The sequence below is a fragment of the Canis lupus genome, chromosome 18, assembly GCF_003254725.2.
Source record: "Canis lupus dingo isolate Sandy chromosome 18, ASM325472v2, whole genome shotgun sequence".
NCBI classification, from domain to species: Eukaryota; Metazoa; Chordata; class Mammalia; order Carnivora; family Canidae; genus Canis; species Canis lupus.
The window spans coordinates 52,569,094-52,812,886 of NC_064260.1; the positions used below are offsets into that span (position 1 = coordinate 52,569,094).

The 243,793-nt window shown below is 53.3% G+C and overlaps 19 protein-coding genes and 1 long non-coding RNA gene across 68 annotated transcripts; 4 read left to right on the forward strand and 16 right to left on the reverse strand.

Moving 5' to 3' along the window:
* Window positions 1–47,363: 47,363 nt before the first annotated feature.
* Window positions 47,364–51,344, reverse strand: LOC125752930 (uncharacterized). 2 transcript variants are annotated; one of them, XR_007403560.1, is made up of 4 exons: window positions 51,110–51,344; window positions 49,693–49,788; window positions 49,210–49,339; window positions 47,364–48,997 (listed from the first exon to the last, which is right to left on the reverse strand). It is a non-coding gene; the product is annotated as an uncharacterized LOC125752930 (long non-coding RNA). The 2 variants fall into 2 exon arrangements; XR_007403559.1 differs by having other exon boundaries at window positions 49,693–49,794.
* A 33,204-nt stretch (window positions 51,345–84,548) lies between these two features.
* On the reverse strand, window positions 84,549–96,246 carry RPS6KA4 (ribosomal protein S6 kinase A4). 5 transcript variants are annotated; one of them, XM_025446094.3, is made up of 17 exons: window positions 96,087–96,246; window positions 95,914–95,985; window positions 94,987–95,205; window positions 94,779–94,894; window positions 94,108–94,215; window positions 93,802–93,882; window positions 93,610–93,713; window positions 93,359–93,509; window positions 90,328–90,492; window positions 88,069–88,200; window positions 87,756–87,889; window positions 87,580–87,673; window positions 86,852–87,025; window positions 86,572–86,766; window positions 86,064–86,223; window positions 85,695–85,858; window positions 84,549–85,432 (listed from the first exon to the last, which is right to left on the reverse strand). In XM_025446094.3, exons 1-17 carry the CDS (start codon window positions 96,139–96,141, stop codon window positions 85,238–85,240), a joined length of 2,319 nt encoding a protein of 772 aa, XP_025301879.1. In that variant the 5' UTR covers window positions 96,142–96,246; the 3' UTR covers window positions 84,549–85,237. The 5 variants fall into 5 exon arrangements, with proteins under 5 accessions (XP_025301879.1, XP_025301878.1, XP_025301877.1 ...); XM_025446093.3 differs by having other exon boundaries at window positions 93,359–93,454; window positions 93,802–93,949; XM_025446092.3 differs by having other exon boundaries at window positions 93,802–93,978.
* A 1,631-nt stretch (window positions 96,247–97,877) lies between these two features.
* Window positions 97,878–112,502, reverse strand: CCDC88B (coiled-coil domain containing 88B). Of its 7 annotated transcripts, XM_025446166.3 has the most exons (28): window positions 112,347–112,502; window positions 111,886–112,028; window positions 111,621–111,732; window positions 111,467–111,536; window positions 111,332–111,390; window positions 111,161–111,244; window positions 110,930–111,073; window positions 110,594–110,739; window positions 110,429–110,510; window positions 110,111–110,269; window positions 109,426–109,572; window positions 109,135–109,243; window positions 108,802–108,938; window positions 107,601–108,719; window positions 103,951–104,078; window positions 103,757–103,874; window positions 102,889–102,984; window positions 102,667–102,807; window positions 102,133–102,389; window positions 101,643–101,786; window positions 101,256–101,442; window positions 100,990–101,135; window positions 100,614–100,712; window positions 100,268–100,434; window positions 99,898–100,011; window positions 99,512–99,718; window positions 99,290–99,358; window positions 98,180–98,376 (listed from the first exon to the last, which is right to left on the reverse strand). In XM_025446166.3, the coding sequence occupies exons 1-28, from the start codon at window positions 112,404–112,406 to the stop codon at window positions 98,321–98,323; spliced, it is 4,500 nt and encodes a 1,499-aa protein (XP_025301951.3). In that variant the 5' UTR covers window positions 112,407–112,502; the 3' UTR covers window positions 98,180–98,320. The 7 variants fall into 7 exon arrangements, with proteins under 7 accessions (XP_025301949.3, XP_048952695.1, XP_025301951.3 ...); XM_025446164.3 differs by lacking the exon at window positions 99,898–100,011 and having other exon boundaries at window positions 97,878–98,376; window positions 100,410–100,434; XM_035701714.2 differs by lacking the exon at window positions 100,268–100,434 and having other exon boundaries at window positions 99,898–100,001.
* A 14,148-nt stretch (window positions 112,503–126,650) lies between these two features.
* Window positions 126,651–130,188, reverse strand: PRDX5 (peroxiredoxin 5). Of its 3 annotated transcripts, none has more exons than XM_025445748.3 (6): window positions 130,050–130,188; window positions 128,170–128,304; window positions 127,569–127,700; window positions 127,457–127,495; window positions 127,232–127,293; window positions 126,651–126,908 (listed from the first exon to the last, which is right to left on the reverse strand). In XM_025445748.3, the coding sequence occupies exons 1-6, from the start codon at window positions 130,104–130,106 to the stop codon at window positions 126,803–126,805; spliced, it is 531 nt and encodes a 176-aa protein (XP_025301533.1). In that variant the 5' UTR covers window positions 130,107–130,188; the 3' UTR covers window positions 126,651–126,802. The 3 variants fall into 3 exon arrangements, with proteins under 3 accessions (XP_025301533.1, XP_025301534.1, XP_035557609.1); XM_025445749.3 differs by lacking the exon at window positions 130,050–130,188 and adding an exon at window positions 129,534–129,821; XM_035701716.1 differs by lacking the exon at window positions 130,050–130,188 and adding an exon at window positions 128,444–128,503.
* Window positions 130,189–130,349: 161 nt separating this feature from the next.
* On the forward strand, window positions 130,350–131,267 carry TRMT112 (tRNA methyltransferase activator subunit 11-2). 2 transcript variants are annotated; one of them, XM_025445750.3, is made up of 4 exons: window positions 130,350–130,499; window positions 130,587–130,688; window positions 130,812–130,901; window positions 130,991–131,267. In XM_025445750.3, the coding sequence occupies exons 1-4, from the start codon at window positions 130,422–130,424 to the stop codon at window positions 131,096–131,098; spliced, it is 378 nt and encodes a 125-aa protein (XP_025301535.1). In that variant the 5' UTR covers window positions 130,350–130,421; the 3' UTR covers window positions 131,099–131,267. The 2 variants fall into 2 exon arrangements, with proteins under 2 accessions (XP_025301535.1, XP_025301536.1); XM_025445751.3 differs by having other exon boundaries at window positions 130,587–130,652.
* On the reverse strand, window positions 131,218–138,681 carry ESRRA (estrogen related receptor alpha). Of its 3 annotated transcripts, none has more exons than XM_049096739.1 (7): window positions 138,467–138,681; window positions 136,674–137,010; window positions 133,916–134,032; window positions 133,646–133,774; window positions 133,064–133,231; window positions 132,695–132,964; window positions 131,218–132,357 (listed from the first exon to the last, which is right to left on the reverse strand). In XM_049096739.1, the coding sequence occupies exons 2-7, from the start codon at window positions 136,996–136,998 to the stop codon at window positions 132,077–132,079; spliced, it is 1,290 nt and encodes a 429-aa protein (XP_048952696.1). In that variant the 5' UTR covers window positions 136,999–137,010; window positions 138,467–138,681; the 3' UTR covers window positions 131,218–132,076. The 3 variants fall into 3 exon arrangements, with proteins under 3 accessions (XP_048952696.1, XP_025301530.1, XP_048952697.1); XM_025445745.3 differs by having other exon boundaries at window positions 131,218–132,271; window positions 138,467–138,675; XM_049096740.1 differs by lacking the exon at window positions 138,467–138,681 and adding an exon at window positions 137,970–138,369.
* Window positions 138,682–139,389: 708 nt separating this feature from the next.
* On the reverse strand, window positions 139,390–142,545 carry CATSPERZ (catsper channel auxiliary subunit zeta). Its single transcript, XM_025445747.3, has 5 exons — window positions 142,393–142,545; window positions 141,820–142,168; window positions 140,653–140,732; window positions 140,377–140,443; window positions 139,390–139,630 (listed from the first exon to the last, which is right to left on the reverse strand). Exons 1-5 carry the CDS (start codon window positions 142,411–142,413, stop codon window positions 139,521–139,523), a joined length of 627 nt encoding a protein of 208 aa, XP_025301532.1. The 5' UTR covers window positions 142,414–142,545; the 3' UTR covers window positions 139,390–139,520.
* A 260-nt stretch (window positions 142,546–142,805) lies between these two features.
* KCNK4 (potassium two pore domain channel subfamily K member 4) lies at window positions 142,806–151,069 on the reverse strand. 12 transcript variants are annotated; one of them, XM_049096749.1, is made up of 7 exons: window positions 150,924–151,069; window positions 148,843–148,956; window positions 145,505–145,628; window positions 145,218–145,378; window positions 144,830–145,016; window positions 144,161–144,300; window positions 142,806–143,461 (listed from the first exon to the last, which is right to left on the reverse strand). In XM_049096749.1, exons 1-7 carry the CDS (start codon window positions 150,933–150,935, stop codon window positions 143,078–143,080), a joined length of 1,122 nt encoding a protein of 373 aa, XP_048952706.1. In that variant the 5' UTR covers window positions 150,936–151,069; the 3' UTR covers window positions 142,806–143,077. The 12 variants fall into 12 exon arrangements, with proteins under 12 accessions (XP_048952706.1, XP_048952702.1, XP_048952701.1 ...); XM_049096745.1 differs by lacking the exon at window positions 145,505–145,628 and adding an exon at window positions 150,497–150,719 and having other exon boundaries at window positions 148,843–149,108; window positions 150,924–151,064; XM_049096744.1 differs by lacking the exon at window positions 145,505–145,628 and adding an exon at window positions 150,497–150,827 and having other exon boundaries at window positions 148,843–149,108; window positions 150,924–151,061.
* Window positions 151,070–152,512: 1,443 nt separating this feature from the next.
* Window positions 152,513–156,708, reverse strand: GPR137 (G protein-coupled receptor 137). 4 transcript variants are annotated; one of them, XM_025446042.3, is made up of 8 exons: window positions 156,568–156,708; window positions 155,082–155,755; window positions 154,949–154,998; window positions 154,033–154,258; window positions 153,765–153,914; window positions 153,502–153,630; window positions 153,282–153,400; window positions 152,513–152,966 (listed from the first exon to the last, which is right to left on the reverse strand). In XM_025446042.3, the coding sequence occupies exons 2-8, from the start codon at window positions 155,436–155,438 to the stop codon at window positions 152,807–152,809; spliced, it is 1,191 nt and encodes a 396-aa protein (XP_025301827.1). In that variant the 5' UTR covers window positions 155,439–155,755; window positions 156,568–156,708; the 3' UTR covers window positions 152,513–152,806. The 4 variants fall into 4 exon arrangements, with proteins under 4 accessions (XP_025301827.1, XP_025301828.1, XP_025301829.1 ...); XM_025446043.3 differs by having other exon boundaries at window positions 155,082–155,453; window positions 156,568–156,705; XM_025446044.3 differs by lacking the exon at window positions 156,568–156,708 and adding an exon at window positions 155,826–156,129 and having other exon boundaries at window positions 155,082–155,453.
* A 280-nt stretch (window positions 156,709–156,988) lies between these two features.
* BAD (BCL2 associated agonist of cell death) lies at window positions 156,989–167,208 on the forward strand. Of its 5 annotated transcripts, none has more exons than XM_025446048.3 (4): window positions 156,989–157,123; window positions 157,574–157,768; window positions 165,949–166,139; window positions 166,688–167,208. In XM_025446048.3, exons 2-4 carry the CDS (start codon window positions 157,582–157,584, stop codon window positions 166,811–166,813), a joined length of 504 nt encoding a protein of 167 aa, XP_025301833.3. In that variant the 5' UTR covers window positions 156,989–157,123; window positions 157,574–157,581; the 3' UTR covers window positions 166,814–167,208. The 5 variants fall into 5 exon arrangements, with proteins under 5 accessions (XP_025301833.3, XP_025301831.3, XP_025301832.3 ...); XM_025446046.3 differs by lacking the exon at window positions 156,989–157,123 and adding an exon at window positions 157,167–157,309; XM_025446047.3 differs by lacking the exon at window positions 156,989–157,123 and adding an exon at window positions 157,292–157,491.
* Window positions 167,209–169,262: 2,054 nt separating this feature from the next.
* PLCB3 (phospholipase C beta 3) lies at window positions 169,263–184,488 on the reverse strand. Of its 2 annotated transcripts, XM_025446081.3 has the most exons (31): window positions 184,249–184,486; window positions 181,717–181,794; window positions 181,390–181,458; window positions 181,162–181,302; window positions 180,830–180,909; window positions 180,695–180,748; window positions 180,533–180,608; window positions 180,348–180,448; window positions 179,658–179,824; window positions 179,424–179,570; window positions 178,304–178,544; window positions 178,073–178,157; window positions 177,805–177,991; window positions 176,780–176,985; window positions 175,834–175,930; window positions 175,668–175,752; window positions 175,250–175,374; window positions 174,768–174,922; window positions 174,512–174,673; window positions 173,743–173,842; window positions 173,550–173,654; window positions 173,245–173,336; window positions 171,815–171,968; window positions 171,668–171,703; window positions 171,381–171,573; window positions 170,774–170,915; window positions 170,606–170,682; window positions 170,436–170,525; window positions 170,283–170,340; window positions 169,954–170,040; window positions 169,263–169,862 (listed from the first exon to the last, which is right to left on the reverse strand). In XM_025446081.3, the coding sequence occupies exons 1-31, from the start codon at window positions 184,345–184,347 to the stop codon at window positions 169,659–169,661; spliced, it is 3,693 nt and encodes a 1,230-aa protein (XP_025301866.1). In that variant the 5' UTR covers window positions 184,348–184,486; the 3' UTR covers window positions 169,263–169,658. The 2 variants fall into 2 exon arrangements, with proteins under 2 accessions (XP_025301866.1, XP_048952524.1); XM_049096567.1 differs by lacking the exons at window positions 169,263–169,862; window positions 169,954–170,040; window positions 170,283–170,340; ... (1 more) ...; window positions 170,606–170,682; window positions 170,774–170,915 and adding an exon at window positions 170,937–170,961 and having other exon boundaries at window positions 184,249–184,488.
* A 4,741-nt stretch (window positions 184,489–189,229) lies between these two features.
* On the forward strand, window positions 189,230–191,756 carry PPP1R14B (protein phosphatase 1 regulatory inhibitor subunit 14B). The gene is given in 6 exon segments (XM_025446018.3): window positions 189,230–189,437; window positions 189,440–189,543; window positions 189,545–189,829; window positions 190,891–190,974; window positions 191,292–191,324; window positions 191,421–191,756. Coding segments are annotated over 6 exon segments (609 nt in total). The 5' UTR covers window positions 189,230–189,403; the 3' UTR covers window positions 191,490–191,756.
* Window positions 191,757–192,145: 389 nt separating this feature from the next.
* Window positions 192,146–195,012, reverse strand: FKBP2 (FKBP prolyl isomerase 2). Of its 8 annotated transcripts, none has more exons than XM_025446011.3 (6): window positions 194,846–195,012; window positions 193,425–193,593; window positions 192,979–193,091; window positions 192,811–192,857; window positions 192,416–192,451; window positions 192,146–192,330 (listed from the first exon to the last, which is right to left on the reverse strand). In XM_025446011.3, exons 1-6 carry the CDS (start codon window positions 194,902–194,904, stop codon window positions 192,269–192,271), a joined length of 486 nt encoding a protein of 161 aa, XP_025301796.1. In that variant the 5' UTR covers window positions 194,905–195,012; the 3' UTR covers window positions 192,146–192,268. The 8 variants fall into 8 exon arrangements, with proteins under 8 accessions (XP_025301796.1, XP_025301798.1, XP_025301797.1 ...); XM_025446013.3 differs by lacking the exon at window positions 194,846–195,012 and adding an exon at window positions 194,460–194,594; XM_025446012.3 differs by lacking the exon at window positions 194,846–195,012 and adding an exon at window positions 194,333–194,473.
* On the reverse strand, window positions 193,900–194,839 carry LOC118351373 (translation initiation factor IF-2). Its single transcript, XM_035701719.2, has one exon. The coding sequence runs from the start codon at window positions 194,697–194,699 to the stop codon at window positions 193,917–193,919; it is 783 nt and encodes a 260-aa protein (XP_035557612.2). The 5' UTR covers window positions 194,700–194,839; the 3' UTR covers window positions 193,900–193,916.
* Window positions 195,013–196,768: 1,756 nt separating the features above from the next.
* VEGFB (vascular endothelial growth factor B) lies at window positions 196,769–199,995 on the reverse strand. Of its 2 annotated transcripts, none has more exons than XM_025446010.3 (7): window positions 199,844–199,992; window positions 199,258–199,300; window positions 198,760–198,956; window positions 198,494–198,567; window positions 198,265–198,300; window positions 197,808–197,942; window positions 196,769–197,201 (listed from the first exon to the last, which is right to left on the reverse strand). In XM_025446010.3, exons 1-7 carry the CDS (start codon window positions 199,901–199,903, stop codon window positions 197,180–197,182), a joined length of 567 nt encoding a protein of 188 aa, XP_025301795.1. In that variant the 5' UTR covers window positions 199,904–199,992; the 3' UTR covers window positions 196,769–197,179. The 2 variants fall into 2 exon arrangements, with proteins under 2 accessions (XP_025301795.1, XP_025301794.1); XM_025446009.3 differs by having other exon boundaries at window positions 197,187–197,201; window positions 197,808–198,043; window positions 199,844–199,995.
* A 462-nt stretch (window positions 199,996–200,457) lies between these two features.
* Window positions 200,458–204,428, reverse strand: DNAJC4 (DnaJ heat shock protein family (Hsp40) member C4). 4 transcript variants are annotated; one of them, XM_025445879.3, is made up of 7 exons: window positions 204,286–204,428; window positions 203,463–203,555; window positions 202,449–202,542; window positions 201,783–201,967; window positions 201,532–201,696; window positions 200,723–200,809; window positions 200,458–200,639 (listed from the first exon to the last, which is right to left on the reverse strand). In XM_025445879.3, the coding sequence occupies exons 1-7, from the start codon at window positions 204,291–204,293 to the stop codon at window positions 200,537–200,539; spliced, it is 735 nt and encodes a 244-aa protein (XP_025301664.1). In that variant the 5' UTR covers window positions 204,294–204,428; the 3' UTR covers window positions 200,458–200,536. The 4 variants fall into 4 exon arrangements, with proteins under 4 accessions (XP_025301664.1, XP_025301665.1, XP_025301666.1 ...); XM_025445880.3 differs by having other exon boundaries at window positions 201,532–201,693; window positions 204,286–204,426; XM_049096773.1 differs by having other exon boundaries at window positions 200,584–200,639; window positions 200,723–200,805.
* Window positions 204,328–206,901, reverse strand: NUDT22 (nudix hydrolase 22). The gene is made up of 6 exons (XM_025445877.3): window positions 206,822–206,901; window positions 206,055–206,552; window positions 205,592–205,690; window positions 205,012–205,109; window positions 204,779–204,872; window positions 204,328–204,491 (listed from the first exon to the last, which is right to left on the reverse strand). Exons 2-6 carry the CDS (start codon window positions 206,532–206,534, stop codon window positions 204,390–204,392), a joined length of 873 nt encoding a protein of 290 aa, XP_025301662.1. The 5' UTR covers window positions 206,535–206,552; window positions 206,822–206,901; the 3' UTR covers window positions 204,328–204,389.
* On the forward strand, window positions 206,893–209,358 carry TRPT1 (tRNA phosphotransferase 1). Its single transcript, XM_049096777.1, is given in 9 exon segments — window positions 206,893–207,033; window positions 207,297–207,389; window positions 207,631–207,712; window positions 208,227–208,396; window positions 208,485–208,659; window positions 208,860–208,916; window positions 208,991–209,101; window positions 209,224–209,270; window positions 209,272–209,358. Coding segments are annotated over 8 exon segments (771 nt in total). The 5' UTR covers window positions 206,893–207,033; window positions 207,297–207,305; the 3' UTR covers window positions 209,317–209,358.
* Window positions 209,301–226,911, reverse strand: FERMT3 (FERM domain containing kindlin 3). The gene is made up of 15 exons (XM_025445876.3): window positions 226,734–226,911; window positions 225,967–226,224; window positions 223,784–224,017; window positions 223,457–223,576; window positions 223,172–223,340; window positions 222,838–222,940; window positions 212,362–212,469; window positions 212,073–212,207; window positions 211,943–211,992; window positions 211,712–211,836; window positions 211,400–211,506; window positions 211,084–211,317; window positions 210,618–210,742; window positions 209,959–210,100; window positions 209,301–209,831 (listed from the first exon to the last, which is right to left on the reverse strand). Exons 2-15 carry the CDS (start codon window positions 226,124–226,126, stop codon window positions 209,652–209,654), a joined length of 1,992 nt encoding a protein of 663 aa, XP_025301661.1. The 5' UTR covers window positions 226,127–226,224; window positions 226,734–226,911; the 3' UTR covers window positions 209,301–209,651.
* Window positions 226,912–229,426: 2,515 nt separating this feature from the next.
* STIP1 (stress induced phosphoprotein 1) lies at window positions 229,427–243,467 on the reverse strand. 3 transcript variants are annotated; one of them, XM_049096770.1, is made up of 15 exons: window positions 243,310–243,426; window positions 241,365–241,487; window positions 239,953–240,162; window positions 239,338–239,479; window positions 239,029–239,170; window positions 238,176–238,344; window positions 237,074–237,200; window positions 236,882–236,984; window positions 236,478–236,598; window positions 235,101–235,197; window positions 234,837–234,961; window positions 231,064–231,100; window positions 230,747–230,850; window positions 230,373–230,545; window positions 229,427–229,924 (listed from the first exon to the last, which is right to left on the reverse strand). In XM_049096770.1, exons 2-15 carry the CDS (start codon window positions 241,422–241,424, stop codon window positions 229,852–229,854), a joined length of 1,683 nt encoding a protein of 560 aa, XP_048952727.1. In that variant the 5' UTR covers window positions 241,425–241,487; window positions 243,310–243,426; the 3' UTR covers window positions 229,427–229,851. The 3 variants fall into 3 exon arrangements, with proteins under 3 accessions (XP_048952727.1, XP_025301844.1, XP_048952729.1); XM_025446059.3 differs by lacking the exon at window positions 241,365–241,487 and having other exon boundaries at window positions 243,310–243,467; XM_049096772.1 differs by lacking the exons at window positions 241,365–241,487; window positions 243,310–243,426 and adding an exon at window positions 242,693–242,731.
* Between the last annotated feature and the right edge of the window lie 326 nt (window positions 243,468–243,793).

The window sequence follows — 243,793 nt, forward strand, 5'->3', positions numbered from 1 at the left end:
CTTTGCAGAGGAGGAGCCTGGCAGATACTACCTCAATCAAGTAGTCAAAGTCACAATGTCACATCCCCATGTGGACAGCGTGGGACCAATCTAAATTCTGTTCTCTCTGATCAGGTACAATGAGAAAAACATGACACGCATTCTGTGAGATTCCTGCCAAAAATGCATAACCTGGAGTGAATCAAAAGGAAACCTCAGACAAGCCCTACCAAGGGACATTCTACAAAACAGCTGACCTGTACTCTTCCAAAGTATCAAGGTCATGAACGTCAGAGAGAGACTGAGAAAACGTCACAGCCGGAAGGAGACTAGAGACACGACAGCCACCTACCTACAGCATCTAACCCTGGATTGGATTCCATGGCTATTGATTAGGTGGCAATAACGCATGAGTGTTAGTGCCCCAATTCTGATGTCATTTTGTGGTTATGCAGAAGAACATCCTTTGGTGCAAGAAACACACACTTACATATTTGGGATGATGGGGCATCAGATTGGTAATGTATTCTCCATTAATGTTCAGAGTGGGGAAAAACACAAAGTTTGTACCATTCTTACAATTTTCTAGAAGTATGAAGTCATTTCAAAATTAAAATTATTGGGGCTCCTGGCTGCCTCCATTGGTAGAGCCTGCAACTCTTGATCTTAGGGTCATGAGTTCAAGCCCCATGTTGGGCACAGAAGTTTACTTTAAAAAATTAAAATTATCTTCAGCATTATAAAATACGAGGAAATAAGAGGTGGCTGGATGGTTTAGTCGGTAGAGTATGTGACTCTTAATCTTGGGGTGTAAATTCAAGCCCCAGGTTATGTGTAAAGATTACTTAAAAATAAAATCTTTGGGGTGCCTGGATGGCTCAGATGGTTGAGCATCTGACTCTTGCTCTCAGCTCAGTTCTTGATCTCAAGGTTGAGAGTTCAAGCCCCACGTTAGGCTCCATGCTGAGTGTGGAGTCTAAAAATATAAAATAATAAAATAAAATAAGTAAAATAGGGGGACCCGGGTGGCTCAGTCAATTAGGCATCTGCTTTTGGCTCAGGTCATGATCTTGGGTCTTGGGATCAAACCCTGAGTCAGCATCCCTGATCAGCAAGGAATCTTCTTCTCCCTCTGCCTCTCCACCCACCCCACTTGTGTGCTCTCTTTCTCTCTCTCTCAAATAAATAAATAATATCTTTTAAAAAAAGAAAGAATTATGAGCAAAAAAATTGGGAATTATGTGGGCAGATCCAAATACTATGAAACAATAATAATGTCTAATTTTAGCAATTAAAAAAATAAGTTACAAGATCTGACAACAATATATAAGTTGGAGGAGTTATGATAGGAATGAAAGCATTCCAAAGCCCTTGATTTTTTTAAAAATATTTTTATTTACTTATTTATTCAGAGAAAGAGAGAGAGAGAGAGAGGCAGAGACACAGGCAGAGGGAGAAGCAGGCTCCATGCAAGAAGCCTGATGTGGGACTTGATCCCGGATCTCCAGGATCACACCCCGGGCTGCAGGCGGCGCTAAACCCCTGTGCCATCGGGGCTGCTCCAAAGCCCTTGATTATTAAGAAGAGTGGGGATATTTATTAAATTTAGACTTTGTTAATTTCAGAATACACATGAGAAAATCTAGGGTTACTACAAAAAGAATAAACAAGCAATTAGAAAAAGAAAAAAGCAATCCAAAGGAAAGCAAGTAGAAGGAAGGATGGGAAGAGTAAAATCATAGAAAACCCAAAATAAGAGGTACACAATCAATCCAGACAGAAACAGAAAGAAGACAAAACGTATGGTCAATGTGAATAAGAGAGACGATGAATGTCAAGCCTGATGCAGCACTCGATCCCAGGATCCCAGGATCATGCCCTGAGCCAAAGGCAGATGCTCAACCACTGAGTCACCCAAGTGTCCCAAGATAGTATTTTTATAGCAAAAAAGAAGAAAAAAAAAAGAAAGAAAGAAGAAAGAAAGAAAGAAAGAAAGAAAGAAAGAAAGAAAATAATAATAAAAGAAAATGTCTTCCTTCAACAAACATGTGTGACACTCAAGCGAATATGTCTATTTCGCTGAGATGAACCATTCGATGCACGATTTAAGATAGTGTTTTCTTTTCTTCTTTTTTTAAAGATTTATTTATTCATGAGACACACACAAAGAGACACAATGGGGAGCCTAATGTGGGACTCGATCTGGGACTCCAGGATCATGCCCTGAACTGAAGGCAGACGCTCAACTGCTGAGCTACCCAGGCGTCCCTGAGGTAATATGTTCCATAAAGTCACCTTGAACACTAAACCACGGCTCTTAGGGCAAATACAGGGTCAGGGTCCTACCAGCCTCTGGTCACAACATTTTGTCAATACATCAATGCATAACCTTGTTTTTTGTTCGAAAACATCTGATTTCACATCTATTGTTGCTTCGTTAATATTGCTTTCACAGCCAACAGCTCATGCAAGCATCTTCACAGCTATAGGACAAGGGTGGGAGCTGCCCGGGGCTGGGAGCTGCTCACGGGGCTCACTCTGGAGTAGGCCTGCCCCAGGCTCATCCCAACCTCGCCAAAGCCACACACCCGAGAACTTGATTTTCCTTTTCTCTGAAAGGCTGTTTCTACATTTGGATGATCTTCAGTCCCAGGTCTTCACTCTTCAATTTTGTCTCTAATGAGAAAAGCAATAAAAGAAAACAAAGTTCACCTCCGGGGCCTGTGTCATCCACATTTAAGAGAGGGACTGGGGACACTGGGTCCCCGATCTCTCCTATTCCAGGCCCACGTGTCCTTTCTCACCTGCTCAAGGACACTCTCCAGCAACCCTTCCCCTCTTCTCTTAAATGACCGACATTTCCCCCTCCCGTCAAGACCAGCAGTGACATCCTTGTGACTACTTCAGGAGGTCAGCTCTGGGATCCCAATCACCTGACTTTCTGCAGCACATGGCAGAGCCGAGCATGCCTTATTGCACTGCCTTCCTGTTCTCTCTGCTGGCCCTCCCTGGCTGCTGGGGGCCCAGCACGGAGGCTCTGTTCTTTTCACATCCCTCTCAGCCCGTCTGGTGGGTGTTGTTCACAATCCAGCCCTGATTCATGCCTTTCACTCCCTTACAACCAGCTTCCTACTGAGCATCTCCCCTTGAATATCTGGGAGGCAACTCAACTCAATACACCCAAAAAGAATCCTATCTATTCCCCAGATCCTCTCCTAAAGTAACTGCATCTGGCCAATGGTTCAGACCAAAATCCCTTGGACTCATCCTTGGTTCTTCCCTTTCTCTCACATTCCATGTCCAACCCACTAGCAGATCCTGTCAGTTCCACCTTCAGATAAATCCAGATTCCAGCCTCATGTCCCTGCTCTCCCTCTCCAGTTCTGGACTAGGCACCCAGTGCCTGGTGCACTCTCACCATCCACTTGTCTCTACCCAACCATTCAATGGCCCCTTTAAAATAGCATTTTTAAAAAAAGATTTAATTTATTTATTTGACAGAGAGAAAGAGAGCACAAGAAGGGGGAGTGGCAAGGAGAAGAAGAGGGAGAAGCAGACACCCTGCTGACAGATTTCAGGTTGTACTACAAAGCTGTGGTCATCAAGACAGTGTGGCACTGGCACAAAAACAGACACATAATCAATGGAACAGAACAGAGAATCCAGAAGTGGACCCTCCACTTTATGGTCAACTAATATTCAACAAAGGAGGAAAGACTATCCACTGGAAAAAAGACAGTCTCTTCAATAAATGGTGCTGGGAAAATTGGACATTCACATGCAGAAGAATGAAACTAGACCACTCTCTTGCACCATACACAAAGATAAACTCAAAATGGTTGAAAGATCTAAATGTGAGACAAGATTCCATCCAAATCCTAGAGGAGAACACAGGCAACACCCTGTTTGAACTCGGCCACAGTAACTTCTTGCAAGATACATCCATGAAGGCAAGAGAAACAAAAGCAAAAATGAATTATTGGGACTTCATCAAGATAAAAAGCTTCTGCACAGCCAAAGAAACAGTCAACAAACTAAAAGACAACCTACAGGATGGGAGAAGCTATTTGCAAATGACCTATCAGATAAAGGGCTAGTATCCAAGATCTGTAAAGAACTTATTAAACTCAACAGCAAAGGAACAAACAATCCAATCATGAAATGGGCAAAAGACATGAACAGAAATCTCACAGAGGAAGACATAGACATGGCCAACAAGCACATGAGCAAATGCTCCGCATCACTGGCCTTCAGGGAAATACAAATCAAAACCACAATGAGATCCCACCTCACCCCAGTGAGAATGGGGAAAACTAACAAGACAGGAAACAACAGATGCTGGAGAGGATATGGAGAAAGGGGAACCCTCTTGCACTGTTGGTGGGAATGTGAACTGGTGCAGCCACTCTGGAAAACTGTGTGGAAGCTCCTCAAAGAGTTAAAAATAGAACTGCCTGACAGATTTACCCCAAAGATACAAATGCAGTGAAATGGTAGGACTCCTGCACCCCGATGTTTCTAGCAGCAATGTCCACAATAGCCAAACTGTGGAAGGAGCCTCGGTGTCCATCGAAAGATGAATGGATAAAGACGATGTGGTCTATGTATACAATGGAATATTCCTCAGCCATTAGAAATGACAAATACCCACCATTTGCTTCAACGTGGATGGAACTGGAGGGTATTATGCTGAGTGAAATAAGTCAATCAGAAAAGGACAAACATTCTATGGTCTCATTCATTTGGGGAATATAAAAAATAGTGAAAGGGAATAAAGGGAATGGAGAGAAAATGAGTGAAAATATCAGTGAGGGTGACAAAACATGAGAGACTCCTAACTCTGGGAAACGAACAAGGGGTAGTGGAAGGGGGGGTGGGTAGGGAGTTAAGGTGACTGGGTGATGGGCACTGAGGGAGGCACTTGGCAGGATGAGCACTGAGTGTTATGCTATTATGTTGGCAAATTGAACTCCAATTAAATTAAAAAAAAAAAAGACACCCTGCTGAGCAGGGAACCCAATGCAGGGGCTTGATCCCAGGACCTCGGAATGATGACCCGAGCCGAAGGCAGACACCTAACTGACTGAGTCACCCAGACACCCCCAAAATAGTATTTCTCCACAAATGCATGAGGATGCATTTGGACACTAGTAGGAGCCACTTTGGTTGCTGCAGGGATCGTGTTGGGCACATAGCAGCAGGTCCGGAAGAGCCCCCAGTACCTGGGAAGCCACGCAGAGATCTCTCCTGCTTCCTGCAGCACTTCCAGGGTTCTGCAGGGCATTCATGATGGTGCAAAACCTATTGGCCAATTACTTGTGCCTAGAACCGGACTGTATTTTACACTTAAAACCAAAGTTTCTTTTGTTTATGCTTAATATGCACTGGCTCTCCCAGGAATGCAGCTACCACACACAGCGAGTGGAGACGTGCTCTGCTGGCTGGGGACTTCTCTGAAAACCCCTCCCCGTGGCACAGCCCCAGAGATGGGGGGAAACATCACTGGTGACAGTCCCATCAAACATGTACTACAGGTCTGGCAACAGATTTGGGAACAAGCGTTATCAGATTCCCAGATGAGTGAAACACAAGGATTGCACTGAATTTTATTACATAAATTTGTTCTATATATTTTTTACTGTCTCATAGCACAATGAAAACAAATCTATGCTGTGGGAAGTAACAGAATGAGGCCATTTATCTGCTTTGGTTTGCCTGGTGGTTCCCCATCGTCTGGTGGCTGTCTTCTACAGCCCTCCCCAAGCCCTCAAGAGCTCTGATGTCACCCCTTCTCTTTCCAGGCACCCACCTTCTGGGGTAACCAGCTAAGGCAAGCTCCGCGGCTTCCATGGCTTTTTTTTTTTAAGATTTATTTATTTATTTATTTATTTATTATAGACATGGAGAGAGAGAGAGAGAGGCAGAGACACAGGCAGAGGGAGAAGCAGGCTCCATGCCAGGAGCCCGACGTGGGACTCGATCCCGGGACTCCAGGATCACACCCCGGGCCAAAGGCAGGCGCCAAACCGCTGAGCCACCCAGGGATCCACTCCATGGCTTTTTTAAGTACGGAAGTGGAAGTCTGCCTCACCAGGAGTAGTGTTCCAGGGACTGAAGGGTGCAGGTTATGCTTCTGGAATGTTCCTCTACAATCTCGTCCCTGTGGTGGGTAGAAGGCCCACTCATTTGCAAGAATGACATGCTTCTTCATTTTCTCCCCTCTAAGAATCTGTCATTGTCACGGCATTTTATTCCCACGGCCATCAGGTGATTTCCTTCCCTCTCCCATCCATTCCTTCCCAAACTACTTTCCTTCTGCTGTCCACTGCACCCCGGCTCTCACTCCCTCTTCTCCTCACTGTGTGCATGTGGGTGGCTTCCAACCTCTTGTCTGAAATTTAAATTTATTCACTGTAAGTTGAGGCAAGCCCTTCCACCTACATGAAACCACTCAAAATGGGCCTGAGCACCCCACTTCTAGGGTCGTTGCAAGGACCAGTTACATTTTGAATGATGATAATTATGGTTTTATTGTAATTTGCATTTCTCTTTCTTCTTAATATTAGGTGCTGTTTAAAAAACTGTCTGCACAGGGGGAACATATTATCTCCAAATTTCATCTTCAGAGAGCATAGCGGGTGTCACAGAACATATGCTGGGAAAGGGGCCTCCGAGTCTAAGACTGCTGAGGACCTCTCTGGGGGGAAGTGGCGGGTCACCCCTCCAGTGCTCTCGGAGGCCATCCGGTCACCTCCCCACACTGCTTCTCAGCTCCAGTAGCTTATTCTGCTCTGTCACATGGGCCGGTTGCTGCTCCTCCAATGTGCCAGGAACAGTCTTGCCTCTGGGGCTTTGCACCACTGTCCCAGCTTCCTGGAGATTCCCCCCCCTCCCCGCCCCCATATCCTCACACTTCACACTCTCACTTCCTCGGATCTTTGCTCAGTACCTTCGTAGCTTTCCCCGATGCCGGGGGTCCCCCAGCACTGCCTGCCCCTCAGCTCCCCCTGCTTTTCCTGGCAGCACATACCCCCAGTGGAGGGTGGATTCATGTGACTGCTCTGCCTGGCTCATCCTCTGTCCTGCCACCCCCACACCCCCTAGAATATAAGCTCCAGGGGGGCAGGGACTTCTCTCCCATCTCTTCATTGCTGAATCCCCGGGGCTCAGATCCACAAATACCGAAGGAAGGAATGAGTATCTGCTTCACAGAATTGGCTTTAGAGTTGAATGAAAGGGTGCAGCCTGGTGCCAGACACAGGGCAACTATGAGATCCCAGCCCCATGCCTCTCCTCTGGAGTTCCTGACAGTAAAAAGCCTTCAGTCGTTCAGAAGAAGCTGGGGGACTATTTCCTTGGCCAAAAAACAGTGGATATGGATCTAAGACGGGGAGTTTCGTGAACCAGACACCGCAGCCTCCAGGAAAAAGGGGAACGGGGTGGGTGGGGGTAAGGAGCGAGTCAGAGAAGCCCACCTCCCTCAGCTAAGCACAGTGGTGGGGCTGCCTCCCAGGTCACTGGGAGTCTGGGCGGCAAGCACCACATTCACACTGCCACCATCCAGAGTTGCCACAAGTGCTACACTGACGTGCCACTTACACCTGTGGCCTCGCAAGAGACTGAAAAATAAAAGAACTACTTTTCCTTGAATAGTTCTGTTTGTTTGCTTTCTGCAAATTAATTTCAGTCTTCTAAATAAGCATATGGAAGAAGGAAGAAGAAGAAGAATTTTTAGAAGTTGAATTCCACTTGGATTTCATAATGATGACCTAGGAGCAGGGACCTTCTGGCACAGTACTTAAGGGGGTGCCTATTCTTTTTCAAGGCCCACCCTGCATTTGCACCACCCCGAGAGTAGGGACTCCGCTAAGTTTCAGAGGCCTTAGGGGCCTCTCTGGCCTCCCCCTGATCCTGGCCCCGCTTGGAAATTTATCTTTGTCTTTGTTGAGTGAAATGAGATGGAATGACTCTCTGGATGAATTTGGGACTATCCTTAATATCTGTAACCTGCTGGGGGGCTATGTATGTCCAGTGCACCCAAGGGTGAGCATAGGGCTCGGCCTGTTTCATTAAGAAGCTAATTTAACAAAGTTGAAGATATGAGGTCAATGTACAAAAATCTATTGCATATCTCTATTCTAGCAATAATCAATTAGAAAATGAAAGTTTTAAAAATGCAGTTGACAATGCAGAAAACTTACTCACCAACACCAGGGCCTCCCTTCAACATGTCTTGGGACAATTTATTTATCAAAAATATGATGTACTTAGGGATAAAGTTAACAAAATATGTGTAAGATCTGCACCCTAAAGACTGCACAGCATTGCAGAGGACCAAAATACATGGAGAGGTCACCTCTGCTCATGGATTGCAAGACTCAATATTGTTAAGATGCCAGTTCAACTTAGATTGAGCCTAGGGTTAATGTAATCCCAGTCAAAAGCTCAATAGGAATTCTATAAAAATTTGTAAGGTGATCCTAAAATTTACATGGAAATGCCAAAGTCCTAGAATAGCAAAAACAATTTTGAAAAAGGAGAATAAATTGAGAGAATGTACACTCTCGGATAAAAGAACTTACTATAAAGTTACAGTAATCAAGACAGGGTGATCTTGGTGTAAAGGTAGACAAATCTCAGTGGGACAGAATAGGGAATCCAGAAAACAATTCGATAGGAAAAGGACAATCTACTGAGTAAAGCACTAGAACAACTGCATATCTATATGAAAATGACTCTTCCTCACATTGCACAAAACACTCAACTTGAAATGAGTCATAGATCTAAACATAAAAGCTAACACGATAAAGCTTCTAGAGGGAAACAGGAAAAAAATCTTCACAACCTTTACATAGCAAAGATTTCTTAGGGAGCCCAAAGCATGAGCTAATAAAAAATTGATAAATAGAACTTCAAGGAAATTTTCAATTTCTGCTTCTCAGAGAACTTCGTTAAGAAAATAAAAAGGTGAGCCACAGGCTGGAAAAAAATATTTGTAATATATATATCTGTTAAAAGACCTGTATCCACAATATGTAAGGAACTCTTACAACTCAACATGAAGATGACATAATTTTTCAGAATGGGCAAAATATTCAAACACACGCTTCTCAAAAAAGAGATACAAAGGGTCAGTAAGTACACGAACAGATAGATCCTTGGGTCATTAGCTTTGGGGCAGATTTAAATTAAAACCCTGGTGAGACACCACACCACACCATTAAGATGGTTGAAATGGAAAAAACTGACAACCTCAGGTGTCTGCAGGGATGAGGTCCAGGTGGAACAGCCACTGTCGAAGACAGCCTGGAATTTTCTTACACAGTCAAACACACACTAACCAGTAATCTCACCTCTGTGTATTTTTTATCCAAGAGAAATGGAAACATACGTCTACCGAAAAAAGTGTACTTAAATGTGCATAGCAGTTGTATTCCTAATAGCCGAAACATGGATCCATCTCACAGATAGGATGCCGAGCAAGAGAAACTAGACACAATTGACTGCACAAAGTATGATTACATTTATATGAAATTTCAGAACCAAACTATAGTGACAGAAAGCGCGAATGGTCCCCTAAGTCTAGAAGTAGGTGTGGGGGGTATTAGCGATAAAGATTGGAGAGTGAGAAGAGTGTTCTCTACCTCAATTGCAGTGGTGGTTACAAGGGCATATATACTTAAGTAGGTGCTTAAGATACGTGCGTGTCATTGGTGCCTGGGTGGCTCAGTCGGTGAAGTGTCTGCCTTCGGCCCAGGTCATGATCCTGGGGTCCTGGGATTGAGTCCCTCATCAGGCTCCCCATGGGGAGCCTGCTTCTCCCTCTGCCTATGTCTCTGCCTCTCTCTGTGAATAAATGAATAAATAAATAAAGTATTAAAAAAAAGAAAAAGAAGAAGAAGAAGAAGCCCTGAATCCACTATGTTCCTCCTTGGCTCTCAGACCTTCTGTTCCCTTTTGTTCCTACAGGATAAAGCCTGATGTCCTTGGCTTGACCTTCAGGGCTTCTTGTCATTCCTTCCCCACATAGGCCATCTGATCCTCATTTGCCTGAATATCACGGTCACCTCCCCTGCTCAAACCCATGGGACCCTTGAGGATGAGTCAGCCTCTGAGTGCTCCCTGGGCCCTCCCTTATGACCCCATGAGGTCTCACAATGCCTACTTCCCCTGCATCACAGCCAGGCCATGAGGCCCATGAGGGCAGGGTCACCAAGAAGGGATTTCACCACTGATCAATCTCAGAATCAAGAAAGGTCAGAGTAGAGAGGTTTTTATAAAAGGATTTCTTTGGAGAAAGCTGGAAGTCCCACCTGCCTCCAAGTGCAATGAGAGAGGGTAAGGGTAAGGAGTGTCTCCCTCCCACCTCAAGCCAGGGGAGTCTGGGCCTCCCACAGAGCTTGATGGGTGACCTGGCTGTTGAGTACACAATGAAGATGAGACTGTGGAGCTCCCCTGGCCCACTGACGAGCTGGGACCAGCCTGCTTCCCAGAGTTGGTCCAGGCAGAGGAGGATGAAGGCCACACAGGTGGGGGCAGATTGGAGTCCCACAGGTCAGCTGGAATAGCACACAGGCCTCACAGGGGTGGGATTCAGGTGGGCTGCTTAAGTCTTAGGACGTGAGAAGAAAGTGAGCAAGCAGGCCACTAGAGGACATCTCCCTGGAGAACCCCGGCCCTGCAGTCTCTCAGTCACTCAAGTTAAATCCCAGCAGATCTCAGAGCTCTTAGGATGGGACAGCTATGCTGGGCCTTTCCTCCCCCACAGCTGTTCCCTGGCCTACTGCCAGCTGCAGAGGGGAGAGGACAAGGCTGCTGTTCAGACCTCCTTGCTGCTGCCCATCATCAGCCAGCCTGCAGTCATGATGTATCTTGGGTGGGAAAAAAAAACAGGACCAATACACGGGACTGGGAACCTTGAATTTCTGACTTGAGATCTTGCTTTAGACTTAGAGTGACCATAGGACATTCGTCCCCCAAGAGTGATTGGAAAAGTCATGGGGAAAAAAAAAATAAAAAAAAAAAAAAAGGAAAAGTCATGGGATCACCCACATTTTCATCTCCCACTGCACTGGCTGAACAGTGTTCTCCCAGAATCCATGTCCACCCAGAACCTCAGAACATGACTTTATTTGGAAATAGGGTCTTTAGAGCTGAAATCAAGTTAAGATGAGTTTAAAAGGCTGGACCCTAAATCCACTGGCTGGTGCCCTTATAAGGAGGTGGGGGTGGGTGGAATTGGGCCACAGACATGCACAGAGGGAAGGCGGGTGAAGACACAGAGACATGGGTTAGGAGGCCACATGCTGACAGAGGCAGAGACAGGAGAGATGCATCTAGGAGCCAAGTGATGCCAAGATCACCTGCAGCCTTTAGAAGCTGGAAGAGGCTGGAAGAGGCTGGAAGAGGCAGGGGAGATGAGAGAGTATAAATTGCTGTCATTGTGAGCCTCTGGTTTGTGACACCATCACAGCAGCCTTGGGAAACTAGGGCTCACTCTCACCCTCAAATGTTAGCGTCCCGCTGGCTTGTCCAGCAGCCCAGCCGACTGCAGGCCATGCTGTCAAAGAGCACTGCCGAGCCTCACTGGGCCACTGGACAGAGGAGAGCCCAAGTGTGGGGCTGCCTGCCCACAGTTATAGAGCAGCTAGAGGAATAGTTAATGAACCAGGCATGTCAAGTGCAAAGCCAGTGCCTGCTGTGTCAGTCTTCTGCACAACAGTGTCCCTCTTGGGCTGTCCTCCCCACGCTGGAGCTGAGGATTCAGAGACAATATTGCCAGCCCCTGTTCTGCTCCTAGGGGCTGGCCCCAGATGTCCCATGACACTCTCTACATCCAGATTGGGCTCATTGACGGGAATACATCTAAAATACCGGGGCTTAAAAAGTGCCCTTTAATCTAATTAAAATCCCACCAGCCACAAAGCTGATGCTGCTCCAGGCAATGTCCTCTGTGGCGTTGCTAAAACCACATTCCCCCTCTCATCCCGGTGGTAAGTATGTCTCTGGTTTCTTTTTACCTATTCATTTGTACTGGGCTCCCATGTGCTTTAAACTCCAGACCTGGAGGTAATCAGCCTACTGGGAGACTCTTCCAAATGCCCGTGTGGACCTGGGTTTCCCCAAGCAACTCTTCATCGACTCACTGACACCAGTGATTGCCAGATAATGCCCAGAGCAGGGAAGTATCACCAGCTCATTAGGGGCCTGGGTGTGGCCTCTTGTCAGGCTTGGGTACCAATTCTCTCCAAGTCAGAAGTGTGTCTTGCAATCAAATTACTGCCCAGAGCAGATGAAAATGGATTTGAACTTCACAGCTAAGCTAAAAGGTCATCCTTTTTCTATCTCAGAATATATGCACTTGGGAGGCCTGGGTGTTTCAGTGGTTGAGCAACTGCCTTTGGCTCAGGGCGTGGTCCTGGGGTCCTGGGATGGAGTCCTGCATCAGGCTCTCGGCGGGGAGCCTGCTTCTCCCTCTGCCTATGTCTCTGCCTCTCTCATTCTGTGTCTTTCATGAATAAATAAATAAAACCTTACAAAAAAAAAAAGAATGCACAGTTCTATTTCCCTTACGGATATCAATGACTTAAGATTCTGTGTCTTTTTCTTTCTCATTTATTTTTATTATTAATGTTAATAATACCTTTCATGCAGCCTACAAAGAGCTTTCTAAGAGAGCAGGGCTGTCCTCGTTTTATAGACGAGATCCATGCAGCTGCCTGCTGGGAAATGTCCAAATACCCTGGGGCTCTCATCTCCAATTCAGCGCCCCCTCCCCCCACCCATACAGCCTCCTCCTGAAGAAGCTAATGAATGAAAATTTGTACTGAAAGAAAGTCAAGGCTCCACTTAATGAAATCACTTTGGGAAATCGGTCAGAATCTATGAACCAGAAGATTCCTCCAAGGAGGATTCCTCTGCCTCCCAAAGGCTTGGGATTCTGGGAGAGACTCCGTCAGTGACATCTGTCCCTCCTCCCAAACCAATTAACAGAAGCCCAGCCTGTGTTCGTGCCTTGCCCACTCCTGAAAGATTCCTGGTGTGGACCGCAGTGGAACGCCATGTCTACATCCCATCCCCCAGCCTCGGCCAGAGTCCTGGCTCTTGGGAGAAGTAGAGACTGGAGAAATCTGGAGAGCCCCAGTTCCACTGTCCACTCACTGTCACAGGCTGGGTTGTACACCCAAAGTCACATGTTGAATCCCTAATCCCCCTACCTCAGGATGTGCCTGACTGTATTTGGACACCTTAGAGGAGGTGAGAAAGTTAGAATGAGACCATCAGAGTGGGCCCCAGTCTAGTCTGACTGGTGTCCTTATATGAAGAGGAAAGTTGGATCCCCAGAGAGACACCAGGGATGGACGGGGACACAGAAAGTCCATGTGAAGTCATGGCGGGAGGGTGGCCATCTTCAAGTCAGAGAGAGCGGCCTCAGAACAAATCAGACCTGCCAACCCCATGATCTTGCACCTCTAGCCTCCGGAACTGTGAGAACATAAATGTCTGTTGTTTGAGCCTCTGGCTTATGGTATTTGGTTACGAAGGCCCTTGCAAACCAACATTTGAACATCCACTGCCTCAGGCTTCTGATCTGCCAAAGGGATGACTTCCTGTCCTCTTGACCTCACAGGGTCAATGTTGAGGACACAACGACTGGGGTCATGGACAACAAAGCCTTTTGTAAGACACATGGCACCAAACACCCGGGAGACTGGAGAGTAGGTTGCCTGTGGGCACCAGGTCCAAGGCTAGGATCACGCACAGAACATCTGCCTCCAGCTTGAAATGAGCCTCTAAAACCAATATGGTCTTTCAGGGACTAATTTTTACAAAAACCCTAAAAACATCCATTGTCTTGGGTTCAACAATGCCACCTCTAGAAGACAAGCATACGAGTGAACTAATATGGGAAAAAAATGTTCATCCCAGGGTTGCTTATGATGGCAAAAAAAAAAAAATTCTAACAGGTAATTGGTCAAGGCACAATCATATACTAGAATAATTTGCATCTATTAAAAACTATGTGGTAGAAAAAAATTTATCAGCATGCAAAATGTTCATAATATATTGCTAAACAGAAAAAAACCCACCTGGCAATAGAACCATGTACAAAAAACAAATACCTTTGTAAGATTCTACCTGTATCTATCTGAATATATATATACATAAGGAAGAATAGAAAATACATCAAAATACTAACATTGGACAGGTGATTATGGATTTGGGGGTGTACTTTCCAGGGGCATTTCTACATTCTTCCATTTTTTTGCACTGGACTAGCATTACTTTGTTTTTAAAAAGTAGTAACCACTATTTTATTTTATTAAAATTTTATTTATTTGTTCATGAGAGACACACAGAGAGAGGCAGAGACACAAGCAGAGGGAGAAGCAGACTCCCTGCGGGAAGCCCGATGCTAAACTAGATCCCAGGACCCCGGGATCACTCCTTGAGCTGAAGGCAGGCACTCAACCACGAGCCACTCAGGTGTCCCTTTATTTATTTTTTTAAAGATTTTTTTAAAATGTTATTTATTTGACAGAGAGCACAGGTAGGCAGAACAGCAAGCAGAGGGAGAGGGAGAAGCAGGCTCCCTGCTGAGCAGAGAGCCTGACATGGGGCTCGATCCCCAGACCCCAAGATCATGACCAGAGCTGAAGGCAGACGCCCAACTGACTGAGCCATCCAGGTGCCCCAACCACTATTTTAATAATAAATAAATAAAGGGCACCTGGAGTCCAAACAGTAAAAGTCTTATGGGTAAATGAATGACATTTATATGTAATAACAGGAGACAGAAATCAAGTCCTAAAGATGGAGAATTTGCCCCCCTCTGTACATGCTTGTTCCCTACAGACGCAAAGGGAGCTTTGTGCTGATCTTGGTATCAATCAATTACATGAGCACCTACTATGTGATCAGCACCATATTGACAAGTAAATTGCATGGTCCTGCTAAGGAAAAGCCTTAGTAGTGATTCTCATCGAGGGGTGGGACAGGACACCCTCCACTCCTACTGGAGGTGTTCGAAAACATGTGGTGGCATCTTGCCCACCAGTGCCTGAGAAAGAACAGCCCTGAGCCTGGTGCATGGGCTGAGACAGCAGTGGGACCCGTTCAGAGAGGCTCTGAGGACAGTGGAGAAGGGAAATCCTTCCCTGGGGCAGAAGGATATTTTGGAGGAGTGTCTGATTGGCCACCGTGAGTGGAAGGATGGATCTGCTCTCTGTCTGACTCCTGGGCAGAGGCTCATGATTTGGCTCAGTGTCAGTTTGAGAGCAAATGTCTGAGTTTTTTTTTAAAGATTGTATTTATTTACTTAGAGCGAGTGTGAGCAGGGGGAGCGAGAACCTTAAGCAGACTCCCCACTGAGTGCAGAGCCTGACGCAGGGCTACATTCCACAACCCTGAGATCATGACCTGAGCCAAAATCAAGCGTCAGATGTTTAAATGACTGAGCCACCTGGACACCCTGAGACCTTTTTTCTTCCATCGAGTGCAATGGAATGACTGTTCTATGTCTCCCTCAAGTTCACATGTTGAAACCCTAATCCCAGTTTGATGGTTTTTGGAGGCTGGTCCTTTGGGAGGTAATTGGGTCATGAGGGGGAACCTTCAAGTGACCTTATAAGAAGAGGCCAGAGAGCCAGCTCTCTCTTCCATGTGGGAATTCAATGAGAAGTCAGCAGTCTGCAACCAGGAGAGGGCCATAACCAGAACCCGACCATGCTGGCACCCTGACCTCAGATTTTCAGCCTCCAGAACAGAGAGAAATAGATTTCTATGATCTAAAAGCCACTCAGTCCATGGTACTTTGTCATAGGAACCTGAACGAAGACATGAACCATCCGGCGCCAACAGGTGTCCTGAGATTCCATTCAATTCTGACTCTGTCTACCTGAAGTTAGCATCACATTCCAAAGTTAAAGGGCTCAGTCCCACAGGACTGCCACCACCTCAGACCCCAGTCACAAGTCTGAGCCTCTCCTACTTCTGACTGGCTATAAATCGAAGTTTCCCACAACTCCTTCTGCAGGTTTGATATTTGCTAGAACAGCTCACAGAACTCGGGAAGGCACTTTGTTTACTATCATTGGTTTATTACAAAAGATACAATTCTGAGAGAGACAACTACAAGACATGCAGAGGGTAAGGTGTGGGGTGGAGGGGTGCAGAGCTTCCACGTCCTCTCCAGCTGAGCCACCCTCTTAGCACCTCCAGGTGTTCACCAACCCAGAGGCTTCCCAAACCCCACCACTAGGGGTTTTTATGGAGGCTTCATCATCTAGGTGTGATCAATTGTTTTTTTTGTTTTGTTTTGTTTTGTTTTTAATTTTTATTTATTTATGATAGTCACCAAGAGAGAGGGAGAGAGGCAGAGACACAGGCAGAGGGAGAAGCAGGCTCCATGCACCAGGAGCCCGACGTGGGATTCGATCCCGCCCTGGGCCAAAGGCAGGCGCCAAACCGCTGTGCCACCCAGGGATCCCGATCAATTGTTAATTCAATTTCCCACCCACCTCTCCTTCCCAAAGGTTGGGGGAGGGGTAGAAGTTCCAACCTTCTTTCTTTTTTAAGATTTTACTTATTGATTTATTTATTTGAGAGAGAGATAACGAGAGAGAGCACGAGCAGGGAGGAGAGGGAGAAGCAGGCTCCCCACTCAGCGGGAAGCCCCACACAGGTCTTGATCCTAGGACCCCAGGACCATGACCCCAGCTGAAGGCAGACATCTAACTGACTGAGCTACCCAGGTGCTCCAAGTTCCAACCCTGTAATCAAGGTTTGGTCATGTTGGTGACCAACCCCCATTGTGAAGCCATCTAGAGATCCGGCAAGAGTCAGTCCCTTAAAACAAAAGATGTTCTGGGGCACCTGGGTGGCTTAGTGGTTGGGCATCTGCCTTTGGCTCAGGTCATGATCCTGGGGTGCTGGGATCGAGTCCCGAGTCAGGTTCCCCACAGGGAGCCTGCTTCTCCCTCTGCCTATGTCTTTGCCTCTCTCTCAGTGTCTCTCATGAATAAATAAATAGAATCTTAAAAAAAAATAAAATAAAACCAAAGACATTCCTAGCACTCTGGTAATCCCAAGGAATTTAGGAGCTCTGCGTCAGGAATGGAACTGGGGATAAAGATCGAACATATATTTTTTATTATGCCACAGTCGGGGATAAGAAAAAGTGTGGAACATGGGTCTCAAGGACGTCTAGGAAAGGGGTACACAGATACTCTGAGCCTTGCAAATGTTCACCAAAGGCAGTCATGACAGTGTAGGCTCTCAGGAAGCAGGTGGGAAGGGCTCCAAACTGAAAATCTAAATTTGCTGCCAAGCAAGTTGTTTCTCACATGGATAAATTTTATAGTACACTCTGGTGGTGCAGAGCAGAGAATTTGTCTGGGTAAATATGGTTATCGATCCTCCCAAGCAACACCAAAGAAGCCAGATGGTTTAATTTACAATAAAATTTAAATTCACTGGTAACAGGATATATTGTTCAGTGAAAATGTTCGTATAATTAGCTATCCACTTAGAACGGAACAACGCTGAATGTCTACCTCACACCATAGACACACAAAAATCCTCATCAAGTCAATATTCATGCATACATATTCGCAGATATAATGGTGATATGAAATTTGGAGAGTGTGTTTATAAGTTTGGGGTGAGTAGAGCCTTTCTAAGCACAATAGGCAAACTCAGAAACCAAAATAGGAAAGGCTCAAGTATTTGATTACATAAAAACTTTAATTTCAGTACAGCAAAAAACATTATAATTACAGTTAAAAGATAAATGACAGATGGGAGAAAATATTTGTAGCATATTTATTTATTCATCATTCAACAAACATTTTGCAAGTACCTACTACGTCCAAGGCACAATGCTAAATGCTCATAAAATTATTTTTAAAATATACACAAATTTGGGGCACCTGGGTGGCTCAGCAATTGAGCATCTGCCTTTGGCTCAGGTAGTGATCCCAGTGTTCTGGGATCGAGTCCTGCATCAGGCTCCCCACAGGGAGCCTGCTTCTCCCTCTGCCTATGTCTCTGCCTCTCTCTGTGTGTCTCTCATAAATAAATAAATAAAATCTTAAAAATATATATACACAAATTTGCATTGTTATTAAAAAGTTTAATATATGTGACTAAACAAAGGGTTTATATCCAAAATATGTGAAGTGATATACTTAAAAGAAAACATTGAAAATAAACTACAAACATAAATAACAAAATAAAAATAAATAAATAAACCACAAGGGGCACCTGGGTGGCTAAGTCGGTAGGGCATCCAACTCTTGATTTTGGCTCAGGTCAAGGTCTCAGGGTCGTAGGATCAACCCCTACATCCAAGCCCAGCATGGAGCCTGCTTAGGATTCTCTCTCTCCCCCTCCCCCTGCTCCTCCCCATCCCGCTCATACACACACTCTCTCTAAAAAATAAAATAAAAATAAAAACAACAAAAACTGAAAGTAAAGGGACACATACAAAAAATATTTAATATAATATGTTAGGATTAGTTTTGACTGCATATAAAAAGTCAAAAAAGCAGTAGCTTAAACACAATAAAAGTGTATTTCTCTCTCACATAGAAAGGCATAGATGAAGGCCAGCCAGAAATGGAACAACAGTTTCATTGTCAACAGGGACCCCGTACCTTCCTTCTGTTCCACTACTCCAGTATATGGTGCCATCTTCAAGGCAACCTCACATTCCTAGATGGCTGCCAGGGTTCCAGCCATCCAATCAGCATTCCAGGCAGCAGAAAGGGGAAAGAAGGACAGAACAAAAGCGCACCCTCCTTACTGGATTGACTCCTGCAAGCAGCCTTTCCGTCCTGCCAACATCTCATGGGCCACACCCCGCTGCAAGAGAGGCCACTTAATATAATTTTAGCCAGGTGCATTTTCACCACAAGTACAGTTTAGCTGTGCTACTAAGAAAGAATGGGAAAATTTGTACCAGATGACAACTAGAAACTTTTGCCACAGTAGACAAAGACTAACAACAAAAGCTGGCCCGACAATGTTAAAATAAGAATTTATGGCAGAAAGCATTATTAAGCATCATAAATAAATATACAACATAAAGTTATTCGATCATCCAAATCATGAATTTGCATGCACCTAACAATATAACTTCAATATGCACAAAGCAAAAACTCACTTATTTACAATGAGAAATGGAGAAGCCACAGGCATGGAAGACTCTGATACTCGTCTATCAGAAACCACTAGAACAGGCAGATAAAAAAAGTAACAATTTATAATGTCTGAATGACATAATTCACAAGCTTAATCTATTTTATATATTCGGACGCAACAAATAGACAATATTCATTATTTTCAAGCACACACTGAACATATGTAAAAATTGACCATTCATGAGGTCCCAGAGGAAGTCTTAAGAAATACTGAAAAATCTATAACTCATAGGCCACAATCTCTGAGCACAGTGCAGTTAAACTGGAAAACCACTACTTAAAAAAAAAAAAATTTAGCCCCACTCATTTATAAATAAGAAATAAACCTTGGCAACTCTAATTATAAAGGAACCTACAAATACATGACAAAATACTGAGAATTGGGTGTTGATAAAGGTACTGTTTTTCAAAATTTGTGGGATGCAGCTAAAGTGCACAGCTACTTAGTTCTAAATTTATACCCTTAACTGTGATACATTTTTTTTAAAAACAACAAAGATTGAAGACAATGACTGAAACAGTTAACTCAGAGGCTAGAAAAATATTAAACAGAAAACCAAAGAAAGTAGAAGGAATGAAATAAAAATGGTAAAAGCAAACCTAATGAAATAAGAACTTTTAAATACTGGACATAATTAGTGTCAGGGGAGACCGTATTCCCTGCTTATGAGGCTTCCTTCCAAGGGGAAGGAGAAACTAGTCAGGCCTCTGTGCTCTCCCTCCCCCACCTTACACCTGCTGGGGGACAGGAGCCCCTCCCCTGGTTGGACACAGAAGCTAAGCATGTATGAAACCACCTCTTCTCTGCCCTTCTCTTTCAATCTATCTTTCCCCTCTGTCCCCACTCCAGCCAAGAATATGTTCACTATTGTCCTTTACCACAGACTAAGTTGAGTATAAAAGCCTGTCTCCAAGGGACAAAGTGTGGGTTGCCATCTCTCAACCGTGTAAGTGAGCACATGAGTCTGTCTCACTCTGGCCTTTGCCCTCATATATACGTTTCATTCTCCTGTATCAATCTCATCAATAATAAAGATGATAATTGTTGCTTCCCTTTCTATCTTAGTCACAAATAATCTGTAAATTCCATAAGAAAGACAGATGATATTTGTTGGATTTCCTAAAGCCTCTCACAACCAATGGCACCAAAAGCTGATTCTTTTAAAAGACCAATAAAATAACAAACTTTGTGCAAGTCCAGTCAACTCAAAGGGTCAAGTCATAAGCATTAGGGACAAAACAGAGATCATAACAATTGTTATAGTAGGGATTTTTTTTTAAGTTTGATTTGCCAACATATAGTATAATGCCCAGTGTTCATCCCATCAAGTGCCCTCTAAAATAATATAGAAGACAGACTGGATTTATTTTAGGAAGGTAACATAGCTGATATACCAGTTGGACAAAAGATTGCACAAGAAATTTATAAACCGATTTCATTTTTTGACATGCGTGTAAAAATCCTAAGTAAAATACAAGCAAAACAAATTCATAATGTGTTTTTTAAATGTGTACATCATGACCAAGTTGGGAATATCCTAGGTATATAATAGTCAAATTTTGAAAAATATTTAGATAGAATTTGCCACATTAACGGAGTCAAAAAGAAATGACACCACCATCTCAGTAGATGCAGAAAAACATATTATAAAATTCAATACTTACTCATGAAGCAAACTAAAAATAAAAATAGTTTGATCAAAGGAATCTAATAAGAACTCATAGCAGATAGCTGATTATTACACTTTAACATGAAAACATGAAAAGTATGGCTATTGAAATTCAGGAATAAAATAAGGACCCAGCTAGCACTCCTCTATTTGACATTGTGCTGGAGATCCTAGCCAATTCAGTAGGTTAAGAAAAGGAAATAAACAGTATAATAATGGGGGAAAGAGCCAAAACTTTATGGTTCTTTGTTGATAATATGATTGTCTACATAGAAAACCCAAGAGCTTCTACAAACTTTGAAAGATAATAGAGGGATCCCTGGGTGGCGCAGCGGTTTACCGCCTGCCTTTGGCCTGGGGCGCGATCTTGGAGACCCGGGATCGAATCCCACGTCAGGCTCCCGGTGCATGGAGCCTGCTTCTCCCTCTGCCTATGTCTCTGCCTCTCTCTCTCTCTCTCTCTCTCTCTGTGTGTGACTATCATAAATAAATAAAAAAAAATTAAAAAAAAGAAAGATAATAGAAGAGTTGCTAGATACAAGAGCAATATAAAAGATCAATAATATCCCATGTCTGGAAATAACCAGTCAGAAAATACAATATCAGAAGGCATTGCTTACAAGAGCCACTAGGAATTGAGATTAAAAGAAAGTGATGTGTAAAACCTTCCTGGAGGAGACTGCAAAATATTACTGCAGAACAAAAGAGCCATGAACAGATAAAGATATAGAGCATGTTCATGAATAGAAGGACCCAGAATCATAAACATAACAAGTCTCCCCAAATTAATCTATAAGTTAATACAATTCCAATCAAACTCTGAATGGGCCTTTTCAGGGAACCCGACAATATAATCCTAAAATGCAATTGGGATAGTAAAGGATAACCAAATCTATTTTGAGGAGAGCAATAAATGGAGGTGAGAGGAGGGATTTGTCCCTACCAGGGATCAAGACTTATAAAACTATACTTAAAGGGGTGCCTGGGTGGCTCAGTAAGTTGGGCATCTGACTCTTGGTTTCTGCTCAGGCGGTGAGATCAGGCCCCATATCGGGCTCTGCGCTTGGCAGGGAGTTTCCTTGAGATTCTCTCTCTCTCCTTCTCCCTCTGCCTTTCCACGCACCCACCCCCCATGCTTGCTGGCGCTCTCTCTCTCTCTCAAATAATAATAAATAAATAAATCTTAAAAAAAAAAACAGTGTGATAGTAAACAGTGATAGACAAATATACCCACAATGTGAACACAGGGCTTTGACATAATAAAATCAGCAAGAAAATGGATGGGATATTTAATCAATTGTACTAGGCCAACTGGTTGGCCATGAAACAAACATAGGTCCTAGCCTCACACTGCAGTGGACACAGGTGCCCTGCCCCATCCCCTGCACACTCCTGATACAGACATTCAAAGGGTCCACCTGCAAACCCCTCTGAGACCTATGGGCTTCTACTCTCTCTGCAAGAACAGCAGGCTGGACTGGCAGGCTGAGTAAATGCCCCAGGAACGGCACTCAGGCGGTGCTCGAGGTAGAGTTGAAGGATGAACACCACCACTTCCTTGCCCCTGAAGCAAGATAACTGTCAAGTTATCTTGTCAAGTTCTACACTGTCTCCCCAGTGGCACCTAGTCATCAGCACGCACTTCCTTCACTTTGGCTGGCACCCAAATCTTGGTTGGTCTCAAGTCAGCTCCTCGAGGAACCAAACCTAAGGTAACACCGTGCCAAAAAACGAAAAACAAAAAGCAACAAAAAACCAGACAAGGCCTGCAGGAGTCTCAAATATGAAAAGATGAAAAGCAAAGTTTTAAAACCTTTATAAGAAGAAAATATAGGAGGGGATCCCTGGGTGGCTCAGTGGTTTAGTGCTGCCTTCAACCCAGGGTGTGATCCTGGAGACCTGGGATCGAGTCCCACGTCGGGCTCCCCGCATGGAGCCTGCTTCTCCCTCTGCCTATGTCTCTGCCTCTCTCTGTGTCTCTGTCCATCATGAATAAATAAATAAAATCTTAAAAAAAAAGAAGAAGAAGAAAATACAGGAAAATCTGTTTAAGATCTCTGCATAAGGGAAGCATTTCTTAAATAAGATGCGAAAAGCATGTCCTAAAAGGAAGAATTGATAAAGGGGATGATGGTAGAACGCGGTGTTTCTGTTCAACAAAACACTCCACAAAGTGAAAAATTGACTACAGATTAGGAAAAGATATTTGAATGACACTAAAGGATCATGATTGGAATATAATGCACATCCTAGAAGGAATAAAAATAAGACAAAATGGGGAAATGAAATCCACAAAATACAAAATGCAAATGACAAAGATACATAAAACATGTCTTACCTCAATAATGCTTAAGGAAATACAAGTTAAAGCAACGAGATAACCATATTTAATCTATCAGATCGGCAACACTTCAGAAGATAGGACCAATGTGGGCAAAGGGCATGCTCAGATGCCTGCAGCAAACAGGAGTCCGGAGAACCTTCTGGGAGGACAATTTGGTGACATCCAAAAACGTGTAAAATGCTGATACCCTATGACCCAGCCATCCCACTTTTAGAAATGTATCCTACAGAAATGATAGCACGAGGGCATCAAAAATATGTTAAAGGTATGTTTTTCTGCATTGTTAGTAGAAAATTAACAAAGGAAACTTAAATGCTTCTCAATAAGGAATTGTAAAATAAATGAAACTATACAACTCAGTCATTAAAAGTAAGGGGTAGGGGCGCCTGGGCAGCCGAGCTTGTTAAGCACCTGCCTTCGACTCAGGTCATGATACCGGGGTCCAGGGATCAAGCCCTGTGTCAGGCTCCCTGCTTGAAATCTGTTTCTCCCTCTCCTTCTGCCTCTGCCCCTGGTCTCTCTCTCTCTCTCTCTCTAATAAATAAACAAAATCTTTTTTAAAAAAGGCATGAAGTATGCTCAACCCATACAATCTAATATCATTCAGCCTTAAAAAATGAAAAGGACATTCTGTCAAATTGTGGAACCTGAAAGATATGATGCCGAGTGAAATAAGCCCATCGCGATAGAACAAACATTGAGCCCTCTTACAGGAGGTCCCTAGAGTCACCTTAGAATCAGGTGCATAGAGTCCTAGGCTCCTAGAGTCAGGCACATAGAGACACAAAGTAAGATAATGGCTGCCAGGGTCTGAGGGGAAGGAGGAATGGGAGTTTGGGTTTCGTGGGGACAGAGCTTCAGTATGAGACAATAAGAACGTTCTGGAGATGGATGGTGGTGATGGTTGCATAAAATGTGAACATATGTGATGCTACTCAACTGTACACTTAACATAGTCAAGATGGTGCATGTATGCCACATATATTTTACCACCTTTTTTTAAGGCAAGGAAGCTAACATATGCTGACCGGAAAAGAGCTGTTCTTTACTCAGGGCCAACTTCCAGTGGAAGAAACAGACAAGGAATTAGTGAACAAGTAGAGACACAAGGTCATGTCAAGTTGTAGGGTCACAGAGCAGAAGGAGCAGAAGGGTGACATGCAAAGGGAGCCCCATAGGCTGGGGGGCGCTGATGGGGCTTGGAGGCCCATTTGAGAAAGTAGCATCTGATTGAGCCCTGGGCCGGGGTGACGTTTCCTAAAATCTCCTTCTTGCTCCTCCCTTTCCAACACTTCCAACTTCCATGGCCCCTTCTCCCTGGGCTGAGGGCAAGCCCTGGATCGTGGGGAGGGGAATCCTTCTGGAAGTCACCCCTGGCTGTTAGTGAAGTCAAGCTTTGTAAGGAAGCTTGGGGTTGAAAAAGAGGTGAATCACTGGGGGGGATGGCGCTAGAGGGAGGCCCTCCCAGGAACCTCAGGAGGATGTCAGAAGGGAAGCCAGCACCGCGTGGCCCAGACAGGCACTAACAGTGAGCACAGGCCACAGGAGTGTGTTCTCCGAACCCCTTGTCCCTGCTCCAAGACAAACATCCCCCAGGCTCTGGGGCTCGCGACAGTGTCAGCTCCCCACTTCCAGATCCTAACGCCCCCTTGCTTCGGTTACCCCCCTGCCCAGGACCAGGTAGCAGTCCAACTCTCCATTCCATCTAAGGCTGAGGCTCGGCCCTGCTGCAGTCAGGAAGCTTGTGGTGGCAGGAGTGTGCTTGTGTGTGTCTGTGGGTCTGTCTGTGTGTCTCTGTGTGTGTCTGCATGTGGTGGGGGAGGGGAGCTTCTTAGTCTTCACATACCGGTTTTCAAATCAAGGCGAAACTCACATGCCAGAAAATGAGCTGTTCTAACGCGTATGTTTTGGTGGCATTTAGTGCAGTCACAATGCTGTGCAACCACCACCTCCAGTTCTAAACGTTTCATCACCCCAAAGGAAACCCTGTGCCCATTAAGAGTGAGGCAGGGGTTAGAAGATGCACCATTTCTCAGGAAAATAGGCCACGGTGGAAGCTCAAAGCTGGACGGGAGGGAGGGAGGGGGAGGGCAGAGCAGGGGTGCGGGCTGAGGGGCAGCCTTGCTCTGTCCCAGGAGAACTCGCTGCTGCACTGCAGAGTTGGCCCCAACCCGAAGCCAGCGCCTGTAGCCCTTCCTCAACCAGCGTGGGCTGTGGGCTGCCACCAGGAAGGCAAGGGGGTATAAGCTCCCTGGAAAGGCAGCTCTAACAGCGGGGGTCAATTGTGCAGAGAAGGGGCCATCTGAGCCTCTCTGGCCACTGCAGCACTGGCTGGGAGGCAGCCTGGATGGGCATCCCCGGCCTCCACCACAGGCCACCCCTCACGTCACTCAGAGGCTCTTGCTTCTTACGTCAGGTCGCCTCCCGGGGGCTCTCCCTCTCCTGCGCAGTTGTCACAACCCCTAGGGAAACTCCAAGGGGTGGGTGAGTGGGGAAAACCATAGGCCCACCCCTACACTTGACCCTGAGGCCCCCCGGACACCCACCTCGGCCTCCCCATCTCCCCATCTGCTGGGCTAGGTGTCTCACCCGGTGGTCAACCCAGACTCCCATCCCGAGGAATCTGAGGCCCTGGTTCCCAGGCCCTTATCCAGCCATGGTTGCCATTTGTGCCAAACAGATCCCTTTCCCCATCTCCATGTCCTGCCCCACCTCCCATCTCCAACACACAGGAGCACCCCTGCTCCTCTTAATGATTGAGCTCTCTCCCCACTGCTGGCATGGTCACTCCTTTCTGTGCCTGTTGTGCTACTGGCACAGGGCCCAGAGGGACAGGCTACTGCAGGATTAAGTTCAATGGGATCCTTACCATGGCTCCCATGGAAACACACACACATGCATGTGTGCACACATACGCTCACATCTGGAACCAGGACCTCTAGGCACACAAAGTCTAAAGCAGGGGAACCCAAGGCACAAATTCCCTACATGGGTCACAGGGGTTGGCGTCTGTGGAGCCACTCCCATGTCCTCCCTGTATGCTCTAATGTGGACACAGCCTCATAGGGCTGCATAGACCATGGAGCCATCTCACCGTGGAAGATCCTCAGGACCAATCCCCTGCTCTACCCAGCTGCTGGCTCCGAACAAGGTGGTGTGAATGGAAGCAGTGGATCCATGGTCCTGTGCCTGCTGCCACCCCTCCCTTCCCATAAAGTAAACCCCTAGGTCATGGGTGGTGTTCAGGCTCCAGGCCAGCGAGTCAGCTGCCCCATGAGCCCATGGACAGTGGTGCTGGCTCCAACCCTGAAAGGAATGCAAGGCCACCCCCAGAACCAAGCCCATGGACCCAGGTAAATCACTGCCCTTTGGGATCCCTGGGTGGCGCAGCGGTTTGGCGCCTGCCTTTGGCCCAGGGCACGATCCTGGAGATCCGGGATCGAATCCCACGTCAGGCTCCCGGTGCATGGAGCCTGCTTCTCCCTCTGCCTGTGTCTCTGCCTCTCTCTCTCTCACTGTGTGCCTATCATGAATAAATAAAAATTAAAAAAAAAATCACTGCCCTTTGCAGGATAGAAGGGGGTCCAGGAAAATCAACCTGCCACCAAGCAGCCTCCTCATCACCTCCAGGGGATGGTTCTATACCTGAAGCCCAGAGTCGACCTCACTTGCTGACAGGTCAGACACTCGGAGGTGGCAGTAACTGTGGCAGCCTCGGTGAGTGGGGCACATTGTCCCGAGCCTGGCCTTCTGCTGTGCCACCATAACTGCTCCTCTTCCCGAGCCCGTGGCCCAAGCACTGTGCCAGCTACAGACAGCAGCTGGCTGGACCACCTCATCCACTCATTGTTGGGTATCTCTGAGGCACCTGATGTTCTCTGGCACTAACGTGAGAGACCTCCAGACCAGGCCCCCTAATTCCCCATCTTCCCAACTTGCTCTCTGCAGACTTGACCAAGCAGTCCAGCCAATGCCCACGAGCCCACACATCCTGACCCCAGGCTGCTTCTCTCCCCAGACAGCATTGATGGCTAGTACGCCACCTGAAGCTCTGCCCGCCGTCCCGTAGGCCCACCTTGACAGCTCACACCAATGTACAGAGCTGACCCCTGCACAAACTGACCCAGCCAATTTGTCTCCTCACAGCTGGTCACAAGGAGTGCCTACCCAATGTGTGAGCTGTGAGGAACATCCATGCAACAGCAGTCGGTGACATGGGAATCTGGGCCACCTGTTCGTACAGCTTGGGGACCTGTGTCAGCCCAGTGTCCAATGGGCCACTTCCATTTTATGACAGAGGCCTGGCCTTCTGATTGGTGGGTGATTTATCAGCTCATGATAAAGCATTATGGCCACTTGGTCACTTGGTGTTCCCTGGTCAGGTGCTTAGCTTCTACCAAGGTCCAATGGCATGTCGGGAGCCCTTCTCTGCTGCAGATGGCATAGCCTAGTTCCAGCACCTCCTGATTGGCACTGTGGCTTTCCTGTGGGAGCTTCCCACCTTATGACATCTGCTACAGATACCTTTAGTGCCATTGGGTCTGATGGGTCACATGTCACAGACATCACTGCAGCTCCAAATCTGTAGCCTTCCATCACACCCCATCAATGGACCAAAGCAGTATTCTCCAGGGCTGACTATGCTTCCCCCCAACCCAGAGGCCCACCGGGAGTTGTGCTTCTTTTTCTAATGGCGAATGGTACATGGTGCAATGAGCCACCCTTTGCTTTGGAGCAGATGACCCGACGTGCCCACACCTCCCCCCGACCTCTAGAGCACACACATTCTACCAAGGCTTCCAGTACACCTACTACATCTTGCTCATCGGGTCTGATTAACATGCTGCTGACAACAAAGTGGCCAATGTGGCAGACCATAGGCTGTCCAGAAGGGCCGGGTCCCTTTGAATTATACTGTCATGGACAGCAGGAAAATTCACAGAGCCCTGGGGTAAGACCATGAATGCATATGGCAGCCAGATCAATAGCCACATCCCACATAGAACAAGATGATGTTAACCAGCTCTGGCAAAGATGCCACATCCTTCATAGAAGCAAACTGGGAGCCACTCCTTGGTTGAGTCTCTGGTTAGCCACTGTCCTCTGCCATAACCTGTTTGGCTTTTGCAGGGGCCAGATTGACACACTCAACAGGGATGTGATAAAGACCCTTACTCCTGCATCCTATAAGTCTTTAAAGATGGCACCAACCTCTACTATTCCTCCAGAAATGCAATATTGATTTTGATGTGCTCTCTTAGCTGGGGTAGGGTGTGGGGGGAGGAGGATCTAGGAGGGCTATATAAGGGATTCTACTGGCCTTTCCTAATACAATAGTTCAAGTTCTGTAGCTAAAGGAACAGACATGAAGTTTCTGCTAAGTACTTCATTTCATTTAAACGTTTAGGAACTGGAGACATGACCACCAGGGGGGGCCTCTAGATACAACAGGCCCATCGTGAGGTGGACTTCAGCCAGGACTCCATGTATCACCTGGTCCCCTTGCACTCTTCTCTACTGCTACATCATGGCCCTCAGGTCCCTGGGCATCCATGTCAATTCGGACCCTACATCCAAAAGCCCTTGAACCATATGAGCAGCAGCCCTGGAGATGTGCCCCTCAGCTCTCCCTTCAAAAGAGAACCTGCCTGGGATCCCTGGGTGGCACAGCGGTTTGGCGCCTGCCTTTGGCCCAGGCCGCGATCCTGGAGACCCGGGATCGAATCCCACGTCGGGCTCCCGGTGCATGGAGCCTGCTTCTCCCTCTGCCTGTGTCTCTGCCTCTCTCTCTCTCTCTCTCTCTCTCTCTGTGACTATCATAAAATTAAAAAATAATAATAAAAAAAAAAGCGAACCTGCCAAGGGGCACCTGGCTGACTCAATCAGAAGAGTGTGAGACTCTTGATCTTATGGTTATGAGTTCAATCCCCACATTGGTGAAGAAATTACAAATACATACATATATACATACATACATTTTTTAAAAGGAGAGAACCTGCCACAAGGCTGTAAGCTTGTGAGAGTAGGGCCACTATGTTGGAGCCAAGGCCATGCACTCCCCACCCACCCCCATTCCCCAATACTCCCGGTCCACGACTATACACAGCAGAAAATTTGGACCTGGCATTCTCTTCCCAGTGTGAGACTTTTCTAAAGGGCAACCTTTGGGGTCTGACTCCCTCAGAGCCACACCGTTGTGGGCTTTTCCCCTGCAATCCTCCTTCCTTCCTCATCTCCTTTCACTGGTACCAGTTGGCTTTTCCAAGCCATGCTTGCTACCCCCCTCCCCGGGCCTTTCACAGGGGATGCCCCTACAAATTTCTTATACCTCTAACTTTATCTGTCCACCCCCAGGGAACCAGAAATGACACACACCCTTTCCCCAAGTACGGTTACTACAATGAATGGCTGAAGCTTTCTGTTATGGGTTGACTTGTCCCCCCCTTAAAATATGTTGAAGCTCTAACCCCACACCAGCATCTGTGAATGTGATCGTATTTGCAAATAAGATCTCTGCAGATGATCAAGCTAAGTCAAGGCCATTAGAGTGGATCCTAATCCCATATGACCATGTCCCTCTAAAAAGGAGAAGCTTGGACCCAGAGACACACATGGGGAGAAGGCAATGTGAAGCAGCAGGCAGATATCAGAGTGATGCTTCCACAAGCTTCGGATTGCCATAAATTCCCAGTAAACCACCAGCAGCTGGGGGAGAGGTCTGGACCAGATTGTTCCCCCCATCTTTTGAAAGAAACTATCACTACCAATCCTGCCAACCCCTTGATTTCTGACTCCTGGCCTCCAGAACTACAAGATAATACCTTTCTGTTGTTTAAGCCGCATCGTTTGTGATATTTTGTTACAGCAGCTCTAGCAAACTCATAGAGTACCCCCTTTCGGAAAAGACTGGAAAAAAATCACTATCTATGTGCTTGCCATGATATTTATGGGACCTACCCTTCCTTCAGTTGATGGATTCTGAGCCCAAGAGCTTATTCAAGTTTGGATAAAGGACCATTACCTTCCATTGAGGCATCTGACCTCATTCTTGATCACTTTTTCTTTTTTTAAGCGAGAGAGAAAGAGTGCACAAGAGGGTTGATGGAGGGCATAGGGAGAAGGAGAGAGAGAGAATCCCAAGCAGACTCCCTGCCCAGTGTAGAGCCTGACAGGGGGCTTGATCTTATGACCCTGAGATCATCACCTGAGCTGAAATCAAGAGTCAGACACTTAACCTACTGAGCCATTCAGGCACCCCAACTTTTTCAAAGATTCTATTTTTTAAGTACACCCAACATGGGACTCAAACTTACAACCCCAAAATCAAGAATCACATGCTCTACCCACTGAGCCAGCCAGGTGCCCCATTTTCAATCACTTTTGATCGTATACATTAAACAATAGCCTCGGTGGCTGCCAATATACTTTGCTCCTGGAAAAGTCATGTACTAGTAGCCATCTCCATAGGTCTTTGCAGGTCAGAGCTCCTGGCTGCCATCTTGATCTTGCTGTCCTTTCTGGTAATTGTATCCACCTTGCTTGTGACAGTTAAGTGCAGAGTTGCAGGATCCTATCATCCCCACTGCTACTGGAGAGCTCAGCTCCATAGAAGCATCTTCACTGTCAGACCTAAGCTACAGAAGACAGTGCCTCCTGGGCTTCCCAATATGCTAGTGTCGCTTCCCCAATTCATAAGGTTATCCATAAGGTTATAAGGTTATAACCTTCATGAAGAAGTGTGTTTGCCCAAGGAACTTAGTCACCCAGTGGGTTTTCCGGTCTACAGTAGAAGGCCCAATCTAGCTTGCCTACTTCTCTGAGTCTTTGTATACCTTCCTCCATGGTCTGCCACAGATGTCCCAGCACCTGCTTCCTTGAATGTGCTTCCTATCACTACTTCCAAAGTTCTGAGAACTCACTCTTAAGAGCCTTTCTAAGTGTCAAATCTGAGAGAGTCTTTCCATATTGCTAAATTCTTCAATATTCTGCTATATTCATCTTCCCTTAACTTGGTACCTTCAGGGTCCACCCCTGGGAATATTCTCCCAGTCTCTGCCCGTCCCCGTAGACTTATTCCTGGAGCTCCTTTGGTGATTAATTCCTCTTGTCCCTTAACAGGCAAAACACTCCCCTTGTGAGATCACATTGAGATGTTATTGCACTTGAGGTCTGGTGGCCAAGAGAAGAGGGGAGAGCAGATCCCAAAGAGGGAAAGCCTTGTTTTGAAGGAGTGCTTATGTGAGGTTTCTGTATGATCTTTAAGCAAGAGGCTTGCCCAGTGGGGATGACCTGTATCTTCCAACAGGATGAGTGGGCCACTTCTGCAGGCCGGAGAGTACAGGACGTCTGGGGTTCAAGGTTGTCAAGTACACCTCCTGACAGTTCCATCTCAGGACTTGTGGTCCCCACCCCACCCCCCTGGGGCCCTGGCTTTGGAGGGGAGACATCCCCAGGCTGGAAATTCAGCTTTTTCTGAAATTCTATTACGGTTAAGTTCTGAGCCTGTCTCCAGCTGTCTGCCCTCTGGCTGCAGTAAAGTTTCTTTAAATACTGCCAAGGAATCCCGAGGAATCCTCCTGACTTTGCTTTAAATTAGTGATCAATGTCCTAAGCTTGTCATTTTCTTTCTTTAAATCATCAGTGGTACCCAGCAACAACTTCCCTGTTCCGCAGTCTTTATGATTATTATTTTCCCCAGTGCCTCCCAAGCACCAGAATATCGCACAAGTCGTGACACTACCCTCCACCTGAGTCCTGTCCCAGGTGATGAAGGTAGAAGTCTGGGACCACCAGGGCTCTACTCCCCAGAGGGGTGGGGGTGAGGGAGCTCATCACAACTGAAAAGTAAGGCATCCAACTGAAAAACCCCATCCTTGGGTTTTGGCTTCCTGGGACCACTTTTGGTACTACCTGTCTTCAGCTGTCCAGAAGCAGAGCTCTGGGAGCAGGGATTTGCCAGGGGGAGCTCCCCAGGAAAGGCCCCTCAGGGAGTGAGGGAAGCAGGATAGGATAGGGAAGAGGGGAGGGTAAGTAACGAAACCATCTCAGACTAAGCCCAGCCTTGACCTGATGCACAAATTGTACCAGGAACTTAGCCCTGTCTGAGGCGAGGGGACAGCCTCTTATACCCTGAATCAGTTCGACATGGGCTATGAGCTGTCCCCTAAACCCTCCAGGCACTGTGGCTCCATCAGTCCAGAGCACTTCTCCAGAGAAGGCACACCAGCGGGGAGAGGGGATGTGGTGGGGACACCACCAGGGGCTACAGGAACTCCAGCCCTCTCTTCTGCTACCTCAGGCCAAACCCCTGGTCAGACAATCACCATTTCATTGTCTCTGGTGAGAATCCATCACTTGTCCAGTGCTTCCCCCAAGCCGCAGGGAACACAGACCAAGCTCCAAACTCCCACTCCACTCATGCCTCTGTGACCTCTTTGATAAGCCAGAAAGGGTCACCTAGGAGTTCCAAAGTCGCTTCTCCGTGGCCAGCTTTGCAAGGATGGGGGACTTGCATGTCCCTGTTTTCCTAAAGCTTCCAACAAAGACAGCCAGAAAGTCTGAAGTTAATACCCTGCCTCTGATGCAGTGTGTGAGCTGCATCTGATTCCAGCTTCCCACTTCCCACCCCTGATCCTCTGCCCCAGGGTTTACCCACCCTCACCCTCCTAAAATCAGAGAAACAGAGGCCAGAATTCCATCCCTTCCCCCAACACCACCCTAAAGCAAGCCAGGGGGAACACAGCAGGAGAGAGCGCCACCTAGTGGGCGCCAAGGGCAGCGGAATCTGCAAGCGGTTCAAAGGGTCTTAGACTTTGAGACTGCGTCCCGGGGCGGGTGGGCCCAAGGGGCTGGGTGGCAAGGGACATAAAGGAAGGAGGCTAAGGGAAATGGGGGGACCAAGGTGCTTCCATGGGGTTGCCGTGAGCCGCGCCCCAGCCTCCTGCCTCTGCCTATCTTAAGGGATAATGTTGGCCCAACCAGGAGACAATGTGGTCTCTCCCCAACCCCCCACTCTTGGGGGAAATTCAGAGCATTCCAAAAAGAGTCGCTTAAAATCCATATGGGTCTGATATTCCCTTTATCCCAAGAAAAGGAGTAAGAAAAAAATTCAGAAAGGGGAGAGGGCGTGCCCTCTCCATTGTGGCCTGGGGAGCATAGATCCCGTCCTCAAGATGGTCTCTCAGGCAGCAAAAAGTGTAAGTGAGCTGACAGGCAACCAGAGGTAGAGGTGGAAGGTCAATACTCCAACCTTCTCCTCTGCAGCCTCCCCTTGCAGGGCAGAAAGGAGGCAGCCTCCACATGGGTTACATGCTTCTGCTATGTGTAGATAGATGTCCTTCTAAGTGCATTAAAGGGTCTGGAAAAGAGGCACCTGGGTGGCTCGGTGACTGAGCATCTGCCTTTGGCTCAGGTTGTGATCCTGGGGTCCTGGGATCAAGTCTCACATTGGGTTCCCTGCAGGGAGTCTGCTTCTCTGCCTCTCTCTGTGTCTCTCATAAATAAATAAATAAATAAATAAATAAATAAATAAATAAATAAATAAATAAATTCTTATAAAAATTTTTAAAAATAAAGGGTCTGGAAAAAACTGTACCCAGCTGTGAGTAGAGGCTCTCAGCGTGAGGAGTAGTGTTGAGGGAGCAGAAGACAGAGCTTTCACTTCTTAATTTACATGCTTCCCCAAAAATGTGGTGGCATCATGGGTGGATTTTACTTCCAGTTTTGACCTCTTTCTGTATTTTTCAAGTTAAATAGCATGTGTATCGTAAAGATGGAAAGGGTGGTGGTTGCCAGGGGTTGGGGAGAAGCGAGGATGGGGAGAGGTTTGTTTAATGGGGGCAGTTTCCATTTCATAAACAAAAGAGTCATGGCAACAGATGGTGGGGATAGCCACACAACAGTGTGAATGGATTTAATGCCCCTGGACACATAGAAATGGTTAAAAAGGTAAATTTTGTTATGTGCATTTTACCACTATCAAAAAACAAGGAAGGAAAGAAGGAAGAAAGAAGGAAGGAAGGAAGGAAGGAAGGAAGGAAGGAAGGAAGGAAGGAAGGGAGGGAGGGAGGGAGGGAGGGAGGGAGGGAGGGAGGGAAGGAGGGAGGGAGGAAGGAAAAGAAGAAAAGGAATTGGCAACAATGGGACATGGGGTGCCTCTGCACACTTGCAGCGCCACCAATGAGGTGCCAAATCAAAGCCAAACCCGACCAAGCCTTCAGTCAGGGGTCTGCAAACCACAGCGCTGAATCAAATTTGACTGGTCTTTGTTCATGTATTGTCTACGACTGCCTGCACCCTACTTTTTACAACAGCAGATCTGAGGAATTATGACAGAAACCATATGGCCCAAAAAGCTTAAAATATTTACTATCTGGCTTCGAAACTTTGCCAACGCCTGTTCTAGATCCAACTACCAAATTACAAGAAATATAGGGAATAGAGGAAGTTGCCCAACAACACTAAGGTCATGTAAACAGCAAAGTCTAGACTGCAGGAAACTATAGGACAAAGCGTCCCTGTCTTCAATAGGCAGTTTACAACAACATAAATGGAGAGCCCCTAAAGATTTTAAAAGGGCCGGGCATATAATACAAGTGTGGATGATAAGAGGGAAAAAAAAAAAAAAGCTCCAAAAAAAACTTGGAAGAAAGGGGAATCCCTGGATGGCTCGGCGGTTTGGCGCCTGCCTTTGGCCCAAGGCACCGTCCTGGAGTCCCAGGATCGAGTCCTGTGTCGGGCTCCTGGCATGGAGACTGCTTCTCCCTCTGCCTGTGTCTCTGCCTCTTTCTCTCTCTCTCTCTATGTCTATCATAAATAAATAAATAAAATCTTAAAAAAAAAAAAAACTTGAAAGAAAAAAAAATTTTTTAAGCTCATTTTCCATGGTAGCAAGTGAGGAGATATATTTAAAACTGAAAACCAAGGGATCCCTGGGTGGCGCAGCGGTTTGGCGCCTGCCTTTGGCCCAGGGCGTGATCCTGGAGACCCGGGATCGAATCCCACATCAGGCTCCCAGTGCATGGAGCCTGCTTCTCCCTCTGCCTGTGTCTCTGCCTCTCTCTCTCTCTCTGTGACTATCATAAATAAATAAAAAAAAATTAAAAAAAAAAAAAACTGAAAACCAAAAAAATAAAATAAAATAAAATAAAAATAAAAATAATAAAACTGAAAACCAAGAATTAAGATATAAACAGTTTCATTTAGACTGAAATGAAATTTTTAAAAAGAGGAAACATCTATTAAAAGCTGAATGTGGTTGCCTCTGCATAGGGGGTTTCAAGAATCAGAGAAATGGAGTAAAGTACTAATTTCTTTAAGCCTAGTGGTAGTATTGGGCTTTTTAAACTCGATATATGTTTAAGCATAAAATATTTAAATATAAATATTTGAGTGAAATAATAACTTCAAACTTTAAAAATACGTAGGTGAATGTTCTTATCTTGGATTGTGGAAGGCCTTTATACCATCACCTGAAAATTAGAAACAACTAAGGAAATGGTCGATCTATCTGGTGGCCTAAGAATCCAACGCTTCTGGAGCACCTTGGCTGGCTCAGTCAGTAGAGCATGTGACTCTGGATGTCAGGGTCATGAGTTCGAGCCCCATGCTGGATGTGAAGCCCACTTTAAAAATAATAATAATAAAAGAATCCAAAACTTCTCTACAGGAAAAGCTATTGTACATATAAAGTTGCAAGACAAATAGCAATTGGACAAAGGATTTGTAACAGACAATACAGACGAAAGGTTGCTTGCACAGTTCTGTTGTTACAAGCAATAGAAACTGACCTTAGCTGATTTAAGCAGCAAAGGGATGGATACTGAAGGCCTCCCAGATGGGAATGGCCACTGTGGTACAGCGGGTCAGGTGGAGACCCCGGTGCTGCCCCATGCTAAGCACCAGGCAATGCCCCTGCTTTCCCCCTCTCCAGAATAAAGTCTGTGCAGTTCTTGCTACCTCTAATCATTAGCTTCCAGGTGCATTTCTGAGACAAGAGCATCTGAATGGCAGAGCCTGTGTCACAGGCCTGCATCCTAGCTGCAAGGGAGGCTGGAAAGCAAGGCCAGGATCTGTAGCAGAAATCAGGGGATACCTCAAAGGGAGGAAAGGAATTCAGATGCTGAGTGGACAAAAATAACTACAGATGTGCATTACAATCCCTAATGTCTCAAGAGACCTTACAATTCATTAACAAAAGATGAAAAACTTGATAGAAGAATAGACAAAGGACATGAAGGGACAATTGATAAAACAAGTGAATTTAGCCAACAAGGACATAAAAAGCTGTGTAGCCTCACCAATATGGCAGCCACTGGTGGTTGCCTACTCCAAACCAATTCCCAACTTCTTCCTTGCTGGCCAAACCCTGATGTTGTTTGGCTATCAACTCTACCTGCAAACAAGTCAGGGGACAGCATGCAGTCCAGCTCCAGTCAATGAGCTGTGCAAACAGGTCCCCTGGGGGCTTCCAGGAAAGATTTCAGTATTAGTCATCAGCTGCTAGCTGCATAACAAACATCCTCCAAATCTTGATAGCTAACACAACAAAAGTTTCACTCTTGCTCATGCTAGAAGTCTTACGTGGCTATTCCTGGTTGGGGGCTCCTCCTGAGCAGTTCTCCTCCAGGCAATGACTCAGAAACCAAAGACCCTTCTACCATGTTTTCTGCCTCAGGATATACCCCCCCACCCACGCACCCCCCTCAGATCACTGCATTTGGTGCCTTCTGCTCACATTCCCCTGGGCAGAACAGATTACGTGGTCACAGGGACAAACCCGGCTGCAGAGGAAGCTGGGAACTGTAGTTTAGCTATGTGCCCAGAAGAAAAGGAGCCAAATTTAGAGAACACCAACCACTGTCCTTGCCACAATTCCCTCTCTGGTCACCACACATTCATTCAGCTCTTCCTCCCACAGAGAGGGCTCCCTTAATCAGGCTCTGATCCTCCTCTCTTAGCAAAACCCCCTTCTCGTTGCCCTCTATGGCCTGAGGATGCTTTTGCATTAACCTCCTTGCCCACATCTGAAGTGGATATTGTAGGGCAAGAGCTCCGTGGGGTCTGTATGGCTTTTGTCCCTGGCTCTCTGCTCCCCGTATGAGACCTACAGAGTACATGGCGCCCTCCTGCAGCACATCATAATGACTGGGTCCCAGTTTGGCCCGGTTGGTTGCCACCAGCCCTTGTTCTACCCACAAGACTCACTGCTGAGGCTGTACAGATTGAAGGAGCTTTGGGCAAGCAGAGAAGAGCACCCACCCCAGAGGGACCAGGGCTTCATCCACTTCTCGGCACGAAGGGATGAAGGGGCGAGGCCTCATTGGTTTGATGAGCACTGTCTGCGGAGTGGGGATGCACACAGCACACACAAGGAAGTCTCTCAAGAACTCAAAACACAGACATACACAGGACTTCCAGAATTAAAATTTAATAGGGGAAGCGAAAAAAGGAAAGGTCCCTTGAGAACAAATGCTGCATTCTGGAAGACTGGTGGAGGGGCCCTGTTCCCCACTTAGAGCCAAAATGTGAAGCAATGAAAGCACGGAGAAAAAGATAAGAGGCTGCGAAATCAGATTCAGGACCCCAAATTGTGGGTACTAGGGTTTCTAGAAGGAGGAAAATGAACAAAAGAAGATGTGGTGATAACATTTCTTTCTGGCTCTTCCAGAAAGAGAGAGGAGAACTGTGAGATTTGAAGGGGCTGAAGGCAGAAGTGATAAATAAAGAATACCCACCTCCACGCAGCTCAGCGAGAAGCCTGAGCTCCACAGATGAGAAACAAGGTCTTTGGAGCTTCCAGAAAGAATGGTCCCTAACAGGCAGAGAAGCCAGCTTCTCATTTGCATCCCTGGAGGTGAGAGGGGAGGGAACCCATTTACAAACTGATGAGGGAAGGCAGCCCAGGATGAGAAAGGCTCCTCCAGAGCAACAAGGAGAACAGACCAGCCCTCTGACAAGTTGAAAACCAAATCCAACAAAAGTCTTACAAGAGTGGAAGACAGTGTGGGAGACACAGCGGTGAGCCATAAAGCCTGGTTAGTTACATTTCAGGAGATGCTAGGGTGCCTGAGAAATAGGATGTAATTATTTCAAAGGGATCACTGCAAGCCAGGAAACACACTCTAAGGGAAAAGTTAATAATAAATAGCCTAAAATGGAACAAAAATGTCTAGATGACATCAGCAAAACTCAGGACATGAGTTGGGGGCTGTGGCCAGGGAGCAAGAGAGGGGAAGTATCCTAGAGTTCATTTTTTGCTGAGTAAAAACGTCAGCGGGGGTATTTGTAACACTTCACTTGAATATGGTAAGAGGGTATTAGAGGTTTAAATGAGATTATTTAAGGCTAGAAATTAGCCACTGGTAGAACCCATGACTCCTATGGAACTTCTAAATCAGGAGCACACCGGATGGGGGAGGCTAGAAATAAAAATGAAGTTGTTCAAGCCAGTGAGAGTGAAGAAAGGCAAAAAAACAACAACAAAGTGAAATAATTGGAAAAGCCATAGCATTCCACCCCCTTGCAGAGTGCCTTGCTGTTGGCTAGAAGGTGGGAAAGAGAATCCATTTCCCAGACGCAGCCCCATTCTGCCTGTGACCTTGCTTCCACCAAGCAGCCACACCAGAGGGACATCCCAGGGCCAGAGTGAGGCCAGCCCGCTTCTGCTTTCAGGCCTGAGTGGTGGTGAAGGGTGGGGCTGGGTTCCCCACGGCAGAGCTACCTCTGCTGGGGTGAACCACGGCCTGCTCACGCCATCCTGGAGCCCACAGTCATGACAGCCACGTCTTAAGCCCTGTGTCCAGCAGAGACAGTGTGGCCCTGGGCCAGCATCCAGTGGGTGGCAAGCTGAGTCCCTGGTTTCCCAGTCTCGCTGGGATTAGAGGCTCCCTTTCAGGCCACTTGTGTGGTGCCTCTCAGGCGCTCATTCCCGGAAGCTCCTCCAGCTATTCCAATGATTTTGTAAGCACCTGATTCCTTGTATAAATCCCTCTGTGCTTAAGCTAGATGATGGCTGTTACCTGCGACTGAACTGTGACTAACACAGACAGTAAACATGAAATAAGATGGAAGGGCCAGAAAGAAATGTTATCAATTGTCACAATAAATATGAATGGCTAAATCCCTCTAACTAACTTTGAGGTTCAAACTGGGGAAGAATGAAGGAGAGAGAGAAGGAGGAGGAAGAGAGAGAATGAGGGAGGGGGAAGAGGGGACGGGGTGGGGGAGGAGGAGATGGGGAGAGAGGAAGAAGGAGGGGGAGGAAGAGATGGGAGAGGAGGAGATGGGAGAAGGGGAGGGAAGGAGAGGAGATGGGGGAGGGGGAGAACCAAGAGGGAGGAGGAGGAACGAAAGAAGGGGAGAAAGAAATTGCCATTAAACACAAGCACTTTGGAAAACCATTTGGCCCTCTCTATCTACTAAAGCTAAACATATGGCTGCCTACCCAGTGGTCCAGCAAGTCCTCTCCTAGGTCAAAACCCAAGACAAATGAATGCATATTTCCACCAAAAAGCATGTATAAACATGGTTATCACAGGATCACTCAATATGGTCCCCAAACTAGCAACAACCCAAATGTCCGTTAACAGCAGAACAGATGTATAATGGTATATACGCAGGAGTGGACAACTCCAGAACAAGGAAACAAGGAATACGCCACTGCTACACCCAATAGTACAGATGAATCTTGCAAACGTAATATTTGGAGGGAAAAAAGCCACACAAACAAGAGCACATGCTGAGGGATTTGGTTTTATGTGAAGTTCCAGAACACGCCATAGAACACACACAAGCAATAGAAGTGAGAATAATGGTTACTGAACTCTGGGAGGGGAACAAGAGAGCCCAGGGGGTGGGGAGGAATGTCCTGTCTCCATCCGGGGGCTGGTCGCAGGGGTAGAGACCTACCTAAAATATGAGCGAATCATCTACTTAAGGCTAGTACATTTTGCTCACTATATCAGATGTTTAGTAGAGCTCAATAAATGTTTTAATCCTGTCATACTATTAAAAAGAAGATAAATCTTTAAAAAGTGAAAAGAAATGCTGAAAAGAAACTAACTTGTTTGAGAAAAAAAAAAGAAAATTCTAAAGAAATACATTTTCAAGACCAACTATAGACCCGCTTGGTAGCCTGCTGTTTTGAACAGCGCCTCGGCACTCTGCGGGGAGGAGGGCACCTGCTCTCCTTCAGTTCTGGTCTCCTTCCTGCCTCCACCCAAGGAAAACCCACTTCCCTCACTCCTAGGCACTAAAGTTCAAGCAGCCACCTACTGTATGCACCATGCTGCCCAGGTGGGTCCTTCCTTTCCCTGCCCACAGCTTGGCATAGAAAAGCTGGATCTAACCATTTGTTAATACATTTTACTTGGGCTGCTTGAACCGCTCCCTCAGTGTTGGCTCCCAATGAGGTTCCTGAGAGCACCGAGGGAAGGTCCTGCCCCAAGGAGTCACCCACGCAAAGAGCACTGACTCAAAACATACCATGCCCATTCTACACAGTAGACCGAAGTGACAGCCCTAATTCCACCTCCTGTGTGGCCACATCCTTACTGTGGCCTGACCATGAGTGGGGGACACTTTCCTGCTCCTTGACTCTGAGATTGTCCTTAGGATTTGCTTTGGCCAGTGCCAGTTGGCCAAGTCCCAAGAGGCCTAATAATATGTTCTGCTCACCCTCTTGTGCTCCTCTGTCATGAGACACAAGCCTAGCTAGTCCACCAGCCCAAGAAGAAGAGACATGTGGGACCGAGCTAGCTGTCTGCACAGCCACCGCCTGGCTACATCAGCCAAGCCCCAACCAATCCACAAACTCGTGCAAATGAATCATTGTCATCCTAAGCCACTGGCTTTGGAGATGATTTGTTACGTGGCACTACGGTGGCAGTAGCTAACATCCTGCTACTCAAGAACCGTGTGACCAGGACCACATGAGGGACATAACAAGGAGGGCGAGATCAGTGTGCAAGAAGGATCAAGAAGCTTCACAGAGAATGCAGCTCCATATATTGGCAGCCTCCTTGTATGTCAGGTACCGTGTATACAGTCTAATTTATCCTCATCAATATCAATATCTCTGCAAGGGAAATGCTGTTATTCCAGCAATGCTGACCCTCTTCATTCCCCAAGGACATGAGTCAGCGGGCCTGAGCTGTCCCTTGCCCTCTCCAGAGGGCACCCTCCGCCCCGTCCACCACATACCCCCTCCCACTCCCTGTTTCCTCATGCTTGGCCCCAGCTACTCGTCTTCATTACCTGCCTGGCCCCTTTGGGCAATGGAGCTGGAGATGCCCAGGAGAGAGACAGAAATGTCCTCGAGGCCAAGACAAGCCTTGTCTCCTGTGGGAGGGTTGCCCGCAGATGCTGCCAGAAGACTAAGGAAGAGAGCCAGCAAAGGCTGGCCCGCCCCGCGTAGGACAGCAGAGGGACCGTGCCTTCTGCAGCACCATAGGGCAGAAGCCAAGCTGCAAAAGGTGTTTTTTTGTTTTTTGTTTTAAAACCAGAAAGAGCTCCTAGGGCTCAGAAGCAGGGAAATGGAGGCTGTGTAGATGAGCTTCTGGTCTGTCCATGGTGTGATTCGTGTAAAGCCCAGAGATACGGGACAAAACATGGGTTCCTCATTCCTCCCAGAACTGTTCCTAAACTGGGTTATTGCCTCCGTTTTTCTCCAGGCCACTACATTCTGCTTTGCTCCACATTTTTTGGTACAAAAGATACCAAAGTACATGAATAGGGTTGGGCGATTTCCCAGAAAGAAAGAAAAAAAAAAAAAAACCCTGCTTTGGTTTCCATAGCTGTAGAATCATTGTTCCCTAAATACCTGGTCCATCATTTCTTTTCTGGGCACATCCCAGGAGAATAAGCCAAAATGCTGCTCAGACGCATCCAATCCCACCTCTGCCCCAGATATCTGAGCGCCTTGGGAGGCAGGGACTTGAGCGGAGGTAAGACCAGACAATGTCCAGTCCAGCCTCTGTGTGGGATCAGACTCGTGTTCCAGACATCATTAAAATAGCCTCGACTAATAGTTCTCAGAAACTACAAAGGAACCTAATGGCACTGTGTGAAATCTCTCCTCCTATACTCCTGTGAGAATGGGGTCCCAGGGACCATCGGGTCCCAGGCACCCCCCTACCCCTGCTCTGTCTCCCTCCCTTGACTCTCCGCTCCAGCCCACCCCAAATCTCCCAACCCCACCAAGGCAGCTCCCACTGTGTCCTCAGCTCTTATTCCCATCCTCCCAATTTTGCATCGAGGAGCCCAGGATCGGACCTGGCAAGAACAGGGAAGTTGGCCCAGCCAGGATAGTAGAGGAAGGGTCCCGTCAGGAGGCAAGAGAAGGGGTAACAAGTAGCCCTCAGCATGCACGCACTGAAGAATATTGCCCCGTGACAGAAATGAGTCCTAGTTGTTCCACAAAGGTCTGGGGGCTGAGGGTCCTGACCTGGGGGTATCCTACAGCAGCTACCAAGCTGTATCATTAAGGATGCTCTCAAGAAACTGGGAAAATGGAATCCAAAAGTCCAAGGGGTGAGGCATGATCAGACAATGTCATCAAAAACTGTGTTCTTACAGTGTACCTGGGTGGCGCAGCGGTTGTGCATCTGCCTTTGGCTCAGGTTGTGATCCCGGGGTCCTGGGATTGAGTCCCGCATCAGGCTTCCTGCATGGAGCCTGCTTCTCCCTCTGCCTGTGTCTCTACCTCTCTCTGTGTGTCTTTCATGAATAAATAAATAAAAATTTTTAAATTGTGCTCTTTCTAGGTCTCTGCTCCTGCCATCAGCCCCTCCTATGGTCACAGGGCGGCCACCAGCCCATCAACAGCTGGGCTGCCTGGTTCCTTGATCACAATTAGTGGGAGAGGGTCACCGGTATGCTGGTAAGCTAGCTCGGGGTTGGAGGGACCCTTATTTGTAGCATTTGCCAATTTCTGCGGTGTAAATCCTCTCATGTGGCTGACCTCAAGCTACCAACCTGATAACACAGTTGGAAAGAAATGCAGATGGTTGATTCTCACAAGCCAGTTCTCACCAGTTCCAGCATACTCCTGGGGGTAAAGCAACATCCTTCTCCAGAGCAAGTGAAATCCCCATGGAACAGAGGATGAGATTACACGGATGGGTTTAGACCTATCAGGCTCACCCCGGGAGCTGGGAGCAAGGTCAAACCTACCCAGACCATTTGTCAGCTGCATGGCAGGTGTGGGAAGTAGGGAGGCGCCCGGGCTGGCAGAGGCGGCTGTGATGGACATGTCTCATCCTGCCAGTGTCCTCTCCCCAACATTTCCACCCAGCCAGCCAGCATCTCACAGCTTCCAGCAGTGGCCCCACAGGCAGGCTCCCACCCAGGGTAGTGATGGGCAGTGGCTGATTCCTGGTCTGGGGGACAGTGAAGTCATGAGACTGGCAGATAGAAGGGCTTCCAGGAGAACTAGAGGCAGCAAAAGCCAACATTCCTTACCACGTCCCAGAAACCACTTCGGGGGGCCCTCATAGTGCCTTTGCACCAAGCAGCCTGATTGCTGGCAGGATGATAGCAGCTGCCGCAGCCTGACACAAACAGAGCAGGACACTTCCAGGCAAAAAGGCAGGATCCCTCACTCCCAGCCTGCAAGCTCTGGGTCTCGTGGTCCATCTCTGAAACCCATTGAGGGGGGAAGAAGGTGCAAGGCCAGTATCCCTGACCCCCAAGGCCATGGTTCATGACCACGTTGTCAGATGGCTTGTTTTTCTTACAAGCTACACCCAGGGCATGGGAAACCAGAGCGCTTTGTAAGACCTTGACACGGTCCCCAAAGTCAGAGGCTTCAGCCCTCATCCAGGCTGAGACTGAGGTCCTGAAAGCTCCCCCTCTGCCGCTGGTTTCCTGGCCCAGAACCACACGGTGGGCTTGGAGCGATGCCTCCTACATCATCTGTGCAGAAACCTGCTTCTCTTTGCTGCCAGTGAGCTAATTGCTGAGTTAATTGGCAATGTGTTGTGGGGTGAGAAAAAGCAGGTTATAAAACTGTATTTATAGTTTGACATCATTCTGGAGGAAAAGGAAAGACCTGTGTGTTTGTGTGTACATGTTAGAGGGTACCTCTCTGTGCTAATGTAAATGGAGCAAGAAGAGAGTGGGAGGTCCTCACTGGGGAGTCGGGGGGGGGGGGCAATTCTACACCCCCCCCCCCAGGGGACACTCAACAGTGTCTGGAGACATTGTTAGTTGTCATACTCAGGGGAAGGTTCTATGGGCCTCTAGTGCGAAGAGCTCAGAAATCCTGCTGCTAGCTATCCTACAGGGCACCAGGCAGGCCCCACAGCAGAGAATGACCACCCTAAATGCCAACCATATGGAGGGCAAAAGGCCGTGATCCAGAGCAGCATCCCCGAGTGGGGGTCCTCTGATGAGCAGGACCAGCATCACCAAGGAAATGATTAGAAATTATAATTCCTGCTCCCACTCCATCTACTGTATCAAACACTTGGGGTGGGGGGCGGGCAGGAGATCTCTGCCTTTAACAAGCCTCCTAGGTGATGCTGATGCGTGGTCCAGTTTGAGACTCACCAGTCTAAGGATATAGAGGTGACCTTGAACAACACAGGTCAGAACAGCACAGGTCCACTTATACTGAATTTTTTTGGTACAGTGCAGTATTGAAGATGTATTCTCTCTTCCTTATTCTTCCTTATGATTTTCTTTCTTTTTAAGATTTTATTTATTTATTTGACAGAGAGAGAGCACACACTAGGGGGGATCAGCAGGCAGAGGGAGAGGGAGGAGTAGACTCCCCACTGAGCAAGGAGCCTGATGCAGGGCTTGATCCTAAGACCCCAGGATCATGACTTGAGCTGAAGGCAGACACTTAACTGACTGAGCCACCAAGAGCCCCTTCCTTATGATTTTCTTAATAACACTTTTTTTTCTCTAACTCACTTTACTGTCAAACTACAATATGTAATACTTATATAAAATATATGCTAATTGACTTGTCTATGTCAATAGTAGACTATTAGTAGTTCAGTTTGGGGGCAATCAGAAGTTAGATGTGGATTTTCGACTGCATGGGGAGGTGTCCCAACCCCTGGATTGTTCAAGGGTCAACTGTACATGTTTTATTACTGGATTTGGGGGACAATGACTTTTATGTTTTTCTTTTTCTCTGCATTTTCTAACATCTCTATATTTAAGCAAGTACGATCTTTATGATAAAACTATAATTTAAGATCTTAATCAGCAATGCTGAAGTTTCCTTGTTGGAGCGGTAGAGGAGAGAAGAGGAGATTCCAAGACCAGAATGTAGACCCTGGCTCAATTTAACAAACAAGCTGTGTGACCTTGAACGAGCAAGGTTCCTGAGCCTCATCTTCCACACCTGGGAAATGGGTACGAGAATGGTCCCTCTCTCTCAAGTTTACTGGGGGCATGAGATAAAATATCCCAGCCAAAAACACCCAGAGCTGTTCTTGTTCGTGGGAGGCAATCGGCAAGCTCTCTGCTTTGGGGGTGGTGTGAGTAGTGGGTGGCTGGGGACAGGAAGAGGCCAGGAAGAAGAGGGCAGCTCCCTCACCAGCCCACGTGGGCAGGGCTGCTAGATGGAGGTCTGCTGGGGTTCGTTCTCCTGTATTTCTGCTCCAAGTCCTGGAGGGAAGCCAGGCATTACCTCTTCTTGCCTCTGGGAAACCATTATGATGGAGCCAAAGCTCAAGTCCCGCCAGAATGGTCTCTTTCTGTCAAAACTCAAACATGGAGGGAAATTATGCTGGAAGTCCTGGAGGGGTAGGGAGAGGAAAGTACACATCCCTGACCCAAGGGAAGGCAATGCCTTCCTTACTCTCCTTCTGGGGAGTAAGCTCCCAGAGCCCCTGACTCACAGAACACAAGGAAGGGGATGGCCATGGTGTCCTCGAGAGGGTGGACCTGGTCCTAAGGGGCCCCAGAAACCACAGGGATCCAGGAGACCACGCGGGGCATGTCAAAGGGCATCTCCATGGTAATCATGGAGACTAGAGACTAGTCTAGAGCTATAAACTGTATAAAGTCTTTGTGGCAGGTTTATTATTGTTTTTTAAAGATTTTATTTATTTATTTATTCATGAGAGACACAGAGAGCCAGAGACTTAAGCAGAGGGAGAAGCAGGCTCCATGCAGGGAGCCCGACATGGGACTGAATCCCAGGTCTCCAGGATCAGGCCCTGGGCTGAAGGTGGCGCTAAACTGCTGAGCCACCTGGGATGCCCTTTGTAGTAGATTTAAGGAGGAACCACTGATAGCTGGGCTTGCCTCCACGCTCATCCGGGAGTCAAAATTAACTCAGTGTAAATACACCCTGTCAGGATTGACACCAACTGAAGTTTGTGACATATGGTTCTTCCCCATGATCACAGGCACCCCATCCTCTGAGGGAGGAATCACTGTGCCCATTTTACAGGTGACAAAGTGAGACTCACAGAGGCCGCTCATGCAAGGTCACACACAGAGCAGGCCCTGCCCGAGCACATAACCCTCAGGCTGTGCCGCCTCCAGCCTCAAGAAGACAAAACCTGGGGTACTGCTTCACCTCTCAGGTCCCCCCACACCACTTCAGAAGCCCTTGCTCCCCTAGGGCCACCCTCACCAGTGCCATCCAAGAAGGGCTCGTTTGCAGAGGCATGAAGACAAGTGAAGATTTGTCCTGAGTACCCCCTGCCCATGATGCCAGGCAACTCTTGGGGACCCTGCTTCCCCAGAAGAGGAAAATCAAAGAAGGAGCAGATTTTGGGACCTGAGATGATGTTTGTCTCCTAGTCAGAGAGCTGGGACACACCCTCGGTATGGATGGTGACGTTCCCTCCCACACGGAGCCCAGGTGGCTCAAGCAACACCACATGAATGTTTGTGGGTTCAGCCATTTTTTTTCTTGTGAGGAGGACATTGTGTTTAGGGGCGTTTCCTCTGTGGATCCATTGCACCTAATGTTGTTGAATACTATTCCAGAACAAATTAAGTCTGTCCTGCACTGAGGAAAATGTCAAAGCTTCAGGCCTGACTCTGCTGCCAGACATTCCTTATGTGAGTCAAAACTCAGAGCCCTCAGCCCAGGTGGCTCAGCGGTTTAGCGCCTCCTTCGGCTCAGGGCGTGATCCTGGAGACCTGGGATAGAGGTCCCAGACCTGGGATAGAGGACATCGGGGTCCCTGCATGGAGCCTGCTTCTCTCTCTGCCTGTGTCTCTGCGCCTCTCTCTCTCTCTCTCTCTCATGAATAAATAAATAAAATTTAAAAAGAAAAAAACTCAGCGCCCTCACCCTACTGGCCCCATGCCCGGGGTGATCGTCAGAGCCACAGGAAGAGCTTGGGCACCATGCTGGGGTACAAGAGGGGATCCTTACTACATGTCATGGGTCAACTGAGAACATCAGAGATACACACAGTTGGAGGTGAGCAATGAACACGTTTACACCCATCACCAGCAGGCTGCCACCAGAGGGGACCTTGGCAGGAATAGACCACCTGAGGCCAATTATACAGGTAGACAGCAGAGGGTGCTTTGGGCGACCTTGGGCCAGTGATCCAACCAGTGGGTGAAGACAGCACCCATTCTGTGAGTTCTTGTCAAGATTTGGGAGATTTTGTGCCTGCAGTTCCAAGCCCACCTTGTGTCACATCTGGCACAAAGTAAGCACTTATTAGAAGGTGGCACTTGACAGCCCAGGGCAGACCCTGAGCAAAGACATCCTGTCCCTTGGGGCTCCAGGATGGGCAGCTTTCTATGTATCCCTCACCCCAAAACTAGGCTCTTCTTGTGGCCTAAGAGATCTGAGGATAAAGGTATTGTTTGGTGGAGGGGGGAGGCCTCCAGAGAGGAAGCTGAGACCCAGGGGCAGAAGCAGCCACCCCCGTAAGCTCACTAAACCACTTGTCTCCGCCCCTGAGGACCCATTTTGGTGCCTGCTCAAACGTCTGAGCTGGCTTGGAAGGTGACAGCATCTGGTTTTTAGCAGGACAAAGAAATAATGATCCTCAGAGGATCTGATGATTACCTTGTGGTTTCCTTGGGAACCAAGTCCCCAGCTCACCTTGCTCAAGCTGTTCTCTCCTGCCTTGATCTGGGTCTCAAATCCAAGAAGGGCCAGGTCACTGCTGCAGAAGGTAGCCAGGAAGAGCCCCACCATTTCCCTTTTTTTAAAGATTTTATTTATTTACTCATGAGGGACACAGAAAGAGAGGCAGAGACACAGGCAGAGGGAGAAGCAGGCTCCATGCAGGGAGTCTGATGTGGGACTCAATCCCAGGACCCTGGGATCACGACCTGAGCTGAAGCCAGATGCTCAACCACTGAGCCACCCTGGCGTCCCCATTTCCCTGTCTTTCATGTAGGGTCCATATTTCAGGATCACCAGGGATGCCTACCTGCTGAGGGGAAAAATTCTTGCAAATAACTGTGACAAGAGTGATAGAATTAGATCAGCAGCATTCTGTAACTTCTAATCAAATCAGTGGTTCCGGCAATGACCCCCATCAGTTAGAACATTTAGAAGGAAAGCCACTGGCTGTTCAGTCAACAGCAGGCCACACCAAAGCGTAGTGGCCAACCACAACTTCACAGGACATCCTATAGTCAGTGGGCCCGTCTCTCGGGGGCCTCTCAGACGGCTGGAGTTGGGCAGAAGCTGGGGCCAGAGCCATCTGAGCTTTATCTTCTCTGTCATTCATGTGCCCATGCCTCGGTGGAGATGACCAGAAGAGTGGGGACAGCTGGGGCCTCTCTCTGGCCAGGTGGCCTCTCCTCAGGCTGACTTCCTCACAGCATGGCAGCTGGCTTCCCCCAGAGTGACTCTTCTGAAAGACAGAGAGGGAAGCTATAGGCTTCCTGTGGCTCAGCCTTAGCCTTGAAAACCCAGAGTCCCTGTGGCCACATTCTAGGGCAGAAAACAAGTCCTAGAGCCGACCAAATTCAAGGCGCTGTGACAGCATGAGGACTCAAATACAGGGAAGCATGGTTCATTGGAAGAACATCTGGGGAAGACTAGCTACCAAATGAGGAAGCTTACCAGGGAGGGGGCAGTCTGTCACCATCGGAAACCACATATCATTTTTAGTGCCACTAAAAGATCAGCAAGCTGCCCGTGTGTGCCTCCTAACACCGTGCAGTGGGAAGCCCAGCGCCATTCATGGAGTGTCCTTGTTTAAAAAAAAAAAAAAAATGGAACCTCACTCTATTTGAGACTCCAATGCTTACATTAATTCCCGGGAAGTATAGGGGAAAGCGGTCAGCAATATTATAAGAAAGCAGACAGAGGAGTCCAGAATGTGGAGCAATCCTCAGGAGAAATGACTTGGCGTATGCAGTAAGTCAAGAGCATTACATTAAAAAAGAGAAGAAAGAAGATCAGCCCTGGATTGGGGGCACTTTAGGAGACCAACCAAAACCCTGAGCTTAGACCTTTTCTGGATCCAGATTCCAGCAAACCAAGTGTAGTATAAAAAAGACACGTTTGAGGGATACCTGGGTAGCTCAGCGATTGAGCATCTACCTTTGGCTCAGGGTGTGATCCGGGGGTCCTGGGATCCAGTCCGGCATCGGGCTCCTCACAGGGAGGCTGCTTCTGCCTATGTCTGTGCCTCTCTCTCTGTGCCTCATGAGTAAATAAATAAATAAATAAATAAATAAATAAATAAATAGACACGGTTGAGACAAACAGAGACGCTTGATTACAGACTGGATATTAAGTGATCCCAACGGGTGATTATTTATATTGTTAGGTGTGATCATGGCTTTGGGCTTATATAAGAAAATGTGGAGGGTGGAGTGTGTGTGTGTGTGTGTGTGTGTGTGTGCAGAGAAATACACAGAAGTGAAGCATGTTATGATCGAGATTTTATTTTAAATACTCCAACAGAAAGAAAGAAAGAAAAAAAAGAGAGAGGAATAGATGAAGCAAATGTGTCCAAGTCTCACTACTTATCAAAACTAGGTGGGTGATGGGCACCAGGGGCTTTAGCAATACTATTCTTTCCACTTGTGTTGATGTTGGAAACAGTTCATAAGAAAAAGAAACAATTTTTGAGGGGCGCCATTGAGAAGGAGACTTTATCCCCCACGGCTGCTGGCAGCGCAACCTCACACCAGAACCATCCTTCACAGCAGAGCTCTGCTGCCCAGACCTCGACAAGAACAAGTGCAGCCTTTCAAAGTCACCTTTCACAGAGCCTCCCACCCCTCCTATTGTTAAGTGGGGGCTCTCCTCAGCCAGACAGAGGGTTTTAGCTCCTGTAGAACAGAAGGCCCCCACCTCAGGATTGCCCTTCTCCAGCATTCCAGCCCCTTTGGTGGGGATTGACATGGACACCAGACAGACCCTGCAGACCACTCACCGTATCAGGGAAGGTTTGAAGCAGACAGAGAAAACAAGGTCAAATACACATATAAGCCTACATGTGCACGTCCTCCTCCACAACATGAAAGGGAGAGAGGGGGAGAGAGAGAGAGAGAGAGAGAGAGACTCCATGAGGACTCATTGGCCATCGCCAGTCCTTCTCCAGGTTGGATGATGTGATGCTTCCTCTCTATAAAAAGAGAGGCTAAATCAGCAGGGCCCCCTCCAGACACCACCCTCCAGAGGTATCTCTTCCCTAGGTTTGGAACCTGCCTGTTTTTTAAATTCTTTCCTAATTTCAAGGTCATGGTCCTCAGATCAACATTTGGGAGCCCCAGGGCCTGAATGTATGGCCCCATGGTGCTTAGGTGGACTGACTCAACCCTCCTGGGCAGGAAAGGAGTGTGGAGAGATTACTGGCCTCAGGCTCAGCCTCAGACAGGTGCCACTGGGAGAGTCCCTGCTTCTCTGGGCCTCATCTGTAAGCCAGAGTGGGGCCTGATGCTGGACACCGACCTCTGAGGTTCTGCAAAGGGCAAAAGGGTGAGGAGTAAAATACTGAGCACCTACTCACCTGCTCACCGGGCCAAGGCTGATGGCTTGTTTGACACGCAGCAACACACAGCAACTACCAGTGAGTCTGATTTTTCACGGGTGGGCCTGAATCCAATATCCCACCTTTCCAAGGACAACCCAGGCCAGCCCAAGTTCTCCCCAGGAAATGTCATCTGCACCCCAGGTCTCACTGAGCACACAAGACATGGAGCTTTGCAAAGAAGGCAGATGGTTCAGGATGTGACGGCACAGGAGGATATCTGATGTGGTTTGCCCAAGGAAAGTCACATGCCCAGTCGGGAAGCCCTCGGCCCCAGAAGAACTCTTTGGAACCGTTATGTAATCAAAGAATTCAACCCAAATGAATATACCAAAGTTCACTCAAGTTCTGTTCTTTCCCATAATTAACGAGGTTGTGGAGTCTCTAGTATACCTGTCTACCAGTATGCCTGTCTACCTTCTAGCTGGATGATGACATGAGAACACACTGTGGGAACACACTGGCACACACACACTCAGCCACACACAGAGTTCACCTGCAAGACATCAAGCCACCCAGAGAATGAGTTTTTATAGGTCCTACCTGCAGATGAACCAGGTGCTCTGCCCCACCCTCACCTTCCAAGGACCATCCCATAGATATTGGGCATTTCCTTGTCCCTGCCAAGCACCAAAATGGCACTGAACACATTATGTCACATAATCAGGTAGGCAGTACAACTGGGAAAAATTCAAAAGAGTCAGAATATTTTTACCCTATAAACATTCCTATTCTTGGGCAGCCCGGGTGGCTCAGCGGTTTAGCGCCACCTTCAGCCCAGGGTGTGATCCTGGAGACCCGGGATCGAGTCCCACATCAGGCTCCCTGCATGTAGCCTGCTTCTCGCTCTGCCTGTGTCTCTGTCTCCCTCTCTCTCTCTCTCATGAATAAATAAATAAAATCTTTAAAAAAAAATAAAAAATAAAAAAATAAATATTCCTATTCTTTAAAATATATTCTTTCCTAGGACACCTGGGAGGTTCAATGGTTAAGCGTCTTGACTTTGGCTCAGGAGTGATCCTGGAGTCCTGGGATCAAGTCCCGCAGCGGGCTCCCTGCATGGAGCCTGCTTCTCCCTCTGTCTATGTCTCTGCCTCTCTCTTGATGTGTCTCTAATGAATAAATAAAATAAAATCTTTAAAAAATATATTCTTTCTTAACTGAAGTACTTTCAATGTGGCAGAATTATGGGGAATTATTCTTTTTGGGTTTTGGCGGGGTTTTGGGGGGGCTTACCTGTATTTTCAATTCTTTTTACAATAATCGTGTAGAGCTGTTTCCATAGAAACCTCAGCACTATCAGCATTATTTGGGACCAGATAATTCTTCACTGCTGGGTGCTGTCCTGTGCATTACAAGACACTTAACAGCATCTCTGCTTTCTACCCACTAGCTGCCAGTGACATCCCCCCAGTTGTAACAATCAAAAATATCTCTAAACTTTGCCAAATGTCCCCTGGTGGGCAAAATCACCCCCAGTTGAGAACTACTGCTCTAAAGTATACCTGCTAAGACTGAGAATTTGTGGTCAGAGAACTGAAGGAAGACGAGGAAAGAGTAAGGAGAAAAATTATCAGGTATTCATGCTTCCCAGGTGCCAGGACCATGCTTTGTACCTCCCAGGTGCCATCTTATCTAATCCTCACAGGAACTCAGTGGGGAGGCCCTATGATCATCATAGCCTCATTCTAGTGAGGCTATGTGGCTTGTCTCAACTCACGTAGCTATTAAGGAAGTGGGTCATGAAAACCAAAAGGAAAGAGTTTCAAGAAGAAGTCATTAGCAGTCAAAGACTGTAAAACACTCTTAAAAATGAATATAATATGTTGGCAAGTTGAATTTAAATTTTTAAAATGTAAAAAAAAAAAAAAAAGGATATTAGTGGGTGTGCCTGGCTGGCTCAGTCAGTGGAACTTGAGACTCTTGATCTCAGGGTCATGAGTTCAAGCCCACGTTGGGTGTAGAGCTTACTTAATAAAAAATAAAATAAATAAAATAAGGAGATTATTATTTATTTTTATTTTTTTTTATTTTATGATAGTCACAGAGAGAGAGAGAGGCAGAGACACAGGCAGAGGGAGAAGCAGGCTCCATGCACCGGGAGCCCGATGCGGGACTCGATCCCGGGTCTCCGGGATCGTGCCCTGGGCCAAAGGCAGGCGCCCAACCGCTGCGCCACCCAGGGATCCCAGGAGATTATTTTTTAAATGAATATAAGTGGTATACCAACAACTTAGATAACTCAGATGAAAAGGAAAATTTTCTAGAAAGACACAAATTATCAAAAATGGCTTTAGAAGTAGAAAATCTAAATATATCTATAACAAGTAGAGATTGAATTAGCATCAAAAAACTACCCTCAAAGAAAAGTACAGGCCCAAATAGTTTCACTGGTAAATTCCACCAAACATTTAAAAAATTAACACCAATTCTTCACATATTCTTCCAAAACATAGAATAGGGGAAAATGCTTACAAATTCATTCTATGGGGGATCCCTGGATGGCTTAGCGGTTTGGCACTGCCTTTGGCCCAGGTCATGATCCTGGAGTCCGAGGATCAAGTCCCACATCGGGCTCCCTGCGTGAAGCCTGCTTCTCCCTTTGTCTGTGTCTCTGTTTCTCTCTCTCTCTCTCTCTCTGTCTCTCTGTCTGTCATGAATAAATAAATAAAATATTTAAAAACAAAACAAAACAAAATTCATTCTATGAGGCCTGTATTACCCTAATACAAAGACCATATAGAAACATCACAAGAAAATTACAGGCTAATGTCTCCTATAAGTACAAATGCAAAAATCCTTGACAAAATATTAGCAAACCAAATCCAACAACATATAACATTACACACCACAACCATGTGAAATTCAGCCCAGGAATGCAAAGTTGTTTTAACATCTGAAAATCCATTAATGCAATGCACCTTATCAGTAGAATGAAGAGTAAAAACCACATGGTCATTTACATGATGCAGAAAGAGCCATTGACAAAATGTAATAACACCCCCTCATGATGAAAACATTAAACAAATGAGGAATAAAAAGTTCTCACAACTTAGTAAAGAGCATCTGTGAAAATCCCACAGTTAACATCATATTCAAGGGAGAAAGAAGAGTTGCTTCCCCCTCCAAGATCAGAAACCAGACAAGAATGTTTGCTCTTGCCACTTCCGTTGAACGTTGCAGCTGGGGTGATTAAGCAAGAAAATGAAACAAAAGCCACAAATACTAAAAAGAAAGAAAGAAGACTATTTTTATTTGAGGATAACATGATCTTGTATATGAAGAATCCTATGAAATCCACCAAAAAAAAACTATTAGAAATAATAAATGAGCTCAGCAAGGTGGTAGGGATACATGATCATATATAAAAATCAATAATATTTCTATATATTTGCAATGAATAATCCAAAAAAGGAATTTAAAAACAATTCCACTTACAATAGCATCAAAAAGAATACAATAATTCATCATAAATTTAGCAATGAAAGTGTGAAACTTATCCTTGGAAAACAGCAATTTATTTTTGAAAAAAATTAAAGAAGACCTAAGTAAATGGAAAGACATCCATGTTTGTGGATCAGGAGATTTAATGTTGCTAAGACAGCTGTACTCCACAAATTGATCTATAGATTCAATGCAACCTCTATCAAAACTCCAGCTGTCATATTTGCAGAAATTGGTAGGATGATTCTAAAATTCCTATAGAAAATCAAGAGACGGGAACCCTGGGTTGCTGAGTGGTTTGGTGCCTGCCTTTGGCCCAGGGCATGACCCTGGAGCCCTGGGATTGAGTCCCACTTTGGGCTTCCTGCATGGGGCCTGCTTCTCCCTCTTGTGTGTCTGCCTCTTGTGTCTCTGCCTCTCTCTCCCTCTCTCTGTGTCTCTCATGAATAAATAAATAAAATCTTAAAAAAAAAAAAAAAAGAAAAGAAAAGAAAGAAAGAAAATCAAGAGACCCAGAATAGCCAAAATAATCTTCAAAGAGAAGAAAAAAGCTGGAGGGAGAACTTGCACTTCCCAATTTCAAAACTTACTACAAAGCAACAGTAATCCAAACAGTGTGATGGTGGCATAAGGATAGTCCTATAGAAGGGCACCTGGGTGGCTCAGTCAGTTAAGCATCTGCCTTTGGCTCAGGTCATGATCTCTAGGTCCTGGGATCAAGCCCTGAGTCGGGCTCCCTGCTTATCAGGAAGTCTGCTTCTCCCTCTGCTCCTTTGATCTCTCTCTTTCCCCCTCTCTGTCTCTCTCAAGTAAATAAAATCTTTAAAAGAAAAAAAAAAGCATAGACATATAGAGCAATAAAATAGAATTGACAATCCAGAAATAAATTCCCACACTTATGATTAATTGATTTTCAACAAGGATGCCAATATCATTCAACAGGGGAAAAATAGCCTTTTCAACAAAGGATGTTGGGACAACTGGATATCCACATGCAAAAGAATTAAGTTGGGCCCTTACCTCACATCATATACAAAATTTTACTCAAAATGGATCAAAGAGGGGATCCCCAGGTGGCTCAGCAGTTTAGCCGCCTTCAGCCTGGAGTGTGATCCTGGAGTCCTGGGATCAAGTCCCATGTCAGGCTCCCTGCATGGAGCCTGCTTCTCCCTCTGCCTGTGTCTCTGCCTCTCTCTCTCTCTCTCTCTCTCTCTCTCTTTGTGTCTCTCATGAATAAATAAATAAAATCTTTTTAAAAAATGGATCAAAGACCTAGGGGTGCTTGGGTGGTTAAACATCTGCCTTTGGCTTAGGTCATGATCCGAGGAGTCCTGGATTGAGCCCTGCATGGGGCTCACTGCTCAGTGGGGAGCCTGCTTCTCCCTCTCCTGCCTGTCACTCTGCCTGCTTGTGCTATCTCTCTCTCTCAAATAAATAAATAGACTCTTTTTTTAAAAATGGATCAAAGATCTAAATATGAGTTATTAAACTCTTAGAAAACACAAGCATAAATCTTCATGATCTTGGATTAGGCAATGATTTCTTAAATATGACACAAGTACAAGCAATAAAAGAAAAAATAGATACTTTAGACATCATTAAATTAAAAAATTCTATGCTTCAAAGGACACCATCAAGAGAGTAAAAAGACAATCCACATAATAGGAGAAAATGTTTGCAGATCACATATCTGAGAAAGGGCTGGTATCTAGAATCTATAAGATGTCAATAATAAAAAGACAAATAACCCAACTGAAAAATGGGCAAAGGGTCTTAACATACATTTCTCCAAAGAAGATACATAAATGGCCAGCAAGCATATGAAAAGATACTCAGTATCATTAGCTGTTAGGGAAATGCTAAGAAAATCACAGTGAGATACCACTTCACACACACTAGGTTGGAGATCCTCAAAAAGACAGACAATAACAAGTGTTGGCAGGGACGCCTGGGTGGCTGGCTCAGTGGCTGAGTGTTTGCCTTTGGCTTAGGTCATGATCTTGGAGTCCTGGGACTGAATCCCAACATCGGGCTCCCAGCAGGGAGCCCGCTTCTCTCTCTGCCTATGTCTCTGCCTCTCTCTCTGTGTCTCTCACAAATAAATAAACTAGATTTTTTATTTTATTTTTTTTAATTTATTTTTTATTGGTGTTCAATTTACCAACTTACAGAATAACCCCCAGTGCCCGTCACCCATTCACCACCACCCCACACCCTCCTCCCCTTCCACTACCCCTAGTTCGTTTCCCAGAGTTAGGAGTCTTCATGTTCTGTCTCCCTTTCTGATATTTCCCACACATTTCTTCTCCCTTCCCTTATATTCCCTTTCACTATTATTTATATTCCCCAAATGAATGAGAACATATAATGTTTGTCCTTCTCCAATTGACTTATTTCACTCAGCTAAACTAAATTTTTTTTAAAAATTAAGTACTGGCAAAGATGTGAAGAAATTACAACCTTTGTACCCTACTGGTGGAAATGTAAAATGGTAAGCTACTTCAAGAAATAGTCTGGCAGTTCCTCAAAAGATTAAACATAAAATAGGTAAAACATAAAATACATAAGGTTTCCATAAAATCCAGCAATTCTACTACTAGACGTAGAGAAATGAAAACATATAACTACGTTAATGAGCTTTCTTTCAGACAGCAACACCCTGCGGCCAGGTACTCAGATTCTGAGACACAGCCTCGCGTTTCCCAAATCCTTCAAAGGCAGAGATCTAGAAGGACTGATTTAGGGCCACCACTGGGGAGGGGACTGCCAATTCCAAGAACACAGCAAGTCCTTTCTCCTTGGTTTCCAGAGGAGAACATCCATTCATGGAGATATAACTCCTTGCAATTGGAGCCAGTAACCTCACAGACTCTCCCCAAGACTGATCAGTTTTCCTCGGTCACTGCCCAGCCTGGCCAGCTCCCTGTTCAGTGCTCCCCTGTGCCTGCACTTGGCACTGTTTTTTCCTGCGCTCCTACAGTAAACTCTGGGAGGCTGGTGATTTTATAGATCCACTGATATTTCTCCAAAAGCGCTGAGGCCAGACATATTGCATCAATCAGATTTCTTCAAACTTTAGAAAGGTAATGTGATGCATACAACTGTGTATTATGTAATACCCCCAGTAGGCCTGGGGCAGCACCCCGTAATCAAACATTAATATTTCCACACTGAGGTATATGAATATTCACACTGAGTGAAATAAATATAAACTATAAATAGCTTTTCATCAGCTCAGGACACGTTTTACAGAGTTGAGTCTCCAACTAGCTGCCTGCTTTGAGGTCTCCTGCCCTTACCCTTCCACTACCATGCTCTTGAGACTTTGGACACATTAATTTTCCTCTTCCATTTTTCCATACAAAAGCCTGTTCTTACCATATTCTGTGGTCCCCAATCCAATGTGCCCAGTCCGTTTTGGTGCCTGGAGTCTATCCTAACCTCCTGGCAAACCCCTGCCTCAGAGCTTTAGGCTGAGCGGTGGACCCCATGGGCTCCAGTGTGACATACTGAAAAAAGAAATACCCTATTGTCCTCAACCTCAGGAAAAAGCCTCAGATCCCCTGACCCATACAAAGTTTCACCTCTTCTGGGGAAATGCAAAGCCAGATTTGGCAGAGCAGGCCCTGCTTTGAGGCTGAGACCTGTTATCAACATCCCTGCTCCAGAACCTGCTATGTCTCCCTGTAGCCTGTGATTTCCAACGGCCCTCTTCCTCAGATTGGCCTTAAGAGAACTGCCTTCTAGTCCTAGCATGAGCCTCATCTACCTGTATGCTAGGTGCCTCTGCAGAGGCCACTACATTTATTCATTTAACGATTATTGCCAGGTGCTGTTCCAGACACTAGGATTTTAACAGTGAATAAAACAGACAAGGTCCCTTTCCACTTGAGCTGGTGCTCTAATGGGGGTGACAGATAATAAACAATTAGACATATAATATAACATCAGGCGGCAAAAAGGTGCTATGAAGAAAAACAAAGCAGGATAAGGATATGAAGAAAGAATGGGGATGCTGTTTTAGTTAGAGTAGCACACACAGCCTCTCTAAAGAGGGAACATTTCAGTGGCAATCTGATTTAAGCAAGAGAGTAGCTATGAGGATATCTGGAAGAAAAACAGCATAGACAGAGAGAAAAGCAAATTCAAATGCCCTGAGTAGGAAATGGGCTTGCATTGAGGAAGGTGAGAAAATTGGGGCACATAGGAGTCATGCCCCATAGGACTCTGATACCTAGTCAGGAGCTTCAGCAGTTGATTGGAGCCTAATGGCCTTGGAGGATGCTGTGGGTCAGGACTTAAAGGAAAATGAGAAGAATGTGATTGGAAGCTGGACAAAAGAAGACTCTCGTTATGTAATGTCCAAAAGTTTGGCAGCGCTGTCACCTGTAGGAATGTGGAAGGTAGAAAATGTACTTAATGCACTAGATGATCCAGCCAAGGAGATTTCCAAGCAGAGTTTTGAAGATTCCACCTAATTTCTTCTTGCCTGTTCTAGTAACAGGAGATGGGAAAGAAATAAGCCTGAAAGAGCAACTGTGAAATGTAAAGGAACAAGGACTGTGTGGTTTTGAAAATCCCTGGCTTCTCTCTAGATGGCAAATGATAAAACAGTTTCTGGTAGATGGTCCCATATGATCACCTCTTGATGTTCACGTTTCTTCCCATGTTGCATAGGAAGCCCTGTGTAACCATGGATATTGTAGAAATGATGGTATGTGGCTGAGTGAAGTAAGTCAATAGGAGAAGGACAAACATTGTATGGTCTCATTCATTTGGGGAATATAAATAATAATGAAAGGGAATAGAAGGGAAGGGAGAAGAAATGTGTGGGAAATATCAGAAAGGGAGACAGAACATAAAGACTCCTGACTCTGGGAAATGAACTAGGGGTGATGGAAGGGGAGGAGGGCGGGGGGGTGGGGGTGAATGGGTGACGGGCACTGAGGGGAGGCACTTGACGGAATGAGCACTGGGTGTTATTCTGTATGTTGGCAAATTGAACACCAATAAAAAATAAATTTATTTAAAAAAAAAACAAAAAGAAATGATGGTATGTGACTTCTGAGACTAGGTCATTAAAGGCATTGTGGCTTCTGTCTTGCTCTCTCTTGGATCCCTCACTCTGGAGAAATCTAGCCATCATGTAAGGGCACACAAGCAACCCTATAGGTATGTCTCCTGAGGCCTCCTACCAACATGCAGCCCCATCTCCATTAGTGACATCTTGGGAGCAAAGCCTCTAGCCCAGTCAAGTCTGTAGAAGGCTGCAGCCCTCACCAACATCTTGGCTACAACATAATGAGAAACCTCGTATCTAAACCACTCAGTGAAGTCACTCCTCAATTCTTGATGCACAGAAGCTATGTAAGATAATAAATATTTATTGGTGCATGGAGCCACTAAGTTTGTGAGTAATTTGTTATGCAGTGGTAGGTAGATAACTAATACAAATCAGCATCCATCCTTTGCTTAAATCCCTCCAGGATCAGAGAATTCATTTATTCATTCACTCAGCAGTTATTGAATATCTACTCTGTGCCAGCCAAATAGGTGGTGACCTCTCTGGGTGGGAGCATCACATCTCCCGACCCACTGGTGACAGGCCTGGTCATGTGACTTGCTTTGACCAATGACATTTGAACAGGAGTGATCACATGCTACTCCAAGCAGAGATTTAAGAGCCATTTCATGGTTCTACCACCACACTTCCCCATCTGCCTTCCCTCACTCCTTGCCTCAAATACAGCCCTTTCCTAGCTGATCCTTCAGCCTGAATCCCGGAATGAAGAGGATGTGGAACAGAGCACCACAGGCAACACATCCATTATTGAGAATAAAGCTTTGTTATTACAACCACTAAGTCTCGGTGGTTGTTATTCAGCATAACCCAGCAAAAGCTGACTGATACAGCCATACTACGTTGACGCCTCATGGTATGCTCTATTCTGGGACCTCTTAATCCTGGCTTTCCTCCTGAGAATGCTTCCTGGCTTATCACTACTCTTCCCACTGCTCCATATGATGCAGTCTGAGCAGCCCAGAGCACAGTGGCCTCATCCCTCCCAGAACCAGTGTCACACAATCACTCCACAGCTGCCCAAAACATGGGAAACTGCCGTCTGGCAACCTCACGGTCTGGAGCACAGAGGCCTCCCACACAACTACAGAAGAATGTCTCCAGGGACCAAAAAGATGTCATGAGTCCACAGTCTGGGGCTTGAGAACCTGACCCTTAGGACAGCCTTCTAACCTCCTCAGAGCCTAATTAAATTTCTTAACCTACAACCTAACGAGCTTGGTGATATGGTTACCAAGCTCACAGCAGATTCAAAGGTGCAAATTTGAGGTAAATTGACATGCTAGGCAATGAGGCAGAATCCAGGAAAGAAACAAGAGGAGGATGGATGCCCAACCTAACTCACAACCACTTGGCAGGATCAGTATTAAGGTGCCTATTTTACAGGAAAGCGAACTGAGGCTCAAATAGGTTAGTAAACAGGCATATGGTGGCTACTCTATGAACAGTAGCTCTGTGTATTTATTTATGTATGAAACACAGAAACAGAGAGATGCAGAGACACAGGCAGAGAGAGAAGCAGGCTCCCTAAGAGGAGCCTGATGCAGGACTCGATCCCAGGACCCTAGGATCATGCCCTGAGCCAAAGGCTCAACCACTGAGCCACCCAGGCACCTCCATGAACAGTAGCTCCTGGTGCTGATTTTAGTGTGTATCATGAATAAATTAAAATCTTAAAAAAAATAAGAATAAATAATGAACACTAACCCCCTACTCTCCCTCACCCCAGCCCACATTTTACTTCGTCTTCTTTGACTTCTCTAGGGACCTCCTATAAGTGCAATTATATAGTTTTGTCTTGTGATGGGCTTATTCCACTTAGTATAGTATCTCCAAGGTTCACCCACATTGTAACAGGTGTCAGAATCTCCTTCTTTTGTTTTTTTTTTTAAGATTTTATTTATTTATTCATGAGAGACACAGAGAGAGAAGCAGAGACACAGGCAGAGGGAGAAGCAGGCTCCATGCAGGGAACCCGACGTGAGACTCGATCCCTAGACTCCAAGATCACGCCCTGGGCTGAAGGCGATGCTAAACTGCTGAGCCACCCGGGCTGCCCAGAATCTCCTTCTTTTGAAGGCTGAAAATAATATTCCATTGGCTATAGATTCCACATTTCATTTATCTGCTGATGGACACTTGGATTGTCCTTACATTTTGGTCATTGCAAATAGCCAAACATGGGTGTACACATATCTCTCCGAGATATCTGCTTTCAATTCTTTGAGGTACGTAAACAGAAGTGGGATTCTAAGCCATATGGTAATTCTATGTTTAATTTTTTGAGGAGCTGTAAAACCATTTTTCACAGCGACTACACCATTTTACATACACACCAGCAGTGCGCAAGGGATCCAATTTCTCTACATCCTTGCCAACAGGTATTGTTTTTTTTTTTTAATAATAGACATCCTAATGTGTATGAAGTCATATCTAATTGTGCTTTTGATTTGTATTTTCCTAACTATCAGTGATGTTGAACATCTTTTCATGTGCTGATTAACTGTGTGTATATCTTCTTCAGAGAAAGGTCTAGTCAAGTCCTTTGCTCATTTTTTTAATTGGATCATTTGTTTTTTTGTTGTTGATGCATTGTAGGAATTCTTTATATATTGTGGATATTAACCCCTTATCAGATCTATAGTTTGCAAATATTTTTCTCCCATCCAATGAGTCCCTTTTTCACTCTGTGGAAAATGTCCTTTGATCACAGAAGTTTTTCATTTTTTTAGCCTTTTTTTTTTAAGATTTTGTTATTTATTTATTCATGAGAGACACAGAGAGAGGCGGAGACATAGGTAGACGGAGAAGCAGGCTCCCTTCAGGGACTTGATCTCAGGACCCCAGGATCACTACCTGAGCCGAAGGCAGATGCTCAAACACTGAGCAACCAGGTGCCCATAAGTTTTTCATTTTGATGAAGATCTAATTTATCTATTTTTCCTTTTGTTGTCTGTGCTTTTGATGCCATAACTAAAAAATCACGACCAGGACACCAGCTCAGTTGGATGGGTGCCTGCCTTCAGCTCAGGTCATGATCCCAGGGTCCTGTGATGGAGCCCCAGGTCGGACTCCCTGCTCAGTGGGGAGTCTGCTTCTCCCTCTCCTTCTGCTGCTCCCCCTGCTTGTGCACTCTCTCTATATATCAAATAAATAAATAAGATCTTAAAAAGAAAAAAGAAAGAAACAGCCCTTAACTACAGAGAATGAACCAAGGGTCACCAGAAGGAAGGTGGGGGGGGTGGAGGGGGGAACAGGAGATGAGAACTAAGGAGTGCCCTTGTGGTGCTGAGCACCCAATGATGGATGAACTAGGTGAATCACCTTCACCTTATCATACACCTGGAACTAGTATAACACTGTATATTAACTGTACTGGAATTAAAATAACAATTTAGGGACGCCTGGGTGACTCCGCGGTAGAGCGGCTGCCTTTGGCTCAGGGTGTGATCCTGGAGTCCCGGGATTGGGATCCACGTCCAGTTCCCTGCATAGAGCCTACTTCTCCCTCTGCCTGTGTCTTTGCCTCTCTCTGTGTGTCTCTTCTGAATAAATAAATAAAATCTTAAAAAAAAGAAATTTAAAAAATAAAATAACAATTTAAAAAAAAGAAAGAGGGATCCCTGGGTGGCGCAGGGGTTTAGCGCCTGCCTTTGGCCCAGGGCGCGATCCTGGAGACCCGGGATGGAATCCCACGTCGGGCTCCCTGCATGGAGCCTGCTTCTCCCTCTGCCTGTGTCTCTGCCTCTCTCTCTCTCTGTGTGACTATCATAAATAAATAAAAATTAAAAAAATTTAAAATAAAAAAATAAAAAATATATAAAAGAAAGAAATGCTGAGTTTGACAGATGTAGCACAAAAGCCTAGACTAGGGGGTTAACAAGGTCTTTCACAAGGAGTTAAAGGGTTCAGTTTGCAAATGTAAACAATTGACCTAGGGGAGGAGGGGGGCAGGACTGCCTGTCTGGTTTTCTAGCTCTGGATTCCTAGGCTAAGTTCAAGAGGGGCTCACCGCCCCCACACTCCCTCCACCTCCCCCAGGGACACCCACCCCTCTGCCCAGCCCCTCTCCTCTTATCACATCTCTACATATAGGTTCATAGCAGCCCTATTTACAATAATGGAAGCAGCCCAAATGCCCATCAACAGGTGATGGATTAGCAACACGTGGTCCTTCTAGACAATGGAACAGTATTCAGCCTTAAAAAGGAAGGAAATTGTCACACATGCTACAGCATGGATGAACCTCAAAGATGTTACGTTAAGTGAAAATAAGCCAGATACAAAAAAAAACCCAACATATTGGTTCCATTTATATGAAACATCCAGAACAGGTGAATCCACAGAAGCAGAAAGTAGATTAGTGATTGTCGGGGGTCTGAGGGGATGGGGGATGGCAAGTGAGCACCCTGGACTGCACAGGGCCCCTGCTGTGTAGGTGGTTCTATGCAGTTACATACATTCCCAACATGAGGCTAAATCACGTGTAACTGGTTACCCTTGGAAATCCTTCTGGAAGATGCTATTTCAGAGCAGAGCCCTCATCTCAGGGAGTCCAGTCCAGCCAGCTTCCCTCTAGGGCTGCAGTCAGCTTACACTGAGACTACACTGCATGGAAATGCGGGTCTGCAACCCCAGACTGGAGCTCGGTCCTGAGCAGCTGTGTCCCCAGGGGGGTGGAGTGGGGGTCTCCTTCTCACCCAGAGCTCATGCCCATGGAGGGGATCTGCCTCTGACGGGATCTCAGCAATACGTAAATTCTCCTTTCTCTCTTTTGCCAAGTACATTTAATACAATTTGCATAAATAAAGGCGTATTTGATTCAGCTCCCTTCCGAGGGATGAAGTGTAGAACAGTAATAACATTTAACACCTGACAGGCGCTTGCTTGGTGCCAAGCACCCTTCTTTGCTTTACATGTATTAGCCTGTTTGGTTCTTACACTCCGCCTCCGAGACTGGGAGCTACATTTATAGATACTACATTTATAGATGGGGAAACTGAGTCACAGAGAACTTAAATCATGCCCGAGTTCACATGGCTAGCTGTGGAAGGGGCTGTGGCTTTAACCTGGGCTGTCCGGCCCCGATGTCTGCCTCCTACCACTACCCTCTACTGCCTCTCATGAGGCAAATTGATGCAATCGTTATAAACCCAAAAGCCAAGGCCACATAGAAGCCACCCTCACAATATCCTGTCACTAGCTACCAGCTGTGTGTACTCATTCAAGGAGAAAGGGAATGGGCTCAGAAACAGCTCTCATGGCCAGAACAGGGCTGGGTCAGAGACAGGAAGATAAAGAAATGCAGCCCAGCTAACCAGAGGAAGAGGGGTGTTCACGGGAGAAAAGTGGAGGCCCATATGGAGGGGATGGGATGGAGAGGACGGTGCTCTCCACCATCCTGAGAGCTCTGATGGGTGAGATGAGAACAAACTGGGCTTGTATTGTCACTGGATATGGGAGGGGACTTACAGATTAGAAGCCCAACCAGGGCAAACTCCAGAGATAAATGGAGTGGCCTGCCCCGGAGAGTCAGGGCAGGGCACCACGCAGAGCTTCCCTCTTCCTGGGGCTGCACTTAGGGAACCACCTGTAAGGAGCTGGAGGATGCATGGATGGTTGATGGATGTCAGGGGAAGCCAGGAAAATGGGCACAGAAGAAAGGGGCTGAACTCTGTAAGATTGCTCCGGAGTTTCACGGTAACCGTCTAATGGAAGGTGAGGAGACAGGCATGGCCTGAGCCCCAGGGCAATGTCCCTGGAAGTGGGGTCCAGAGGCAAGCCAGACCACAGTGGATGGATTCACCACTGTCTTCAACAGTGGACAAAGAGGAGGTGCTGGGCTGAGGTGGGCGGGGCCTTGTTGGAACAACAGACCCTGGTGATGTCAGTTCGCTGTGGGGAATCCACAAAGCACAACGTACAGTGTCTCAGGTCTGTGACAGTCAGGGTCCCACCAGGAGACAGAAAACACATGTTGCTTTAACAGAGGAGATTCCATCTAAAGAATTATGAACTAGGCATCAAAGGCCCGAAAAAGCAGGAAAGAGAACTCTAAGGTGTCAGGGAGTCCAAGGTTCAGGGAGCAGACCCAGCCCTGGGCTGAGCAGCAGTGAGGGACTAGAACAAGCCCAGAAGCTGGGCAGAGGGTCCCCAGGAAGGGGGGACACCTGGAAAGCAGACCTCAGAGGAGCAGCCAGCAGCCTCTGCAGCTGGTGCTGATGACTCCAAGAGGGCAGGGCGTCACAGTGTAGAAGAGTGTGCAAACATGGCTTGGAAGCTAAAAGACCATAATTGGATAACGGGCCACCCTTTCCCTACTCAACATCCAACTACACCCTCCACACACATTTGAACTTCTGCACAACAACAAATAGAATTCTGCTAACATACAAGATGAAACCATCGTGCTCGCTTCGACAGCACATATACTAAAATTGAAACCATCCTTCACACAAAGACTTTCACCTTCTCCCCAAAATGAGAAGATGAGAAGTCCCAACAGTCATGGCACCCATCCTGGGAAGCAAACAGCCCACCCACCTCCAGAACGTGAGAATGACTTCTTAAATTCAGTTACCATCCCATCTGAAAGTTCTGCTACCTAAGTTGTAAGGTTAACCTCCAGCTTGCACGAAATAATAAAACAGTAAGATCAGGGAAAGAGGGAGAGAAAAGAAGGAAGAAAATGTGAATTACAGGGCAGGGACTCCATTTCCCTTTGTAACTGGGATCAGTAACTCCAGCAGTGAGTAACCCCCTTCTCTGCCTGTGGACTCTGTGGCGAGGAACCCAGGATGGCCAGGTGGCAAGCTCAAGTCAGTAAAATAATCGTGTCTCCTGGGATAATGTTCCCACCTCGGGAACTCAAACCTCCAGACCAGTGGCATTCAAAGCTGCTGGGAGGAGAAGCAGAAAACCTGCAAGTAGGATATTAGGTGGATGGAGAGAAGCTGCTATTGCTTCACTCCTTGGCTCCCAGGCCTGTATGCTCTGGCCATGGAGAAGCAACACCATCAATGCTCATGGGCTCAAAGCATATACTCTTATCCTGTACAACAGAACTCCATCCCAACTGGCATCCTAAGTTAGCCTTCAGCATTCTTTTAGGCCGGCTGCTCATGGATAGTGAGATATTTAGTAAGACCATGAGCAAAAGCCATTGCCATACTTCTTTTGCCATGAAATGAATTCCTTGATCAGAAGCAATGTGGATCATAGGTGGAATTTAAGAAACAAAAAATAGGCTCATAGGAGAAGGGAGAGAAAAATAAAACAAGGTGAAATCAAAGAGGAAGACAAACCATGAGAGACTCTTAACCCTAGGAAACAAACTGAGAGTTGCTGGAGGGGAGGAGGATGGGGACACAGGGTAGCTGGGTGACAGGCATTAAGGAGGACACATGATGTCATGAGCACTGGGTGTTACATACAACTGAGGAATCGCTGAATTCTTCCTCTGAAACTAATAATACGTCGTATGTTAATAAATTGAGTTTAAATAAAATAAATTTAAGAAAAGAAGCAGAGATGCCCGGGTGGCTCAGTGGTTGAGCGCCTGCCTTCAGCTCAGGCCGTGATCCTGGAGTCCAGGGATCAAGTCCCACATCAGGCTCCCTGCGTGGAGCCTGCTTCTCCCTCTGCCTGTGTCTCTGTCTCTCTCATTCTGTGTCTCTCATAAATAAATAAATAAAATCTTTAAATAAATAAATTAAATAAATAAATAAGCTATGTGGAACCTGCCAGTGAACAAGGCACCCAAAGCCCACAGATAATAATGCTGCCCAAGGACGGCAAACCCATCTCCAGAATATATGTGTCTTCCAGTGAAAACAAATCTGACCCCGCAAAGCAGAAGTGGACCAGGTGGCCTTGTCCCTGGCAGTACTCTGCTCTTGGCAGGCCAGGCACCGGGCGTAGCATCACCCATCCAGGTCAGCCTTGGTAAAGGGAAGAACACCTTGCTTGCTGAGCCTCTATATAACCTCCATCTCTGCCCCTGTGGACTTTAAACACAGATTCATTGACCAAGTGCTGGGCTGGCTGGAGAAAGAAGCCAACTGACATCCACAAAGAGATTCGTTTCCTTCACACCCTTGTCATTTTGTCCACCTGATTATGGAAAGCCTCCTCGGCAGTGGGGATCCCCTTGGGGAGCTGTTACATCAGAAACAAGTATCTTCACAGCGCACATCGTCCATTCTGAGAATGCTCACCACTTATTTCTTTAGCCACATCTCTTCGTCACCTCTTTGTCTCCCACTTATCACTCCTGTTCTTTCCAAATCTTTGACCATTGGGCTAAATCAGGGGCCAACAGACTTTTTCTACCAAGTTTATAAATATGTTCACCTTTGTGTGCTGCGTGTCCTCCATCACACCTACCTGTTACATGTGTCATTGTAACCTGAAAGCAGCATAAACAACAAGCACACAGATGGGTGTGGCTGTGTTCCAAGATGACTGTGGACAGATTTGACCTGGGGGCTTTCATTTGCCAACCCCTGAGCAAAACCATTAGCAACTGCCCATGAATCACTGTCGATCCAGAGTTCTGCTCTTCATTAGTCCAAACAAAGCAGAAAATCCAATGGTTTGTTTGCACATTTGCCCACTGAAGGGTTTCCCTGCACCAGTGATCTTTTGGGCAACCCTGGGTAGGACTGTAATGCTGCAGGCATCGATTCCAGTCCAGGCCAGGATACTGTGCAGAATCACCTGTGAACCAGACCCACGATGTTTTCTCCTCCATCAAGTGTTCATAGGGCCAAGTGTGCATCAGGGGAGAATGTCCTGGGGTCAGTGTCAAAGCGACCTGAGCCATCTACTCATGCAACTCTTTATGCCCAAACACTTCCCCATTCGATGACAGATGCTCCCTCACCTAGGGGGTCCAATGACACCCAATTTCCAATTGGACACTCTCGAGGACCCTGAGGTGTTCAGTGAGGCACTCACCTCCAGGGCTGATACCCTCTATCCTGGGACGGTGCCTGTGATGGCTCAGGGCAGGGTCACCCAGGTACTGGCCCTCAGCAGGGAGCTGCTCCACCCCCAGGATGTAACCTGCACAAGGATAGGCTACTGCAGGTCTACCCCAACCCAGCTCCCCTGCCTCAATTCCAGAGCTTTCCAGAGCTGCCTTGGGATTGGCAGAGCACTTCAACGTCTCCCTCTGCCCAGGCCACCCTCTTCCCAAGAACACCCCGCCAAGAAACCTCCTGCGCACAAATCCCCACCCCCAAGTCTGAGATAGAAGGTCAGTCTGCATAGTCACTTGGTTCCCAGGCTTTGGTCTCTACCAGGCCCACAACCAGCCAGGTGTTCCTTCTCTTTTTTTTTTTTTTTTTTTAAGATTTTATTTATTTACTCATTAGAGACACAGAGAGAGAGACAGAGAGAGAGGCAGAGACAGGCAGAGGGAGAAGCAGACCCCATGCAGGGAGCCTGATGTGGGACTTGATCCCGGACTCCAGGATCATGCCCTGGGCCAAAGGCAGGCACTAAACTGCTGAGCCACCCAGGGATCCCCCAGGGGTTCCTTCTCAAAGATTCACTCCACGCAGCATTTGATTGCACATGCTTGAGATTATCATGGGTTGGCTGAGTCTTGCAGTGCAGCCCAGGCTTGCTGGACCTGACCTGGCCCCCACTCAAATTGGCACCTTCCTGGGGCATCTGGGTGGCTCAGTTGGTTGAGCATCCAACTCTTGGTTTTGGTTTAGGTTGTGATCTCTTAGGACATGGGATCAGGCCCCACATTGTGCTCCACGCTTAGTGGGGAGTCTGCTCAAGGATTTTCTCCCTCTCCCTCTCCCCCCACTCTCCCTCTCTCTCCCTCTCTCTCTCATAAACAAATAAATCTTAAAAAAAAAAAAAACTGGCCCTTTCCTACTACCTAATAAGTGGACTGGCGTAACCCACTAAAATGTAGAGCATGTGGTTCCAGATTTAAGAAAAAAAAAACCACCATCCTTGTTGCAGTAGCTGGTACGAGGTACAGCATCCTGCCTTTTGCCTGGGGGGATATCCTAACACGCTCCAGATCATTGGACCCCCAGAAATTTCACTGAGGCCACAAGACTCTGAATTTGTATGGAGTCAAATCTCTCCATCTCATCTGCATATGCCTTACTAATGCACCTAAGAAGTACTTACTTCTCAGGCCCCGTGGCACCAGACTGTGCAGGTTGTAGGCCCACATGCTGTTCTGAGGTCATCAGAGACCGAGATTTCTGCTCGCCACACTGTGGCAGGAAGCAGGAGGGCTGATATGGTCCTGAGGCAAGACTGGGAAGGTCACAAGTAAGAGCAAACTGCTCCTAGAGTCCTGGGAACTCGGGAATGGGAAAGAAGTATCACGCAGTCTCTCTCTGGAGAAGAAATCCTAAGAAGCAGAGTAGGGGCAGCAGCTTTAAAAGGAAAGGTGGGTCTCCCCCAGGGGATTAGCCAGGGCCTGAGTGCCACACTCCAGAGGTACACACGAGCCCTGGGATCCAACAGACCTGGCTTTGAGCCCCAGCCCCACCCCAGACAGCAAGAGAAGAAATCTCCCTGTTCCCAGTTTTCCAATCTGTGAATTTGGTCTCGGGAGGCCCACCACAGGCCGTAAGATGACACCTGTGAGGTGCTCAACACGTAGTAGGTGCTCCTATGGATTTCTTTCTGCCTGCAGGTTCCCGGGAGATGCCACCTGAAGAAAGAGTTCCAGGAAAATCTTGCCATGAAGAGTCTGTTTTAGCTACTGCCTGCCTGGGGGAAAAAAAAAATACTTTCTAGAGAATATCCACCCCTTTCTCCCCCTTGGGCTTCCCCAGTCAACTTCCAAGCCACTGCTGGCCCCACATTTAATTCCCTGCTGGGAGGGACCACCTCGAGCAAATTGCCACCATAGATCGATTAGGCAGGCAGATATGGCTTTCCTACAAATTAATGAATTGGCTCTCCAGCTCATAAATCACCTCCTGTAACAAGCCTGGCTTGTCTCCAAGAGAATGTCCAGCCTCAGAGTGGGCAGCATCCATACAGTTTCCCAAACCACATTCCAGGGAGTCCTGGTGGTCCACAGGCGTTCAAGGGCATGCAATGGGAAACCCTGAGTCAAACAGGCATTGTGCTGCAGGACTTGTCAGAGCCTTTAATATACAAATGGGCTTTATGACCTTCCCAGAGGCAGCAAAGAAGACAGTCGATTACAAAATCTTTTTACAAAGCATCTATTATGTCTTAGAAATACCTTAAGCTCCAAGGAACACAGTTCACAAAATGCTCATTGAGGGGGCAGTTCCCTACGACTCTCCAGTTGAGGACTCTGAGTTCCCACCTTCTACTGGGAGCCGCAGGGAGCTAACCTGTTCCCTGCAACCTGGGTTCTCAGCAGGGACATTTCTGAGGCCTCCGATCAAAACTCAGAGCTGCAGGGGATCCCTGGGTGGCTCAGTGGTTTAGCGCCTGCCTTCGGCCCAGGGCGTGATCCTGGAGTCCTGGGATCGAGTCCCACATCAGGCTCCCTGCATGGAGCCTGCTTCTCCCTCTACCTGTGTCTCTGCCTCTCTCTGTGTCTCTCATGAATAAATAATAAAATAAAATCTTTAGGAAAAAAAAAAAAAACTCAGAGCTGCATTGTGAAGTGACTGGGCCTCTGCCTCTTCCCCACGGGTCCATCTCCCTTACTCCCTTACTCCCTTGCTGCAAGGCTCGGAACCTAAGGTCCACGGTCACCCACCAAGCTCCCTTCTCCTCCTGAGGAAGGCCACCCTTCCTCCCTTGCCCTGCCCCCTGCAGGCCACAGGAAGGCCATCCGGCAGCACCTGCTGAAGGCTGGAAAATGAAGAACCTCAGCCCCCTCCAACATCCCAGCACCTTTCCCCAGACCTGCTCCTCCCGCCTGAGGCACAATGGCTCAGGCCACCAGCTGCCTGCGGGAGCTCTCTATCTCTGTCTCGGCCTCTGGCCTCTGACCAGCTGGTCCCCGAATCCCGACCCACAGCTGGGCCTGGCCTCCTTGGAAACTCTGCCCTCATTGAGCCGGCTCCCCCTGCCAGCTGCACGCCCCCGCCCACACAGGGCTTTTTTGTTAATTGATGCAACACCGCTGGCTATAGACAACAGGGGGGCCAAGTAGAAACAAAGGAGTGTGTATCCCACACATTGCAGTGACTTTGGCCTAGGTGTGCTAGAATGTGCTTGGGCTGGAGAGGAACACAGTGGATACCTACAGGAAAATCTGGTGTTTGGGGGCTCAAACTGTCGCTTAACTGTCAGCCTTTGGCTTGGGTCATGATCTCGAGGTCCTGGGATCGAGCCCCGGTTCAGGCTCCCTGCTCAGCACAGAGTCTGCTTCTCCCTCTCCCTCTGCCCCTGCCCCCACTTGAGCTCTCTCTCTCTCTCTCTCAAATAAATAAATATGTCTAAGAAAGAAAAAAAGAAAGAGAAAGAAAGAGAAAGAAAGAAAGAAAGAAAGAAAGAAAGAAAGAAAGAAAGAAAGAAAGAAAGAAAAGAAAATCCAACATTTGTGGGATGCCTGGATGGCTCAACGGTTCTGCCTGTGTCTCTGCTTCTCTGCCTGTGTCTCTGCTTCTCTCTGTGTGTCTCTCATGAATAAATAAATAAGGGATCCCTGGGTGGTGCAGCGGTTTAGTGCCTGCCTTTGGCCCAGGGTGTAATCCTGGAGACCCGGGATCAAATCCCACATTGGCTCCCAGTGCATGGAGCCTGCTTCTCCCTCTGCCTGTGTCTCTGCCTCTCTCTCTTTCTTTCTCTATCATAAGTAAATTTAAAAAAAAAAATTAAAAAAAAGAAATGAATAAATAAATAAAATTTTGAAAGAAAAAAAGAAAGAAGAAAGAAAGAAAGAAAGAAAGAAAGAAAGAAAGAAAGAAAGAAAGAAAGAAAGAAAGAAAATTCAGCACTTGTAAGAAGGTGTAAGTGGAAGGAAAGAATGCTAAATTATGCTTATTAAGTGAAATCATACAGGAAAGGCACTTGGTTCCGGGCCAGGCTCGGTGTTGATAGTCGCATATCAGCTAGCACTTTTATTCTATTTAAACAAATATTTTAGCGGGACGCCTGGGTGGCTCAACGGTTAAGTGTCTGACTTCAGCCCAGGGCGTGATCCTGGAGTCCCGAGATCAAGTCCCACGTCAGGCTCCCTGCATGGAGCCTGCCTCTCCCTCTGCCTGTGTCTCTGCCTCTCTGTGTGTATGTGTGTCTCTCATGAGCAAATAAATAAAATCTTTCAAAAATAATAATAAAATAAACAAATATTTTGGTTAATAAGTGAGTCCATCTTTCTTCTATACTAGTAGTTGGGAAGGTGGTTTTTACAACATAAAAAGACCCTAAATCCTCCAATTACTGTCCACATCATCACAAATAAGACCTTACATCTGATTCCCCATTTGGAAAATGAAAGTTAAAAATCTCTCTCCACCCAATTCTGTGAAGCTCTGCTTTACAAACTGCAGAGGTGTTGGCCGTTATGCTTCTGATCCTTGCTACGGTTCAGATCTTTATTATGGGTATCAACTGGCAAAGTGATGTCTCTTTTTCTTCTCTCTCTCTCTCTCTCTCTCTCTCTCTCTCTCCTTGGCAAAGGGATGTTGTTGAGAACAAAATCTTTGGGCAGATGGTTGCACACAGAGCTGTTTCGACAGAGGTAGAAGTCTTTGTTTAAAAAAAAAAGTCGTAAAAAAAAAAAAAAAGTCGTATATGCCTTTAAATCCATCTGGCTGAATTGCTAATTCAATAAGCAAATACTGAACAGACAGAAAATTTGGGGTGAACCCCAGGATAACAAAGAAGACGGTGAACTTCAAGACTGTTTATGGAGCAGTTGCTGAAAGCAGGTTTGTGAAGGGGTGAGTCTCCACCAAATCAGGAGAAGGCTACAGTGCTGGAAGCTGGCAAGATTGATGATGTTAATTAAGTTCATCAGATTCCAATTCCCTGGATAACCTTCTCAGTTTCCTGGGGCCACATTTGAGGTCTCCCCACATCCATGGCTAAATTACCAAGCTTCTCAGTGCCCAGCGGCCCACCCCCAGGGCCTCAGCCCACCTCAGCACACCTCAGCACACTCTGGGGTATTTCACGCATGCTCCGGACAAGCCCAAACCTGTCTTCCAACCCCAGCCTTGTCTTATTTCCAACCCCTGCTTCTGCTGGCCCGCCCTCCAGGTAAGCAGCCCCCCATCCCCACCCCCATCCCCAGCTCCCCCCCCACACACACCCATCCAACCCCAGTCCCTAGTGTTCCCAGGATGCCAATCCTACAGTCAGGATCAGGCTGGGTTTGGAGCAGAAGTGCAAGGCTCTGTGCCTACACGATAGTTGTGCTGTCCTGTGTCACCCAGGCCCCAAAGGGACACAGCCTGGGGCTCACCACTCCTCACAGAAACAACTCAGAAGTCTTAGCCCGAAGGCTCTCTCCTCTCCACATTCCTGCCTTCCCTTCCTCTCCCTGGGCACCTCTGCACCAACACTTCCATTCTCGTCCTCCAGTCCTAAGAGATGAAACCATCATGCATGTCAGTTCCTGCAAAGAGGACCAGGCCAACACCAGGCCTGCAAACAGCAGGCTCTGCCTCCCAGTATGGATCCCCAGACACATCCTGGGGATCCATACCAGGATCCAACTCCTCTTTACTCATGAACAGAGGTGGGAAGGAGGCATGAGTTGTGTTCAAAGCCTTTGCCGTCAGTTAAGAATTGCACCTGACTACAAGTAACACAGAACCCAAATCACAATGGTTAGAATAAGATGGAGGTTAAATTTTCCTCTTGTGTAAAGAGAAGTCAAGTCTGGGATTTTTTTTCAAAGATTTTATTGATTTATTCATGAGAGACACAGAGAGAGAAAGGCAGAGACACAGGCAGAGGGAGAAGCAGCCCCCACCCTGAGCCCAATGCAAGACTCGATCCCAGGACCCAGAGATCACTCCCTGAGCTGAAGACAGATGCTCAACCATTGAGCCACCCAGGTGTCTCCAAGTCCAGGATTAATAGAGCAGCTCTAGGGCAGCCCCGGTGGCACAGTGGTTGAGCACTGCCTGCAGCCAGGGGTGTGATCCTGGAGACCCCGGATTGAGTCCCATGTTGGGTTCCCTGCATGGAGCCTGCTTCTCCCTCTGCCTCTTCTCTCTCTCTCTCTCTCTCTCTCTCTGTCTCTAGGAATAAATAAGTAAAAAATCTTTTAAAAAGAAAAAAAAAAAAATAGAGCTGCTCCACAGCCATCAATGACCCAGGCTCCTCTATCTTGCTCTCTGCCATCATTAACATGAGATTTCCATCGTTGAAGTCACCTCATGATCCCAAGATAGTTACTTCAGCTCCAGACATCACAACCACATTCCAGGCAGCAGAGTAGAAAGGGGCAAGGGTAAAAGGACATGCCTCCTTGCTGAGTCGGCCTCCTTTGAAGAGCTTTCCTAAAACCCCACCCAATAACTTCCACTTACATATTATCAACCTCTCTCTGAAAGCTAATGAATGTGGTATCATAAAATGCCCGTTGACACTGCCAGCACCACGGGCCTTCTGTTGCTGTTGTCCAAGTTAGGCAGGAGTGTGGCTACGGGGTAAGCAAATACAGGCTTGGGCACCCTTTCTTGAGAGCTGAAGAAAGTAAGGGAACAGCCTTAAACAGACTCCTCACCTGGTTTCTTCAGGGTGGGCTTGGGGGATTCAGATGAGAATGATACAAGTGCCTTAACGATGATTATGGCAGGAAAAAAAAAGAGGCAGAGTGTCAGGTATTCTCAGCCCGTTCTATACCTGCGATACAATACTGTTTGGGGGTATTTCCCTTAACAAGTCCCCTATCCTATTCCACTGCTACGTGGTATTTAAAATAGCAGCTGGGGATGCCAGGGTGGCTCAGCGGTTTAGTGCCTGCCTTGGGCCCAGGGCGTGATCCTGGAGTCCCTGGATCGGGATCGGGTCCCCTGTCGGGCTCCCTGCATGGAGCCTGCTTCTCCCTCTGCCTGTGTCTCTGCCTCTGCCTCCCTCTCTCTATCTGTGTCTCTTGTGAATAAATGAATAAAATCTTTTTTTTAATTTTTTTTTATAAATTTATTTATTTATTTATGATAGTCACACACAGAGAGAGAGAGAGAGAGAGAGAGGGAGAGACATAGGCAGAGGGAGAAGCAGGCTCCATGAACCGGGAGCCCGACGTGGGATTCGATCCCGGGTCTCCAGGATCACGCCCTGTGCCAAAGGCAGGCGCCAAACCGCTGCGCCACCCAGGGATCCCTAAATGAATAAAATCTTAAAAAAAAAAAAAAAAAAAAAACAGAATGGAGAGCGGAGCTAAGAGGAGGGATACCACAACACCACGTGATGATGGACAGGACTTTTTTTTTCTTCTGGAGAGGATTTATGTCAAAAAAAGGCTGCTGGCCTGTCTGCCTCCCATTAAGAAAGCCCAGAGCCAGCATTTATGGTGCTTTAGGCTCTGCAAGTTGCGGCAAGCCCCAGACCCTCCGTGTAAAGAAAGCTTACAGCAGAAGAAAGCAAAGAACACACATCAACTAGGGAGAAGTGTCCTAAAGGTGGGAGATAACATTGTGATGAAGAGCCCAGGGTCTAGGGACACCTGGGTGGCTCAGTGGTTGAGCGTCTGCCTTTGTCTCCAGTCATGATCCTGGGGTCCTGGGATTGAGTCCCACCTCGGGCTCCCCACAGGGAGCCTGCTTCTCCCTCTGCTGGTGTCTCTGCCTCTCTCTGTGTCTCTTATGAAGAAATATATTAAAATCTTAAAAAAAAAAAAAAGAGCCCAGAGTCTAGAGTGATGAGATGTGGGTTCCAGGGCTGCCATTCCCCAATGCCATTGTGTAACCTTGGGCAATTGGTATTTCTGAGCCTCATTTTCCTCATCCATAAAATGGAACCATAATGGATAATAATGTAGAACCTTGTCGTGAAATGAAATCACCCATAGACCGTGCGTGGCCCAGTGCCTGGCTCCTGGCATGGGGCAAAGTCCCAGTAACACTAGCAATTACTAGGTTGGTCTGGTGACAACAGTGCTTCACATAGGGCCCCACGCGTGAGACTGGAGAAATTGGTTCAACATCATTATTGTTCTTGTTGCTGTTGAAGGAAATCTCCAGAAAGTCTTTCCTCTCTTCATAGGCAACTAAAGACACCTGCTCTGGATCTGGATCTGGCTCCCTCACACGAGAGCTCTCCGCTGTGAGCCTGCAAGCCTCAGCCAGGGGAGAAGCAGACAAGGGAGGCCCCACAAAGAGCTCGGAGCTGCAGTCGGCCTGGTGCTGTGACCACCTCAGGGGAGGGATGTGCCCGCCCAGCCTGACCTCAGTGCCCACCTGGGTGCCCCAGGCTCAGAGGCAGCTTCTCTCACTCCTGTGTCCAGCATCTTCCCAGCAGTCGACCTTGTGACAGATCTGAAGAGACATCTGTTGGCAAGCGGGCCCTGACAGGCACCTGTGGGCCCCCACCGGGCAGGAAAGGAATGGACACAGCATCTGGGTGTGGGGGAGGGAGCACAGCAAACACCCCCTACTCCAAAGACTACCCTTCTTCCAGTAAAGTGGCAATGGCCTGAATTTCTGGCAGAAAATGCTGGTTTCTGAAATCTCCTGCTGTAAAATTGGACCTGTGTCCCTGTGGAAAATCCCATGTTACAGAAAGCGTGGCCCAGTGAGGAGGAAGACTCCGCTGGGAACACCAGGAGACCTGGCCCTGCCTTTCTGTCTGCAGCCCTGTGACTGGGTAAGTCCCTTCCCTGCTGTGTGCATCAGCCTCCCCATCAGGAAAGTTCAGGAAGTTGATGAGATCCGTGGCCCTCAACGCTGAACATGCATCAGGGAAGTTTGCCACAAAGGCAGATTCTGAATTCTACCCAGAAATTCGGATTCAGCTGGATACAGAGGGCTCAGGAAGCCACCCATGCCTCATCCCTGAGGACACAGGATCCTTAGCCACCACATGGCCAGGAGTTTCAGGTGTCCCACGGTCTTACTCAAGCATCACTGACTTCCTGGACCCCAGGAAGGGTCAAAGGGAAGGGTCCAAGAGGGGAGCAGGCAAGAGGCAGAGGGCCCCAGAGGCCCCGGCCTGGTGGCTGCTGGGTTCACACCTCCCGCAGCAAACCCACACCGACCAGCAGGCCACCCACCCATCTTCCCCCTCACTGGCAGGGCAGCTGCCAAATGCAGGGCTGCTGGGAGGTGTGCCTAATGGAAGTCAGTCTCCTTGCTTTTCTTGCTGGGAAGTTCTTTTGCCTCTGAGGTTTTCAGAAATCTGAAAGGAGTGGCTGTCTGGACTCCACACACCCTGCAAGCAGGGAAGCGTGAAGATGTGGTGCAAGACCAGTGCTCCGGGGCAAGCACACGTTGTCATGTGTGAGCCAGCGGGGTCACCCGTTTAGATGGCTTGGACCTCCTGCCTCACTCCCAGGGACCCTTCCACCCTCTGTCACCTCTTCTTCAACTGCCACTCTGCTGTGTCACCAGCATTTAGTGACACCTGGCACATGTTCCAAGGGCTCTGCATGTTTTACTCTGTCTGTCCCTCCCAACAACCCCGTGAGGTAGGGAGTATAGTTCTCCCCATTTTGCGGATGAGGCTACTGAGGCACAGAGAAGCTCAGTAATTTGCTGTCAGTGACCCAGCTAAGACTTGGTGGAGAGGGCTTTGTTCTCCAGCAGGGAGGCTCCCAGGGGCTGAGCTCAGAGCCCCGCTCCACCTTCCAGCTCACTGCAGCCTGCCTGGTCCCACCCAGTCCCAGAGTCCATCCTGCCTGGTCCCATGTGAATCCCACAAATCCCCACGGGGAGGAAGGCGCAGCCAGGAGGAACAAGCAAAGAATAAAGTACTTGCTGCAGAGCTTTTACCCGGGGCTCTGTGCCTCCCTCAGAGTGTCCAGTGAGAGCGCCCACATGAGCACACGCACACACACATCCATAGATGCATGCTCTCACTCACATGTACTCACACTCACAACACGCATACTTTGCTCGCACACACAAACTCACACACCTGCACACTCACACATTCATGACACACAATACATACACACTCAAATGTCTCTGCTGACACACTTACACACATCCACAAGCTTGGGGCATACACATCCTCACACTCACACTTACACACTCATACACTCTCACACATCCTCACACTTGTACCCTCACACTCTCGTGTGCTCTCACACACTCACACTCTCCTGTACTCACACACATGCCCACATGCTCACACATTCGTGTACTCACACGCATGAGGGTGTATTCCCACCTCCACCCACTCCCAGCTGGTCGGTTTGTTCTCAAGCTGCTGACACCACATCGAGTGAGGAAATTGGATAGATGACTCCCACCTCAGTGGGGGAAGCAGCAGGGGAGGGGTGGCCATCTGGGCCTCACACCACCTGGAGGTGACAATATCGTCAGCTTAGGCACAGCCAGAGGGGGTCCCTGCAGGCTGCCAGGCAGGGAGTTATGAATCGCTCAAGGATGAGCAGAACATTCCTGATGTCTTGCCTGGACATGAGTCCCTGTCGATAGCATGCCTGAACCGATTCTGATTTTCCCTGGGTTCTCTCTCTCTCTCTCTCTCTCTCTCTCTCTCTTTTTCAATTTAAGTTTCATCTGTGAAAAGCTCAGGGTGTGCCGAGCACCTTGTCACTGCCCTACTGGACACCCTCCAGTTGTCCCAAGTGGGTACTGCTCTATCCCCACTTCACTCGAGAAGCAAAGCAGACCTGGGCCCCAGTGGATTGTCACAACCACAAGGCCACTTGGTTCTCAGGTGTTCCCACCAGCACTTCACCTGCCCTCACTGCATGCCACCTCCCTGGGACTCCATGGGGCCCACCCTCCACATTCTCCACACAGACTGGCATGGAAGAGAGAGAGGAAGGGGCTTCCCATCACCCTGCTCATGGGCCACATGCCCCTCACCATCACAGCCCAGCCAGACTCCAGGCAGGGGAAGGAGGAGCCCCCTTGGCAACCTCCAGGACCTCTGCCAGCATAAATGTGGACAGCCGGGCGAGGCACACAGGGCTACTGAGATGCATCGTTTCATTTTCAAGGAGACAGCGTATCTTTGGATCTTGCCCATGCTGCAAGTCATATAAAATAAGAGGATCTTTCTGAAGGGCAATATGATCATATATACTGAAAGCCTTCAAAATATGCATGCATGAGCACATCCTCTAACACATTAATTCACCTCTAGGAAACGTATCCTAAGGAAATATTTGGACAGGTGAGCTAGAATGTAGGCACAAGGATGTTCATTGCAGCACTGTTTAAAATAGTAAGAAATTGAAAACGGCCCAAGTAGCCAACAATAGAGAACAATCTAAATAAATCATAATATACCCCCAAATTGTTTTTAAGATTTCATTTTTAAGTAATCTCCAGACCCAAGGTGGAGCTTGAACTCACAACCCATAGATCAAGAGTCACATGCTTCACCAACTGAACTAGCCAGACACCTCCCCCTCCAATTTTTTAATGTAATTATTGGCATAGGTAGTAAAATCTATTTAAAACAGGTTATAATAACTTATTTACATTTTGATGCTATATCCATTGAAAATCTCTATCAATAAAGAAAAATGTAGGGGCGGCTGGCCAGCTCAGTCTGTGGAGCCTGCAACCCTTGATCTCGATGTCATGGGTTTGAGCCCCATGTTGGGTGTGGAGATTACTTAAAAATAAAATCTTTAAAAAATAAAAATAGGGGATCCCTGGGTGGCTCAGCGATTTAGCGCCTGCCTTTGGCCCAGGGCGCGATCCTGGAGTCCCGGGATCGAGTCCCACGTCGGGCTCCCAGCATGGAGCCTGCTTCTCCCTCTGCCTGTGTCTCTGCCTCTCTCTCTCTCTCTATCATAAATAAATAAATCTTTTAAAAAATAAAAATAAAAAAAAATAAAAAATATAAAGAAAAATCTGTGTGTGAATGAATCAAAATGTTAACTAACAAGATTATCTATGAGTACTGCCACCAATAGTCTTTCATTTTTGCCTTCTTGTATTTCCTAATTTTTTTCTAAAATTAACATTCAATGAAGGTGAACTTTCCTTGATCATGTGTATATATATATATATATATATATATATATATATATATATTAGTTTGACTAATTAATTAGTTTGACTAATTTAGTTTGACTAAATATGAAATATGCCCACAGAACCACAGAAGACTACATAAGAACTGGAAGGGGGGCAGCCCAGGTGGCTCAGCGGTTTGGCGCCGCCTTCGGCCTGGGGCCTGATCCTGGAAACCTGGGATCGGTCCCGCATCGGGCTCCCTGCGTGGAGCCTGCTTCTCCCTCTGCCTGTATCTCTGCCTCTCTCTCTGTATCTCTCATGAATAAATGAATAAGATCTTTAAATAAATACATACAATCTTTAAATAAAAAAAAAAAAGAGTGGGATAGATCCAATGTAGAAGGATGAGCCCCCTCTGTTCTCCTGATTCCATATCCTCATAAGGCTGACCTGGTCAGAGGCCAAAGCAGACTCCCAGACAGCAGATTCTGATCACTTGCCTCTGGCCTGTGGCCACCCGCTCCCTTCCCATTCTGCTGGTTCACACCTGCCCAACCTACCACCCAAGTCACAGCTGTCTCCCTCGATGAGTGGTCAGGCATCCCAACCACACAAGGTAGAGACAGGATTCAGATCAAGACTGGCTCACTCGTCTGAGCCCCAACCCTCTCCACCCCCAACCGGCCTCCCCTCTAAGCCCATCCTCTGAGCTTCAATTCCTTCACCCACAAAATGAGGCCAAGAAGGTCTCTTTCTTAGGGTGAGTCACCATAGGATAAAAGGGTAAGGAGACTGGAGAGACTTTTAGCCAGCAAATTAGCAAAGGTTTTTAAATGATAATGTTCAGGGAGTGTAATGAAAGGGGACATTTTCATGTCCTAATTCCAAGACTATATGCCAGTACAATACTTATGAAGGGTTATTTGAAAGTATATTTCAAAATGTATATCAAAGTCTGCCCGCAAACCTATTGAGACAGGACTCAGATGAGTGGTCGCCCAGGGCTGGAGACTTGAGGGGCAATGGGGCATGACTGCCAATGGGTAGAGTTTCCTAGGGAGGTGAGAAGTGTTCTAAAATTAGCGGTCATGGCTGCGCGACTCTGAATATACTAAAAAAATCACTGAATTGTGTACTCTGAAATGGGGGAATAATACATTATATGAATTATATCTCAAGAAAACTATTTTTAAATGCCCAGATTTGTGTACAAATGTGTTTGTTTGTTTCAGCATCATTTATAAGAAAAACAAAGTTTTCAACAAATTGCAACATCCAGCATTGAGGTAAAATTAAAGCCCTTCTTTACAGTGGAACTCCTGGGCTTGAAGGAATTCTGGAATCGGACCATCGGGATCAAATGCACTTCTAGCTGAGTGACCTTGAGCAGGTGCTGACCATCACTGAGGTTCATCTTTCTCATCCCTGAAACTAAATTGATGCTTTTCTCATAAACTAGTTGTGAGGAGTCAGGGAGATAACCCACGTACAGTGCTCAGGACCTGTCCCAGTGCATCGGAAGGCCTCAGTCAATCTCAGTAAATACTTCACGACTGAATGACCACAATGTCACATCTGTTCATTTGCAAGTTCATCTTTTTATTTTTTTTAAGATTTTATTTATTTATTCATGAGAAACACACAGAGAGAGAGAGGCAGAGACACAGGCAGAGGGAGAAGCAGGCTCCCTGCCAGGAGCCCAATGCAGGACTCAATCCCAGGATCCTGGGATCATAACCCAAGCCAAAGGCAGACACCCAACCACTGAGCTAACCAGGTGCCCTTGCAAGTTCATCTTAACAGTTGTGTGACCCCCTTTTTTAAAAAATAGGGGGATCCCTGGGTGGCTCGGCGGTTTAGTGCCTGCCTTCCACCCAGGGTGTGATCCTGGAGACCCAGGATCGAAGCCCACGTCGGGCTCCCTGCATGGAGCCTGCTTCTCCCTCTCCCTCTCCCTCTCTCTCTCTCTCCGTGTCTCTCATGAATAAATTAAATCTTAAAAAAAAAAAAATAGGGAAGCCTGGGGCTGTTGTGTGAGCTGTTCATGCCGCAGTCAGTAACAGAGGACTCATAATTCCAGATGCTTTCCCCATCTCCTCTTCTCCTGGGGACCTTCTCCTAGGCATTTCTCTCCTCAGACCCTCAGGATGGGACACAGTTGGATGTCCCACCCAACGGCCAACACCACCCAACAGCCCTTAATCCACACCCATGGCACCCCACCTGCCCCTGGGGGCCTGCCCGCCTTTGCCCTGACCTCAGTATCTCTAGGGTCATGTTTGCCAAGGGGCAAACCTTCCCCTCAGAATGGGATGGGAAGGCCCACCAGGAGATGACCCTACAGGATAATATGGGAAGAGAAGGCCCAGAGACACCTAGAGTGGTAATGTCTAGGCAACCCTGGGGTAGACTTCTCTGCACTATTCAAATAGCTCAATGCCAGGGTGGCTGAGCAGTTGAGTGTCTGCCTTTGGCTCAGGGCATGATCCCGGAGTCCCAGGATTGAGTCCTGCATCGGGCTCCCTGCATGGAGCCTGCTTTTCCCTCTGCCTATGTCTCTGTCTCTCTCTCTCTCTCTGTGTCTCTCATGAATAAATAAAATCTTAAAAAAAAAAAAAAAAAAAAAAAAAAAAAAAAGCTCTGACCTGGGGTGCCCACAAAGATGCTGGGCCACAGCCACCTAGCAGGGATGACACAGCAGGGTGTCTCCCACTCCCCTGGAAAGGGTGAGATGGCTGTGAGGGCCATGAATATGGGCTGCTCCCCTCACTCATTTGTTCACAGACAGGCACCAAGCTCTATCCAACTGACCTCTCTCTAAGGGCCTACCCCTCCTCCTGCTCCTCCTCACCCAGCGAGTTGAGTTGCCGGAGGGGAATCCATGAACTGGATCTAAAGGGAGCAGCACCCTGCATCCCTGGCCACAGTGACTGGTGCATTGAGGACACACGACCTAAGTGGATCCAACATCTTGGGATTCCCCTAGGGAATGCTAAAAACAAAGACTCTTTATCACCCTATTTCAGTCTGTAGCCGCTGGAGCACCCAGCAGCCATCCTGGAACCAAAAGGAAAATCCTCCAGACTGCAACACCAAAACAGAATAAAAAGCTCAAATCGAGGGGCACCTGGGTGGCTCAGTGGTTAAGCATCTACCTTCAGCTCAGGTCGTGACCCCAGGATCCTGGGATCAAGTCCCACACCGGGCTCCCCACAGGGAGCCTGCCTTTCCCTCTGCCTGTGTCTCTGCCTCTCTTTCTCTCTGTGTCTCTCATGAATAAATAAAACCTTAAGGGTGGCGGCCCTGGTGGCTCGGCGGTTTAGCGCCGCCTTCAGCCCAGGGTGTGATCCTGGAGACCTGGGATCGAGTCCCGCGTCGGGCTCCCTGCATGGAGCCTGCTTCTTCCTCTGCCCGTGTCTCTGCCTCTATCTCTCTCTCTGTGTCTCTCGTGAACAAATAAATAAAATCTTTAAAAAAAAAAAAAAAACCTTAAAAAAAAGAGGGTCAGACTGAGAAGCTGTGTCCTGATCATAGGTTTGTGTCCAGATCAGGCCTTGCCTGAGTCTACCCCGCACCATGTAAGAGCCTAAAAATCCCACTCAGGTAAGTCCAGGTTAGGTCTTCTATTGCTTATAACCAAGAGAATCCCAAAGGATACCTGGCAGAGTTGTCCAAGTACACAACCAAGATGGTTGGTGGGCCCTCCTGCTGCTGGGTGCTGGGGCCAAAAGTCAAGGACAAAGGGTATGGTCCTACCCAGAAGGGTCTGTCCTGTCCCTCTTCTCAGAGGCCCTAAACCCTCTTGGCTGGAAATTTGTTTTGCCCCAAGACCTCTGCACCCCCACACACACAGATGCCACACACAGCACTGGATGGACTTTTATTTTAAAGTCAAAGGCACAGCCTTTGGGCTGAGGCAGTGACCGTGGATGCCCAGCCCAGACCCTTGAGGCCCTGCCCCCAGCCAGGGGTAGCTATGCCAAGGGAGGCTGGGGGGAGGAAGGGAAGGGGCCTCCCCTTTAAAGGGTCGCCTACATCCTTCCTTAGCCCTAACAGGGAAGAAGCAGGTGACATAAAGTGAGGCAGAGATGCTTCAGGGGTCCCCCAGGGCCTCTCCTTGAACCCCCCAACACAGGTCTTTGGTGGACATAATTGCACAGACAGTCCATAAAGTGACAGCGGGAGGGGTGCCCCCTCCCAAGGGCAGGGCCTCAGGGGAGAGTAGGGGAGAGGTCCCAGTTTCTCCCAGTGGCAACTCAGTGCGAAGAAGAAATGGGAGAAGGAGCCCTTCCCCTCCCGGCTGGAGCAGCCCCTGGGGGAGTGCCTTGGGCCAGATGGAGCAGTGTCTTGGCAGAGGCCCCTCCCTCCCTGCATCTCTAACTCTATCTGGTAAGACATAAAAAATTCTCTGCTTATAAAAATACTTCTGCTCTGTCTGGGAGTGGGGTGGGGGAGGGGGAGGGAAGGGCGATCCCTGGGGATGGGGCGGAGCCGATACCGGAGGCTCCCAGGTCACAGCCCCTATGGGGGAAGGAGGGGTCACTGTGGCGGGGGCTAGGAGGGCGGCAGGGGGCCGTTCGCTCGTCTAGGGGCTCCCTTGGCGGCGGGGGCCCTGCCCTGGGCGGAGGGCGCGGGGGAGACGCGGCGGGAGGTGGCGGCGCTCCGCAGCTTCTGTTTCCGGCGCTTGGCCAGTGGCGCGTTCTCCACGCTCTTCAGGAAGAAGCCCTCGCGCTTGCCCCGGTTGAAGGCCTGGCAGAGAGGAGGAGGTGAGGGTCCCCCCACCACCGGCCGGGCCTCGACTTCCAGAAGAGGAAGAGGCTAGGCTTGGCCCCATCCCACTAGGTCAAGGCCGACGGCACGTTGGCTCCCGACCTCCCCAAGGCTCAGGGTGCCTATCCCCCCGGGGCCAGGACTCGCTTCACCTCCCCCTTCTGGGCTGGGGGCGTGGCCCCGAGGCCCCACCCCTCCAGCCCCCGCCCCACCCCTGCCTCCCGCAGGCCCCGCCCCTCACCATGAAGGTGGCGTTGAGCCCGGAGCGCACCGCCGGCCCGGAGGACTCCAGCACGTCGGGGGTCCGGAGCGGGGGCGAGGAACGCGCGCTGCCGTCCTGCAGCCACGAGCTGCCTCGCAGCCCCTCAAGTTTCAGCCTCTTGGCCGGGTCCACCGTCAGGAGCCCTGGAGGCAGGACAGGGAAGGGTTGAGAAGGGGCAGCGTGCGGAGGCTGCGCCCCGGAGAGATCGCGACCCCCACTCTCCTCCCCTATCAGTCCCGAGACCAAACATCTCACCCACTGGCGATCCGTGCCTCATCATGACCCCATGGCCGCCCCCCCCCAACCATGACCTGTGACACCCCTCACCCCCCCACCCCTGCTTCGCACCTCGGACCAGCTCCTTAGCCTCCTCAGACACGCCTTGCCAGGCTTCCCCATCAAGGGAGAAGCGGCCCTCACGGATCTTGCACATTATCTCTGCCGCCTGGCTCTGCCCGCCCTGGCCTGAGGCCCCCTGGAAGGGGACCTGCCCCGACAGCATCATGTACTGCAGAGGTAAGGAAAAGAGAGACGGGTCCAGGCTGTAGGGCCAAGCAAGAGAGTCCAAGAGCCTGACTGAGCCCACCCACAAAACCATTCACCCTCTCCACCAGGCCCATGCGTGATGTTGAACCCTGACTTCCAAGCCCTAATACTCGGGTGCCCTGACCCGGGCATCTGAGCAACTGTGCCTCTCTATTAGGACGACTTGTAAACCCAGTCTCAGAATCCTGCCACCCCCAGGAAGATGATCTCTGTCCTCTACCTCGGGGGCGTCCCTGCTGGCCAGCACCAGGAAGCCCTCTAACCCCACGCTGGAGGCACCCCGAATCCTCCAGAGGACCCCGTCTCATACCAGAATGACGCCGAGGCTCCAGAGGTCGCAGGATTCGTCGTAGCCCTGCTGCGCCAACAGCTCGGGAGCTGCGTACTGCAGCGTGAAGCAGGGCGTCTGCATGGGCCCCGCGGGGCTCTGCGGGCGCAGCCGCGCAAACCCAAAGTCGATGATCTTCACGGGGGCTCCGGGCGTGTCATCGGCGTACAGAATGTTCTGTGAGGGCAGCGGGGCGGCAGTCAGAGACCCGCCCTCTGCGCCTCAGCCCTCCCCCGCTGCCCTGCCCAAGCCCCGCGCCCACCTCGGGCTTGAGGTCGCGATGCACCACGCCCGCCTCCTCGTGCATGAAGCTCACGGCCGACACGAGGCTGCGCAGAATCTGGCTCGCTTCGGACTCGCTGAAGTGCCGCTTCTTGCGGATGTGCTCCAGCAGCTCCCCGCCCCGCAGCAGCTCCAGCACCAGATACGTGTGCAGCTGCGGGCGGAGCGGTGGGCCTAGGTCACCACCTGGATCACGGTCCCCCGGACCTGGTGGTGACCTATGGACCCGGCCGGGCTCCACCCACTGGCCAGGTCACGCCCCGAGTCCAGTCCCTACCGCTATTCGAGCCCAGAACTCAAGACCACCCCCAAAAACCACCCGTAGGCCCGACGGCAGGTTCTACCTGCACAGCCTTCTGGGCCTCCGCCCCTCTGCTACCTTAAATCCTGGCCCCCTCCACGCCTTCCTCAAATTCTGTTACCTTGGCCATCCTCAGCTCCGCCTTCCGACTCTCCCGCTCAAATCCCACCTCCCCGCCTGCCACACCCCTAGCGCCCCTACCTACCCAGTCCTCAGGCCCCGCCCACGCTACCCTAGCCCTCTCCTCCTGCCCGCCTCCCGCCCACCACACCCCCTAGGGCTCCCGCCCCCCTCAGGCCCCGCCCACGGAGCCCTAGACCCCCCTCCGGCCCGTCTCCCCACCCGCCACACCCCCCACCCTGGCCCTCTGAGTCCCCGCGTTGTGCCCCAGCCCTAGAAAGCGTCACCTGGTCGTGATGCACGTCATGCAACTTCACCACGTTGGGGTGCGACTGGCAAAGACGTAGGGCGGCCACTTCTCGCTGCGTGTTCGCCTCCAGCCTGGGGGCGAGACAGGGGGGGTCAGCCGGGCCGCCCTCGGGCCCCTCCCCCCTTCCTCCCGGCTTTGAAAGGCCCCGCCCACCTGCGGCTGAGGATCTTGACCGCGAACTCCTGGCCGCTCTGGCGCTGGCGGCAGCGGCGACACACGGAGAAGCTGCCCTGGCCCAGCGCGGGCTCCCGCAGGTCCAGTTCGTACTGCTGGAAGAAGGGCGAGTCCTGGAGGCGAAGGGGACACATCAGGGATCCTACCTGGGAACCTTGCGGCCACGCCGCGCGCCGCCTCAGAGAGGCTCCAAACCTCACGGAGGTCACACTATGGGCGCCTGGTGAAGCCAGGTCTGTAATACCCGAGCCCAGGACCGCGACAATCAACTTCCCACCCTGGCCCAACCCACCTGCATCATGGCACTCCTGGCCACCGCTGCCCGGCCTGGCCGGTCTCCAGTGCCAGACGCTTCCAGCACATCCGTCATCATCACCGCGTTGTTATGATCAAACAGGATAGAGGGCGCCACGAAGGAGTACCCCTATGGAGTGGAGGCGCAGCGTCAGGAGCTTATGGGCATAGGGACTGGAGTTGCATATGGAGCCCCTGAAGGCCCCGACCAGTCAGGAGCAGGGACCAGAGGGAAGACCCTGGACTTAGTGGGTGGCGGAGGATGTAGCTTTGGTATCCTGGTGCACACAAGTATGTGGACATTTCATTCTACCTTGTTCTGTGATCACTTGGGTTCATGCTTCCCCACCAGTCTGTGCCTCCACAGTTCTCATCACAGTAAACTGCCCCCCACCCCGAGTGCCAAGGGCATCATCTAGCACAACGTAGTGACCCAGAAAATGATGGATTCAATGCATGAAAGGGCCACAGCCTGGCATCACACACACTTAGTTTATGAGAATTCAAATCCACCCACTGAATACAAAAGGTCTTTATGCCTTCATCTCAAACCAAACATTGGTCTCCTCTGCAAGGGGGAGGGGGGGCACTGAGGAAATACAATGGGGCGATTCAAGGGATTCTAAGGGCAAGTTTAACAAGTTGTTTTCTCCTAAAAACACAGCACCCACTGCATAAGAATGAAGACTCCACGCTTGGATTCGGGTTCATTGATCCGGCCCCAGGATCCAGGGCCAGATCAATGGCACACCGCAGGCACTCAGTACATATTGTTGAATCATTAAATGAATGAATGAGGGGTGCCTGGGTGACTCAGTCAGTTGGGAGTCCAACTCTTGGTTTCAGTTCAGGTCATGATCTTGGGGTGGTGGGATTAAGGCCCGCAGCAGGCTCCACACTCAGTGGGGAGTCTGCTGGAGATTCTCTCTCCCTCTCCCTCTCCCCATGCACCCCTAGGCTCCTGCACTCTCTGTCTCTCTAAAAATAAATCTTTTTTAAAAAATAATTAAATAATTAAATAAAAAGTAAATGAATGAATGACAGTAACCACTGATTCACAAGAAAGAACTTTTTCAGAACTGCAAGACAATGGGGGTACCTGGGTGGCATAGTCAGTAAAGCATCAGACTTTTTGGTTTTGGCTCAGGCCACAATCTCAGGGTCATAGGATCAAGCACCCCATCAGTCTCTGCACTCAGCGTGGAGTCTGCTTGAGACTCTCTCCTTCTGCCTCTGCTCCTACCCCCCCCCCCCGCCCACCCCGGCAAATAAACAAATCTTTAAAAAAAAAAAAAAAAAAAGAACTGCGAGATAATGGGTAGAGGGTTGTTCCAGCACAGCCATCACTGGGAGAGCCTCAGAGAGAATGGACCCATCTACATTTGATATTGGCCTGTTCTTATTTCATATTTATGGGCCAGATCCTACAGGCCAGATCCTATGGGCCATACTGGGCAAAGGGACAGAGAAATTAAACACAGTTCCTACTTTCTGGGAGTTTCCAGACCAGTCTCAGTAACGCAGTTAGGATACAACCAGACACAGTGCTTAGAAGGAAGTGCTATCTACAGGGGACTGGTGCACAAGGAAAGGGCAACCCAGAACCAGAGCAGTGGGAAAGAATTCACAGAGGAGCAGCGTTGCACAAAGAGGCTTGAAAGGTGAGGGGGAGCGTGCCAGGTGGGTAACTGTGGGGAAGGTACTCCAGGTGGAGGGAATTGCACGTGCAAAGGCACGGACGTGCGTTTGGGAACCTCTGAGCAGTTTGTAGGTGCTAGAGCACCAAGTGGGATAATGGTGAGCGCTGAAGCTGGGGCACTGAGCAAGGACCACATTGTGCAGAGCCTTGAATGCCAAGGAAAGGAGTCTGGCCTTGTGCAACAGGCCTAAGCTTCTAAAACTGAGTGCAGGGGGCCTGTGCTTCCACAAATGTGAAATGGTTTGTCAAGGGACATACAAAGCCACAGTATAAACATGGCATCTCTTTCTAGTTGTCCACTGAAGCAACTGAATAGTTACAACAATATCTTTATATAACAATAAAGATATATGGAGTGGAAGAGAAATTAACATGAAATTTAAAGATAAACTATGAAATTCAAAGACATAGCCTGCCATGGTAGTCTGTACACCAGACAACTCCAGGTACCCACCAGTGGACAGGGGAGATGCTGAGTCCTGCTGAGTCAGCCTGGGCCAAGGCTGGCAGCAGTATCCTGTCTCCATGGCACCTGTGGTTCTGTGAGCTCTCACTCACCTGGAAGATGCGGGGGTCCCCAGGTGGGGGGCTGCCAGGGGGTGAGTATACAGGCTCCAGCCGAGTAAATTCCTCTGCAAAGTTGCCTACATCCAGCTCCGAGCGGATCTGTGGTCGGAATGGGGCTGGAACTTTCCTGGCAGCCAGAGCGGCCCAATCCAGACCCTGGAGAGATGGAATAAGAGACTGGGAGTGAAATGTAGGAAATGAAAACCCCCATCTGCCACAGGGGGCCACATTCACTGGGCAGCTCCTCAGTGAGGCAAGGGTCTATATGGCATTTGAGTGGAAAGTTGTTTTCCGGCCTTCCTAGCTTGTTTTTCTCCCTCTGATAAGAGAATCCTTATTTCTACCACACTTTTGATAGCACTGGCATGCAAAACAAATCTCTTCCTCCAACTGGACTTAAATCTGAGAGGGCATGGGCCTGGAACCACTAGGGACCTCCTGCAAAAAAACCAAGAGACAAAGAAAGAAATTCTTAACATAAATCCAGCACCTGGATGCAGTCTTGCCTGAGGTCAGACCACTTTTCCTTGGACTTTTCACTTACGGGAGCTAAAACATGCTTTTTTATGTTTCATCTATGGTGGCAGAACCTGTTTGTGGCCTCCCCAACTTCCATACTCCCCATCTTCCTTAGTACCATAGCCCCGATATTATTACAGAAAGCAATGTATGCAACTAAAAACCATTATTTTATGAACTTCCTTGCACTTCAGTGTGACCCATGATGACCTGCAAGCAAAAATTATGAGAATCCAGAGAAAGAACCTCAAGAGGAGGGTGAACAGGGCAGCCCAGGTAGCTCAGCGGTTTAGCGCCACCTTCAGCCCAGGGCATGATCCTGGAGACCTGTTTCTCCCTCTGCCTGGGTCTCTGCCTCTCTCTGTGTCTCTCATGAATAAATAAATAAAATCTTAAAAAAAAAAGAAAGAGGGTATCCCTGGGTGGCTCAGTGGTTTAGCACCTGCCTTCGGCCCAGGGCTTGATCCTGGAGACCTGGGATCAAATCCCACGTTGGGCTCCCTGAATGGAGCCTGCTTCTCCCTCTGCCTGTGTCTCTGCCTCTCTTTCTGTCTCTGTCTCTCATGAATGAATGAATGAATGAATGAATGAATAAATAAATAAATAAATCTTTAAAAAAAAAAAGAAAGAACTGCCAGAGACAGCAATTTTCTTCTCCCTCTGCCTGTGTCTCTGCCTCTCTCTCCCTCTCTCTCTCTCTCATGAATAAATAAAAATATTTAAAAAAAAAAAAGAGGAGGGTGAACAGCTGGCACGTGCCCAGTTTGCCCTTCCCCTCCTTTTTGCTCCTGATTTCTGCCCAGATGACAGCCTAAATGGCAAGCACTTCAGCAGCCATTTTGGATCACAAGGCAACCCTGGGACCAGAGACTCCTGGGTGGCTCAGTGGTTGAGCATCTGCCTTCAGCTCAGGGTATGATCCCAGATCTTGGGATCAAGTCCTGCACTGGGATCCCTGCATGGAGCCTGCTTCTCGCTCTGCCTATGTCTCTGTCTCTCTCTGTGTGTCCCTCATGAATAAATTAAAAAATCTTTAAAAAAAAGAAGAAGAAGAAAGGGGCTTGTATTCATGAAAACACCACAGCAGCCCTGGCCTGCCAAGCCTACTATGTCAGAAAATACATACATACATACATACATAAAGCTCTATCTTTAAGCCACTGTTCACTCCGACCTCTATTCTTAGCAGCCAAACTTATTCCAGGGATATCACCATTCTGAGTTGGACTTCTTGTCACTTGCAGCCAAGAGGCCTGATCTGGGCTTGAAGGCCCAGGATCTGGCACCAGGACCTCTGCACTACTATCACCAAAGAGGCTGTCTTGAGAGAAGGGGGACTGCAGGGAACACTTCTTGTGAGTATCAGGCCCTGAAGACCTTAGGGCCTCTTCCGGTATTACTGTTGGTCAAGCCATTCCCAGTACCCCGGGCCTGGCATGTGCTCAGGGTGGCTCAGGGAATTCACTTCAAGAAACTGACACTGCTCGGCCACTTCCCCCACAGAAGGACAACTTCACTATGAAGACTGAGATTCCTGTCCCAGAAAGCATCTCCGAAGGACCTTCCAGGCAGGCACTCAGTGAGAAGATAGAAGGAGATGGCACTCACAGCAAGGGTAACCAGGTGCCCAGCCCACGGTAAGTGCCCATAAATGAGCACTTTTGTTACGATGCCAGACAACTGGCAAATCGAATGCCCACAGGTAAATGCAACACACGAGTTAAGGACATGGGCTTCAAATCAGCCAGACCTGGGTGTGGATCTGAGCTCCATCACTTCCTGGCTGGGTGACCTTGGGCAAATTCCTTAACCTCCCTGAACTTCAGTTTCCTCATGTGGAAAGACAGCAATCATCAAAATGGTTCTAAAGGTTACATGAAATGATGCAAGCAAAGAGCCAACACACAGCAGGTGTTCACCATTACAGGATCCTGCTGGCAACAATGCTGGCCATGCACAGCACCCAAGCCAGTGAGGTCTCACTAAGAAGCAGAATTCACGCTGCACTGCACTCTAACCTGTGCGTGCTCTTCACAGGTGAAGAAAACCCCAGTGACTGACCAACTGTCCATCTGAATCACAGGCACAAAGACTGTACTGAGGACAAAGAACAAAATGCCTGGGTGGGTGCTGAGAGTGGCAAGTGTGACTTTTAGTACTGGTGTGAGCCAAGAGGGGACTGACCTGCAATGTGTCTCCAGCTCTACACTATTTCCTGTACAGTCTGGAGAGGTCACGCCCCTTCTCTGAACCTGCCCAGTGAGGGGACTGAGGAAGCCATCCTCAAGCCCCTGCCAGCCAATGAACCTGGGAAAATTCTTTCCCCCAGGATCACATCTACCAAGTTTCATGAGAGATGGAGAAAAACTGGCTATCTGGTGGTTTTCCTAAAGCAGTTGAAATCAGTGGGTCTCAGACCATCCCTCCAGTGTCCCTCAACCCAGGGCAACAGCCCACTCTGGGGGTGTGCAGAGACACGTGGGGGAAGAGTCAGGAGTCTTACCTGGAAGAAGGGGTGGTTCTTGACTTCCTGTGCCCCCTGGGGCCCTGCACCCAGTCGCTTCTTGGGGTCCTTGCAAAGTAGCCGCTGCAGCAGGTCCTGTGCCACGGGCCCGATCCGGGGGGGGAAGGGAGGGGAGCACTTCAGGATCCGTCTGGGAGGATTGGGGGGGCGTCAGGGGCAGCGAGCCCCCTCCCCAACCCTGCCCAGGCCCCTCACTCTCCCTGCCCCCATCCTTGTCCAGCCCCGCTCACCGGGAGACCTCTGCCTGCGTGTTCCTCTCGCCCTCCAGGGTGAAGGGCGAGGCCCCCGTCAGCAGCTCGAAGAGGAGGATGCCCAGACTCCACCAGTCCACAGCCTGATGGGGTAGAGCCAGGGAGTGAGGGCCCGTGGCCACACCCGCCTCACCCCACCCTCAATCCCCACCCACTCCCCTGCTAACCCACCTTGCCATGACCCGACTTGCTGCGGATAATTTCGGGGGCCATGTACTCGATAGTGCCACAGAAGGAGAAGGTTCGTTCTTTCTGGGAGGGCAAGAGGATCCATTTGGACACCCAGCAGTCCCCAAGGCTCGGAGTAGGACTCGCTGGACTCGTGAGGGTTGGAACACAGGGAATCTCCTGAAGGCAGGACCTAGACCTGTTTACCTCTGCCCCGCAAGAAATGCAGAGCCTGGCATGGAGCAGGAGGACAGGAAGGCGAAGGCTTGAATGGGGGTGCAGTAGGCAGAGAGACTGCCCTTCGCTCACCTCTTCCGTCAGGAACTCCTTGCTAAGCCCAAAGTCTGTGAGTACGATGTGGCCCTCGGAGTCAAGCAGCACATTCTCCAGCTTCAGATCTCGATAGATGATACCCAGCTGGCAAGAGCAAAAGGAGCACTGAGCCTTCCTCCCCAACGCCCCTACCTGCTATGGTGGCCAGGCACCAAGACCCCACTCAGGATAAGGGGAGCCCCCTACAGGTGGGGTCTCCAGTACAGGAGTGGGCACAGGGACCAGGATGGGAAAAAGCCATTGAAGATGTAAAAGCAAGGAAGGAGGACACCATGGGAACAGGCCCCAAGGCCCCAGAGGGAGGAAAACCTATGTGAAGAGCCCCATTTTAAGAAGGCCTTGGAGCCAAGGCATGAGGTCTCCATTTGAGGAAGTTCTGTGAGCATGGCCCCAGGAGGTAGCCCCGAGTTCCCTGTCAGAGGAAAGTCCCTTTGAGGAGGTAGCAGGGGAAGAGATCCCTCCCCAGGCAGCACTAAGGCCTTCCTTCCCGGAGGCCCCCCGGGGAAGTGGCTCCAGTCCCCACCAGGACCACCAGTCCCCCAGGAAGCCTGAGAGAGCGCAGCTCAAGGCTGCTGTGTTTGGAAGCCCCTTACAAGGCCCGGACCCAGTTCCCCTGGCAACAGCCGGGTGGCCAGGTCCTCACCCACCTTGTGCAGGTGTTCTAGGGCCAGCACAATCTCACCCCCATACACGCGCACTTCGGCCTCTTTGAAGTGCTGGCGCTGGTAGAGGTGGGTGAACATCTCGCCTCCGTTCACATAGTCTAGGGGGTGGAACAGAGGTTGGGCAGCAACCCTGATGGAGCAGCCCCACCCGCCTCCGTGGCCCCCAAGGTCGGCAGGGGCCCGCCCTTACCCAGGATGAGGTGCAGCTTGGCATCGGTCTGGAAGGCGTAATGCAGCGTAACCAGGAAGGGGGCCTGGCGCACCAGTTCTAGCACGGAGCGCTCGGTGCGCGTGTGCTCCTGCGTCTTGGCACGCTGTACCAGCGCTGCCTTGCGCAGCACCTTCATGGCATATAGCTTCCCTGCATCATGCCCGACTGCTTTTCGCACCAGGAACACCTTCCCGTAGGCTGTGGGAGCAGTGAGTGAGCGGAGGGGAGACTGTGAGCAGAAGGATGGTGCAGACTGGTGGGGGTGATGCCAACCCAGAGGGTGTGCAAATTGGGGTAAAGAGCTGGAGTGAGAGGCAAGTGTGCAAAAAGCTGACAGAACATTCTAAGGAAAAGCTGCACACAGCCCAGGAGGGCCAACAAAACCAAGGAGGAGATATGCAAACCAGGCTGGAAGGTATGCAACTCCAGGAGGCCTGCAGTGCAAGGCAGGGGCAGATCACCGGCAAACCTGGGGCAATCAGACACATGCGGGGGGGGGGGGGGGGGGGGGGGGGGTGCAAAGTGGACAGGGGAAGGATGTGCAAACCCAGGCCGGGGAGTGTGCAAAGCTGCGAGTGAGCAAAGCAGGAGACCAGACTCCCATATGCACGGGGGAGGAGGTGTGCAAATCACTTGGGAGGGCTGCAAGCCCTGGAGGGTGCTGGCAAATCCCGGAGGACCTTGCAGGGAGGAGCAAAGTCAATGTGGAGCAGCGCGAGTGGGCATGTCCCCGGGAGTGGGCATGCAAACCCTGGCACGGCAGGGCGGGGCAGCCAAGGCGGGCTGAGCCGGGAAAGGGTGGGGGGCATTGCCGGAGGCCTGGCCCAGGCCCAGGCGGGTGCGCCTCCGCCAGGCCCAGGGCGCCAGGCCCCGGACACCTGCCCTGTGGGGGTGCGGAGTCCTCACCTCCCGTGCCCAGCACCTTGAGCAGCTCGAAGTTCTCGACGCTCACCTTCTCCTCGTTCCCGGTCAGGTTGGCTGTGGGCACCGGGGGCGAGTGAGCCCGGCCGGCGCATGCCCCTCCCCGCCCCGCCGCGCCCGGCCCCGCGCCCGGGGCCACCCCCCGCCCGCCCCCCGACCTTCGGTGATCCGCAGCTCCACAGCGCAGCCCTCGTCCTCGTCCTCGTCCCCCATGGCGTGCGGGTCGCCGGGCCCCGCGCCGCTCTGCTCCGGGCGGCGCCGGTTACATGGCGGCTCCGGCCGGGGCGGGCGCTTCCTGGTGCCGCCTCCGGGGCCGAGGCGGGCGCGGGCGCCGGCGCCGCCCCCCGCCCCCCGCCCCCCGCTCCCCGCCCCGCGCGGCCTGAGTCAGGCGCCTGGAACGTGACGCGCGGGGCCGCGGGTGGGCGGCGAGGGCAGCGGCTCCCGGGCGCGCGGGGCTGTGCGCTCGGGGACCCCGTGCGGGGGCCGGGCCTGGGGCCCGGAGGACCTGGAGCCCCGCTGGAGGGACCGTCCCGAGCCGCGCGCCTGCCGAGCCACCAGAGCCCGGGCCCCCGAGGGGTGCTGAGGGGCACACGGGCGCTCCCAGGAGCTCCCCCTGATTCTTAGCCGGCGGCGGAAGTGAGGTATTTGGTAAAGAGCTCAACTCGCTGGTGCCTGATGACTCCAGGGGAGAGGACGTGGGGGTCCCTTGACGCCCCTGTCCAGGTGCTGCCCTAACAGCCTCGGCCCAGCACCCCTCACTCGGTGGGCCTTGCCTTGGCAGGTGAGGGCCTGGGGCTCAGGCACCCTGAGGACCTTGGCTCTGGGCGGCGCCCACCCAGGGGGGCCTGCAGGGGGCGCTGACAGGGCACTGGATCCAGCCGCACCCCCACACACACCCCCCACACCCCCACCCACACCCCCACCCCCGTGGCAGGGATGGTGGCGCCTTCCTGACCGAACCTCCTTGGGGTGGATCTGTGAGAGCGCCTCAGCCCCCAGCCACCTGTCACAGCCCAACCAGAGCCAAGCACCCCTCACATGGTTTTGTCCCCTGTCGTCCCCAAGCCCAGCCCGATGCCAGCACAGAGCCCAAAGTAATCCCAAAAAAGGTGTCAGAGCCACACAGGGCATGTCCACCCAGGGTCAGGTCCAGGGGCCCCGGCTGGCCTGGCCTTTCTGACAATCGACCAGAGCCACCAAGAGAGTAGGGTGGCTATCTGGGCCCCCACACTGAAGCCTAAGAGAAGGGGCTCTCAGCTCCTCAGCCTAGCTGGAGGCCAGGGGTCTGTCTCACCTCACCAGACTATGAAGCTTGGGCTGAGAGGAGGGCAGAGCCATTAGTTATCCCAAGAGGGGCTGTGGAAACCCTATGAGTCAGGCTTCTGCAGAGCACCCTGGGGAGGCTGGACTGGCCACCCCCAAATTCAGGCTGCCTCACCTCAGCCCTGGCAGCCCCACCCTACCCCGGGTGGCCCCAGGTGCCCTGACTCACGTTCTGCCACCTAGCCTAATTGCCGCTTTCCTGGGCGTCATTCTGGAAGCGCTGGTCAGAGACCAGGTGCCCTTCCCACCTTTTGTGTCCCTGCATGAAGGCTTGAGACACTAAGTGATGTCCCACCAGCCGAGAACTCACTGGGGAGGGGCTCAACCCTAGGTGGGGTGGGAAGAGAGTGGGGATACACGGGCAAAGTAGAGAAGAGGGGAGGAGGGGGTGGGGAGGAGTATCTGGGGTTTTACTGGAACCCAGACTTGGGAGGCTCAGAACCCACCTCCCCACCCCACTGGGCCATCCAAGTGAGCCCCAGTGGCCGGTCCCTTGAGGAAAGCCCTTCGCTGCCCTGGGCAGGGCAAGGGAGTCAAGGGGACAGACCTCGGCCCACGCGGTTGGGCTGTGCACATGGCTGGTGCCTGGGGACTCTGGGACACAGCCGGTAAACACAGAGCACAGCTTCAGGTGGTGGCATCCCAGCTTTATTCTCATGGCCCTTGCATCCCAGCTACGGCTCAGAGATGGGCCCAGGTCACCTTCCCCGGTGAATGGTCCTTGGCTCCCCGCCCAGACCAGACAGGGGACTCTCTTGGCCACTTCTGCCCGTCGCCTTCCGCTGGGGGGTCACCCAGAGATGGCCTCCTCAGTGAGGGCCGCATGGGAGAGCCAGAGCCCTGGCGAGGAGCTGCTTGTGGGGGCCAGCCGTCCCCTCTGTCCACAGGCTTATCCCAGCTCCATCTCAGGGCCCCAGGGCAGGCCTTGGAGGAGCTGGGGGCCCAGGCCTCCTTGCCCACAGAGGGGCTCCAGGTGGCCCGGATCCCCGCATTCCTAGGCTGCCGGGGGCCCCGATTGGGACTCCAGTGGTGAGAAGATCCCAAGCCCAAGCCCCCAGTCCACATGGTATCACTGACTGAGGGAAGGGGCGAGAGGGTGTTTCTCCGGCTCCTGTACCTCGAGGCCTGAAGGGAAAGGCACAGCTCAGGCCTGCTCCCTTGGAGCTCCCAGCATTCCAGGCAGCCTCCAGGGCCCCCCACCTTCTACACCACCACCGCCCCCGACTGCCACTTGCAGCTCCTCTCCGGTGTCTCCCTCCTCACTCCAGCTGCCAGTCCTTGAACTGGCCAGGCCTTTGCTTCGGCTGTTCCCTCTGCCTGGAATGTTCTTCCCCAGGTTATGTCCACAGTCCAAACCTTTGCTGCAACTTTACCTCCTCTCTGAAGACTACCCTGAGCACGGTAGTTAAAATCGCAACCTGCCCCACCCAGCACTCCTGACTTCCTTCCCCACTGCACGCTGTCTCTCCCAGAGCACTGCCATCTCCTAACATCCTGGGGCTGGCAAGGGCCATCTTGCTGCACAGGGCAGGACTGAGCACTTGGGGTGCAGCTGATCTGAACTTCTCTGTGCTTGAGTGTAAAATAGCCGTTGGACTCAAGGACGTAGCAGGAAAAAAATAATATAAACTACTTCATTAATAAAGATGACTGACTTAATTAATTAATTAAAATATCTCATTGGTGGCTTTCCACACTGACTACACGTGGAAATAGTAATAGTTCAGGTATAATGGGATAAATAAAATATGTTATTAGAATTAATTTTACCTCTTTACCTTTCTGATGAGGCACCTAGAAATTCTAAACTACACATGTAGCTCACATATTTCTACTGGGCAGGGCCGTTGTAGATAATTATTATTTTTGTGCATATTGTTTACTGTCTGCCTTCCAAACCAGAATGTCCCCTGCTGCTTCTTCAGCTGCATCCCCTGCTATATCCCTAACATATCCCTGGACACTGAGTAAAGCCTCATTGTCAAGTATATGAGTGGATGAACCAGGGGCCCTGGGCACGGCAAATACCCTCACTCACCCTCTCCATTGGCATCTGCTTGGTTTTCAGATAGGGTCTCAATGGAGCCATCCCATCCCACGCCTGGTCCTAAGGGATGCACAAGGCAGCCAATGGGCCATGGGGACCAGGGGCAGGGCTTGTGGGAGACCCAAGGGACAGGAGGGAAGCTCCATTGGCCAAGGAGCTGGTGGGTCCCAGGGAGCTGGGGAGCAAACAGGAGCAGGGATCCTTGTCTCTCACCTTTGTCATGGGATGTGGGTGCACCCAGGGGGCCTGGCCTACGCTGTCGGAATCGCTGCCGGGGGGTATCCCCGGGGCTGAATGACTCAGAGCTTCGCCCCACAGGGAATCGTGAGCTGAGTTTCCGCCGCTGCCCCCCTGCCAGGGTCTCATCCCGCAGGCAGAGGGAGCTCTGGGCCCGGCGCATGGGTGCTGGTGAGGGGGACCCTGAAAGAGGCATAGGCAGGGTGTGGAGCAGTACAGAAAGGGCCTGGGCAGAGTGGAGGGGCCGGCGGGGTGAAGCTGCCAAGGAGCACGGAGAGGAAGCTGCAGAGCCAGAGGTAAAGTCTGGGTGAAGGAGGGCAGGGACAGGAGGAGGGCCTATGCTGGCTCTGACACTAACTCACTGTGTGACCTTGAGCAAGGAATGTCCCCTCCCTGGGACTCGGCTTCTTCATCTGCTGACTGGGATAAATGACCTCTCACTAAAATCTTCTGCTGCTCTGAGGTCCTAGACGCCGCTGTGGATGGGTAGGACTGGGTGGGTGGCAGCGCAGGCAGGAAGGAGGTCCCAGCTGAGAGGGTTGTGGCAGGGATGCAGGGCAAGGAACCACAAGAAGCATCTGGGCGGGGTGGGGTTGCAGCGGGAAGGCCAATGGGGGTACATGTGCAAGCCACACAAGATGAAGATAGAGACCAGAGGCGTTGACAAGTACCAGCATGGGGATAGGAGATGTGGGGTAGGGACCATCCTGGTCACCCGGCCCCCAGACCCACCTGTCCTATCTGCCTCCCTGCCCTCGGAGAGCTCCGCCTCAGGGGGGCCCCCCAGGCTCTCAGGGCTGCCAGCCCCATCGGCCCCCAGGCGTGGGCCCCCATGGGGGCCCCCCTCCCGCCGGGGCCGCATCAGCCTCTTCACCTTGTCTGCCAACCAGCTGCCCTTCCTGGGGGCAAGAGGGCATAAGAGGGAGTAAGGCCAGGGAGGAAGGAGGGACAAGAGGGCCATGCTGGGGATGGCAAAGGCCATGCAAACCCTCACTGGGGCCTGGAGAGGGCAGGGGCAGGGGCAGGGGCAGAGGTTGAAAGGATTCCCTGGCTCTGGGGGTGGAGGAGGGCCCCTCACTTGGTCCGGGGCAGGGGCCCAGGCTCCAGTACTCGGTACTGGTCCATGATCTTCTCCACCAGCTTCTGCTTCTCACGGCGCAATGCGTTGAGCTGGTCCCTGAGAGCAGGAGGAGGGGGCAGGCGGGCATGAGGCCAGGCAGGAGCAAGGCTCAGGTGCTAGGAGGCACCCACCACTCCAACCCTGCTGGTTGTTAACACCCCCGTGTGCTCCAGTGAGGGTTGCCAAAGTGCGGCTATCCTGAGCCCTAGGTGGTCAGCTCCAGCCCTTTCCCCCAGGATCTCCCGGGGCCTCTCCCCAGGAGCAGCCAGAGGGGTCTCCAGGCCCCACTCCAGCTCCCAGCAGCCAAGCAGGGCCCACCCACCACCCTGCTCACAGGTACTCGCGCTGCTCCCGGTGTAGGTGGTCTCGGCTCTCCAGGCTGCGCTCCAGGAGCTCCCGGTTCTCCCGGCTCAGCGCCTGCACCTCAGCCAACAGCTGCCGGTTCTCCTCTTCCTGAGCGCTCCGGAGCTCTGTCAACAGCTGGAGGGGGGCAGCAGGCAGGAGGGCAGGTGGGGGATTTAATGGGGCACAGAGTGGCATCCTCCCACTCCCCCACCCTCTCCCCACCCCCAGCCAGCCACCAGCCATCCCTCAGCACACCTCGCACTGCGTGGTCAGCCGGCAGGCGCTCAGGTCCAGCTGCTGGTTGGATTCACGCAGTCTCTGGCTCTGCACCTCCAGCTGTGCCCGCTCCAGCTCCAGCCGCGCCAGCCGGCCCCGCAGCTCCCCACGTTCTCCCTGCAGCTCCCCCCGCTCCCGCGACACCTCTGCCAGCAGCATCTGAGCCCTGCAGAGTCCAGAAGAGATGCTCTCCAAAGGCACTCCACCCCCCGCCCCCCAACCATAAGGGCCAGAAGAGCCACGCTGGGGGAGAAGTGGCAAAACAGGACCCCACAGGGATGGGGAATAACTCAACACCAACCCACTTCACAGATGGGAACCCTGAGACCTGGCCTTAGAGGGGTGGGGCCGTGCCAGAGCTTGTACCTCTCATGCTCGCTCTGCAGCCTCCGCAGCTCCTCCTCCAGTCCACGCTGCCGATGCCCATCCTGCATCAGGCGTTCCCGCTCTGCCAGCAGGGCCACCTCCTGGGCCTCCACATTGGCCCTCTGGGCCTGCAGCTGCTCATGCCTGGGATACACAGGGACTGAGAGGGCTGCAGACACCTGCAGCCGGGGCAAGGGGGCGGCTGGACTATGTGGACCTAGGGATCTGCCCTCTCCTAAGCACCAGCCTCCAAACAAAGCCATTGGGCAGAATGCCAGGCAAAGTGCCAACTCTCCCAGTGATGAACCAGCCTCGGGGTGAGCTCACCCCAGAGGCCAACCCCACGTGGGGCCCTGGCACCAGAGGTGGCTGTGTCCAGGGGTGGTGCTTCCCTGCCAGGAGGCGGAGGGTGTCAGACCCACCAAGGGAGTCTGCTGCGCGCAGGCAGGGGCTGCTTGGGAAAGAAGCCAGGGAGTCGGGGGAGGCTCACCGGCCCTGCAGCTCCCGATGGGCCAGCTCCAGCGCCCGCATGTTAGCCTTGAGATCGCGGTGCCGGACCAGGAGTCCCTCCAGCTCGGCCTCCTGCCGCCGCTGCAGCTGTGCCAGTGCCTCGTGATCCCGCAGCAGAGCCTGCTGCTGCCCCCGGGTCTCCTCCTGGGACTGCCGTGCCACCCGCACCTCCTCCTCCAGCACCCCCAGCTTCCTGTGCAGCTCCTGGCCCTGCATCTCCAGCACAGACTTCTCAGCCTAGGACACAGAAGGGGGTGCACTCTCAGGCCAGAAAGGGGGTAAGGGACACAGGGCAAAAGGCCAGGGGCAAGGCAGAGGAGTCAGACAGAGGATTCAGTGGAGGAGGCTGAAGGCTGGAGCAGTGGTGACAGAGGGCAAAAAGCAGGGGCAGAGGGTGGGGACTAGAGCACAAATAGGGCGGCCAGCTGGGAGCTTGGGCAGAGCAAAGAGCAAGCAAAGGTGGAAAGGGGGCATGAGATAGGGCAGGGGACAGGGCACCTAGGCTGCCACCCACCTGCAGGCGGCTGCTGTACTCCTGCGCACGCTGGCTCTGCAGCAGGAGCTCCTGGGCACGCCCCTGCAGGCTTCCCAGCTGCCCCTCCAGGTGCTGCAGCTGCCCCTGCAGAGCCACCTTCTCGGCCACCAGTGTTGCATTCTGGCCCGAAGAGAGAAGGGTTAGCAGGGGCCAGGCCACTGGGGCCACCTCCTCCCCAGGCCCACCAAGGTCGACACTCACACTGCGCTCCACCTCGATGAGCCGCCCACTCTGGGCCTGTAGGGTCCTGGGCTCAGCGTGCCCCTCTGGCCCCAGCCCCTCCGGGCCCTGGCGCAGCTGCAAGGAGAGGCCTCGGGAGGTCAAGCGGGGGTGCAGGGGCCACCTCAGGATGGTGCAGGGACCTAACCCAAGGGACCCTCACCCCTTTGGCAGCACTTAATGCCCCCATCCCTCTGTCACTGGGTCCCACACTCCTGTGCTTCTGGCTCCCAAAGATCCACCTTCACTCTCCATCCACCCTGCTCCGCATCATTCAGTTCTGCCCCAGCCGCTTTCTTCTGCACAGAACACTCTTTGCACCCTGCTCTTCTTCCTCTGGGCCCCAATTTCAATGCCACTTCCCCCAAAAAAACCTGGGGCACTGCTGGGTGCCCACCATCCCCTGATCCCCTGTGTTACAGTGGCCCATTTTCTTTCCTGTCTTGGGCCCCACCAACCACAGAGCTGAGCACTGAGCTGTGAGCTCATGCACAGCAGCGGCCTCAGAAACGATTGTCAGCTTAGGACGAGGCAGTAACTGAGCTCACTAGGAAGTGGTGAGGCCCAAGAGAGACACAGCCATCACCTCAGAGCAGAGCCACTGAGTTCCATCCGTTTGAGGAATGAGGAAAACCAGCCCCCTCGGAGACTGCGGCCTGGGCAGAGTCAACCTGACTCCCAGCACAGGGGTGCTCTCCAAGAGGCCCCAAGATGGGGCACAAGGCAAGCGACTGGCCAAAACCAGATGGGGGCTGGCGGGATGGGGATGCGAGCGCACACAGCCCTGGACATCTGTAGGCAGGATGCAGGAAGAGGTGGCATGAGGCACCCAGGGGCCTGCAAGCCTCACCTGGACCAGCTCCTCCTCCAGCTGCAGGGCCCTGGTCTTGAGCTCCCTCAGGGCTTCCTCCTTGCTGATGGCCGCTGCCTGCAGCTCTGTTTCCAGTCGCTGCTCCAGGCCCTGGTACCTGCCGGGAGAAGTGTTAGCACCAGCCCCTCCCCAAGCCCTGCTGGGCCTGGCTCTGCCCCTTGGGGAACACCCACCTCTGGTGCTGGAACTCTTGTTCCCGCAGAAATTCCTGGCGTTCCAGAGCCGCCTGCTCCAGCTCACTCTGCAGGTGTTCCAGCCGGGCTCCCAGCTCCCGGCCCCGCACCATCGCCTTCTCTAGCTCCTAAGGGCAGACACAGGGGGCTCAGAGCCAGAAGGGAAGACCACCATCCTCACCAGGGAGGGGGTTGGGGAGTGGGGGGCAGGGGAGGCCCAGATACCAAGGCCTGAGAGTCTGTCCTTCCTCTGTCACTCTAGGCATATATCTTTTTCTTTTTCTTTTTTTTTTTTAAAGTAGGCTCTCAGGACCCTGAGATCAAGTCACATGCCTACTGATTGAGGGAGCCAGGGGCCACCACCACCACTACCCCGCCCCCAGGCAAATATCTTTAACCCTTTGGGCCTCTACTCCCCTATGTGTACAATGGGAGCAAAGCCTGGCCGCCACCTTGCAGAGTGACCACGAAAGCTAGGATCAGAAGCCTGGCATTGGGTGAGGGAGGCCCCTGGCCCAGGAGGGCAAAAGACGCCAGGCAAGCGTCTTTACCTCTCTGAGCCCATGGTTCCTAGTGCGCCCAGTGGCAGCTAGACGCGCCCTACGTCCTGAGGCCACACTGGCCATGTGAGGGAAAGAGGGGCTTGGAAGCAGCAGATCTGAAAAGTGCCCTGGCCACAGGAGGATGGCCGCAGTAGGCAGGAACCTGGTGAAAGTCAGGCCCAACCACAGCGCGGACTGGGGGGCAGGGAGAGATGCTATGGGCTAGGCCAGGCATCCTGTGGCGGTTGGGCCGCACCATTGCGGAAGGGGGCAAGAGGCCCAGTCCACATGTGGGGCTCAGAAGAAGACAGGTCAAACCATTCTGAGGCGCAGGGGTCCTGGCAGAATGAAACCACAAGGAAGGGCCAGCTCTGACTAGCTGTCAACCAAATCCTTTCTCTGGACACCAGGTGGACAACCTTTGCTCTGATCTCCCCAGTTTTGCAACCGCATCAAGTCTGCCCGGGGCCACTATGCTTCTGGAGACCCTTGTCCGCTCTCACTTAAAACTACAAGTCCCATGAGGCCCTGCGGCCTCTCACCCGCCTCCATCAGAGCCCAAGGACTAAGGGTAGGAAGATCAGTGGTAGAGATGCAGAGATTTGAACCTCTGGCCAGAAGCCCTGAGCTGGTCCTAGCCCTCAGAGCCCTGTCCTCACTGCACCTCCTGCCCTCCCCCCAGCCCACGTGGACAAGTCCTGGCTCCTGGTTCCCTGAGCTCCCGGGCTAGCCACCTCCTCCAGCACCACACCCAGGTATCACCAGGAACTGCTCTGTCCAGGAAATCTCACAAAATTCCCCTTTGTCCTCAGGCGCTTCCACCCACTCGGTTCCTCGGAACACACCCTATCCTCATCTGCTCCTCACCCTACCCTCACCTGCGCGGTCCACCTGCCCGCATTTCCACTCCACAGCTCTACATTCATTATCCCACGGGATCCTATAAGGCAGGTCATTTGTATTCCAGTTTTCCAGGAGATGCAGACAGGTTAAGTAACTCAGCCCTAACCACACAGTGGGTCAGTCGTTCAGGGATCTGGGCTAGAAGACACCATCTCTTGTCACATCCTACACAGTGGACCCCAAAGATGGCCTCTCCACGTTACCTTCCCGCCCACACGCCCACACCCCTGTTCTCCCATGCCCCAGGCCTGCCCGGCCCAAGGAAGGCCTAACCCCAGGTCACCCCATCAGTGTGTTCCCCGCTCCTCTCCGCCTGAGGGGGCTCTCAGGAAATTACTCCTTCTCTCTGAATTTCAGTGTCCTCATCTGGACAGTAGGGATGAGACTGGAAACTGTACTCAGTTGGAAGATTCAATTCCTCATCTGCAGCACACCCTCCCCCAAAGCACAGGCCTGCTGGCCGGAACATCCTTCCCATTGCCTCCTAGTCTCCTTTGCTTCTCCTGGGGGGCCTCTCAACATGAGTACCTACTACTCCGCTTCCCTTCAACGTTCCACTGGGTTTAAAGTCATTGCCCTCATGTAAAGGTCACTGAGGTCATTTTCTGCCCAAGAACAGCTGCAACTCCTTCTTTAGCTTGAAAGGAAGATGGGGTCCTGCCCAGTAGGAACCCTAGTGAATCCTCTGCCTAGCCTCCCTCTGCTTCCCACATCATACCACACACACACACACACACACACACACACACACAGTCACGCCTATGCCTCCTCCTGGCTCACTGCCACTCTCTCTCTCCTCCAGAAAGCCTTCCCTGACATGACCCAGCCTGAGTCTACTGTGCTTCCTGGACTTCCCACAGCTCCCTGCATAGTCCTGTCTCCACCCCAGACTGTGAGAGCCTCCCCTAGGACAGGCATACTGAGTGCCTGGTACAGTCCCTGGCACCAAGGAGATCCCTGTCAACATGCCTCAGTGCATGGATGATGGCGTGTCCAGGTCTCTTTCCTCCATCCCCCATCCCAGCCCCAGGCAGCTGCACCTGCCACCTGGACCACTGACACTGCCTCCTGATGGCCCCAGGCTCCCCTGCACACCAAGGGGACCCTCCTCAAACCCAGCCTCATGCAGGTTTGCCCACATACTTGGGTGGCTTTGGAGATAGAGTACGGACACTTGCAAAGCTGGCCCAGAACATCTGTCTGGCCCTGTTCCCCCACCACCCAGGCCCCTAAGCATTGTTAATGCCTTCAAGTCTCTGCACATGCTGTTCCCTCTGAATGAAATGGTTTTCCCACCTAATGGAATCTTGCCCATTCCTCAGAACCTTCTCCAAAGCCTCCTTGCCCCCACCCTGGCACCAGCTCCCTCTGCCATGGACTCCTGCACACTTTGTTCTTTTTTATTTTTTTAGTAATATATTTTTTTAAGATTTTATTTATTCATTCATGAGAGACAGAGAGAGAGAGAAGCAGAGACACAGGCAGAGGGAGAAGCAGGCTCCATGCAGGGAGCCCGATGTGGGACTCAATCCCGGGTCTCCAGGATCACACCCTGGGCCAAAGGCAGGCACTAAACCGCTGAGCCACCCAAGGATCCCCTGTTCTTAATAATCAACATGTCTCAGGGCACCTGGGTGGCTCAGTTAACCATCTGACTCTTGATTTCAGCTCAGATTGTGAGATCGAGCTCCATGTCTGGCTCCGAGCTAGGTGTGGAATCTGTCTGGGATTCACTCTCTCCCTCTCTCTCTGCCCCTCCCCGGCAAATAAAAATAAATAAATAAGTCTTTTTAAAAAATAAATAATTGACATGCCTTGAGCCTTTGCCCAGCATGAACTAGGCTCATCGCACAGTTACCTCCCTTGATCTTCCAAAAGACCCACTGAGACAGCGATGAATAGTGTCCCCGTTTTATGGAAGGAGGAACAGGGTAGAGGTGAGTCAGCGACCAGTCAGAGCCAGGAGCAGCACCCAAGCAGTCTGGCTCCACATCCATACTCTTATCCCCATCCTGCCAGAGGGAGGGGACACCTGCGCTGTGTCCCAGGCCAAGCACCTTTGCTTGTAGGGGTGCATTTCCCCTTTCTATCCCCAGCCACAGCTAGGTGTTGAGCATCCCGAGGCTACTGATGGGATTAATACCCCAAACCCCAGCAGCTGACCAGAGCCCCATTGCCCATCCTGGGCTGTGAGCCACAACATACCTCCCTGAGGGCCTGCCTCTCCCTCTCAGCCTCCTGCTGGTGCCGGCGATCCTGGCTCTCCAGCTCTTGCAGCTGCTCCTCAGCTGTCTCAGCCCGGGCCCGGAGTCTGGGTGCCTCGCGCTCCCACTGTCTCCGCTCTCGGCCTGCGGCTGCCAGGGCCTCTGCCAGTGCCTCTCGTTCCTGAGACGCAGCCTCCAGCTCCCGGCCTGCTGCCTCTACTGCCTCCCGCAGCCGAGCCTGTTCCCGGGCCTGGGCCTCCACCTCCCTGTGGGCCTCGGCTTCTGTCTTCCGTGCCTGAGCCAGCTCCTCAGAGAGGCGGGCAGCCTCCATGCCTCGGGCCTCCAGCCTCCGGGCCTGGGCCTCTAGCTCCGCCCGAAGTGCCTCAGCCTCTCTCCTGAGCTGTGCCACCTCCTCCCTCAGGGCCTCTTGCTCTGGGACTCCACCAGACGAGATCTCCCCTGAGATTGGCCCCTGCCAGGTCTGTGCCTCCAGAGCCCCCTCAGACTCCTGCTGTGGATTTTGCTGGGCTGGGTCACCAATCATCCCCTCCAGCTTCTGTTCATCCCCTCTGGCATCTCTCTGCCCTTTGGGTAGTTCCAGCCCTTGGCCTGGGGTCTCCTGCTCCTCCAGTTGCACACGTAGGCTGACCTCTGGGGGTCCAGGCTTGCTTGCAGGGCCCTCCCGGGCTTTGGGCCCTGACTCTCCACCCTCTCCTCCCAACAGCTCGGCCTGAATTTCCAGCCCTGGACCTTGAAGCGAGACCACAGAGGTGGGAATCTGGAGAAGGGCTCCATGGCCAGCATTCTCTGGGCACTTCTGTGTTGCTACAGTGGGGCCTGATTCCTGGAGCGTCAAGTCTGAGGTCTGGGGGGCCATGGCAGCCAGCTGGAGGGGCCTCTCTATCACCCGCAGGTCTAAATCAGAAGCCTGGGGATGCACAGCTAATCTCTCAAGGGCGGAGTCTGATACCGGGGGAGCCGGGTCCGAGGCCTGGGTGCCTTCATCCTCCACCTGGCCAGCCAAACCCTGGGGGCCCAGGTCTGAGGCCAGGCAAGTCTGAGGAGCCCCATCCAGCTCTGCAACCAAGGAGTCCTCGCTCTGCTCCTCCAGCAGGGGGCGCTGAGGGTACATGAGAGGAATGTCAAGCCCAGAGGGGGAGGCAAGGAAGGACCAGCTAGGATGGTTAGGGGAGGGGACTCACCTGGCCCCCAGGCTGCCTTTGTAGCAACTGTAGCAGACCCCGAAGCTCCCGATTCTCCCGCTCCAGGATCTGCAGCCGCCCAGCCTCTGCCTCTCTCACTTCATCATGAAGTGAGGGAGCTGCTCCTGGCACAGATGCTGGGACATGTGAGATGAGGTTAGGACCCCTCCTTACCCTTTGCAATGATCCCTGGCTCCTCCCATACACCCCTAGACACCCCCTCTCCAACACCTTGGGAAGAAGATGAAGTCAGAAGCCATTCTCAGCAGAGTTGTAGGAAAGCACAGGCAGCCAGCCCCACATCCCCAGCCCCTCTACTGGTGCCCTACTCACCCTCCCAAGGAAAGCCCAGAGGTGGCTCCAGGCTCCGCTGAAGCTCCAGCTCCAGCTCCACATTCTCCTCTGCCAGCTGGTCCACCTGATGCCGCAGAGTGTCCAGCTCCTGGGGGAAGGGCAGGGTCAGACAAGCCTTCCCCACCATGGCCAGGCTAATGTGTGGCCTAGATCACCAGGAGAAGCAAGGAGCCAGGGATCACAGGGAGCGTTAGAGAACCCTAGGGGACCATTGAGGTCACCAGGGTCACAGATGACAGAGTGACAGGTGGGTGGTCCACTCAATCTCACCGCATGGGCCTCGCCCAAACGGGTCCGCAGCAGCAGATTCTCACGCTGAGTCTCATGCAGCCTAGCACAGCGCTCTTGAGCAGCCTCCAGCTGCTCCTCCAGAAGCGCCTTGGAGGCTTCCAGAGCCCCGGAGAGCGCCCGTTCCTCCTGGTGGGGGAGCAGAGACAACGGGTGATGCGGGTGATGCGATTGAAGCTGCCCTCAAGCACTCCAGGGCCACAGACCCTGCCTTTTCTCCCACATCTGACCCTGCACCCCAGTGCTCTCTGGGCCCCACCTCTCCCTCCCTCCTGCCCCTCCCACTACAGGGTGTATCCAGGTACCACTTCCCTAGCACCTGGCCCTGCCCCCTCCTGTGTCGGCCCTGCCCCTTCTCCCCAAGAACTCCCACCCCAGGTGGCATCCGTCTAGGCCCCGTCGCAAAGAGCTCTCCAGACAGTTCCTCCCCAGCACTCGGCCCCACCCTCCTCTCCAGGACCTGCCCTGATCTACCGCCCCCACATCCCCCTCCATCTGCCCCATTCTGCAGGGGGCCCCTCCCCAGACACCACGTCACCCACTTCTCCCAGCCGATGCTGTTCTGTCCACCAGACCTTGCCCTCTCGCCTCTAGGTCCAAATTCGCTCCCCGCCTGGCCCCCCCAATCCCCAGCAGGCCCCGCCCCCTCCGGCCCCGCCCCCCTCACCTCCAGCTGGCTTTTGCAGGCCTCCGCCACCTGTAGCCGCTCGCGACAGCGTCGCAGCTCCTCCTGCAGGCGGAGCAAGCGACCGGCCCGCTCCCGCAAGGCCTCCACCTCCTCGCGGTACAGTTCGGCCCGCTTGGCCTGTCCCGACAGCACCTGGGCCTGAGCCAGACGGTGCGGAGCTGGGAACGGCCAGCCGCGGCCCCCGGGATTGGGGGGGGAAGGTGCCCAGGGAGGGGGGGACGGCAGGCGACGGGACAGAGGAGGCGGGGAGAGAGCTAGGGAATGGGCAGCGGCAGCGCGAGGGACACCTGAGCGCACCTCCTGGCGGAGCCTTCGGATCTCGGCCTCCAAGTCCTGCACCTCCGCCTGGGAGTCGAGCAGCAGCTCGGCCTTCTCCTCCCTGGAGAGAAGGGCCGCTAGAGGGGTGTGGGGACCCAGAACCCCAGGCCCGATCCCACCCACTTCCCAGCCTGGGGTACTCACAGCTCTTGCCTCAGGCGCCGCAGCTGGGCCTTGGTGTTGGCCAGCTGCAGGGCCAGGTGGTGTGCTGGGCCCTCGGGGGGACTCCTGGCAGGAGCCTCTGGCAACAAGGGGGCTGGCTCTCTCTCCAGCAGCAGTTCAGCCAGACGCTGTGAGAATCCAAGGGTCAGAAGCCAGAAAATAACCCATCCCATGTCCCCCAGTCACCACAAGCCAAATCTGGTTCTTGCAGTTCTGCTGGTCCAAGACCCTCAATTCCCAACCCCAACTCTCTCCCCCCCACATATCTGGGTCCCCACAGTCCTCCTGTTCCTCCACCTGGGTCACAATACCTCCTACCTGGGCCCCCATATCACGCTCCCGTGCCAGCCTTAACAAAGCCCCCATCAGGTTCCGGAACAGCATCTCCAGCTCTGGTGGCTCCAGATCCCCAGGCTCAGGCCCAGCCAGCGCCAGCACCCCACCTGCCCCAGGCTGGGTCACCTGGGCGGGTAGGGAGAGCCGTTTCAGCCCAAGAAGGTGAGGGGCAAGGTGCTCCCAGGTGGCAGGCCCAGGCTATCAACCAAATACCTCCTGGATGGCAGCAGCCAGCTCACTCTGGACCTCAAGACCGAGGCCCTGGATGTGTCGGATGAAGAGTTCCCGGTGCTCACACTGCAGGGAGACAGGGCGGACATGCTGGCACAGGAGTCTCCCACCTCTTGGGCCAAAGCTGGGCCCTACCCTCCCTCCCCTGCTCACCTGCACTGACGCCCCCAGCAACAGCCGGAGGATGCCTTCCAACTCCTCCACCGCCTCCTCTGCGGAGCACAGGCCACAAAAAGTTAGGGGTGGGGTGAGGGGATAGAAGCAGGAAGGGGTGGTAGGAGAGAGCACCTGAGAAGGGGTCAGACTCCAATGCCTGGAGGTCTGGGGACGGCGACAGGATCAGCAGCTGCAGCTCCTCCTAGGGACAGAGGAGACAGGAGGTAGAGGGGGGACCTCCTGGCAGGGACCTCCAAACCCAGCCTCCCCTTCCGAAACCCCTCACCTGGTAGAAGTCCCTCAGCCTGACCCACAGGTGGTTCAAGTTTCGCACCCGCCTGGCTGCAGGACCATCACAGCCCCTGGCCATCCGAGGTCCACCTCGAGAACTAGGAGCTCTATGGGCACAGAGGGCTAGGTGTGGGGGAGGGGGCAGCAATCGAGATCCGCCTCCCCCTACCAGGCTCCACCCAGCAGCCTTCAATCTCCTCCCAGCAACCTGTGCGGGGAGGGTCCACCTCAGACCCCTAGGCTGGCCCCTGGCTTCTTACATGATGCCCAGCACCCGGAGGAGTAAGGCCCCATCGCTGAGATGCAAGAGCTTCTTCTCCGGGCAAAAGGGCCCCTCTCCTTCCTCATCCTCTTCCCCCTCGGGCTCCGCGGCCTCTCCCACCAGGCTGGCCAGTCCTAGTGCCTGTGGGGAGCCAAGACAGGTCTGCCAGTCAGATTCAGAACCCCCCTACCAGCAGAGTGACTCTGGAGCCCCTCCGACCTGCCCCCTGAGCGCACTTGCAGCTTCCTCCTTACCCTTTCCCTTCCTTCCCCTTGGCCCCTGGGTCTAGACTCCTGCTCCTGCCCCACAGCTACCTAGACCTCTCTGGCCCCACATCGGAGCCCACCACCCCTGCCCTCAGCACCTCCACCCCCAACTGCGGACCTGCTCCAAACCCAGCACCAGCCCCTCTCTGCTGCTCACTTCCCTCCCCCAGGCCCCTCCCACCTGCCCCCTCACCCAGGTGGCCAGGCTCCCACTCAGGAAGTCTTTGAGTCTGGGCCCCTTGCCCCCATCCATGACAGGGTCAGGGTGTTGGTCGTGCTGTGGCAGCTACACCTGCCCTGAGAGGAAGAGGAAGTCCCCTGGCCGGGGATCCCAGGCCCAGCCACAGACACATTATGCAGCTTCCTCCTTCCGGGAGCAGGCGGCCCCTACGCCCCCAGAGTTCTGCCTCAGCTCTCACCTCACCACCCCACATCCTCCCAGCATCTCCAAAGGGCTGGCACAGAGGTGAGCAGGGGAAGGTGAGGTCTGGACCACCCAGGAGTGCCACCCACAGCTCTCCTGGCACAGGGATCAGGGATCAATGGCAGGTAAGACCGCCTCTCTGGAAACTTGAAACTTGAGATGGCCTCGGGTGGTGAGTCTGGGTGTCCACACCTGCATCTTCTGATTTGCCTGGCTTTGCTTGCCCCCAACCACCCCTGCCCCATATTTCTCAAACTCACCTAAGCTACACTTCCAACTTGGTAAACCTGTGGCAGATGCTGCCACAAGCTGCCAGCAAGTCTCTGACCCCGAGCCAGGCGCGAGCCCCTCTCCTGTACCCCACCCTCCCTCATTCTCTCTGCACACTGGACTGAGACAGGACGTCTGGGCCCCAGTCATGTGACCTCACGGGCCTCAGTTTCCCATCTGTATAAAAAAGTGGCTTGGACTCTGGCCTCGGAGGGAAGCAGCATAGGGCAGAGGCCAGCAGCACATCTCATAGACAAACAGGCCAGGAGTACATCCCAATTCCCCAACTGCTCGCTACAGGGCCTCCATTCATTCTTTTATCCACTGGCATCCTGCCAGACACGACTTGGTACTGAAATGTAGTAAAAGCCACATAATCCCCGCACCCATAGGCCTCAGGACACTGGGGAGATGACTACCCTCCTAAAATCACACATGTGCTCAGAATGTATCATTGCAGCTATACTACGTGCATGGACTGTGAACGGATGACTACCTGGGATGGTGAGGGAAGGCATCCCAGAGGGGGCTACATGTGGAAGCTGAGATGGGGAATGATTGGGTGAAGAAGGCAAAGAGGGGGCAGCCCCAGTGGCGCAGCAGTTTAGCGCTGCCTGCAGCCCAGGGTGTGATCCTGGAGACCCGGGATCAAGTCCCACGTCGGGATCCCTGTGTGGAGCCTGCTTCTCCCTCTGCCTGTGTCTCTGCCTATCTCTCTCTCTCTCTCTCTCTCTCTCTCTCTCTGAATGAAAAAATAAATAAATCTTTAAAAAAAAAAAAAAAAAGAAGGCAAAGAGGGGAGGATGGAAGACCGTGGGAACAGAATGTGCAAGGGTTCTATGGCCGCTGGAAGACCAGCCAGTGCAAAGTTCAGAAATCATTCATGTTTCATTGCTTCCAAGACACTTTATTTCTTACATTTAAATCTCCAAGTCAGGGGATCCCTGGGTGGCTCAGCAGTTTAGCACCTGCCTTTGGCCCAGGGCGTGATCCTGGAGTCCCGGGATCGAGTCCCACATCAGGCTCCCAGTATGGAGCCTGCTTCTCCCTCCTCCTGTGTTGTGTCTCTGCCTCTCTCTCTCTCTGTCTATCATAAATAAATAAATAAATAAATAAATAAATAAATAAATAAATAAATAAATCTCCAAGTCAGGGATCCCTGGGTGGCTCAGTGGTTTAGCACCGGCCTTCGGCCCAGGATGTGATCCTAGAGACCTAGGATCGAGTCCCGCGTCGGGCTCCCTGCATGGAGCCTGCTTCTCCCTCTGCCCGTGTCTCTGCCTCTCTCTCTCTCTGTGTCTCTCATGAATAAATAAAATCTTTTGATTAATTAATTAAATCTCCAAGTCACGTTACTTGGGAGAGTTGCTTTCCGGGCTGGCTGTGGTCCTGACATAGTTGTCATTGCTTTGCCTGAGCACACACTTCAGAAGCACCAAACCTTGCAGAAAGGGCAGAGTGTCAGCGCATGGAAGGAGGCCCCAGAGGCAAGGAGCTTAAGCCCAGGATGCAAAGGGTGCAAGCCCCCTGGGAGGAGAACTAGACTTGTCCGTAGCACTCTTGAGGCAAAAGTCCATCACGAAGCTGGCTTACGAGTTGCCTCCAGCGGCTGGTGGCTTTAGGGTTACCTTATGGATAGTTGAGAGGGTGCTGCTCTGCGGCTCTCAGTGGCTCACGGGAGGAGGTGGCTCTGAAACACACACATCGCGCTTCTCTTGGACTCTAAATGGGAGTTTTTCAAACACCGTAAACAATTCATTTTGCTTCTATTTTCCTTTCTATGTGTACCTTAGAATTATATATGATGAGAATCTACATCTAGGTCAAAAAGAGCACCTTTGGGAAGTATAAAATGAAGGTTCTAGTGATGAAAGATGAAAGAGACTTGGGACATAGTAAACTGGCAGCATTCTTTTTTCCGAGTGGCATCTTTTACGATGGGTGACATCTTAGATTTGATAAAATATAAGGTAACAACAACCATGGCAAACAGGCTTACCAGGAGCCAGCCATGGTTACAAGAACGTTACACTTGGGGCGTCTGGGTAGCTCAGTCGGGTTGAGCGTCAGACTCTTGGTTTTGGCTCAGGTCACGATCTCAGGATCGTGGGATCGGGCCCTGTATCAGGCTCCACATTCAGTGGGGAGCCTGCTTGAGAGTCTCTCTCTCCCATCCCCCTGCTCGTGTACTTTACACTTCTGGACTTATTTGTGTTGGATTAATATGTGACTAAAGGTCTCCAATTCACAGAGGGGGAAACAGACTCAGAGAGGCTACTAACTCGCCCAAAGTCACACAGCTATGAAGTGGTAGAACCAACTAAAGGAAGGCAGTGGGGCCAGTGTGTAAAAAGCAAGGAGCTCATGGCCAGGGCGAGCCAGGTCTCCCTAGGCAATGGGAAGCCCTGCAGGGTTGTTAGCAGAAGAGCACATCCCCTTGTGCAACCCTCTCAAGAAGCATCTGGAAATGCAGATAATCCTATCAGAGAGTCCTTAGGTGGATTCCAGGAGCCAGTACCCTGCTGAAGTGTTCATTAAATGGTCCCCAGTGTGGTTGTTATCTTTAGTATTAATAATATCAAGGGTCTGTCCAGATTTGCCCCCCAGTGGATCTGAACTTCTATTTGTACCCCCCAAGGATGCCAGCCCAGGAAGTCCTCCCGGAGCATTTGCTCTGGGTTAGCCAAGCACAGTAACTGGGCCTCATCCTTGGCAGCCAGGAGGGTGCCCTGCCTTGCTCAACATCACCCAGGCACACACCCTTCCTCAAGCCTCAGAGGCACGGACTGTGTCACCAATTGCTTTCACATCCGTCACTCCACACACGCCCAGCTGCACCTCCAGCTGGTTCTATGACTTGGTTTGGCTGAATCAGGCAGAGGGAGGCTTCGGGGAGAGTGGATGCGAGGGATGAGCCTGGGATTTCAAGGCTGAGTTAGCTGTTGAGAGATGTTTGTCAGTTCAGCAGTGGTTCCTTGCCTTTGGCTAGATTTTCCCTTGAAACTTTTTTTCAGAAACATGGCCAAAAATGTCAAGAGTGCATAAGGAGGGGCAGCACCGGATGGCTCAGTGGGTTGAGCAACTGATTCTTTCGCTCGAGTCTTGATCTCAGGATTGTGGGATTGAGCCCCACATCAGGCTCCCTGCTCAGTGGGGAGTCACTTGAAGATTCTTTCTCTCCCTCCCTTCCTGCCCCACCCCACTACGCTCTCTAAATAGATAAATAAAATCTTTTTTTAAAAAAAGAGTACATCACGGTATAGAGAAGACACAAGTTTCCCCCCTCATCCCAACCCCTACTTTCAGATCCCCTGCTAGCATGTTCTGTATCCCTTCTGAGATGTCGTGCCCATGTCCATCTATAACAGGTGGATGCAACCACACACCCAGGGCTGTGTACCTTCATCCTTCTTGAAATATTTTATAGTCTGCTTCTTTTCTGTTCATTGGTTTTAGCCTTTGTAATGGCTGTGTGGTATTCTACTATGTTGCTAGTCCATCATCATTTATGTTTTTCAAAATCTATGTCATAGAGACATTTTTTGGCTTATTTTTAAAGATTTTACTTATTTATTTGAGAGAGAGGCAGAGCACAGAGGGAGAGGGAAAGAGAAGCAGACTCCTCCCTGAGCAGGGAGCCCGACGCAGGGCTTGATCCCAGGACCCCGGGATTATGACCTGAGCCACCCAGGTGCCCCTAGTCCATCATCATTTAACTCTGTCTTGTTGAAAAATATCTTAAATATTTGCAGTGCTATAGAGACTGCCCTTCTCAGTTATCTTTTTCTGGCCTTTTCTTTTTTTTTTTTTTTTAAGATTTTATCTACTTATCTGTTTTGAGAGAAAGAGAGAGAGAGTGCATGCATAAGGTGGGGGTAGAGGGGTAAGAGAGAGAGGGACAAACATATGGGTGCTGAGTGCGGAGCCCGACACAGACCTCAATCCCACAACCCTGAGATCATGACCTGAACCAAAATCAAAAGTCTGACGCTTAGCCAACTGAGCCACCCAGGCACCCCTCTGGCAGTTTTTAAGGAAATTCAGTTCCCCACTATTGCCAGCATGGGGATCCAGGAAGCAGGCAAGAAACAGAGGAAGACAAACAGACAGACAAATGGACAACATAGTCAACTACAATCTCCTCCCTCAGGGTTCAGTTTCCCATCTGCACAGGGCTCATCTGGTTTTGAATTGTCTGGTTAAGCCCTGGTCCAACCCCAAAGGCCAGAGGCAGGAGGGCTCTCAGGTTTGAGGAAGCAGAGCTGGGGAGGCCAGGGCAAGTTGGGACCGACCAGGGCTGGGTCAGAGAACCACTTTTGCCCTTTGCCTACAGCAGGCCCAGAGCCCCATCTGGCACCCCTGTGGCCTGGCCAGGGCCCAGTTCCCTAACCAGAAGTTTCAGGGCCCCAATCTCAAGAATTAAAAACAAAACATAGCTTCCAGGACCTTCAGGGCACCTGAGCCTCTGGTGTTGGGTCTCCACCCAAGTGCTAAAAAGGGGTGGTTTTCCTATCCACCATCTAGGGGTAGAAATAGTGGAGCCAGAGCCAGACAGGAGCAGAAATGCTCAGCAGAATGGCCTGAATGAGCTGCCCAGGTGGAAGGAAGTCATGGGAAGCCAGAGTCAGGGGGGTCTGGTGCCAGGCCGGGTCCCCAGAGACTCAGGGTACACCTGCAAGACATGGGCCCTAGCAGCTGAAGAGAGCATGACACAGCACCTGACACTCAGCTTGCTCTCCCCAGCGCACCCCTACACGCCTAGGGGGCACCTGCCCTGCCTCACCCTGAGACTTTTACAGAGGCGGATGTCAGCACCAATCCTCCAGGCAGCCTCCACCCAGCACCCAAAGAGTCTTGGAAATACTGGCTCATGACCCTTTCCTGCTTAAAACCCTCCCATGGCTTCTCCCTGTGCTTTGAATCAAGTCCCAACCTCTCACCATGTCCTTTGAGGTAGAGGCTCTGCCGAGTGGCCCCAGCTGTCCACACAGCCTCATCCCTTGCTCCCCCCAACCTCATCTGTCGCAGGGCCCTCTCTGCTGCTAGACTCTCACCCTGGACCCCTGGGGACTTGCTGTTCCTCCAGCCTGAAGCACACACACACACACACACACACACACACACACACACATTCCCCCCCAACACCCCACGTCTGGCTCCTTCCCATCATGCTGGTCTTGCTTAATAGCCTATTTCTCAGAAAAGATTTCCCCTTTCTGAAGCAGACCCCAGTCCTTTTCCCTACCAGACTCATTCTTCTCTGCATCTTCCCTCGTTCACAAGGTGCCGAGCCACAGAAACCATGAGCGTGCCAACACGTGCCGATCACTTACCTGGGCCAGCTCTGTTCTCCACATGTATTAAGCACTTAATCCTCTCCACAGATGTAAAATGCAGCTGCTATGATTATCATCCCCCTTTTATGATGAAGAAAATGACATATAGAGAGGTTAAGTCACTTGCTTCAGGCCACACAGCCAGAAAGAGTAGAGCCAAAAAAACAGAAGGCAGCCCAAGTCATGTTTTTGAGCAAATGAATTCCTATGTCAGAGGCAAGGGAAGTGAGGTGCAGAGGGGCGCAGCGTCAGTAAAATCAAGGGTAAACCCAAGGTTGCTTGGGGGACTCCAAAAGCCACAGCAGCTCCCTGGCTCTTTGTTGTGTTGTTGCTGTCTGGCAGGAGAGCAGCACCCAGTCAGCAAGCATGGGGAGAACAGTGCCAAGCCTCAAGGTTGTCAGCCTCCCTCATAATTAACAACATATGCATTAAAGGCAGCTCCAAGGTACCATTAAATACCCATTAAGCTAGCAAAAATAAATCCAGAAGGTAAAACTCGGATTGGCACATGGTGAGGAGAGAAGCACATGCACACATCACTGGTGGCTATCAAAACAGCCTCGGAGTTTCCAGAGACCAATAAAACCACCAGACCCAACACTCCAGCATCTGGGAACACGCCCTGAGGAAGGAGCCCGAGAGGAAACAAAAATAGAAAAGTCTCTGAAGCTGCCTCTAGCCAAATGCTGGAGGCACCCAGATGTCCACCAAGAGAAGCCAACCAGGCTGTGGCTTGTGGACAAAACCCCCTAATCCCTGCCTTTACATGGTCCACTCAGGCCAGACCTGGCTCCCCTCCCTCACCTCTGGGCTGTAGCAAGGCTGTTCCCACCACCTAGAACACCCTTCCTGCCTCTGTTCACTGGACTGTCTCTTCATTTCCTAGCCACAGCTAGAAGTCATTACCCCCTGGAGGGGTGGGCTGGTGGGCAGCATCCTGTCATACCCTGAACACCTAAGTCTGGGCTTCCCCTTCACAGCTCCCCTCCCACACACTGTAAGCGCTCACCCAGGGTTTTGTACCCCCCATGGGACTGTAGGCATGTCGAGACAAGCACCAGCTCCATTAGGACAGGAGCTCTGTGCCTGGAGTCGCCCGGCATCTCTGTGTCCCCAGAGCCCAGCAGGGGACCCGGCACCCAGAGGACGCTCGGCAAATAGTCACAAGGCGCAAGACACCTAATGTGACCCGAAGGGCTCATGTGGGCGAGCAGAGCCCTGGAAGTTGAAACACGCCTTTCATAACTAGGGTGTGCACACGCCTGTGGCTCAGAATAGATGAGCAACTTCATCTTGGGAGAAGTCACTGAGATTCAAAGTCTATCTTCGTAGTGGGGAAAGTAGTGCAATTTGGTGAGACTAAACACCACTCAATTGTGTACTTTAAAAAAAAAAGATTTTATTTATTCATTCATGAGAAACACAGAGAGGCAGAGGCACAGGTAGAGGGAGAGGCAAGCTCCCTACAGGGAGCCCGAGGCAGGACTCCATCCCAGGACCCTAACATCATAACCTGAGCTTAAAGCAGACGCTCAACCATTGAGCCACCCAGGCGTGCCCAGAACTGTGCACTTTTAGAGAGTGAATTTTATGATATGTGAATTATATGTCAAAAAACTCCTCCATCCTTGATGAAGCTGAGGGGGTGGCCCACGAAGACTAGTTTAGGCAGGGGCCGGAACAGGCATGGTCCTCAGCTAACAGGATCCACCGGGACCTCGAAAGGTAGAGCATTTAGGCCAGCTGTAGCAAAGGGAGGGGCATCCCAGGCGGTGAACATTGTCAGGAGATGCTAAAGAGGCTGGAGGCCCCCAAGACTGGGGAATTGGGGTGAATGTGGCAACTAAAATTACAGGGAACAGGAGAGAGGCTGGAGAGGGATCACTGGGGATATGAGGTGACCACAAAGGGACATGGGACAGCTTAGTATGTGTCCCTGCCATGCTGATGGGAGTGGCAGCAGGTGCTCCCATCCTTTGGTAGGCAATGGAGCCCCCAAAGGTCCCTGTGCTCAGACACGATCCCTGTGTTGCCCACAATGCTCGTTTCTTCCCAGTCTCCTTTTTCCCTTTCTCCTTTAGCAATGGAACCCCTGGCTTTTTAGCTAGAAACATGGCAGCCTCTCTCTCTCTGTGTGTCTCTTGCTCGCTCTGTGTCTCTCATGAATGAATAAATAAAATCTTGAAAGAAAGAAAGAAAGAAAGAAAGAAAGAAAGAAAGAAAGAAAGAAAGAAAGGAAGGAAGGAAGGAAGGAAGGAAGGAAGGAAGGAAGGAAGGAAGGAAGGAAGGAAGGAAGAAAGAAAGAAAGAAAGAAAGAAAGAAAGAAAGAAAGAAAGAAAGAAAGAAAGAAAGAAAGAAAGAAAGAAAGAAAGAAAAAGAAGAAAGAAAGAAAGAAAGAAAGAAAGAAAGAAAGAAAGAAAGAAAGAAAGAAAGAAACATGGCAGCCAGTAATAGAGTTGACATTTCCCAGCCTCTTCTTGCAGCTAGTGTGACCAAGCAACTAAGTTTTGGCCAGTGAGATTTAAGTGGAAATGATACATTGAGAGTTTCCAGAACACCTTCTTAAAAGACAGCTGGTGTGGACCTTCTTTTTTTTTTTTTTTTTTTTTTAAAGATTTTATTTATTTATTCATAGACACAGAGCGAAAGAGGCAGAGACACAGGTAGAGGGAGAAGCAGGCTCCATGCAGGGAGCCTGATGTGGGACTCGATCCTGGGACCCCAGGATCACACCCCAGGCTGCAGGCGGCGCTAAACCACTGCGCCACTGGGGCTGCCCTGGTGTGGACCTTCGATCTCCTGTTCCCCATTTCCTCCTTTTTTTGCTGGCTGGAATCTAGATGTGGTGGCTGGAACTCAAACAGCCACTTTGGATTGTGAGATAGAAGGCAGATGTTTAAAATGGCAGAGCCGGGGGGATCCCTGGGTGGCTCAGTGGTTTAACGCCTGCCTCTGGCCCAGGGCATGATCCTGGAGACCCAGGATCGAGTCCCACATCAGGCTGCCTGCATGGAGCCTGCTTCTCCCTCTGCCTGTGTCTCTGACTCTCTCTCTCTCTCTCTCTCTCTCTCTCTCTCTCTGTGTGTCTCTCATGAATAAATAAATAAAATCTTTAATAAATAAAATAAAATAAAATAAAATAAAATAAAATAAAATAAAATAAAATAAAATAAAATAAAATAAAATAAAATAAAATAAAATAAAATGGCAGAGCTGGTCACCTGGGTGGCTCAGCTGGCTGGACATCTGCCTTTGGCCCAGATTGTGATCCTGAGGTCCTGGATCAAGTCCCGCATTGGCTCCCTGCTCTGTGGGGAGCCTGCTTCTCCTTCTGTCTCTCATTAATGAAAAAATAAAATATTTTTTAAATGAATGAATAAAAACAAAATGCCAGAGCAGCAAAATAGGAGAAACATGGGTCCCTTGTAACCATGGAGCTGCTGTACTAACTAGCCCTTGACTGTCAATCTTCCTACTGCATATCTGTGAGCTAAGCCTCTATCTTAAGTCACTGGGATTGTTCACTCGAGCAAATCTAGTTCTAATTCAGACCCATTATGGTCAAATTTAGGCTGAAACAATGGGAACCAATATCCAGGATGCTGGAGAAAGGATAGCCCCCTCTCTTTCCCTTCCTTCACTTCTTTACTGTTTCCCAAAACATGTCTTGAGCAGGGCACCTTACCTGTGTTTGGGGCGGGGGGGGAGACTTCAGCTCAAGTAGGGAATTTTTTTTTTAAGATTTTATTTCTTTATTCATGAGAGACACAGAGAGAGAGGCTGAAACATAGAGGGAGAAGTAGGCTTCCTGCAAGGAGACCAATGTGGAACTCGATCCCAGAACTCTGGGATCACGCCCTGAGCTGAAGGCAGCTCAACGGCTGAGCCACCCAGGTGTCCCTCAAGTAGGGAGATTTGATGCAATAATAACATGCAGATTAATAACATGGTAGATTGATATGCATATTTATTAGCACCAAAAATCTGTGCATTCACACAGATGCTATCCAAACTACTCCAGAAGTTGTGCAAACACCCGTGCACATACACACACACATGCACGCATACACACACAATCTTCTGACTCCATTGTTACTCCTCAACATCTGCATGGCCAAACCCCAACAATGACCAGCAGGGTGGGTTCCCTCGGGATCAATATCCCCCCAATCATGGTACCTATATAACTACAGCCCAAGCCCAGATCTGGGTCAAGAATGTCAGCACTCTTCCACCCCCCCACCCCTCCCAACTCCCACCCCTGTCTCTCTCTGACTCTCTAGGGCCTCGCCAAGACTCCCCACAGGGACGCTTTCCCAGCTCCTTAACCTCTGAGACTTCAGGTGCCAGACAATGTATGGAGAATCCTGGGGACCTAAATACAACAGATAACAAGAGAATCACTAGCCCATTATACTGAGGAGGAAACTGAGGCCCAGAGAGACACAATCACAGGAATCACTAATGACAGGACTGCGGTTTGACTTCTGTTCTAACTCTTAGCTCTCTCTCTTCCCTCTTTTCAAGAATTTATTTATTTATGGAGCACCTGGGTGGCTCAGTGGTTGAGCATCTGCCTTTGGCTCAGGTCGTGGTCCTGGGATCAAGTCCCACCATTGGGACTCCTCTTCGGGGAGCCTGCTTCTCCCTCTGCCTCTCTCTCTGTGTCTCTCATGAATCAATAAATAAAAATCTTTTTTTTTTAAAGATTTATTCATAGAGACACACAGAGAGAGAGAGAGAGAGAGAGACAGGCAGAGACACAGGCAGAGGGAGAAGCAGGCTCCATGCAGGGAGCCCGACGTGGGACTTGATCCTGGGTCTCCAGGATCACACCTCAGGCTGCAGGCGGCACTAAACCGCTGCACCACGGGGGCTACCCAATAAATAAAAATATTCAAACAGGGATCCCTGGGTGGTGCAGCGGTTTAGCGCCTGCTTTTGGCCCAGGGCACGATCCTGGAGACCCGGGATCGAATCCCACGTCGGGCTCCCGGTGCATGGAGCCTGCTTCTCCCTCTGCCTGTGTCTCTGCCTCTCCCCCTCTCTCTGTGTGACTATCATAAATAAATAAAAAATTTAAAAAAATATATTAAAACAAAGAATTCATGAGATTCAAGGTCTGTCTTCGTGGTGGGGAGCCATACGGGCTGCCCCTCAACAAATAAAAATCTTTTTTTTTTAAGATTTATTTATTTATTTTTATTTATGATAGACACACACAGAGAGATAAAGAGGCAGAGACACAGGAGGAGGAGAAGCAGGCTCCATGCCGGGAGCCCAACGTGGGACTTGATCCCGGGACTCCAGGATCGCGCCCTGGGCCAAAGGCAGGCGCCAAACCACTGAGCCACCCAGTGATCCCCTAAAAATCTTTAAAAAGGGCAGCCTGGGTGGCTCAGCGGTTTAGCACTGCCTTCAGCCCAGGGTGTGATCCTAGAGACCCAGGATCGAGTCTCGCGTCAGGTTCCCTGCATGGAGCCTGCTCCTCCCTCTGCCTGTGTCTCTGCTTCTCCCTCCCCCCCGCCCCCGTCTCTGTGTCTCTCATGAATAAATAAATAAAATCTTTTAAAGAAAATCTTTAAAGTATGTATGTATTTATTTATTTAAGAGAGAGAGCATGCACAGAGGGGCAGAGAGGGAGAAAGGGAGAGAATCCCAAGCAGATTCTGAGCTCAGTGGAGCCAGATGAGGTCTCAGGACTCTGAGATCACCTGAGCTGAAACTAAGAGTCAGATACTCAACCAACTGAGCCACCCAGGTGTCCTTCTAGTTCTTTCTCTACTGACATGCAGGATGCATGGTGGAGAGCAAGGATTCTTTTGTTGTTTTTCTCTTTTTAACCGTGTTTTGGTTTTTTACTGCATGCTAGGCACTGTGCCCAATGCTTTACTTAAACTCTCTCATTTGTTCCCAACAGCCATATGATGTAGGTTGGATTATTCCTACTTTAAAGATGAGGGAAGCAGAGAACTAAATAGCCTACCCAAGGTTGGCAGCTTTTTTTTTTTTTTTTTTTTTTTTTTTTAGGATTTTTGTTTATTATCTATTTGGGGGAGAGAGAGAAAGAGAGCACACACGCACAAGCAGGGGAGCCTCAGAAGAAGATGGAGAAGCAGACTTCTGGCTGAGCAGTGAGCCCAACACAGGACACGGCCCGACCCCAGGATCATGGTATGAGCAGAAGGCAGATGCTTAACCTACTGAGCCCCCCAGGCACCTGAAGACGTGCACGTTCTAAGGAAAAGGGCATGACTCTCAGCAGCTCCTCAAAGGGACTCCTGACCCAGAAAAGGCCAGAACTAATACCGAGTAAAATCCTTGGCCTTCCAGGTCAGAGTTCCTGTGCCCTTGGGAAGGTCAGGACAGGTGGGTGAGTTTTATCTGGAGATGTGTTGGGTGAATATCTCATGGTTTAAGATTAGCCTTTTGGGACACCTGGGTGGCTCAGCCATTGAGCGTCTGCCTTTGGCTCAGGGTGTGATACTGGAGTCCTGAGATTGAGTCCCACATTAGGCTCCCCAGAGGGAGCCTGCTTCTCTCACTGTCTGTGTCTCCGCCTCTGTGTGTCTCTCGTGAATAGGTAAATAAAATCTTAAAACAAACAAAAACATTAGCCCTTTGGCCACCAACAGCCCAGGAAGCTCACGCCTACACTGCCCTGCCAGTTACAGCTCCAGGCCTCCAGAACCCACTGGTCTAGGCCACTATGCCCTGGCCTGCCCTTTATCTACAAGCCTGAAATACAACAGGTCCACCCAGGAGCTGAAGCTCTGCCCCATTCTCTTATAATGTGATCATTGATCCCAGGGCCTCCAATATCCACAGCAGCTAACAGGACACCACCCACCCCAGCAAGCTAAGATAGGTGGCCACCCTCACTCACACCTGACTCCCATCATGCTCACCAAAGGGGCTACACAGGCCCTAGAAGCCTCCTCAGGCTGGCCAAGAGGCCCAGGAAATAGCAACAGGACCCTGGAGGTGACACACTCTCTCAGAGGCCTTCCTGGGCCTCAGACGAAGAGTCCAGGAGTGAAAGAAACAAGCTGCTGAGTGGCAGCAACAGAGACTGGCTTGTGCTTACAGTGGAGAGGTGCCAGGGCAGCATAAGCTCTGCAGGGAAGAGCAGTAGGGCACACAGCCAATGTGACAGGAGGCTCAGAGAGCCTAGCCGCTGATTCCAGCACTCTCTCCACCTGAGACCCTCAGGATCACACCCCCCAGGATCATGAGGATTTTTACTACACCTCAAGAGGCAGCTCTAAGTGTCTACCCTTCTTAAGACTATGAGCTCCTAAACACAGCAGAGGCCTAGTGATTGCTGCCTGATGCCAAGTGCAAGACTTCCCACAGGCAAAAAGCAGAGGCCCAAGAGCAGGGCCTGCACACAGCAATGGCCTGCAGCCCTAATCCCTGCTGGCCTTCCTGACCCACAGCCCCTCACAGTACAGCCAGCACCAATCAGGCCTCACTGGCATCTCCTCCTCTACCCAACAACTCACCTAGACTCCTCTCCCAGGAAGCTCTCCTGGATTAAGCCAGTACTGCCTCCACAGATGGAGCCCTTTCTATCAGTCGGGCCCAAAGTGCCAGAAGCCCTTCCTGGGGTGCAGGTGCTCCTGGGAGGGGTTTGACACGGTCTAAAAGAATAGTGGGGCAAAAGCCTGGCACAGGTTGGGCGGTAGCTAGAGCCAAAGCCCCTACCCTGAGGTTTAAAGTCTACATGAAGTCAGCCAACACCCAGAGATCAAATGCAAAAGGTCATGGGGGCACCTGGATGGCTCAGTTGGTTAGGTGTCTGCCTTCGAGGAAAGTCGTGATCCCAGGGTCCTGGGATCAAGTCCCAAGCCAGGATTTCTGCTCAATGGGGAGTCTGTTTCTCCCTCTCCCTCTGTCTGCCACTCCACCTATCTGTGCAAGCAAGCTCTCTAATGAAGAAAAATCTAAAAAAAAAAATAAAAAGAAAAACATCATGGCTGCAAGCCAAGTTTGTGTATGCCTAGGGCCTATTCCCTCTACACAGACTGCTCTGTCCCTTGCTCTTTGGACCACTGGCCCTTTCCCAACCTGTATATTGATGCTTCATAACACTTTATTCAAATGTTCTCCCTATGTCCTTAATAAAATCAGGCCCCCCACCTCATTAGTACCCCTTAGGCCCCTGCCCACTACCTTCACAGTTGTGACTGTCTTAAGGCCTGGCCCTCAGCAAATCAGCAATTCAAAATCGAGGAGTAAGGGCACCTCAGTGGTGCAGTTGGTTAAGCATCTGACTCTTTTGATTTCAACTCAGGTCATGATCTCAGGTTCATGAGATTGAGCCCTATGTCCAGGCTCCAAGCTCAGCAGGGAGTCTGCTTCTCTCCCTCTGCCTCTCCCCACCCCCTACTACCCCCCAATACACCTGCGCTCTCTCGCAGATAAATAGATCTTTAAAAACAAAAACAAAAACAAAAACAAGGACTCATTGAAAAGCTGAAATGTTTATTGCAGAAATTTGGTCACAATTCCCACTGGGTGGACCTCGTCGAAGTTGGAGCAGAGTGGGCCCTTTGTCCAGGGCTGGGCAGGTGCAACACACGAAAGAGTAGAAGGAGTATATCTGGGCCCAGGCACTCAGAGCTGCGAGAGGATGTTGGGGGCCAGGCTGCAGGTGAGGCCTGTACCATCTGGCTCCACATTCAAGGACTTCACTATGCCATTCTCTATCACCATAGAGAACCTGCCAGAAAGAGAGACGGCCAGGGGCGCTTGGGTAGTGCAGTGAAGCATCTGACTTTTGGTTTCCCCTCAGGTCATGATCTCAGGTTCATGAGATCAAGCCCCTCATCAGGCTCTGCACTCAGCATGGAGTCTGTTTAAGACTCTCTCTCCCTCTCCCTTTGCTCACTTCTGCACACTTGTGTGCATGCTCTCGCTCTCTCTAAAATAAGTAAATCTTTAAGAGAGAGACACCAAGCCAATTACAACAGCCTAGGCCTGAAGGCTGGGAATGGAGGTCGAAGGGGTGCAGGGGAACCCCACAGAAGACCCTCCTACTTTTACCTCTTGAGCCGATGATTTCCAAAGAGAGATACCAATGAATCATCTAGTAACAAATCTGTCTCCTAAAAGAAAAAGCAGAGACAAGGCTTAGAAACTTCCAGAACAGACCAAGCCCTGTCCCCACCAGCTGTCCCTCACATTATAGCCATGTCCCTCCCAGTTCCTGTATCCAAGGCCCGGCACAGGGACCACCCTCTAGTGTGGGGGTTGCTGGTGTGCACTCACCTTCCCAAAGGCCCCAGTGGGGTCAGCCAACAGCCTAACCTAAGGAGAAAGTAAAGGTCAAAAGAACAATCCCCTGCCTGGCCCCTGACCCCCTGCAGGGCCCACATCTCACCTTGCCTCCTGAGTTATGAGCTCGTCCCCATGCCTCAGTCACGAAGACATCATTAACGCTCAGACAGGCTATCACCTGGACCCCCTTGGCCTTCAGAGCCTCAGCCTGCTCCATGAATCCTGGCAAGTGGGTCTAGGAGGGGAAATGAAGGGTCAGCAGAGGGATAATTGCCTCTGCTCATTGGCCTACCCATTATCTCCAGGAAATCCTCATTTCCTTTTGAATATCTTTGATCAGACCGTTAGAAACGCATAAGCCACAAGGAAGCTCAGGTCCAAACTCGAGTGTTCGGTAGTCACCATGAACTTCATCCCAGGGACATGACTATACTTTATTTACCCAAGCACCTTCCATGGTGCCCATCCATGGTGCCCATCACCAGCAACATCAATAAGACAGGTGGGACTTAATCACAAGACCCTTTTCTCCTGCATTCCTGATGTCACTACCTTTTCACCACCTCCACTTATTTTCTGAGTGCTCTGATAGGCCTTCTGTCACCTTATCTATGTGTCCTCGTCGCAAGCTGCCCTAGGACTTAGGAACAATACAGATGTATACACAAGATTCCAACCAGGGAGTCCCAGAAGGGTGGTCTCACCTTGGAACAGCCAGGGGTAAAGGCCCCAGGGACTCCAAACAGCACCCCCTTCTTGCCCTTGAACAGCTCTGCCAGGTTCACCTCGTTCCCAGGCTCCCCTTCAAAAACCGTCACCGAAGGGATGGCATCTCCCACCTAGAGGGAATGGCTTCATGATTACTTTGGTTACTTTAAAAGTGAGCAAAGATGACTAGAGATAGGCTAGACAAGGAAATAAGGAGTTGGGGAGTGAGGGGGTGGGTAAAGAGGCCAAAGGAAAGGTGTTAAACCAGACCAGGCAGTTCCTTCTAGTGGAGCAGAGTTGACAGACTTGTAACATCCTAACCAGCCAGTTTCCAGCGATCCCTCCCTGCCACCCTACCTACCCTCTTCCCCCCACCGCCTGATTACTCCACATCCTCCAGGTTTCAAGATGGCCCTATTCCTTTCACCGGTTTGTTGATGACAACAGAAAATGGAGGAGGAGGCCTCCCTGGGTGTTGCAAGGGATTGAGTAATCAGGGAGTCTCTTTCTTACCAGAAAGAAGTGGGATCTGCAGGCAGGGGAGGAGATGCATGGGGCCTATCTAAGGGGTGAGGAGGAGACGCTGACAACAGGGAGGGAGAGGCCCCTGGCCAGGTCTGAGTGTCCAGCGCTCAGGAAGAGAAAAGGGGAGACCAGCAGAAGGTGAAAAGTTGGGGAGGGGGAATAAAATAAAAGGAATTTCTCAAAGGGGATGGATTAGTCTACTTAGGAAGAGTGTGTGAATGTTTCATGGAGCCAGAGGAAATACGGGAAGGGAGGACAAATCAGGGAGTGGGAGGAAGATAAAGGAGGAGGAGGTTTCAGAAGAACGTGGAAGGGTTCCCAGGATCATTCCAGGTGAGGGTTTGAAAGACTCGGCAGAAGGGTGGGCATGAGCTGCGGGAGAAGCGGAAAGGAGGAGACAAAACAGGGGCTCTAACGGAAAACACTTGTTCCAGACGATGGGGTGAAGAGTGATGCCCCAAAAATATAACAAGAACGTGCAGGAAGGTTTGCAGGGGAGGGGCACGTAGGAGGGTTGAAGAGCAGCCCTGCGGCAGAGGAGAGGGCCGGTTCCGGAAGGCGGAGGAGACGCCTACAGATGGTGGAGACCCATCTTGGTGCCGCATGGTGGAAATGGGAAGGGGGCGAGGGGAAGGCTCGAGAGCTCTGGGGCTGTCCAGTGGATGGGGTACAAGTCCCCTAAAACTGGCGAGACTGCAAAAGGGTGTGGCTGAGGGAGAACCGCAGGAGGAGCGTCCGGCGCGGCGGGCAGGGGTCCTGAGGGCAGGAAGGAGGGGGATTCTCTCCCGGGAGGACGGGCGGGAGGGGAGCTCAAGCTGGCCCGGCCAGCGGTCACCTTGATTGGGGCCATGGCGGAGGCGGCGCTTCTGAAACCGTGGGCCCCGCCAAGCGTCCAGTCCCTGCCTCGCTGCCGCACCCTCCGGCTGTCGACACTGCCTGTGCTGCAGACCCGAAGGCAGCCGCGGGGACGAACCCGGAGCCCACCGGGCCGGTCAGGGCGTCCAACGCAAGCGGCCGCACGCCGACCCCGCCGCGCACCACGGCCCGGCCCCCGCGGCCCAGGCGCGGCGAGGGGCGGGGCCCAGCAGGATAAGCCCCCGCGGGATCCCGCGAGAGGCGGAGCATCAGCGAGGCCCGCCCACGGCTGGGCTCCTCCACTGCGCAGGCGTCGGGGCGCGAGCAAGGGGCGGGGCTTCTGGGGCGCTCGGCTCTTGGGCGTCTGGGGCTGGACAACCAGGGCAGTTACAAGCGGGCGGGGCTTTCGACAGCCGCGCGGCTTATTTGCGTGCAGGGATGGGTTGTCGCTCTCGTGGTGGGCGTAATTTACGGATTGACCGCAGCGTTTCCTTACCCGGAAGCGAGGGGCGGCAGACGATGGTGCCAGGCCGCCCGTGTAGGAGAAAAGCATGTTTATTTTGCATTCAGCAAAGGCCCCTGCGCTGCGGCGGCTTTACACGTGATCTACACTGAGCGTGATCTGTAGTGAATGGAAGCCACTGGGGCTACGCCGCAGTCCTCTGCCAGGCCGCTTCCGGCAGCAGCGCGTGACCCGACCAAGCTCTTCAAGCCCCTCCGCCCCGGCTGCTCGGGAACTTGCAGCATGCCGGCCACTTCCGCTGGCCCGAGCCGTCCAATAGGACAGAGACGGGAGCGGTTCCGGAAGTGACGCGAGGAGTGTCCGCTTTCCTCCGGTTCCGGCCTGGGGAAAGCGCGTTGCCGCGACATGAAGCTGCTCACCCACAACCTGCTGAGCTCGCATGTGCGGGGGGTGGGGCCCCGTGGCTTCCCTCTGCGCCTCCAGGTAACGGCGGGGGGGCGGGCTCGCGGCCGTGCCCTGGGCGGAATGAAGCCGGGCTCTGGTCCCTAACAGAAGCCCTCCACCCTGCAGGCCACCGAGGTCCGCATCAACCCCGTGGAGTTCAATCCCGACTTCGTGGCGCGTATGATACCCAAGGTGGAGTGGGCGGCGCTTCTGGAGGCGGCGGAGACCGTGAGGACCCTCCCCCACGCCCGTGTTCACCTTCCGGGGGAGTGGGGCGGGGGGGAGTGGTCTCACCGCCAGCCCAGAGCGAGGGGCGGGACGCCCGGAGATGACTTAGGCCTTTGCCCACAGTTGCATCTGGTCGAGGTACCCAAAGGGCCGATTGAAGGGTATGAGCATGATGAGAAATTCCTGAGGCAGATGCACCACGTGCTGCTGGAGGTGAGAGCTAGCCCATCGCTTGCTTCCCCGGCCACCCAGCCACAGCCCGAGGCTGCGGGTACTCAGCTCTGTTTCCCGCTTCCCCGCAGGTGGATGTGTTGGAGGGCACCCTGCAGTGCCCAGAGTCTGGACGTCTGTTCCCCATCAGTCGCGGGATCCCCAACATGCTGCTGAGTGATGAGGAAACCGAGACTTAATCGTGCCAGATACTAATTTTGAAGTCTGTAACTGTGTATGTTTCTGTTTATATCTAGCCTATTTGCTAGTCCATCGTGTATCCCCACCCGTGACCCAGTGACACACGAGAAACACGATGTTCTTGAGCTCGATATATTTCTTTTTCTCATTAAAGGTTCAAAACCAAAAGCGGTTTCTCTTTGCAGCAAATATACATTAAAATAGAGTCTCTGTACAGCCAAGGGCTCTGGGCCCTGGCTTGCCCTATGTCCCTGCACCTCCCTGGCCAAACCCAAAAATAAATATAGTGTTATTGCTCTGCAGGGCATAGAGGCAGTGCTCTCACTACCCCCTGAGGAGGCTGGGTGGGAGCTGATGGGGGGCCATGGCCACCCCAGGGGTCCAGGGGCTGGAGCCTGCTTGGAGTTATTGCTTCAAGGGGGGGGGGCAGTAATGCCCAATGCAAATGATGAGGAGAGGAGCGAAGGGGGCAGGGGCCTTTGCTCTCCAAATCCCCCTCTGCTCTGGAGAGGGGGTAGGATTAAGCAGCAGCAAAAGCATCACCCACTGGGAGACTGTTGCCTCCACTCCCTTCCCTCCCTGAGATCAGGCTTCTGCCCCCACCCCCAACACACACACACATGTCCCCTGCAGCCCCCTATGGCTTCCGCAAGGCCCCCGACACTCTGGGGGCACGTTATGGCTTGCAAGGGGCAGCACTGTGCCCAGAGCCTGGGCGCACACATTCCCAGCTTCTAAGACCCCCTGGGAGAGAGGAGGGGAGGGCGTAGGGCCTGTTCCCAGGGGCTGATGATATTGCCCTGGCCCTGCCAGCAGGCTGTGGCACTGCCCAGACCCCAGCTCTGCCCCCTTGGGGCTGAACCCATTCCGGGCGGGTCCTGCCAGCACCCCCACCCATGCCCACCCCTTGCCTCAGTCCATCATGGCCTCGAGCATCTCCAAGAACAGCTTGTGCATGGGCACCTTGCCCTCCAGCTTCACCCCGTAGAAATGGGCCAGCACTTTGCCCGCTGTCTGGCGTAGGAGCGGTAGTGTGAGCAGCAGCCTGCCTGCCCGCCGCCGCTCAGCACCCCCTCCGGGGCCTGCCCGGCCGGCTTCATATTCCAGCAGGGCCTCATGTAGAGCTTCTCGCAGCTGCTCCACAGCCTCGGCATCCTCAATGTGCACGGAGTCTGCAAGGAGGGGTCAGATGCTGTTGACATGGACCATCTCCAGAAATGGCTAAGCCCACATCTGCTTGAGCACTGTGGGATGGGGCCTGAGGAGGAGCCAGATGCAGATCCGATAGGCTTATTGGAGCACCACTCACTGCTCCTGCCCATGAGCCATGGCCCACCCTTTCTTCCTCACCTATGGCCACCTTTTGTCTTCCCCCCACTTCCCTCCCACTGAATCGTTCACCTGTCCACATAAGGATGGCCCTAGAGCTCCAAATCCTACATGTAGTTCCTGGGTCTGCCCTCACCTTTGGGACTTGAAACAAAACACTATTCATCCCTAATCCCCAATTTTTATCATCTGTGAGATGAGATGGTGCCACAATCAGGGTTACAGACTAGAGGGCCTCCTGGAGACACCTGTCACCATGGACTCACCTGAATTGGCAAGGGCCAGAGCCTTCAGCAGGACATATTCCTCACGCTCCAGCCTCAGGGCCTGCAGTCGCCTCACCAGCTGCAGCAGGGCGGCCCCAAGTTCCCCCAAGCCAGCTGCTCGTGCCCCCTCTTCATCCAGGACCAGGTCCTCAGCAAAGGCCAGCTCATCCTGCAGTGGCAGTGAGCGCTGGGCCACACCCAACACCAAGACCTCCATCCATACACTCTGCAGTACTGACATCTGGTCAGACAGTGACAGTGACGAGAAGCCTGGAGGATAGTGGGAAGCAGACCTGGCTGAACAAGCTCACCAGAGCCAGGCATGGCCTGGCCTACAGAGGGAAGCCCCACATCACCCCGGCCCTTTACCTGGGATACTCTTGGCCCAGCTGATGGTGACCACAATCTCTCGGTCAAAGAGGTCACAGAGGGTAGCCACAGCTGGGAGGTGTCCGTCAGGGCCCGCTGGGTCAGGCATGGCATAGAGCTTCTCGGGCTCTACCACCAGCAGGTGAGACACCAGTGCATTTACAGGAGCTGCAGTGACAGATGGAAGAGGCACTCGAATTCATCCCCCTGCAGGCCCCTTCAGGGTCAAGTGTCTTGCCCAAATTAGTTCCCCTGCAGCCTTCCTCATAGCCACTGGCCAGCCAGGCCTGGACACTGCTCTCGGGAAGGGCTCTCACCATCTCCCAGGGAAATCAAGTTCATGGACAAGTTCTGAGTATGAGAAAAATCTTTCCCGGTTCCCAGGTGTACTACTCAGGGACTGATTTAAAAAAAAAAAAAGGTATTTTTAAAAATACTTCAGGGAGATGTATTGCCAACAAATGAAAGGAAAACCGAGAGCCCAATGCCCACGATACCCATCCTGGGGGACAGACACCTAACAGGCCTCTCATGTCCCGGCCCCATCTGAACCTGAACTTCGAGGACCCATAGCACTCTCACCAGTTTTCCGAGGGCCTCCAGCTACTGCCAGGGGTCCAGCAGGGAAGGAGCCTGGGAAGGGTAACGGGTCCACCTCGGGCCGCCGCTTGTACTTCTGGCGCCCACCTCGGACACGGTCCAGACGTACTCCTTGAATTTAGGATAGGGCTGTGTCCATGGGGCTGGGGGTGGCTTACTGTGCAGAGCCCTCCTGCCCAGTAGATTCCACCAGAACTTCCCAGGCCTTGCCCACCCCAGCTCCATGCACCCAGGCCCGTGCCCCGTGCTCACCCTCCTTGAGCATGCCCACCCGCAGGCACTTGGTGAAGCGACAGGCCTGGCAGGCCTTGCGTCTCCGCTTGGTGATCTCGCACTCGTTGGAAGCCGGACAGCTGTACTCAATGCTCCCTGCCAGAAAGAGGCAGGGCTCCAGTGGCGGCCTCCCAGGGCCCAGAGGGGGCTCAGAAGATGGGAGAGCCCGGACTCACCCAGGGCAAGCACAGGTCTGGGAAGAGCAGGAGTGCCCAGAGTGTGGCAGGGAAGCCCAGAGCCCTAGGGGGACTGGCCTCTGGGCTGGGGGCTCCTGACTAGGCAAGGGAAGCTTGAGACCAGAGGTGTCAGACTGACCTCTGCCCCCAGCCTCTAGTCAAGCCACGTCCCTGGACTCTACTAACCTCATCTGTTCCCATCCAGGGCCACAGCAGCCTCCACACTGCTACATCCCATAGTCCATTCTTGTCCTCATCTTACTTGGCCTAAAGGGGCATCTAATGCCATGGATCATGTCCTGCTCCCACAAACATGGGGACACTTTTCACCTTTTGCCTCTAGGACACCACACCCATCTTCCTTCCACCTCACTGACCACTTTGTAGTTTCTGTGTACCCCACACACTCCTTCCATTGAAGGACCCAGGGCTGCCCTGGGACCTCGTCTCCATCAACTCACTCCCATGGTGAACTCACCGGTCTTGGGCCTTCACATTTCTATCAATAGAGCTGCGTGAACTCTAGACTCACATCCCACCGCCTCAACCTCTTGTACATCTAGAAGGCGTGACAAACTTCACTTGTCCTAAATGGAGCCCTCGACCTACCCCTCCAAAACCTACAACTCCCATGTGTCCAGCTGTTCAAGCAGAAACCCAGGAAACATCTTTGATTCTTCTCTTACACCAAAATCCAACCCATTGACAGGACCTGGTGAGCTTCACCTCCTAATATGTCCAGAAGCTGACTCATCCTAACCCCGTGCCTGCTCCCACCCCTAACCAGAGTCACCATCACCTCACCTTCCTTCTGGCCTCCTCTTCTGCCTTGTTAATGTCAATACAGGGGCCAGGACAACTCCTTCAACCTAAGTCAGATCCTGTCCCTCCCCTGCTCCAAACCCTGTGATTTCCCCCCTCAGAGTAAAAGCCCAAGTGTCCCTGAGGCCTGTGAGGTCTCCAGGGCCCACCTTTCTAATGTCATCTGCCTCGCACTCTGCTCTGGCCCAGCCAACTCAGAATTCCTCACACAGACCCCAGCCTCAGGGCACACCGCTCCCTCACCTCCTTCAGATCTCTACTCCCTGTCACCTCAGGGAGGCAGGCCCTCCCTGGCCCTGCTCTGAGAATGCCGGGTGCCCCTCTACAGACTTCTGCCACCTGCCCAGACTGATAGTTTCTCGTCACCTCTTGGCACCCTCTGAGCCACTACACACATACTTATTTTATTATCTGTCTTCCTCCTTTAGCATCTGCTCCATGAAGGCCAGGACTGCCTAGTGCTGGGAACATGGCCTGGCACGTAGTGGCAGCTCCTCCTAACATCTGACTGAGTAAAGGCATGTTGGCCCTCCTGGCTTCATAGGCACATTCCTCCTATACCCTTTATTCAGGCCTGTGCAGGCAGCTCAAGACACCTCCTCCGAGGAGACCTCCAGAGCCCCCAGCCCAACCAGATTCCTTGGCACACATCCTGCTCCTCCCCCTCCAGACAACAGCTATATTACAACAGTTTTGTGCAATTCATTGTTTTCTCTCTCACTTCTGCTGGAATATACATGGCTTAGTCCCAGCTAGGTCCCCATGCCTGGAACAATGGTCAGGACAGCAAAGCACAGGTCTGTGAAGAACAAGGGCTCTGGAGGCGGCCAGGGGCCCATCCTGACACTACCACTTACCAACTACATGACCTTGAGTGAGTCCAGTACCTAAGCCCCCAGGCCCTCAATTCTCCCATCTGTAAAATGAGATCAAAACAGTACTTCCTACAAAGACAGCTAGTAAGAATGGAAGGAAATGTCAAGGTAATGTGTTCAGCATGGTTCACAGTGCCCAAATGCTCAATAAATGATTGTGATCTATGGCTAAGGCTCAATAAAGTTTGGCAACGGAGTCAACAGAGAATGAAGGAGTGCTAGGTGGGTAGGAGACACCTGGATCTGGACCACTTACTTCGCCGGCCTTCCAACCAGAAGAGAGCACAGATGGTTTTAGAGCAGTGGGTGTTGGCCAAATCAAAACCCACTGGAATGTCACAATCAGTTGCGAGCCATCTGTCCGAAGTTCAGTTATAAGTAATAAGCAGAGGCAGCCGTCAGCTCTGGACCTGAATCAACCCAAGTTCAAATCCTGGTTCTGCTATTTTCTACCCATGGGACCTGAACAAAACTTTAAAAAATCTTCCTGGGCCGCAACTAGGGTCACAATGCTGGCACCTTATGGGTTGCTGAGAGGTCAGCAGCAGCCAGAAGCGAGAACACAGTTTAGAAGCAGACAGGGGCTGCTTCTAAATTTTTCAGAGCCACCAAGGAAGGTGCTAGGGTCCCAGCACCCAGAAACCTAGAGTCCTCTCTCACATCCCACATCCAATCAATCCATCAACACATCCTGGTGGCTTTATTTAACTTTGCAGGGAAACAGCACTCCCAGGAGGTAGGAGGAACTTGGGAACCCCAAATGGTACTGCAGCAGTCTGAGGACCTACTGCCACCCAGCAGTGCACCCTGGGGAGTGCTAGGCCCAGAAGGGCAAAAACGCACAGGAGTGCAGTGGGGGCTCACCCTGGATGGTCCTCTTGAAGAAGGCTTTGCAGGCCTCACAGGACGCCACACCATAGTGGTAGCCAGAAGCCACATCCCCACAGACGAGACAGAGGCGTTTGGGCAGGGAGCTGAGCACCAGCTTTCCACCACCCTGCTCGCCAGGCCCAGCCCCCTCCCCATCCTCCTCTTCCTTGTGGCCTGGGAGGCAGCGGGTGGGAGCTGGGCCAGGAGCCAGGGCCACAGGGGGCTCAGTCTCGGTCTCCGAGGAACCCTTTGGGCTGTCGGGGCTTGCTGGCTCTGCCTTGATGTAGAGAGGCTCAATGCCCACCACCTGGCTGGACATGGCGCTGGTCACCTGCAGGGAGAGACCTGTTGGGTCACACAGGGAGACACTGGGATGGGGGATGGATACACAATGCCACCCTGGTTGCCCAACCCCAGGCCTAGGGCCAGGCTTCCAGGATCATTGAGGGGGAGGGAAGGAGGGGCAGAGTCCATGGAAGGGCTGCCCATGAAGAGGGCCCCCCCCAGCTGTTACCATGGGAACAGAGCCTCCAAAGCCTCCAGGGCCAGTAACTGACAGCAAGGTCTCCCACTTGGAAAACTGGGGGAGGTCTGGAAACTCCCTACTCCCACCAGGGCCAAGGAGCAGGGTAACCTTAGTCCCCAGGTGACCTTCAACCCCATCTGGAATCCTCAGCCAGTAGCCAGATACCTTTCAATTTTCTCCAGATGTTGGACACCTTGGTGATTTCCCTTCACTTGGGTGTCCTCCATTCAAAAGTGCAAACCAGGCACACGAGGGCAGTTGGTGGGGTTCACGCACTCCCACTCACCTGGGTTCCCAGGTATCCTCACATGCTCACACATGCTCACTCTCTACTGGGCACTTCCGCGCTCTCACACATGGCCTTCCCCAAACCCTGGCTCTCACTCTGGCTTCCATTTGTCTTCACACACTCCTACTAAAGTGCACAACCCATAAACAGAGTCACACCCAAGGCTCACCATCACACACACTCAATCCCAAACACACTCACCTTGCGCCCACCTGACACACACACTCAAACCCTTTCACACCTGACACCCCGCCCCACCTAGCCCGGCATCCCAATCCCAGGCCCACCGGCCGACGCGGGTCCACCTCCTTACACCCCACCTGGCCCCCTAACCCCCGCCAGCACAACCGCTCTTACACTTCTGCTGCCGCAGAATCCTCTACCTCAGGGGCGCCCCGCCCCCCCAACCTGCGCCCACCTACGGAAAGTTGCCTAAAGTTGCCGCGCCTCCCCTCCCCCTCCGCCCGCAGGAGACCTCTATCAGGTTATCAGGAAGTAAATGGGGAGCGCCAAGGAGGAGGAAGTTCTCCCCTGCCGGTGCGATGACCTTTGACCCAGAGAGGCGGGTGGCCCACGGCCCCTTCGAGCGCCCCCACGTGGTCCTCGAAGCCCCTTCCCCGACAGGGAACCCTCCCTGTCTCCCACCGAGGCCCGCCCCTAGGACTTCGACTTGCTCCGGGGGCGGGAGTGAACCCTGCCCTGGGGCTGGATCCGAGGCCCAAGCCTGACCCCGGGCAGGACCCGCAGCCGGAGCCAGAACCGGCCCCTGCCCCAGGCCGACGCACTCGGACCTTAACACCGGATCCCGCCCGGACCCTAAGCCCGTCCGGCCCTGGACCCGGTCCCAGCCGTGACCCCGGTTGGTCCCGGAGCCGGAGCGCCCCCGACCCCCGCCTCCCAGCCGCGCTCGCACATGGCCCCCGCGTCCCGCCCGTCCCCCGCCCTCAGCGGCGCTCCCCTCCGCCCCCGGACCTGGGGCTCCGGCGAGGCGGGCTGGCAGGCATGGGGGCCGAGCGGCCCGGAGCGCCGGGGTGAGCCTGGGGCCGCGAACGGCCCCTCCTCCGCCGCCTCCTCGGGCCGCACCGCCCCGCCGCGCCGCGTCCCCTCACTCGGCGGCGCCGCCGGCGGCTTGTAGGACACAAAAGGACATCGCGGCCGCTTCCTACTCTGCTTCCTCCAGCTGACAGCGGGGGTGGGGCCGGCCTGCGCATGCAAAGCAGGGGGCGGGCCTTGGCGCTCTATGCTAATCAGACAAGTGGAGCGGCGGCGCCTGCGTGCCCGGACCGGTCGGGGCGGAGCCGGCGGAGCCAGGGGGCGGACCTTCGCGAGGGCCCCGCCCACCGCCGCCGAGCCGGGGCGGCGCACTGGGGAAGGCGGCGGCTGAGGGGCGAGGCCAGCGGAGACCTGGAGGCTCCGCGGGGTGTTGGAACCAGCGGCGGTCTTACGTAACGAGGGGCGGGGCGCGCTGCGCGCGAGAGGAGTGGACGAGGCGGTTCTGCGGCCGCAGCTGCGGGGCAGGGAGAGACTTGCATATGCAAATGAGAGGGCGGGGCAGCGGGGAGGCTCGTGTAACTGCATATGCATGAGGGGCGGGGCCTAGCGCACCCAAACTGGAGGAAAGGCGCTACCCCTTTACCTTCTCCCCCTTCCCTCAAGATTACACGATGGGGCACTCGGACCGCAGAGCCAATATCCCCACACAGCTGCTCGACCGGAGCCGGGAGAAGCAGACATAAAACATGCAAGAAGTCCTGGATTGCGAGTCCCGGGAAGGAGGAGCCAATAGGGCCTGGACGGAGAACGCTCAAGGTCACTGCGGTGACCGAGTGAAGGTCACGGGGAAGGGCGGAGCCACATGCGTCCGCCTCACGCGGGCAGCCACGCACTGACTCACCGACCGTGCACAGTCTTTTATTTCTTTAGGACTCAAATTCCACGTGGACGGGGTCAGGCTTGGGTCTGGGGACGGGACAGGGGCGGGGGGCTGGAGTCGGGCTGTCGGTCACTTGAGCCGGAAGCGGCGTTCTCAATACGTTACGAGGTGCAGCCTCTTGCTCCGACGCCTCTTGAGCCCCTCGATGTATCGCTGCAGCTGCTTGGTCAGGAAGTGATCCCGGCCAATCCCTGACCGGTAGCCTGGAGGACAGAGCTCCACTCAGAGCAGTGAGCAGGGGCATGGCCTCCCCAGCAGCGGCGCTGCATGTGAGATTTGAGGAACCGCGGGTGACTTGGGGTGGCAGGAACGCTTGGCACTCGGTTCTGTGTTAGTCTGGGAAACTGGATCTCCAAGGTGCTGGGCCCTGACAGGTTTTTTTTTTTTTAAGGGTCAAGTTATACACCTGTACGCTAAACAGATGGGGGATGTGGAGGAGGATGCGAGTGTTGAGGTGGAGCAATGGTGAGGACAAGGTTAGAGTGTTGCAGGCCTAAACTGTGGTAGCTGGCAGCTCTGTGGACACCTCCTGGGCCACCTACTCTAAGCAATTAGCCAGCAACCCTGTCTTAAATTATAAGCAGGGCAAAGGAGGGGACTTTTACCCAAATAATCCATTGTCCAGTGGTTCCTCGTAGCACCCGAGGGAGGGAGCCAAGGTCACACAAAGAGTAGGGAGTGTAGAAACAGCTTTAGAAAAGCCGAGTTAGCTAGAGAGGGGCTGCGTTAAGGCTGGAGCCCAGGCCCCTGAAAGTCACCCATGCTTTTTCCTGACTGGGTGTCCCTGTGCCCAGTCCCCCCATTTTTTACTTTTGGTAGGGCTCCTGGAATACTTGTGGGTGTTAGGGGAATCTGACAAGGCATGCACATCCTGAAACCCCACTCCCAGAGGCCCAAGCCCAGCAAAATCCCCCAGGGTCTCTTGTGGGAGCTGGGGGAAAGCGCTCACTCCAGAGGGCTTTGGTGAGGATTTCCAGAGCTTCATTCTCCATGACTTCCATCAGAGGCAGTGGCAGCTGGAGAGGCAGCAAGAGGCTCAGATGTCCCAGGAACCCCAGCCCTGCCCGGAGCTGAAATGCCCCACCTGCTCCCTCTAGCCTCAAGACCCCCAACCAACCTGCCTGCCCCTCCACTCTACAAACCACCCTCCCCCCTTCACCTCTGCAACCCCAAATTGCCCATCCCCACCCCACTAAAATCCCCAATCTTCCTGGGTGTTTCTAACCCTGTTCTGCTGCTCTATCCAGTAGGCTCGATGGGGTGTGTGCTTCGAGATACTGAGCGATGACTCTGAGGAAGATACTTCTGGGAGAAGAGAAAAAGAGAGATCAGTGATCTGCAAACTGCTAGGTTTTCCCTGGAGCAGAGGAAATTTATGGTCAGGCTTGTGGTGGGGGGAGTGACCTTCAGAGTGACCAGCTCCAGGTGCCACCTTACCGGGAAACAGTACAGGACAGTAGTTTATTTCCCTGGGCTTTATTGTCCCACCCACAGAGATTCCAGTTCTGACTACCCCATTAGGTGAGCTTAGGAGCAGTGACTTTGTAACCCTCAAGTTCTATTTGTAAAATGGAGTAATAAGAATATCTCCTTATGGAGGTGCTGAAGTTTAAGACCATCATGCAAAGGAAGTCCAGTGCCAGTGCCAGGCACACACAGCAAGCACTCAATAAACGGCAATTACAATATTATCCATTGCAATCCCCTGATGTAGGAGCTGGGGAGCAGGGGCAAGTCTCAGACAGTGCCCAGCAAGAAGGAGACACTTAAAATTGTAGCCAGTGGAGGCACCTGGGTGGCTCAGTTGGTTGAAGGTCTGCCTTAGGCTGGGGTCATAATCCCAGGGTCCTGGGACCAAGCCCCACATCTGGCTCCCTGCTCATTGGAGAGCCTGCTTTTTCCTCTCCCTTTGCTGCTCCCCTACTTGTTCTCTCTCTCTCTTTCTCAAGTACATAAATAAAATCTTAAAAAAGAAGAAGAAGAAACTGTGGCCAATGACCGTGTGAATGAAAGACAGGCACCTCCTCAACGACAGCAAATCCATACACAAAGAAATAACTCCCTCCTCTTAACTACCCCAGTAATTCCATTAAAAGCCCGGTCCTGCTTCTCCCGCGCTGCCTTGGCGCATTTTCGCGGGTGTCTCTCGGACCTGGCGTGCCTTGGCCCCAGGACTTTGTATGACGCCTGCCCGGTAGGGGGCGCTCCAAGAATGTCTGGTCGATTTAAAAGCGTAAAAGATAACCGGCGCCCGTCGGGGGAAGAGAATCCTGGAAGCGGATCCTACAGTCCCCACCCCACCCCGCACCCTCAACTTCACAGCAACAGATATCGAGGTCCTGGCCAGCCCCCTCCCCTGTGGATCTCCACAGCCCTGTGAGGCCACACTGACCGCTCTCGGTCTTGGAATCGACGTCTTCCTCCAGATGGCTTCCCAGGATGCTGCCCCGACGCAGCTCCATCTCCAAAGACAAGTGCTCGTGGAGACCCTCCCGCCTGAAGCCGTCCTTGTCCTCTCCGTCCTCCCATTCTTCCCAACCACCATCCGACTCGCGGCCGGCCTTCCGACTGTACCACTGGCGAGTCTTGCTGCCCAGGCTGCTGCCCTCCGCGTCCGAGTCATCGCAGATCTTGGACCGCGGCACATTCAGCTCCGGCTGCGACAGCGTGGCCCTGGTCCACAGATTCCGGATGTCGTTGTCTGGGCTCGAGTCGTCTGAGCCATGGCTACCCAAAGACGCCTGTGGGCCACATACAACGAGGGCAGCCACGGGCCGCGGGGACTCGGGAAGGAGAAGACGGGCAGGCTGGGGGCGGGGACCCTGAGCCCCGCCAGGGCTTTGACTCGGTCGTCGGGTCATCGTCGGGTCAGCTCGGGGCTCGATGGGAGCTGCCCGGGCCAGGGACCCGGGCTGGACCCAGGCTGGGGGCTCACCGGGGGAGGGGGCCCGGAAAGAGTCCTTACTTTGAAAGGCTTTTCCTCCATGGTTTGCCCCAACGGACCGCGTCGCCGCAAGGGGTCACGCTCCAGGAGCGGGGAGGGGCCAGGTCCCGCTCCGAATGGCGCAGCGCTGCGGGCCTCGCGAGGGAGTTCAATCTGCAGCCCCCCCCCCCCCGCCCCTGGAGCCTTTATCTCCGCCCCACCCCCGCCTCCCCGAGTCCGTGCTGAGGTCGCAGACTCGCCGCCCACCTTGGCACGTTCCTATTCCCGACCCTGCCTGGTAGCCTCCGGCAGAGACAGGGGCCCAAGCCGTGGGGAGTGGGGGAGGTGGGGGGCTCGGCTCGGGGGTCACACGAGGCCGGGATTGTCCCGGAGGTGGCCCGAGCCGACGCAAGCACTCCCACAGCCCCTCGCGTCCCCGGAGCGCGCACGCCCGCAGCGGTGCAAACTGTTTTTCGTTTATTGATGCAGGCTTTTGAGGCACAGTCGTGAGGTGTGGGGGACGGGCCCAGCCGAACAGCGAGACAGAAAGCCATGGGGTCTGCAAACGGATGAAGTGAGGAGAGGGCCGGGGCGGGGAGTGGCAACCCGCAGCCTCCTCCCCAGGCCTCGGTGCGGTCCCGAGGCCTCTTTGGTCAAACAAACAGAGCATGCCGGGGAGAGCGCGAGAGCCGAGCCCCTGGAGAGGCCCAGGCCGGGGGTCCCGCCCCTACACCGGTCCGCCTTTCTCCCGCGGCCGCACGGGCTTCCGGGGAGGGTTGGGGGGGCGGCGGCGGCCCCGTGGCGCGCGGGGCAGCGCGCAGCCGCGCTCGCTCTGCGTGTCGGAGGACTCGTCGATGAAGGCCAGGTTCTCGCTGGGGTAATCCAGCGCGGAGGCCGAGGGCGGGGTGGACGGGGAGGACGGCGAGGGCGGCTCGGCCTTCACGGGGAGCGGGGACGGGGGCCTGCCGGCGGGCGGCGCCGAGCGCGGCGGTGGAGGCAGGAACGGCCGCTCCTTCTCCAGCGGCGGTGGCGCCGTGGGCCCGACTCGCTGGGTCACCCGCGCCGTCACCGTGCCGGTCCAGCTGGCGGCCTGCGCTGTGAGGCCGCCCATCTGCGCGGGGAGTAAAGGCAGCCCTCGGCCGCGGGTCCTCGACCGCCTCTGCAACCCCGGGAACCTGCCCGTTCGCCAGTCGGGCACGGACCCCTCTCGTCCCCCTGCTCCTCCAGTCTCAGACCGCCAGGGCGGGGGAAAGGCTCATCACCCAGCTACACAGTCTCCTCTCCTCCATCCGCTCCTCTCCAGGAGCTTCTCTAGAAAGCCCCAGTTTTATGTCAGCTACCCTTCCGGTGCCCCCTAGAGACCTTTGCGCCTCTATCGAACTAGCTCCTCGGGCTGGAGCGCCCAGTAGGGTGACACAACACAGGTCGCCCAGTTAAATGTGACTTTCAGATAAAGGACAAATAAAATTTTAATTTTAATATATGCGTGTCTCTCTCGGGGCAACATTTGGGACTTACTTACACTAACATATTATCTATAATTTATCTGAAAGTCACATTTAACTGGGCTTCCTGTTTTTTTGTTTTTTTTCCAAATCTCACAACCCTATTCATGGGAGCAGAGATGGAGTCATCTGCAACCGGTCCAAGTTTAACCCTTTGCTCCTGGACCGGATGCACGTTGCAGGGGTACTCGGTCCCTGCCTTGAGAGGCCCACACTCTGGAAGGGAGGTGGACTGATCAACCCGCTGTTAGGGTACAATGCATCAGTGCACAGCACAAGAGCAGCACCGACCCAGGGGCGCCTACCTCTGCCCGAGTGCGGCGGGACACTACTCGCAGCCAGTTCCCGATGGTGGTGAGTACAGAGGCGAAGTAGGCCAGGCCGAGCAGGATCCAGAACCACACCAGCGGCTGGTAGGCTGCATTGCCCTGGTTGGGGCTGGCGCCTGGGATACCACCGGGGAGGCCAGAAGAATGTTGATTGTGGGGCAAACTTTAAGCCTGTGAGCTGCTGGTTCATGGCCCCTCTTCCCAGCTCAGTGAGAGGATCTGCCTCCCCAGGGCAATCAGTGAGTATGTGCTAGAGTGTGTGAATGCATGCAAGACAAGTGTGCATTACCTAAAGATGTGCCACATAATAATATGCAAGTGAGTGTGCTCACACCTCCAAATGTGAGCATATGGAAGGGGTGCACATATATAAGAATGTGATGTGTGAGGGGTGCACTTAATATATGTGTGCACATGCATGGGGTGCAGACATGCAAGAATGTAAGAGCAAATGAGGTGTTGCAACCGTGCAAAAACGCAAAGGTGCATTCCAAAGGTGCATTCCGTGAGTGCAGGTAGGGATTGGACCCAGCGCCTGTGAGCGCACACACACCACAAGGAATTTGGAGGAAGAAGCAAGAGTGCAGGGCCCCAGAGCATGAATAAAGTGGAGAGGGAAGTGCAGCACAAGAAAGGTGGCCTCACCGGCCACATAGTCCCCGAAGCCCACCGTGGTGAGCGTCACTACGACGAAGTAGATGGCCTCCAGCTTGCTCCAGCCCTCCACGTAGCAGAACACGAACGTGGGCGTGAGAACAAAGAGCAGGCAGCCGATGAGCAGGAAGAGCACCGCGGATAGTATTCGCACCAGCTCCGGTGGCACATGCCACTTCTGCAGGGAGGAGCAATGGGCAGGACCCGAGGAGTCGCCAAAACCTCCAGGCACACGCCCCACACCCCCTCCTCCGGAAGCCTGTGCGCCAGGCTCCCGCGGCCGAGACGCCCGGAGGCCGGCGCTCACTTGCGGGGCGGGGACGTAGGGAAGGGTAACCCAAGCTCAGCGCAAGGGCGCGCAGGGCGAGGAGCAGCTCACCAGGAAGATGGCTTCGATGTGACCGATGCCACGGCGCAGAGAGGAGCCCAGCCGGTCCCCGACCCCTGCCAGCAGGATCCCGAACAGCGGGATCCCCACCAGCGCATAAAAGATGCAGAAGAGGCGCCCAGCATCCGTGCGCAGGGCCGCGTTGCCGTAGCCTGGGCAGAGGGGCCGTGCAGGAGGTCTAGGGGTTGCCTGGCACCCACTTCCTCCCTTTGCACCTTCCCCCAGGAGAAAACCCAGCGGCCCCTTGCCCCCCTCCCATGCCCAGTCCCCTCCCCCACCGATGGTGGTGATGATGGTGCCTGAGAAAAAGAAGGCGCTGCCCAGGTCCCAGGCTGAGTGGTTGTTGTTACTGGTTGAGTTGGTATCAGGGTTCGCACCCCCTCCCAGGGCATCAGCCACCTCCTGCAGGACAAGGCGCAGAAGGAGGAACCTCAGTCCCTCCTTACTGTCCTGGCCAAGCCCCCGGCCCACCAGTCTCCAGAGAGGTGTCCTCCATCCCCTCCCCACTCTCCCCTTCCCTCCCGTCTTCCCCCTCAGAGTAGACACTGCAAAATCCGGTGGCTCAGTTGTGTTTGACCTCCACATTATTTCAGAAATATTTTAATTGGGGTGCCTGGGTGGCTTAGTCGGTAAATCGAGGGACTCTTGATTTGGTTCAGCTCATGATCTCAGGGTCCTGAAACTGAGCCCCCTTGGGGGGGTTCACACTCTGCAGGGGGTCTGCTTAGGATTCTCTCTCTCCCCTCCCTCTGCCCCTTCCCCCCACCCCTCTCCTCCTGCATGCTGGAGTGCACCTGTGGTTTGTGCTAGAGCTCCTGTGGTGCGTGCTAGAGTGCTCCTTTGCGTGTGCTAAAGCACTCTTTCTCTAAATAAGTGAATACATTCATGCATAAATAAATCTTAAGAAAAAACAGAAAGATTTTAGTTATCTGCCCCTTCATTTCACACAAAAGATTTCAAATTTACGGAGCTCAGGAGCACAGACCTGGACCACTGGGTTCAAATGTCCATGCAGTGTGACCCCAGGCAAGTTGACTCTGTGCCTGATGATACTAGTGTCTATCTCAGACAGTTATGAAGAGTTAAAGCACTCACGCCAAAATAAGCCCTGTGCATTTGTTAAATTAGTCCCAAGTAGTGATCATGCCATGATTTTCAGCTTTCCACAGACCCCACCACTCCCACCGCCCCTAGGGAAGCTGAGTTTGAGCAACTTGCCTTAGAAAATCTGATGGAAGTTAGGGACCCTTTCTCCAGGAAGCTTCATATAGCATCAAATTTTGTCCCCAATATTTGAAGGTTCATGGACACACAAACCCCCGCCCACCCTACTGAAATCCAAGCCAAACCCTGTGCTACGTAGTAGGTGCTCAGTAAATAAGATTAAATTAATGAGATGGCTGTGTATCTGCCCCTCTTGCCACCTTGCAGGTCTCTTTGAGACAGAGTCTGCGTTTTGAGAGTGTCTGCCTTAAGGGACAGAGGTCAGAGCATAATGGGGGACCAGGGGAGGCAGAGGGGCCCTTCCCCCAAGAGCACAGAGCCAAGGCACAAAGGCAGTGGGAGAGCTCAAAAACCACATTCTTCCTCTCTGACTGCAATCCTCATTAGCAAGACCCATTCCAAATTAATCTTCCTAAAAGTGACTGCTCTAAATCCTCCACAGCTCCCTTCTGTAGCAGCATAGAGTCCACACTCCCAGCGCAGCATTTCAGCTCCTTCTCAATCTAGTCCTCACCTTCCTTTCCCCAGCCTTCTTTCCTGGGGCCCCCATGTGAAACCCAAGTTGCAGTGACTTTACCCCCAGATTTTCTGAGATGATACCATTTCCTGTAATCACAATTTTTAAATGAAGCCAAGAAGTGAAATGTATGATTTAAAGTGATTTAATTTTATTTTGCAAGACTTTCCCAATAAATTCACTACTTAGGGGGAAAAAATCCTTTGTCATCCTGTGTGTTCTAATTTTTGCTTCGAATGACTAGGCATCTGCTAAATCCGAGTTCTGCAAAACACTCTGAGCTTTCCAACTTCCACGCCTTTGCCCATGCTGTTCCTCTGCTGGCAGGTCTGTTGCAAACCAATCACACATCTCTAAATTCTACAGGGCTCACCTGCCTCATTTCAATCACCAGCTCCTCTCAAAGGTCCCTGGCATCTCCCTCCTTGCCCCCAGCACCTTGCTCAGGGGCCAGCATATAACAGGTGTTTAACAAAGAAGGAAGCAAGGAAAGCTCCCTTTCCACTGAATCTTACAGTGGTCTCTCCATGGATCTGTCTCCCCTCATCCCAGAGTGACATTCTCTAGGGTAGAGCCTGCATCTGGTCCACCCCTCTACCAATTTCCCTGCTCACCTACGGTGTATAGCACAGCACCTAGCACACAGTAGGTGCACACTTGCTGCATGACTGCCTAATTGTGGAAGAGAAAGCAGCTGTCGCCCACACTTGTAATTTCTGCCCTTCCTTTTCTTCTTTTTTTATCCAGGACAAAAGCATTTACATCGTGAAAATAAAATAGGTCAGATTCCCTTCCTCCCTCTGCCCTGTGGTCTGGCCAGACACATTCTCCTCCCCAGGCCTCTCTGAGCCTCAGTGGGCATTCTGGAAGTGTCAGAGACAACATCAAGTCACCTGTGTCCTGGCCCCACCCCACCCTCATCTCTGCTCCTGGCCCTGCCACCTTAGGAAGGGGGGGGGGGGACACTGAGGCCTCCCTGCCGTGATGGCTCCTCCCTCCAAAAGAACAGGCAAGGAAAGGGGTACTCTTCAATAAAGTAATAAACATTAATTTATTAAAGTTACTCCTTAGGGATTTTATATGAGAGCTACTCAGAAATCACAGAAAGCAACTAAGGTGCTTTTCTGATAGTACCCCCAGAAGGCTGAAGCCCAGCACTTTCTTTAGTCACTGAACCAAAGCTGAACCGGTTCCTCACTTGCCCTTCCTCTAGCCTCCTTATCATAAGCATGTGTCCTGGGGAGAAGGGGTGCTTAACTTGGTATCCATGGTGGCAAGTTTAGGGGATCCTGGAACTCTCTGAATGTGTCCTCTGACAGCCTCTGAAACCACTGGGAGGGATATAGCTATAAGAGCATTTTCCAATGGGGTAGAGGACTGTTCACAACGTTCTTGGGCATCTCCAAGTCCTCTGTGATTCCAAAGAAGTAGAGAAGCCAATGTAGGGTTGCCAAAATATTTGCATGGGACATATTTATTTTTTAAGTTTTTAGTGGCTAAAATTCACAATTATCCGGGTGCTCTGGATTTCATCCGGCAACCCAGAACCAATGAGTTAGGCCTGTGAAAATGTAACATATCTCATGTGCTCCGGACATTTATTCATTTCCTCCTTCACTTGTTCCTTCACTCAACCACCATCACAACTGAAGGAGACAATCCAATGCCGGGAGAGGCAAGGTGGACAAGTGTTCCCATGGCCACCATATTGAAAACACAGAGACCTGGATTCCAGCCTCTGCCCTGTACCCCTCAGCCATACTCTGCCCTCAAGGCGGGGGGTGGGGGGGTGGCGGTCTGGGCCCCCCCTGGCATGCAACTACATTTCAGGGGGTCACAGGCAAGTGCTGAAGGGGCTCCCACCCACCCACACACCTTGATGAAGCTCCCCAGGTCCTGGTCGCTCACACACGGATGGGCCCTCAGGAACTTTTCTCGGACCTCCCCCAGCTCCCTCTGGGCCTGCTGCTCGTGGGGCTGCTCCAGGGCCTGGAACACCAGGGCACCAGACACCAAGTAGAGTAGGACCAGCGCCAGCAGTGCCAGGAGTGTGGTGCTGCGCATGGCGCGCCCAGGGGCCCGGCCAATCCCTCCGCCTGCCTGGGGAGGCCGGGCAGGGGGCTCCTGGGGAGCAGCGGTCACTGTGGACAGAACCAGGAATGCGGGGGTCAGTAACTTGGCCTCCTCCCCCCTACACCCTCCTCCTCCAAACCCCACGCATCCAGAGGTCCTGGAGCCCCCAGCACTAACTGCCGGGGAGTGTCCTCTCTTCACATCCCTCTGCCAGGACACATCCCGTCCCCCTCCCTGTCCTCCCCCTTACCTCCGCTGCCCGGCCCTCAGCCCCTGTCCGAGGACTCCAGGACTCGAGATGCGAGGAGGGCCCGGGAAGGGAAAGGAAGGAGAGTGGAGGGGGGAAGAGAGCCCGAGCCAGCCAAGGGACAGGCGGGCGAGCGAGACCGCGCCGGGGCCTGGCAGGGGCGTGAGGAACCCGCTTCGGAGCAGGAGGCGGAGGGGGCGAGGAGGCGCGAAGGGGCAGCGGGAGGAGAGGCTGGACCGCGCAGGGCGGGGACGGGGATGGCGGGTCCCGGCTCCTCCACCGCGGCTGCCGCAGCATCTTCGCGCTTCTCTCGCCATCGCGCCCCTTCTCCGCTCCGCCGCGACCCGCGGGGGGCCGGGCGCGTAGCCTCCGGGGTCTCCCGGCGCCCCGCAGGGCTTTCGAGGAACCCAGGGGCTGGTCCCGTGGCTGCGCTGGGGCGAGGCCGGGCGGGGGGCAGGGAGTGTGCCGCGTTCCGGGAAGGAGCCGCGCGGGAGCGATCAGGGCCAGACCCGGGCAGCATCCTCCCGGACGGATGTCGGCCCCCGGGACAGCGGGCGGCGGCGCCCACGCGCACACACGCGGGCACAAAGGCCCGGGCGCCCACGCTCCGCCCTGCGGCTCGCTCCTGCCCCGCTGCCCAGGCTGCACGCACACGCTCCACCTGCGCACTCCCCGGGCTCACGGGCACGCCCGGACCCTCGGGGGCGTGCGCGCCGCCCGAGGCACCCCGAAGGTCCGCGCGCACGTGTGCACACACTCCCGCACACACACCGCACACCCGCCGTCCGCTCCCACGGCCTCCCGAGGCTTCCACGCTGACGCCGGGAGCGTGCGGGCGCAGGATGCGCGGCCGCTCGCCTCCCGGAGGCGCCCACGCGCGCCCCCTGCGCACCCCTCCGTGCCGGGGAGTCCCGCCAGCGCCCCGCACTCCTTCCCACGCAGGCCCCGCACTCACTGTCGGCTCTGCTGCGGCTGCGGCTGCGGCTGCGGCTACGGCTGCGGCCCAGGCACCCGCGCGGCCTCGCCGGTGCCGGCTGGGCCGCGGAGGCGGCGGCGGCGGCGGCGGCAGGGGCGGAGCGGGCGGCAGCCGGAGCTGGGACCCCCCCCCGCCTCCAGAAGCCCCCCTCCTCCGAAGCTTAACCCCTCCCGCGCCGCGCCTCCCTACGTGCCGCGCCCTCGCCGCCGGCGCCGTGCCCCGCGGCCCCTTACCTGCGGCCGCCCAGCCCCCCAATTCCGTCCGGTCTCGGCAGGTGGGGGGCAGAGGAGCCCGAGGCGGGTCGCCGCCGGGTCCGGCCTGGAGTCTCAGCCCCGAGTCCTGCTTCTGCCCCGCCGGCCGGCCAGCGTGGCCAGCGGCGCGGCCCCGGCCAGGACATCTGCCGGCTCACCTCCCCGGTCAGGCGCCGCGCTAATCTCCCGGCATCTCCCAGGTCCACTACGGATCGGAAGAACCCTCCACTCGGCGTCCCTGGGGACAGCCTGGCCCTTGGGCTCAGCCCTCCTGAGGGAGTCGGCCCCGCGGGACAAAGGGGTGGGCGAGCCGCTGAAACAACCCGGAATCGGCTGTGGTAGGGTGGGGTCCCAGTTCTGGAAAGTCATGGCCCCCTGCCCCCACCCCTGCCCATCCCTTGGTCCCCACCTCCGTAGCCATCCCGACGTGGAGCTAGTGCCAGCAGCCAGCACTCCCCCACAGCCTGAACAACTAGGGCTCAGGCAGGCCTTGGCACTGCTCTCCTCTGTGTTCCCACTTGCTTCTTCAAACCCTGCTCTCTCCCCCAAATCCTCTTGCCCGGGGTCTTCAGCTCGGACAGTGGGTGGTTTTAAGCCTGGGCTCGAAGTCTGACCACCCCCTACCAGTAGAGGGCGTCGACGTGTTACCAGGCTCTCCGGAGCCTCCCAGTTCCTACTTACAGAAAAGGGATGATTATCACCTGAGTGCTGCTCTGAGCATTAAGGAGGTAAGTATTTGTAAATGCTCAAAACAGAAGCTGGCACACACAATAAAGCGCCTTACAAATTTTCCTTTCGGGATCCCTGGGTGGCGCGGCGGTTTAGCGTCTGCCTTTGGCCCAGGGCGCGATCCTGGACACCCAGGATCGAATCCCACGTCAGGCTCCTGGTGCATGGAGCCTGCTTCTCCCTCTGCCCCTCTCTCTCTCTCTGTGTGACTATCATAAATAAAAAAAACAAATTTTCCTTTTAACAAAAAGTGACTGTTAGGCTTCAAGCTCATTCTCAGTCTCAGGTGACCTCTCCAGAAGCCCCGAAGGCTGGGTTCCCAGATCATTCCAAGTGAAAAGTTTCAAGACAGGATTAGTGCTAGGCTGCAGAAGCTTCTAGGAGCTGTGATGACCAGGTATGTGGACAGGAGAGAGATCCTCTGATAGATGACTCCCAGCCACAAGACAGATGTCAGATCTGACAAGGCTGTGGCACTGCCCCAAAGAAGGCAGTGACGTGGCATCAGGGACAGTAGAGAAGGGCCCCCAGGGGCACCTGGGTGGCTCAGTTGGTTAAGTGTCTGCCTTCCGCTCAGGTCACAATCCCAAGATCCTGGGATCAAGCCCTACATGGGGCTACTTGCTAAGTGGGGAGCCTGCCTTTCCCTCTCCCTCTGCAACTCCCCCTGCTTGTGCTCACTTGCTCTCTCCTCTGTTAAATAAAAATCTTAGAGAAAGGGGGGGGGGAGAGAAGGGGCCCCCAGGCAGACTATACGGGGCAGCCTAACTATCTGGCCAAATCCACACCTGGTAGGGAGGTGGGGATACTCAATCACAGGCCACTTCCTCCACAGCCCTAGACTAACCCCTGGCCTGGAATGCCAGGTTGGGAAAGATGACAGGGAAACAGGGTTTCCAGAAATCCCAATCCAGCAAGGGTAACAGGCATACGAGATGCATAATCACAGTGTCACTGGGGATTATCCCGGATATCCCGGATTATCCCGAGGGGATACAAGGCTCCCTGACCTGGAGATCATGACATCTGCAGGTTTTGAGGAGAGAGTAGAAATTTTTCAAGCAAGAAGTGGACTGGAGTGGGAACACTCTTCTGGCTTCCTTTGCCATCAGACTGCAGGCTCCTCCCTCTCCCTGCCCACCAATCTTGGTCGGGTAAGTGACCCCAACCCAGCCCAGCTGCTCCTTTGGAGGGCCTGGGTCTGATCGGTCTTCAGCCGTGTAAGCAATGACATAAGGAACAAAAAGCAGACAAATGACAGTGAACAGATGAGGGGTACAGACACTGTTTATTGAGTGGCAGGTGCAGGAGAGGTAGCTGGCTCCAGTGTAGAAGCAGAGGCGGCAGGTCATGCCAAGGTGCTGTGGGCATCTGGCAGCCAGAGCCATGTTCCCTTGTGGGGATAGCACAAGCTCACTACGACAGGAGGAGCAAGGAGCCGGCCAGGGGAAGAGGTGGCCACAGTCTCCCGTGATCCTGGGCAAGAAGCGGCAGGTGAACTTGGCACGGGGCCTGGGTTGGGAGGACTGGGGTCTGGGTGTTCTAGGGGAGAAGGGAGGGGGATCACGTCTGTGGGGTGGAGTAGAGACTGTGGTGGTGGCCACCTGGTCCCAGCACCTGGGAGAAGAGCAGCGGAGTGGTCCGTGTCTGGCTGCCCCCGCACCAGCCTGGCTCCCGCCCGATGGCGCCGTACCAGCTGCCAGAGCCTAGGCTGCCTGACATGCTGCAGGCAGAGAAACAAGGGTCAGTCCCTAGGCAGTGACCAGGGCCACATTCACAGGAGTTGGGAGAGGGAGGGAGGTTCAGAACAGGGTCCAGGACCCCAGCTTTCCAGCACCCAGGAGTTGAGTTCTCTACACTGTGGCAAACTGATCTTGCGGTTGAAACCAGAGGGTACCTCACCTAGTACAGATGGGAAACTCGGGCATGGCAGTGGCAGGGTCAAGAGGGAAAGTTGGCAGACCAGGCTCTAGATCCCCATGGCTCAACAGAGCAAGCTGGGAGCCAGGAGGATCTGACTCAGGGCCAGGGTTCCTACCTGGTGCTTTCGCTGTGACCATGCTCCCAGGAGCAGCCCTCGTCCTCACAATGCCCAGCCCGGTCAAAGAAGTAGGAACGGGAACCAAAGACCTGCCCATTGAGGATGCGACTGGTGCTCTGGGAGAAAAAGCCACCATCATGCTCTCTGCTGCCCCACAGCCCTGCCAGACCCCAGCCCAAGGGATTCCCAGCATCCACCCCTCTCCGCTGGCCCTCACCAGGTCCTGTGGGGGCCGGTGGACCCGGAAAAAGCCCACCAGCAGGGTGGTGGGCAGCAGCTCCCACACAAAGAGGATGAGACCAAACACCAGGTAGCCTTTGTTCCCCAAATCATTCACCAGGTCCGCCTGTGGGAAGGCAGGGGTTTGTGTCAATCCACAACTGCGCCAGAGGGGCACCCAGACAGAGCCAAGGCCAAGTGTAGGCCAAGAGGCCAAGAGCCACAGCTCCAAAGGAGGTAGCCAATGTGCTGAATGCCCACCTGGTCAGAGACGTTGTACCAGTCATAATCGAAAGCATCCAGCCGGCTCCGGGGGGCCAAGGCCAGGGCTGCCAGGTTGTAGCAGGCCCGGCTGGCATACAGCAGGACCATGGCACCACCCATCGCAGCTGCCTGGCACACACTGGTTCCCTGGCACAGATGACAATGGGGACCCTCAGGGCGGGAAGGCTCCAGCTTCCTCTCTGCCCTGAAGACCACTGCCCAAAGACCCCAAAGGACAACCGGGTATCAGGGCTTTTGGCCCTACCTTGGCCTCCAGGTAGATGCTGGTGGAGGGTGCACGCCGGGCAACAAGGCAGAGGCAGGCAGCAAGAGAGAGGGCGCAGATAACAAAGAGGGAGTCGCTCACCAGGACTCGCACCAGCAGGAGGGCCCAGGGCTGTGCCCGGCGCCGGCGAGACAGCACAGCACACAGCACATTCACCAGCAGAAAGAGCAGCGAGGCCCCCACGAAGGCCCCTCGGACAGCCAGCCTACAGCCCACAGCACAGTCAGCCCCAGACAACCATCCCTGGCACTCCCTGACCACCCAAACTCCCCCAGGAGACTCCAGTGTCAATCAGAACCAATCCAGACCAAATCAGTCTGAACCCCAGCCCTCCAGGTTTGCAGACAGGCAGGCCCATACGGGATAGCTGTGGTGCAGTGGACAGAGCACAGGACTGAGAGAAACCTGGGTTTAAGTAGGCCCTGGCGCTGCCTCCTACCATATCTATGACCTTGCACGTGAGGCTTTTACCTTGCTGGGTCTCAGTTTCTTCATCTCTCAGATGGGGATAACAACACTGAAAGACGTTATACAAATGACAAGTTTATTGCCACTCAAGGTCAGCCAGCAGTGCAGTCTGGGGCTTCCCAGGGCTGGGGCCTCCAGCTCTTCATCCATCATGGATGACCCTGGGGGCCTTTTCCTTCACACTTAGCATAGCTATTTCTCTCAATGCTGCCCTTCACGGATGCAGTGCCTTTGCTGAGCCGTGTGTACCACGTGCCTAACTTTCATGGTTCTTTCTTTCTTTCTTTTTTTTTTTTCATAGTTCTTTCAAAAACATTTGCTAAGTTGTCCTCGCCCTGGCACTACACAGGGTGGGGGCAAGAAACGGACACAAGGCTGTTCCCTGCCCCTGGCCTGAGGGATATGCCCACGTGTCCCTTGTACTTACAAGCCTCGGCTCATCTCCGGCCGGCGCTTCGCCTTGGCCTTGAACACAACCTGGGAGCAGAGATGCCCATCATTCCTTTGGGCCTTTGGGGCTTCCCACCCCACAGCCCACCCCCACCCATTACCATGGTTACCTGGGCAAAGTAGAGGTTCATAAGTGTCAGTGTGAAGAACTGCAGGCAGACAGGGCAGCAGTAGAGAAGCCAAAAGGGCAGGGGTCCCAGACGGTTGGCTCGGGGGGTATCTCGGAAGTAGAAGGAGAAGAGGGTGGTGCGCAAGGCAGCCCAGAGCAGACAGAGTGCCAGGAACACGGTCTGATAGCTGAGACGCTTGTGTCCATATAGGAGCACCAGCCAGAGCTGGGCATAGACCGAGAAGAAGAGCAGGGCATACAGAGTGGTGTAGGCCGCAGTCAGCCCCAGGGTCACAGCAGGAGGCAGCGCAGGCACCAGCCCAGCAGCAGGCACCAGGCCAGACAGGTTACTCTCCATGTCAGGAAGGGAGGCCTGAATCCCAGAGAAAGAGACGGAGAGGCTGGCTGGGGGCCAGGAAAATAAATACGGAGGGGTGGGAGTTGCAGGGTGCAGCGACAGAGATGAGGAGCTCAGGAGGAAAGAAGTTGCAGCTGGCAGGCCCTTCCCCCTCAACGGAGAGACCCTCCCCTTGCAGAGAGGCACAGGCAGCCTGCCTGGGCCCAGGGCCCTGCACTCTGAGGCGTGGAAGGAGTGCCCCTCTAGGGCAGAGGCGGGAAGTGGGCAGGGTCTCCTCCCTGGGCCAGCCCCAGAGCCGGGGTGGGGGCGTGCAGAGCCTGAAAGACAGGGGTCCCTGGCCTTAGCCGTTGGAGTCGATCGGGCCGGAGGGGGAGAGCCGGCAGATACCCTTCGACTGAAGGCAGTGGTCGCTGCGGGGGGCGCTCAACGCCCAGCTCTCCTCCTCCCCAAACTGGGGGGGGGGTCTCTGTTCCCCCCAATAATCCGGGTTGGGGATGGCCTCTGCCCTCCGTCCTCGGAATTCCGGACGCTGCCCCTCCCCACCCCCCGCTGCATCCACTCTCCAGCCTCGGGGGGCGGGAGGAGGCCGACGCCGGGTCCTCCGTACGCCGCCGCGGGAGCCGGCTCTGGTCGCTGGGACCCGGGGCTAGGGCTCCTCAGCTCCCCGGCTCCCGCTGCTCCGCCCCCTCTTGCGCCTGCGCCTGCGCGGGCGGCGTCCGCTACGCTTATTGCGCAGAGTCTGGCCCCACCAGCTCCGCAGCTTCGCGCCGGAGCCGTGCGAGAGTTGGCGCAAGGTGCGCTGCCGGCGGGCGCCAGGGGTTACTGGAGGCAGGCGGAGGCCGAGACGCCCGGGCTGAACCGCATCCGGGTGGGCTGTGCCCGCGGCCACCTGCCCCCGTTCGTTTGCGGGGCCGCCAGTTCCCATGCTTCTCTTCCCTATCCCCAAATTGAGATCGCGCCGCCCGGCGGAGGGGCGGCGACAACCTCCCCGCACCGGCTTCCGAAGGAAACTTCCGCCCGCAGCCAAGATGGCCCCCGGGCCCCGCCCCCTGGGCTTCGCCCGCAGGGCCCCGCAGTCCCGGGGAGGCACGGCCGCCCCACGCCCCGGCCCGCTGCGGTTCCCGCTCACCTGGCCGGCCTTGTGCCTGCGCGAAGCCCCCTTAAGTCCTACGGCCACCCTCAGCGGGGCCCCCTCTCCCGCGCCGGGACAGCCATCCTGCCGGGGAGGAGGCTTCCTCGCTTATCTCGAGCGCTCCTGAGCCGGCGCGCGGAGTAGTGCGCCCGAGGCGTGCGGCGCGAGGTTTCCACTGTGGGGAGGAGGGAGCGGGACTTCCCGACCCGACTCCCCCGTCCACACGGAGCAGTGACAGCAGCAACACCTGCATCCGACGGCTGAGCTTCAGCTTCAGCTTTGCAAAGTGCTTTCACCCACAGTAATCGCCACTCGGTTTACAGAGTTCACTGGCCTCCAAGGGAGATGTCATCATCCCCATTTTACAGGAGTGGAGACTAAGGCCCAAAGGGGCTGAAGGGCTTGTCAGCAGAAGCTGGTCTCCAGGTTCCAAGAGGAGACCCCAGAGAATCCCTCATCTGCTCCCGCGCAGGACCCAGGCACAAGGAAGTCAGGAACCGAGCGGCGGGAGAAGAGGAAGGGACCCGGGACGACGGCAGTGGGCTGGGCGCAGGTCCGCCGCGGGGGCGGGGTCTGGGCCAGGGGCGGCCACGCCCCCTGGCCCGCCTTAGTGACGTGTCACCAGCTGATTGGGCCCTCTCGGTGACAGTTCCCGTTACCCAGGCAACTAGGGCCGGACTCCCTCAGTACTAGAGGGAGGCGGCAGGCCCGGGTCAGGGGCCTCGAGATCGGGCTTGGGGTAAGACTTGTGTGCCGTCACCGAGGACAGGTTGGGCCAGGGCCTAGGTAGGGACCTGGAACCGCTTCACAGCTCCGGGGCTCCACAAGAGGAGATTTAGGTAGACAGGCTGAGCGACCTGCCCAGCTAGCCTCAGTGGACAAACGGGGGCCCGGGAGGCAGAGTGAACCTGGGGTTCTAAGGTGGGCATCTGCTGCCCTCTCCCTTCACTAGCCACCATTTACCCCAGCTGTGCCCTAACTACCTGCTGTCTTGCCCCCACAGCCCAGAGCATGTTCCAGATCCCAGAGTTTGAGCCCAGTGAGCAGGAAGACTCCAGCCCTGCAAATAGGGGCTTGGGCCCCAGCCCCACAGGGGACCGGCCCCCAAGCCCTGGCAAGCACCAGCAGACGGCCCCAGGCCTCCTAGGGGAAGCTGGTCACCAGCAGGGGCAGCCAGCCAGCCGCAAACACCATGGAGGTAGGTACCTGCCTGGCCACCTTGCCCTGCCCCAACAGCTCCCTGCATCCTAGCTGCATCCCCACTCGCTGGCCTTGAGTAAGTCCCTAACCTCTCTGCACCTCAGTTTCCTCTTCTGTAAACCAGAGCAATTAATCACCACCATTGTAGGGCTGTTGGGATGATTAGTAGAACTATATAGGAAGCAATTATAGGGCCCGTGTGTAGTAAATGCTCAAAGAATGTAGCTGTTAGCATAGGACCAGAACACAAATCACCTAGAGACAACCAGTCAGCCAGAAAGGGGAAATGACTTGCCTAAGGTCACACTTGGTTGGCATTACCTTTGGTAGGAACCAGGGCTGGAAGACTCCAAGGTGCCCTGCCCCCGGCTTTGCACCTTCCCTGAAATTGGACCTTAGCCCCAGGTATGTATTTTCCTGCCCTGTGGCACACACCCATACTGGGACTATCCTTGCCAGTTGCCAGGGGTAAATGACTCCAAGGATAGCCCTTCCAGGAAGCGGGCCTGTCCACATCCACTGAAGGAACCCAGTGCTAAGATGGAAGGATGGGCACAGAGTGTGGTGGCCATTTCTCACCAGTGCCCACCTCCCCAGTGCCCAACACAGGTTTGGGCGCCTGGAACCACCATAGAGGTCTGGTGTGAACAAAACTTGTATCCCTGATCTCCTGAAGTCTGAATGACCCCATCCATCCCCACCTTCAGGAATAGGAAGGCTTACCGGGTCTTCCTCCCCAGCCCCCCCCAGCCCCCCCAGCCCCCCCCCCAACTTTGTCAGACTGAACTCCAGATTTTCTTTACCTCCTTTAACATCCAGATCTTTGCACTTGCTGTTTTTCTGCTCACTACAGGTTTCTACCCCCCACCTCCCTGTTCCTCTTCATCCTCCATATCAAGTGCTTAGTTTGTGCCACATGCTGTCCCAGCTGCCAGGGGTACACCAGTGAACAAAAAAGATAAAAGCCCTTGCCCTTGTGGTGCCTACATTCTAGTTAAGTGAGAAAGTGAGAAGAGACAAGCCATAAACAAACAAATGCCATAATGTGTTAGAAGATGACAGGCGTTGGGTGGCAGTGCCAGAAACATTGACTTTCTCTTTGAAATCCAGAGTATTGGGAGCTGGAGGAGACTCTAACGGGTGGTCAGGGTCAGCCTTGGCAGGAAGCAATATTACAGCAAAGCTTGGAAGGGGTGAGGGGTGAGCCCCGTCCATATCATTGGAAAAAGACAGATCCTGGCCTAGGGAAGGGCAAATGCAAAGGCCCTGAGGGGAGGACACGGTCTAGGCCCCTGGGGGGAGGAGAGTTTGGAAGTGGAGGGAGGGATAGATGGGAGGGGGGAGGAGCCCCTGGGCAGGGCCTGGAAGGCCAGTGTCAGGGTGTTGGCTTTCACTCTGAGTGGAAACACATGGGACAGCTTTGAGCAGAGGCAAGGGTGGTCTGATTTGGGGTCAAGAGAATCACCAGGGCCCCAGAGTTAAGACTAGTCTGCAATGGGCAAAAGCAGCCATGGGGCTGCAGGAGAGGCAGCCCCAAGAGTCCCAGTGAGGAAGGATGGTGGCTTGCACCTGGTGGTGGCCGTGGGGTTGGTAAATAGCTGGACTCTGGGTTTATTTTGAAGGTAGAACTGGCAGGATCTGCCAACGAACTGGATGTTGGGGGCAGGGGTGGAAAAGACAGGAGCCAGGGATTGCTGCAAGGAATCTGGCCTGGGCACCTGAAGGACGGAACTATGGCAGAACTGTTTGGGCCAGGGCAGGTGAGAGGTGCCTTTTGGGCAGCCAGATGGAGGTTTCTAGTAGGCATAGGTCCAGGTGGGATTTATACACATGGGAGTTTTCAATCACTGAGGTAATGTTCTCTGAGGCCCAGGGAGCCAGCATAGACAGGCCAGCAACAGAGGAAGAGGCAGCATTGAGGACTGAGAAAGAATTAGCAGGATTGGAGGGAAACCAGGAGCAGGCAGGGCCTGGGCAGCAAGGGGGAATAGTCTGGCTGGAGGGGGACTGGGAGCAGAGCCCTGGAACCACCAAGACGGGGCTGTTGCAGTTTGGGTGGGGAGGTTGAGGGAAGGCTGAGCTCAGTTCAGTGGGGAGGGATGACAGGAAGAGAAGTGGAGGCAGAAAGGAGAGCCCAATCTTGGCAGCTGTGTTCCAGAAAAGGGAGCAGAGAAATGGGCAGCACCTGAAGGCCCAAGGAGGCTCCAGGAAGGGTTGTTTAATTTTTTTTTTTAAAGATTGTATTCATTTATTCATGAGAGACACAGAGAGAGAGGCAGAGACATAGGCAGAGGGAAAAGCAGGGAGCCCGATGTGGAACTGGATCCCGGGACTCAAGGATCACGCCCTGAGCCAAAGGCAGATACTCAACCGCTGAAACAACGAGATGTCCTGAGTTGTTTAATTTTTAATTTTTTTTTTAATTTTAGAAGGGAGAAAGAAAACAGCCCGTCTATAAGCTGATGGGAGTAATCCAGGAGCCAGGAAACTACCCAATGAGGCAGGAGAGAAGGGAGACTAGCTAGAGAGATGTCTTTGAGTAGGGGAGGGGTCTGGTGCCTGGGGAGGGCTAGCTCAGCTAAACGCCGGAAGGTGGACATAGCTGCGTGGTCTTGGGTAGATACTTTATGGGAAGTAGTAGAAGTTTCTCTTGTGGGTGCTTCCGGGTTCTCCAGGAGAGGGTTGAAGGAGAAAGGATCAGGTTTGAAGTAGTCGAGCATCCCCAAACATAGAGCATGTGAAGTGTACTGGGCAATGTCAAGGGTGCAACTGGGTTTTATGGTCTTTCTTTTCTTTCTTTTTTTCTTTTCTTTTCTTTTCTTTTTTTTCTTTCTTTCATTTCACTTTATCTGTTCATGAGAGACAGAGAGAGAGAGGCAGAGGGAAAAGCAGGCTCCTTGGAGGGTGGGACTGGATTCCCCAGACAAACGGGATCATGCCCTGAGCCAAAGGCGGATGCTCCACTGCTGAGCCACCCAGGCATCCCTATGGCCGTGAATTTCAGTGGTGGCTGCATGGTTGTGCTTTTCTCCAGCCACACTGGCTACCAGGGGCCTGTGGGGGCCAGCAGGGAGTTAGAGTTTAACCAGAGCTGTGCCTGTCTCAGCCTAGCTGGGAAGAGGTGCCTGCAAGGGAGGGAATGGTTGGTGTGGGGTGTCAGTTTGCTCTGGAACTTCTGGCATCACTAGAGTGGGCTACCAAGGCAGGGAGCCAGCCAGGTAGGGGTGTAAGGCTTGGGATAGAATTACCGAAGGTTCTGTCCCTGCAACTGAGAGTGAGGGCAGGACTAGAGAAGGCAGGGCAAGGAAGGAGAGGTTGGGAAGGGGAAGGACCACTTGGGTCCTGTGAATGAATGAGGATATGTGGTGATGGAGAGAGCAGCAGGGATTGGATGGAAGAAGTTCCTGCACCAGGGGGTGTGTGGCCTGGATAAGGACCGAGGAGGAGGGAGTGAGAATAGTCTGAAGCAGTGATAAGGACACCTCCCCTAGCTCCAGACCCTTCAATGAGGAGGGCTGCAAGGAAAAGAAAGTGCGAAGACAGCACAGGTGTTCTTAAACTTTGTTTTCAATACCTAAAAAGCAAGTGATTTTCCCATAAAAATCAACAAGTGCAAATGGCCTGCCAGAGCCACAAAGCCACTGCCCCCTCCAGACGGGCAGAGTCCTGTCACACTTCATACCCCCTGGCCCCTGGGTCTTGTGGGCCTGGACTGTCAGCATCCCCAGGGCAGAGACTGAGCTACCTTCTGTGCTGTGACAGGCCCTGCACATAGCCCAGTGCCAGGGACAGGCAGGTATGTGGTGAGCTGTGTGTGTGGATGGATGGTAGAGAGGGAAGGAGGAATGCCCAGTAGGTGAGGCCACAGGGTTCAAACACCACACTACCCTCTATTAGCAGTTTGAGCTTGAGCAGGCTAGTTAACTCTGTCTGCGTCAGTTTTCTTATCTTTAAAATGAGAATAGAACTAGTTCTCCCTTCTAGGTTGTAGGGAGGATCTGATCAATTAATATAGGAAAAATGTTGGGATCCCTGGGTGGCACAGTGGTTTGGTGCCTGCCTTTGGCCCAGGGCGCGATCCTGGAGACCCAGGATCGAACCCCACGTCGGGCTCCTGGTGCATGGAGCCTGCTTCTCCCTCTGCCTCTGCCTCTCTCTCTCTCTCTCTGTGTGACTATAAATAAATAAAAATTTAAAAAAAATAAATGTTTAAAAAAAATAGGAAAAATGCTTAGAAACAGTGCCTGGTCCAGAGGAATCTCTCTTCTTACTATTACTGTGATTGTTGCTGTTATTGTTACTATGAGTTGGCCTAGGCGCTGAGCAGAGTTGAGGACTGCCATTCTTTCAGTGGAGGTAGACGTGAATAACCTATGCCCTCCTGATGATGGACAAGTAAAGTATAAGTTAGAACCAGAAGATAAAGGCCTTGAAAGACACACTAAGGAGTTTGGACTTCACCTCCTCGGCAATTGGGAGCCACTGAAGGTTTTAGGAAGGGGACAGACACAGTTGGGTTTAGAGCAGGGGTTGGCAAACCATAGCCACAGCTAAATCCCTATTTTTTTTTCAGCCCATGAGCTAAGAATGGTTTTGACAGGGCAGCCCCGGTGGCTTAGTGGTTAGTGCCGCCATCAGCCCGGGGTGTGATCCTGGAGACCCGGGATCAAGTCCTGCATCGGGCTCCCCACATGGAGACATGGAGCCTGCTTCTCCTTCTGCCTGTGTCTCTGCCTCTCTCTCTGTGGGTCTCTCATGAATAAGTAAAATCTTAAAAAAAAAAAAAAAAAAAAAGAATGGTTTTAACATTTTTAAAATTTTAGTGGAATATAGCAACACAGTTAATTATATATTGTTTATGGCTTCTTTCAAGCTATGACCAGCAAAGAGTAGGGCACTTTTAAAAGCTCAGTTTACACAAATGATTGTCATTTTGATGATGGCTCGGTTGGCATTGCTAAATCCATGGCTTTGGTGAAAATACCCTACCCTACCCCATTTGATAGGCTCCTGATAGAGTGGGCACTCACCAAAGGCCCAGAGGTGCCTTCCCCCAGACTGCACCCCCAAGGTGGTCCAAGGTGTTGCTGTTGGGAACCTGGGGCATGAGCATTAAGCACACAGACCCTAGAGCCAACCTGGCTGGGTTTGGATCCCAGCTCTGCCACTTACTGGCTGTGTGACATTGGGGAAGGTACTTACCCTCTCTGTGCCTTAGTTTTCTCCTATAAAATGGGGACAGTGAGGAACCTTTCTCATGGGGTGTGATGGAGATGTAATGAATTGATTCAGGTGAAGCACTTTGAACTTGACATGGCAAGTATTCTTCTGCTGGTTCTGATTCCTAGGCAAGGAGGTGGTACCCAGACCAAGTGGCCACCTGCAAGTCACTCATTTTCTGACTCTTGGACCTTGTGTCTGTCAAGTGTGGTGGTTGTGTGCCTTATTAAAAACTAGTAAAGGAGAATAGCTGACATTCCTCGAGCACTTAAGTGGCCAGGAGGGTGTGCCAGCTGCAGGACCTCTGGCAATTCCTAACCTCTAGGTGCCTCCATTTCTTCATCTGTAATATAGGGAGAACTTAGCAGCTACCTCACTGGGAAGCTGGGAGGCTTCGGGATGTAAAAGCGGCAGAACCTGGTGCTCTCCTTGTCTCATCTGTTCTTGGATGTCCTGGGAGATAGGAACTGCCCCCATTTCATAGAGGAAGATACCGAGGCCCCAAAAGGTTGGGAGAGGGCCCAAGGTGGGGCACCTGGGGGTCTCAGTCAGTTGAGGGTCTACCTTCAGTTCAGGTCATGATCCCAGGATCCTGCTTTTAGTATATGTGCTGCCGAAGTGAGCACGATCCCAGGGTCCTGGGATAGAGCCCCACATCGGGCTCCTTGCTCAGCAGGGAGTCTGCTTCCCTCTCTCCCTCTGCTCTTCTCAGTCACCTCCATGCTCCCCTCTCTCTTAAATAATTTTTTTAAAATCCTAAAAAAAAAAAAAAAAAGAGGAAGAAAATGGCCCAAGGTCACAGAAATCTGGTTGAGGTGGGACCCTTGCGTCTGCCCACACCCTCACCCTCCATAGAATTGGAAAGTGCTCTGTAGATGGGCCTGTTCTTATCAGGGGTCTTTCTATTCCTGACTCTCAGGCAGTATTCCCAATCCTGATTTCTGAGTTAGCTGCCTGTTCTCCACTTCCACCTCACTTCTCAAAGGCTGTATGGTGTTCCTTCCTGACATCAGGCCTGGACTTGGGTGAAGCTCAGAACAGCCAGGAGCTCTGACCACTCTCTTAATCTAGACCTTTCTGAATCGAGTACTCTCTTCACATCTTAGCTTTCTTTTTTCTTTTTTATTTCTTTTTTTTTTAATTTTTATTTATTTATGATAGTCACACATGGTGGGAGAGAGAGAGAGAGAGAGAGAGAGAGAGAGGCAGAGACATAGGCAGAGGGAGAAGCAGGCTCCATGCACCGGGAGCCCGACGTGGGATTCGATCCCGGGTCTCCAGGATCGCGCCCTGGGCCAAAGGCAGGCGCCAAACCGCTGCACCACCCAGGGATCCCCACATTTTAGCTTTCTTAGCCACGGATCTTTCTTAGCCCCTGAAAGTGACCTGTAGGGCTTTGTGTAAGGTCCTTTGGGAGAGAATGAGACACTTGTCCCCTGGCCTCAGAGCCTGGCCTAAATCCAACTTCCTCCAAAATGCCTTCCCTGACAGATGGGCTTTGCCAGGGACCCCCAGCATGTTGCCGTGTGTTTGTTCCATGCTGTCAGTCTGTCTGTCTTTTTTAAGATTGTATTTATTGTATTCATGAGCGTTACACAGAGAGAGAGAGGCAGAGACACAGGCAGAGGGAGAAGTAGGCTCCCTGCAAGGAACCTGATGTAGGACTCGATCCTGGGACTCCGGGATCACACCCTGAACCAAAGGCAGGTGCTCAGCTGCTGAGCCCATGCTGTGTTTCACGCTGTTATGTAGCTCTGGGTTCTTGCTCCTGGGAGTGGTTCTAGGTCTTTGTTGGTCTGGATTTGGGGGTGGGATTGGCAGGAGTGGAAGGATGGCACACAGTACAGAGGTCAGAACACAGGAGAGGTGACTGTGAATGACAACTTATCATGTACTTTCAACTCTCAGAGCACTTTCACATACTTCATGTGACCTCTACACAGCCACTGGTAGTAGGGGATAGGTCTCTCCCCACACAGAGGTGAGCACACTGGTTCAGAGTTGAAGGGTGGTAGCTCAATGGCTAATTACTGGACTCGGGAGTCCAAGAAACTTCTAGGGAGTTCCAGCCTGAGAGCTTCACATTGTGTGACCTTGGACAAGTCTCATTTCTCTAAGTCTCTGTCTTATCGTCTATAAAATGGAAGCAATATTAGTACTCCTTAAGATGGTTAGGAGCATAATGAGGTAATTCCGAGGGCTGGCACATAGTAAGTGCTCCATAATCATTACCTTAAAAAGTCAACAGACAGGGGCACCTGGGTGACTTAAAGTGTCACCTTTGGCTCTGATCATGTTCCCAGGGTCCTGGGATAGGGCCACATTGGGTTCTCTGCTTAACAGGGAGCCTGCTTCTCGCTCTCCCTGTTGCTCCCCCTGCTTGTGTTCTCTGTCAAATAAGTAAATAAAATATTAAGGGAAAAAAAAATTAATAGACCCTTCCAGACTCAATCTCCAAAGTGGGTGTTCTGGGAGGTACAGACATGCTGCAGACAGGTGCTTGTTCTCCAGGGACCCAAGGTCTCCCTAGGCCACAACAGTGAAATAGATGGGCCCCCCGCAGATCACTTGCCCAGCTAAGAGTTCAGCCCTGCCTGGGGCCAGAGACCTCATCCAGGGAGTGCCCCGGGGCCCTGTGGTGTTGCACTGATAATTATACTACTTATGGCCTTATTTTGTGGCAGGCACAGAGGCAGGTCATTTGATACTCTAAGGGCCTGGCCCACTGTTGGGGCTCAATTAAGATTTGTGGGATTACTGAGAAGTTAATTCGAATCTTCACAAAAGCCCCAGGAGCTTCCCTCGCTTTACATATGAAGGAACTGAACTGGGGCTCCAGGTACCCCTGAAGGTACTGTGCACACAGAGCCATCAGCGAGAGGGAGCTGCCCGGAGGGCTTTGGCAAGGCTGGGGGCGCAAAGGAGTAGAGACTCATGTCGCCCCCGTCCCCCGTGCAGGCGCTGGGGCTGAGACCCGGAGTCGCCACAGCTCGTTCCCCGCGGGGACCGACGAGGATGAAGGAATGGAGGAAGAAGAGCTCAGCCCTTTCCGGGGGCGCTCGAGCTCAGCGCCCCCCAACCTCTGCGCGGCACGGCGCTACGGCCGCGAGCTCCGCAGGATGAGCGACGAGTTCCAGGGCTCCTTCAAGGTGAGCGCCGGCCCCCAAAGCATGTCGGGAACTGTAGTTCCGGGGCCGCTCCTCTCCGTCGGCCCTGACCCTGAGTCCCAGGGCCTGCCGGTATCTGTAGTCCACACCGTGCGTCAGAACGTTAAAGGTCCCGAGTTCCCCAGATCCTCGCGGCGCGGAGCGCGCTGGCATTTGTGCTCCCGGGCAGTCCCTTTCAGATATCCGGGTTCTTTGGCTTCAACAACTTCAGAATTCCTCAGTTCTTGGACTGCCGTCCCGGCTTCCAGAGGCTGGGTCTCGGGCTCTTCCGGGGTCCTGGCGTTCTCTCCCCGCGCCCCTGGCACAGTGTGTCTGGGACCTAATCAGTCCCGTTCCTAAGGGCCCAAATGATCCTTCGAGGCTCCTCAAGTGGACAGGAGGCCCCTCGGTGCAGGGCATGCTGGGAGCTACGGTCTTTGGTCGGCCGGCCGGCGTCTCACTTAGCGGCGGGGTCCCGGAGGAGGAGGGCTCCGACTCGCGCTGCCAGAACAAGCTAACTCATTTAACCCTTTCCTCCTCCCACCCCGAAGGGACTTCCTCGCCCGAAGAGCGCGGGGACAGCGACGCAGATGCGACAAAGCCCCAGCTGGACGCGCGTCATCCAGTCCTGGTGGGATCGGAACTTGGGGAGAGGAGGCTCCGCCCCGTCCCAGTGACCCGTCCCGCGTCCCGAAACTCTCCCCTTCTCTCGGCGCCGCCGGCGGCCATCTTGGGTGTGGGCGGAAGTCTTTCCCGCAGGCTCGATGTAAGAAAGAGGTTCAGTTCTTTCCTTCTCGAAGGAGGCGATCTGACCCAAAGCCGATCCCCTTCCGGTGTGCACCAGGAGCACGGAGGGGTTTGGCCCCGTCGGAAGTTTTGAAGTTTACGCGCCCTTGGCGGCCGGAAGTGGCCCCGTGCCCCCGCCCCGGCCCCCGCCCGGGCTGCCCCGAGCGTCTGCGCCAAGTTGCGGGGCAGGAAAACCCTAACTTCTCCAGAGCCCTTTCCTCCGCGGCGTCGCTGCGGGCTGTCACTCGCAACGAAATGTGCTAATAAAGCCCGCGTTTGTGCCGCCGAGGCTCCTCTCTCTGTCGCCTGGGGCCTCGCAACCCTGAGAGCGTCCTCGCTTTACACGTGAGGGAAACCGAGGCTCCTTCTGAGCGGCTTCTCCTGGAACCGAGCCCGGGGAGGGGTCGGGGCGGCGAGCAGAGTGGCTGCTCGGCCTCCGGAAAGGGAAAGCGGCGCGGCGCGGGGCCGCGGGGCCCCAGGGCCTTATCTCATGTGGTAATTGGGACCTGCAGGCCGGCCGGCCGGAATTCCGCGCTCGGCAAACCGTGCCGCGGCCCCCCAGGGAGGGTCAGTTGTTCCTATTTGGGTCACTCCTTCCAAACAGCTACTGTGTGGCCGGCCTGGGGCCAGCTCTATTCAGGGAGCTGGCAGGACTTGCAGGGGGGCGGGGAGGCTGGGCCCTGGGCTGGGACTGGACGGTCACTAGGGAACTGAGAAGCTTCACCAGGACCTGGGAGCAGAGCTGGGAGCAGAGCTGAATCCCAGAAACATTTATTGGAGCCCCCTATAGACCAGCCGGCGCCCTGCACTGGGTGTACAGAGACGAATTCCACGCAGCTCCGCTGGCCGCTGTCTGGAGCTTCCTGGGGGGGGAGAGCCCGCCCCTCGGAGTGGAGTTTCCGCCAGCTGAGGGCTGTAACAAGGACTGAGAACCGGGAGAGGGCGGCTCCCTCGGGCAGGGGAAAGGGAAAGTCAGGGAGGGCTTCAGGGAGGAGGTGAGTTAACACTGGGACTTGGAGAGAGGGGGGAAGGAGCGGAGGCCAGGATTATGAGGGGGCTAGAATGTCATACCTGGGAGTTTGGAGTTTAGCCTGGCCTGTAAGGACCCAGGGACTGATCTGGGCTGTTTCTGTAGGTAGAGGTAAGCCACACCAGGAATATAGGTCTTAGCCAAGGGGCCTGGCCACGGAATCGAATCGGAATCGAGTAGGCCCCTCTGGGGACAGGACCAGGCCTGACCACAGAAACAGGCAGGGCCTAGGCACTGGTATTAACCCCCAGGGAGCAGGGCAAAGAGGAGAGGCCCCCAGCCCTGGGAAGGACCTGCTCTGGAAGCCCTTTCTCGGTCATATCCCCACCCTGTTTGCCTGAGGCTATAACAAAAACAAAGAACACTCGATTGGCAGGAGATAAGCCCAGATAAGAGGCTGCCTTCCTCTGGAGGAGGGAGGCAGTCAGCCTGGGAAGCGCCAGGAAGCTGGGAGAGGCCTTGAAGAAATGCCAGCCTGGCCCTGCCTCAGAACCTAGCCGCACCGCGTCCGCATCCTCGCTGTGGGGTCTCTGCCACTCGCTGTCCGGCAGCAGGAGGGAGAAGCATGGAGCAGGTGCTCCCTTGCTGGCCGAAGACAGTCTGTCATAGAGGGTCCAGGCCCGCCCTGCCTCCAGGTCAGGACATCTTGACTTAGCTGTGGCCCCGCACACGTGACTTCTGCTCTGGGCCTCAGTTTCCTCATCTGTAAAACAGGCATAACATCTCCCTCATAGGGATGAGGGGGGATTCTGGTTCTCCCAGACCCTGTGAGCGTCTGTGACTGTCAGCTTCCCTTCTCACCCATTCCCCACCTATTGTATCACCAAGAGCCCGGGTCCCCTGATGTTGGGCAGGTTCTGAGTTGACCAGGTCCATCCCTGATTAGAGTCAACTGCCTGTGAGGGGCCCAGGGCAGCCTCAGCGGAAGATGTTGGGTTCTTGGGTCATATCAGGCGACAGGAAGGGGGGGCAGGGAAGGCTTCCTGAAGCAGAGGCCTGAGCCTCTGAAGGGAGAACAAGAAGAGCCCAGGAGGGAGAAAAGTAATGGAAGCAGGGTATGTGGCAAGAAGGATGAGCCATGGTTGGAGGGCATAAAGGCAGGAAAGCCTAGGGGAGGCCACAGGGACTCTGATGGCATGTCATTGGGAAGATCTGCAGGATGCAGGCAAGGAGGTCTCAAGGACCTCAACCCCACAGTGCCCACCAGCCCATTTTATAGATGAGAAAACCAAAGCCCCAGGAGGGTGGCGAGCCGGGTCCAGGGTCCCCCACAGAACTGCTGCCCCCCTGCCAACCACACTGCACACAGGTTCCCTGAAATCCACTTTTATTCATATAAAAAAAATTTCCAAAGGATAGAGAAAGCATGTGACCCCCACCCTACTTCCCAGAGCTCAAAATCTCTGCCAGTGTTCCCTGGGGAAGTGAGGGAGAGAGCTCCCACTCTGGGGCAGGGGTCTCATGGGGGCAAAAGCCTTGTGGCCCACAGTGGCCCAGTGCCTTCCTCAGGACCAAAGACAGGAAGGAGGGCCTGGGGACTCCTGGCCCCAGGAAGGTGAAGGGAGGGAGTTAGTGTGGGGTGCTTGCCCCAGTTTAAAAAAATAAAATTTCTAAAGATAAAAAGTTAAAAAAAAAAAAAAAGCATTAGTGTCTTAGCTTCCTGCCCTCCCAGCACCCATCCTGTGGCCACCTCTTGCTCAGCCAGTTCAGAGCTTCGTATTCTCCTCTTGGCTCTCTGAGTCAGCGCCAGACAGGTGCCCGCTGCTCCCAGGTGCGTGACCGTTGCTGGCACAGGCCACCAGGTGCCTGTCCCCCAGCCCCTCCGGTGTCTCGCCCAGCAGGCTCTGGCGGATCTCCTGGGGCAGCCTTGCTCGATGTTCCTGACACTCCTGGGCCAGCTGGGCCAGCAGCTTAGGGAGGAGGAGGAGGAGGAGTAGGACAAGCGAGACTGTGCCACCCAGCACCCTGCCCACCTGTTGCCTGCCTCACCCATGGCCTCACCTTGGGCTCCTCTTCAGCCAGCTGCTGTAGGACCTGCTGCTGCCCAGCCACCAGGCGTTCCTGCCGCTGCTTCTGGGCCTCCTCCAGCTGCAGGGGGGGCAGGGGCGGGGTCGAGGACTGGGCTCAGCCAAGGGGGCGTAAGCAAGTCAGGCAGGTGTAGGCTCCCAGGGCTGTGGGGCCAGGGTTCTGAAATGACCCTTATGGCTAAAGGTCTAGAAGCCCCTCTAGGGGAACATAGCAAGAGGCCAGGCACCGAGGAGACAAGTTTCTAATGACTGAAGGAAGAGAGGGGTGGGCGAGGGCTAGGGTGACATCTGAGCCTCACTCACCCGACGGATGGAGTTGACCGACTCAGTGATGTGCCGACGGTTAATCTCTGTCAGTTCCCTGCAGTGAGCAGAGGGGGCTCAGTACCTGCTCCCCCCTCCGCCCCACCCTGCGGCTCCTGGCCCCCCAGCAGCTCCTGGCCCCAGGGCCCTTACGCCTCCTTCTTATGTTTCTCCCTAGTCTTGGCCTCTGAGATACTGTTGTGGCGCTTCCTGTCTAAAATCTTCTGCAATTCCTTCTTCTCCCTGGAAGAGCCCGTAGGGGCAGAGAGAGGGTCAGTGGCAGATCTGGGGGCTCTCCTCTCCTCCCAGCACCAGGCAGTCACCTCTCATTTATCTCCTTCAGCTTCTTGAACTGAGTTGTGTGAGCATCCAGGACAACTTCCCTGAGCCGCTGCTGAGCCTGTGGACACAGGTGGCCAGCAGGTGACACAGGCTGATGCCCGGTCTGTCCCAGAGGCAGGCTCTCCCTTGCTGCCACATGTCCGCCTCACCTGTCTCAGGTGCTCCAGCCTCCGCTCGGCCTCTGTGTCCACCTGAGCCTCCCGTAGCTCCAACAGACTCTGCACCTGTCTCTTCTGGAACTCCTGATACCGCTTTACCTCTTCTCCCTCTTCCTTCTCGTTCTCCCCGCCTCTGTAGGAAGAACCCCTCTGGGTGATCCTCAGGTCATCACATGGACCTGGGCCAGGAGGGCAATGATGGACAGGGCATATCCCAATAGGCAGTGGTAGATACCAGCTTGGCGGGGCGGGGGTAGGGGGCAATGCCAGGGGGTGGGCAGGGTCTTTTATGCCAACGAGGCCCATTAAGTCCATGCAAATGCTGGGAGCCTGCATGGGCAAGGTTCTCCGGAAATACACGCTCTCAGCGGGACTTTGAAAGAGGCCTGGCTCCCAGGAAGAGAGGATGGGATCCAGTGTGGGAAGACTCCTTGATCCTCCTCACACCAAACCTTGACTCTCTGGGGGTCAAGGAGCAGCTCCCTTGGCCATCCCGCCATGCTCCCAGTCCCCTGGTGGATCACCCCCTCACTGTGCACGAACCCTCATATTCACACCAGCGCACACTGCCCCACCTGCAGGCAGGTGTGACACTCACAGGACACCTGGCCGATGCCGGCACCTGCTCTCCGCCCGGGCCTGAGCCAGGCCCTCAAGCAGCCGGCGGGTGAGGGCGACGGCCTTCCGCTGGTGCTTCTTATGTAGCTCCCGCAGCTCTCGTTCTTGCCGGTTCTGGAGCTTCACCAGCGCCTTATGGCCTCGGAGCTCCTCCAGCGGGATTGGGGCCACCTCTGTGAGCAATGGGGCAAAGGTGAGCGGGGCTGGGGCAGGCACAGGCCTGGGGGGGGGCTGCCCCACTCCCTGCAAAACAGCCCTGCCCCACACCTGAGAGGAGGCTGGCGATGAGGTCATCCCGCTGCCCTGGGGAGGAAAGCGGAGGCAGGACTGTGAGGGGCCCAGGGAGAGTAGAATATGGTGGCAATCCCCCCACCCTGCACCCCCATCACCCCCCAGACCTGGGCTGCCCCTTACCTGGGCTGCTGAGGGAGGGGCTGGTAGGGGCTGTGGCAGGGCCTGGGGGCCGGCGCGGGGGTGTGTCCAGGGGGCTAGGTGTAGGGTTTGGGGTCAGCTGGGACCCCGGCTGCTGAGACGGAGTCTCCTGGCATGTCTCTGGGCTGGCCTGAGCCTGAGAAAGCAGAAGGCTCTTTCAAAAATGCTGTTCTAACCTCCCGGGGCTCCCCAGTGCCCCTGGTTGGCTTCCCTTGGCCCGTTTGGCCTGGGCTCCTTGTCTATGATATTGGGCTGTTGGAACAACTTCAAGAGAAATAAGAGGACTAAAATAAGCATTTCTAAACTCCTTTTCCATGTGGGGTGTGGGAAAGGTAATAGGAGACTGTGTCTCTAGGATGCCACGCCCCGTTGCATGTGCTCAGGAACTTCTAGATTGTTCAGGAAAGCCTTGGCCCCACCCCAAATTTCCTCCCCTCTCGGAGTCCCCTCCGCCCTTGCCCACAGCTGCTCATCTTCCTTGTTGCTTGGCTCCTGATTAAATCATCGAAGGAAGTGACCGCAGAGTGGGCACCAGCCTCTCCTGCTAACAGCTCCATGCAGCCTCTCTCTCTCTGCCTGTCACAGGCCCCATGGGACCAGGTCTGGATGTGCAGGCAAGCCTCTGCTCCTGACCCCTCCCCACAGAAGCCACTACCCATCTCATGGCTCCCAGGACCCCATGTTTTAAAAGCTTCTTTGGCTTCTAACTGCTCTGGTGAGGCAGCCGAACCCTGCGTTTCAGCTTTGACCCTGACCCTGTTGCAGCTGGGGAAGTGCCAGCCTCGGTCTGTCCCAAAAGGCTCTCACATGCAGAACGGGTAGTTTCCACCTCCTTAAAATGTGGACAGTAACCCAAGGCTGCTGAGCCCACTGAGTCAGAATCAGAGAGGCCAGAAGCCCCACACCAGCGGAAGGGCCGGTGCTGGAGGCAGAGCTCAGGGCTGGAGGCCCTCCGGTAGAGAGCCTCGGTGTTCCCACCTCTACACTGGGGTGGCAGGACCAGACTCAGGTGGTGCAGGGGATTATGTGAGTTAAGTGGGTGAAAAGAGCCAGGCGGAGACCTGGCATTCAGAATTCACTTGGCTTTATTATCTGGTCTGGATGACAGAAGCCAGAAAGAGGAACCAACCCCCAGGTAGAGGGTGTGAGTAAATGCATCAAGTCGGCATCTATAGTAAGGCAGTGAACAGCCCTCCTCGGTGAGAGGAGCCAGACCACCAGCCAGGCCTGGAATGGGACAGTGCAGGGGCAAGGAGAAAGCTGCAGGGTGCTCCACCAGGCCCCGGCCCAGAGATCAGCCCTCACTGCCCTCCACCAACTTGCCCACCACACCACACCCCTTCCCGGAAGTCCCTAGGGTCCAGGTCAGCCTGAGCCTGTTGCCTCCCCATTCCTGACCTGCCCTGGCTCACCTCACTCTCCCCAATGAGGGCGGCCAACTGCTTGGCCCTCTGGTCCATCAGGCTGACATGCTTGATGGGGTTGATCAGGGCCTCTGCGTAGTCTAGATGGGGGCAGAAGGCAAGGGTTTCAGAGACACAACCCCCAAGGCCATACCTTCCCCATTGTTCTGGTTTCATGGCGAGACCACAGAACCTGCCCTCTGGTCTGTTTACCACCCTCCATCGGGGCCATCTGGCTGAACCACTGCCAGACCCTGTTTGCACCCCTGTCCCCTACCCCGCCTGGCCTGCGTCCCCCTGCTCCCCCAGCTCACCCTGGTGGTCATCAGGAATATAGTCGGAGGCTTCAGTGTAGATGAGCAGGGCTGGCAGGCAAAGTGGCTGGTTGGCCTCGTTCCGCAGACAGATGTAGTGGTACCCTGTGAGGACCAGAGAGCAAGGTGGCTGAGCCCGGCTAGGTCCTCCCACACACTGCCCCTGTGCTTGCCAGAGCCCAGACGGCCTCACCTGAGCGGATGGCAGAGACGGGCAGAATCCGATGCCCCACAAACTTGCCGCCTTCCTCAAAGGCCGCGATGCGCAGCGAAGCCAGCGTGGGTAGCACCACCTGAGGGCCCAGACTGGTGCTGAGCTATGCAGCTGACCCACAGCCACTGTGTCCACTGAGCCACAAATGACCACAGCTGCTAAGGCCAACACTCCAGTGGACCCTCAGACAAGGTGACCTCATGACTGCCCATCAGTCAATATTGCTGCTGAGCCGGTGGCAGACCCACACCTCCACGGCCTGGCCAAATGGATGGTGAGCAGCGGAGAAAACAGGCAGACCCCTGCAGGCACCACTATGCTGGGACAGGCCTGGTCACTGCCAAGTTAGAAACTGTACTGTGAGCCAGGGTCTGCGCCTGAGGCCACAGCCACCCCAGCGGGGTCCAGTCCTTTGGGGAGGCAGGGGGAAGAGCTGGTGGGTGCTTTCGGCTGTGATCCCAGTCAAGTCCTTCCTGCCTGGAAGGCAGGGCGGGCTGCACCCCCCTCCTCACTGGGGGGCTGCAGGCCCTCCTGCTGTCTCACTCTCTCATTCTCTTCTGCAAGCCTGCAGAGGGCAAGGAGCCTGAGCCTGACCCTGGCACATGCAGGGCCTACATGGGCTTGACAGACCCAGGCTTGAGGTCCCCCGGCCCCCCTGCCTTCCAACCCGCGAGCACTACCATTGCGCCTGCTTCCTCCTCCCCTGACCGAGAGAGCCTGGCAGGGCAGGTGCAGGCGCCAAGCTCACCTTGGGGAAGTCAAAAGGTTCCTCATCCCACACAGGGTTGAATGAGTTCCCTTGAGAGGTCCGAGTACGGTACTTGCGCCGCGTGTCAACGGGGAGGCCAAACATGTCCACCTCCACATAGATGCCCACCTTCCTGTCGGACAGGAACTGCCCCGAGATCACCTGGTGGGGGCGGGCAGGGCAGGAGCAGGAGGGTAAGGTGACTGCCACGTGTCCCACTCCTAGGACAGCCTGCCAGAGCCCCCCGTGGCCCTACCTTGACCCGCAAGGCATTGGCCACAATGCCATCCACAATGACTTCGGTGAAAGGATCGAAGGACTTGTCTGGCCGCCGCATAAACTCAGGTTTGAGCAGATAGCCACTGCGCCCATTGTACTCGAACACGCCTGCGTTGAGCTGCATTGCCACATCTGGGGGGGGGGGGGGATACCGGGAAGGCAAAGGGCCAGAAAAGCCAATAAGGTGAGGAGTCAGAAGGATGGTTCAGTGCAGAGGGAAGACCAGGGAGCATTGGGTCAGATCAGATGGGCTCAGCAGTCCAGACTCGGGAAAGATCAGACAGGGAAAAGGTCTGGGGTCAGCCAAGGCCAGGAGTGGAGGTTTGCCAAAGTCCTGGTTGGGTGGAGATCTGGGATTAGATACAGAGGTCCCTTTGGACAACGTTAGCAGGATCACAGAGCAGAGGAGTCAGGGAGGCTGGAGGAGTCCAGGGAGTTGAGGCAGGTCAGTGCTCTCACCCAGGGTCTGGAAGTTGAGTGCAACAAGCTGGCAGCCCACGTTCCAAAAGAGCTGGGGCATGTAGTTGGATGAGTCCACGCGGGTACCCTTAGGGTAGATGCGGCTGAGCTGCTGTTTATTGTATCTGAGGTTGGCAGTCAGGGGCCATGCCATTTACCGGTCCCCGCCTCCCGGGCAGCACTCCAGGCCCATCCTCGGTTCCTGTCAACCCACTTCCCGGCCTTTGCTCAAGATGCCCTTCTGGCCCCCGCCTCTTGACCGGGGCCCTGTGCGGTTTCCTAGGCTAACCCCAAACCCAGACCAGAGTGCTGGAGCGTCAGGACCCTGTACAGGTGGCATAAGTGGGCTCAGAACATCTGAGCCAGTCTCTGAGCACCCCCACCCTGGTCTGCCAGCCCTGGCAATGTGGAAAGATACTCCACAAACTCCATGGGGCTCTTGGTCAGTTGCTCCATGGCCTTGGTTTCGACGAAGGATGACATCTCAAAGCATTTGTTCCTTTCTGCAGGGTGAGGAACAGGACGGAGTCAGGTCTGGAAAAGCTGGGCTGGCTCCTATTCCCACCATCTCCTTCCCCACTCACTTCGAGCAGCCTCAAAGGACTTGAACTTGACAGGCTCAATGTAGTTGACGAGTGTTGACATTTCCTCAGTGGCATTGACCTCACTGCTGGCAGTGCCCTGTGGCCCCCAAACAAAGGGTCAGCGGGGCCATGAAAGTAACATCCGCCAAACATCAGCTGGAAGTTCCCTCACTTGCCCCCTCACTCAGGAAGGAGGTGCTGACCCTCTGCCTACCTCTGCAATCACACTGCCCAGTGGCCCACAGTCCTGGCCCCATCTGCCCCAAGGACTTCCCTCTGGGGCCTTGCCCTGGACCCCACCTTCCTCTTTTGCCTCCTGCCTCCCTGATCCCTGGAAGCTAGAACTCCTCACCCAACCCCAGGGACTCAACTATTCCCAGGCAGATGAGCCATTATCTCCAAATACTACGTTGCCATCTCCTCTCCGGGGGCCCACCAGGAGCCTCGAACTCCACACCTGCCATGCTGAGCTTGGCCACCCCTGCCCACGCCCTTCCTCACGCTGGGCCCTCCTAAATTTGACCTCACATTTCTGTCACCTCCACTCCTCAGAACTCAACACTCCTTTGCCTGATACTGCCCCTTCAGGTACCTTCCAGTCCTGCCACAGGGCCTTTGCACATGGGGTCCCTCTTGCTCAGGTCCAATCGCCCAACCTCCCTGCCCAGGTCGGTCTCCCCCTCTTCCCTCCAATTCCACATCCTAATTCACCCCTCCCCAGTCCAGTCACAAGCGTAAGTTCACTTGCTCCCATGCCTGTTTACCTAAGACCCCTTCTCCCCCCCGTGTGTGTACACACACCCTACAGACTCCAGAAGAGCAGGGATAACACTGAATGTGACGAGACCCAGCACACAGCACTGTGCCTGGCACTCAGTATGTGCTCAGCAAATGCTGGGGTAATGAGTACGTGCTCCCTCTGCCTCTTCCCGCCTTTGGGGCTAACCTCATCTGAGGTTGGCTTTTTAGGATCTGCCTGTTCCTCCTCTTCCTCCTCTTCTTCCTCATCCTCACGGTCAGCAGATCCAAGAGTGTTGGGGCCCCGTGGGAGCCCATCCTCGCCTAGAGACTTCTGAGGCTCCAGGCTAGGCTTCTCCAGGCCCACCTCTTCCCCATTGCTCAGGCCTGGGCAGCTCTCAGAGCTGGGGGACCCTGCAGAGGAGAGCGCCACAGGGGGTCAGGACAAACACAAACACTCAGGGAGTCAGGAGGGATCGTGGCCAGTGTGCACAGAGGCGACTCGGCGCGGGAGGTCAAGGAGTAATCTCAGGACAGTGTGGCTGGGGGAGAGAACAGAGGTCAGGAGTTGGATGGGATTAAAGCCAGGAGTATGGGGGTCATGGCTCAAGGGTCAAGGCCCAGAGTTCTAGCCATTAGAGAGGTAGGCAGGGTGGCTCAGAAGGGCGAGAAGCCAGGGCCTGGGGTACAATGGCCTTGGCAGTGGGAGGTAAAAGATGACACGGGGTTCCAAGTTAGGCATCCATCAGAGCCACAGCCAATGAGGAGGCTTCATGAAGTGAGAGGTCAGGGGTCAGATGTATGGAGGACTTCAATGAAGTGAGAGGTCAGAGAGTTAACTAAAATTATAATCCAATGGGTAGATAGACTCAGTGGAGGTCACAGGATAAGGGTCAGAGGTCTGAGGGTCACAACCAAAGCATGAGGATGTATGTGGTTCACTGAGGTCAGAGGTTAGAATTCAGTTATAATCTGGTGGAGAGGGCTTTGTGAGGGGTGGGAGGCTGAGGTCGAGGGATCAGGAATTGGAGAGAACCAAATCCAGTTGGGGGGTAGTTCAGTGAGGTCAGTGCCAGGGTCAGGGGTCAGAGGTCCCATCCTCAGCTGAGGGGCTTGGTGAGGAGGGAGCGTCAGGTTGGGAGCAGAAGGAGGGTCACCAGGGAGGTAGGGCCCTGTGAGGGGAGAGTTCAGGGTCAGGATCAGGGCTGAAGGCTGGGCAGGGAGGGGCCATACCAAGCTGAGGTGAGGAGGGGTCAGTGGTGGCAGAGCTCTCGCTCAGGGCCGAGTTGCTCTGCTCCAGCGGCCGCTTGCGCACAGAGCTGTTGGGGACACCAGTGCTGGGCTGGTGTCGCTTCTTGTTCTTCACCAGGATGCGGCCCATCAGGTCCTGGGGGCTGGGCAGGGGGACACCTGGGGCCAGCTGTGGGCACGGACAGGTGAGCACCTGCTGGGTGCCCTCACCACCGCCCCCATGCCCTGCCACAGCTCCAAGCCCTCATACCGGGTACTTGTCCAGTGGGTCGATGAGCAGCGCGTCCCCAAAGATGGAACGGCAGTACTCGGCCATCTTGGCCTGCTGCTTCGCTCTGTGGGGCCAAGATCAAAGGTCAGAGGTCCCTGGGGGTGAAGCCAATGTCCCCAGGGTAGATCAAAGGCCTTCAGGATCAGAGGTCACAGGAACGGTCCAACACTTCCCTTTGGCCCGATCGCACAGGTTCAGGGGCCCACTCACGAGTCCACGTGATTCTCGAAGGAGAGGATGACTGGATAGGGTGAGGTCTTGAAGGCGGTTTCTGCAATGGCCTCGAGCACGTCTCTCAGCGGCACCTCAGTGGTCATGGTGAAGCCGTGGGTGATGAAGGGCTCCTCCTCCGGCGGCCGCCCTTTCCACACATCCAGCTCCACACAGCGGCAGCCCCACAGCAGCGCCTGCCGGTACATCTCCACCGACGAGGTCCCAGCCAGCTGCCCCGCTAGCGGCGAGGCTCTGTCACCACAGCTGCCTGGCCAGCCCGGCTCCTCACCCTCCTCCCCAGGCCTGTGCCCAACCAGCCATGCTGGAGATGCACAGGCCCCCGTGGCAGCCCAGCCCGGCCCTGGCATGCTGCCAGGCCAGCGCTTGATTGCTCCTTAATTCACTGTGGAACCAGCGCTGTCTCTCCTGAGATCCCCCAGGGCAGGGCCCATGTCCTGCCCCCCAGCCCCTGGCCCCCATCCAAACTGGGCAGAGTCAGCATCCAGCAGTGCTGGCTGACTGGTTCCTCCTCCAGGACTCACCCTCTGACAGATAAACACCTGCCCCTCCTGCCCCCCCAGCTATAGCCTCCATCACCTCTGGCCCAGGGATGGCGGGCCCCTGCCTGCCTCCCATCCAATCTCGGCAGAGCTCCTGGCTGTCATTCTTCCCAAAACTGACCATGTCTCACCACCCCCCTGATTAACACCCTCCAAAAAGTCTTTCCCATCCACTTAGGATAAATCCAAATCCCTTCAGCACCCTGGTCTAGCCCTGCCTCCTTCTCTCACTCCCTCTCTCACCTCTACCTGCCCCAGCACCCACCCTGCCTCCGGCCTCCTTCCAGCTGAAGACCACCAAGGAGTCTTGTGTTCCTTCATCATAGGCCAGCCAGCGAAGGCCTCAGCCCTTCCCCAGGGAAGCCTTCCAGACCACCCAGGATATGCGCCCATGCAGAGAAGCCCTGCTCCCCCTGCCAGCCCCGTCGGTGCGGGATGCCTGTTCCCCACCTGCATCCCTCTCACTGGCCACCCCAAAAGGAGGGAGGCCATGGAAAGGGTGGAGGACAGAGGTCACAGAGGCCACTGCCCCAGCTGCCCAAGGATGGCTCACTCACCTGTGAGATAGGTGTTGTGTGAGGAGTTGATGAAATAGGCACTGAGTGGCTGGGTCATGTCAGCGCTCAGATCCAGGGCCTCCAGGGGCAGGATCCCATTCTCTTCACCTCCCAGGTAGCGGCTGAAGCCCTCCATGGACATCTGATCTGGGGGACGGGTGAGGTCAGCAGGCTCAGCTAGGGCTCCTGCTGCCACTCCCGCAGCTCCAACTGGCTCCATCCACACTGGCTCACCTCGCTCCAGGAACTGCTGGTTGGGCTCATACTTCTCAATGAGCAGCCGAGCCTGGGAGGGCCGCAGGGGTGGGTACAGCACTTCGTTGAGCCTTGGGTCCCGTTGCTTCTGGTTGATGAAGTCCATGAGCTGCTCCAGCGTCAGGTATGGCTTGCCCTTAGCACCTCTAGAAGGGGTATGAAGCTGAGCGAGGCTGCAGCCTCAACAGCCCCTGCTTACCCTGGCAGCGGGAGTCAGAAGGTCTGGGCCAGGCTCTAGCACCTGCTGATTGGGACTTGAGCGAATGGCTGCCCACTCTGGGCCTGTTTTCCCATCCTCTCTCCTAACCACTCTCCTAAGGTGCTGGCATTGCTATTAACAAGGGCTTTGGAAGCCACCAAGTGTTTGGCCTGCTATGCCTGCTTCCAGACCCTAGACCCAACCTCAGCTCCAGGGGTCACTTGCTATATGAGCTTAGGCAAGTATCACAGTCCATTGAAGCTGCTCAGTCCCCCACCCGTGCATAGGCTGATGAAAGTAACCCCAGCAAAGGCCCAGCACAGAGCAGTTCCCAGCATAGACCCAACCCCAACCCCAGCCCCAGCACACTGGGACCCTCAATAGTTCTGCTTCCCCTCACTGTGCTAGAAGGAATGCCAGTAGAGGCCAGAGAGCACCAGGCGCTCGGAGGTGGGCCCAGCCCCACTCACATCTCTAGCAGGATCTTGTCAATGTCCGGCCGCAGACACAACTTATTCAGGAACCGCTCAAAGATTTCCAAGGAAAACTCATCGGGCCGGATGGATTCACTCTGGGGGTCAGACATGTCGGGTGAGAACCCAGGGGCAGCCAGCCCCAAAAGACCAGATACCCTATGTTGCCCCTGCCTCCTCACCCGGTTGAAATTGAGGCCACAGGATTCTAGTGCGGTCTCCACTCGCTTTTTATCTGCTGAAAACATCTTCAGGATACTGAGCAAGTGAGAGGGGTCAGAGTCATGGGGGTGAAGGTCACCAAGGTGGGAGCAGGAGAAGGTGCTGAAGGAAAGAATACTCACTTCTTAACCGGGATCCGTCCATCCTGGTTCACCTGCAGCTTCAGCTTGGTGTATCTGGGGAGGCAGGCAGAAGGGTCACATGCTGGGCATGGCCACCTGAACCCCCAATACCCCGTAGGCAGGCCGAGGACTCACGCTTTCCGCAGGAAGGTATTCCTGGAGGCGTTCTGAGCCAGGATGTTCATAGCCAGCTTGAACAGCTCCTCGGCCCAGACCTGAGGGGTCACGAGACTGGGTGAGGGTGGGGGTGGGGGGTGAATGGGGAACAGAGAGGTTGGCCCAGCCCCAGCCCCAGCCCACACTCAGAATCGGGTATGATCCACAGTGAGTGCTTAAATTCTGCTTTGTCAGAGGATGGTTAGAAATAGGGGCAGAGAACAGCCTGGTGCACAACAGACGCTAAGTGATGGCTGACTCGGCAAGTGAGGTGGTGGCTCCCTAGGCCCAACCCTTGGGCCCTAGCTCACCTTGGCTGTGTCATCCTGCACAGCCATGAAGTTCAAGAATGTTGTATTCACCGGGTCTGGCCCGGCCACCACCGTCATCAACTTCTCCTCTAGTCGGGTATCAGGGCCCCCAAAGCCCAGCACCTCCCGGATCTTGGGGTCCTGAGTAGTTGAAAGCCAAGGGTAAAGAGAGGTGTCTCCATCCCTCAAGCCCTCACAGCCATCCTCAGCTCAGGCCCCATTGCTCACCTTTGGCAGGCGGGAGTAACGACCTGTTCGCGTGTCCCTGATGGAACTAATGTCCAGTGTGTCCACCTCCTGGGGAAACCAGACACCAGGGTAGGTCTGAGAGGCTATGAGGCAAGAGCCAGGCAAGGCCCCCAAGATCTCCACCCAGGGTCCCCCCACCTCCTGTAGCCCCAGCCTCAGCCCCCACCCTTAGCACTTCCTGTCCAGGGAGTCATGGGAGAGGTCAGCCAGCAGCTGGGCCCCACCCTCCTGGGCGGGTAGGAGGGGTTTGGGGGTCTGGGCCAGGGCCCCTAGACTTGAGCAAGCTGTACCAGTGCCCACCCTCACCATGTTGGGTCCAGTCCAGTATAGAAAGAAGCCATTGGAATCCACACGCAGGGTTACCAGGTTCCGACTGGAGGTCTCCTGGGGACGGGACGGGAAGGCAGGGATGAGTGAGGCCTGTAGCCTAGGCTTGGGCCCTGGACTCCCCTCAGGCCCTCCACCCCAGTGTTTCTGCTAGTGAATGAAGATGAAGCCTCATACAGCCCACAGGTCCCTTATGGAAGGTTCCCTACAGTCCTTGGGATAAAGCTCACGCAACTGTCCCTGGAGTGACATCTGGGATCCCAGGGCCCCTCCCAGTCTCACCTGTCTGACCCTAGGGCTCCATCACTCGGACCACTATCTTTCCCCTCCTCTAGCTTTTACATTGTTGTTCCTTTGCTGGGATAGCCTTTCTCTCCTTCCTTCTCAAACCCATGAAATCTGACCCACCTCCTTGGGGAGGCCTCCCCAGCCCCCAGTCCTGGGTTCAATTTCCTCAGAGGGTTTGGCAGCTCCCTGGTGGTCAGAGCACTCTGAAGCCCCCTCGAGAATATTTACAGGATGAAAGCAGAGGGTTCAGAAGTCTGACTTCTACAGCTTTTGGGTTCCTCAGAGCAGCCCTTACGCCTGTCTCAAAGCCCATGACCCCCAATCCTGCACCCCACTGGAGCTTCAGTCCTGCAGCTCACGTCTTACACAATACAGACTGAATCTCCCCAGAAGGGGACTCTCTCTGCCCTTGGGCCTGGATGGTGAATTCTGTCTTCCCTCAAACAGCCCTATGGCTGGCAGGAGGGCAGGGAAGGGTAGGCCACCCCCATTTTGAGGCGGATTCTGGTCGCTGGCAGGCTCCCAGGGCCACCCGTGTGACTCAGGACCAGCGGATGGGGGGGCAGAGTGGGGCGGTCCTCAGGGCCAAGTGGCCCTCTAGGAGCTAACGATCTCACGATGAAGTAGGTGCTACTATTGTTCCCATTTAACAGATGAGGAGCCTGAGCTCAGGCAGGTTAGGTGGCTGGCTTAAGGTCAAGATGAGGCGCTAGGATTTGCTCGCAGGCGGTATGGCTCCAGAGTCCGGAAGCCTGGGAAGGAAGGCAGCGGGACCCCGGCGAGGTTCCCAGTTCCTGGCCTTAGCTGCAACCCCACTGTGGGGACTGGGATTAGTCTCCACTCTCCAGACTCAGTTTCCTTTTCTGGAGAATTGGGGTTTGCACCAGCCCCACCCATCTCTTTTTTTACAAAGGCCAGGAGGCCTTGGAACTTTGGGGGTGCCTGCGCCTTCTGGCCTCATGGTGCCGACACCCATCCTCAGCCCCTCTGGAATTCCCAGTCCTGCCCCGCAGCTTGGCTCGAGAGGGGGGAGTTCTATGGGTACTGACCCCAGGACCCTCCCCTGCCCCTCCCTGGGTATCTGGCCTTCAAAACCAGCCCAGGCCCCCTGCTCTTCAGCCCTAAGTCTCAGTCAGCAACCCCCACCCCACCCCCAGGGCCCTCTCCCAGTTTCCACTTCCTTATTTGGGTTTATCACTCTGGAAAGAAAAGGAGAAACTTTTCCCTGCACGCAGGCCTGGGGAGAAGGGTCTCCCCGGTCTCTGGAGCTCCCAGGCACCCCTCTAAGGCACACCTGCTGCCTCAGGCCACGCCCCCAGCCCCTCCCCCCGGCTCCCACGCCTACCCGCCCCACCCAGCCGGAAAGGAACCCAGAGTCTTCCAGGCCTCCGGCCTGACTGGGAAGGAGCAGCGGGGAACCTCAGGCAGGCCGGGTGGAGGCCCTCCTGGGGAAGGAGGGGCCCAGGGGGCAGAGGAGGGGACTGTGTAAAGACGAGGGTGGGGTGCGGGACGGGACGGGGAGCCGCAGGTGGAGGCCGCGGCATCTGGGAAGCCCCAGGGGCAGGGCAGGTAGAAAGGGGGGGCAAGGATTTATTGGGGTTCAAAGTCCCTGATGCTAAGAAATGGAGAACAAAGTTCTCCAGGGGTGGAGGAACTTGTGGGGGCCAAGACTCCTCCACTAGGGGGTCACTTGGTGCTCCCTCCCGAACAGAGAGCTGGGATGGGCTCCTGAAGCAGGGCAAAGGGGTGCAGCAAGAAGAGGGTGAAGAAGTGATGAATGGAGCACAATGTTCGGGCTAGGGCACGAGGAAGAACCGGGGAGCGCTGAGCCCGGCTGGGGTCCAGGATCCCTCAGGCACAGTCCAGTGCCAGGCAGCGGTCTGGGGACCAGGCCAGGGTTGGGGGGAACCAGAACTAGACCGTCAGGCAGGGAGGGGTGGGAAGGACGTGTGAAAAGGGGGTGGGGGGCCGGGATCCACCGGGGTTCGAAGTCTCCGGGCCACAGAGCAGAAAGCCCAGTTTTCCAGAGCTGAAAGGACGGGCGTGGGGGACAAAGTCTTCATCACGGGCACGCTGGGGACTCAAGTTTCCGGAGCACAGCCGGGGTGGCTTCGGGGCGGGGGGGCGCCGTGGCCGGGCCTGGCTCGGTGAGGGTCCCCGGCGTCTGAGCTCGAGCGAGGGAGTCCCAGGAACTGGGTGGAAGCGGGGGCTCCCCGCGCTTACCTCGTCCCATTTGATGAACTTGCTCCCGCGCCGCAGGGTCTCCACCACGGTGGGCGGCTCCAGCTGCAGCGCGTGGACGCCGGGCCTGGCGCCCGCCATGGCCGGCCGGGGGCGAGTCGGGGACCCTCGGAGCCCCGACGAGGACCGACGGCGCCGCCGCTCCCTCCGCGCGCTCCCGCGCGGCCCGCTCCGGCCCCGCGGCGTCAGCGCCCGCCCAGTCTGTCCGGGACGCACCGGAGAAGCGGCGGGGCCCGGGCGGGGCGGGGCGGGGGCGGGGCAGCTGCGGCCCCGCCCCTCCCACCCGCGTCGGCCCGCCCGCCCCGCGGCGGCGGCTCCCCCTGGCGGCCGGGGCGGCGACTGCAGCCAGAAAGGGGAGGGGGCGGGCAGAGCCTCTCCGGACTCGCCTGGGGATGGAGGCGAGAGCTTAGGGCCAGGGTGCTTGTTAGGGGTGCAGCCAGAGGGACTGGCGTAGCGGGCGCTGCTGAAGACTGGGAGGGCGCCAGGCCGCTTCGCTTTCGGAGGCGCGCGGGCGAGGGGACCACGGGAGGGCGGGGCAGGGGCCGGGGCGCAGAGCTTGACCCCTTCCACACTCCAGCAGCACCCAGATGGGTGCTGGAAAAGCCACTCCCACCCCACCCCCCTCTGCCCTCACTTCGCCTCATGCCCTCCTGCAGCAGCTCCGTCCCCCCCTCCCTGGGAGCACTTAACTGGCTAATGGGCCTCCTGCCGGCAGGCGCCCCTCCCCCGTCCCTAGCCGGGAGGAGCCAGGCACTAGCAGACTCCTTTAAGGACCTAAGCATCCTGGCCTTCCCGAAAGAGCCCTAGAACAACCCCCTTGTTCTGCAGACCCCCGTGACGGAGCCGGTCTCTATGGGACTTCCTACTGAACATAGGGAAGGAGACAACTGCTCGTTTGCCCAGAGGGTTCAGGAGCCTGGCGGGTGTCCTCGAACAAGGGGGGGGGGGGGGTTGAGGAGAGGCTCTGCGGTCGCTGGCCTACAGCAGGTGCCCTGAAATCTGCGCTCCAGGGAGGGAGGAGGGAAGGCGCATGGGCACTGGAATGGGTGGGGGCTGCAGCCCCTCCCGTAGGGCTTGGCTGGGGGGGTCCTGCCTGAGGGCCCCTGTGGGAGCCCCCCCAATACAGAGGCAGTAGCAGCAGTAGGTTTAAAGTAGAACTCATCCAGAGGGGCCAGCCAAGTCACCTAGAAACCCAGAAAGAGACTGGAGCTGGTTCTGGGGGAGGAGGGGTCAGCCAAGAAGGAGCCAGCCCTGCAGGCCCCTTCGCCCCAAGCTCTCAGGCCCCTAAGGGGAGCCCTGCCTGGCACTGGCCATCCTCAAAATCCCCACCTTGTTGGATGCCAACTCTAACCTAAGGAGTCTCTTGCCTTTGGCAGAGGCCCAGTGGGGTGGGATTTTTATATCTACTTGAGGCCCAGATAGGGGAAAGGACTTGCCCAAGGTCACACAACTTTGTAAGACGATTTTAGCCCTCTGACTTGAAGGCTGGCTCATCCTGCCTCCACACCTTGCCCTTGAAGAGACAAAGAAAGGGGGACAAGACTTGTGATCCTCTTGTCCTCTCTTACAAGAACAGCAGAGCCATACCCTTCAGAGATCCAGAGACCACCAAGTCTCAGTGGGCAGAGCCATGCAGGGTGGAGAGTGGCCTCTACCCCCACAGGCTTGGGTTCAAGTCTACCACCAGCACCGAGCCCCTCTGTGCCTCAGTCACCTTGTCCAGAAGCTGGAGGTTGTCAGAGCATAAAATAAGCAAAGGGGTGCATAACCCTTATCTGCAGGCAGCTGGCCATCTGAGGAGTTGAGGAGTGGCTAGCTGACTGGGGGGGGGGGGTGGCATCAGGAGGAAGAGAGAAGGGCACAGACCAGCTCTGGGGCAGGGGGCCTGCCAGCCAGTGCCAGGGCTAGCAGGGCCAGAGCCAGGGTTCTGGGTCTTGGACAGGGAGACTTCATAGAAATGCTAGGCAGCAGTTCCTTGGAAAACAGGATGGGAGCCTGTTTCCTGAGCCTGAGCCTCTCCCTCTCTGCACCCCCCCCCCCAATGTCTCCCGAGACCAGGGTAGCCCCCATTAAAGGGCTCCTTCCTCCTTGGACACTTTCTTCCAGTCTTGGTAATGGTAATAGGGTTTCTCAGCAAGCAGTAATGGTGGAAGGAAGGCAGCCTTTCTGCCTGTACCCTTGATTAAAGGAGCGGTCCTGGCCCCGGGGACCCTCCATCTCCGGGGCTTCTGCTTCAAAGAGGTGCTGAAAGCAACCTTAGCTGCACTCTGGTAGAGAGGGGGCTGGGACTTCAGGTGGGGTGGGGCTAGGGAGGCCACAGTCTGAGCCTGGCAGGATGAGGAGCGGCAGCCGCATACTCCAGTCCCAGGAGGGTTTAGGCAGAAGAGCAAGGGCTGGCATGTGGGCCCTCAGCACTGAGCTCTCAGCCCTTAGCCACCAGAGATTGGAAGAATCAGCCTCCTTGAAGAGGCCTGGAGCAGGTAAGTGACTTGCTCATGGCCTCTCAACATGCTGGGCAGAGCTAGGATTTGAACCCAATTGTTCCACTCAGATTCTGTGCAGGGCAGCCTAGCCTCCAACAAGGCTGGAGGCCAGCATGACCATCTGTGCTGTTCTCAGGGTGGGTGGCCATGGGAAGGGACTGTACAGGCAGTGGGGCAGTGGGGATAGCATAGAATATTGAAAGAGAGAGAGTCAGGAAGAACATCCCCAGCTCCTTCCCACCCTGCCCAGAGAACTCCCAGGGGTGCCCTAATATTTGGAGATCAGGAGGCTTTCCTTCACACTAGCTCTCATGGCAGGAGGAATAGGAAAGTCATCACTAGAGGTCACAGCATCTAGGAGGCAGGGCTGGGGCTAGTACCCAGATCTTTATGGCCTGTAAGCACCAATCCCATACCAGGTTATGGTATACATATCTCCCCTCAACTACTGAGCAGCCCTAAGGCCCAAATCAATGCTGAAGTTCAGATACAGCAGACCTGCCCTGGTGGGGTGAGGTGCATGTGGGTGTGGTTGGGAATTTGGACTTGGGCAAATTGCTCCTCCTACAGGCCAGGGATGGGGCTCCTGGTGGAAAGAATGGTCCTGCCTAATCTGCCAGAGCAAGGGTCAGCCCTCCACAGACTCCCCAGGCTGGCTGAGGGGAGGATAAGTCCAGGAGCAGGGCTGGGGAGGGAGGAGGCCTGAGCCCCCCTCTACCTGCCCCGGAATGAGCCCTGAGAGCCTACCCCCAACCCAGAAGCCCACCTTGCCACTCCTGTACACATACCATTCCCAGCTTCTGCACTCATTGTCTCTCTTTCCCAGCTACAGAGTAAGCTCAAAGTTCTGGGTTTGAGTTTGGCTACCACGCGAGCTGTGTGACTCTGGGCCAGTCAGCCTCTCTCTGAACCCTACCTGCAGTGGGCTTATCTGGCATCCAGAGAGAAGGTATCTGTGAGAGTCTGGGACAGAAACACTTATCACCTCTCAGATCCTGAGACCCAGTCTGGGACTGCGGAGGGCGAACCTGCCACCCATGGGAAGCATCTCAGAGGAGCTGCACCCCCTTGTTGGGTGCTATATAAGCATGAGGGATGGGGGTGAGTAGAGACTTTAAGTGTCAGGGGGCCTGGGTTTGCAAGCTGAGCTCCAGCTCTAGCTGTGGGACTCGACCTCTGATACTGTCATCGGCCCTTCCACGTATTTCTCTTTGGCTCTTTGCCTCAAGTTTCTCAGGAAATGCTAGGCACAGAGGAAGCCATTCATTCTTTCATTCAGTCACGTGTTCAGCCAACAGTTACAAGTCTGACACCCGTGCTGGGAGTTCAGCAAGAATAGGGTCATTTGCTCCTTACACGGGGATCTGAAGCCCAGCTGGTCCCTCCACGTTGGGCATCAGCATTAAGCAAGGGCCACCCAGGGCTCGGCCGCATGGGACTCACAGTCTAGGAGTGGGAGACAGAAATCACATGAAGGCGAGAGACCGTTCAGAGATACGGAAGCTCCCATGGGGTGCAGTAATGGAATGCCCCTCTACTGGAGAGAGGTGGGCCCGGTAAGGTGCCTGTGAGATCTGAAGGACAGAAGACGCTGCAGGGCCACGATCTGTGGAAGAGCCAGTGAAGCGGGCCTCACACTGGATCCGACTGTATTGGAACCGACTCGAGGAACGCTTTTTATGGGTCAGCTGTTATCATCATCTTTACTATCAAGGGTACCCGCTCCCGCATGTCCCAGCTCTTTACTCCTGAGATCCCTCTGTACACAGAGACGTTGCGGGGAGGGGCGGGAGGGGGGCGAAGGCCGCGCCCGGCCGCGCCCTATGGAAGCCAGCCGAACGAGGGCGCCCCAAACGAGTTCTGCGCTTCCCCGCCCTGGCTCCGTTGAGGGGGAGGGGCGGCCAGGCTCGGCCGGACCTCAAGAACTACATTTCCCATAATCCCATTCCTCGCCGCCATCTTGGCCGGTGGGCGGTGGCAGTGGCAGTCTAGGGTCTAGCCCTGCTGGCGGTCGAGCCGGTTCCGCTCACCCCTAACCTGGGCCTCCACCATAGGGGGAGCGTGCCCGTGCCCAGTAGGGCGTCCGCGGACCTGGGCAGCTCCTGCCCGCTTCTCCACCGCTCCACCCTGGGGAGCCTGGTCCACGTGTCGGTGCACGCGGAGAAGGCTGCTTGCCCTCCTCTGGCCGGGAACCGGAGGACCCCGACGTCGAGGGCGCCAGTGTTTCCTCTCCAGACCCCCGCCCTGCGCGTACTACTCACTCCCTTCTATTCCCAGATGACCCCTGTTTTTCGTCAGTGAGGACATTACACTAGGGTCCCGGGGGGAGACCGAACCCCGGGATTCGGGCGCCTAGAATGCCAGGGCTTGAGCAGATCGGTTACAAGGGCTTGCAGGCCACCAGGCCCAAGCCCCTGACAACTAGACCCTCCCCGAGCCCCTGCCCGGGGGCGGGGTGGGAGTGAGGGGCCCGGAGCGGGACTGGCCCTTTAAGGGGGTGTGGTCGGGGGGCGGAGGAAGAGAGCGAGACAGAGAAAGCGGCTTCGGCGGCGGCGGCGGCGGCGGCGGCTCGGGCGGCGGCCGCGGGGGACAAAGGGCGGGCGGATCGGCGGGGAGGGGGCGGGGCGCGGCCAGGCCAGGCCCGGGGGCTCCGCATGCTGCAGCTGCCCCCGGGCGCCCCCGCCGCCGCCCTCGCCGCGGAGCCGCGCGGAGCCGAGCCCGCGAGCTAACCCGAGCCAGCGGCCCGGAGCCAGCCGGCGGGCGTCCGGGAGGCGGCGGCGCAGGGAGGGGCCCGAGGCGCGCACGTGGCCCCGGCGGCCGCCATGGCGGACAGCGGCCCCGCGGGGGGCGCGGCGTTAGCGGCCCCCGCCCCAGGGCCGGGCAGCAGTGGCCCGGGGCCCCGCGTCTACTTTCAGAGCCCCCCTGGGGCTGCAGGCGAGGGCCCAGGCGGTGCGGACGACGAGGGCCCGGTGAGGCGCCAAGGGAAGGTCACGGTCAAGTACGACCGCAAAGAGCTACGGAAGCGCCTCAACCTGGAGGAGTGGATCCTGGAGCAGCTCACTCGCCTCTATGACTGCCAGGTGTGTCCCCTGCTCTGCGCCGACACCCTAAAGTCGTCCCCTAGTCGGGCTGCTTGGGGGCCCCACCTTGCGCCTGCCTGTCACCCGGAGTCAATGGGCGCTCGGCTTCCGCGTGCTCCCCTCCCTTTCTGTACTCCCCGCCCCCAGTGTGTGCTCTTTCTTGTCTGACCTTAAGTCACTCCTATCTTCTCCCTCCTGACTCCCTCATGTCACTATTCTGGCCAAGCTTGGGGTCCTCTAGAGGCCTGGAGGGATAGCCTGGGCCATGGGCAGGAGGCAGGAGGCTAGCCTGAGCCGGTTAAAAGGCGCAAGACTGGTTGGACTGTAAAGGGTCAGGGCTGTTCTCATGGGCCGGCCTGCAGCTCTCCATTTTGGTGTAGGGGCACGCTTGCCGCCCTCTGAGCTCCGGCTCTCCACCCCATGACTCCGTCCTTGCTCAAATGGTGACTCAGGCCCCGGGGGGCAGGGCGGAGGAGTGGGCTTGCCCCGTGCTGCCTCCCCTAGACTAGCCCTGGAATGCAGCTGGCTCCAGACTGGATGGCCGCTTCCTGAGGGAGGAGGGGTGGCAGGCACCCCCTCCCTCAGGAAAGCATGGGCTCTTTGTTTCCCCCTTACCAGGCCTGGGTCCTTCCCACTGACCTTTCACCCTTTACTTCCTCCCCACTCCTGGGAAGCTGTGACAGGTGTTTGGGGGAGGGGGAGGGGCTGTGAGGAGTTGAGACAGCTGGCCCCACCTGTGCGCTGGCTGAAAGGGGGCCCGGGAAGTTGGGCAATACATCTGCCGGGTTCTCAGCCCAGGGTCCCCCAGCCCTAGCTGTCTGGCCCTGTCTGGCGCCCATGGTGCCCAACTGGCAGGGACAGGAAGCTCCCCCCTCATTGGGCATTTTGCCTTGGCACAAGCCTGATCTGTTTTCTTCCTCGGACAGCTGCCGTTGTCTGCTGGGCTAAGAAGGCTGGCTTATCCTGCGGTGGGGCAGAGGCCTCAGCCGCAGCCCCTCTCACACTGTCTCCCAACTCAGGTCCTTGTCTCTCCCTCCTCCCCCACCCTTACCCCACCCCAGGAAGAAGAGATCCCAGAGTTAGAGATTGATGTAGATGAACTCCTGGACATGGAAAGTGATGATACCCGGGCCGCCAGGGTCAAGGTGAGACAGCCTGGGAGACAGCTGGGCTGGGGGATCAGGGAAGAGAGGGCTTCCTGGAGGCACCACCCGTGGGTAAGCAAGGCTCTAGATTTCAGCCTTCTTTGCTTTAGTCATTCAGCGTAGTGATGTTGCGCCTCGGCTTCTGCCTCTGTCAAATGAGGCTGATGGTGCCTGCCTAGCGGTTGAGTGGCTGTGGCATCGCCTGTGCCTGGGGGTGTCCCCATCCCTCCGAGGTGGGTACGGGTAAACTTGAGGCCCCTGTTCCTCAGAACTCACAGCTATACTTCTCTCCCCACCCCCACCCCATGCCCTACTAGGAGCTGCTGGTTGACTGTTACAAACCCACTGAGGTGAGTTGAGTGGTTTCCCCAGAGGCTGGGGTGAAAGGAGCCTGGGTTTCTGTCATCTTGGGGTCTGGTCTCCCTAATGTTCTCCCTTCTGTTCAGGCCTTCATCTCTGGCCTGCTGGACAAGATACGGGGCATGCAGAAGCTGAGCACACCCCAGAAGAAATAGGGTCCTCGATCCAGGTGAATGGTGGCTCCCACAGGACAATCGCTGCTCCCCGACCTCGTAGCAACAGCAATACCAGGGTGCCCTGCGGCCAGGCCTGGTGCCATGAGCAGGGCTCCCCGTGCCCCTGGCTCAGGGGCCTCATCCCTGCCCCCTCAGTTTTCCATTTTTGGGGTTTTTTATTGTTATTAAACTGATGGGACTTTTTGTGTTTTTATATTGACTCTGCGGCGCGGCCCTTTAATAAAACTAGGATATGCCTTTGGTGCAGTTTCCGACTCAGCTGGTCTCTTTTAGGGGGGACACACCGCTATACCACTGCTGCCAGCTCAACTTCTTCCCAGGTGACCACAGGCCTTCCTGAGGGCCTTGTAACCATGGTGATAGCTCAGTGCTGGCTCCCAGACCCAGAGCTGGAAGTGGCTGGGGAACTGGGGGAAGTAGTGGTGGTATTGGTAGGCAGGAACATGCCTTTTCCTCTGGGCCAGGGCCACCATGCCACTTAGGGCCTGTCCATCATGATCCCCATACCACCGAGCCTACACCCAAGGTTCTCTGTGGCCAAGAAAGGAGAGAGATGGCTGGTGCCAAGGGAGAGGGCAGGCTGAAGCTGTGGGTTCTAAGTCCTGGGGCCCACAAACAAACACAGGCTCACTTCATGGGCTTTCAGGGCTTTTTGTTTTTTTTGTTTGTTTGTTCTGTTTTTTTGTTTTTGTTTTTTTTTTTTTTAAACAGTCTGGTCCCTGATGTGGGGGCCTCTCCGCTGCCCCTCCCCAGTTTGGCTACAGTTCTGAACGTCGCTCGATTTTGAGCAGCTCCACCTCAAACACGAGGGTTGCACCACCTGCAGGGGAGAGGAGGGAACAGAATGAGAACCAGGACCACAGGGAGACAAGATGGGCAGGACACGGGGCAGGAAGGTATATTACCTGGAATCTTTGGGGGAGCTCCCCGCTCTCCATACCCTGTCAGAGATGGACAAAGAAACTGAGCTGTCGCTGGGCAAAGGAGAGAGGTGTTCTGCAGACATCCAGGCTGAAGCCAGGCCTCTGCCCATCTCAACAAGATAGCCAGAAATGGAGAAGGTGTAATGGAGACGGGAAGGGGCTACAAAAGGTCTGGCAGAGGACAGAGGTGGGCATCAGAACCAAGTGCCCCAAGGGTCTTGTTCTGTTCTCACTGCTGGACGTAGCTAGACTTGGAAGAAGCCTGAGCCATAATGAATAGATGGGGTGAAAACCAATGCAGAGGCTAAACCAGCCTTTACTCTTCCCCAGAAGCACACCCCAAACTCCCGTATCCAGGCTCAGGAAGGGCCTCTTACCCAACTCTGATGGAATCACCAGCTTCCGTTTTTCTCCCTCACACATCCTGCAGGACAACACATGTTCAGCACATGGCAAGCACCCAGGCTCCCTGCTCCTCCCCGATCCCTGGGGCTTGCCTCCCATAATCAACCTCCTTGACCGCAGCCGTGGCCCCCTTGACTCACCCCAGCAGCCCCTGGTCCCAGCCCTTGATGACCTGGCCTGTGCCCAGGGAGAAGACAAAGGGCTGGTTCTGGGGCAGGCTGCTGTCAAATTCTGTCCCATCTTCCAGCTTCCCCTGTGGGACCATGGGAAGACCAGTGAAGAGGAGGGTTCACTCTGACATACCTTCCCACCCAGCTGCTCTCCCCAAGCTGGCTCCCCCATGGCAGCCACAGCCCTAGAAGGGGACACAGAGCCCTGGGCAGCTCATAGTATACTGTCACTGCTTGCTGGTGCCAACCTGGGGGGTCAGACAGCGAACAGCAGGGTAGAATTATGGAAACTAGCATAAAAGGGACAGGGGACTTGCCCAAGATCACCCACCTTGTTGGCTGAGGAATCCGGCTTCCAAGTCTTCTCAGGTCCCTAGAAGCCCCACCCACCCCAAATGCTCCACTTCCTCACCCACCGTGTAGTGCATGTGCAGGACGTCACCCTTGCGCGATTTGATGGGACAGTGGTCTACCCGCTTCTTGACCCCGATCTGCAGCTTCCGTTTGCCCTCGGCCCCCGCAGCAGTGGCCAGGGCGCTCAGGCAGATGGACAGTACTGTCAGAACCCAGCTCAGCCTCATGTCTCTGCGGGAAGAGACCCCGATCGACCGACCAACCGACCGGGGAAGGGGGGGGGGAGGAGGGGACGGGGAGGGCATGGAATAGGGGCAGGTACAAGGAGGTTCCACCCCCACCGTACCTTGCCTGCCCCTGGGGGATTCCCTTGTCCCAGGTCACCGCCCCCTCCCCCGGGCTCCGCGGCCACACTTACCAGTCCAGTGAGAAGGGGGCTTGCCCGAGGACCCCAGCAGCGGGGGGAGGGGGTCAGGGGAGGCCACAGCAGCCAGGGCCCCGCCCCTTTGCTCACCCCCAGCCCTCCCTTCCCTCCCGGTCCCCATCTCCGCTCTTCAGTTCCCACCCGCCCCTTTACGCAAAGTCCAAACCCTATCTGGCTGTCCAGCAGTTGTCTCGACCGGGCGACCCCATTCACGCCACACCCAGTTGCCCCCTGCCCAGCACACCCACACCTCTGCGGTCGCTGCAGGGGGCCTGCCCCGAGGGACCCACACATCGCCGCTGGGTGGCTCCGGGGAGCCCCGATCTTCCGGAGGCACCCCCCAGGCGGGGCCTGCGCCTCCGCCCGGGGCGCCGCCCCAGCTCTGAGCCCTCGGGGGCCTGCGGGGTACCCAGACTGGCCCCGTGTCGGGTGGCCGCCGAGCACGCTCCACCCACACCACCTCTCCCGGGGGAGTTCTCGGCCTACCGCGTCCCCAGGCCCGGCCCCCGCGGAGACCGCCCCCGCGTGGACGCCCCGGGCCATTACCTGGGCCTACACCTTCACTTGACTCCTTGACCCCACCCTGCAAGGGACGTAATTCCGCCCCCTGCGCTGGAGCCCCGCCCTCGAGAGAACCAGGCCCCTTTTCCTGCACGGTAGCCACGCCACTCACCGGCTGAAGGCCCGCCCCCAGCGCCTGGGCTCCGTCCCCTTCGGTCTCCGAACCCGAGGCTCCGCCTTCCGCCTGTTCCAGCTCCTCCTCCAGGGGCCAGACTCCGCCCCCCACCTGTCCTAGGTCCGCCCCCCGCCCCGGAGCTCCGCCTCCCCCTGGCACCAGCTCAGAGGTTCCACGTCCCGCCCCGACTCCCGGGGCTCCGCCCCGTGCAGCGTGAAAACCCTCCCCCTGCGGCATCCCCAGACAGCTCCGACCCCAACCCCCAGTTTCCTCCTAACCTATCCCTCGTTGACACTCGGAGCCCCGCCCGCTCCTGCCCGGCCTGATCCAGCCTGGCCCTTGCGCCCCGGCTCCCCCCAGCCCGGGCTGTGGCCCCCGCTCACCTCCTCGCCGCGCCCCCGGAGTCAACCCCAGTCGTGCGGCCGCCTCTGCGCAGGCGCATCAGCGTCGCTACCAGGCCGGGCCACGCCGCCCGCCCTCATTGGACTGCGCAAAACCCGCTGCCACCCGCCCGCTGCGGCGGCCTTGCCCCCAGCCCCGCCCCCGCGCCAAGTGACGGCGCGCTACTTCCGGCGGCGCGGTCGTCGGTGAAGTTAGGTGAAAGTGACTTCCTAAAGAGCCTCCGGCACTTCCGGTCGAGGTGAGGGTAAGGTCAGGCGGACGCAGGCTCCCGGAAGGGGTCTGGGGACGCCATTTTATTCCGTCCCCTGGCTACCACAGCGCTCCCGCTTGCCCCCGGGCCTCCCCGGGCTCCAGGCTTCAGACTTGGCTTTGAACGTGGGGTCTGCCGTGCGTTGACTGGCAGCGTGACCTCGAGCGAGCGGCCGGGCCTGGTAGGATCTGGAGTCCCTGTGCTGGCAGGGCCGTGGAGGGACGGACTGCTGCCACCATGTGCTCCGGCGGGCTCTGGCCCACAGCTAACGCTCTGCCTTCGGCCTGGCCAACGTCCGGGCCCGCCTCGACCCGACGCACGCGGACCACGGAGCCATGGCGGTGGTGCTGTGGCCGGGCCCTTCCCCACCCCGACAGCCGTGCTCAGGTGCCCCGACATCTCTCCACTGAAGGAATGAACCTGTAGTCGCGAGGCGACCAAACCTAAGCAGTGTTAGAGACCCCAGACTTGAGGGCACATCCCCGGTCCCTCAGCCTTGCTGGGCCTGGGAAAGGAAGATAATCAGCAGCGCTGACCGGAGAATTGAGGACTAAGCAAGGGGCGCATATGGAGCGCTGTGCTTGTCCAGCACCAAGTGGGCAAGGGAAGTGGCAGCTCTAGAGTCCCCAGCCCTCATCTGTCTCACTTTGGTCGCGCTACAGCATTTCCAGTGACGGCATAGCTGAGAATAGTGGTTTGAGAAGTAGTGACCACTATCAGGAATTGTCTTCTGGTCTAACCCCACTCCTGCCTTGGGTCCAGCAAGATCCCGGCCATGCCCTCCAATCTCACACCTCAGAGAAGGCTTCCATTAGGGTAGCCACTCCGGGCTAACCTGTAACCCTGAATGTCCTGTCTCAGCAAGGCCAACCGCTGGTAGCCGAGGTTGGCCTTTGGTCGGCCCCTCACAGCTCCACCCCAGGGACACTGGAAGCTGCAGGCGCTCGGCTTCGGCTGGGTCAGACAAAAGTCAGGACAGTCCCAAGCAGGAGCTGCTGAGGGGAGCCCAAGGCAAAGGGGCCGAGAAAGGTGGAGAAAAACGTGTGGTTGGAGGTGAGGAGGCCTATCTCCCAAGGCAAGCCCACCAGCCACAGCCCTTTTGTACTTCCCTTCCAGGGATGTGGGGACAGGGCAGGTGTGTGGCTTTAGAGTTAAGCTATATGAAGTAGCTTACATGCAGAGTGCTGCCCGGCAGAGAAGAGGGGTTTTTCTATCAAGTGAAGACATACTCGGACTTTCTTGAAGTCCCAAGGCCGGGGCCATAGCAATCATCCGTTCCCTCCATGTGCCCATGTGGAAGGTGAAGCTCAGAGAGGGGCCAGTGACAACCAAGATGATTCAGCAGATCCGGGTCCCACCTTGAGCTCACTGGCCAGAGCAGGCCATCTCCTTCCAGAAAGGAGCCTTTGTGATGGCAAGGGGCAGAGCGCCCCCCCCCCCCCCCGCCCCCAAGGGCCTAGATGTGACAGCAGGACCATGAAGAATACACAACTCTGGCTCAGTCTTGTGACCTGCTGGGGGACCTTGGGCCTCATTTCCTCCATCTGCACAATGAGGGAGTAAAACCGGCTCTAAGTCTGGGAGGCAGTGTGATGCAGAATGCCTGGATCACCCAGCCTGGACAGTGACAAACAGTGACACAGGCAGGGACAGCTCCTTCCATCTCTCTTTATCAGGGTTGGGGGTCACAGTTCTCACACCGAAGCCCAATTCCCAGTATTTGCAGAGGATCAGTGTCTTAGTGAGGGGACAGAGGAGCCAGCTGTAAGATCTCACTTGCACATGGTGGTTGAACACTGAGACGGTACCCCTTCTTTTCAGAGTTAGTCTGTGACCCCTGGTGCCACCTACACATGTTCCCAGCCAGCTGCCCACCCTGTCAGTTGGCAGCCTTGGAGAGACCCGGGACAGCTAGAAAGTCCTCCGAGAGGCCCAGGTCCTGGAGCAGCTTCTGCCCATGCCGAGGTCTTGGGACTAGGCTATTCTCAACATGTTGCCCCCAGTACCCCCTCTGTGGGGGTGGCTTGTGAGGCTAGTGGCCCTGCTGAGTCTGAAAAGCAACGTGTCACCTTCGCAGCTTCCGGCACCTGAGGAAGGGAAGGAAGAGATCTGTTCATGCAGGCATAGTTCAGCCCCTACTCCTGGCAATTCACTCCTTTGTTACCTTCTATGAACCCCCATTCTCTCCTAACGCACCTGGCGAGCGCCAGCTGGCCTGGCCCACATAACGCCACTTCGGGGCCTCACTGTGGAAGGGAGGAGTGGTGAGAAGCACCTCAGAGAAGGTGGACAAGGATTCCACTGTGTCCCCTGGCCTCTCACAGAGCCCACAAGGTGGGACAAATGTCTCCTACAGGGGCTTTTAGGAAGGCCCAGAGCTTCCAAAATTGGAGAGCCATGGCTCTCATCTTTACCACAGGCAGATGTTCCCATCAGAGCATCTGTGACCTCTTGGAGACCATTTCGGGTGCCCCTGACCTCAGCCCTTGACCTCCTCTGCTGGCATCGCATATCTCGTGTCTGACTCACATGAGAATGTTAACTTTGTTTACACTGATCCCAGTGCCAGTGGAAGCTTGGCAAATATTTGTTCAACACATTCAGCAGCTTCCCCTTCCCTGGCAGGCTCATCTCTGGACCCGCTCCAGAGGCCCTGATGCCTTCCCCAGCAAATGCTGCCCTCAGCTCCTCACCTGCAGGTGTCTGGGTTGAGCTCTAGGCCCCGCCCTTGGCAACGGAGGAAGCTGCGGCGTTGGCAGCGGCAGCGGCAGGTCCTGGGGTCAGGGCGCTGGCGGCGCTGGGTGCAGCGTGGGCAGAGGGGCCTGGGGCTGGAGTGGGATGGGTGATGTCAGCTGGGGAGGGTGCTCCGGGGGCAGAGTCCCAGCCCGGAATGGAGCGGGGCTGGGGGCGGTGGTGGGGAGTGGAAGCCCTAGGAGGAGAAGCAACATGTCTGGGGTGGGAAAGAAAAGCCTTCCCAGGAGCTGGGGTTGGGTCAGAGCACACAGACTCGGGGAGCAGAGGAAAAGAGAGGTAGACTCGGTGGGAGGAGAAAGGGGTTGGGACTGCACCCCCCTGCCCCGTCCACAGGTTACATCCTGGCTGCTGGGCCTGGGTTCCAACCCCATCTCAGTAAGAGCCCAAGAGACTCACCTGTCTGGCTTCAGAGCACTCTCTCTCTTTTTTGGTCTGAAAAGTAAGAGGGAGGGACAGAAACGAGGAAGAGGATCAGAAAAGCCGAGCATCCTACTCTCTTAGCCCAGATCCCAGGCCTACCCCAAGTTCGAGTCTTGGAGATCTGGTCCCCACCGTGGTGTACCACTATGCCCGGCACCCCCCGAGCCTGGTCTCTGTGAGCTCAGAAGTGGGGCCTGGCTGGCACCTGCATTCACACTGGCTGTGTTCTTCCAGGGACATCTCGCCCAGCTGACTGCTTGGGTAACGAATCATGAGGATCTGTATTCCAGAGACGGAGAAGAGACAGTGTAAGAGACAATGAGAGAGAGAGAAAACGAATGCTCCACAGGCTGGAGGGAGAACAGCTTGCCCACCAGCCAAGGTTCTGGCCATTGCCCCCACTCCCCCACCCCCACCACCCCAGAGCACTGGCATCCACCCCAGCTGGGCACACTCCCTCTGTCCTAGTACCTGCATTCGGACTTGGTGCTGCCCAGTGGGCACACACTCCAGGCCATCGTCAGGGCAGCAGCCACCGCAGCGTTGCACTGTCACGCAGCTGGGCACCAGTTGCTTGGCCACCGTGCCCATGAGCTCCACAGTCAGAGGCACTACCACCTCCCGTGGCTGGCAGGTGGCACGGGCATATACATCTATCCATGACACCACTGGGGGTAGATGCATAAGGGTTAAGTCCTCGCTGGGTTTACTGCAGCTGCTCCCCAGTTGCCCTGTCCCCTGTACCCCACAGCTGTTCTCCCTAATTCCTGTGTCACAGCCACCCTTCACTGGCCCTTTCTGCCCTCACAAGCTGCCTTCCCCTGGCCAGGAACCCAGGAACCCCACTGCCTCAACTTCCTCTTCTGTGAAATGGGCAGAATAAGAGTTTGCATCTTGGAGAGTGAATAGTCACTCATTAGACGGGCTAACCTCCTCAGGGCTGGTTAGGGTGGTTATTGTTACTATTACCTTTCTTCTGGTGGCTGAGGGCATCAGGCTGGGACACAGGGCCCTGTAGGAGAGAAGGGACCTGGACCCAAGGTGCACTCAAGGAAGGGCTAGCCCTGTCGCTGTCCCCAGGGCTCTGCCCTGGCCATCAAAGGGCTTCAACTCCTCTATGGCATTTTTCCAGATTGCTCTGCTCCTGGGGTCACTCTAGCTTTACCTGGCCTCTCCTGGCCACCTGAGACCTGCCCTGGCCACGGTGGTGGTGGTGGCGGCGCAGCAACGTCCAGTCTCCAAGCCTGGGGGCCCCCGGGGCACAGTGGGCGCCGAGCCAAGTCCTGCGGGCACCGGGCGGCTCCACCCCCCCACCCCACCCCCGTCCGAGCCCAGGGGACGGGGTGGGGCAGGGGAGTGGCCCAGGGCTGGGCTGGCGGGCCGGCGGGGAGGGACTCCTCCCGGGGGATGCCCCGGCCGGATCCTCGCCACGCCCCGGCCCGCAGCCCGACCCCGCGGGTCCCCGCGGCAGAGGCCGCGCCGCATCTCCCCACTTCCGCCAACCTTGAGAGAGGGCAAGGCGGGCGGCCCGGCGGGATGTCGGGGACGCACGTACCTGGGCGGGGGCCAGCTGCAGGAGCGCGGCGAGCAGCAGGCTGCGGAGCAGGGGGCCCATGGTGCCCGCGGGGGCCGCGCGCCGGGGGCGCCCGCATCGCCCTAGCCCGGGGGCGCGGGGGGCGGCGGCAGCCAGAGCCCCATGGCGCGGGCCCGGGCGCGGCGGGCGGGGGCCGGGGGCGGGGGGCGGCTCCTCCGCGGCCCCCTCCCGAGCCCTGAGCGCAGGCAGCGCAGCGCAGCGCAGCGGCGGCGGCCGGAGGAGCCGGGCGGGAAGGCGGCCGGTGGCGGCAGGCGACGGCGGCGGGGACGGCGGGGACGGCGGGGGCGGCGGGGGGCCGGGCCCGGGCTGGCGGGCGGGCGGCTCATGTGACCCAGACACGCGCTCCCCACCGGGCCGCGGGGCAGGGGCGGGGCGGGGGAGGGGGGGCGAGGCCGCCGCCGGGGCCCGCCCCCTCCACACACCCCCCTCCCGCCGCAGCAGGGGAAAGGGGACGCACCGCCCAGGGGGCCGGGCTCCCGGGTCGCTGCCGCCGGGACGGCGAGGGCGGGGTGCCGTTCCCCGGTGAGGCCCGGGACGGGGGCCGCAGGGCGTGAAGCAAGGAGCCGGACACGAGCTCTGAGAATCACTTTATTGCACGCGTTTTGGGGAGTGGGAAGTCCCATGGGGTAGCAAGGCCCCATCCCAGCGAGCTGCTCACGGGCGGGTGCCTGTGCCCGGAGGCACGATCCCTGGGCCTCCAGGTGGTGGCTGCAGCCGCTGCCTCTGCAGTTGCTCCTGGAGCTTGGCTCTGTTGGCCCTGCAGGAGAGAGCACCCGGGTGGTCAGGGCAGAGGATCCCAGAGGGTGGTGCCAGGACAGTGAAGGGAGAGCAGGGACAGACCTGGCCCGGGCCCGTGTGTCATTGTAGATGGCTGTGATTATCCGATCCTTTTCATCCATGAAGCTCCGGTGCATCTGCTCCAGCTTCCTGCAAGGGGGTTACAATTAACCCCAATCCCTGCTGTCCCCCAAATCCAACCCCCACCATCCTGGCAACTCTAGGGTCTCACAGCTTTACATCTGTGAGGACCTCTGCCTAACTGCCTGTGCTAGGTGGGCAGAGGGGCATGGAAGGGCAGGGGCTTATCCAGGGTCCATGGGTGACCCAGGTCTCTGTCTTGTTGAAGGTGGTGATAGCAGCTCTGAACATCAGAATGTTCCTCGCAGGAGACTAGAAAGGGTATACATCTAATGCATCACGGAGCTAGGCAGGCTGCTAGCAGTGGGCACCAGCCTTTAGATATCTTTGTGGTAGAACCCTGGTATTCATGGCATGCATAAAAGGATGGCGGGGAGACAGCCGATTGCCAAACAACTGAGGGTAGTTGCCGGTGAGGCCCAGTTACAACATATTTCCTTGTGCAGGATCTTGGTGGCTCCAGCACATCCTATCAGCAGCACCAAAGATTTACATTCAAATGACAAAAAAAAAAAAACAAAAAAAACCCTGAAAATGACATTAGCCCTTAGTTAGTGTAGAGATGTCTTTGCCAAGTAAGGAGAGGTTCAGGAGCTACTTCATGCAATTCTTAGCTTGAGAGACACAAAAGCGCAAGCTGCAGGGGTGGTGTGGATGTATGGCTGACCACACTGGGCTCCACCCACCCTCCACCCTCTGCCCATCACCCCAGGCGGAAGGCAGGGATGTACCTGAAGGCAACATAGTGCAGGCCCATGCCTGCCAACATGATCAGGAGGCAGTATCCCAGCACCCGCTGGTTGTGTCTGTGCTGCTGCTGCCTTGACTCTGGTCCCTGAGGCCTCACACCATGAAACTGGGCCCAGTATTGTGCATTGGGGGGTGCCCAGGAGCTGCTGAGAGGGAGAAGAAAGGAAGTATGGGAATGAGGTGCCCCAGGAGACTTGGGGAATGGGGCAAGCCAGGGGCAGGACTACTGCACCTGTGCGCTTGATGAGCAGCCCTGGGATGGACTGTGGTTCCTGGAGACTTTGGAGGAGTTGTGGAGCTGAGCTGGTGATCATAGCTGCGGCGGCTGTGCTCATGGCTGAGCACTTGGTATGCTTCACTCAGCTCCACAAAGCGGCTGTGCAGGGCTGGGTTCCCAGGGTCCCGATCAGGGTGCAGCTGGGGTGGGGCAGGACTCTCTTCAGCTCTTTTTCCATGCCCCATCACAGAACCCATCCCAATAATGTCCACCCACAAAGGTTCAAATCATCTCTGGAGGCCCTGCCTGGAGAGGAACTCTCACTCTTAGGGCTGCCCACCCCTCTAGAAGGCCAGAGTCAGGGAGCACAGACTCCTCCCCTTCCCCTTGTTCAAGGCCTTCCCACCTGCTGCCTGGCTCTCACTATATGCCCTGGCTTTCTCAAGAGCAGGCAGATCAGAACCAAGCCCAGCCCATCACATAGAACCCCTGGCTCCCGTCCCCAGCCTTTCCTCCCAGCTGGCCAGACCACTGCTCTTGGGGCACCTGCCATTCTCTATACATGCTAAGGGAATGTGGCACCATCCAGAGTGAGCCCCTCGGCTCCACTCCTGGCAATCTGAAGTGTACCCTATCTGCTCAGCCTTATCCTCCCTCCTCCCCGCCTAGGACCACTGGTACCTCTTTGGACTTGGAGAAGAAAGCTCGTTTAACTTCTTCAGTGCTGGCACCAGGATGCACCCCTAACAGTTCATAGTAGTTCCTGGGGCCAGACCTGTGGAAATAGGCCAGAAACTGCAAGGGCTGTGGAAACACAGAGGCTCTTCCTCCCCTCCCCCTCCCAGCACCTCTGGGCCACAGTCCTCAACTCAGAAACTGGGAGGAAGATAAAAAAAGAGAGAGAGAGAGAAAAAGAAACCAGGAGGTGAGGAAGCTGAGGCTGGTGCCAAGGGAGATCCATCTCCAAATCATCCCTCCCCTTTTGAGTATTTCAAGTATGGGCAGATCAGAACATTTCCATGTGTAGCCCTCAGACCCCTTTAAACAGAAACACCCAGGAAGCTTGTTTAAAAACATTCCTGGGACGCCTGGGTGGCTTAGCAGTTGAGTGTCTGCCTTTGGCTCAGATGTGATCCTGGGATCTGGGAACAAGTCCCACATCGGGCTCCTGCATGGAGCCTGCATCTCCTTCTGCCTAGGTCTCTGCCTCTCTGTGTGTCTCTCATGAATAGATAAATAAAATCTTAACACACACACACACAGATTCCCAAAACCCACTTCATTCCTGCAGATCAGAATCTCCAGAACAAGGCCTAGGAATTTGCATTTTTGTAAGCCACCTCCGCCCCTACACCTCCAGTGAGTTCTGCAGTGATGCTGATGTTCGACGACCACGACCACGACAGTCGTGAAAAGAGCACTGAGTTTGGCTTGGGCTCAAATTCCACTTTTGCCTCTTAACTGGCTGTATGACCTTGAGGGTCGTCTCTTCATCTTTGATCTTGTGTCCTCTATAGTCAAAGTGAGGGTTACCTGAAATAAGCCTGTAAGGCACCTGACACAGAGTAGAGAGATCACAACTATCTTAGTACCTAGGTCCAGGCCTGGAGCTGGGCAGGCCTTCCTCAACGAAAACCCACTGACTGCCGGGGAGGGGGGGGGGTTTCCCCGGGGGTTCCCCGGCCTCCGACTCACCGCTGCCTGGTGGCCGCCGAGAAGAGCCGGGTGGAAGGGCTGCGGGGCCAGAACCGGCACAGGCACAGGGACAGCATGGCGACTGGCAGGCGGCTGATGAAAGGAGGCCACAAAGTGCATTGGGACCAGGATGGGACCACACTTCGAGCACTCCGGGGGGAAAGGGAAGGGCCTGGCTCCTTTTACTAGCGTCGGCAAACGGAACCAGCTTTAGAGGACCCAGGGGCGGTGAGGCCTCCTTCACTCAGGCCCAGACCCCAGTGACCTGGACTTGCCCCTGCCGCTAGCCCGGGGGTCCGGATCGCTTCCCCCACTGGTCTCGGTGTCCCAGACAACCAGTCCCAGACGTCGGGACCCCCTCTCCACCCTGGGAGTTTGGCGGCGGGGGAAGGAGGGGCCTGCCAGGCCCGCCCTACGCCTATGCGAGCCCCGCCCCGCGCTCTCATTGGCTTAGACGCCCAAGCTACACCCACCGAATCGGAAGGCCCGGAAGTGCGTCAAAGGCCACACCCCCGCACGCCCATTGGCCTTTGGCGCCTCGGGCCCACCCAACGACGTGGAGGCCCGCGGAGCCTCAGGCTCCCGCTCGCGAAACTGGAGGGATGTTGCCCCGCCCACCCAGCGTCCGGCGCGGTCTCCGGCAGGGATGTTACTGGGCTTTCCAGCGAGACATCTTTCATAAAGCAGCTTCCACCTCATGGGAAGCTCGGGCCCTCACCACAGCGGGGCAAGGGGGCGCGGTCCTCACCCCAGTTTGCAGAGGGGAAAACTGAGGCTGGGTGGTGGGGGTTGTTTCCCAAGACACTTATCCAGTCTCACCCACCGGTCCATCTCTGTCTCACGGAACCAGCAGATGCCAACGGAATCCAAGAATAAAGTCCTTTATTGTCTTCCAGGTTGTGCTAGGGTTGGGGGCCCTAGGATGACTCAGGCGGGACTTCCCTGGACTTGGTTGTAGAGGAAGATAGCGCCTTTGGCCGAGGGGCAGAGCTCAGCCCACAGTTTGGTCTCCTGCAACCTCTGCACTCTCTGCGGGAGAAAGTAAGATCCCTGACATCCAGCCCTCAGGTCTCTTGCGGGAGCTGTGCCCAGTGTTCCTGAGCCTCAGATCCCTCTGCACTTCACCGTCCCTAGGTGAAGAGGCTCCTGGCCTCTTGGGCTGAGGGCATCCTCAAGGAGGCCTTGTGGCTCTGGAGGAAAGCTCTAAGAGATTTAGCAGCCCTATCTGACCCAGCCCCAGGGAGGTAGACATGCATCACCAGGCCTGTGCATCATCAGCTCCTTGTCCAAGCAAGATACACTCTGGCACTAAACACCTGTATCTCCACAAAGATGATTCCCGTCGACTCGTGGGCCTCAGCTCCCCCACTGGTGTAGAACTTCTTTACCTGCTCAGAAGTCAGGCTGCACCTGGAAAAGGACAGGAGAGTGGCTTGGGAGAGTGCCTGGCCCTTGGAATGTCCTCATGGAATCCCAGCTGTCTCAGCCATTCCCCTGAAGCACCCGCCTACCCCAGGACCCAGGACCCTGTAGCCCAGAGCTCACTCACTGGACATAGAACTCGGCACTGGCACGGCCGGCACTGGTCTCATTGCAGGCAATGCCCAACAGCAGCGGCTGGCTCAGGGTGGGCAGTGGCACGTTCACCTGGTTGGTGCAGGGGGTCCACCTGTCAGTGCCCGTGGCCCACATCCCTGCCCCTCTCAGTGGAGAACATTACCCTTGTACAGCATTTTATAGTTTGTAGTTCAAGCGTCCAGAGTCACAAAATGTCAGATCTTGGGCATGTTCATATTACAGATGAGAAAGCAGAGACCAAACAATTTGCTCAGGGTCACCCAAGGGAAGGCCAAAGTAACTAAGACTCTCATTTACAGCTCTTTTCAACAAACAGGGGAAGGATAGAGGGGTAGTAGACAAGACATTTATTACTCCCATTTTAAAAAGGAAGAGCTTGGGGGCACACAGATATATGAGGGCTAGGATTCCCCTTATGCCTAGCTGTAAAGCCAAGCCCTTCCCCCAATGCCAGATGCCTGCAGACCCTCCTGCCAGGCCACACCTGTGGAATTCTGGCATGTTGTACCCCCTCCCTTCTTGCCCAATTGTCTGGGCCACCCCTCACTCACCTCATCGCAGATCTCTTGGAGGACACTGGAGAAGAGCTCATGCACTACCAGCTCCCCAGGGAGGTCCTTGTGCAGGGGGCTGTCACCAGGGCACACGGCCTAGGAGAGGTCAGGCTCAGCCCCTGCTCTCCGTCTCTTCCCACCCTGCTTCCCCCCATATTTGCTGGCCCTGAGGGCCTGGTTAGGCACAGAGTAAGAGTCTCGGTGATCCCCTGACCCAGGCCCACCATTTTAATATGGACCACCAGAGATCCAGCTAGTCCTCTGCTCCCCACCCCACCCCCATCATTCCCTAGCTTCCCACAGGTCTGAATCAGAGGTCAGTGGGGAGGGTGAGGTGCTGCCCGGAGCAGTCTTTCAGAGAAGCACCAGGCCAACCCCAAACGCCCTCCTCCCTTTAAGGGATTAGGAAAGCAAAGCTGAGCTGAGCCTTTGTGCCTTTGCACCCAGCCTGGCATCTCACCTGAGGCTCAGGGTGCCCACCAGGCACATCCACCAGCCCAGGTGCCTCGGCCACTTGCCGAGACCGACGCAGGAAGACCAGGAAGTTATCTGCAGTGGCCAGTGTGGCACCAACCCCCAGCGGATCCGCCAGGTAGGCTTGTTTGTCACCCCAGTCAGTGGCCCCCTGCTGTCGCAGCCAGGCAGCTGAGCTGGCCCAGTTAGTGCCCAGGAAGTCCCGGTAGGAAGTGAGGCCCAGGCGCAGGAGCAGCCGTGGCCCCTGTGAGCCAGTGGGAGCCAAGGTGGCTGAATGCAGGCGGAACTTGGGGGCGTCAAAGAGCCAGGGCTGAGCCTGCAGGCGGCTCTCCCAGATGGCGGCGATGGCCTCGTCCCCTCCTGGCAGTGGGCGCCGGTCATGGTCTGGGCTCAGCTCAGCCCGCACCTGCTCCTCTGGCAGCCCCCCCGGCGGGCACTGCAGCAGCACGGACACTTCGGGGTCCATGGTCTGGACAGGGCAGCTCTGGGGGAGGACACAGCCGGGCCTGTCACCCCGAGCGCCCCACGGCGACCCTTGGGCCCGGCAGTTGGGCGCCTCCGCCGCAGACCTCCTTAGGGCACCCCCGTGACCACGCTCTGGGCAGGAGCGTGTCTTATAAGGCCCTGCGAGAGCCCCGAGATTCCCGCCGCCGGCCAGCCCTGGGAATCCCGCGCATCTCCTCCACCCAGAGGTGCTGAGTCCGGTCACCCCTCCGTGTCCACTTCCCCCAGACCCAGGGTCCTGCCACCAACCCTGAGGCGCCGGGAGCCCGCGCAGGACCCGGAAGCTCCAAGCTGCAGCCGGTTCTCGGCCCCCCCCCTCGCGCAGGCCCCGCCCCTTCCCCGAGGCGGAAGTGCCCGGCCCCGCCCTCGGCTTCCCATTGGCCGCTCCCTGCGCCTCCGCCGTCCCCGGCTGCCGCCCGCCCGCGCCGTCTGACCTTGGGGCCCGGGGCTCCCCCCGCCCGGTCAGCCGGGACGCTCCGCCGCCTTGCGGGTCTGCGGGCTTCCCTGGGATTCGCGAGGGACACGGTGTGACCTTGGGCCAATCTTGCTCCCTGGGCCTCAGCTTCCCCATCTGCACTAGGGAGTTGGGGATGGGTGGGAAGTGAGTTTAAGGAGCTGAATAGCCCCTTCGCAGCTCACTGGTCACAGGACTTCGTGACTTGCTGGGCTGGGTGGGGACAGGAGAGGGTCCTCGACAGTCCCCGCCCATCACTGTTCCCCTCAGGTCTTAGCCATGAGCTCCCTTGGAGGAAGGAGGCCGGAAACCACAGGACCCCGGAGTCGAAGGGCTCACAGGCCTCACAGGCCCCGGGAAGAGGTGTGCCCACCCCATCCTAATCCCCACTTTCTTGGTGGTAATTGGAGGAGGACTTTATGCCCTAACTCTCTGGAATATGCTGGTGGGTGGGAGTGGGGGCTGATGCGTCACACACTCTCTTCCCAGAAAGTGGGGATTCCTTTCCCTGTGGCCTCCCTCTGCAGCAGGTCACCCAGAGTGCAGGGTGGGCAGCAGGGCAGCATCACTACAGGGACCAGGGGTCACCTCTGGGCTCTTACAGGACCGAGATGTACAGCTGTCCAAGGCTTTGTCCTATGCCCTGCGTCACGGGGCTCTGAAGCTGGGGCTTCCCATGAGGGCTGGTAAGTGAGAGTCTTGAAGACTGAGGTGAGTGGTTGGAGATGAGGGAGCAGTGTGAGCCTATCTGTGACTGCCTGACCCATGGCCCTATGGGGACAGCACAGAGGGCACATCCCCTCCACGTGCAAGGAACACCGAGGCCCAGAGCCCGATATCCTGTCTAGAGCAAACTGGGAGAGGACCTTCCGTCTAGTCCAGGCCCAGCAATACTAATGGTGCATGTGGCCCAGTAAACACCCAAGAGTGGGTACGGGGGTTGGGGGGTGTCAAGGTAACTGGTGTTTATTGAGTCCTTTCTGGGCAGGGTACTATGCTATAGAAGAGTCCCTTATCCTGTGACCCTCCCCAAGCCAGATCCTACTCCCATGTAAGTTAAGGAAAGAGAGGCCCGGAAAGGGGAGACTCTCACAGATAAGCCCTAAGCCCAGACTCTGTTCTGGTTACCTGTGGCTCGCCCTATTAACTCTGGCCCAGGCCAGAACAAGTTCAGCTCCTGAGCACCCTGCCTGCCTGCAGATGGCTTCGTGCCCCTGGACACCCTCCTGCAGCTGCCCCAGTTCCACAGCTTCTCTGCTGAAGATGTGCAGCGCGTGGTGGATACCAACCGGAAGCAGCGGTTTGCCCTGCAGCCAGGGGACCCCAGCACTGGCCCTCTCATCCGGGCAAATCAGGGTCACTCCCTGCAGGTGGGAGCTAAGGGGACAAGTGAGAGAACCATGTGGGACCCCTCCAGGGAGAGGGTCTCACTGCTGTCCGTTCCCCAACCCATCCCAGGTACCGGAGTTGGAGCTGATTCCCCTGGAGACCCCACAGGCCTTGCCTCCCATGCTTGTCCATGGCACATTCTGGCAGCACTGGCCATCCATCCTGCTCAAGGGTCTGTCCTGCCGGGGAAGGACACATATTCACCTGGCCCCAGGACTTCCTGGGGATCCTGGTGTCATCAGTGGTCAGTGGCCCTCCCAGCTGTTGTCCTACCACGTCCCTCTCCAAGTATCATAGCTTCTCTCATCTAAGGCCATTCCATGCTCTGCATGCTATAGTCACCCCATCCCCCCCCCCTGAGCCCAGGACCTTCCACTGAGCCTGCCCAGGTTTGATGACTGCAACTCCACATGCCCCAGGTCCCAGCTCCAATTGTCTCTGCAGGCATGCGACCAAATTGTGAAGTGGCTGTGCTGATTGATGGGCCCCTGGCCCTGGCAGGTGAGTCTGGACACAGCAGGACTGCCCTAGGGCTTCAGAGAGGATAGGAGTCACATCTCTGGCTTTGTCTGCAGATGGAATCCCCTTCTTCCGCTCGGCCAATGGAGTGATCCTGACTCCAGGGAATGCTGATGGCTTCCTGCTTCCCAAGTATTTCAAGGAGGCCCTGCAGCTCCGCCCTTCTCGTGAGAACCACCACCTTACTCCTATTCGGGGTGCCTGAGCCTGTGCCCTCTGCCATCTCCTTCCCAGCTCCCAGCCCCAGGCTGATGGGTCTCCCGTTCCTAACCTCTTGTCTCTATCTCAGGAAAGTCCCTCTCCTTGGCTGGTAATGAAGAGACAGAGTGTCAGAGTGGCCCCCAAGCATAGCTCCAGAGGAAGAAGGATAATCCAACAATAAAATATTTATTAAAAAAAAGTTTAAAAGGTAACAAAAAAAGAAGCTCCAGTTTGAAACCATGAATTATCCTCATCCTGTAGTTACAGCTGGTCTTCCTCCTGTGCTCAGGGTATTAGTCTTGGCCACTTAGACAAGGGAAGGGCGGACCTTGTTCGAGCTCATAATCCACTCTCCCTAGCCTAGGGGATGGCAGAGTCTGGCCCAATTAGGTCCCTGGTCTGCATAAAGCCAGTGACAGCAGGTGAATGTGCCAGCTCAGTACATGTCTGGAGAGAGTGTGGGCTTAGGAGTGGCCATAGCAGGCAGTGAGCAAAGTGGGGGCGATCAGACAGGCCTCAGAAGGCCTCATGGCCTCCTGTGAGCTGCAGGAAGAGGTCCTCGTCCAGCTCTTCCCCACGGGCCCGCTCTCGGGTTGACAGGAAAATGTAGCCCCCGATATATTCATGCACGATGCGGCAGCTGGCGGACACACAGCTGAAAGCCACGTTGATATGTTCATCAAACTCGATGGCCACCTGCAGAGCGGGCAGTCAGAGGGGCTGGAGGAGGTGAGATAAGGGAGCAGCCCCCGCGCCCCCCTGCACCCCTGGCTGCGCCTGTCCCGCCCCCGGGAACCTGATCCCACCCTGAGTCCCAGCCCACCTGTCGGATGTCCCAGTTGACATTCCACTGGCGCATATTGCTGAAGCGCCAGGTCTTGACCACGTCGCCTACAGCCAGGTCAATGCGGATCAGCCTGTTGTTGGCGATGCCCAGGATCTCATCCTTCTTGCTGCCCTTGAACCTAGCCCCGGTGGGGCGGGGAGAGAGTGTGAGCAAGACTCCTGCCCTGCATGGCCCCGGAGCCCACCCAGATAGCCTGGCACGGTGCCCGGGAGCAAGCTGGGCACATGTCAGCTAGGTTCCTTGGGCCTCAGGTTCCTCGTCTAGAAAATGAGTGTTAGCTGATAAAATCATTATAATAGCCTTTGACAGCATCAGGCAAACTGTCCGTGCCTTTCAAGAACAACTTTCTTTGGTATCTTCATCATCTGTTGCCTGGCTCTATGTTTGCAGGCTTGGGAAATGGGCAGAGGGCGCTCCCTGTCACAGCAGGGAACCGCAGCCTCCAGAGGGACTGGTCTCTGGAGCTGCAAGGAGGGCCAGGGCTCCTGCCGTCTCGGCCTGCTCTCTCACTCTGGTGTGTGCTGCCAGCGGCAGAGGATGGCTGAGTACCCACAGAGCGCCCACAAAGAACAGGAAGGGAGGCTTCAGGGTGCCTCAGCAGGCCACAAGGAGAGTGGAGCAGGCTAGGCCCGTACCTGACCACAACGTAGGAGATGCCAAAGTCAGGCAAGGACTGCCAGGCCTGGATGAAGCGCAGCTGGGCCTCAGACAGCGAAAGCTGAGCCACGTTCTGGTGGGCTTCCAGGATCCGTGGGGTGAGCTGCGGGACCACACTGGTGAGGAGCCATCAAAATCCCTGAGACCTCCTGCCTGTCCCCACTGGGGAGACAGGATGCTGAGCCTGGAGCAGGGGTGGGGCCCCATGTGGGGCCACCACAGTGCACCCTCTCACCACTCAGCAGATAGGAGCTGAGCCAGGCCCGAGGTGGACCATGACCCCTCCCAGAGGGTAGGGACCAGCGTGCTCGGTCTTAAGGACGTGGGGAGGAGAAGGAATGAGCGAGCACATGGCTTTCTAAAGGAAGGCTCTGTGGAGATCCAGGGGCCAAAGGTGGCCGAGTAAACACTGTGGTCATTCCCACCACCCACTTCCTTTGGCACCTGCTTGGCCTTGAACTTTCGCTGGAAGCGGGGTGCAACAAGGCCATAGGGGTTGAGACCCTCGGCAGAGGCATCAGGGCCCTGGGGGTGGTTGCCTGAGCCCCCGCCACCTGTCCGCTGCAGGCTGAGGAAGGCCAGAATGGCCTGCACCTCGCTGGCATAGCTGCTGTCCGCCATGGTGCGACCCTTAGACGCCAGTCGGCAGCCGGCCATCCAGCGGGCATACTGCTTCTCCTGGGGGATGAGGAACAGGCTCGGGTTCAGCCGCCTGCCCCTGTTCCCATCCCCATCCAGCCTCAGCCTGGCCCTGACTTACATCCTGGCACCGCAGGTAGATTTCGCTCATGCCCTCAGGGGAGGGTACCAGGAGTTTAATGCAGAACTTCTGGCCTGAGACGTTGACATCAGGGACCACCTCACAGCCTAGAGGGAGACGAAGGGGTGGGTAGGCCAGGGTGGGGGGGCCCTGCCTGAGAGATCCCTGGGCGAAGGCCAGCCCAGTGCAATAGCTCAGGACAGAGGGCGTCTTCTTCTGCCCCCCAGGGGGAAACTGAGGTGAGAGCTTTCACATGGGCCCCCAGCCAGCACCTGTCCTTGTCCGTGTCCTTGCCAGGCCACCTTCACTCACCCTTGAGGTTGAGCTGCTGAATGGGGTCCCCTGGGGCCTCATCCTGGCTCTTGTAGTAGGACAGGGTGGTCTCCTTGAACACCACCCAGTGTTGGCGATACCCCTTTAGGGTCAGCTTCCGGGGCCTGAAGGCGAGGCAGGAGGTCTGTGTTAAGTTGCCTCCCTCTCTCCTGGGTTCTCTGTCCACACTGGGCCCCTCGGGCAGGGCTGCCAACTCTGGCCCTAACTCACCGGAAGATCCGGAGATGGTCCTTAAGTTCTGGGATGGTGGTGAGGTTGTTCTGCCAAGAAGGGGAGTTAGAGGGGGACCAGGTGTTCGCACTTGACCCCGACCCCAAGCCTGACTAGAGTCCCTCCTCACCAGCACATCTGTGGAGGCCGAGCCTTCCAGCTTCACCTCCAGGTTGTTCAGGGCGGCATCCAGGTCGTCCAGCCCCAGGTCCGTGCCAGCAGTTTCACCCACCTCTCCACTCTGGGACAGCTTGTTGATGTGGTACTGGGAGGGGCACATGGCCAGGGGGGCTGAGTGGGCTGCCCCATAGCCCACAATGCCCTAAGTGGGGCTTCCCGGAGATGCCCCTTGGCTGGGAGACCACCCTGGGCTTGACCTGCACCCCACCCCCTGGGGCCCCCAGCCCCGCCCCGGGCACCTGCAGGGCTGCGAACACCATCATCTCCTCCTCGGTGCAGTCGGTCTCCTCCAGCAGTAAGTCCCACCGAGCCTGCTCATATAGCTGGGTCAGCCGCACTGGGTCTGTCTGCAGCAGGGGCAGGGGAGGCCAGGCTTAGGTCAGGGGCCAAAGGGACCCGGGAGCTTCAGCCTCCAGCCCTGCCTTCTGTGCAGTGGCAAGTTCGTCTACTGGCTCCACATGGACAGCAGACCTCAACTCCAGCCTTCCAGTCTGCCCAGACAAGTAGTACTTTTTCCCCTGTAGAACTTTCTGTACAGGGATGCCTGGGTGGCTCAACAGTTGAGTGTCTGCGTTTGGCTCAGGGCTTGATCCTGTGATCCTGGGATTGAGTCCCGCATCGGGCTCCCTGCATGGCGCCTGCTTCTCCCTCTGCCTGTGTCTCTGCCTCTGTGTGTGTCTCATGAATAAATAAAATAAAATCTTTAAAAAAAAAAGTAATAAAGGAAATACCTTCCATGGGGCCATTCATCCATGCCCTCAGGCAAGGACACCCCACGGATGATGGTGATGAGAAGAAATGGAACTGGGGTGCAGGGGGCTGCTCTACATGAGGAAGCATTCAGGGAAGTCTGCCTTGAGGAGGTGACAGACTGCCCCCCAGACATGAAGGATGGCAATGGGCCACTAAAGGGAAGAGTGATGAAGAACATTCCAGAGAGAAGGAACAGGGAGTGCAAAGCTCAAAGGGGGACCCCAGTTACCCACAGAAGACCAAGCCCTTGCTCCCTCTGAAATCTACCAAAATTGATAACAAAGACCTAAAAGGGTAAACCCAAAAGGACAAAGAAGAGTGGGAACCACTGCAGGTAAGGGATGCTGACAATATTTCAGAAGATGGAACACAGAAACATGAATGGGAAATGAGTTACGGTGAGAGAGATAGGATCTCTTGTTCTTTCCCCTCTCTTGTTCTGTGGTAAAGGCACTAATGAGTTCTGGAAATAGGACAAAAAGAACAGATATCTAGACAAAGGCATCCAGGCATGTGGCTCTCTCTGACAGGTTTTGGACTGGGATCCTCTGGCTGAGAAGTGAGGGTGGGCTGAAATGAGGACTGTAGAAGGTGTATAAAAAGAGCAGGTGAAAAAAAAAAAAAAAAAGAGCAGGTGTCCCCTACTCCCTGCAGCCAAGTGACAGCCAGGCTGGCAGAAGCCAGAGATTTACTCTCTGGAGATGGTGAGCCAGAGGACCCCTGCATTTGGTACTCTAGGCACAGCTGGGTGAGGGCAGGTACTGTGCTAAATACAGGTGAACCAAGCAAAGGCTGACATTCTGAAAGGTGGGTCACCCCTGGACCTTCCCCACTTGTCACCCAAGACATCGATGATAGTGAGCCTTCTATTCCTAGTCTGGAGATCAGAGGGTTTGCTGCTGAGAAACTGATGAGCCAAAGAGAAAACCACCCCACCCCCCAGCAAAGAACAACATACTTACCCCACCCCAGGAAGCCCCCAAAGTGCTAAACCCCATTCATCCACTGAGGATTTTCAGTGACTTCCTAGAGCCTTGCCTCTCAATATGAAGGGGCAGGCAGGGATTACCCTTGTGCAAGGAAAGCTGTTGGCAGCAACTACAGAGATCAAGCAAGACAAACAGAAAAGAGAGCTGGGAGGAAATAAAGACAGTAGGGAGCGGAAGAAAAGTTCAACCAGTCAAAATCCTTTGAGAGACAAAATGCAATACTTGTAAAACGAGAACAGGATGCTGTGTTTTGAAAAAAAAAAAAAAAAAGAAGATATAGTCATTAAGACTGCATGGCATCGATGAAGAGAGACAAATTGATCAATGGAACCTGAAAGAGAAAGACCCATACATTTATGTTCACCTGACTTAGAACAAAGATGACCTCATAGTCACTGGGGAAAGGATGCTATTTTCAGTAAATGATATCCACTGGGTCCACTGAATACCTGTATTAAAACAAAACAAAACAAAAAAAAATACAGGGCAGCCTGGGTGGCTCAGTGGTTTAAGCGCCCAGGGCGTGATCCTAGAGACCCGGGATCGAGTCCCACGTTGAGCTCCCTGCATGGAGCCTGCTTCTCCCTATGCCTGTGTCTCTGCCTCTCTCCTTCTCTGTGTCTATCATGAATAAATAAGTAAAATCTTTGAAAAAAAAAATACAGGTTTTGTTCCCCTACCTCACACCACACACAAATATCAACTCTAACTGGATTGCAGATCTAAATATGAAAGTTGAAACAAAAAAACTTTTAGAGAAAAATAGGACTACATCTTTGTGATCTTGGAATAAAAAGGATTTTTAAACAGGACACAAAAGATATTAATCATAAAAGAAAAATATTTAAAGATAGAAGTCAAATTATATTAAAATTAGAAACTTTTTTATCAAAATAAACCAATAAGAGAACAAAAAGGCAAAACATAGGGTAGGAAACTATAATCACAATATATTTATCTGACAAAGTACTTCTCATGTACAGAATATATAAAGAACTCCTGTAACGCAAAATGAAAGACAAGCAACTCAATTGTTAAAATTGGCATAAAAAGTTGAGCAGAAACCTCACAAAAGAGGACATCCAAATGGCTAGTAGCCATATGAAAAAGGGCTCAACCTGATTAGTCATCAGGGAAATGTGAAGTAAAGCCACATAAAAAGCACACCAGTGTCTGTCTGGGTTTTGGCGTGGGAGGAGGAATGACTGCAAATGGGTACTAGAGAACCTTCTAAGATGATGAAATGTTTTAAAACTTTACTGCAGTGATGGCTGCACAACTGTATAAATTTCCTGAACATAATCAAAATGAATACTTATGATGAGTGATTTTTATGGCATTTAAGTTATATCTAAGTAAAGCTGTTTAAAAAAAAAAAAAACCCAAATAAACAAAAAACCATATTAGATACCATTACACACCTACCAGAGTGGCTACCATGGAAGTGATAGAAAATACGAAGTGCTGGTGAAGTTGTGGAACAAGCAAAATTTTTGTACACTACTGGTGGAGGTGTAACTTGGTACAACCAATTTGGAAAGCTGCTTAACAGCTATCTGCTACAATTAAATCAGTGTTGTAATCCAGCAAGTCCACCTCTGGGCACATACCATACAAAAATGTGTGTTTGGTGAACATATGTTCACCAAAAGACATTACTGGAATGTTCATAGCATCTCTATTCATAATAGTCCCAATCTAGGAAACTGTGTAATACCCATCAACAGTAGAATGGAAAATTAATTGTGGTATACTGAGATAATGGAATGTCACACACCAATGAAAAAGAATAAGCTACAGCTATACGCAGTGTGGACGAATCATACAAGCATAATGCTGAGTGAAAAAAGGCCAGGCAAAAGAGTACAGACTATGTGATTTCATTTATGTAGATTTCAAACACAAGCAAGGTGTCAGAATTGACATTAGTGTCCCCCCCACCAAGGGAGATACTGCCTAGAAGGGGTATGAAGGGGTCTTCTGGGGGCTGGTAAAGTTCTGCTGCTTGATGTGTTGGATACATTTATACATTTTCCAAAATGTATGTTTAAACCACAACTTTACAAAGGAACACTCAGAAAATAAGAGCTCTTAAAACTTAAAAATACAGCTGCAGAAATTAAAAATTCAATAGATCATTTGAAAGATAAGTCTCCAGAAAGTAAAATAAGAAGACAACAAGCTTAGAAATGAGAAAGACAAGGGGCACCTGGCTGGCTCAGTTGATGGAACATGTGACTCTTGATCTTGGGATTGTGAGTTAAAGCCCCATGTTGGGTGCATAGATTACTTAAAAATGAAAGATCTTTTTAAAAAAGAAATGAGGGCAGCCTGGGTGGATCAGCAGTTTAGCGCCGCCTTCAGCCCAGGGTGTGATCCTGTGATCCTGGGATCGAGTCCCACATCGGGCTCCCTGCATGGAACCTGCTTCTCCCTCTGCCTGTGTCTCTGCGCCTCTCTCTTTCTCTCTCTCTGTCTTTCATGAATAAATAAATAAAATCTTTAAAAAAATAAATAAAAATAAATAAAGAAATGAGAAAGACAAGATAAATGTCTGTTTTTTCTTTGAAGAAGCAATCCAGGGGGTGTAATATCTACTGAGTTCCATAAGGAACAGAAAAGTGGTAGGAAGGAAATGATTAAAGAGATTGTTTAGGGCATTTCTCCAGAATTGAAAGACTCAAGTTTCTGATCTAAAAGGGCTCAGCAAGTGTGCAGGCCATCAGTGAGGAAAGATCCATACTAGGACATATTATTGAGAGAATTTAAAGCATTATGAGATACGGAGAAGATTCTAAAAGCTTTTAGTATCTACCTCCTCTCCAAGAAAAAAAAAAAAAAAAAAAAAGGTCTCACATGGGAGGATTAACAACAAAAAGGCATTAGACTCCTCAATAGAACCACTGGGATCTAGAAGACAATGAAAAGGTCGCTTTGGATTTGGCAGGAAAATATTTTCAACCTAGAATTCTATACCTAGTCAAACTATCGTGAGAGGGAGGGTAGAATAGTGACCTTTTCAGACATACAGGATGTCAAGTCATTTACCATCAGAAGAGAGACCTCCAAAAAGACTATTATGCACAGTTAATAGAAAAGTAAGTAAATTGGGTTGCCTGGGTGGCTCAGCGGTTTAGCACCTGCTTTTGGCTCAAGGTATGCTCCTGGAGTCGTGGGATCAAGTCCCACATCCGGCTCCCTGCATGGAGCCTGCTTCTCCCTCTGCCTGTGTCTCTTCCTCTCTCTCTCTCTCTCTGTGTCTCTCACAAATAAATAAGTAAAATCAAAAAAAAAAAAAAAAAGAAAAGAAAGTAAATAAAATATAACAACTGTGATCTATAAGAAAATTGGGGGGGAGGGGCAGGTTTCCTGGCTGGTCCAGTCAGAAGAGCATGTGACTCTTGATCTTGGGGTTGGTCATGAGTTTGAGCTCCATGTTGGGTGCAGAGATTACATACATACATACATACATAAGTAAATAAACAAACAAACAAACAAATAAATTTTAAAAAACTTTTAAAAAAGAATATTAAATAGGGGTGCCTGGGCAGTTCATTGATTGAGCATCTGCCTTTGGCTCACAGTATGATCCCAGGTCTGGGGATCAAGTCCCACAACACCCTCCCTGTGAGGAGCCTGTTTCTCCCTCTGCCTATGTCTCTGCCTCTCTCTGTGTGTCTCTCATAAATAAATAAAATCTCTAAAATAAATAAATAAATAAACCTCATCTTTACAAAAAAGAAGAATATTAAATAAAAAAGAAATTCTGTTTTTAAGTTTTTATTTTGAGAACAAAGAGAACAGGGGCAACCTGGTTGGCTCAGTTGGTAGAGCATGCAACTCTTTTTTTTTTTTTTTTTCATGCAACTCTTGATCTCAGAGTTATAAGTTCAAGCCCCATGTTGGGTGCAGAGATTACTTAAAAAGCAAATCTTTGGGCAGCCCGGGTGGCTCAGCAGTTTAGTGCTGTCTTTGGCCCAGGGCCTGATCCTGGAGACCCAGGATCAAATCCCGCATTGGGCTCCCTGCATGGAGCCTGCTTCTTCCTCTGCTTGTGTCTCTGCCTCTCTCCCTCTCTGTGTCTCTCATGAATAAATAAATAAAATCTTAAAAAAAAAATCTTTAAAACACACACACACACACACACACACACACACAAAACCGCAGAGAGCAACACGGATATGGTTTTTAGATATTGGACAAGAAATTACATAGAATAGTGATCCCTGACAGAAGGGAAACAAACATGGTGAATCCTGATTGCCCCAGCTTATTGCCCAGAGACAGGTGCACAGGGGGGGGACCCCAAACAGAGCCCAGCATATTCCCCAGGTTGAAGAAATGTAGTTGAGCATTTCATGAGTCCAAGGCAGCTGGCATTCACAGGACAGAGTCCTGGAGAGGAGAGAGTGACACAAAGAGAAAGCTCTGGAGATCAGCAGAGGGCTCCTCTTGAGTCTTTAAGCACTGATCAGTGTATGTATATAAAGAAACTATCCAAGGCTGACAGAAAAAGTAAAAAACACTTGAAAGGAGCAGCTGGAACATTTAACCAGAGCTCTTCTAAGGGTGGAAGTTGTTCACACTCCCAAAAGCCAGATTAGAGAAACCTCTAATAGCATGGCGCGTTAGATAGAGTTCTCTGAAGGCAACTGCCTCAGTAATGGGGTAAATTAGTCCTAGATTAGAGGATGCTTTTGTCCTGCCTAATTAACATTCAAGGCAAGCCTTGAAAGGATCAAACTGTCTCCAAGTAGTTTAACTTCATCTCTAAACAAGGTTTTTTTTTTGTTTTTAAGATTTTATTTGTTTATTCTTGAGAGACACAGGCAGAGGGAAAGCATGCTCCCCATGGGGAGCCCAATGCAGGACTTGATCCCAGGATCCTGGGATCACGACCTGAGCCAAAGACAGACACTCAACCACCCAGGAACCCCCTAAACAAGGTTAAAAATACTTAAAGAGGGATCCCTGGGTGGCGCAGCGGTTTAGCACCTGCCTTTGTGGCCCAGGGCGCGATCCTGGAGACCCGGGATCGAATCCCACATCGGGCTCCCTGCATGGAGCCTGCTTCTCTCTCTGCCTGTGTCTCTGCCTCTCTCTCTCTCTCTGTGTGACTATCATGAATAAATAAAAATCTTTTAAAAAAATACTTAAAGGACTATAAAAATCTAGCACCCAGGAATGTAAGATTTGTAGTGTCTGGCATCAAATAAAAAATGACACAAAAATACAAAAGGAAAAGAACAAAACAAAACACCCAACAAAGTAAAACAAAACTCCCAAAATAAAGGGGAAAAAATGACCAGGCATGAAAACAAGCAGAAAAATACAACTCATAACGAGGAGAGAATCTATAGATACAGATCCAGAAATGACACAGGTGATAGAATTAGCAGATAAAAACATTAAGAGTTACTATAAATACATCACATGTGTTCAAGGAAGTAGAGATACAGGAGCATGGTGAGGAGAGTCATGGAATTTTATGTAGGCATAAAATCCATGGCAGATTCAACATGGCAGAAGAAAGATTAGTAAACTTGAAGATAGAGCAAGAGACCTACTCAAAATGCAACACAGAAAAATAAGAATGGAAAAATCACCTAAAAAGCCCAAACTGAGCATAGCATCAATGGGCTGTGGGATGATTCTAAGCAGTCTAATAGTTAGTATAATTGGAATCTGATCAAGGGAGGGAGAAAAAAAAAAAAACACACCTGAAAAAAATGACTCCAAACTTAATGCAAACTATCAATTCACAGATTCAAGAAGCTCACTGAACCCCAAGTATGAAAAACCTGAAGGGAACTAAGGCATATAATAATCACATTGTTTAAATCAGAAATAAGGGCACCTGGGTGGCTCAGTCAGTTAAGCACCTGCCTTAGGCTCGGGTTATGATCCCAGGGTCCAGAGAACAAGTCCCACGTTGAGCCTGGCCCCCTGCTCAGTGGAGAGCCTGCTTCTCCCTCTCCCTTTGTGTTCTTCCCCCACTTGTGCGTTCTCTCTCTTGCTCTCTCTCTCTCTCTCTCAAATAAATAAATAAAATCTTAAAAAGAAATAAAGTATCGTAAGAAACAAAACCATCAACCAAGAATTCTACACTGAGTTAAAAAATCTTTCAAAATTAAAGGCAAGATAATGACTTACTCGACATACAAAATCTGAAAGAATCATTACCAGTAGATTAGCACCACAAGAAATGTTAAAGGAAGTCCTTTAAGCAGACAGAAAATGAGACCAGCTGGAAATCTGGATCTATACATGGGAATAAAGAGCACAGGAAATGGTGAGCGTGGGAGCAGGTATACAAGACTTTGTTCGTATTTTTTAAGTGTCTTTACAGGGCCGTTGGCTGATGAGCTGAATCTTGACTATATTGAAACATCCTGGTTGAGGATTGGCAGACACTGGGATAAAAGGTACCCAGGGGGCAGGCCGGGTGGCTCAGCAGTTTAGCGCCACCTTCAACCCAGGGCGTGATCCTGGGGTCCCAGGATTGAGTTCCGCATCGGGCTCCCTGCATGGAGCCTGCTTCTCCCTCTGCCTGTGTCTCTGCCTCTCTCTCTTCTCTGTGTGTCTCTCATGAATAAATAAATAAAATCTTTTAAAAATTATTTAAAAAAATAAAAGGTACCCAGGTATCTAGGATCTCTGTGTATTATTATTATTTACTTTTAAGTAGGCTCCATGACCGTGGGGCTTGAACTCACAACCCTGAAATGGAGAGTCACACGCTCTACCAACTGAGTCAGCCAGATGCCCTCTGTGTATTACTTTTTACAACTGTCTGGGAATCTCCAATTATCTCAAAACAAAAGGTTCCACACACACACACAAAAAACGATTGGTTAAAGTAAAAGTAATAGTGATAACAATCCAACAATCCTATTCCTAGGTCTACACCCAAGAGAAATGAAAAGATACAACCATTCAAAAACTTGTACATGAACGTTCATAGCAGCATTATTCGTAATAGGCAACATTGGGGGTAGGTGGGAACCGAATGTCTATTAATTGCTGAATAGATCAATAGAATGTGGCGTATCCATACAATGAAATCCTCTTTTGCGGTAAAAAGGAATGAAACACTGGACATGCTAAAATATGAAAACATGATGCCAAGGGCAAGAAACAACAAAAAGCCACATATTGTATGATCCCATTTCTAGGAAATGTCCAGGATGGGCAAGTCTATAGAGACAGGAAAAAGATTACAAGGTGTCTGGGGCTAAGCAGGTGAGGGGCAAATGGGGAGTGACTGCTGATGGGTATGGCTTTCTTTTTGGGGTGATGAAAATATTTTAAAACTGATTTGGGGGATGCCTCGGTGGCTTAGCAGTTTAGCGCCTGCCTTTGGCCCAGGGCGTGATTGGGCTCCCTGCCGGGAGCCTGCTTCTCCCTCTGCCTGTGTCTCTGCCTCTCTGTCTGTGTCTCTCGTGAATAAATAAATACAAAATCTTTAAAAAAAAAGTTTATAGTAATAAACTAACATAAAGGAAATAAAATGGAGTCATGTAAACCACTCAATCCAATGTAGGGAAGGAAGAGCTGGAGAAGGCAACAAAGAAGTCCCCAGGAGAGGAAAAGGCCGGATGTGGAAGGAGGGAACAGGGCAGATAGGCTGGCAGGCAACAGATCGTGCAGGAACTCGGGGTTCAGCAACCACAGGAGGGCCCTGACCTAGTGTCTGTTCATCCAGGTGTGGTATGGAGGTGGGGGAGGCCAAGAGAGGAGAGAGGTGCGCCAGGAGTGCACTACCAACAGGACACAGGCTGACCGCTGGACAGACAGAGAGATGAAGAGATAGAGGATGGGCGGTTTGGGATTTTAATTCAAGGGAGGATGAACAGGACACAAAGATGGATGGGGTGGGAACGAAATGGAGGGATCCAGAATGGTGTTTGCGTGCAGGCTTTGGCAACGAATCCATGAAAGGTGGGAGGGAGGATGTGCTGGGCAGTGGGGGAACCAAGACTTCCGGTTCAGGCAGGAGTCTGAGGTGCCCGTTGGGTCTGTGAGCGGAGCTGGGCCACCTGGACACTCGAGGACAGACCTTGAGGTAGAATGTCTACACCAGAGATTACACACTTGGGAGTTATAAGGGGCAGGGAGATAAGGATGGCTGTGGAGGGAGCTGTGGATTTGCCACCCCTGGAGGCTGTGGAGGCAGGAGGGAGAGTTAGGGAATCCGGACAGGGCATCTGGAGACCCCCATCCACACCCCCGCCCCAGACCGCAGGGGTCACCAGTGGTCTGGTAAGAAGCAGGGGTGAAGTGAGCAGGGACACAGAGCATGCAGGGCATGGTCACCTCAGCAGGTGTGTGCTTCCTGTGTGTGGAAGGGGACTGAGGACACCAGGACAGATATGGCTGAGGACATAGAGGGGGAGTCCAGGAGCACCCACAGGGAGCAGGAAGTGGGATTGTGGAGAGCAAGGATTCAGTAAAGAACAACAGTTAGAAGTTTCACAGTAAAAGGGGGCAGAGAAAAGGGGTCGGGGGTGAGGGCGCGCCTACGAGCTACGGAAGGTTTCTGAGGGGGCTGCATGGAGCCGCTGATCACCTGATTGCCAGCAGGGACAGGAGGCAGGGAGGGAGATGCCTGCGGCCCCTGCCTGCACAGCCTTGCCGCTCGCCCACCCTAAACCTGCAGATCCCAGTGACACCCCTTGCAGGTCTGAATCTAGGTGCTGGCATCTCCCACCTGGGCAGGTTTCTTGGGGGCACTCGCCACTGTCTCCACTGCCCTGTGGTCTTCCTGTACCTGAATGCCCCTGGAGAAATGGGCCTGCCGTCAGACCTGGCTCAGCACCACGCTGGCAGAGTTAACAAACAGGAGTGTGGATGGACGATGGATAGATGGACAGACGCCCTGCAAGTCTCTAAGGTTCCCAGGGCCCAGAGCCCTGACCCTTAGTTTCCATGTCTCACTGACCCAGAGCCCCACTGTTCCCTGACCCAGCCCACCTTGGGATCCAGGTCGAAGAAGCTGTAGTACTTAAAGCGCAACCAGAGCATGTCCCCGGCCTTGATCCCCTGCTGCATGAGGCACCGTGAGGAGTCCAGCCACCTGGTCCACAGCACGGGGAAGAGGTCAGGGCCTATGCAGGTACAGTGCTGGGGCATGACAGGGGTGGGGCGGGGCTGGGCAGGGGGCCCGAGGGCAGGCACACATGTAAGAAAGGCCTGGAGACAGGCAGTGTGGATTGGGGGCAAGGATACAGGGAGGGCACGGGCCCTGGAAGTGGGAGCCCAGACGCAAGGGGACCTGGCCCCGGGGTGTCCTCGGCACGCAGTACACCTGCTGTGGAGCTGAGTCTTGTCCAACAGGGAGCTGGGCCGAGGCAGGCGCTGGAGCAAGAGGGGGTCCGGCGGTGGCTGTGGCCGGCTCAGCATGTGATAGCAGGCCTCGGTCTGGGCGCTGTCTGAGAAGTGGGCTGGCATTCCCCGGAACAATGCAGGTGCCACGCCTGAAGTGCAGGACAGGGTGAAACGGCCCGGCCCCCAGCCCCGGCCTCCAGGGCCATGTAGCACCCAGCACCCCCTCCCAGCACCCCCACCCCCGGCCTGCCCAGCCTATGCTCACCTCCAGCCAGGACGACCTTGGTCAAGTCATACAACTCCTCTTCTGGCTCCTTCTCCTTCTTCTTCTTCTCCTTCTTCTCAGGAGCCCGGAGTAGGGACAGCTCCTCAGGGTGCCGGATACCTGAGGGGAGCTGGGACCTCAGCGAGGGGGCCGGGGTCCTGCCCCCGAACCTCTCGCCCCACTCCTGGGTCCTGTGGAACAGATCACAGCCCTGCAGGCTGGACAGGGACCGGGCGGCAAGGACATGGCGACAATGGCTGGGCCCATAAGGCAGGGTCAGCTGCCCTCTTGCAGGACCCTTGCCCAGAGGGAGAGCAGGGGACTCACTGAGGAGGCGGCAGATGGCAGCCACAGCCTGGAAGAGGGGCTGGGAGAAGCTGGCTCGCAGGCGCAGGGCCCGGCGATTGGGCAGCCGCAGGATGACGGGCCGGTGCTGGGGCCCGAAGAAGAGGCGAGCATCGGCCAGGATGCCGTACTTGTCCAGCGTCCAGTGGGTCTGCAGAAGCCATTGTCTTTTCTGTTCCCACCAAATGGCATGGTCTGACCAGTCCTGCTTGCGCTCTGTGGGCCACAGGGGAGGCAGGGTGTCCGTCAGCCACGGGGGGCCGTGCCTGGTGCTATGCGGGCACGTGAATGATGCATGTGAGCGACGACCCAGTTAGGAACACGAATACCTCACTCTTCCTGCAGCTAGTGATAGATGACACGTGTCCCTCTGGGGACCCCCAGGTGGGCTGCTGTGCGGTGAGCACAAAGACGAGGCAGGGACACAGCTCTCTAGGGTGTGCAGGGCCCTTCCTCACCAATGGTCTGGTCCCAGCTCCACCCACACTCCTGCTACCCCCTTCCCCTGGTCCCTCCCAGCGTCACCAGAGCTTCCAGGGGCAAGAAGTTCTCTGGTTCCATCTATCCAGCCTCTCAGGGTCCTGTGAGCTTTTGCCCCTCACTCTGTTCTGGCTTTGTGGCGCCCTCTCCCCATCTCCTCTTGAACGCCTGGAGTGTGCCAACAAGAGCTCGGGGTAGCTGCCATCAGGAGTTTATGGTACCCTGCAGGTGGAGAGCAGCCACGGAAGGGTCTTCAACAGTGGCTTACGTCTAGACAGCCCCCAGGTAGGGGTGGGCTGAAGGCAGGGAGAGAGGCTCTCCCACGGTGGGCAGTGAGGATGGATAGGAGGATGGATTTTGGAGCTGAGATCGGCATCGATGAAAAGTGGTGGCTAAAAGTGAAAAGATGATGCTTGGGCCTGGCAGGGAAGTCCTGTCACCCAGTCCCCCATGCTGGAGCCAGCAAGGAGGGAGAAAAGCCTCCATCCCGCGTCAGGCAGAGCGAGATTCACTCTGGAAGTAGAAGTCATGGCATTTCTGTCCCAGAGGCAGGCATGGGGCTGGTAAACATGTTTCTGGAATGCCTGGACCTGGTGGGCATGTCCTTTAGGCCCTGGTATGTGAGTTTCTGGCCTGGGGCCTGGTCCTGAGGTGTAGTGTGTCTGGGGAACAAGGCAGGAGCCCTGGAAAGAGGAGGACGTGGAGAAGGATGGGAATCTGACCCAAAGAAGGTCAGGGACAGGCCAGGAGAAGAGGCCAGGAGACAACACAAGAGCCCCTCGGGGCCCTGTATCTTCACCCCCTCTGCCCTGACTCAGCCCAGGCCTGGCTGCAGCTTGGTCTGACGCCCGGTCTCCTGAGGGACCCTCTGTTTTCCACTTCTGCTTTCACAGCCTCCTCGGGCCTTGCCTGTTGGAAGCTCCCTCACGACCTCGAGCCTTGTGGCTAGGCCGTCCCCAGGGCTCCAACTGTCCAGAAGCCAACGGACCTGCCTCCCAGGCTGCATGTGCTGGGTTGGCTGGGTCTGAGGAAGCCGGCCTACCTTCCCCACAGGGGGCCTGGGACCTGGGACCTGGGACTCTTGGCTGAAATGATCGGGGCCTGCCTTCTGGCTCTGCCTGTCGGGGTGTGCCAGCTGCCCTCCCAGGAAGGGGCAGCCCCCACCCCCAGCAGGGAAAGGGGCTGAGAAGCCCCCGTGGGCCTAGCCCTGGTCCTCTCCACGCTTGATACCACAGGCCGCTGTGCTGTAACTTCCTGTGGGGGCAGGGCCTTCCCACCCCACTGGGCCTGTCACCAGCCTGCTGAGGGCTTCCGCCCTGGCCCAGGGTATGGGAGCAGGCCCCAGGCCCCCCCACCCCCCACCCCAGTCTCGTGAGACCTTGAGTGCAGCCCGTGCCCTGGCCCAGGCAAGGCCCCTTCTGCCCCTCGGACCTTGGCAGTCCTCTCTGTGCTCTGTGGGGACTTAGCAGAACCAGCTGGAGTGAGAGGAAGGGAAGGAGAACTGCGGGAGGGAGGGGAAGTTGGGGAAATGTCTTTTTTGGAACCAAATGATTAAGCTGGTGCCTGAGTCACTGTGGTGGGGTTATCAAGAGCCGCAGAGTTGGGGGGCCCGGAAGCACCTAGGGACCCACTTAGGGCCACTCCAAGGTGCTGAGGTCAGCAACGGGGGGCCGCGGGGCACTCACTGATCTCCTCCACAATCTTCAGGAGCACCCCACCGATGTGCGACTCCCCTGTGACCCGGAGGGTGACCGACTCAGCCTCCGGGTCATCCTCTCCCACAAAGACCCGCAGCTCCCAGGACGAGTCGATGTAGTCCCCGGTGGCCGTCTTCATCCCCGCCATGTCTGTGGTGGCTCCCTCGCGGGTGGGGAGGTGGTCAAGTAGGCAGGGTGCCGGGCCTGGGCAGGCCTGCGTTCAGACAGACGTGGCCCTGTGGTGATCTGGATGGGCAGGAGAGCAGAGAGGAGCCCGAAGGCCAGTGTGTCACGGCAGCAGCGAGACGCGGGTGCTCAACTGTTCCGGGCACACCTCCGACTCCCTCACCCTCACCCTCACCCTCACCCTCACCCTCACCATCATCAGTGGTTTAGTTGAACAGCGCAGTCCAGTGCGCTCCCATCTTCCAGTTAGACCGAGGCCCAGTAAGAGTAAGGGGGGGCTCACTCATCCCCCAGCTTGATGCCAGAGCTCGGTACCGCCTCCCTCTGCTTCCCATTTCACCTCCAGGCCCACACGCACAACTGCCCACCCTGGAAATGGTGGTGAGCCCAAACCAGAAAATACTTCCGACCCTGGCCAGGAGCTCAGACCCAGACATCCCAAACCAGCCAGGGCTTCTCTCGGGCTGTGAAAAGTCCAGGGTGCCGCATGGAGAGAGGCATGCTGGGCAGAGGGGCTGCAGGACAGTGAAGAAAGGGTGGTTGGGCTTTCAGCTTCCGCCCCAGCTTACCTGGCCTGGAAGGGCTTGGGGGCTGCAGGTGCCGGGGTTGGAGTGTCAGCCGCTCCCGACCTCAGTGTAAAACACCTGCAGCTCAGGGTTTCCTTCCCCCTTTGCTTTCTCTCTGGAGCTTTCTTTAGAGGGCAGCCTTTGCCGTCTTATCATGAGGCTCAGCCCCTCCCCAGGGCGGGCTGGCGCTGGGTGCAGGAAGCAACTGCCAGTAGGCTGAGGATTCAGGGGTGGCCCCACCTTTGTTCCCAGGGAGCACAGGGAGCAAGGAAGGAGCAGCCTTGGGGCCCACCACCAGCACCACACAAAGCGTCCCCTGATCTGGAGGGAAGAAGCTCAGTTCAAACTAGAAAAGCCCCCAGTTCACGTTGTCTACACACACTGTCCACTTAGAGGGTCATCTTCTATCTCCAGGCTGTCACAAAGTGGGGGTGGGGGTGGGGGTGGCCGAGGCTTTGGGACATGAAACATCACTGTGCTGTCGAGAGGGAAAGCCACACAGCTGAAAGGATCAGGTCTAGGTTATTTAGGAACCGGGAAGTCAAGCAAGCTCAAACCCCAGGGCGTCCCTTATCACCACGAAGTAGATCCCTGAAGAAGATCCCCGAGGGAAACCACTTCCTTAAGTCTTTCCTGTCCCCAGTAAGGGCCCCTATTTCCAAACATGTAAAAGCTTAGAGCTGCCCAGTGGAACAGCTGCACAGGAATTGGCCTCTGCTCATTCATGACCTCCCCACCCGACGCCTCCAGGGCTTGAGGCTTCAAATCTGGCGCGGCCACTCTACCCCTCCACGTGACATTCTTGCTCACACCGTGTATCCCAAGGGTCACTCCCTCCCGTCAGTCAAGTCCCTACTCAAATGTGACCTTGGATGGTCCCATCACCTGCCCTGGGACGTCAGCTTTGGCCTGACCACAAAGGCCTCTGCTCACTGCTGGTTCCCAACAGGAACTGAGCCTTTTCACAGAGTATCAGTTTGTTTGTTTGGTTCTTTGTTTGTTTATTTATTTTTAAAGATTTTATTTATTTATGCATGAGAGACATAGAGAGAGAGGCAGAGACACAGGCAGAGGGAGAAGCAGGCTCCACGCAGGAGCCTGACATGGGACTCGATCCCCGGTCTCCAGGATCCCACCCTGGGCTGAAGGCGGCGCTAAACCACTGAGCCACCCGGGCTGCCCAGAGAGAATCAGTTTAGCTAAAACCTGAGAAATGAGTAGCACCGAAGGGCAGCAGCATGCCTGTGGAGAGGAGGTTTTCTGAACCTGCCACACAAATGGAGGAAGGGGCCTGCTGGAGATTCCCGGGGGAAGGCCAGCTTATGCAAAGTCAAGGGACCGGAAGTGCAGCCAGCTGCTGGCCTCAGCAGCTTCCTAGCTCAGAAAGCTGTGCTGTTGGAGCAAATGAGGAAGTTTTTACTCCCACCCTGGTCCAGGGTTTTAGAAATAGCTTGCTGTAACCATGTTCAAACAAAACTAAAAATCTTTCAGTTGAGCAGTGAGGTTTGTTTGGTCTTTTTTGGTTGTCAAATGATGGTTTACTGAAGTATTTCCCGTGGCAGCTCTTACCTAGCTGGGCACTCCACTGCACCACTTACCGACGCCACCTGTGGTGGGCAGACTGGGCAGTCTCCTGGACCTCTAATGGTTCCAGAGAATTCTCTAGCTAAAGACTGATGTGGTACCTGTTGGACAATGTTGACGATCTCATCAAAAGTGGTTATTTTGACTGGGCTTAATGTTTTTCTGTCTCTTGGCAGTTCCTTGAGGGCTTTGATGATCAAGGCACCAGCAGAAGGTACCAGATCTGGGCCTGTTCTGAACAGTTTTACCATCATCCTCAGGCCCTTTGTCACTAGCTGCCTTGGCAAGGTCATCACCGAACTTTTTGGTGACAGTGGGGCCAACAGACAGGAGGCTAGGGCAGACATGGCATCCCCACCAGAGGACCTCAGGTAGAGGACCTTGAGCTCACTGGGTTTGAACTTTAGGCGGCAAGGTGGAAGCAGCTGGCGTGGGATGAACCCAGAGTTAAAGATGCGCAGGGGCCTCCTCTGAGCAAAGGGCCAAGAGCAAGAGCAAGCTTTTTTTAAAGATTTATTTGAGAGAGAATACACAAATGCAGAGGGAGAGGGAGAGAACCCTCAGATTCCCCTCTAAGCATGGAGCCCAACATGGGGCTCAATCCCGAAACCCTGAGGTCATGACCTGGGCCAAAAACCAAGAGTCAGATACTTAATGGACTGAGCTGCCCAGGCGCCTCGGAAGCGGAGTTCTTTAAAAACTCTAACATAGAGCAGCTGACAGGTTCAGTCTCCTGACCTTCAGACTGGTCTGAGACTTGTGATGGAACACATTTTTTGTTCTGGGATGGGACCAGTGTTCTCTACATCTAGCTGGTTTCTGGTTAGGAGATTGGAGTGTGATGAATGGGCAAGGTTGGGAGCATCTGTTTACCTGGACCTCTGGGGGTACCACTCTGGGGAGGGAAGCCCCCCCCCAACTCCCTTTCAGCTGCTCGTTGGGCTATGGCGCCACCTAGCGACCAAAGCATACCAAGGTGACACGGATCTGCCACCTGAGGAAGAGGCTCTGGTTCCCACTCAGTTCCTACTCCCACCTTTCCCACACCTCAGTTTGTAATCCCTACAGGGCAACCACTTGAGTCATTTGGCAAAAAAATTACAAGAACAGGACAATGTATAACCACGCCCGACTGGCTTGTTTTATTGGAGAAGGGCATGTGGAGTTAACAACGTGAGGACAATTGGGACCTGAGGTCGGGGAAGAACAGCACCCCCTCCCCATACATGCCCACTGCCCCAAATAAAAAATAACCAACTATGGGAGAGCAGCTGAGACAGTGACTGAAGTTGGGGAAGGGAACAGGGAACCCAGGGGGTGGTGGAAGAGACCATGCGTGTGCTGGGAGGGCCCAGAGGCAGCGGCGGTGCGAGTAACATGAGTACGAGTCTCTTGTGTCTTCCACATAGGTCTATATAAATATATAGAGAGAAGTTGTTCACTTTCCCTTGCTCTCCCCTCTGCTCCGCGCGGCTTGCCGCGGTCCCAGCTCCTCTTTCCACATGAGGGCGAAGGGAAGGGGATGATGAGCAAGTCATCACCGAATTGCAATCAGACCCACATCCATCAGCTTCTGGATCTTCTGTGCTATTACAGGATTCTTTAAGTGTCTTAAAAAAAAAAAAAAGCAAAGTTTTTAGTTATTAGATTTAAACCTAAAAATTTTTTTTTTTTTCCTCCTAAAAAGGTCTTACTGGCTCTCAGAGCAGCCCCAATGCAGACTCCTCAAGCCCCATGGAAGGCACCAACAGGAGTCCTGGCAAAGAACGCTCTGTGAAGGCCCTGGCCTGCGGGCAGAACATGGCTGGCTCCACATGAACCCGCCGACACAGCCCAAGTCTGAGGCTGCTCTCCCAGCAAAGCTGCTCTTCCCACCAGATCACTCAAGCCAACCCAGTTAGCAGCGACAGAGCCATCCCAGCTAACCACCTGCAGCCAGCCTTTATAACTGCAAGCAGGCAATACACAGTAACCACTCCCCTTAGACGGGTCACATGGCCACCAAGCTCAGGCTCCCTGCTCGCCTCCACCTTTTCCATCTCCCCCAACTCCACTTACTCGCTGAGTGCCTGAGGGTCCTTCTGCATCTGCTCCAGGATAAGCCGCATGGCAGGGTCACTCATTATCTGCTGCACCTCAGGGTCAGCCATGGCCCGTCGCTTCACATCTTCGGGGCTATCGTGGCGGTTGTACTGGGCCATCATACAGCGCTGGTAACCGTCTGCCGCTTCCTGAGTCCCAGCAAAGCCCAAAAGGGAGGGTGTTAACACTAACCAGTTCACTGCTTCTGCAGCTCTGAGATATCAGGGGTAACCAGAAGCAAGGAGACAAAGAAACAGGCAAGAGGGAGAAACCAGCAAAACAACACCAAAAGGACCCAAGGGACAATGGAGGTAGGGGAGAGACCCCCTGGAGACCAGAAGGAGCCCTACCTTACAGTTGGAGTCCAGATCTAACGCCTTCTGGTAGACATCCATGGCTTTCGTGTAGTCCTTCATTGCCTCCAGGGCAGCTGCTTTCCGGGTGTACCCCTTGACTGCAGGGATGTGGGGAAGGGGAGGCGTTAGTAGAACATGGCTCTGAAGGATGCTGCTGCCACCTTTCCGTGGGAACCCCAACACCTGTCTCGCCTGCTGACACTAGCTAAATGCTACAGGCCCCCAGATACAAGGAGGCAAGCATGTCCTCTCCCCCCTCCACCTCTGGGCCAGTGTCAAGGGACAAGGAGATGCCATGGAGAAGTACTTACTGAAGGCTGGCTCTAGCTGGATACATTCCTCACAGTCCTGGGAAGGAAAGAAAAAAAAATGCGGCTCATTCCTTCAGATGAGCTACCTGGAGGCAGGCTGGTCATTTGGAATCACTGATCTAATGCTTTGGCCACACCCATGACAGCATTCTTGTGTCCAGAGCGTCTGTTAACCCAGGCATCTGGGCTGTTTCACAGAAGGCCCAGCCAAGGATGACAGAAGAACAAGTCAAGCAAAACCACGAGGGTTGACAACTCCAGACTATGGAGCACCCTAAGGAAGACAAGTGGCCTGGACTTTTCAAAGAGCTAAGATTATGGAAGAACCCACAAAAGGTAGGGAAACCTCTAGTTTGAGAAACTGAAGAGGACCTGCCAACCAAATGAAATGCACAGGCCCTGATCCTAACAGCTTTAAAATGTATTTCTGGATATGTGGGGAAATTTTATTTTATTTTATTTTGTGGGAAATTTTTTTTTTTTTAAGAAGAGTGGTTTATTTTTTTATTTTTTATTTTTTTAAAGATTTTATTTATTCATTCATGAGAGACAGAGAGAGAGAGAGGCAGAGATACAGGCAGAGGGAGAAGCAGGCTCCATGCACCGGGAGCCCGACGTGGGATTCGATCCCGGGTCTCCAGGATCGCGCCCTGGGCCAAAGGCAGGCGCTAAACCACTGCGCCACCCAGGGATCCCTGTGGGGAAATTTTTGAAGAGACCCACAGTATGTGGCCTTGCAACCTTCATTCCACTATTATCAAACGCTAATGACTCCTAAAGCGCACTCAAGAGCTCTGACACAGAGCGCCAAACATTCCCCTCTTTTCACAAAGGGTGTGGCAACCCCCACCCCCACCCCCAGTGTGCCTATCACTCAAAGCACTGGAGGGCACATAGGTGTTCTGGATTTGAAGTGCCTATTAAATGAAAAATTCTGGGGAAAAAAATGCTATTATGCACTATAGTTTCACAACCAGGTCCACTTCCAACTATTCCAGCAAAAACCTAGACCACAAATGGTTCAGTTCACTGCTGCCCTCCGTGGAGCTCGGGAAGTACTGGTCTATCTCCCAGGTGACCGCCAATGCTATTCACTTGGCAAATTGACTAGTTTTCTTTATTTTTTATTTATTTTTTTTAATTTTTAATGAAGTTCAATTTGCCAACATATAGCATAACACCCAGTGCTCATCCCGCCAAGTGCCCCCCATAGTGCCCATCACCCAGTCACCCCAACCCCCCACCCACCTCCCCTTCCACTACCCCTTGTTTGTAACCCAGAGTTAGGTATCTCTCATGTTTCGTCACCTTCACTGATATTTTCACTCATCCTCTCTCCTTTCCCTTTATTCCCTTTCACTAATTTTTATATTCCCCAAATGAATGAGACCATATGTTTGTCTTTTTCCGATTGACTTATTTCACTCAGCATAACACCCTCCAGTTCCATCCACGTCGAAGCAAATGGTGGGTATTTGTCGTTTCTTTCTTTCCTTTTCTTTTTTCTTTTTTCCTTCCTTCCCTTTCCCCTTCCCTCCTTCCTTTCCTTCCTTCCTTTTTTTGTATTTGTTGTTTCGAATGGCTGAGTAAACTGACTGGTCTTGATGTCTCTAAGCCAGACATAAACCCAGAAAACAATGGCATCAATAACAAAAACTATTGGGGCACCTAGGGGCTCAGTGGCTCAGGTAGTGATCCGGGAGTCCTGAAGTGAGTGCCACCATTCTCCCTCTGCCTGTGTCTCTCTCGTGAATAAAGCGAATAAAACAACTACTATGTTGGATTCAAGTACTTGCGTCTCTACAGGTCACATTTGGTCACCTTCCCATAAGGTGGCCTGGACTTGGAACATTTTAAAAATCCAGAAAATGGTTTAATTTATTTTTAAGATTTTACTTATTCATGAGGGAGACAGAGACCAAGAGAGAAGCAGGCTCCATGCAGGGAGCCCGATGTGGGACTCGATCCCGATCCCGATCCTGGGTCTCCAGGATCATACCCTGGGCTGAAGGCAGTGCTAAACCGCTGAGCCACCGGGGATGAGCCCAGAAAATGGTTTAAACATCACCAACAGAGGTATCCAACAGCTTGTGTTCAAGACAGCAATGGGGACAAACTACTCTCTCATCATGGGGTTGACAGACTCACATGTGGCCACACTCACAGCACACCTGCTAACTGACCTAATCAAAAAGCGAGGGCAGATGACAAAGCCGCTGTGGAGAACAATATTGCAATAAATTAAATAAATAAACAAACAAACAAACAAACAAACACTGAACGACTCCCGACACAGCCCTTCACCTACAAGAACAAAGCAGGGACTGAAGGTGCCTGGGTAGTTCAGTGGTTAAGCATCTGCCTCAGCTCAAGTCATAATCCTGAGGTCCTGGTATTGAGTCTCCATATCAGGCTCCCCCCAGGGAGCCTGCTTCTCCCTCTGCCTGTGTTTCTCATAAATAAATAAATCTAAGAAAGAAAACAAGCAAGCAAGCAAGCAGGGACTCCCAACAGATGCTGCATGCCCCTGTCCAATACCCAGGCTACTGAGGCAATACCCCAGTAGCCACAAGGTGGAAACTACCCAGTGCCATCTGATGATGGATGGATGATGGTGTGTACTTGTGACCCAACAGCACTCAGCCTTCAAAAGATGACACGGATGCCTGCTACGGCACCCCAGAAGACACAGTGCCCAATGAAATAAGCCTAACACGAAAGAACACTGGATGGCCCCACTTATAGGAAGTCCCTAGAGGAGTCAGTGTCACAAAGACATGGGAGAATGGTGGCCATAGGGAAGAGGGAATGGGAGTTAGTGTTTAAAGGGTGCAGTTTCAGGGCTCCTAGGTGGCTTAGTTGGTTGAGTGCTTTTGGCTTGGATCATGATCCTGGGGTCCTGGGATTGAACCCTACCATCAGGTTCCTTGCTCAGCAGTGGGGGGGGGGGGGGGGGGGGGGGGGGGGGGGGGGGAGGGTCTGCTTCTCCCTCTCTTCCCTACTTGTGTTTTAATAAATAAGTACAATCTTTAAAAAAAAAAAAAAAACAATGCAGTTTGGTAAGATGAAAAGGTTCTGGAGGTGGACAGCGATGAGGGTTGCATAGTGTGAATACACTGGATACCACTGAACTGTACACTTAAAAGGTTAAAAAGCAAGGGAGAGGGCAGCCCAGGTGGCTCACTGGTTTAGCGCCGCCTTCAGCCCGGGGTGTGATCCTGGAGACCTGGGATCAAGTCCCGCATCAGGCTCCCTGCATGGAGCCTGCTTCTCCCTCTGCCTGTGTCTCTGCCTCTCTCATGAATAAATAAATAAAATCTTAAAAAAAAAAAAAAAAAAAAGCAACGGAGAGAGAAAACTAACAGGAAGGAAAAAGAATCTATCATCAGAAAAAGTAGGAAAGAATCCATTTTTCTTTCTTTTGAAGATTTGTGAGAGAACGCCTCTCCGCTGAGCAGGGAGCCCAATGTGGGACTCGATCCTAGGACCCTGGGATTATAACCCAAGCCAAAGGCAGATGCTTAACTGAGCCAACCCAGGCGCCCCAAAGATCCACTTTTCCAATCTTCCAACCACTAACAACTTGATGGGCCGGGTCTAAGCAGACATTCCTGTATTTACAAAACTCACATGTTCATGCACCATTACCTTGACTCTAAGATCAAAATAGTAACATCAAACCGATGTCAATGAAAACGTGAAGAGAAAAAACACATTCCTCACATACAGGTTAATGACAATAGTGGCTGCTCCACATTCCCAGACCTGCCCACCTTGAGCGCCAGCTGAAACTCCAGGAGTTTGGTGTAGCAGGCAGCTCGATTGCTGTACAATTTGGCATCTTTTGGATTCCGTTTGATGGCTTCTGTATAATGCTTCATGGCCTGGGGATAGTCCCCTGGATAAGGAATAAAACTGTTTTAGAAAGCAAAAGGCCACCCTCCCCACAGGGCACATCCAGCCCGCAGACAGCCAAGGAAGAAGACAGGTCTGTTCCACTCTTACCAAAGGCTCCACCCACCTGAGCTGGAACATACCTTTCTGAAAACATTCATTGCCTTTGTTCTTCTCCTCCAAGGCCAGATCTGGGTTTATGTAAGCCAGCCGCTCTTGCTCCTTCAGAATTTTCTCTGCCTAAGAAAAAACAATTCTTCAGATTATTATTTAAACAGTCATAAATGGGCAGCCTGATGGCTCAGTGGTTTAGTGCCACCTTCAGCCTAGGCGTTGATCCTGGAGACCCAGGATCGAGTCCCACGTCGGGCTCCCTGCATGGAACCTGCTGCTCCCTCTGCCTGTGTCTCTGCCTCTCTCTCTTTCTCTCTCTCTCTCATGAATAAATAAATAAAATCTCAAAAAAAATAAAAAATAAAAAAATAAACACTCATGAACATGTCACTGAAAAAAGCCATGGGCTGATTCTGATTTTCAAGAAGTACCGTGCATGCAGCTCTCAATCTCAGAGTTCTGAATTCAAGCCCAAGCCTCACAATGGGTGTAGACAGTACTTAAAAACAGAAACAAACCACATTCCTTATCAAGGTATACTGTGGGGTACCTGAGTGGCTCACTGGTTAAGCATCCAACTCTTGGTTTTGGCTCAGGTCATCTCAGGGTTGTGAGACTGAGCCTGTGTTGGGCTCCATACTAGGAGTAAAGCCTGCTTAAGATCCTTTCCCTCTTTCATGTGTCAATAACACAATTAGCTTTCTCACCAATCTTGGGGTGCCTGGGTGGCTCAGCTGGTGAAGCATCTGACTTGCTCAGGTCATGATCTCAGGGTCCTGGGATGAGCCCAAGTCGGGCTCTCTGCTCAGTGGGGAAGTCTGCTTCTCCCTCTCCCCTTCTCCCCACTTGTGCATATGCAACCATTCAAATAAAATTTTAAAGAAAAAAATTCCTGACCAAACTTGTCAATAAAATCAGCCCCCTCCATAATTTATAACAGGCAAAACACACACCACTTTAGTTGTATAAAGCAAAAAAAATTAAGTCACAGTAAGAACAATAACATTCTGCATTCACTGACCCCCCTACTGAAGTTAAGATCTGAGCTGACATAAAAGTACACAGGGTAGCCCGAGTGGTTCAGCGGTTTAGCGGCGCCTTCAGCCCAGGGCCTGATCCTGGAAACCTGGGATCGAGTCCCACGTCAGGCTCCCTGCATGGAGCCTGCTTCTCCCTCTGCCTGGGTCTCTGCCTCTCTTTCTCTGTGTCTCTCATGAATAAATAAATAAAATCTTAAAAAAAAAAAAGTACACAGACAACCTAGGATTATTCCTTATCTGTTCTCAATGGACAAGGATGTTACATAAAATGATCAAAAACACTACGTAAAACCATTTAAGATTCATTATTAATTACAACTCTAAGATAAAGTTAACAACGAAACACCCCCATTTCTCCGTACCCACCTGTTGGCATTTCTTGAGCACATCTGGGGTCCGGTGCTCTGCCAAAGACTTGTTATAGAAATGGATGGCATCCTTGTACTTTTCTTCCTTGAAGTAGGAGTTGCCAATTCGAGCATAAGCTCTGACAGAAACAAGTGAAAAAAGAATTTGCTAAGTGTGGAGCAGGCACAAGGTCATCTCCTGCAGAGAAATGACGTCAACAGCTAGGAACAAGGCCCCCCCTCACTGCTGGGACACTACGCCCTCCAAACACCTTTTGTCTCGATGCCTGCAGCCTCCTCTCCAGCCCACAGTTAACAGAGCAGGTCGTGTGGCCAGCAACCCTCCTCCCCATGCAGGGAAATTTAAGTCTCGGACATCGACCCCTCCACACCACTCGAAGTACAGCCGAAGGTCGCGCGTACTTGGCAATCTGTCGATAGTCTTCTCGGTTTTCTCGCCCCACTTCGATGGCCTTCTCACAAAGCTCCCGGCATTTACTGTAGTCACCCTTCTCGAAGTACACGGCTGCCAGGCAGGATGATTGAGGAAGAGTCAGCCTCTGTCATTCCCCAGGACCCCCTGACAACACACTTACCCCTTGGCCTGGGCCTCACCTGCTTGATTAGTCATGTAAGTCATGTTGGTGGGGTCCAGGTCCTTGGCTCGGTCATAGTGCTTCAAGGCTGTGTCAAAGTCTTTCTTCTTGTAGGCTTCGTTCCCCAGCTCTTTCTCTTTCAGCGCCTAGACAAGGTACAGGAAGGGCACTGAGCAAATCTAACCCAGATGGCAAAGAAAGCGAGCTTGCAACCCATCACAGGGACCTTACAGCATGTATGACCAACAGGTCTATGGAAGCAAGGTCTCCACCTCTACCAGCCTTTTCCCAACCAGCCAGAGATTGAAAAGTGAAGGACTAGCTGTTGGAATGAAAAGTTAAAGTTTCATCTCCACCTCCTCTGAAACTCTCCCTTTTCCATCCACAGTCCTGGATTCCATCAGAGAGCAGAGAGCTGCTTCAGGGGAGAGGACATCTCTTCAGCTTGTGCCAGCCTCAAAAAGGATAGCAGTTCTGTGCCTTGTTTTACTGGGAGAGGCGGTGCCAAGTCAGTTTGTCACACAGCTACCCTGGGGCCTCTGCGGTCAGGGTACAGTAGCAGCAGAGGGGTGGTGGGAGCTTCGGAAGGGGCTGGCCCGGTGGCAGAAGTCTTCAGCACAGCTCGCTAACACCCACATCATAGGGCCTTTTCCCAGCTTAGAGACACCCTGAGCAACCAACGCTTACCCATCTGAAGGTGCTAAATACGGCAACAATCTGCTGTTCCCATTTATAAGAAGGGAAATAAAATCGTGTAACCACATGCCTCCTGCTCTGGAAGACAATGTTGCTAAGTGGACAATTTTCAACTACATACATCCAACCAGAAAACAGAAGCCTGAAGATGGGTGTGGACAATATCCCTCTGGACCCCGGCGAGGACAAGATCACATAATTTTACCAGCTTGCCCTGACCAACATCCATGCCGCAAGTCTGAGAATACACCATTCTTATTAAATCTCTTGGCAAGTCAACCTTTCAACATACTGACCATTCTCATTAACAACAACCACCGTGCACTCAAAAATCACAGCCGGCCTGACCCATGGCACTCCTGTCTGACAGGGGCTTCCTAACTAGGTTGCTTGGGAACATGTGACAATGAGGAAAAAAACGAGACCTGCTTCTTATTCTCTGGAAGATCTTCTTCCATTGGCTCTGGCTTGGTGTCCTTCTTGGGAGGAGGAGGTGGGGGAGGTGTTCCAACTTCCTCCTCCTCATCCATACTGCCCAGATCCACACCCAGCAGGACGCTCAGAGTAGTCATGATCCGGGGATCTTGCAGTTTCCTAGCATTGATAAAGAAAGAAAGTCACAGATATTCTTCCTCACAACCGATTTTAAGCTATTTACTGCTAAGTCTTAGATTACTATATTGAGAGCTTCTCTTCCACAGAGAAACTGCTAGATTCTGCACTATCCATGAGGTACCACTGGGGAATACCCCAGCCCTCGACAATCCACATAAATCGAGGTAAGAGAGGTCAGGGTTATTTCTTGAGGGCAGAAGACACACAGATGGATGAGTTAGAGGTGTACTCCATCTCATCTCAGGAACCACAGAGATTCAGGTAGCCACAGATACCAGTAGGACTTAAACACATCTTTACACCTGACACTCTTCTCAACCACAAGTGTCCTCGTCAATGTCCCAAGAGACAGCATCTGGTATGTATACAAAAGATAGTGTTGGTGCCAGATCAGAATTATAGTAGAGGAGCAAATAGTCATGGAGACTTAAAAATGAAAATTCTAAATTATTCTGATAACATGTCCCCCTTGACCCTTTCTTGAAATACAAATAAACTACAAACCAACAAACACCTACCGCTCATTAGAGAAAAAGCAAAGGCAGAAACATTGCTGTCTGATTGAGGGACACCCTCTTTCCCTATGCCCAGCCATAAAATGCCAGGAAGAAAGCACCATATTCTTGTCTATTTCCAGACACAAACCATGCTGCCTTGACTTACGTGCCCAAGTCAGATGGCTTGTTTCGTAGTTGCTCTATCAGCTCCCGGTAGGTAGGATCAGCGAGCAGTGTCCTTGTCCTGGGATCACTCTCCAATTTCTGGTACAGATTGGGCATGTTGAAAGGGTTCATGAATTTCCGTTCTGTTCCGAACAAAAAAAGCACGTGATCAGAAATCGGTTCCCTTGATTCCTGATGCATCTTTAGCCTTTAAGCCTGATATTTAGGCAGGAGAGCCTCAAAGTTAACCCCATTAAAAACAAAACAAAACCCCCCAAAAACACACCACCAACAGTGTATTGGCGCCTACCTGCCAACCGAGCCTCCATATTCTGTAAGCCCTCTTTGAGCTGAGGATTATTTGCTTCATGTTTTAAACCCTCTTCGTAGGTTCGCTTGGCTTCTTCAAATCGGTTTAAGAACTCAAGGGCTGCAGCCTTCCTCGAATAGCCCTTAAGCCAGCAAGAAAGAATAAAAAAAAACAAATAAAGGACACCAGGAGTTAAGTCCAGAATATGAACTCCAAAGAACCTGTTTTACATTTCACAGGACAAAATGGGTATTCACGTGAGGACCAAAGAACAGGAAGAGGAGCACATGGTGCCAAGGATGAAGAATCCAGCCACAATTCAAAGATGCTTACCCTCCCCACCTCAGTTTATCTTATGACCCAGGGCTGTCCGTCAGCAGCCTTTCGTCTCTCAGCAGTACAAAGGAGAAGAGCGGTCTCAGTGACAGATGGGATCTCAGACTTGGCGACCTGTGCCATCAGTCTGAGGCAAAGACGCAGACAGGGAGAACGAATGGGCCAGCAACTACCTGTCTACAGGGATCGCAACCAGCCAGGTCAGGAGGGCCCTGTACTTAACAGCATTCTAGAAGGCATTTCTGTGAACTCTGAAGTCCCAGTGCATCCACAGCTTACCTTGCCCCAGTCGGGCTTTAAGTCCACGGTTTTGCAGCCATCCTCATAAGCCTTCTGGTAGTCCCCTTTCTTGGCGTAGGCTGCGGAGCGATTGCTATAGAGCACATGGTTCTGGGGATCTAACTTAATGGCCTCAGAGTAGCACTGCAGTGCGTCATCAATGTTGCCCGCACTCAGGGCCTTATTGCCCTTCTCTTTCAGCTCATTTACCTAAGAGGAAAAAAAAAGGTCAATGTAGTTTTTCCCCATAACACACTTGCTTAATCCCGACTTAAGGTGGTTATTGACAAAGTTACTTTATAAACCAAAAGAAAACACTCAATGTGTTCGTTTACCATCTCCCACATCTTTCAGAACCAACCAATAAATAATAAGGAACAAAGAAATAAAGCCTGACCCTTGGCTCTCCACTGTCTCCAGTGCGAATTAGAATTCTTGCCACTCTTTCCAAAGTCTCTACTTAGGGCTGATTAAGAACACACTCGTGAGTTCCTTTCGTGGAAAAACAAATTCATTTGCCATCAGAATGCCAAGAGGCCCAAACGATAAACCAAACACAGGCCGTTACTGCTCCTCACAGAAAAGGGAGTCATGAAAGAAGTGAATGGAGTGTGCACAGACACATGCTCCACAACCCACAGGCTTCACGACAGCTTCTCTGGGAGCATGGAGATGCTCACCCACGATCGGAGAAGAATCTATTTCCATTCATAATTGTGGTAATATGTCACAACGTGGTAGATTACTGTGCTCTTAATGAGTAAACGAGAGCTAGCCTCTGAAAATCAGTCTTTGTCACATTTAAGCATTCTCAATATTATACAAGCTATGTAAGAAAATGAAACACTATTCGTGGTTTAATATCCCATCCTCTCAAATATTCAGACCACGGTCCTAATTCAAGGCTTCTTCCAACCTGGGAAGCCCTTCAAGAGAAAAAGGGCCACATCTCAAAAGCACACATTTGGTGAGATCAAGTATGTCATTCAAGTTACTAAATCATTCTGTCTTGAGTCTATCACCCAGCCATGATCCAGTACCTACCTACTCATGCAAGTGATTTTGGAACCCTGAGGCTTACCAATCGGGAACTTCCCTCCATTAACCAGAAATATTAGAGACACCTTAAAAAGGACAAAGTAAGAAAAGGCTGCCAAATGCAGCACAGGATAAACATCTTAGAACCCAGGAAAGGAGGGATGCCTGGGTAGCTCAGCATCTATCTGCCTTTGGTTCAGGTCATGATCCCAGCATCCTGGGACGGAGGCCCCACATAGTGCTCCCGAGTCTGCTTCCCCCTCTCCTCTTGCTGGTGTTCTCTTTCTCTGTCACATAAATAAATAAAAATCTTGGAGGGAAAAAAAAAAGAACCCGGGAAAGAGGACCACAAAGAAAAAAGTTAAAAACTCAACTAGTATCAAGACAGTTGAGAACAGCTCCATAAGGTTCTTCCCTATCCTACAAAACATCATTTTCCAAAGTGAGTACCGGCCCGCAGTCGGTCAGGAAGTCAAGTCTGGAGGTCATGATCAGCACTTTAAAACATCAAGTAGAAAAAAATAAAATAAAAAATAAAACATCAAGTAGAAGAGAAAACACCAGCCCACAATGCACATTAATAGCGAACACTATATTGCTAAATATCTCCCACGGTTCCACGTCTGCATTAAGTCTAATGCAAAAAGTACGTTACCCCTGGGATTCGAAAGGCACTAAAAAGAGAATATGGACACTCCAATCTGCCCAACTTGAATACTTCTGAAACCTGAAATACAGATCTGAGTTGAAAATGAAAACCAAAGGCAGAGTTGCATGATCAATGGGCTCAGGAGTAGGTTGGGACACACCTGGAGTTAAAATTCTAAGTTGCCTCCACACAAGGCAGGAGTGTGCAGCCCTGAGTTTAGTCATTCATTTACAGTCTACCTGCATACCCGCTCCATCTGCAATGGACAGCACCACTTTAAAAAGTTTTTTTCCCTATTTTGACAAGAGGCACAGAAACCCTTTGCTCCAATTTCCAAGTAACGAGTTTTTCACTCCAAAAATCTTTGTTTTGTCTTTACCATAGCCTACTTAGTCTTAGATACAATTTAATTATCCCAAGTGAGCAAAAAAAAAAAAAAAAAAAAACAAAAAACTATTCAGCCCTCCAATTCTACAACTTAAAAAAAAAAAAAAAAACTTACCCAAGAGGCTCCAGATTTGATTAAAGCAGCCATGGCTTTACCTGAGAAAAGTAACACTAGGGCTTTCTAAATCACACACACACAAAAAAAAACAAGGAGCCATTTCCCCCTCCCAAGAACTGCTACACTTCAACGACAGCTTCGAATAGAACAAAATCTCTTCTGGCTGTTTACAACCTCCAGGCAGCGGAGGATAAAATGAAGCCGCTGAAGGCAACCACCAGCAGCAGCTACAAACGCGGTCCCCTAAAAATGCTGAGCCGAGACAAATAACTTACTTTTTGCTGCTTATCTACATAGCCTAGATTTTCTACAGAAACCAGTTCCTCCTTGTGTAACCAGAAACCAACCTTCCAGAAACATCAATCTTCGGTGACTCTCGAATCACAGACACTCAAGACAGAAAAAAGAAAAGAAAAGAAAAGAAAAGAAAAGAAAAGAAAAGAAAGAAAAGAAAAAAGAAAAAGGAAAAGGAAAAGGAAAAGGAAAAGGAAAAAGGAAAAGAAAAAGAAAAAGAAAAAAGAAAAAGAAAAGGGAGGGGCGGCACATACATCCGAGGACCTCGGCGGCACCATCCCTCTCCTGCATCAGGCAGAGCTGCCGGCCCGCCGCGCATCAAACCTTCCCTCAACGTCCTTCCGTGGGCAGAAAAGTAGTATTTCCCCCAACCGGTTACTTCCAGCGGATTCCCGTCCGCTCCCTGCATTCTCCCAAGTTAACTGTGGCCAAGTCCCGCTGGCTTCTCTTCTCCGTCTCCAGTCCCCGCTGGTGCGGACCCCCCCCCCCCCCGCCTCTACCGAAGCCCCTCGCCCACCGTCAGCCCTCCCCGCGTTCCCCGCTGAGCTGAGAGCCACCCCCCGGGAGGCCTCCGGGGCCCAGCCACGGCCTCTCTTCCCGTCCGACTTAGGCCGAACCGTCGCCGGTCCCCCGGTCCTCCTCACCGAGCGGGCAGGCGACGGGCGCTGACTGGACCCGGCGCCCCCACAACTCGGCCTCACCACACTGCTCACCTCCCGCTCGGTGGGCCGCGGCCCTCACGTCCTCACGTCCTCCCCCCACCGCCGCTCCGGCCTCCCCGATCGGCGCCCGCCCCGCTCCTCCACCCGTGGCCGGGCCTCCGCCGGTGTCCGAGCTGCCCCCGGGCCTCGGCCCGCCCCTCCCCCTTCACCTGCTCCATAGCCCAGCCCGGAACCCCGTTGAATCGACTCCGTCCGCTCCGCGTTCCCAACCGCACGCGCCGCCTTCTGGAACCTACTAGAAGCTGCCGGGACCCCTGGATCCCACCCCTTCCTCGCCTGCTCATTGGTTGAGCTCCCGAGGGGGCTTTCAGTGCTTCCCTACTATTGGCTTGAAGTCTAGCCCATCATCCTTGCTCCTCTGTCATTGGGCAGTTGAGAGTAATCCCCTCAAGCCCTGCCTCCCTCGCGCCTCCGGATTGGACTCTTCCCGGTAAGCCCCGCCTGCCCAAAGCTCTATGATTGGAGGGAGGGGCGAACTTCTGCTACAGGGATTGGTCGCTTGGTCCGCCAATCGTGGCCCCGCTGGCCGCGCCCATTGGTCCCGTTCTTTCTGGAAATTTCCACCTCTCCCATTGGGCTGACGGGCTCCGTGAGGGCACCGCCTTCAGGTCAAAAAAGAATGTCGATTGGGCG

What these genes read in the sequence shown, in the direction of transcription:
- RPS6KA4 (XM_025446092.3), bottom strand. Translation starts at nt 96,141, where the DNA reads ATGGGGGACGAGGACGAGGACGAGGGCTGCGCTGTGGAGCTGCGGATC. An exon ending in GCAAGTCGGGTCATGGCAAG is followed by an intron (nt 93,714 to 93,801) that starts GTGGGTTAGCAG and finishes CTACCCCATCAG; the next exon opens with GCTGTGGACTGGTGGAGTCT. An exon ending in GGGACCCCCGCATCTTCCAG is followed by an intron (nt 88,201 to 90,327) that starts GTGAGTGAGAGC and finishes TCCACTCCATAG; the next exon opens with GGGTACTCCTTCGTGGCGCC.
- CCDC88B (XM_025446164.3), bottom strand. Translation starts at nt 112,406, where the DNA reads ATGGATGGGGGCAAGGGGCCCAGACTCAAAGACTTCCTGAGTGGGAGC. An exon ending in AGCGTGATATGGGGGCCCAG is followed by an intron (nt 110,740 to 110,929) that starts GTAGGAGGTATT and finishes GGATTCTCACAG; the next exon opens with CGTCTGGCTGAACTGCTGCT. An exon ending in GTTTGGGCGAGGCCCATGCG is followed by an intron (nt 109,244 to 109,425) that starts GTGAGATTGAGT and finishes CCCTTCCCCCAG; the next exon opens with GAGCTGGACACTCTGCGGCA.
- PRDX5 (XM_025445748.3), bottom strand. Translation starts at nt 130,106, where the DNA reads ATGCTTTTCTCCTACACGGGCGGCCTGGCACCATCGTCTGCCGCCCCT. An exon ending in CTGCCGCCCCTCGCTTCCGG is followed by an intron (nt 128,305 to 130,049) that starts GTAAGGAAACGC and finishes CATTCCCTCTAG; the next exon opens with GTGGGAGATGCCATCCCTTC. An exon ending in GGAAATCATCGGCTCAAGAG is followed by an intron (nt 126,909 to 127,231) that starts GTAAAAGTAGGA and finishes TCTTTCTGGCAG; the next exon opens with GTTCTCTATGGTGATAGAGA.
- TRMT112 (XM_025445750.3), top strand. Translation starts at nt 130,422, where the DNA reads ATGAAGCTGCTCACCCACAACCTGCTGAGCTCGCATGTGCGGGGGGTG. An exon ending in GCTTCCCTCTGCGCCTCCAG is followed by an intron (nt 130,500 to 130,586) that starts GTAACGGCGGGG and finishes TCCACCCTGCAG; the next exon opens with GCCACCGAGGTCCGCATCAA. An exon ending in TTCTGGAGGCGGCGGAGACC is followed by an intron (nt 130,689 to 130,811) that starts GTGAGGACCCTC and finishes CTTTGCCCACAG; the next exon opens with TTGCATCTGGTCGAGGTACC.
- ESRRA (XM_049096739.1), bottom strand. Translation starts at nt 136,998, where the DNA reads ATGTCCAGCCAGGTGGTGGGCATTGAGCCTCTCTACATCAAGGCAGAG. An exon ending in CTTCAAGAGGACCATCCAGG is followed by an intron (nt 134,033 to 136,673) that starts GTGAGCCCCCAC and finishes TCTTTCTGGCAG; the next exon opens with GGAGCATTGAGTACAGCTGT. An exon ending in GGTGGGCATGCTCAAGGAGG is followed by an intron (nt 133,775 to 133,915) that starts GTGAGCACGGGG and finishes CCTAAATTCAAG; the next exon opens with GAGTACGTCTGGACCGTGTC.
- CATSPERZ (XM_025445747.3), bottom strand. Translation starts at nt 142,413, where the DNA reads ATGGAGGAAAAGCCTTTCAAA. An exon ending in TGGAGGAAAAGCCTTTCAAA is followed by an intron (nt 142,169 to 142,392) that starts GTAAGGACTCTT and finishes TGTGGCCCACAG; the next exon opens with GCGTCTTTGGGTAGCCATGG. An exon ending in CCTCACCAAAGCCCTCTGGA is followed by an intron (nt 139,631 to 140,376) that starts GTGAGCGCTTTC and finishes TCTGTCCTCCAG; the next exon opens with GCTACCGGTCAGGGATTGGC.
- KCNK4 (XM_049096742.1), bottom strand. Translation starts at nt 149,604, where the DNA reads ATGGCGAGAGAAGCGCGAAGATGCTGCGGCAGCCGCGGTGGAGGAGCC. An exon ending in CTGAGGGCCGGGCAGCGGAG is followed by an intron (nt 149,109 to 149,290) that starts GTAAGGGGGAGG and finishes TTCTGTCCACAG; the next exon opens with TGACCGCTGCTCCCCAGGAG. An exon ending in ACCTGGGGAGCTTCATCAAG is followed by an intron (nt 145,379 to 148,842) that starts GTGTGTGGGTGG and finishes CCCTCTGCCCAG; the next exon opens with GCTACGGCAACGCGGCCCTG.
- GPR137 (XM_025446042.3), bottom strand. Translation starts at nt 155,438, where the DNA reads ATGGAGAGTAACCTGTCTGGCCTGGTGCCTGCTGCTGGGCTGGTGCCT. An exon ending in TGAACCTCTACTTTGCCCAG is followed by an intron (nt 154,999 to 155,081) that starts GTAACCATGGTA and finishes CTCTGCTCCCAG; the next exon opens with GTTGTGTTCAAGGCCAAGGC. An exon ending in GGTCACAGCGAAAGCACCAG is followed by an intron (nt 152,967 to 153,281) that starts GTAGGAACCCTG and finishes CTCTGCCTGCAG; the next exon opens with CATGTCAGGCAGCCTAGGCT.
- BAD (XM_025446048.3), top strand. Translation starts at nt 157,582, where the DNA reads ATGTTCCAGATCCCAGAGTTTGAGCCCAGTGAGCAGGAAGACTCCAGC. An exon ending in CAGCCGCAAACACCATGGAG is followed by an intron (nt 157,769 to 165,948) that starts GTAGGTACCTGC and finishes TCCCCCGTGCAG; the next exon opens with GCGCTGGGGCTGAGACCCGG. An exon ending in AGTTCCAGGGCTCCTTCAAG is followed by an intron (nt 166,140 to 166,687) that starts GTGAGCGCCGGC and finishes CCCACCCCGAAG; the next exon opens with GGACTTCCTCGCCCGAAGAG.
- PLCB3 (XM_025446081.3), bottom strand. Translation starts at nt 184,347, where the DNA reads ATGGCGGGCGCCAGGCCCGGCGTCCACGCGCTGCAGCTGGAGCCGCCC. An exon ending in TGCAGGATGACACAGCCAAG is followed by an intron (nt 180,910 to 181,161) that starts GTGAGCTAGGGC and finishes GTGACCCCTCAG; the next exon opens with GTCTGGGCCGAGGAGCTGTT. An exon ending in CCCCTCCTCACCTCAGCTTG is followed by an intron (nt 176,986 to 177,804) that starts GTATGGCCCCTC and finishes TCTCCTCTGCAG; the next exon opens with GGTCCCCCAGCTCTGAGAGC.
- LOC118351373 (XM_035701719.2), bottom strand. Translation starts at nt 194,699, where the DNA reads ATGCCGCAGGGGGAGGGTTTTCACGCTGCACGGGGCGGAGCCCCGGGA.
- FKBP2 (XM_025446011.3), bottom strand. Translation starts at nt 194,904, where the DNA reads ATGCGCCTGCGCAGAGGCGGCCGCACGACTGGGGTTGACTCCGGGGGC. An exon ending in TCCGGGGGCGCGGCGAGGAG is followed by an intron (nt 193,594 to 194,845) that starts GTGAGCGGGGGC and finishes CTCTTCCCGCAG; the next exon opens with AGACATGAGGCTGAGCTGGG. An exon ending in TGGGACCAGGGGCTGCTGGG is followed by an intron (nt 192,858 to 192,978) that starts GTGAGTCAAGGG and finishes GTTGTCCTGCAG; the next exon opens with GATGTGTGAGGGAGAAAAAC.
- VEGFB (XM_025446009.3), bottom strand. Translation starts at nt 199,903, where the DNA reads ATGGGCCCCCTGCTCCGCAGCCTGCTGCTCGCCGCGCTCCTGCAGCTG. An exon ending in AGCACCAAGTCCGAATGCAG is followed by an intron (nt 198,568 to 198,759) that starts GTACTAGGACAG and finishes TCTGGAATACAG; the next exon opens with ATCCTCATGATTCGTTACCC. An exon ending in CACAGCCAGTGTGAATGCAG is followed by an intron (nt 198,301 to 198,493) that starts GTGCCAGCCAGG and finishes CTTACTTTTCAG; the next exon opens with ACCAAAAAAGAGAGAGAGTG.
- DNAJC4 (XM_025445879.3), bottom strand. An exon ending in TCGGCGGCCACCAGGCAGCG is followed by an intron (nt 202,543 to 203,462) that starts GTGAGTCGGAGG and finishes CTATTTCCACAG; the next exon opens with GTCTGGCCCCAGGAACTACT. An exon ending in CTGCACTATGTTGCCTTCAG is followed by an intron (nt 200,810 to 201,531) that starts GTACATCCCTGC and finishes ACCCCCTTGCAG; the next exon opens with GAAGCTGGAGCAGATGCACC.
- NUDT22 (XM_025445877.3), bottom strand. Translation starts at nt 206,534, where the DNA reads ATGGACCCCGAAGTGTCCGTGCTGCTGCAGTGCCCGCCGGGGGGGCTG. An exon ending in AGTGCCGAGTTCTATGTCCA is followed by an intron (nt 204,873 to 205,011) that starts GTGAGTGAGCTC and finishes GTCCTTTTCCAG; the next exon opens with GTGCAGCCTGACTTCTGAGC. An exon ending in TCATCTTTGTGGAGATACAG is followed by an intron (nt 204,492 to 204,778) that starts GTGTTTAGTGCC and finishes TTTCTCCCGCAG; the next exon opens with AGAGTGCAGAGGTTGCAGGA.
- FERMT3 (XM_025445876.3), bottom strand. Translation starts at nt 226,126, where the DNA reads ATGGCGGGGATGAAGACGGCCACCGGGGACTACATCGACTCGTCCTGG. An exon ending in GAAGATTGTGGAGGAGATCA is followed by an intron (nt 224,018 to 225,966) that starts GTGAGTGCCCCG and finishes TGTGGCCCACAG; the next exon opens with AGCGCAAGCAGGACTGGTCA. An exon ending in GACCATCTCCGGATCTTCCG is followed by an intron (nt 211,837 to 211,942) that starts GTGAGTTAGGGC and finishes CCTCGCCTTCAG; the next exon opens with GCCCCGGAAGCTGACCCTAA.
- STIP1 (XM_025446059.3), bottom strand. Translation starts at nt 243,444, where the DNA reads ATGAGCAGGCGAGGAAGGGGTGGGATCCAGGGGTCCCGGCAGCTTCTA. An exon ending in GACTATCGACAGATTGCCAA is followed by an intron (nt 236,599 to 236,881) that starts GTACGCGCGACC and finishes TGTTTCTGTCAG; the next exon opens with AGCTTATGCTCGAATTGGCA. An exon ending in GACCCTCAGGCACTCAGCGA is followed by an intron (nt 229,925 to 230,372) that starts GTAAGTGGAGTT and finishes TTTTTTTTTAAG; the next exon opens with ACACTTAAAGAATCCTGTAA.